At 44.7% G+C, this 233,967-nt stretch overlaps 9 protein-coding genes and 5 non-coding genes across 14 annotated transcripts in view; 3 read left to right on the top strand and 11 right to left on the bottom strand.

Annotated features, from left to right (window-relative positions):
- Positions 1-21,743: 21,743 nt before the first annotated feature.
- Positions 21,744-23,036, bottom strand: LOC134858031 (musculin). Its single transcript, XM_063873878.1, has 2 exons — positions 22,621-23,036; positions 21,744-22,273 (listed from the first exon to the last, which is right to left on the bottom strand). Exons 1-2 carry the CDS (start codon positions 22,987-22,989, stop codon positions 22,190-22,192), a joined length of 453 nt encoding a protein of 150 aa, XP_063729948.1. The 5' UTR covers positions 22,990-23,036; the 3' UTR covers positions 21,744-22,189.
- Positions 23,037-25,207: 2,171 nt separating this feature from the next.
- trpa1b (transient receptor potential cation channel, subfamily A, member 1b) lies at positions 25,208-41,592 on the bottom strand. The gene is made up of 28 exons (XM_063912862.1): positions 41,444-41,592; positions 39,373-39,504; positions 38,393-38,555; positions 38,083-38,258; positions 36,957-37,064; positions 36,764-36,872; positions 36,134-36,279; positions 35,496-35,632; positions 34,569-34,617; positions 33,042-33,141; positions 32,359-32,459; positions 31,728-31,903; positions 30,689-30,853; positions 30,422-30,536; positions 30,174-30,340; positions 30,011-30,101; positions 29,870-29,929; positions 29,695-29,790; positions 29,176-29,246; positions 28,948-29,104; positions 28,783-28,872; positions 27,503-27,672; positions 27,300-27,429; positions 26,901-27,083; positions 26,754-26,822; positions 26,464-26,565; positions 26,272-26,390; positions 25,208-25,955 (listed from the first exon to the last, which is right to left on the bottom strand). Exons 2-28 carry the CDS (start codon positions 39,466-39,468, stop codon positions 25,742-25,744), a joined length of 3,360 nt encoding a protein of 1,119 aa, XP_063768932.1. The 5' UTR covers positions 39,469-39,504; positions 41,444-41,592; the 3' UTR covers positions 25,208-25,741.
- Positions 41,593-61,533: 19,941 nt separating this feature from the next.
- Positions 61,534-134,641, top strand: LOC134858123 (potassium voltage-gated channel subfamily B member 2-like). The gene is made up of 2 exons (XM_063874027.1): positions 61,534-62,115; positions 128,757-134,641. The coding sequence occupies exons 1-2, from the start codon at positions 61,534-61,536 to the stop codon at positions 130,671-130,673; spliced, it is 2,499 nt and encodes an 832-aa protein (XP_063730097.1). The 3' UTR covers positions 130,674-134,641.
- A 1,022-nt stretch (positions 134,642-135,663) lies between these two features.
- Positions 135,664-139,759, top strand: terf1 (telomeric repeat binding factor (NIMA-interacting) 1). The gene is made up of 9 exons (XM_063873940.1): positions 135,664-135,853; positions 136,446-136,535; positions 136,674-136,801; positions 136,953-137,039; positions 137,130-137,273; positions 138,128-138,492; positions 138,639-138,736; positions 138,842-138,912; positions 139,005-139,759. Exons 1-9 carry the CDS (start codon positions 135,697-135,699, stop codon positions 139,164-139,166), a joined length of 1,302 nt encoding a protein of 433 aa, XP_063730010.1. The 5' UTR covers positions 135,664-135,696; the 3' UTR covers positions 139,167-139,759.
- Positions 139,663-143,568, bottom strand: LOC134858072 (somatomedin-B and thrombospondin type-1 domain-containing protein). The gene is made up of 5 exons (XM_063873941.1): positions 143,190-143,568; positions 142,295-142,489; positions 141,757-141,835; positions 140,630-140,806; positions 139,663-140,529 (listed from the first exon to the last, which is right to left on the bottom strand). The coding sequence occupies exons 1-5, from the start codon at positions 143,410-143,412 to the stop codon at positions 140,412-140,414; spliced, it is 792 nt and encodes a 263-aa protein (XP_063730011.1). The 5' UTR covers positions 143,413-143,568; the 3' UTR covers positions 139,663-140,411.
- An 8,018-nt stretch (positions 143,569-151,586) lies between these two features.
- si:ch211-171b20.3 (uncharacterized) lies at positions 151,587-156,232 on the bottom strand. The gene is made up of 7 exons (XM_063873869.1): positions 155,923-156,232; positions 155,431-155,476; positions 154,864-154,946; positions 154,358-154,478; positions 153,507-153,614; positions 153,354-153,409; positions 151,587-152,578 (listed from the first exon to the last, which is right to left on the bottom strand). Exons 1-7 carry the CDS (start codon positions 156,110-156,112, stop codon positions 152,439-152,441), a joined length of 744 nt encoding a protein of 247 aa, XP_063729939.1. The 5' UTR covers positions 156,113-156,232; the 3' UTR covers positions 151,587-152,438.
- A 714-nt stretch (positions 156,233-156,946) lies between these two features.
- On the bottom strand, positions 156,947-161,046 carry rpl7 (ribosomal protein L7). Its single transcript, XM_063912757.1, has 7 exons — positions 160,982-161,046; positions 160,403-160,502; positions 159,374-159,540; positions 158,861-158,998; positions 158,190-158,299; positions 157,411-157,626; positions 156,947-156,993 (listed from the first exon to the last, which is right to left on the bottom strand). The coding sequence occupies exons 1-6, from the start codon at positions 160,993-160,995 to the stop codon at positions 157,418-157,420; spliced, it is 738 nt and encodes a 245-aa protein (XP_063768827.1). The 5' UTR covers positions 160,996-161,046; the 3' UTR covers positions 156,947-156,993; positions 157,411-157,417.
- Positions 157,274-157,365, bottom strand: LOC134858197 (small nucleolar SNORD12/SNORD106). The gene has a single exon (XR_010164938.1). It is a non-coding gene; the product is annotated as a small nucleolar SNORD12/SNORD106 (small nucleolar RNA).
- LOC134858198 (small nucleolar SNORD12/SNORD106) lies at positions 157,912-158,001 on the bottom strand. Its single transcript, XR_010164939.1, has one exon. It is a non-coding gene; the product is annotated as a small nucleolar SNORD12/SNORD106 (small nucleolar RNA).
- LOC134858196 (small nucleolar SNORD12/SNORD106) lies at positions 158,709-158,800 on the bottom strand. The gene has a single exon (XR_010164937.1). It is a non-coding gene; the product is annotated as a small nucleolar SNORD12/SNORD106 (small nucleolar RNA).
- Positions 159,070-159,159, bottom strand: LOC134858199 (small nucleolar SNORD12/SNORD106). Its single transcript, XR_010164940.1, has one exon. It is a non-coding gene; the product is annotated as a small nucleolar SNORD12/SNORD106 (small nucleolar RNA).
- On the bottom strand, positions 159,619-159,708 carry LOC134858191 (small nucleolar SNORD12/SNORD106). The gene has a single exon (XR_010164932.1). It is a non-coding gene; the product is annotated as a small nucleolar SNORD12/SNORD106 (small nucleolar RNA).
- A 2,254-nt stretch (positions 161,047-163,300) lies between the features above and the next one.
- On the top strand, positions 163,301-173,787 carry rdh10a (retinol dehydrogenase 10a). Its single transcript, XM_063874079.1, has 6 exons — positions 163,301-163,804; positions 164,446-164,681; positions 170,466-170,564; positions 171,594-171,739; positions 172,327-172,458; positions 172,541-173,787. The coding sequence occupies exons 1-6, from the start codon at positions 163,504-163,506 to the stop codon at positions 172,662-172,664; spliced, it is 1,038 nt and encodes a 345-aa protein (XP_063730149.1). The 5' UTR covers positions 163,301-163,503; the 3' UTR covers positions 172,665-173,787.
- Positions 173,788-178,844: 5,057 nt separating this feature from the next.
- The window catches only part of stau2 (staufen double-stranded RNA binding protein 2), a 73,055-nt gene continuing 17,932 nt past the window's right edge, over positions 178,845-233,967 (bottom strand). The window contains exons 7-15 of the mRNA XM_063912124.1: positions 230,446-230,553; positions 224,619-224,831; positions 223,888-224,025; positions 220,342-220,470; positions 218,198-218,255; positions 212,404-212,726; positions 201,862-201,975; positions 181,839-181,904; positions 178,845-180,390 (exon numbers count right to left, since the gene is read on the bottom strand). Of these exons, the coding sequence (XP_063768194.1) occupies positions 180,355-180,390; positions 181,839-181,904; positions 201,862-201,975; positions 212,404-212,726; positions 218,198-218,255; positions 220,342-220,470; positions 223,888-224,025; positions 224,619-224,831; positions 230,446-230,553 (1,185 nt within the window). The 3' untranslated portion in view covers positions 178,845-180,354. The remainder of the gene's footprint in view (positions 180,391-181,838; positions 181,905-201,861; positions 201,976-212,403; positions 212,727-218,197; positions 218,256-220,341; positions 220,471-223,887; positions 224,026-224,618; positions 224,832-230,445; positions 230,554-233,967) is intronic.

Raw genomic sequence — 233,967 nt, 5'->3', positions numbered from 1 at the left:
TGCAATTTTCTCTGTCAGGCCCATTATTGTGGGATCTGCTTAGTGGCTTGATGCAATTAAAATGGACTTAATGTAAATTTAACAATACAAATAACACTTCTGTCTGTGTATGTTTGAGAGGGGCGCGGCTGCAGGGTCCTGAAGTGCAACGGTAAACACCCACTGTAACCGTTTTTAACTTCAAACAAACCAGGGGGCTATTTGATTAGCGCCGGCTGCGTGATCAATAACTGTGTTTTCATGTTCTCCGTGATGTCAAAGGATCCGGTTGCACAGACCACCCTTGTCTGGACATGGGCAGTCAGGAACACAACACCTTCCTCCAGCGGATCATGGATCATGTGAACCTGCAGAGGGGGGAGTTTAATGGAGTAGCTCTGATGAAGGCAGCTAAAGTGCACGCCCTCACTCCTGTGCACGAACCCCACGCTTCAGTACAGTAGGGGAGGCCGACTTGAGAGAATTTTATTAATTTTCCCCGGAGCTGATCTAATAGGGCCCTGATTGGCTGCTTCCTCCTGCAGGATGGGGTCACTGCCAGGGGACGGAGCCCTGCAGGATGTGAGCTTAACGGGAGGAGGTCTCGGCCTCGCGCCACAAAGCTCCCACCGACACTTAAACACGGGAACGGCGGAACTGTCACGCCAAAAATGTCACATGCTTTTTATTCTCAGCACCTCTATAATGTTTGATTTATGCCGTACAGTAAAAGTATAACAATGCACCGATGCATTCCCTATGCATGGAGACACTCCTACACAGTTTTCTGGTGGAGCCACATCTGGTTTAAGGGATTCCTCTGGATTTGGGGGCAGCTGAGCTTTAGGTTATTGTGGCTAAATGAAGAATTACCATAACCAATCAGACAATGCAGCTTATTACATTATGTGGTGCATTTCGTCTTGGGGTCAGGCTGTATTCGTCTCTGATCGCGTTACAAGTGAGACACACCCTCACCTGCAGGAAAGCACATTTCTTTAATACAAAAAAGGCAGATATGCATTTTCTTTTTCCCCCTACAGTGAGACGTGTAGTGCTTTGTGTGCAGGTAACCTGAGGAGGTATGCACCAGTGTGTTTGTTGCAGACTCCTTTTCACACGCGGTGCATTCCAGCGGTCATGGCAGGCCAACAACAAGCCAATCAATCACCCTCTGTACAGCAGTGATGCAGAATAGGTGTCACGTTATCTCTTCTGTTCGCCACAGGACAGCGATGGGAGTCAGAGAGCGAGACAACAACATGCTTCAAACAGCTGAGGAATCATAAAGAAAGTAACACGTAATTCCGCCCAATATCATGTTATGTGGTTAATATGAGTCACTGAACGACGAGCACGCACAATTTAAGAAGCGTTTTCACTCGCTGCTTGTTATACGCAGTAGAACAGGAATCTGATACGGCTTTTATATGATTACAGTATACTTTATTGACCATACAAAGCACATTCTAGCTAGCCCAAACTTTAAAAGTGAAGCCAATCCAAAAGTGCTTTTACCTGCATTTTCTCAAATGTCCAGCAGGGGGCTCCTCTGATTGTATGGAGGTCTATGAAAAAATGATCGTACTTCTTAATTGATTTTTTACTTCGTTAAACATTTCCCTGATGAGTTTATGGTCTCAATCTCTAGATTTAAGTCGTGTTCAATAAATAAACCATGTTATTTTGTAAATAATGGTCCCATTCGGAGTGAAATAGGGTAAAATTGTATGGTTTGGGTGTGTGTGTTGTCGTTTTACACCTTTAACCCTTTTACATTTACAATCACTTCATGATTGTAAATGTAAAAGCTACCGTGTGAAACTTCCCCAACCCTAATATCATGGAAACAAATGATATGCTTCATAAATACACATGTGGTGTGTATAAAAGTGCTTATTATATTGCACTATTGATTAATACCCAACAATGCTACACGCTGCGTCCCTTGGTAATTAATTAGCATCCGTGGGCATTCAGCCCGCTTCACATCTGCTCAGATATACAAATAGAATAACAACCGAAAGGCTTTGATTCATTGCTCTGGTGGAAAAGCGACCTTGAGGTGATGGCTGTCCGGGTGCCAAATCAAATACCCCTGCAGGTATGTGAAACCCTGAAGAATGTGGCTCAATCTGTCCTCTATCAGCGGTTTTATTGGAGAGGAAGTATGGTCAGTGTTTTTGAGAGTGGAGCGTAAAATAATGAGCCGCCCATTCCAAAAAATGCTTAATACAAACACACAACCACCGGCATCGGAGGCCAGAAATCTCTCACAAAATAAGAGCCTCGGTCCTGCGGGATGGCGTAAAGCATGGGAAGTTTGTGGACCTCCAAACCTACTCGCTATGTGTGTATTCTTTTTAAAATGATATGAGGAAAACTGGAACTCAACGTCAGACCTCTTCCTCGCCCTTTCGCAGTCATTGGGGCACTTTTTGGCATCTACTAAACTTTGCAATGCACTTTTCTTTACCATTGCACTATTAAATTATCACCACACCAGAATGCTTTTGCCTGGTAATAGAAAATCCCTTTTAGAGGAAATGGTGTGTGAAGGTTAAAGATGTCATTACTGGAGAGGGGTTTCCTTACTGGCTCTTCTTCTTGGATATAATGTGATTTCACTGAAGTGCCAGCCACAACCATCGTCTTTAATCCTACTCTCTGACACCATTTTCTGCCAGGTTTGCCTCACATATCTGTGGTATTATACCATAATATAATAACTGGTAGAGTACTTGCTTATAAAAACATTATACATATGAAAAAGAGTGCTAGTAGACCTGCTTTAAAAGCCTTTATGTGTCACTTACAGGTACTTTCTTACCATAAGGTTGTGTTTCATGATGTAATAGTTCTTGAAAAAGACTTATTGGATTTGTAGAGCATCCACCCTGCTGTTTTTAAATAATAAACCTGCCATAAGTAAAGCCCAGAACACGTATACCTTCAGCAATGTATTGAAAACATCTATACACTGCAGTGGGAAACACTTTGACTGTAAATGTGTTTGCCTCAGAGCAGTAGGTCAGCTATAGGTGTGGTTGAGTCTGCAGAGGGATAGTGATCATGTGGATTAAACTGCATTTAGCCACACTTGTCTCTTGGGATTTTCCTCGGCTACATGCAGGCAGACCCCGAGCCAAAGCCCGGCTCAGTATTTTGACAGCGGAGCCAGAAAAAACAAAAGTGTTTTTGCTTTTCCGTCTGAAAGAAAAAAGGAAAGAAAATGAAGATGTATTGGAGAGAAACGGTAGTCCCTGCGCCACTGCCTTACTCAATCCATATGCGAGGCTTAGAGGCAGGAAATACCCACAATTCAGTGTAATCAGGGCAGAGGCCGCCTACACCATTTGGAGCGGACCTGGTGGAACTGATTGGGCACCATTAGGGCACCGTGAATACGCAGAAACATTTTCATACAATCAGAGTAATGGAAGGGAACAAGGTCTATCTCCCATGAACATGTAAGTAGAAATGGATTAGTGAAGGTCTCTCTTTATGACTCGTTCAGGTCAGATATGTTAGCACTTGCTCCTCAGTTTAGGTACCAATGTTTGATCAGTGCGAGGAAAGGTTGTGTGAAATCTCCCAGACGTGCTCTGAATCACAAAGGGAACATTTGTATTTTATCCTACAACTCACAAACTGACTGCCTCCCTACCAACGTTCAACCACAAGTGAAACCTCAACACGGCAAATGACAACGCGCTTCCATACGAAGGCAGCTTGTGTTTGACAAAGCGGTGGGTTTGTTGCACGATGAGGGAGAGCTGCTGGCACGGTAAACCATAATACCACCGGCTGTATCCGTGTCAGGAGCAGAGAGGGGCTTCCCCCGGCTTATTGTCCGCGTAGCTTGACGTTGGTGGAATTCGAGGAGTCGGCATGTTTACTGATACTCGGTTTTTGGTTTGTCCCTTTTTTGAGAAATAATTGCGGAGGCCGAAGGAAACAAGGGGAGCGACAGCTGATGTGGTTTTGTCAGAAAGGAATGAACATCTGCATCAGATTTAACATGCGGCCCAATAAAGACCGAAGGCTCTGGTGACTTTCTCTCTGTCTCTTTCTATTGTTAGGTCTGTCTCTCACTCACAACCTCAAGTACAGCAAACATGCATTATCTGAGACCTCCAGCAGGGGGCGACTCCACTGGTCTCAATAATAGAAGTCTATGAAAAAATGTCCCTACTTGTCCCTTGATTGTTTCTTCTGTAAACACTTTCCTGATGAGGTCATGGTCTCAATCTTTAGTCTTCAATGCAAATAATGATCAGATTTAGAGTTAAATACACAAAAAAAGCATATTAGGGCGGGACTATCTTTTGATTGGCAGGTCGATACCATGGTGTTTTCTTTTTACAACTTTAACGTTTTTATTTTTGGTTTATGCTTCTTAAAAGTGAAGTGTAATATTTCTGTAGTGCTTAAATGTCCTGTCTAGTGATCGATTTTACATAACCCCACTTCTGGTTGCAAAAAACCAACATGGCGACAGCTGAACGGCCAAATTGAGGCGTCAAAAAACCAATGGTTGACACAATGGTGACTACACCCCCTATTTTTAACAGTCTTCCTCCCTGTTCTCCCTCACATGATTCAAGAAGCATCATCCTCGCACAGTCTGAACGCTGAGTGATTCTTCTCTGCCGCCACACAATAACAGACACACAGGCCTGTAGATCTGGAGCAGGAGAGAGGGCTGCAGTAGTTAAATCCTTGATTTGTACCTCTCAAAACTCTCACAAGTCCCCCGGTGCCCCTCCACCCCCGCTCTCCACCTCCCACACAATTCCCAGGTCAACAGAGCTCTCAATATGAGGCGCGTCTGGTCTACTGTGACAGCATATGGTTATCCACTCAAGGTGTCCGGAGACGCCGGGTTTTAATGCACTTCCAGTAAACAATAGAGTCAGGGGCTTATTCAATCAGAAGTGGGTACAGCGACGCCTCTTACTTTGCTCATAATCTTTAAAATGGTTTATTTCCTCAATACTTTTAAAGTTACTCATCTAACGTCTGCAGCAAAATATCTGGCAGAATAGGAGCTGTACGTCCTGCGAGCGAAGAGTAAACACTCCAAATTAGACACTGATTACATCATGTTTGGAGTCGGGGGGCTCCGATGGCATCACGTGCAGTTTGGTGGGCGCTGTCAGTTACCTTTAAGAGCACGGAGACGATGTTTACTCTGGGAAAACAAGTGTACGTTCCGCCTGTTAAAGGCGGGACTCCTAAAGTGCTCGGCAGCTCGGTGCAGATGTTGGCCGTGTAAACATATGATATTAGCATGATGTAAACCCCGGGACCCTAACCCCTTTATTCATAATGTTCAAGATGACCAATGAGACGGATTTTATGCCATCATACTCTGTGTCGGATTGGATGATAGACAGCCTGTCCTGCTGTGTGTGTGTGTGTGTGTGTGTGTGTGTGTGTGTGTGTGTGTGTGTGTGTGTGTGTGTGTGTGTGTGTGTGTGTGTGTGTGTGTGTGTGTGTGTGTGTGTGTGTGTGTGGAGACTGATAGCATCTCTGAGAGGCAGCTCCCCTGGGCTAATGGGGGAGTTATCCTATTAGAGACCCTCCTCCCCGCTCATCAGGGCTGCAGAGAGAGGAGACTAATGGCCACACAGCCCTCTGTCCGTCGGGAACACCGGGAGAATTCCCCGCCAACGGATTATCCCGAGAAAAGAGGAAGACATTATATCCGTATTGAAGTGAGGGAATGTTATTAATAACACACTTCTGTACATTATTCTACGTGCAGAGTTTATGGTGACTTTATGAAATGATGCATTTTTATAGATTGAGATATGCATACTGAAGTCTGTCCTGCTCCTTTGTACTTCAATGTATTTCAGGGACAAATGCACTTTTTGCTGCAGTACTTTTATAAAAAATGCAAATTATTTAGCATATTTATGCTATTAAGTTCTGGTTTACCTGTAAAATGAACAGTAAAATGCTTCTTACAGATAAATAAATTAACCAATATTATAACACACAGTATTATAGTTGAATATTACAGTTGAGCAATCACACAGGGGTCATTTTTCTGTACTGTTATTCAGAATTAGACTCTTATTTACTGCAGATAAAGTGAGGAGAATGGACTTAGATATAAAAAAAATACTAAGTATGCACAAGTTATTAATTAAAAGAGAACTCAGTTAGAACAAAAAACTTTGACTTTTTATACATTTAGCTGGTTTTACTTGAATACTTTTTACCCTTAAAGGAGTATCTGTGAGAAACAGGAGATGCATGAAAACACTGGCAGTATAAAGACCAGTGTACCGTTTTCCCATCAGGTAGGAGCACTGGGAACACTCCTCTTCTCCCTCTTTGCACCAGCCTCCTCCTCCCTCCCAGCTGACTCCAGGATCGATTGCCCTCTCAACGTGTCGGCCCGTTAACCTCGCTCAGCAGGAAGGACGCCTCAGATAGAAAGCATCTCGAGCAGGTCGGGGAGAAAGGTGAGGACAGCTTAACGGACTGTCCCCAATAACATGCCCTCTTCTGTTGCTGCTAAAAGACATGTCTCCTTCCTTATGGCCCTGAGTCAAAGGATGAGGGGGGGGGGGGATAAATTACAAAGCCACATTAAGCTGTGACCCGGGGCTTTGAAAAACACAGAGCAGCTTTTCCTCATGTGAGCCAGAGACTCAGAGACTCAGAGACTGAGCAACGGGTCGGCCGTACTCGTAAATTAAAGACCGAAAAATAAACCGTTTCAGGGTAAATTACACCAACAGCTTTGGAAAGTATTTAATTGGATGTGATTGTTAACATATAACTATCCCAGTGTGATGCACATTCAATATCCTGCTGTTTAAAACGCCCCTTTTAGACTGGCAGTGCAACTCCGAAATCTTCGAGACATTACATTACCTGGACAAGCTGCAAGTGGGAATGTCTGAATCATTTGCACGTAAATAGAACAGACTTTTTCCTGCCAATACTCCGGAAAATTCACTGCGGACAAGAGGGACTTTCCTACCGTGGCTAGCAAACATCCAAAGGGTGAAGAAGGCGACTTAAAGGTCTAGGTGAAGAAGGGTTAGAGCAACTTCTGACAGCAGAATCAGACTAATTCAAGAACATCGAGAGACTTGGCTGTTAATGAAACGAGAAGCTCTACAAATATCTGAATCTTTCAACGATAAAGAAAGTCCAAGTGACGTCCGACTTAGCCTGTGAGCAAACAGGAGGCACTTTGCTAACCCAGCTCGCTAGCATTCAAAGTCAAAGACAAAGACGTCAGAAGGAACAGCATGGACTCGGTTGTTAAATCTGCGTCCTGTTGGGCCTCCAAGCACCACCCCTAGCATAAAATAAAAGGGCTATTTCCAGGAAGTAAGAGCGCTTCTCACACGGACAATCTCCTGCTGTGCTACATGTGTAGAAGGGTATCGTTGGGAAATGTGTTGACCTGATTCCCCCGGCTTTATCCAGAGTTCATGATATAAAACTCCTTCATGAAGTCATCCTTGTTTCACATATGTTTGACAGTAAAAACTCAAAGTAGAGGAAACTGTGAAGACGTGTTCCCTCCCTGCTCCAGAGCTGCTAGTTGTCTCTCTCAGACATTGACCCAGGCCTCCGTGAGGGCCCCTCAGGTCTCATGATGCCCGTCCTCAGCATCGCTCAGCTCTCGGGCTCTTGACGTTTTTATGCCGTGACCAGATCAGCAAGGGTGCACTTTAGAGGACGCTACAATAACGGGAGGGGAGGACCATAAAAAGCTCAGAGGATTAAAACAATCCCACCGATCACTGGGGGCTCGGGCAGACTGTGATCACAAATTGTGCTTTTGGGTTTTTTAGGACATCAAAGGTGGTGTGAGGGACCCTCAGCGGGGGGGGGGGGCTGATATATGGTGTGAGGCTCATACAGACAAATTCTCTCTGCAGCACGATTGCCCTTGTGACCCATTTCTCTAAGAGAATTTGGTTAAGAGGAAGTGTTATTGCTTTTTTAAGAGCAGTTGACGCTGAATTTGGTTTATATTGAAAGCATTAAGGGTGAACAAGAGTCATCTGCCACTGTTTTAACCACGTATTTAAAAAGTGATCACGCTCAATGGGGCATGAGCTCCTGCCTGGGTCTCAAATCAACCTCTCTGCTCTCTTGTTTCCTGCAGAGAGGAAGAGCGGAGGCCCGAGAACACACACATATTTCAGAGGTAGTTTGATGCATCAGTAATTTACGATTTGTAGTCGGAGGTATTTCCAAGGGGACGCCAGGGCTTCTCCTTCCAGACCATGATAGTGCTGATTTACACCAAACATTTCATTTCTCCTCCTTCTTCCGGCGGTAAACTTTGTCCTTTGCTGCAGCACAGGCGGGCCATTGTGTCTCTGCAGTGCGATAAAGAACACACAGATAAGTGCAGACTGGTTGCAGACAATGGCTTTTCTATTGCAAGTGTGGGTAATCGTCTTGGGGAGGGAGGCACTGTGTTTTGGCAAATTGCACCAGATTCATCAGGCTCCCGGCGTCCCCTTTCCTGCTCTCTGATCAGGTTTCCTGCGGGCCATCACAGCGCCGGGTCTCACAGTGCGGCCTGCTCTCAATAGGCATGGCCGCCGCTAAGATTTCAGATGCTGGCCGGCCCCTCGGAGGGAACAGGTGTCCCCTCTGTCTGCCTGTGGTCGGGGTCTCGCGGTGGAAGCATGGGAAAGGGCAGCCACCGCAGAGGTTCTACCCCAGCGGACAGGTAACAGAGCGCCTTTCAACTCGGTCTGAATTCAGCTAAATTGCTATCCTTTTAGGAGCCTCGGGAAGCAGTCGGAGCGGGAAAATAAAGAGCGGAAACTCTCCCGGTGATTCCCAGTTGGCGGTGCGCTCACAATGGGAAAGGAGAGAAACCATTTTGATGTGTAAATGAGATAAGGAAAAAAAATCTGGGCTTTGGCCAGGACTGCTTTACTCTGTTGCATGCTATACAAAAAACCTGACCATATATATTTAGTGGCACTTGATGAGCTGCAGTAAAGACATTATATCCACATTTTCATCAAATGCATCGCATGTTTTACCAGATTTTAGAGAAAATTGACAAAATGAAGTGCAGATGAAAGCTTTAGTATAGTAATGCAATATTTAGGAGTTCACTCATTGAGGTAAACTGTAGCTGGTGACATTATTCAGGTTGGGAAACCTTGCTGAAGAAGAGGCAAACAAAATACCATGATCTGGCGTCAGTGCAAGTAGAACCGTAGAAAACTGGATGTTAATATGAGATTTGTGTTGTGTTTATGGACTAATTTGATCAAAGTTACATCAAATCTGTGATCGAGAGAATATGTTTCATTCCTTTAGAGGAGCAGATCCCTCATCTTCATCATCATTTAATCTGTTTCCATCACACTTTGTTTCACCTCGGCAGAAACCCAAGGTTTTCTGATGTTGTTTTGTGCAAAAGTTAAATATGTGCAGAGAAGCAGGTGGATGGAAACACACCCAGTTTGAGTAAACACAGACACACTCATCTCAAAGTCTCACCCTGAGGACAAACCTTTTTCTTTTGGTCTGACATGAGACAAGAGGGGCTTGGGGGTCTGCTGGTGATCAGGTCATTGTGCACAGAGATCAAAAGAGCAGTAGTAGTCACTGTGTGTGTGTGTGTGTGTGTGTGTGTGTGTGTGTGTGTGTGTGTGTGTGTGTGTGTGTGTGTGTGTGTGTGTGTGTGTGTGTGTGTGTGTGTGTGTGTGTGTGTGTGTGTGTGTGTGTGTGTGTGTGTGTGTGTGTGTGTGTGTGTGTGTGTGCGCCCTGCAGCTCATCACTGACCTATGATTGATGGAGCAGGTGTGCAGGAGGGCAGGTAAGTATCTCAGAGGCTAACACCTTCATCAGGAGCTCCTCAGAGGGGTGGGATTATCATGGATGAGTCCTGAAAGCCAGTAATAGTGATCAGGTGATTAGTGTCCTCCGAGCTGCAGCCGTTATTAATGATCACTCTCACTGACAACACGTAGAGGAAGCCCAACACACACACACAGCTACATCACGCGTGTCCGCCCGGCTGCAGGGGGCTCGGGGTGACAGAACAAAGACGTGTGCAGATGACCTGCGCGCTCACGTGGTGCTCTGGTAGTTCATCTATGGGAGCAGCTCCTCTTGGATTCATTTGCACTGACCCAGAATGCAGTATTTTCTTAACACAAGCAGCAGGCAGCTTTGATGCTGTCTCCCTATCCAAACAGTGGAGGGCCGCGCCCCCACCCCCCCACCCCCCCCCCTGCCTGTGGCCACGGAGGCCGGCGTCGATTAATCACAGCGAGGCCTGCGAGGGTGCTCATAAATCGCCCGGCCGCTCCTTAAACAGGGGAGTCCCAGGGCGTCTCGTCGCCATTTATCAACACCCCCCCCCCCCCCGGGTGAGGGGTAAATAAAATTGTGAATATGGAGCGCTGTCCGGGGGTGTTTAGCATACCCACTGGTGTAATGATAAATAAAGAAGTGCCTAAACCCTGACCCCCCAGCACTCCAGGCTGTTTATTTAGCCAACATTTTCTCCTTCCTTCAAAGATCTGTCGCTCTGGTTCTTTGGGATCTGTAGACTTTAAGGTACATTTCAATATTCCATAAATACAAATATAAACATGAATCATGAATGATCATTTCGGGCTACACTACACATTTACATCCAATCCCTTACCGTATATACTGTAGACCTGCGTCATATTTTGACCAATTTCAACAAACACTTTATCAGAAAATTTATCAGCAACTATTTGGACAAATGAATTGAACGAAAAGGCTTCTAAATGTAATATTTCCCCTTAGGATTAAGGCTAAATGTTGATGTTTTCTCAATTTTTCAACATTTTATATGCAAAATAATTTATAAATTAACCAATAAAACAACCAGATTCGTTGATAACACCTTAAATATATGTAATGCATCTTTTAAACTATGCGTCTCAGTGACAATAGATAACATAAAGTCAGGTGATGCCTGAAGCTGTCACAGTCTGACAGGTGAAGGTATGACTGATGCTGCACGTTCATGAAACTCTCCATCAAGTCTCAGGACAGACGTGTGGACGGGTTTCTCCACAGAGAGCCATTTTCCCAGGAGGTCTCCCCCTCCTTGTGTCTGCAGCAGGGAGTCCTGTCCGGTAGAGAGCTCTATCTCCATCACCAGCACTCACCCGGCCTCAACTCCACAAAGCCTGCCGGGAGACAGATGACAGTGCCACAAAGACAACACAGGTGGCTGCTGTAGACCACGTGGAGCAGGATGCTGCAGCACTGAGATCTCTGGGAGACACCGGGGAGGAAACTGTGAAGGGGTAAGGAGAAGAAAGAAAGCACTGAGTGTGGGAGACCTGATACAAAAACCATGACACTAAGGGGAGTCGGTGAGGTGAAACACGAGAGAACAGCAAAGGAACAACCTGAAGACTTGGGAACACAGGTAGCAGAACCAGGAGGACATAGACGGAAAATCAGGGATCAAACGGAGACAGGAAACCAGGAAGACAAGCATAGACTCAGGACTAATCACTAAGACAAGACACAGCTGGGGAGGGCATGCAAAACACAAGGAGTAGCAGGTGAGAAGAATCAAACAAACAGAAACACAAACAAACTGCTTTGCAAAATAAAACAGGAAACAAAATAATGACTTTCTTAGCCGATGTCTCCAAAGATCTGAAACCACAGCCTGCAGCCAGTTAGCTTAGCATAAACACTCCAAACTATTGAACAGCAAGCCTGGTTTCTTTCCCGAGTTTGCAAAATCTAACACGTGTTGTTTAATTTGTACAAAACATGAATTATAAGAACTAAAATGTGTGGTTTTGTGCAGAACTCAGAAGCAGTGACTTTTTGGAATGGCTATTGTTGTTTTGACACTTTTTGCATTGAATAATTCCACAAAACGTGTTTAATTTACTAACCTTTATCCAGCTGAGCTAGTCTTTAACTCCAACTAAATCTGGTAAGAAACCAAATGTGCACGTCCAGAAACAACACTTAAGGAAACCTCTGGTACCTTTTCATGCATTTTGCTAATATGTTGTACGCAACTCCATATTTTGGACAGAAAAGTCACACAATATTAGATAAAAACTGATGCAAAACATGTGGAATTGCATTGGTGGAAGATGTTATTAAGATATATATCAGAGCTTTAACATTGAAATGTCCTCATGAATGAATCACTCTCTCAGAATGACATCCTGTTATTTATGGGGGCTAAGCTCATCAAAGCTGAGCCAGTATCTATCACCAGCCTCAGTGACAGCTCGTCTTAAATGTCACAATAAGGCGGCTTAAACCACATCTGACCTCTCTCCTGTTTCCTTTAACGATACCATTTAATAACGATATGCTCCGTCACGCCCCGCACCGCGATTACATGCCCTCCTTTCAATGGTTTCTCCTGACCAAGACGGATCTGTCTGTTCGTGCCCACCTTTGAACCTAGGGCGATGCTTTAGTGCCGTGACCTCCATCCGTTCCCCGTACGGAGCTCCAGGAACCTTTATCCAGGCGGCTCAATCGCCTGGATCAGATTCTCCTGGAGAGTATCCGGAGCTGGGGAGTTTCTGCAGGAAAGATGGACCTCCAGTGGGAAGGAAGGGAAGGTTTTTGACCTCTGTGCTTTGCAGTAACACTAGGTATGACCCTACCTGCAGCTGTAGGAGACCACCCTTTATCCTGTCCTTGGAGGTTATATGCTCAAAGTCAAGGGTCTCTTTCTCTGCTATGATCTGTGCTGGGTTTGGAAAATATTGAGAGGTTTTTCATGCATGCATGGCTCAATAAAGTTGACCCATGAAGTTTACAAAGGGATTCAAATAAGGAGGCTTTTGGAGCTGGTAGGAGCCAAATTTGCCCGAAACTTGCCTTTAGAGATAACTGTTTTCAAGCCTTCAAGGGGCATCCTTAAGGTGAGACTCTACACACTAAAATATATGTTTTCACACGCTCCACTTGCAATATGTTGTGCTATTTTTCTTCCAAACCATGTCTTCTTTCAGACTAGTGGAAGGGAAACCTCCAAAATGCACATCCAGAGTTTTTTTAGGTACTTTGTCTCTTCCTTTCTCCTAAATTCTCCAAAAGTTAGCACTACATTAGTCCTCATTTCCATATTTAAACTTACACTATCAGAAACCCTGTTATATAAATTGTCGTATGTAGGCAATCAAAAGGGGACGTTTCATGTTGATACTTAATAATTAAACGTGTTTTTGACCTCTTTCTGCCTCCCTTTACCTCCACATCTTCCCCTCTCTCTGTCCCTGTTATCACCTGTATGTGTGTCACTATCAGCCTCACCTCTCTTTATTTTTTAGCTTCTTTATCCTCCTCTTTTTGCCCTCTCATGTCTCTCCTCCTCCGTAGTGTTTGTTCATCTTGTGCTACATCTGATTTTCTGAAGGCTTCCTCAGCAGCTGTCTTGAAACCCAAACAGACTCTTAATTGGTGCTCCAGACTCGAGGAAACTGCCCTGAGAAATTAGCATAATTTCACAGAGGAGAAGGAGGGGGGAGGAAATTGTTAAAACATGTGAGCTGCTGAAACTCTACCCGCCGGGCCGAGTGGCTCTTGGGTGCCACCCAGCGCCAATGGTGCCAGGAGGGGGAGGGTGGGGGGGTGAGGAGTGAAGAGGTCATCCTGGCCGTTTAGAGCTTCTCAGAGGCCTGCGGGATCAGCTGAACACAGGGTGCTTCTGTGGGGGACATAGTGATGTTTTACTCCTGATATTACCTGCTTTTCATTTACTGTAGTCATGGGGGGTTTAGTGTGCACGCAGAACTCCTTAAAGCTGGATAAAAACATCCTGGAAAACCTTTGTTATCTTCCCATAAAGCGGGTTTTCTTGTATGATACTTTAAAAGTTATTTAAATTCAACTTAAGTGCATATGTGTTGTGCAAACAGCTCTTAGAAAAAGAGTATTGACTTAAATTAGCAGAAATTAAATGTATAAGACCGAGTTGTGCTTCAAAATCCCTGGATGTCCTCACACCTGGAGAGCAGGAGTGTATTAATGTATGGAGTTGTGAATGCATGCAAGCAGATGTCTTTATATTCCTTGATACATATTTTTAATGTCCCAGAGCTTCATGGCAAAGCTCTGAACGTGACAGATTAAATCGAGTTGTCTCCAGTCTCTGTAATTCTCTCAACACCTTGTGTTACGGTGCATTGGTTCCTCTCGGTGTTCCTGCATGTCCTCCTCCTCTCTGGTTCCCACACAGCTGAGGCGGGGTCATTAAAGCGGTCAGGGACATGTGGAAAACACATAGAGCTTTAAATGCCCTCGCTGGAGATAACGTGAGCGCCATGCAGACCGAGCACATGGGAGCGCCCGCCTCACTGATGCCAGCTGCAGCAAGGCGAGCTTCGTCACCTTGTAAAGGAAGGGGGACAGACAGCAGAGTGTGTGCAAGTCAATGGATACACTGCAGTGTGTGCGAGGGGGGCTCTGCTGAAGAGGCTCCATAAAAACGAGGCGAGCAGGAGACGCGTGAAGGGGTTCCAACGAGCATCAGGTGTCTCTGGGATTTCAAAGGACATCCCATGCTGTGAAAGAGCAGTTTACGGGCCTCAGCTCAGAGACGTGGGGGAACACGAGCCAGGGATTGTTGATATTATGTGCAATAAAGATGCAAATGAACCGTCATGGCGCACTTAGAAGAGAACGAAATTACAAATGCATGATTATCATTATTACAAAAACACTCTGTAGCACCGAGTAGGGATTAGATCTGATCAGCTGCAGAGTAAACACATCATAAGGCACCCGCTGCTTATGAATACAACATAATTATTAAGTGATTATGGTGATTACACGCCCACCAGGGTCTGTCTTCATCCTCACGCAGATTAATCAACGCCGCGGGCTAACAGCTGACGAGCTTTCAGAGGGAGAGCGAGGCTTAGAGAGGTCAGGAACAAGAAGATACAGCACTGAGAAGCTGTGTGTGTGTGTGTGTGTGTGTGTGTGTGTGTGTGTGTGTGTGTGTGTGTGTGTGTGTGTGTGTGTGTGTGTGTGTGTGTGTGTGTGTGTGTGTGTGTGTCTATGATGACAGATCGAACGGCCTCCTCTGTCATGCATGGCCTTCACAAACCTCCATGGATTTAGGACTCCATCACCCCGAGGTGTGTATGTGTGTGTGTGTGTGTGTGTGCGCGCGTGCGCACGTGTGTGTTCTCGGAGCTGCCTGTTTGCCTCTTTCCACACTGCCGTGCAGCCAACCAGCAGGGTCCTCCTCCGCCTCTCCCATGGGGGTCAGACCCTCTCAACCTCCAAGCTTTGATCTGACGGACAGCAGGGGGGAGTCTGTATGTGTGTGTGTGTGTGTGTCAGGCACAGGGGAATGGTCAGGGTCAGGTGGGGTCAAAGGTCGCTGTCCGTCTCCACTGTCCTTTTACACAAGGGCAGCTACCATTCACTCCAACAGGTATATAATCACAAACACACACACACACACACACACACACACACACACACACACACACACACACACAATCTGTATTTAAAAACACCTTCAGTGTCATAGTGTGTCTTTAACACACTTCTCTCAGAATGAATCTCAAAGTATTTTTAGAAAAGATCAGACAGAAACAGCGAGGCATGATGCTGATCTGATTGCACACCTGTATGAGTGTGTGTGTGTGTGTAGGTGTGTGTGCATGTGCCACTCTCCACCTTCTCCCCGCGGGTAGCCTCTCTGACCAGCCTCCTCTCCATGCAGCGGGACAGCCCCCTTTCTGCAGGCTGAGTAATTAACGTGCCACCTGATACACAATCTGGCCACAGAGCCTCTCCAGGGGAACACACACACACACAGACACACACACACACACACACACACACAGACCTGCACGCACACACGCACAGGTGATCCGTCACGCAGCGTTAACTGGCTGAGTGTCGCTGTCAGCTGCGTCTCGTTGTGTGATGCTGACCCGGAGGTGAGCCCACAGAGACCATCATGGCCGTAATGACAATCCCCTCTCCAGCAATTTGGAACAAGATGCACCATAAAACTAATCCTGGAGATGTGGAGTCTGACTGAGGCGCTCCGACTGCTGCAGGGAAACACTCATACAGGCACGCACACACACACACACACACACACACAGTGGTGGGGGGATGCTCAGGGTTTCATGTCTCTATGTGTACATTAAGGTGCTCTGACTGACTGTGCTGCGTGGAGAAGAGATCAGGGAGCGACTGGACTTAAAGAAGAGGACACCAGTCAGATAGAAAGGCCTATAGACACTGCATTTACTGAACTGTACTTTAATGTAAAAGTGACAATGTGTTGTGATAATAATAAACTCAGTTCATTGTGTGGATTTCATTGAATTGTTTTCTACTCAAATGAACATAAAAGCATTTCCTGTGCATGGAAAATCCATTCAATGAATTAAAAAAAGGATTTAAATTAGAAGAAGAAAACCTTCAAAAATGTTAAATATAACAAAATGATTTATGATGAGTCCAGATATACAATGGGTATAAGGTATTTCTGTATAAAAGTCTCTATTAGCAAATTAAAAAGCAACTACTTTAATAAAAACCCAAGATAATCAAAAATATCTAAAAAAAATCTATTAAAATTTGAGTTTAGGAAGAAAAAAATATGTGTGTGTGTGTGTGTGTGTGTGTGTGTGTGTGTGTGTGTGTGTGTGTGTGTGTGTGTGTGTGGGGTCAACCCTGTTACAGAAGTTCAACAACGTTAATGGGATGTTGTAATGACGAGGAAGTCTTTGAAACACAGTTTCCTCCCCGAGATGACGTCATGTCTCTGACCCCCACAGTGTGTGTGATGCACCTGTGCAGCCTGGGCGTTCTGCTGGGGCCGTAAACAACAAAAACAGAACTCAATGAGTGTCTCTGATTTTTCAGGACATCACGTTCCGCACCGTGTCCGTGAAATCGCTCTGATTTCCGATGTGGTCACGGAGAGTTCAAGCCTCTCAGGGAAAAAAGGTCGGGTTTGGGGTTTAGTTGCTCGGGACGTGGGGAGGACATGTTCTCCCAGAGGTCAAAGGTGACATCAAAATAAGAGTGATGCCTGCAGAGATATCCCTCCTGACATTTATTCAGACTTGTAACAACATTGCACGGGTTGATCGAGATGATTAAACACTCACAAGCATCATCATGGTTTAAAGGAGGAGAAATGATGTCCTGCATCTTTCCTGCGAGGTGAAGTCTAAACAGGACTGTGCATGGATTGATTGAGGTGATCAAACATGCAACACAATGGTTAAAAGAATCTCCTACTCGGGCTTTGTGTCTGAAGATCACATTTGATGTGGCCCTCTGAGCCCCAGGCCGGAGAGAAGGAGGGAGAAGAAGACGAAGAAGAAGAGGTTTCTAATCCAGGTGTGTCACTTCTTGTTGCCCCAGCACAGGTTCAGCACCCGGTTGATGACAAAGGGCCGGGCCCCTCGCAGCCCATTGTGTCCCTTTGAATGGCTAATCCCTCTGCGCCGCTGACAGCTCGGGCCCCGGGACTCACGTCTCCCTCGCGGGGCCCTATGTGACAGCGATGGGAAAACCCTGCCTAGCCCTCGCCCTGAGCACAGACTGGGAGCCATTGTAAGGAGAAAAAAATATCATCTCTATTGTCAGGGCGTCTTTGTAATGTCAGAAGATGAACTGGGGGAAATATGCCACCGCAGGGGAGGGGGGCCGGGATCAGACTGTGTGAACGTGGGTCAGGTTAAGAGGGTTTCAGAGTTTAAGCTTGTACCAAAACAGCTTCTTTGACCTCATTAAAGCTGCAGGAACACACCCAGAGGACTCTGCAGTGTTTGTGTCAATGCACCACACGACGCACACAACCTAACACGGTATGGTACGGTACGGTACGATAGGATACGATACGGTACGGTATGGTACGGTAGGGCACGGTACGGTACGGTACAGTAGGGTAGGGCACGGCACGGTACGGTACAGTACAGGTAGGGTACGGTACGGTACAGTAGGGTACGGAATGTAAAAAATTGATGTTCAAATAGAACCAATTATTCTGGGATTTTACGTTGCACTTTCAGACAGAAACCATTCAAAAAATCGGTCTTTTCATTTCTTTAAAGGCTTGATATTGCAGGATATTTGGATACCAATACAGGCTTTACTCTTAGATGTCAATTAATGCTTTTCAAAGATCTGTAAGAGTCCAGTTTATTGGACTTCATAATTTACGTTTACAGAAAAAAAAGCAACAACGAAAAGTGCAGGACTTTAATTTCCTCTCTGTGAAATCAACAGTGTGTGCACCATTGTCTACAAAAAATATCCGTGCATGACATGGTGTTTGTAAGGCATATCAGTGTTTGCACATCTGCAGGTGAGTATCTTAACACGCCTTACACATGCAGACACAAAGGGAGTAATGTGCGGTGTGAGAGTAAAACAAGACGAGAGGGAGTGAGGGAGGGAGACAGAGAGGCGAGGAGGGATGATAATCTGTAAACAGCACCACGACGTCTCCAAACACAAATATCAGGACCCATGTATCGAGGCCAGAGAGGGCCGCAGGGGTGCTGTGGGGGGGTGTTGTGTTGTCTCCCCTCTGCTCACCCTCCTCACCTGTCCATGCCTCCCCTCTCTCAGTACGGCTCATCCTGCCACAAAGAGCCTCGTTCTCTCACTGTAACCCAATCACCGTCTGACAGAGAGTGTGTCATCTGCACACAGGAACAGGAAGTCACACACACACACACATACACACACACACAAACACACACACACACACACACACACACACACACACACACACACACACACACGCGCACACACATTTTGAGGGCATCAAATCAATCCTTTGATATGTTATTTATTCGTACACACACTTTCTATCATCATGACCTTCATGAAAGGGTTGCGGTCTTATAGAAAACCAGGTCCTTTGTCTTTTCCTCACCTGCAACAACAACAACAACAACAATATGGATGGTTTCATGATACATTTCTCTCAAGACAAATACAAGACCCCTGCTCTCATTGAATGATGTGGTTTCAGTTATAGCATCGACCAGGCTCTGATAATCCCTGTGATCCAAACTGTAGTAAAAATAATTCCAATTTGGTGCCTTTTGTTGACTAAGAAATTGGGTTTAATTTCGTGTAAATGAAAAAAGCAGTGGAGTAAAACTTCAACCAGGACAAGAGGCACAGTCGAGGGGAAGATAACCCAAAGGAGGGTCCACTGCAACCTTAAGGAGAGAGTGAAAGGACGCATTGAAGCTCCTTTCCTTTACACAATTCAAACAGCTCTCATCATGGCTGCAGCTCAGAAACCTCCAGGTCATTTCACTCTGTTAGGAACCTTCCTGACAGAAAAACCACAATTGTGACTTCACATTTATCATCCAGGACGGCAGCTCAGGGTGAGGGGTCAACTTCTTCACACCTGGAAAGAATGTATTTCCTGAACAGAGGTTTGTACATTAAAGACGTGATTGAAATAGCTCAGGATCTACATATCCCTTTCTTCGTTAGTGGGGAGACTGATCCTGAATAACAAACTGTGGGCTAAAGTTAGAGCTGCTCTCTCTGAACCCCCCGATGTTGGCTTTGGACCGAGAGCTCCTTCCTGTTCATGGAAATTCTCCTACAAAGTTGGACTGTGCTGACGCTGCAGTGTTATATCAAAGCAGTGTGTTCTGCCTGAATCAAACACTTCTGGGGAAAGGTTGAAACAGAAATAAATAAAGGTGATTTAACGTGACAATATTCCTGTGAGGGAAGCACACAAAGGAGCAGGAGGTACACTTTGTTCTTCTCTAATTTACATGTTTGTTTAAAAGCTAATTAGACATTTGATGTTTGGTGATTATGCGAGGAGGGAAAAATAAGAAATGCATGCCAAGAAGTTTTCCAATCTGCATCTGTGCAAAGAGAGCAGTGTTTAGTGAGGGAATGCTGCCTTCTGCTGGATACAATGATGCACTGCACGTCAAATCCTACAGATTGACGGTACATCTGCAAAGGTAGCAGACAGAGGAACTGAATTGCATCAATTAAGCATTTCAGTATCATCTTTTAATGCTCTTCCTTAATCTCAGCTCTAGGTTTTTATATGATCTCTTTATTGTCCTGTTGTAAACCTCCAAAGTGTTTTTCTGTTTCGTTAATCTGCAGAGATCTCTGGGTCTTCCCCCTGCAGCTGCAAAGGTGTCAGTGATCAGGTTAACGAGGGCTCTGTTAGGTTCAGGTGTGTGAGTCTGCATGTGAATCAGTCCTCGTTAACGGCATCACTGACACCTGTGTGGTTTCTACTGAGGCCTCTTAAAGTGTCTCCACCTTCCTACTCTTCTCACAGAGGGTCTTGGAATATAATATACACAAGGACTGCTCCAGATGTATAATTACATGTCTGGGAATACACTACAGGGATGGGGTGACTTTAGGAAATACACACATGGAGATAGTCACTGAAATAAGACTTGTAATGGAAGCAAAATAAACCCAATATCTTAACCAGTGCAAAAATAAATGAATGGCTGTGTCTTTCCTTAAAACTATTGAAAAACATGCTAATAATGCATTACTTTTGGGATCGTAACGTCGTGTTTTGAAGGGTTAACACTGTGCAACCTCAGAGAGTGATGCACATTTTAAGATGCACAATAGTTAGAGTACAGGAAGGATGTTAAAATAAATATTAGCAATAAAGGAAACGACTTTAAACCTGAGATTATAATTGTCAGACTCTATATGCACTCTGCAAACTACTTGGGAGAAGTTAGGGCATGCTGTCTTGACTTGGAGTTGCATGGTCTCCCTCTTCACCTCCTCTCCACTAGATGACACTCATGTAACATGACAGAGAGCTTCACTGAAACATCTGAATCTTAATCCCAGCAGCAGCAGTGACCTCCTGCACGTTTCCATACATTGGCATAGAAAGGTTTCCCTCGTACAGATTAGCCCCAAACATCATCAGTGTGTTGACGTGCCGTGATGTGATTAATGGCACCTCGTCTCCAGTGCAGTCAGGATGCAGGTCGGACATTTACAAGTTCCTGTGTGATGCAGCGGAGAGGAGGTGCAGAGAGGAGGAGCAGCTGAGTGTGAGAAGGCGGCTCATTAGCCCGGTTCCTCCCCAGAGAGCTGCTCAGACTTCTGGGAAACTCGGACAGCTGCGACTGCACACAGAGCTGATGAAAACCCCTCCTCCTCCTCCTCCTCCTCCTCCTCCTCCTCCTCCTCCTCCTCCTCACATCTCCATCCGTCTGTACTCACATCGTTTTGGGGTTTAACAGAATAAAAGGACTCCAGATCAAGAGATCACTGTCATCCATTATTCTCTGCTAAGTGTGTGTGTGTGTGTGTGTGTGTGTGTGTGTGTGTGTGTGTGTGTGTGTGTGTGTGTGTGTGTGTGTGTGTGTGTGTGTGTGTGTGTGTGTGTGTGTGTGTGTGAACTTCTCCCTGACTTCTTGACAAATGCTGTGTGAAGTTTTTTTGTTTTGACTGAGACAACTGCATGCCGTCTGATGACACGGCGGCCCGTCTCCAGATTGAGCTGCAGACTGGAATACATGAATCTGCTCTGAATACTTCCAAACATTTACAGACTTTACAAACGTTTGTTGGTGCCACTCAGACAGGAGTCTTTAAGGGAGTGGCACATCATGATGGTGTGAATTAACAGTTAAAAGGTGAATAAAAAAGTCCAAGAGTCATGGACATGCAGGACAACCATTAGTTAAAACTTTATCTGAAAGAAGACAAATGCACATCACAAACACAATAAATACTGTCAGGTATAAAAGAGTCCAGCTGCAGAGTCAGCTCAGTGATGGCAACACATGGTGGCAAACTAGACATGCAAAAACATCAGAAAGATGTGGATATCTTTGGGTTTCAGACAGACAAATCAAGGCATCTCTTTAGAGATCATTCTGGTTGCAGAACTTCTCACCATCAGTCAATAAAACCACAAACAAGAAGTGGATCTGATGTCCAGAAGATCCAGAGCTTACACACGGTGTAAACATACAACACCTTTGCATGCACACAAGAAACTATATCTGGAAACACTTTGTTGTCCTTACTGGCATGCTGTAAATACACACTCATCCTCAGCCTGTTCAGGGATGTTTTGAAGTCTTTTCTCGGGGCATTTGCAGACAGTTTCAGACCCACACTGTCATGCTGTCTGCAGGGCGATGATGGACAGAGGACAGATGTTTCCATGTGGTTTGCACAGCTGGATCTATGCTGTCGTTCCACAGAGTCTGACCGAGGGCGGGACGTCCGGACCGTCCTCTGATCGCCCGCTCATCAGGAAGGGCCAGGTCTGTCAGAGAGGAGACGACAGGATTAACACCTCACATCTCTCACTTCAGCAGGAAAACTACAGCTGAGGAATACTCTGTTACAGGTCATGCATTAAAAGTACAAAACCATAAGCATCAATGTAAAAGTACTCATTCTGCACAACGGCCTGTAGTTGAATATAATCATTGATGCATTATGATGTGTTTTAATCACATGTATGTCAAAGAAGTGGGTGTTTTTTTACCATGCATCTAGTAAAGATTGTACAGTTCTTGAGTAAATGCACTTAGTTACAGCACTGTTTAAGAAACAACACACTAAAGGTCATAATAAAATATGTTCAGTATGCGATCTTTGAAACAGTACCAGGTTGACCGGATGCCCGAAGCTGCTCTGGAGACGGTCCTCCTGCAGCAGCTGCCTCAGGTGGGAGATGTAACTGGAGGCGAGGCGCAGCGTGTCCAGTTTGGAGAGCTTGGTGTCGGCCGGGACCCAGGGCAGGCTGGTCTTCAGCCTGGAGAAGGCTTTGCTCAGCACTCTCATCCGGGACCGCTCCCTGGCGTTGGCTGCGTTCCTCTGAGTCTGCCTCGGCTCCTTCTGCTGCCCCTTGGACCCTTTGTGCTTCATCCTCCTTTCGTCCTCCAGCTCCTCGTCTGAAAACCTGCAGGAGACCTTCCTCCTCCTGTGGCATGTCCCATAGTCCTCAGCATCACTGGCAGCAGAGCCGGTGGACATGGCTGCTCCACCTGTGGCTCTGCAGAGACGCTCAGCTTTATGAGAGTAGGGTCAGGAGGTTGGAAGTATAAAAAAACCCTGCAGTCTGATCACCACTGGACAAAGCGACAGCACCAACAGCCTGAGGTCTTGCAGAAATTGCAGCTCTCTCTAAAACTGAAACATGCCTCATGCTGAACTTCCCTCTAATTTAAGTGTCCTGCACTTGGCATCTGTGCAGAGCATTTCTCCTCCCCCTTTTTCTGCAAGCCACCATGACCTCAGTGAAACCACAGATCTCCTCGTGCTTATTTCTTAAACACAAATTGCTCTTCAGCAGCATGATGACATAATACAGATGTAAATGTGTGAGTTATTGTTTGCAAAGTGAGAAGTGAATTAAACTGCAGGATTTCTGAGGATTGATGGCACCAGATCCAGATAATCCATTTGATATGTTGCATTAAAGCAGGGCATAACTTCCCTGATAATAAAACACACATTCCTGCATCTTTTACAAATGCACATAACATATAGTAAACAGTTCCTGCAGTCGCCGGCTCCACAGATGTGTTTTGGTGATAGAAATGTCTTGAGGACCTTATCAAAAGTCCCTAATCCTCGGCTGGGTTCACAGAGGGATTGTGTTTCTGCAGATGGAGCAGCTTTCACACGCAGCACCGGCCCAGCTGTTCCCGGTTCCCATGACATCTGGAGCGCTGGCATGACGAGGGTGTGGCACCATCTTCATTCCCATAGAATCACACGTTGGTTCTGCCGTGCATCTCGACTATTTTTTGCATTTGTTTTGTGTCCAGGAAACAGTTTTCTAAAGGGTGGCAGAGGATGAGAGCAAGAGAGGGAAGATGTGCAGAGATGCTGCTTGAAAGGAAGATTTTTTAGCAAACTCTTCAGATATCTGTTGCATGGGAGATATGCAAACATCAAAGTCTAAAACACACTGTGCACTACATTCAGAAATGCAAGCCTTTGCAGGAGCTTTTTCTCCAAGTAAAAAAGTGTCCATGCAGCACTTATTTTCTCCAGATATTCCCAGCTCCCTGCAAGCTATTATTCCACATAATGTGTGTGAATTTATTTTATGACAATAGCACGACTCTGCCAAGAGTTACCTAACTGCAGCTGAGAGGCATGCTGGATTTTGGACAGAATCACTGGAGAGAGGAACTGAAAATCCTCTGAACGCTACACCGAGCTGAGAGCTGCAGTCCAACTCTCTCCCCCCCCCCCCCCCCCCAACACCCAGCCTTAGTGCTAATACCTTCAGCCTATCCAAAGTTGTCTTAATTATGGTCTTCCTAATTGTATTATTTGTCTATTTAACATGCACATGACTGCATCTAATCCAGATAATGGCCAACAAAAGGAACAACAATTCATTGAGGAGTCCAATGAAAACAAAGAAATACAAGACAAAGTGAACAAAAAGTCATACACTAATTAGCGATCATGAGAAAGAAATAATGACATTTTTATTTAAAATGTTTACTTTTGCAGTCCTCATTTTCTAAAGGAGGACTGGACACATGTTTGCTGTTTAAACCCGGTGATTTTAAAGTGTTCCTCTGCTCAAATTCCCCTTTTTCACACATCAAGATCGTCCTTAATCCAAGGGCACATTCCCAGGCTTCCCATAATCCCGCTCTTCAATGCATTTTCCTGTAAAGACCTGACATCAGCTGGACTTTAGAGGGAAACTCAGGTTATCCTCATGTGTCATAATGTCAGATATGAAGGTCAAACCTGCCTGGATTTCCTCCTTACTGTTCCTCCTTCCTCCTTTTCTTAAACACAACATATCTCCACCTGCTGCTTCCTTCACTCTCAGCGAGATAAAACAAGCACGCTCATTAGTCACTCTGTGGGTAAAATACTGTAAATGTGTCCCAAACATCCCCGTGTGATGGATGGCTATAGTTCCGACCCTGGGAATAATTAAACCCAGCGCCGGCAACAGTGACAAATATCACTTAAAGCAGCTTAAAGGGGCCGCAAACATTCGTCCGTCAGCGGAGACTCTCAGGGGTCACAACCTCTGCAGCAGAGCGACAGGTGGCGAGCTCATGATGTCTGACGCATTGCTCTGTTTTCCCACAATGCCCCTGTGATCCATGCATCAAACCTGAAGGAACAGTGACGATTAGGAAGTATTTCTGGTATCGTGTCATGCATTAAACCATCTTGAGATTTGCCAAAAAATATACGAAGAGTCCTGAAATCAGTTCATATATTTTATATAATCCTCACAGGTTACACATGATGCACAATACATATTGTTTATTAGAGAACTCAATGTAAAAGCTCATTAAAAAGTGTAATGTTACTTAATTTTGGTACATTTTAACTCATTTCAATGCTTTAAATGGGTCCAGTTATTATCTGTCAGTATATCTCTCTGGCAAAAATTGGTACATTTTTCATGTAATTTAGTACAAAAAAACACACATTTTTCACACCATTTACACTCATTGTATGTATTTGTTTATCAGTATTTATAATGCATGAATACATGTAGAAAGGAATGACACCCATCCTGTCTTTAGCTCACTTTTGAAGTCTAATTAAAACACATACAGTTATTAAACATCATGCTACAGTCTGCAGCCACACATTTAAGACACTTAAAAGCTTACTATTGAGCAACATTATTTATCTACAACTATCTTTTGATATGATGAATAACATAGCCACATAATAAGGCCCTTTATACTTCTGCAGAGTGATGATTCACGTTGTAAACTCGTTTTATGTCTCAGGTCTTTTTGCACTCGAGGGCCTTCATCAGCGGGACCCAGCGGGACATGCCTCGTGCGTGGGGTCTGGCCTGTGTCACTCTCGGCCACATGTTTCCCCGCACAGTGGCCGGCCCGTCTTCCTCGCTCTCCTCTGTGGTAATCTCCATCTTCTGGATGATGAGCTTCAGCAGGGTGTGCTGCTTCTCCATCAGGCTGGACACCTCCTTCATCCTGGGGAGGAGAACAGTGACATCTCCTTTATTTTTAGCCAATAATATCAGGTTTAACTGCACGTTTTGTAAGTTGAGCCCCAAGTAAACTTAAGAATACAGACAATCAGAACCATAAAGACAATAATGTCCTCATTGAAAGCATCTTAATCTTCTTTCTGCCACCCTTCTTTCTTCAGTGTGACCACTAGGGGGTGCTCATGCGTCAAACACACCCCACAGATGATGCAGTCCTCATGTAGCTCATAGTAGGAAACAATTCCTCTCAGTATTCAGCATGAAGACAGACCCTCCTGCTGTCTAACTGAACACTCTACCTGAGCTTCTGCTTCTTGATCTCGTTCTCCAGCATGGAGCAGGTCTTAGACTTCATCTGCATGCGACTCCACACATCATGTGACTCCTCATCTCCTGAGAAAAAATTCCAGAGGAGGTTCTGTAGATAAGAAGAGGAAGTCAGGGAGCTGGACACAAAACACTCAGCAGCAATATCTGTGTCTCTGTGTTACCTTGGAGCAGTAGCGGTTTGGGTAGACGGTGATCGAGGGTTTGTCGACCCGCTTCATGAACCAGTACGGTAGCTTGTCCTCCAGAGAGGTGTGCAGCTCAATCTGGGGTCAGAAATACAGAGCGTCAGACAGAAGATGATTATGATCTCTGTTTGCATGCCTCCTCTCTCTGGAATAACTTCCCTGAGGAGATGGAGAGTTGCCCCTTAAACATCTTTCATGGGTGTTTTTTCAGGAGGTTTTGGCCCTAAATTTCACCATTAAACAGAGAAGCTCTTTCCCATACATACCTGCATGCCTATTCTTTTTAGAGCAGCATTTCGTTGCACTTCTGCAATGTCTCCAACGGCCAAACCGATCTACAAACAACAATAGCAAGTCTTTAGTTTAAAACATCCCAACATGAGCTTTGAGTCTGTGAGGATCCAGAGACTCACCATCAGGTTGACCAGCAGGATGGGCATGAGCAGAACAAAGATCACGAAGATGACGTAGGTGAGGACGCCGAAGGGAAGCTCGTTCTTCAGGTACGTGTCCAGGAAGTTGTTCTGGTAGTTCAGCTCCCCAACCATCATCACGAAGGTCTGGATCACCGACAGAGGCACACTCTCGAACTCTCTCTGAGGGCGGGACGAAGGAAACACATATATAAGACTAAGGATAATTTCTATTTAACTTCATGCTCCCTGGAGGTTAAATCCTGTGCTTTTTATTGCAAAATGGCCTTCTTTCTAGTTGTAGGATCGTTTAATTGTAAACTAAACAACTGATAATGGCAAAACAGATTTCAAAGCTCTTGAACTTTTCCTGAATTGTATTTTTTCTTCCTTCTGTACCTGGTTGAGCATCAGAGCGTGGAAAGCCAATCCAAACGCAAACATCAGGTATATGAAAATCATCACGATGCGGATCAGCGTCCTCATGATCTCCCAGAACATCACCACGTAGATGCCCACGCCCTCAAACCTGCAGAGACAGCACCAGTGTTTTGCCTGTACACCATCAAATGTTCAAGTGAAGGGATCCAGGTGAGCCTCACCTCTGCAGGTAGAGCAGGAAGCCGATCCAGGAGCTCAACACGGCCAGAGCACCAGCCTGCCAGTGCAGAGAGCCCTCCACGTTCAGCATGGTGGGGACGATGAAGAGGAGCGAGAGCACGGCGGAGAACCAGTCGCTCTGGTTGGAGTAATCCTTGAAGTAATTCCAGCGCTTCCAGTGACACAGAAAGATGATTTAATGCCAAAGAATCTGCAGATATTTCACATTTCATTCATGCCTGGTGCGCTCTCACACAAATGTTCCTTTGACTTTAATAATCATGCAAACACAAACTGAAATGCACACTCAGACATAAAACTTAACTGTAGTTATTGGGATGTAAGGAACAGTTTTCCTTCTCAATTTCAAACTAAACGTCTCTTGTAACGAAGACCTTTCCTTCTTTCTTCATCATAATAAACATCATATTATATATTTTAATTAACGTTTAAGAAAGGTAACAACGATAAATCACTGCTGTGTTTCCTGAAGTTTGGAAACAGGATGAAAATGAGAAGACGCCCCACTGTCCCCCACAGAGGACACGGGTTAAAATGTGGATTTTATAAACACTTATAGTTACCTAAACACTCCTAAACTCTTCATATGATATCAGCTGTCTATTGAAGAACAGAAGGCCATATATCTGCATTCATTTGATCCCTTACTGCCATGAAGCTCTCATTATTTCTTATAAAATTCAACTTCCTGAGTGACACATTTTAAAGAAAAAGTGATCTGACTTTTGAGAGGGACTATATTTTATACATCTGAATATTCCTCTTACATTTAATTTCTACAATCTGGTTTCAATTGGGTAGTTGTGCACATCCAGAAATGCAATAAATAAGCTCCTTTTAATAATAATAATAATGATGACAACAACAACAACAACAACAACAACAACAACAACAACAACAACAATATATACTGTATTTGTAGAGCACACTTTAAAAACATCGTTATCTCAAAGTGCTCATGGGGGAGAAAAAGAAACACTCTAAAATGAAATAAAAGCTACCCAAGGATCATATTTAATAAAATACATATAAAGAAATCCACTAGTGAGCTAAGTTTAAGATTACTGCTTTACACTTTTGTTGCATACATTCAGAAATGTTTAAGACAGAAGACGTGTTCATGAGTTGCTGCATGACCAGAAAAGACCAGGATGTTTCTCAATCAAAGTGCATGCATGGAGTTTAAAATAAAGTCCTCAGTGTCACAGACCAGCAGATGTATGAGCATAGCTTCATGAGAGCTTACTTCCTGCAGCAGTACCTGTTGTGATATCTGCACCAGCTCCTTCCCTATGAAGTAGATGTTCATGACAAACACCATCATCATGCAAAAGGACAGGAACACGGTTTGCTGCGACAGGAAAGATGTAGAGTTTAAATCTGCAGGTTGCATCAATGCATATGGAAACACGTTCTCGGTCTTTACCTCGATGAAGGAGGTGGGCACCATGGTGACGTGGTGCTCCCCGGTCTCGCTGGTGTTCAGGGACGGTCTCTGCATCACGATGAGGCGAGTGAGGGGCAGCAGACCCATCAGGTACATCAACATGTTGAGGATGTGAGCCGTGCTGCCGTACGCAAACCTGCAGACTCAAACAGAGCAGGGTCAGAGTGAATGATGCATTTATATCCATGCTTCTTCTTTGATACGCACCACTTCATGGCGAGGTACTTCTTGCAGACGGGGTGGTTGAGGAGCTCGATGCGGTTGTACTTCACCATCACCTGCAGGGACAGTCACAGGAAATCAACCAATAGCACAAGAGGGAAAGCCTCAAATTCAAGTTTGTGGTTCCTTAATATTAATACCCCAAATAATTATTGCACATTTCAGAGAAAAAGTTGCATTTGAAGATTTATGGCAAGAAGGCTCAGGAAGAGGGAGAAGTCGAACTGATGGATTGAGAGTCCTCGAATGCAGAGTGAAAAGTCTAAAAGGTTGTGATTCTGTGGATGGGAGGAAAGCTCCAGTAAAAGAGAGAGGTTTGACAGAGTAAATGCAAAGAGTTTGTGAATAAATCCGTCATGCATGGCTTTGTTTTGAAGAGTTAGCTGTTTCCCAAATTGCTTGAGACTAATAGAAAGGACCAGAGTGTATTGACTTCAGAGGGAAGCATGCGTAGGAGGAGAAGAAAACGGAAGACGTAAGCATGAGGAAAGTCCGGGTCCTCACGTTGAGTGCAGCTAGCGGCTGGATCTTATGGTTCTTGTCTTTGTACAGCTTCAGCGCTTTGATGGGCGCCTGGAGCCACCGGAAACTGTATTTGATCTACAACACATGCACAGCTGTTAGGCCTGGGACATGTTTTATACTTTGTATGCTGTATGTTAAGATGTGGAAGGGTTACATGATAGTCAGGACTGTTGTGGTCGTGGTCAGAATCTATCACACAGCGGTCCATCAGGTGCTGGGGGAGAGAGACAGTGGCTTTAGAAACACGCTTAATAACAAGAGAGGTGATGGAGTTCTTTCTCTGCATGTCTCAAACCTTGTAGGTCTCAGGCAGGAACTCAATCATTTCCATTATGGGACACTGATGGTTGGAGCCAGGGGTGAACAGGGTCAGAGCCTCACTCAATCTGCAAGAATAAAAAGCATCTTAAAGTCCAGACTACGATCCCAACCCTGCAGCAGTTGCATTAGTAACACACCTGTCGCTGTCGATGACAGCGTTCACCACGTCCTTCCTCCCGTTCTGCAGGGCTTCGTGCATGAAGGATGTGTCGTTCTTGTTCAAGGTGATCTCTGCACCCCGAGCCAGCAGGAGGCGCACGGCAGCAACATGTCCCGCCCTCGCTGCCACGTGCAGGGCTGTGTTCTGAGCATGCAACCGGAAGAACAGGAGTGAGAAGGCTTTCCTACACATCTGGAGCAATGCTAAACCCTCTGTGATGCATACCCCGTCCTCATCCATCTTATCCAGTAGCTTGAGGTTGGCTGACAGCAGGATGTCCATAGTCTGCGTGTATCCTTCAGAAGCGGCGTGGTGCAGGCACGTCCAGTCCTTATAATCACTGCGAAGAAGAGTAGAGAGTTCTGGAACAACTTCTATAGTGCATGGAGACAGTTAAGTAAGGGTCTGCAGGGGCAAAAATAACTCATAACAGTGTTCGTACTAGCATTGTCTTTATGTGTGTGCATTATTTCCTCTGCATGCACACTTTACCTGTGAAAGAGGGCTCCTTTGCGCAGAAGCAGCTGCACCACCTTGGTGTGGCCTTCTCTGGAAGCCAGGTGCAGCGGAGTCAGGCCTCGCTCGTCTCCTTCGTTCAGCAGTCGCGAGTCCGTGATGGTCTCCAGTAGCCGCTGACACGTGTTGATGCGCCCGTACCTTAAAGGAGAGGAAGAGAGGGTTGTTGATCTGAGGCCAGCAGCAGAGCTAAACGACACTTCTTAAAATGCATGAACCTGTAGGTGAAACACGGTGTAGGTGTGACAGTTAGAGACTTGTGCTGCTGCAGAGGACACGGACAGCAGTGACTCTGTGATATCTCTTTGTCTCTGAACCTCTTAAGCAGGTCAGCAGCACTTTGTGTCGCTGCATTGGGAATAAATGGGATCTCTACATGATATCATAGCGCGGCCTTCATCTGCCCTCCAGCTCTAATGAAATAGACTTACACGATAGAAAAATCTATAGTAATAATGTTGAATGTCCCCTCGTTTCCTCACATGTGCTCGCTAATTGAATTCTATTCTTGTCGCTTCTCCTTCGGGTCGCTAAGCCTAATAGGTATGTCACAGCGATTCATCTGGGAAAGGGTTTTGTGAACTGGAATTGCTCGCTGGATTAAAACAACGGCAGTTTCGGATGTCAGTACATTGCTCATTTTTCATCTGACCACTATTGTTCAATAACAGAGATAAAAGTCTTGGCTTGAGAAGGATCGTAAGTCAAAGTCCTCTGAACTGTCGCTTATGATGAATGACTGTGGTATCATTGGTCAATACATAACACACAAGGAGGGCTACACTTTCTCCTTGATGATAAAGCTCTTCTCTTTTAAGAAGTTCTGTTTTTCTGCAACACTAAATAATGTAGCTTGCACTTTAAAAGGAGCAGAGTGCATGCTGGGACACTTCTCAAACTGCTCTGATCAAATCTCCAAACATGGAGCCAATTTGAGTGAGAGTCAGGTCAGATTAGCATAGTTTTAGCCGGAGGATATGTGGAGTCACGCCCTCAGGGACCAATCGAAACTCACTGAGCGGCGAAGTGCAGAGCGGACTTCTTGTCCTTGGACTTGCAGGCGAGGCCGACCTGCCCCGAGAGGCCGAGCATGTTCTTCACACAGTCGTGGATCCCCAGCCTGCAGGCGTAGTGCAGCGGGGTGCAGCCGTCGTTATCCTCGCAGCTCAGCAGCCCCTTCACACTGCTCAGCTGAGGTCACAAATGCAGAGTATTTCAAATGCACAACATGTCATTTTCTGACACTAGGGTCTGAAACAAAGAGTTTAGTGGTGTCCTTTTTGTCAGCCTCTCTTGTTAAGATAAAAAGTACCTTTTGATAATATAAGTGCACAGCTTAACTAAAGCAGAGTAGTCCTTTACACAATTAATGCAGAAGTATGCTGCAGCATGCATGAAGCAAAATGGGCACACGTTATACAACTTCTACCACACATGCAACCTGTAGTTTAAAAAATGAGCTCACAAATATCTGAAGGCGTACTGAAGTTCTTCAGGTAAAGTTTTTGGTGTTTTAAGGGTCCTCTGAGAGTGTAATGAAGTTCATCAGCCGGCCTTGAGTGCAGGCTCAGATTGATGAAGGGCGTTTCAGTAATTAAACCCCCTCCTAACGAGCTCTTTGTGTGAGCAGCGTTTGATGAGCGTACCTGCAGGATCGCTTCAGGGAGGTTCTTCAGGCCTTTGGGCTGGAGGATAGCCTGATGAAGGAAGTTGCAGCCGCATCGGTCCTTCACGTTCACATTCGCCCCTGAAGACATAAACACTGGGGGTTTACAGAGAGCATGAGCATTGCTGGGGGGTGAGGTACAGTACAGTTATTGATGATTATTGAACCAAGGTGTCAAGGGCCCCTTAAACAAGGAGACAACCATAGAAACAACAAAACGATTACAGAGACACAAAGCAGCTACAAGAGGAATTTAAGTGACTCAATAAAGACTTCAAATGACCTGAAAAAGATTGAGAGAGAGAGGCTGAACTACCATAAAGATTGTGTGTCTACCTCTGATTTACAAGAGGCCTTTGCATGTTCACTCAAAGAGAGACCCTTACCCTAACCCTGACGGCCAGAAAGACACTCAAAAGACTGCAAATGGATGCACAACAGATGCAAAGATGCAAAAAAACTCAAAGGGACCATGAAAAGGGGAGAAACATTTAAAAAAGACTCATAATTAACACAAAGAGACACAAAACAGGTCCTTTCCATTCGAGGAGGCGGGGCCTTCTTTATTTCTGTGCCTTGGGCCTTATTGTCTCAAAAGCTGTGTCTTAATTTGAACACTTAAGTGCAGAATTACAACACTGTGAGTCCTGCTGTGTGTCTGACCTCTGGACAGCAGCAGAACCACGGTCCTCCACGCTCCGCAGCTCGCGGCCAGCAGCAGAGGAGAGTTCCCTTTACAGTCGACGCTGTTCAGGTCTGCACCCTGCGGGGGGGTAAATACAGTGTTCATTCATCGGACAACAAAGAGAGCACGGGGGAATCAGGATGAGCATTTAACGTAGTTGTTGGTCTGGATCAGAGAGACTACTGTCCGTACAAAGAAGAGGAAGCAGATTACTGCTTGAATAAATAACGCTTCTGCAGGTGTAACGTGAGATGTGTGTATGAAGTGAAATACAAATACATATTGTTTCTGAAAACGTTTATGTTGGTAGAAATATTTAAGACCATTTAACAAGATTTTCATGACTTCTGTTAAGGTGGTGATCGTTGTCTAAAAGGCCTTTTTAAAAATCGTTTCCTACTTTTTTACAGCACAGGAAAGGACAGCAATGACAGAGACATTTATGTTACGTTAGGAACTGCTTTTATTCACACAAATAGGGATATTTTGTGGTGATTTTCGGGCTGAAAAAACAAACTTCTGATGAGATTACGTTTGTTTGACTGAAGTAAATGTGTTTAGCAGTATAATACAGTTTTAGTCAATAAGGTCTGGCCCCTTTTGAAAATGGATTGTATGTGCATACACTATATTACCTTGTTTTAAGATGAATTTAATGTCTTTATTTATTTTCACTCTGGTCTGAATCCACACAGATTATACGTGGTGTGTTTTCCCTCCTCTGCCGCTCACACACCTGCTCTGAATCAGCCTCGTTAGTCCTTCCTGCTGCAGACTGTTTCGGCCAATCAGCTGCATCACCTGCACCTCATCGCCTCTTCAAACTGGTTAGTATTTAAGTCTTGTGTGTTCAGTCAGTCTCTGTTTCACTGGGTTGCTTCTGTTAGGGTCAGGTTTGCCTTCCTAGCTAGAGCTGGTCAAAGCTTAGCAGCATTTAAAAGTAAAGCTTAATGTGGAGACACCATGGGTGCTACATAGATATATGTTACATCTGTCATGGCTTAATTTGTTTGTTTTTCAAAAACCAATTAAAATCTCATCTTTGTTGCCAAGTGATCAATCTCATGATCCCAAAGATAAGCTCTGTGTGCATTGCTTTTATTCCCTGCTGCAGTGTTTGCTCACTGAATGAGGAGATAAACAGGACCTGAGCAGCTTCTACCTAGCAACACAGATCTGTTCAAGTGCTCCGATGAAGAGCAGCAGAAGGTGGATGAGCACTGGGATAACCTTTACCAAGTCAAGAGGTATTTTTTAAAAAGTGCAAATGGCAGAATGACCAAATCTCTGTATGAGAAACAGATCGAGACGAGTCCTTTCATTTGCAGAATGGGAGCGTTTACTCTCTTGCCTTTAAAGCAATTACTCTCAATTAAAAGCCGGAAATTAAAAACCCGGTCCTTGGATTTGATGTTGGGAGTGTCCTGTGTGTGTGTGTGTGTGTGTGTGTGTGTGTGTGTGTGTGTGTGTGTGTGTGTGTGTGTGTGTGTGTGTGTTTTATTTACCAAAGAGATAAGGTACTCCGCCAGGTCTTTGTGGTCGAATATGGTGGCCCTGGAAAGGGAAACACAGCAGTTGTAAATGGATGATCTGAATCTGCCTCGCCACTGTGATACATCAATCCTCAGTCACATGCTCTGTCTCCTGGACTGCTTTGATTCACGTCAATGAACCTGTATTCTGCAGATGGTACAGTTTTTATGTAATCTGCATCAGGCCGTCTCAGTCAGGTTTAGTCCTGTACTCTCTGCTAAACAAATAGCTTTCAGATAAAATCAATGTGGGACGCATATCTTTATTAATTATTCATAACATTTGTATTGTCCCAGAGTCAGAGCTCATTTGTCTACCCACAGGGTTTAATATCTTGTTTGTCACAGTGTTATTGTGCAGATATTGATCTGCATGAGTGAGACAGACACAGTGATGTACATTTAAAGGCTCTTAGCTATCAAAAGTCTGACTGAATCATGTGCCCTTATTGTAGAAATGCAAAGTATATCTCAACCAGCGAGTGAGGTAACTAAAGAGGATATTTTGAAGCATCTTTTACTCTTTTTTTCTGACTGGCTGTTAAACTTGGAGCATCCTTTTGTGAGTTACAACTATTAGGAAAACTTTCCCCTTCTTTTGGACTCCCTTAAAATCCCTTAAAGGTCAACTCTGTCAAGATAGTCATTTTTCAGCAGTAAAGAGCAAAAATGACTCTTGCTTTATTTGGATGGAGAGCATGGGTTTCCAGGAGTCAAAATAAGAATCTGAGGCACCCTGAGAAAGTTCTTCTGGAGGGATCACAGGGATTTTAGCCTCTGCAGACCATTGACATGCACTACAGGAGAGTGAAAACCTGCCAAAAAGCAGAATAGGGCCTCTTTAAATCCTGCTAACAGTTCCATTGAAGAGATGAAGGCGGAGGAGGAGGGGGGGCCCACCTGTGCAGGGGAGTCTGATGCGCCCCGTCTGTCAGGTTGATGGTGTCTTCCACTCGTGCTACAGAGGACAGCATCAGCTTCACGACCTCAGTGGCTCCCTGCGTGCACGCCAGATGAAGCGGCGTGGACCTGTCATGCTGCACAACACGGACGCATTACATAAAGCAGTAAAGATACAACTGAGCCACACAGGAATTAGTATGCATGCACTACACACACACCTTGAACACTTCCCCTGTGTGATATTAGTCTCTCCCAGGCTGTAACACAAGCCTTTAATGGGACAGAGCAGTGATCGCTCAACTCAGCAATTCAGATCAATTTAACCAACCAAAGCTATTACTGTCCTCCAGCTGCTGCCACTAACCCACAGTGAGACATAACCATCGCAGCGAGAAGGGCGTGATGAGAGGGACATGCTCCGACAGGGCTGACAGAGCTTTCCAGGTGTGGACTAATGAGAGCTTTAGTGAAAACACAATGCAAATCTGACGCAGCATGCAAACTGACGGGTGTGTTTGTTAGCGCTCTGCAGCTTCCAGCTGTGGATTTGTTTGGACTGCAGATGACCACATGTGTCTGCCCTTCATGCATGACATGATGCATGCAGCAGAGGGATTCACATGTGTGATCACTACCTGTTGCTGGTCCACTTTGGCCCCCTTAGCGATGCAGAACGTGATGGCCTCGATGTTTCCCCCCCGTACGGCCAGGTGCAGCGGGCTGCTGTTGGACTTGTCCAGGTAGTTGATGTGAGCCGTGATGTCGTGGCCGGTCTTCGAGCCTGACGGCAGAAATTAAAACTGTTTCAATAGCGAACCACGCACTCAATACTTATGAGGCTCATGATGAAGGTTCCGTTGTTAGAGCTAGGGTAGGCGGGTGTTTGTAATTTAAGTGGTACCCCAGGAAAGACTGAGAATTAGAAATACAGGCCTCATTCATTTAGAATTTCATTGAATTAAAACATTCCTTCAACCCCTGACTTTCTGAGGCAACTCTGTGTCTCAAAGCCTCCTCCTCCGGCTTCATTACTGAGCTTTTCTTGTGAGGGACTGTCCATGTGAACACCAGTGCTGAGCAGTCTCCTCAATATCCTAAATATTTTGTGCTCTGACTAAACCTTTCCCCCAACAACGGAAAACATCCCAAGCAGACCCCCCACTGTGCATAAACAGGGTGTCAGGGTCTGTGTGCAGAGGGGAACTCTGTCCTGTATTACAGCCTTTTGGCCTTGACAACTTCCTCTGGGTGATGTGGTATCGTACCGGCATTCAGGATCACCTCCATGGCTTTCTTTGCTCCGGAGAAGGCGGCTGCGTGCACGGGGAAGTGGCCGAGCTTGTTCTGTTTGCAGAGCATCGCTCCATGCTTAATCTGAGAGGGACACACAAGAGACAGATCAGAGAAAGAGACAGAGCAATGTGTCCTGAGCAGACGGACGGCTCCTCTCTGACATACCAATGTGTTGAGGGCCTCGTAGTTATTGAGGGAGCAGGCCAGGATCAGCGGGGTGTTCCCCAGATCTCCCTGCAGATTGCAGTCCGTAGCGCTGTGGGACAGCAGCAGCTGCAAGAGGACACACAGATACACAATTTAACGTCCTTTATGTGTTGGGGTGTGGACGGCAGCCAGACGCTGAAGGATGACGGGACAAGGTCTTTCTGAGAATATGACACTTTGTCAGAAAAAGTTGTCAGAGGACGGCTGCAGGAGGGACAGGAGGGACAGGAGCGACAGGAGGGACAGGAGGGACAGGAGGGAGAGGAGCGACAGGAGGGAGAGGAGGGAGAGGAGGGACAGGAGGGACAGGAGGGAGAGGAGGGACAGGAGGGACAGGAGGGCGAGGAGCGACAGGAGGGAGAGGAGGGACAGGAGGGACAGGAGGGACAGGTTCTTGTGTTGTGATAACATGACTGTCTGCTCTCAAGGATCAGTTATTTATTGTCAGTTGTGATGCAATGATTCAGTGTTTGTACTTACAGTGATGCACCGTCCCTCACATACAAGCCAGGCAATCATGAACCAGGATGTGCAGGACAGTCAGGTGACACAGTGTGCATGGGGAGGATGTTGACAAACAGGACAGCTGTGCGTGTCCGGAGGGAAACGTTACGTATCTTGTGTATCTCAAGTAAAAACAATCTTTTTTCAACCCTAACCACAACCTTTACCTAAACAGAGCAATGCCTACACATGTTCTGCAGCTGCACTGATTGTTTGCGTTGCTTAAGAGACAAAATCTATTTAAAAGGTGGAGAATGGGAGGAAAGAAGCTCCTCAGTAGTCTGACTTTATGGCAGCAGATACTGAGCAGGCGGTGCCTTTTATTCATTTGAGATGAAGCAACATATGTAGTGATACGTTCGGCTTCCTGTTACAACACTGGGTCTGTTAGTGCATCTAAAGCTTGGCTTGTAAAGTCATTCAGTAGCACCATTTGGAGACTGTGTGTCAATAAATAGAATATAGAAGATACATTATGATGATTAGCTGTAAGAAGCAGTAGCACACTCAACCTAAAATACCCAAAGTGTCCGAACCAAACCCAGTGGATACAGAGGTTATTTTGTCCGTTGTCCCTCACCTCCACCAGGTCGTTGTGTCCCAGGCTGACGGCCAGGTGCAGCGGGGACAGCAGGGCCATGTTGAGGATGTTGGGGTCGGCCCCCAGGTCCATAAGTGCCCTGCAGCTGTCCGTCCGGTTCCTCTCCACGGCCCAGTGCAGCGGCACGTTCCCATGCTCATCACAGCTGTTCAGACCTGGCAAAAACAACACAGTCTCTGTTGTTCAATGTGGGAAATTAAGAGAGACACCACAGTGTTATGGTGATTCACACACACACACACACACATATTTCCACCTGAGTGTGTGATGGATGGTGCGGCGAGCTCACCCTGCGCCTCGATGACAGTGGTGATGAAGTGGATGAGGGGGATGTGGTCCCCCGCGGCGGCGTGATGAAGAGGACTTGCTCCACATTCATCTGTCTCACTCAGGACCTCAGGGCTCTTCCTCACCAGGTTCTCCAGCAGGGCCAGGTCACCCTTCTCAGCCAACTGCACCGCAACCAAAGACGTAATGCAATCAACGGAGAGGGATCTCCATTAGCCCGGCTCTGATTTCCTCAAAGTGAGAATTAATCCAACAGGAAACGACAGATGTAAGTCTCTGTTGCAGTAATTTAATTATGATGTTTTTTAATTAGATTTTTGGTGGCGTTTCTCAACCCTGGTTATTATTCACCATGACAGGTGATAAAGGATTCTGTTTAGTCAAATGTTCGTATTTCCTTTTGGATAACAAATGGCCGCTATAGACCCGGGCGCCATGGAAAGGGTAACCCATGTTCCAGCCCAGTTCAAATGAACTTACACAACAGAAGAGACGTCAGGAGGTTTGTCTTCATGAGGGCTTCTGTTAAGGTTACACAGGGTCGGGATTACTGAGGGGGGGGTTACATAAACACTACTTATGCTGTGTAATACTTAGAGAGAGAATCTGGGTCCTCTTTAGTTTGCTGTTCAGAATGTTGTTTGTGGCACTGAAGAGTTAGCATGCACAATAACCATTAGCACGTGTCTTGCTGAGTGAATCAGTGAAATTGTCTTCTAGTCATGCATCCTTTGAGCCATCAGTCTGTATGCACATTGATGCATTTAGTGGTCAAATTGTGTCAGACATACGTGCATATTCCATAAACATGTTTACCAGTACAGCTCCTGCAATGACAACGTTTAATGTGGCGGCATTAGTCCTTTATACCTGCTTTTGAAGCATGAGTGTGACCGTTTTTGATCAGTTTTTACGATGATTGCGCGAACATATTTGTTGAATATTAAGAAATGAATACACTTTGTTGGCCGTCATCCTCACCTCGAATACATCGAGAGGGGCCATGGCTTGATCTTCGTCCTCAATCACATACGTGTAACAACTGGTCTGTCGAGTCAGGTCTCTGCCGAAGTTCATCGCTCAGCGGAGACTCAGCGGAGGCATGAAGGGAGTCTAGACAAAACCACACACACACATGGATGCACAACAGCTTTAATATCAGGGAGTATGAAGCATGCTGGGGGAGTGTGACGCCACTGAGTGGGCTTCTCTCTCCATGAGGGGATACGAGCACGGTGACTTTGTCTTTACCCGGAAGGGCATTCAGATCCAGAAAGCAATTATGTTGTTCTCAGCTTGGGGGCGGCCGGGTAGATTTTGGTCCCAGGTGTCCTTGAGTGATCCTGGGCGAGGGAGATTGAGCGGGAGCGTTGTAATTGTATCGTCACTTCAAAAGGCCAAACAACAAATGGCATTTTGGGTGGGCAAATTACTCCGGAGAATTCTCATTGAATTCCAACCTTACGCAGCGGTGTGCAGGGTCACAGAGGTTTCAGCCTTTGTTGGTGGAAGTCATTTTGTGGGAAATTATGTTTGGTTGCCTTTGATTTACAGTGAAGACTGACACCTGCGTTCAGATATTAAAGCACTCCTGCACGGGTCAGTTCACCTGGATGGATGGGCTAATGCTCCTTTCCTTCACCCTCAAAAGGACCATTTGTTACCTCATGTTACCTTTAATTCTTAGGGATAGGGTTGTCATTGAAGTCTTGGTTTAAGCTGGACAAAGTTTAACAACAAAATCTATATAAAAACATCTGTTAACAAACTCCCAAACACAGTCTCACTTTTGTGCAGGTGTGCTTCTCGTTTGTGCAAATCTAAAGTCTTCTACTCTATATGTTGTAGTGGAAATGCATGTGTTGGAAAGTAGTTAGCATGTGACTGGATAGATGGGTTAGGGTTAAATAAAGGTGGAGGCTTCCATGCATGAATTGTGTGAAGGTTTGGCGTCTCTCGGCTGCTAAACTCAAGATTTCAAGAGACTCCAGAAATGATTTTGTCTTTGACATTTAACAAGTCTTGCTGTTAACGGCATCAGTTCATCCAGAGCTTTTCTGTTCTTTGTTCACCGTGCAACGTTTCTAAGAGAATATCAGAATCTCTTTCCGATGGAAAATCAATATTGAATTCTGACCTCCTCGGGCTGCGCTGCAGATTAGTAACTGAACAGTAACTGAAGTCTTTCTCTAACATCCACTCGTGGCTTCAGGGGACAATTATGAGATTCCACCTGCCTCTGTAATAAGACACCTCATGTTTTCTATTATGATCCATCAATATTTCAGCACTTCTTTCCCACCGTCCTCACCAAACATCACGGCTCCAGTCGTCTCCTCGGAGGACTTCCTGTTACAGTAAAACCCACACCATGCAGCCTTGTTCTCCTCCCATCACTTCCCATCAGCGCTGGTAAATACGTGTCATTGTGTGTCTGTAACCGAGCCTCTCATCAGCGAGCAGGAAAGGCTGCTAATGGCCACTGGTAAACACATTTACCAGAGCTGGAAAACTAATATAATCACATTTAATGGAGACGTATGTGCGAGGCATTTGTCTTACTGTGATTATATCTAACCCTACAGGAGTATGAGTCACACTTACACTATGGAATAAACTGCCATGCTCATAAAAAAAGACTTTGCATTTAAAGAGTTGAATAATTTATGGATTTTAATTAAAAAAAGATTTTTGCTGCAAAATAATTACAATCACATGTCAAATTTCACATTAGATAGTGACTACGGAGCATAGAAGTGATTATACAACTTGGAAAATGATCAATGATTTCAAAGTAAAAGAACATATTTAATAGGTTGACTAAATGTGGACACCTGTTGGGTCTCTCTGCTCCATACCTGACTCAAACTACAACATATTTATCAAGTTTCATTTGCATTTTAAATAAAAAAGTCTTAACTTTAATGCATTTTCTACATTTAAAACACTTCACAGCATCCTAAAACACCCCTAAAATGACCATTCAGTGATTGAAGCTGTTTGAGAATGCGCAGTAAAGTTCCCTGTGTGAGAGGGAAGTTGGAGTACTCACTGTGTGTGATGCTGGAGAGGAGCAGCAGTCAGATGTTCTCCTCCTGCTGACGTCGGGCTTTAAATAGTGTAGTGAGGAAGCTCCTGATGAAGGCAGGACGCTGCCCCCTGTGACCACACGACTCTCTGATGTCTCCACAGAGAGTGAGGAGAGCCGAGCTGCAGCTCTCTGCTCTCACTCAGTTTACTTAATGTGTCTGGAAACCTGACACTGTAGTTAGGAGGGGGAAATGTGAAAAAACATCCCATTTAGTCTCAGAGTTCAGTGTCTTTTAATCGCTTTATTTTTCTTCAATCCTTTTTCTTCCCACATTTTTTTTAATGGCATTTGGGCTTTTTCACCCTACTCCTAAAGCTGCTGCTCTGTGTATTCCTGGTGCAAAGCGAAGTCACAGAACCCAGAGAGCGGACACTGGCTGTCGACCAGCCGGTGGGTCGGTGGTTCGATTCCCAGCCCCTGCAGTCAACATGGGGTGTGTGATTTTCCTGAGCATGTGTCACTTTGTATGGCAGCCTCTGTCTCTGTGTGAATGTGTAAATGTTGACTGGAATGTGTAAAAGCACTTTGAAGGGTCGCAATTTAGCTTTCCAGCGATTGGGTGGTCTGTGTGTGTGAAATAGTTGATTGTAACGGACACTTGTTTACATGCAAAAGTCCTGCACTCCAGCTTTTGCAAATGTTGTAATAAGGCATTTGGTGCTGCTTTTAAATATGTATTATTATTATCTGTAACCTCTGCTGAGCCAACACACAAGTAGACACCATTCAATCCACTAACATTTATATAGCGATGGCTTTCCAATGCATGTGAGTAGATTTCAGTGGCACAAAACATCTGCAAATTGGACCAAATTACCCCCCAAAAAAATTCATAAATACAGGAGCGGTATGCAAGTGCAAATATGGAGTCTGCAACAGAATGTCTGGCGATGTTGTGAGGGCGAGCTGTCCTGCTTGTGCACTATTCTCTGAGTATTTTGATGTGCATCCCACACTTTAAGCGGTGTGCACTGCAGGCACCTGAGCGTTCATGTCCAGAGCAGCCTCTGCCATCAATTCCAATTCTCAGCGCTGACCTTATTGTTAAAGGCCTGCTGACATTTTCCAACATGAACCGGGCCACCCAGCTTCACACAGTGTATATCATCCGTCAAAGCTTCACTCTGCAGAGGCCTGTTCTGCTGCTAGTGACCAGAGAGGAACACGACGACCTCTAAGACTTCCTTGTTGATGGAAGAGATTAAGGAATACTCCTCAGGGAATCTCCATCAGGCGGGATTATCAGATAAGGTATATCATCAACTGAGGATTAAACGTGTATTCCTACCAGCATCGCCCGGGGAGTAAGTCTCCTGTGAGATTGAGGACTGATGAGTTACATGATGTGTGTGAGGCTGCATGCGAGAGCAGCGCCTTATACATGTTGTTATTGAAGTGAGTGGGTGTTTGAAATGTGTTTAATGCATGTGTTAAAGGTCTCAAACTCATTAAAAGTTAGATATTTCCTGTCTGACATCACCCCTGACCTCTCTGCTTTATACCAGCTGTTTAATAATTAATTACCTTAACAATTTTCCCAATTTTCCTTTACATCTTTGTGTTTTATTTAGCTGCCGGACAAAGGACAAAGGCATCCATCACAATAACTGTCAGCAGGTATAGCATAAACTTAGATCCGGAGTTCAAACCTGGCTCAGAGCTAATATTTGCCCGGTTATTGTTCTGCCAGCTTATCTTTAAGGTGTGTTATTGTCCCGGGAGTATTTGCGGATGCATGCATTAGAAAGCCAGCATTACCTCTGGGCTCGATGAATTGCCCGGATCAGGTTGTATTGGATAAATAAACATTGGGAGAACATGGACAATGTGCCGCTGTTGGTTTAGGAAATGTGCGGTGGGCAACAGGTGACCCAGAGATGTGTGCGTGCTCTGACTACAGTTGAATCAGGGATTGTTCCTGTGTGTGTAATGGCTCTATAGTGACGGTGCATTTTGAATATTCCGGCGCTCTGTGTGTTCAGCAGTGAAGAGGGAGCTCTGCTGCTCCTGCCCAACTGCTGACAGAGACTGAATTCATAATGCACACCGCATAAAATATGTCATTTCATGCTCCCACACATGCTAACCCATGCACTTGATACCACTATTGCTAATACACATCACAACTTTATTTCCAATTTTACACTTTTGCACTGATTTGCATATTGAGTGCTGCAGAACATCTTGAGGCTAGAAGGGGGAACCTTTGTGATGCATGAGAGTAAGAGCTCAGTGTGCAGTATTTAAGGGGTGTATTGGCAGAAATACACTCATAAATATTAGTCTATCACATCATCTTGCACCGGCACGTTCCTGCAGCAGCCGTGCAGCATGTAGAAGCTTTTATGACATGTTTTCTGATATATTTACCATTGCTTTAGTTATATAACATGCATTTACTTTGCATAAGTCATATTAGTTCCTGCACTGTATACAAATCTTGTTTTCTTAAAGAAATTATGGATTTTTTACTTTATTTTTGAGGAGTATCAGTGAGATTTCTGCCCCTTTTCTGCATCATGTTGTATGTCATGTGTTATATGTTACATTGGAACATATAGTCAGCCCAGAATAGACAAACCAAACTCTGGCTCTTAAAAGGACTGTATGTTGAAATATCACAGCTAATAAATCTGGACACAAACGCACTGATTGGCAGCTTTTTTTGGACATTTGGAGTTCATTCAGGTGTTCAATTTGTCCCAATCTGCAGACTTCCCTCTCGATGCCACTAGACTCTCAACCTCTGGTCCTTTAACTTTTTTTTCTGCATCATTATTGGTGTGTGAAAAGGGCAGGTGGACGTGTTGCTCTGTACACAAAAGCAGCTGACAGGAGCAGTATGCAGAGTGCTTTACCTGCACAGCTGTCAGTCACGAGTTCACAGCAGCCTAAGTGGTGTGTGTGTGTGTGTGTGTGTGTGTGTGTGTGTGTGTGGTAACATGTGGCATCACTTATAGATGAGGGTACCTCTTAGTGGCGGCGTCCTCGGGGACCACGCTGCTTTCTGACACTTTATTTGTCCCCTTCTGAAAAGGTAGTCAGCATTTTGACTTTTTCACATGAACATCAGTGGATTTTATTCAAAGGAAACATCACGTCCGATTCCATTTAACCCCCATGAGCTGATAACAGTATACTTTCAAAGCTTATCGTGCTCGTTTCCGTGGCTCTCCTGCCTGTAAATCAGTGTGAAGCCATGATGCAAATGACAGTATGTTTGCACAGTGGATCTCAGCTGTCATTCTGGGGATGCCATCCATTCTGAGTGTATAATTAGGGATGCGTTTCAGGCTTTACTAATGTGAAACAGTGCCTGTCCATTTAACAGAGTCTCCAGTGTGAGTAAACACCATAATAACCATGGTCTCTGGCTGCTCTATAACACATTTCAGTGCAGATTCTGCAGACCGTGTCAGGATTGGACGTCCCACCGTGCAGAGCGTTATTTATATATTTATGTATTCAGTGTGAAGCAGCACTTTTTTAAGGGCCCTGTTATTATTTTTTGCTTGCTGCAAAGTTATGAAAAGTTTATATAAGACCCTTTAACACACGCACTCACACGTGTAAGGTGGCCGAGAGGTGATGAGGTAACAGAAATATTCCACCTTACATAAAAACAGATTGGAAACCCTGCACATTAAATGTCAAGCAACTCAACATATATTGTTTTTGGGGGGGAATTGACAGGACAATATGCTTTCTTGCAGCTATTCCCAACCCCAGATTCCCGAACAACAATTCTTGAATATATACACATATTTTCCTATGTTTTTGAACTTCTGTCTTCAGTCATGTTTTCCTGAATTAATTCATTTTATTTAAATTGTTTGTATTTATTCCTATATTTTTGTCATATTTCTTTAAAGAATATATGTTCTTCCCTCCATTTAAGCCTCCACCGACAGGGCAAGTATGAGGGGCAGTAAGGGGGTGAGTCATAAAATAAAACAAGCATTCAATACATATTCATGGTCAGTAGGTTTAAAAACATCAAGGACTTTTTTTAAGCTGTAAAAACTTTTATCCCACTGTGTAAAAATAGTGTCTCAAAAGTGGGATTTGTGCTCTCTGAGGATGCTCTGGATTATATTTAGAGGGTATTTCTGAACTCTGTGAAATGCTCCCCTTGAGGGCTAACCATATTAGCATCCTAACTGGATAATGTTTTAACTCTAAGTGACTGAGGGTCAGAGCAGTCCCTTCCTCTGCAGAAGAAGTGTCTCTTCCTGTCTGTTCTCCATCCCCACAAAGCCCCAGCTGCTGCTAAGCTGAGGTGAGCAGCACGCCGCTGTCTTGAGAACGCTGGGCGCATTACGCCGGGCTGCAGCCCCCCCGAGGTCTAAATCCTTGATCCCGGTGACGGTGATTATCTGCGTGGATTCGCACAGGTCAAATTGGAAAAACAATCATGAACTTCACAGGCTGCTGCTGCTCGTCGAGTCGGAGCAGAATCCCTCATCTCCCTGCTACACCATCTGCTCCAACATGCCCTCACACACTGTGTGCAGTGAAGCAGTTGCTGGTGTTGTAGTTTACTCCAAAACCTATGATCTGTTTGCATCGTGCACATCTTTTGCACGGTTACTTTGCAGCTTCTTTACTCCTTTCATGCACAAAAATTATGCATATAGATAAACTTGCAGAAAGTTAATGCAACATGTGTTTAAACTACAAGGTTAATTAACTGTAGTTTCTCTGCTCCATCTGATACCTGGAGGACCATTTCCCCTGAGCCCACCTTTAATCCTCTCTCAGTGTATTAATCCATCTGTCATCAACACTGAAATAACACTTGGGTGTTATATTTCTTATCTGAAATAAGTAAAAACCGTCATTAAACAGGACTTAAATCAAAATGCATGGTAGGAAATGGTGACTACATTTCTCTTGCATTGCATATCTAAAAGTGAACTAAATAATCTGAATCTGAACCAATCTCTAAGAAGAACTGGTTTGTGTGGTGCAACATGTTTTCATTTAATGAGGTGTAAGTCTCTTTTCTACTTAAATCACAACCAAAACACCCTAAATTGAACCATGTGTTTGTAGAGGATCCCTAAATTGAGACTTTTTAGAATCTAAAGTATATATTTTTCGACTCGATCTTGGATATATTGATGTCTGAAGATCATTGAATTGAGTGTCTCTCTTCTCAGGATCCGCTTACTCATCCTCCACCAGTGTTTATGTGAGTGCTGAGTCATGGTGAGTTACCCTCCCTCGTTAACCCTGTCGGCATCAGAGAGCTGACGACCAGTTCAATGATCACCCTGCAGAGGAGAGCGGTGTACTAATGCATAATCACTCGTTATCTGGGAGTCAGAGCAGGAAGATAAGTGGTTAATTGATTCTTTAAAAAGGGATCCTGAGTGAGGAGGAAATGCAGCGGGTATAAAAAGGTCGGATAGGGGTCAGAGATGAGGGAATCTCTACTCCACCATGCCCTGTTTTCTCGCCCTCATTCAGAGATGGAGTTGTTTGAGAGGCATTGTGGGTAATGAACTGCTCTGCTCTTATTTTGAGGTTATCGACCGGGTCACACCGGTTCCCAAACTGTGGTAATGAGCGGTTGTCTTCCCCGCCTCATTCCACTGCAGCGCTCTCTGCAGAGTCACACTTCGCTCTCCATACAGCGGGATAACAAGCGCCCTCTGACAGCCAGTTGAGCGAGAGAAACAACAACAACAACAACAACAACACTACACATCTTTCTGTTGGTTAAAGCATGAAGGGGCTAAAGTGTCTGGGCCCCGCTGTCCTTCATGTTGAAAATGTCACTCAGAGAGACAGACTACCACCGAGGAGAAGACTTCAAATGACCAACAAAACACATACAAATAGACCAAAAAGTGCAAAAGGAGATGCAAAGAGACTCACAAGAGTGAGAAAAAGTGTCAAAACATCAAACAACAGTTACTAAATGACCACATAGAGACATAAAACAACTTGAATAAGACCAACAACCAGTTAAGAGACGCCAAATTGTCTCAAAATGACCAGAAAGAGCAACAAAAGAGCTATAAAGTGAGACAATATAGGAAAAGTTGGTCGAATGAGGACTCTAAAAACTACCAGAAATAAGCAAAACAAACACAGAAGCTGGAAATGATCACAAATAGACCCAAAAGGACCGAAAAGAAACATACAAAGAATTCATCCATCAATCACAGGACTAACCCCCCCCCCCCCCCCCCCCCCCCCCCAGCAGCTGTGGATAGAGGGAGAAGAATCACCAGCCCAACAAGGTGTGCATCAGTGAGAATGAGCTGCAGCGTTTAGCTAATGAGCATGACCCCCCCTTGTGGAGACTGCACACACATGCTCAGAGACACACTTCTTCAGAATTTACACTCAGCAAGTTGCCGGGTAAACTATAGAGGGGGGAGGGGGGGAGTGCTCACCTGACAGATATGGTGCAGTTTCATCAGGGTTGCAACACAAAGCCCCCACCTCCTCAAAAATGTACAATCAGGAGTGATGAATTTCAAATTGATGGCAAATCTTTATCAGTGCAGCCACTGACTCAAGGATGCTAAAGATGAGAGGACGAAGAGGAGGGGGGGAGATAGTGAGGGAGGGGGGAGATTCGTGGCCCCTTGTTCGGAGCATGCTGCTGAAACAGACTCATAAATGTTTTTGATGGTCGGAGGATAAATAACTCCCAGCGTGTGTCGGCTCAGCACTCCATAAATAATCCTAAAAAGTTTAATCATTGTCTCTCCTTTCCAATTTATTTGGAGGGGTGGGGGGGGGGGGGGGGAGTTATTTATGTCCAAGCATAAGTACTGTATACAGGACGAGCAGACTCTCCATCTCACTGTACGTGTCACCTTCAAACCTGGGGAGTGAAGACGTAGGGATGTGTCGAGTCAGCGAGATGGGGAAGATTTAAAACTGTAGTCAGAGGGGGTGGGGGGGGAGGGACAAAGACCTCAACTTCATATTGGATGTAAAAAAACATGAAGTTAAATGTAGGCCTCGGCCGTGGTGTGGCGTCTTCCCCTCTGTCTCCCGTTTCTGAACTGCACTATATTAAAGGCACTGGTTGCCCAAAAATTCTTTAAAAACATAAATGTTGGCCTCGACATCATTATACCAAATTAATCAAACAGTGACATCATTACGGGACACTCACTCCTATTGGCTAGCACTCCAACACATTGTATGTCATAGGCTAAGGGGCGGGGCATCTGTAAGCGGTTGACCAATCACAACAGCCCGCCAAAATGTTATAAGTATGTAAGAGATATATATATGATCAATATGAAGTGTGTATTTGTGCAAGTCCAGGGAAGATAGTTATGTGTTTATAATGTGCATGTGTTCATCTACTTTCGGAATAAACAATAGAAGTTACTGAAACACACAAGTTGTTTTCTAAAAGATGTGCGGTCCGGCTTTAGGGTGCAATCTTCAGAGGAGGAAGATCGGAGGAACTGGTCCTGTTTCATTTTCATTTTGAATTGAATCCCCTGCACAGAGACAACAGAGTGTGTGTCTCCTCTGTGTTTCCAGAGTGTTTGCTGAGAGCTGTTCTCACCTCTGAACCTCCTCCTCTCACACAGCAAACAGCTTCCCACATGCAGGGGTCACCAGAGCCCGCTGTGAAGCTGCCCTGTGTGTAGCTCATTACAACACACCGGGTTTATCTGCTGTGTGCACCTCTTCTCCGTGCATGTGCAGGATGTGCTGCAGGCGCACGCTCTCACAAACATGCATTTACGGGGGGGTGCTTGACCTGTGTGTGTGTGTGTGTGTGTGTGTGTGTGTGTGTGTGAGCTCATATGTGTTGGCGGAGGTTTCCCCTGAGAAGCAGAGCTGACCTTGCAGTAAAAAAAAGACTAATTTATTCATTGGCATTGCACAGACTCCTCTCCTATTAGGTGTTATCTCTTCTGAAGCATCTCTCTCCCCCCTGATTGCTCAAACACTGTCAGGACAATAATCTTTTATAATCTAATCAGCGTGCATTCAGCAGCATCTCCTCCACAGCTGCAGTTGCATGCTTCCTCCGATACTGAAGGTGCACACTCGATTGTGTATTCTTGAACCCGGAAGCTTAACTGTGCTGTAAAAATGTCTCTTATCGGACAGGGTCCAGCTGGCAATGTCGAACAGACGGCTTTATACCCTCCAGGGTTTCCATTCAGAATACATTTGTTCAATAAAATACCGAGAGGGCACTTAGGGAGCAGACAATTAAACACCTTGCATAGAGCGTGCACTGCAGGCGAGCTGTATTTCAAGTGACTGAAGGCTTATTCTGATGAATGCAGCCATTAAAAAAGACAGCGCGCAATACGGCTGCAACAATGGACCGCAAATACACGACCAACCAGAACGAGATGGGCTCAGAAAAGCCCAGTTTCAACGTGAAGCTGTGAAATAAGAGAAGTGTTGATTTGAATAAATCCAACTGTGATGTGTTGAAAGGTCCCAATTTGGGAGTAATGCACGACTGAAAAACTGCGTTCCTGACAGTCGAGTCGCTGTGCTGTATAAACACACTCCCTCGGTAATGGGACCCATCTATCGGCACAGCGTGAGGGATGGTGGCGCCTAAATTGCTTTGTGAAATTAGCTTTTCCTAGCTCGATTCAGAATACAGTAAAGCCTGCTTCAGATCACACAGATGCTACTTTAATGACTTTTACAATCAGGGAAGAAACACAGTGCATTATCCGGATGAATTATCGGACAGATCGCTCTCCGATGCGCGACCGTTGGCTGAGTTGTTTAATTTCCGCGGCCATCCGGCATCACTTGTTGGTGGCACGGCTCCCTCCCGCTGCTGCCAGCCACCAGGGCTAACAATGAAACATTAATTGAATCGTACTCAGCATAATTAAGCCGTATTAGGTTAATTACCTCTGCCTCTGTCAGAGTAATCAAAGGCAGTGAGTTCAGCAGCCGGTGACCTTCCCCTCAGGTGTGAGTTACGCAGGACCCGCGGGATAACATCGCTGCCAAAGGCCTGTCCGCTGTCTCTAGTAAGGTCTTCATCTGTTTTTCTGTCTTCCTGCCAGGTGCGGAAAGCCCTTTTCTGCCTCTGATAGAGAACACAGGGCCCTATCTGCTTAAAAACCAGAGTAGGTATTCTTAGAACAACGACCCCCGTCTCCCGGGTGAGAGTGAGCCTGATCCCTTCAGAGGAAGGTTAATGTGGGAGCAACCATCCATGGACTGCAATCTGTCCTCAGGGGTTCTCCTTTATGGCGACAGCAATAACTCATTCTGATACTTGTCATCACGACCCTCCGGACGAGGGCCTGGACCCGTGTGCCGGTTAGAGGGCGGGTTGCACGGAGATGCATGATGGATGAGGAAGGGGAGGAGGACTTTGTTTCTGACTCTGGGCTGTCTGACCGGAGGGGGTTTGAAGGAGTTAGTTTTTATACCTTGTGTTCAACTTTATAAATGTTGCTCTGAAGTATTTGAAGAACACAGACTGCAGTAAAAGCTGAGACTGAAGGATTCATTTTGCAAGGATTCTCTTGAATTTGATATCAGGGAAACACATTTCTTTATATCTGTCTCAAACATCCACACATAGATAGGATTTGGAGGCACAGAGGTCATTGCCAATGTCAGAAAACAAAGAATGAAAATGCTAAATATGACAATCTGACAGAAAACTGTGATGAAACTCTGCACAAACATGAGTGTAAAAGTGCAAAATCTAATTATTTTCAGTTTTCTAAATGCTAGAAGGAATGTTTACCAGTGTGGGTTGTGTCAGTGATCAGCATCACATGTGTTGATGCGTTTTATTGTTTGTGCAGGAACATTGCATGCACTTGCTCAATCAGACACTCAGGAAACAATCTTAATTTTGCAGCCAGGGCTCGAGATGTAAAGCTGGTATAATAGAAAGCGTGATGTAATGGTAACCTGGGGGATCAAAAAGTGTGGTTTAATGGGACTCAATGGGGTCCTTTTTGTCCGTTGGGACCCTCACTTTATTACACACATTTATAGGAGCTGAGTTTAAGTTAAGAAAAACGTTCACCCTGTGAAACAAAGATAAAGATGTGGCTAATGAAGCTCAAGGGTTAGGCAAACAGTGCCATGAGGGATTGTCCTGCCATTAATCATCTTAAAGCTAAGCTAAATGGTGGTGGTACTTAGAGAGGCCTGGCATGTGAACAATGTGTGTGTTACCCTAATTGTATTGAAGTTTTACGGTTTATAAAAAGGAAGGATCCGGGCCTTTCTGCCCGAATAAGCCTCGGTATTGAAAGAGAATAAAAGAAAGACAGACAACCCTTAAGAGGCCTGCCTCAGATTTACACCGGCAGGAGAAGCCTTATTGACTTCCACTGATGGTAAGTGTATTGAAGTAAGGAGCCATAAAGAATGCTGTGTAAAAGTCTCGGCCACACGAGCAGAGGGAAAGCTAACTGAGCCAGCACGGTGCACCTGCAGAGAGAAGCCTTCAGGGTTATTTTTAAATGAGTATTTAAAGTCCACAGCATGAAAGACAGCTTCATGCAATCAGTGTGTTGACCTGTAGTGAAGCCCTTAGTGTTGGGAAGGTAGAAACCATTTGGAGAAGACACTTCAAAGACCAGTTAGCCCGCAGGCTTCTTGTGATTAAATTAACTTTTAGTGGTGACAAAGTGTAGAAGTCCCTGCTCCTCATCCTGTTTGAGTTTCTGGAATACAAACTTAAAGAAAAGCTAGGCTAGGAGACTGACTGACATAATGGGGGAATAATAAAAATCCTCTAGAGTTAGAAAATGAAGCACAAGAAGGCAAGCACAATTTGCAATAGCATCCTCCGGCTATTTGGAGTTTGGGTCGAATAAGAACCTGTTAATAAACAGATAAAGAAAATGCTCTCAAACATCCATCTGGGACTTCTGCCTGAAGTGATGCTCTTCTTTTAAAGGTAAAACTTTACTTTATATTAACCTGCTAAATGTGTTAAGCTGTAATATAGATATCTCTCATGGCGCTCATTCCCAAACACGGTTAAATAGACTCTTACATCAACCAGTCTAAATCAAGCCGAAAGCTTTGGGGGTTTCTCGGACCTGCGTGATCTCGAATGTCCAGCAGGGGGCGACGTCTCTGGTTCACAGAAGTGTATAGACGTCTATGAGAAATTCCCCTACTTATATCATGATTTATTACCTTAGTGAACATGTCCCTGATGAGTTCATGGTCTCGATCTGTAGCTTCAAGTCTGATTCAAAACAGCACGATTTTCTCTTAGTAAATTATGGTCCCATTTGGGTTCATTTTGACCTTTTGATTGCCTGAAAATGTACATTTCAGTGTCATGATCTTGATTTTTGTGTTTTATCTTCTCTCTTTATGACTTCTTTTACTTCCTGTCTTTTTGTCTTGATTCTTCCCACCTGTGTCTTATCTCTGTGATTAGTCGTGTGATACTCAAGGCTTCAGTGCCGCAGACCCTAAACCAATGGATGGTGTAACAATGACCACGTCCCCTTCCTATATATTGGTTGACATGCAGGAGATCGGGCACTTAGTCCTCGGTCCTAAATCACCCATTATGCCAGGCCCGGGTCAATCACTGAGGGACTCTTCCAGGGGTTCACCCACCGTCAAGGACAGTATTAAAGATCAGCACCGGTGACCTCTTTAAATTAGAATGAGCTTCCAGGAAGCGTCATCAGAAACCTTGACATGTGGCGCTGTTAGCATTATCTTTAAAGTCCAATATGTGCAACCTTGAAGGACACAAGCGAGAGGGAATGATGTCGTATCACCACCGGACGCTGATCGTGATTGAACACGTCAATTGTTGGAGGATTTGACAAATTGGTTGATGCAAATAACCAAGGTTATCTCACACACACACACACACACGGACACACAGACACATACACAGACACACACACACTCACACTCAGAGTCCAGTGAGCGGAGGGGATTGGATGTCAGTGCTTGCAGATCAGAAGCTGCTGGTGTGACACGTCAGCGAGTAAACAACGAGCCTGAACGAGGAAACCAGAGATGGCGACATCACCTGCTGCACGCTGACCTCGACACAGACTGCGTACGTCCACACACACTCATAGTTCACCCCATTTGTCAGCAGCACGACACATAATGCAGAGACATAAATCAACTAAATTAAGCACGGCTGAAGCGTGAGCAAATAGGATGAAAAATGAACGCAGGTGGGGGAAAACACATTTGGAAAAAGACCTCGGAGTGTTTTGCTTTGTCATTTAACTTAAACCCCTGTAAGTCCTTAAACAGCCCCCTGAAGGCTGTGTAATTGAGGCTCATCAGTGTTTTGCACATTTCTTCACTTAGTTCCTGCAGTTCAAGGATGAGCTGCAAAGACATGAACACACATTTAAATACACCTCGTCTTTTTCCATTTTCATCAGCCAGAGGAGGAAAGAATTTCCCATCACGAGCCCCCTCCCAGCAGCGGCTAAGTTTGGGTTTCCTGTCTGAATGATTAATCTTTTACATTATTTTACAGAGGGGCTCATAACACCGCAACACTACCTGTGGACCCAATTACACAACTGACAACAGTATCAATGCACCTCTCTGACTTATGGCAACATAAACGAGGTAACCTTTGTGCTACATCAGCACCACTGATGTGGATCTGCATTAATTAGCAGGCCGGAGAGGACGCATGCAGACTCACACTTGTTCTGTTAAGGATGCAAAAGTGTGGAGAAGCCCATGCAATCATACAGGCGTGTAAGGATGTTGTTTTTAATGGGAAATCTGCATTAATTTCCAGGAGAAATTACTCTGCAGAAGTCTTTATGGTTTCGTAGACACGCTCACTTTCAACCCTTGTTCAGCTCCATGCTGCATGACGTGCATTGAAGGGAATGTATCCCAAATTAATCAATTGAATACATTTCATACACTCTTCTCAAAGCCAACAGACTCCATTGACAAAAACAGTCATTTTACTTTGAATTTACATTCATAAACAAGAACAAAAACTCCTTTCTGGCTATTTTAAGCTTGTTTCCCTCTGCATGTACGTGCTATTTTGGAGAAAAAGTGTATTAATGTGTTGTTTTCATTCTCAGATAAGTGCTGCAGTGAAGCTCAAAGTAAAAGCCTGTCTCCTGTGTTGTCTGAGAGATTTTTGATACCTCAGGTAGGATGTGTTATTTTGGAAAAACAGGAGATAAAAATGGCACTCGGTCACATTCATCCTGCACTGAATGGAGCAGGTAATATTGCAGCTGCACCGTGACTTCATTGCTATTCACACAGCGCTCTCCCTGCTCCCTGTCTCTCATTTCAGCGAACAACACTCGGTGATCACTGCAACACGCTCACAGTGCCACACCTGCCCTGATTACATAAACGTCTCCTCTCAGAGGACGCCTCCTGACAGTAGTAGCGGGTCACATTGCCAACCTGGATGTTTTCACAGCAATTAGAGCGAGTGCATTACATTCACATTATCAGGCTGCCACGTGCACTTCTGGGTCAAAGTGCAGCACTGAGCATATTGTCTGCCCTGCGAGCATCATTCCCACTGATGAATGCTGATGAGTTTGCTGCAAACGTCTTAAATTTGGAGGTGAAACTGAGGCTGTGCTGCAAGGGGAGTAACCGTCTGTGTTTGCTAAACATTAGAGAAGTCATCTCCAGATGCACCACATGTTCTTAAAGATCCAAATGTGCTTTGTGTCCTGCTGGTGTGCAAGACATAAAGCCACTTCCAAGGATCAGGAATGGTTTATTGCATCGGTAACACTGCTGTTTATAAGGGCAGCTGTTGTGTGCAAATACTCTGGCACGTGCTCAAGATTGGAAAAATACACACCAATAAAAGCATGCAAGAAGAAGTGCATCAGCAGTATAGTAATTGAGAGATGTCCCACCCTTCAGCCTATCACATACAATGAGTTCCATAGTGATGTCACCATGTTCCAGAAGTACAAAAGCATGTAAGAGAAACATGTGAGACATTCAGAAATGGCATTAACTGCGATCCTGGGCATTTCTTAAACATCTTCATTTCTTTATATGATGGTCGTGTTTTTTCGTTTCTTTGTCAATGTGCTCTTGACCTCTTGTCTGAAAAGTAAAGCCAACCTAAGAAAAGATTGGGTTGTGTCCGACATCAATGTGGACTAACAAAAAAAGCAGGAAAAAGTCCTGATGCTGAGACGGAAGCAGAGCAACATAGTCTGTCTGCCTGTAGTCATTTGCCAGGCGGATCTATATGACTGACAATTGACCAGCAGAGATCCCCCCCCCCCCCCCCCCCCGGGTGGGTTCTGCAAACACGGCCAGCAGGTAATCAATCATGTGTGTTTGTCTCTTCAGCAGCAGAGACGTGGACTACATTAAAAACACTTTATGTATATTTAGAGATTGTTTTGAGCCATTGTTTCCTCGCTGTGATTGATGGCAGTGAGGACAGTAAACGGGGGGGGGGGGGTGACATATTGAGAAGGTCTGGTTGGGGTTGAATAGGGATTAAGATGCATGGTGGTGTCGGACACTGAGAGCGATAAGCCCCTCGGACATCCGGAGCACTAAGGACAGATTCTGCACAAACACCCAGTGTGTGTGTCTGTGTGTGTGTGTGTGTGTGTGTGTTTCTGAGGGTGGTTGCCGGCTGCAGGGGTGAACAGGTGTGTGTGGTGGGATGAATGAAGACATGACACAGATTAATGACCCGGCTCTGCAGCAGACCATTACAGTGAAGGCCACTGCTGCCCACTGTGGGTGGGTGGGTGGGGGGGGGACCTTGACATGTCCAGCAGCTAAAAATAGACAAAGAGAATAAACAGGATGCTGCTGAGGTGTGTTTCCTGTCTCTTATTGACAAAACACACCAGCACGTACAGACGTAGACACACACACACACACACACACACACACACACACACACACACACACACACACACACACACACACACACACACACACACACACACACACACACACACACACGTGGAACATCCTTTATTTGATGGAAATTGCAAGTAAAGGAACTGTATACTTAAATAAAAAGTATGTTACATGCACTGATGGCTGTTCTCTGTCCGTCTCTTACTTAATAAATGATGTTTCTGGGTAATATTACTTGTGCATTTAACTATTTTTAACTCCTTTAATTACTGTTTACGCATTTATTCTGCAGAAATGCATCATATTTTATAAGATAATCATATGTTTTGCTGTTGTGTATCTAAAAAAAATCCACTTCCAGCCCTGTTTTCAGCTCTTTGACGATGCATTTTCTAGATGATCCAAGAGGCTCCTGAAGGCTCTATTCAGATAAAGGAGGAGCATTTTTGTCAATGCCTAAAGGAAGACTCCATCCTTCACTTTATCATAAGAATAAAATTAAAATAAAAAACACTGATTTCACTCGACAGGAAGGGGAGGAGAAACTGCTTTAACTTAAGTGTAATTGAGTATAAGGTACAATATGTGCCTCTGAAGTGCAGGGCAGGAGTTTAAACTAGCAGAACATGGAAATACTGAAGTATGAGCGCCTTCAATGTGTGCTGAAGTACTTAGTTACATCCTCCAGTGCACATCAGTACAAGCTGTATCCATTCACTGCAGCTCACAGCCGGTGGCCTCACACCCAGTCACAGGCCTTCCCCAACTCTGGATTTCATAGATTAATAAATTACACTTTTAAAAAACCACCGTCAGAGAGGACACACACACACACACACACACACACACACACACACACACACACACACACAATTTAACCTTGCCCACCCATGTCTGTCCTTCCCTATTCAGAAGTATTCAAATCCATTGCAGCGTGCTATTAATAGCGAGGAGTCCCACAGTGATTGAATGCTTATTATTGTAATTTAAATCAATTTGACTTTTGCCCCCCACCCCCCCCCCCCCCCCCCCTCCTGCTGAAGCTCTCAGGAATCACACACAGTTCAGTCTTCGCCTCACATAGTTTCACACGGAGGGAACCAGGATTGCTAGGTCAAATCCCATCAGACCTTTTTTAAACAAGACATATTTTAAACCCTGTTTTATGCAACCCCCCCCCCCCCCCCCCAGATGCATGCTCTCCATGTCTGCAGGAGCCCAGTGTTGGTTCCTGTGTGTGATGTAGGCGTCAGGAACAGATTAAGGTGTCTCTCCTATCTGCTGACGAGTGTGGTGTGAGCGCGTCTCTGTGTTGCTGGGATGATGGAGTGGACACGTCATGTGACAAATTGGAAAGGGAAGCGACGGCTCAGGGGTGAGGCAGCCGGTGCATCAGGAGACCCTTCCTGGAGCCAGAATGGATGGGAAGCATGCTCACAGAAGAAGAAGCTGGAGGTTTGAGCTCCTTCTCCTGACTGTTCTGCATCTCCACTCGCAGGATGTTCTGTTTAAAACTCCTGCAGAGTCTCAGCGTGTGGGAAACCCTCTGATAAACACAGACAGCGGAAGTTAATTGAGCAAACAGCTGATTCAATCACTGTCAGCCACAGGAGCGCGCGGCCTCTCCACGCTGTTCCTGCAGCACCATGCTACAATTTGGGTCGCTATGGCAACAACCCACACAAGCACACATTGTACACAGGAATTTAAAAAAGAACAAAACATCTCATCTCTACGCACACCTGAGGAACAAAAAGACATGTCACCTGCAGTGCAACACATTCAAGAGCTGCAGGAAAATAAACTCTTTTGAGTCATTTTTCAGAAATGCAAAAGGCAGTTTTCAGAGAAGATCTCAGATGAGAAGATCTCAGATGAGAAGATCTCAGATGAGAAGATTTCAGATGAGAAGATCTCAGATGAGAAGATCTCAGATGAGAAGATCTCAGATGAGAAGATCTCAGATGAGAAGATGTGCTGCTTTTCTCTGTTTATATCATGGTATAGTGAATATATTTCAATCCTGCGCAGACAGAAGACACGTCTACACATTGTTTTCTGAGTTTTTATAAGCCCAATAATGTATGGATTCGTGCAGAAATGATTACTTGCAGGCCTACACATTTCTTTATGTAAAGTTAGTAATTACAGATATGAAGCTGCTGGCTGGAGTTATTCCGCCCACGTGGGGGCTTCAGCTCCCCGTGCATGCAGGTGGTGTTAGCTGAAAGCATGTCCTGCACAAAGCATGAAATAACTCCACACACATAGATTATTTAGTACCAGCATACCTCACAGGGGGGCTGATTGGCTGCCAGTTTGATCATAATCGATGGCAGGGGACACAGTCATCATTTCTCTGTAGCACCACTAATTAACGGCTGTGTCATTTCTGTCCCATCGTTAATTTAATCTGTCAATTAACAGTCAGGGGGACGCTTTACCAACCCTCGGTGCTGTCAGAAAATGTCATTGATGTGGAAAAATCCAACTTTAATAAGTAGATGTATGGTTTAAACTTCCAGACTGATGTTCATACTATCACCCTAAAGGGTGACACTTTAGTAGAATATTAAAAGAATACAAGAAGGAATTAACCAATAAAATCAATATCAAACTATTTAAGAAAGTCCGTTTATGTAATAAAAAGTACCCAGATGAGTGAGAGCCCGAAGAAAACTGAAAATCAACCTGTGATGTTGGAAGAAATCTCAGTTTTTGCTTCCTAGATGCATTTAACCCTCTTGCTAAATCACATGTGCATGACAGAGAGGTGGAGGCAGAGAGGTGGAGGCAGAGAGGTGGAGGCAGAACTGCAGTCACTTTCAAATAATTCATCAAGTCCATATGTCGCAGCCATAAATATAACATGGAGTTATCTGCATATCTGCAGATCCACATGTGACATCTGGACAGAGCCAAAGCCTTTGACCTTCAAACACACACACCCACCCACCCACACACACACACACACACACACACACACACACACACACTGTCAGGACCTCCGTGCACACACAGGCTCCGGTGAGTCGATGCTGCATTATTGATCCCTCGTCACTGGAAGGAAGGAACATGGCAAGAAAATCAATTACACATATGCAGTGTATAATCACATTTCTGGCAAAGAAATGCTTTGCTAAGGGAAACACACACTCTGAGAGGAAATATCATTCCTGTATTGAACACATGAGCTGAGGGTGGAGGAGAGGCAGTGCAGGTGACCATGCGAGGCAGCATGAGGAATACATCATTTAATATCTATATGTATTGATTTGAAAGCAGGGAGTGGGAGATCATTATGTATTTATAGCTAACAGATATGACTACTGTAAAGTTGATTATTATTGCTCTGTCAAAGTGGTCAGGAGAAAGGGTCAGGCTCTCCTGGATCCGGTTACCTGATGTGGGTCAGATGGAGCCTCTCACGTGCTGCTTAGCTCAATTGTAATTAGAGGCAACACTGAGTGTGAAAGGAGGAGGAGGTGGAGGCAATCTGTACATACAAATCATTTAAATATATCTGTATTTAGATGAGTCCGTAAAACGCTGCAGGCTTTTTAGTGCATTTACACTCGTAACATTTGATGGCCATTTCACTAAAAGTCGCCTCTGGCAAAGTGTGCACCTCATTTTGCTGCCAACACCTCAAACCCAGCCTTTACGAGGCTTTCTACGATATGAGATAAAGGTAATGGCACGTGCTGTGTGAGTGTTCAAACCCTTAATGTGACCAACTCTCTACACTATCCTCCTATTCCTTCCAAGGAAATCGAAATGTGACGAGCTGCGTTCACTCGGTTGTGATACGGAATATAATGTGCTGCCCAGTTGCATTACTGTTTTATTGGGAGGATGTGGCGCAGCCCGCGTGCTCCTCCTCGTGTAGTGTGCAGCGGGACACTCTGCAGCTTATCCCGTTCCTTCCAGTCGCCTTTTACGCGCACCACGTCTGCAGCACAGTGAATCAGAGCCTCCGGATATAGGAACGGGCAGGACTGCTCCCACAGTGCTCAGATGGAGAAACCACGCCGGTTCTGCTCCTGTGGACATCAGTAGAGGAAGATATTCACGTATTTTTCTTTCTCTTCTCGACTCGTTTTCAACAAAATGTGGGACGCGCGTTCTCTGCGCGGAGTCCGCGGACTGCTCTCCTCCTCAGTGGCCGCTTGACCAGAGGGGGATCCCGGCTCCCTTTCCATCCTCTGCTCCCTCAGGAACAAGAGGAGTTTGCATGCAAAAGGTGGTTTATCTCGGCAAGGTGAGGGAAACTGTTTTTCCGGACACTTTGAACTCAGTGGGAGCAGATTGCTGCTGCAGTTTGTTAAGATTAGCATACGGGGGGGTTGGATTCTAAAAAGCTACAACAGAAATCGCGTAACAGGTCTGCAAGGCTTTCAGATTTATAGGACTGCAGAACAAGTTAGGAGGAATGGATTACTAATGCGATGCAGCTTTAAATCCAACACACTCCTACTCACTGTGTCCCATTTGCATAGTGAAATGGTCTCTTCAGTGGCCAGTGTTTGCTACAGAGAACCAGGCAAGTAAAAACTGTTGCATCCAAGAAAAGCCTCTTATCTTCAGTCTGAACAATGATCTTAAGCCTGGCTTCTAATTAAAATGGTGACCTGCCACAATACACGATTAAAGGCTCCAATATGGTCAACTTTTTATATCATTTTGAGGACTTATCCAAGAGCAAGGGGCATATCAATCATTCAGTTCAAATTAAAAATCCTTCACAGTGGCTTTTTTTTATGTGTGAGGTTGAATTTGTCAGAAAATGTGATTAAAATGACCTAAAATACATTAATTTAATCGAATAATGAGAACACTTGGATGAATTTTGAGGTTTCTTTAGGTTCCTTTGCTTCCTGAGTCCCTCTCCTGAGCGATGGGGCTGCATAGAGTGCTGGTTTCCATCGCCTCACTACACAGCAGTGCAGAGCAAAGCAGCCATATTGACTGTTAAATCCAAACCATTGATTGAGCCTAACACCTCCTCAGAAATCTGTGAAAGGGATCAATAGCGGCTGTAACTGTTTATGACGGACATGTTAACAGGTGACTGTGTGAAGTGATGGTATTCAGTACTCTCTAAACTGTCTCTTTGTCTCCCCAGCCATGGAGGGACTTCCCTAAAGAGGATCCAACTTAAATCAACACTTTGGGACTTTTTTTTGTGTAACATCTTCCCCCGATAAGCCTCCATCACCATGGCTGAGAAGATAGGACCCGGGTTGAAGTCCTCCAGTATCAGGACCAACCCCTCCCTTCCCCCCGAGCCCATCGACATCGTCCGCACCAAAGCCCGGTCCCGCAGAGTCCGCCTCAACGTTGGGGGTCTGAACCATGAGGTGCTGTGGCGGACCCTGGACCGATTACCCAGGACCCGCCTTGGGAAACTCCGAGACTGCAACACCCACGACTCCCTGATGGAGGTGTGCGACGACTACAGCCTCAATGAGAACGAGTACTTCTTCGACCGCCACCCAGGGGCCTTCACCTCCATCCTGAACTTCTACCGCACGGGCAAGCTGCACATGATGGAGGAGATGTGCGCTCTTTCCTTCGGCCAGGAGTTGGACTACTGGGGGATTGACGAGATCTACCTGGAGTCCTGCTGCCAGGCACGCTACCACCAGAAGAAGGAGCAGATGAACGAGGAACTGCGCAGGGAAGCGGAGACGATGAGGGACCGGGAGGGCGAGATAGAGTTTGATAACACCTGCTGCCCGGACAAGAGGAAGAAGCTATGGGATCTCCTGGAGAAGCCCAGCTCCTCGGTGGCTGCCAAGGTAAGGAACCGAGACAGGAAGTGTGATCGCGCGCCGCCCCCATCTCACATTCCCTGAGCCCGGATCATAACACATCACAAGCACACTTATTAAAGGCCGACTCCCACCTGTAAGATATATCCATGGGTTCTGTATGCTCAGCGGGGGCCATCGGCCTGCTTCTGTCTCCTTAAGCAACAGCTGTGGTGGATTAATAGAGACCACTGCAGTCTTTGTATTTGGTGTAATGGAGAGGATGTGGAATCCTGCAGAAATAAAAAGAGAATGAAGCCGTGGAATAACTGCTACAGTAGATTGAGACTCCATTTGTTTGGATGTAAAGTTATTGGCTGTGTCAGCTTTCACTGCCGGGGTGAAATATGTTGCTGTCGACCAGCTAAGCCTCTTCTCTTGTGCGTTGGAATTACATGTCAGTGTTGAGCTGTTTCCTCGTGAAGCGCGACAATAAACGGGGGTTTCTCTCTCTCACACACTACAGCAGATAGTCAGAAGACTTACTGATAAGAGGATTGGTTCAGACGAGGTGTGGTGCTTGGGTAGAGCGTGCAGAAACCATGACATGACACGGATTTCTGGTTGTTAATTTGGTCATAAAGTCTCTTTCTGTGTCTTGATTTTCTGCAAGGATTCGGACAGAAGTGTTGAATCTCTCCAAGTGTTTTTGTGTGAATGGCCCTTCTTCTTCACCCCATGTTTGTTTTCCTTTTGGTTTTACTCTAGCTGAGTTAGAAACCTTATCAAAGACTCGCTTGCAGTGAATTCTCTGTCCTCTTTCCCCACACATCAGACCTTACACAGACCTTGTACTCAGGAGCTTTCCTAGTCTGTCTGTTGTCCAATCTGAATGATCCTGACGTGTGGATTACTGTGCATGTGTAGAAGCGCTTCATGGATGATGAAGTGTGTTGCAGTTGCATCAATGCATACTGCTGATTCTGGAGTCACAAACTGGATTAACTTATAGAAAATGAGTGTGATTTGTTGAGGTGATCATGAAATGTTCTTGTGTATCCCACGTGATTGAAGACATCAGTCACAGGCAGTTTCCATTGGTGCATGATTAAGCATTGTCCAGTATGTCCTGGTCACCATGATGACATCCATCCTCCTCCTCCTCCTCCTCCTCCTCCTCCTCCTCCTCCTCCTCATCCCGACCCCCCACTCTGACTCCTCAATTAGTACGTCAGCCTTTATGAAATCCAATCACTGGTAATTTACCTTTGCTCTCCAGTGTCCTGATCCCATCATCGATGCACGGCCAGGCAGGATTATATTCCCAGTCACAGGGTCATCAACACAGGGTCCTGTGTGTGTGTGTGTGTGTGTGTGTGTGTGTGTGTGTGTGTGTGTGTGTGTGTATGTGTGTATGTGTGTGTATGTGTGTGTGTGTGTGTGTGTGTGTGTGTGTGTGTGTGTGTGTGTGTGTGTGTGTGTGTGTGTGTGTGTGTGTGTGTGTGTGCGTGCTGTGTGTGTGCGTGTGTGTGTGTGTGACGTCCTCCTGTATGGGAGAAATGCAGCTCCTGTTGTTGCTGCTGTACATGTGTAGCATTGTTTTGGCTGCTTGGAAGTCCTTCGAGATTTAATTTCAGACCTCTGGTGCCTTGTGCTAAATTTACAGCGCGGTACTCGGCTTACGCAATGGCAAAAATATTTTTAATGACCCTGACGACACAGGGATCAGATGGAAAAACGTGGTAATTGAAGAGTTGTTTAAGTCATTTTTCATGTATAAAAGCCTCTCTAAAATGGAGATTTCACACTTTGCTTTATATGATATAAAAGTAAATATTTGGTTTTCATTGACAGAAAGACATCCCCTTGCACTTTAGGAAACCAGGATGGATATTTCTGACTATCATCTAACTTTTTTCATAAGAAAACGCTTAAATGATTAATCAATTACAGCAGTCAGCTGCAGTTCTGATGATATACAAGTCCTGTCCTTCCCCCTGAGTTATTCCTGCTTGGCTTGTTAACCCTAAATCAACGAGTGACTTGTGATTGACAGGAACCCCGCCTCAGCGTAATAATTGTATCCTGCCTCCAGCTCGGTGAGGATCAATTTTTAAGAGGCCGATATCTGGATTAAGTCACAGCAGCGGGGTAATTTGACACGTGATATCTGAGGTGATTTAGCTCCGCGCCTCGTCCCGCTCACACATCCCCGTACTAACTTGCCCCTTTGGTGTCGGGGAAGCCTGTGAAACTTTAAAGGGGAAATCCCACCCTAACTCACATCGACGTTCTGCTGAGTGCTCCACGAGGACAACTCGGAACAACTTAACGGCCGAGCCCTGCCTTCGCACCGAGGTTATCCACAGCTGAGAGGACATTTGGAAATAGACTGCCGGGGCCGATCCGCTGTCAGATGGCAGCTCCCCGAGGTCAGGGAAGCCTAAACTGTGCACTGAGGACCCCTTGAAAGCCCTTGACCCCCCCAAAAAAATGCCATTACTAGTCTGGAACACAGCAGTGCTCTTTTATTCAAAGCAACCTGAGCCCTTTGTCCAATGCAATCACTGCCTCTCAATCAGATATTACGACCATTATGCAGCTCTGGAGCGCTCTCTGCCCTCAAAGAAATGTGAAGCACAAGAGGACTGACCTTTTCTGGAGGGTCAATCAAGCTGCCATTACAATCATCTGTAATAATGGGAGTGCACGCGTTGGGAGTGCTGGCCAGGCCTCACGCAACACAGGGAAACCAGGGCAGAAACTCGCCTCATTATTCCTGATTAACGGTTTATAAAACGGTGAAATATGTCCGTCCCAGTTTTTCAAAGTCCAAGGTGATGTCTTTAAATATCCTTATATGTCCGATAAGATCATTTTGAGACAAATTTGCATAAAACATAACGAAATTGAGGTAAGTGAGGGAGGGGGGGAGAGAGGGAGGGAGAGGATGATGTAAGAGGTGCAGTCATGTAAGTCGCGCCTCAGGATGCTGAGCTGGATCTTTGCAAACCTTTCCCGATGAATAATGAGTGAAATGGTCATAACAAAAAGGACATGGCTAATGCAAGCTCCTCTGTGGTAGTGTGGACTCCTGGTTGAGTGCCCCTGAAGATGGGGGGAGGGAGGGGGGGAGTCAGTGTGAACTAGAGTCGGACTCAAGTCATAGGTTTGTTGACTTCACACAAGTGTGTAAAGATTTCACTAATTTCCCTTTCATCGCTCCATCAGCTAACAATCTTCATTCCCAGCGTGAAGTTGACACTGTTCTATGCTCTGTTGTGATTGGTCAAAAGCTAAGAGAGGTCCCGCCCATTAGTGTTGGAGCTGCTAGCCAGTAGGAGTGTGAGTGTTTCAAAGTGATGTCACCATGATCCAGAAGTAAACAAAGGAGTCCAACGGAGGCGTTTCAGTGGGGAGAAATGGTCCCAAAGATCATTTCTTTCTTTATGCAAAAGCTTGGGTTGAAATTGGTGACTGAAAGACCCAAAACAAAAATGTGTAGGGCTTAGGACTCGAGTGCAAAGACTTGCTTGTGACTCGCAGAACAAAGACCCTTTCATCCGGATCTGATGCCTCCTCTGGTCTCTCGTGCCTCATGTGTGAACCTGCATGCGCTCAAAGCTGAAAACACTTAGCTGGATTTCCATCACTTTGAAAATACAACTACAAAAACAATTTTTCTTAAGTGCTACATCTCCGCCCGGCCGTGTATCTGCTCAGCTTACAGCCGGCGGGGGAAGGCCGTCATGTGCTTGAACGTTACGTAAGATTAGAGTGGCACTCCTGTTTGTAGAACACAGGAGATGGATGCATTGTTTTGTAACTGTGGGCTATAATTTCTATTAATCCAGCAGAACGTGTCATCCTTGATATTGAGCCAGGAGGATTTGTGCCGGCCTGACCCTCTTGTGTTTACAATGAGTCACGGCTGTAGTCGTACAGCAAATACACTTAGCACAAGCTCATAAAAGGAAGCCATGTCCAAATCGCTGTCGTGCTGTAAGGAGCTGGAAGAACAGAGGCTTTTGTGTTTCCAGAGGTAAATGTGTGAATACCTCCCCTGAATGCTCGGCTCTTTGTGCGCACAGTGTGGAGATGTGTTCAGCTTCTTTCCTGTGTTCGGATCGGATCGATATGCACAGCGAGTGTAATAAATATCCGGACTTCCCCGACGCAATTAGTGATTTAGTGAGCGTTTCAGCACCACCACTTGAATCAGGCCATGCTCCTGGTGGATAAATATTATATTTTTGCAAGAGCAGCATCTTTTTGTTTTGATTTGTGTCCATGCAAAGCCTCTAGATCAGAAACAACCCCCCCCCCCTCCCTTTCTATTCACTTTAGAGCCTGCTCACTCTGGGAAAATAATGGCTGAGGATTCAGAGCATCTTAGAGAGATCAATGTTTCTCCTCGCCAGACATTTCAAGTTGTGTTTTCTATCGGTCCTCCCCCCCCTCCCTGCATGTCCAGCCTGCTCCTAATGTGGATGAGCTCCATTACTCTCCCCTTTATCTAATAATCCAGTCTAGCTGGTGGGAATGCGGAGCGCTGGGCCTGCAGACTCGTGCTGTTTGGTCCTCCTACGCTCCGGAGTAGCCGTCCACTGCAGACTCTGAGGATGAGGACTCTGTATCAGACACTAAACATCGGCCAGGATGATGTGTTGTTAGTACGATCTTGTGTTGTATTCTGCAAGGTTATGGGGGACCTACTGGCACGATGTTCATGAAACTTATAGGGAGGGTGTAACATGTGCCAAGGCAGAAATCATTACATTTTGGAGCGGATCCGAATCACTGAGTTGATACAGGCATTATTTTCCACTTATGGAAACGCCTTGGCCGTGGTCTCTGATCTCTCTATGCTCCTCCAGTTAATTTTCAAGAAGGGACATTAATGCAGAGCTTTGAATCTGACAGGATGTGACAAAGCTTCCTGTTGTTTCAGATCTAACCGTCCGTCCGTGTGTTTCCTTCCAGGCGTTTCTGACCTTGTGTGTGTGTGTGTTGATGCAGAGTCAAAACAAAGTGAGGGAGAGGCCTTTAGTCAGCGTTAAGTCCAGACTTCTGCACGCTGTTCCCCCTTGGGTCGACTGTTTCATTATCATCCTCTCATCTGTGCATGGATTGCGGTCCGTCTTCAGGAGGGTAAATCGATGGTCATTGGTATTTTATGGAAGAGACATTCCCAGCCTGTGCTTATTTCGTGAAAGTTGCAAGCTGATGTTGACGGATGAAATCAGATTCTGGTGTTTGTGGGTCGTGAGCCTCAGTGTCTTTAAGTCCCGCTGACAACAACCTGTAGCAGATATTATTATTCAACTCTTATCTGGCCCGTCATCAGCATGCATTACAGCAGAGGAGTTTAGGTAGGCTTGTCCCTCCTGCAAACACACGGTTACATAAGCTTCCAGCGGGCCTCTAATCACTGCAGCCTCGCGTTTAGGCAGCAGCACCTAAATCCTCTTTACCCTGCCATCCTAATCAGATAAGAGACAACCTCCTAGATTATAGGTGGCATGAGTTCTTATAGCCCGCATTGGCCGAGGCAGCTGCTTCATCATCTGGATGTCGAGCACTTTAACCCTTTCCACCTCCAGAGAGCACCTGCAACCTGAGGATTATCTGAAAGTCAGATCAATGGTTGAAATAAGGAGTGCTTATCATGCATTGAGAGGGTGGTGAAGGCCTGCAGAGTCACACATATCTTTTCTGCTCCAGCTGTTTGATTTGTAAGAGTTCCTTCTTTTAGTGGCTGATTTTTTAGCTATTGCTGGTAGCTATAGCTAAAATAAGCAATGCACTGTGACGTTTTATACCAACCAAAATCTATTTGTGGCTCCAAAAATACTGGACTTTGGCAGAGGAGACAGTTTGGTTTTCTTAAAAACTGGTTGATTTCTGTGAGAAATAAGTGGAAAGGATGCAAAACATTGTGAGAGGAAAGGCTGTTTGGGTGCATTTGATTTCTGAGAGTGTTAATGGAATATTGTATGTACGAAAATACGATATATGGCACAAAAAGTGCACAAGGGGATCATTCAATCAGCAGGTAATATCATAAAAGCTATTTTTGATATAAAAAAGCTTCTTAGATTACCTCTGTGTTTGGAGGCTGACACCACACACCCCTCGGGTATCTCCAGGTCATGTTTGAAATGATTCTCTGAACAGCTGGGGGGTCGGACGGGAACACATGAAGTCATTGAAGATGAACCAATCCTTTAATTGAAACCATTTTTTTTGATAATCCCAACAAACGCTCATTGATTAATGTGTGCAGCCAGCGGGAAACAAACATCCATCCTCTTCTCTCCTTTTGCTTTGCTCTGCACAAATCTCCCTCTGCTGCTTTCTTTCTTCCACTCTCATGATTAGGGAAGTCGCACGCAGAGGAATTACAGTCTGGACGTAGCTTAGCAGTAAAGGGGGGGGGGGGTCTCCCATCAGAGGCTTAGTGCACTCACCATGCATGAAGTAAATCATGAATGAAGACATCATTAAGTGGAACTCACGGAGCAGGACCTCAGGATTGGAGGACAACAGGCTGCAGGACTTCAGAGAAATTCATTTTAACACGAGCATCAACAACATGGCCGATACAAGCCGAGGCTAACGAGAGGCCAGATGGTGCGAGAGGCCGGAAACCTCGTTAGCATTTCTACTGTCGTCCCCGGAAAACACCCCCACATCTCCGCAGTGGACTCATCTATTATGAGCTATGGATTATGTCCTTAATCAGCTAATCCGTCAATTATTAATCAAGTCATTATTCAGTGTTCAACTTGTTGATTTCCCAGAGGTGGGATCTTCAAATTGTTGGTTTTTTCCGACCAACAATCCAAACAAGGCTTTAGTAAAAATGATAAATAAGCAAATATTTCGTACCATTTAGATGCACGAACTAGACCATGATGGGCTTTATGTCCTGAATAATGACTTGAATGATTAATACATTATGATAGCTGTCACTTAAAGGTTAAATATGTCACGTTGCCACTTTAAAAAGTCCTAAAATGACTAGAGAAGTGTTATATATTCAGTTAAGTGGACGTGCATTATCCCAGATGATTCGGAGAAATGTGTAATGCATGCTTCAGCGTCTTGTTTACTGCAAGCTGCTTGTTGATATATCATTAGCCCATATTGAACCTAAATGAATAAGGTACAGTACAGCAAATGTTGCATGGCAAAGAGCATGCAATTCACCTTTTTCTTATTCAAAACAATGCTATAAGAGAAAAACGAACGTTGCAAGCTATAAAACACAAAATCACGAGTAGATATACTCTAAAATCTCCACAGAGCTAATGAGAGATGCAGCCGTCTGTGGGTTCGTGATTACATTACACGATAAATTGAGGATAATTGAGAACAGCCTTTGCAGGTGCATGATTAAAACTCCTTAGCCTTACATTTCTTGTGAGATGTAAGGCTGAAGTACCTTAGGTTTCTCCCGTCTGTCTATAAGTGTCTCACCTGGTCCCAAAAAGCATCAGAAACCGACTCAGAGGAAAAGAGACGTCTTCCTAAACTCTCCGAACACCACGGTCTCTATTTCCTGCTCCACTGAACCCACTTTGCACAAAAAACCCATAGTCTTCCACACCTCTGCACACACACATTATGCCCTCGTAAGCACACACACAAACTCACACACACACACACACACACACACGTTTTTATCTGAAAGCCTTAAAATTGTGCTGAGCCAGCGTTCTGTGGGAGCCGCGATACAGCGAGTGTCTCTCTCTCTCCATATCCCCCTCCTCTCTTTATTTACCACCCTCCCTGCGTCCCTTTACATTTATACAGTATTTGTTTTTCATATCAGCTCCACCATGCACTCGTCATTCTCCCCGACCTCCCGCGCCCTTTCTTCCTCTCTCCTCGCTCCGTCTCCCCCCGTCCCCCCCTCTGTCTTTATACTCTCTCAGAGTGAGTGGTGATCCGGCCCGGCGCTCCATCATGTAGGCACTGATCAGAGCCTGCATTGGTATTCATCTTCTCCACTTCCTGCACTTGCAATAAAAACACAAACAGGTGGGGGGGGGGAACCACTAACAGAAGGGATATCCTCTGGCTCCCCTCTTGACCAGGAGAAAAGGAGAGTGTAATCAACTTCATTTCATTTTTGTTGCCTCGGAAATGCTGTGTTTGTGTAGTTTCTATGGTGACCGCGGTGTGCCATGGTGACTTATCGACACCCGGGGAGCAATTCATCGTTATCCAGGCTGTGTGCGAGGCAGAGCAGCTGGTGCCTCAGCCCCCACAAACAACCCCTGATGCAAATGTAAGGGGAACACTGACGTAGACCTGCTCACAATGTGTGTTTTTCTGCTTCAAATCTTCAGTTTTTATATCAATACCTCAAAGGCGGAAGAATCTGTACTCAGAGGTGAGTTCAAGCTGGGTTTGTAGGACAGTGAGTGAAGGTTACAAACTAGGAAGAGTTACTGAGCTTAGGAAGGGAGAGGATTTACAAGAAAAAGACTATTCTCTGAGATAAAAGTGGTAGAAAAAACTCACAAATGTGCACTTTGCAAGGGAGGATACACCTCAGATCCTCCTCATCAAGCTGAAAGAATGTATTCTGTAAGACGAGTTCAAATTGAGTTTGTAAGACAGCATCTGAGGGCCATTGTATGCAAATAATAGTAATACTTACAGAACTGAGAGACGGGTAACAGTCAGAGAAAACACTCAGGATTTCAGTTGCATTCACAGGAAAAAGTTGGACATTTATGAGCAAAAAAAGCACAAATCTGCAAGAAAACCTTTGTTTTTCCTACACCGTGTCCTCACGTAAACTCTGCAGCAGAAAACAAAATCAAATCACTCTTTGAAATTTGAATCTGATGTGATTTAGGCCCAGAATCACCGTATGTTTACCATCAGCATCGGGACTTTGAAGACACATTTTGAAGAAGAAAGCGACATATGGATGAGGTGATACTGCATAGATGACTGAGGCATGCATCGTGTCCCTGTTTCCATATGTGGTGTGAGGAGGTTCATCCAAGCGTGCAAACTGAAGCCATGTTCCTCCGTCACAGAGAAACAAACACTACTACAAGGGTTGTGTTTATTCAGAGGAAGAAGGACTACGGAGCTGCAGAAACAGGGACTCTCTTTTGTGGAGCTATTAATTAAAACCCTCTCATCTCTGAAGGAGACGCTTAAGAGAAAAGAGACAGATAGCGTAGATTAGTGTGAGGTGGAGATGGCTGAAGACACTTGTTAGGATACATGATGGCGGAGCAGAAGTTAATTGTGATTGGGAGCGCACGTTTTCCCCTCACCACCTCCTGAAGCTTCCCGTCTTTAGTGCCTTTTCTGACATCTCCTCGTCTTCCTCGCCTTACTTTCCTCCCTGTCGTTGTGTGGCGGCGCTGCCAGCTGTTTGCTGTCTCCTGCACCCCGGGACAGAAGCAATGATTATATCTCCTGCTCTTTGTTCAGCGTGTGTGTGAGAGTGTGTGTGTTCTGCAGAGCCACAGGAGATCCTCAGTGCTGACCACAGTAACTTTGATCCCTGAACGTGGTGCACACTCCTCCTCCTCCTCCTCCTGCCGCCGTACTGTAACCCAAAAGTCACAGCTTTAACCCCTAGTGTGTGTAATATCAGACCAAAAATAATAACTTTATGATGTTCTCTTCACAACGGGTCGTTCAGTTTTTAATCCAACCCATTCATAAAATGGGTAAAGTGTTCCCGAGCCGCCGCCGTCCATCTGTGTGCGGTGAGGCGAGGTGATCCTAATCAGCTTACCGGTGCAGGAGGGGAAGATCCGGCTGGCCGGGGGCATGCCGGGACGAAGACGCTCTCGGAGCAAGTGACCGGTGTCAAAGGAGTGTCCAAAAGATCGGCTCCGACACACAGCTGAAGCCTCACTCTGGTGTGTGTCTCACTCTGTTTGCTTTTGTCTTGTGAGTGTGTGCAGGAAACACACTCTCATACGGACACTTGAGGTGCCCTGCACGTCAATCTATATTACAATGGTCCACTTCAGACTCAAAACAACTTAGCAAACTTTAGAAAATATAGTTTTTATGGTTATAAAATAACTGAAATTTACATCTCGTCTCCTGGGAAAAGCCTCTGTGTCTTTGACCCCTCCATCCTCCTCTTTGTCCTGCACTAAAACAGACTTTTGAGATGATCTTTCAGGCATTTTTAAATGTAATAAACAGTGTAAAGACATAGAAACAGAGAGGAGTTTGAGGCAAGAAATGTCCCAATGCTGGAACTGAATCCTCTCTGCAACCACTCGCTCGCTAAGCTTACTATCATTACCTTATCCATCTTTAAACCACATCACTGCTGCAGATGAGTTTGTGTTGCATTATAAAGCCTTGGTGTGTCTCATTCAGATGCTATCAGGAGCTCAAATAGGGTATTTGAAGAAGAAGAAGACCCAGCCAGGTACAGATGAGGCTCTGGTTTGGAAAATAAAGTAATGTAACTCAACTTAAAGTGACCTCAAGTTGGATTTTGAGTCAGTATTCTGTGTTTGTTTGACGCTTATATCCTCCACTCACCGCCCCGCCGAGAGACGACTTTCAGGATGATCTTTATGGCATGTGTTGTTCTGTACTTAAAGGATGGATATCTCTGGTCCTTTTTGTCAGACAAATCTCAGCTCACATCTCCGTGTGTTTGTACTGTCAGCTGCAGAGCGATGTGTCCTCCATTATTCCAGGATCAGGGAGATTCGGGTCTGTCGGGTGGTGACATTTGGCTGAAGCCTCGCCGATCGATAGGATGACTCTCAGGTATTGACCACTGCGTTCAGGGCCTGTCTGTATTTCACAGGTATGTGTACAGTCGCTCTGTGTCTCTGTTACTGCAGCTCTTTATGTGATTCACCTTCAGTGAATTGTCTTTATGTCTTCTTTGACGACCCACATCTGTGCCGGGAAATGTGTTTAGCTCATTTCCTCTGCCCTTAATCCTCCCTCAGTGTCTCCTATCACTCACCCCTCGCTCCCCGCCACTTGTTCCTGTAATAATCAACTTTTATGGGGTTTCATTTACAACGTGTGCTGGAATATGAATCCCCATCGTCTGCTGGCCGCTGCTTCTGGCTCCAACCCAACTACAGACTTTTTAAAGTATCCTTGTTTTGCAATAAATCCCACTTAAGTACGGTGACAGTATCTAAAGGCCGCCGAGCGCTCCTTAGCGAGCCTCCTGCCGTTCTTCCGTAAAAAATAAGGTGCCTGAGAGTGAATAACAATACTAATGTTGATGGATGAGTGTTGATACAAGGAGAAGTAGTCACGTTTACAGTGCTGCTTTCTCGCCTTTTTGAGTGGTACAGTAGAGTAGTCCGCTGTGTTTGGATCACACTAATGCCGCCTTAAAACTGCATTAAACTGCAGACATCATAAAGATTAACACTTAGAGGCAGATGTAAACGAGAGCTAAAAATACCAGCAACACACAGAAGTGTCCAAACATGCGGAGTGAAGGATCTGATCTCCGCTGGTGAGGAGATTACTTCTCATTTAGACGTATAGCCTCATTGTGAACGGGCACCGGCTAATGCGGATTAAAATGTGAAGCATTAAATCGGGTGAAGGCGGTGAATCATCTGACCGTGAAGTCATGATTCATCTCCTCTGTTATTACTTCAATATGCATGTATTCCCTTTCTCCGCACACAGCTGACGACACCATTTAGCTCAAATGTGTTTTATTTTGTAACGTGACGCACTTCCACGGTGACCCTCTGCCTCAGACGGGGGATTAATTGAATTTTAAAGAAGTCTCGAGCACACACAAGTACACACACAGACACCAGAAGCTTCAAAAGATATGAAAAGGGATCAAAATGAATCAGTTCCTTATCATTTCCCTGTAAAGGACCACTCTCTCTTCTTGGCAGCTGCATCCATCACGAGATTAATATCTGATATTTCGTGGATTTATTTAACGGTAACTCTTTTATTTGTTTTCCTCTCGCTGACTCTTTGCTGTGAGTCCCCCCCCCCCGGTTTATACGGCGCTGCAGGAATGTTTCTGCAGAAGCAGCGCTCACTTTGGCTGCAGGAAGGAATGCTGTTTACGTTAAACAGTTTAAAACTTTGATAAATATTCATTTGAAAGTGTTTACCATTTCGAGGGGCGTCGATTTTAATCAAGGCGCCGTGATTCGTCTCGCTGGACACCAGAAATGTCCACAAATTACTCTCTTCCTAATTGAAAGTGTGTCGTCTTGTGAGAGGATTGGTGAGGAGCTATAAATCCAGCCTCCTGTCCGAGTGACTGGCGGCCAACACCCCCCCCCCACCTGATGTGCTCCTAATCCCCGTTGACGACATCGAGTCCATCAGGCATTGAGCTCGTGGTGATGCTGAATCAATTAGCATAGCTATCAGATTAAAGCTAAACAGGGCCAGAGGCGAGCTCATTAAGACGGTCGTGTGTTTAGCTCGCCTAACCAAGGCCAAAGCTGCGGCTCAGGGTTGTTGAGGGACACACCAAGGCCCCCGAGTTCACGGATTAATCTGCAGTGATTAGCTTCAGACGAGGTGGATGTTTACATAAGAAAAGTGTGATCAAAATCTCTGCATCAACAGGGGGTCAGATTACTGATACTGGTGAAGAATTGAGTCTAAAACTCTGCAGTTCTTCTCAAATCCATGGCAAGTTTTAGCCGCTTTTAGCTCATTGTTTTGATTTAAGCCCTTTTGTTGTAGCCAATTCTATCCATTTTGATTATTATCTGCATGCTAAATATGCATGAAATGGGCCAAACTAACCCTACTAAGCTGTTAAAGTGGGAGTAAAACAACATATTTATACAATTATTGTCAGTTCCTACATTATTGAAACACAACAGATCATGTGGATCAACACAAGCAACTCAAACACTGAAATCAACCCCTTTACGCTTTCATTATTAAGGAAACATACCCGTGATCCAGGTGCACATGGTATCTCCCAGCAGCAGCACACCTGCAGCCTCTATATAAGGAAGTGCTGCTGATTGGCTCTGATTCACAAACAGGGGGGGGAAATGTTTGTCTGTTAGTATTTTAGTGTCCTCTTCACCATGTGCTGTCTACAATCAGGTACACTGCTCTGTCACACTTATCAACTCACACTGTGTTACATCTTTCTCTTACCTTAAGCAAGGGTTTGAGTTGCCTGATCTGAGCCCTGAAGCTGGTTTCTTTATTGTGCAGAAATGTCCAAAATCCTCTGTGTGGATGTGCTTGTTTGACGCCAATCATACAGATATAGCACGATTTATATGTGATATAATGTGTGTTTACATGAGGCTACGTGTGAGGCGTGCAGAAACACACAGTGTGACGGTCTTCCTCCCCACAGCCTGCAGATTGCATTAGTGCACGCTGCATGCATGTGTGTGTGTGTGTGCGTGTGTGGTATGTATGTAGGACTGCACATGCAGCACACTGTATCCAGCCATGTGGAACATTGCATGGGTTTGAAGCATGCCGAGCACGATGCAACTCAAGTGCTCTGCAGCGCGCTCCATTTACAAGAATACATTAAGTACCGTCTCAATAGCAAATGTCAAACACATTTCCCTTTCTGTCCTTTCGATTAAGCATGAGGGTTTCGGTTGAGCTAACGTTTTGCTGAGGCTGTTTTTTTTTCTCCATGAATTTCAATAGTATGATAATGAAATCTCCAATCTCATCAGTCGTGGATATCTCCTCCTCGCCGCCTCGACAAAGGGCCCCTTCGTATCTGGTGGCCCAGTGAAGCGCTGCTATTAAGGAGTCAGTAAGGGAGATGCACTTTGATATGAAATATTGATAACCAGGATATACTCTTGAATTGGAACAAAGTCCCTGAGACACAGGGAGCTCCGGGTGAACACTGGGAAAGAAAGGGGGTGTCTGCCTGCAGTCGTTTAGATAAAAGCTCATTATTACAGAGAAAGCAGCCGTGGATCAAAACTTCGGTTCACTCCCCACCATATTTCACATAGAGCTTCAGGCCTCGCTTACAGGGCCACACAGAATAACACCGAGGTACGAATCAATAGTCCCTAAATAATTTCCTAACTCTATTTATTTGATGTGTGCTTCGATCCGGAGTCCCATCAATACGGCTGTCAAATCAAATGATGGTGTATTTGGCAGTGTTACCCCCCCCCCCTCCTCCTGCAGGTTGAGCTAAATGTTTAATGAGTCCTCTCTGCAGAGCACATGTTCCTCCGGTACAGGTGCACAATACGGATTGATACGGATTCTTTATTCATTTCTTGGACATTTTTAGGTGTTAAAGGCGTTGTATCTGCTCTCTGTCATAAAATAGAAGATTTAGGAGAATATTCGTCAAGTTCGTCAAGCAAAAGGACTTTGCACGTTGCTAGTATCTCCCTGGAGATTTTGCAATCTGTAAACCAGCTCTGTTGTTGTTTACTCGTGTGATTGAAGGCCGTGCTTTAAGATGTTTTTTCAGTCTGTCCCCGGTGTTTGGGTACACACGGATTACATTACCTTTCCCACACCGTGGCATCCCTTCATTACGTCGGCTGAACTGTCGGAAAGCATCCCGATGCGCTGTGAGTACGTATTTGCATTTAGCTGACTTGGCTTAAAGTGATACGGGACAAACGCAGCGAGGTGTCGGGTTCAGTTTGTGACCAGGACACTGAGCAGTCAGGGGATATACACACACACACACACACACACACACACACACACACACACACACACACACACACACACACACACACACACACACACACACACACACACACACACACACACACACACTTCCTACGACTTAAATCTCTGCATTTCTTTAAATAATTCCTCTCATTACTTCCTTCATCCCTTTCCATCCTGCTGCCTCTCTTCTTCTTCTCCCTTGATGCCAATCCCTTTTTCCTGGCCTCTGTTTGCTTCCTCCCACTCGCCCACCCACTCTGCTCTCCTCCATCCAGCAGAGGAGAGTGCCCTGCTTCTTCTCCCTGTGGACCGCGCTGTATGCAACCTCCATCATCCCAAACCCTGCTTTACATTCACAGCTAGTTAATATAAGACCTCCACCTCTGAGTGAACTCTGCGTGACAAACACACCACCACCTAATCTGAAATCACAATTTAGGGAAATTAGCAAGTGAGCCCTGCGTACCGAGGGACTGATGCGGCACAAACATGGAGAGAGAGAGGCTATTTAAAGTTCTGTGTCCACTGCTAAGTCAAATTTAGCTACAGGAGAGTATGGACATCACTGTATCATGCTGATAACTTAATCCCTGCTTTGTGCAGAGATGGAGCTGTGGTAGCAAAAGGGAGAACACTGCGTACTCCTGGAGATACGAGGAGTCTGGTGGGAAACACTGGGCTCTGATAGGGATGGACTTCTTGTTTTTGAGAAAGTAGTCCGGGGTTAAAGCGGCAGCAGCTTCAAAGCGGGCAGAGGGTGTTCTCGCCTCAGAGAGCGGGGCGTTAAAACACACTCCCACACTGCTGCTTCCAAGAAACTCAGGGAAAGTGATGTTTACTTTATTCCAAAATACACTCTCACGCTGCTGGTGTGTGTGTGTGTGTGTGTGTGTGTGTGTGTGTGTGTGTGTGTGTGTGTGTGTGTGTGTGTGTGTGTGTGTGTGTGTGTGTGTGTGTGTGTGTGTGTGTGTGTGTGTGTGTGTGTGTGTGTGTGTGTGTGTGGCTCTGCACACACTGTCTCTGATTAGTTTTTAATCTCTCTTTGCTGCAGCTATGATATCACAACTGCAGGTTGCAGCATGGTTACTGGAGCAGATGTGCACACAGCAACATGTAAATGTGTGGATATGAAGTGAAGGAGAGAGATGAGATGATGGGATGGATGGCGACGAGGGATGGGGGGTGGCTAATGTGTCCTTCATGGGGCGAGGCTGCACAGAAATGGCTCAGCGTGAAGCTAAATTGACTCCATTACGGGACCAGTGCACCGGAAAGCATCCTGACATCAGAGACCCATCCCAGACGGGCGGTAACCCTCAGAAGAGGTGTGTGTGTGTGTGTGTGTGTGTGTGTGTGATGCTGCAACACACTGTGGTCACTGCTGCTTTACCTGTGTTACACGTGACATAGAGCGGGGGGAGGGGGACATTTTCATTGCTGTGGTTTCACCTGCAGTGTGGACATGCATTTGTATTTCTTTTTCACAGAAATGAGGTTAAAGGTCATTTTTTATTAGCATTTATTATCAGTATTATTATCTAGAGTAATGCTTTGGTCTATAAAATGTCAGAAAATAGCAAAATATGATGTAAAAAGATCATATTTCCATATAAGAGTGTCTCATTCCTGCAACTCTGATGAATTAAAATGAATATCACCTCCTTGTTCATGCAGGTGAGTTTAAATAGGTATAGGACACATCTGCTGTTAAAGAAGAGGATATTTCAGATAGAATTGCAACCTGTAGCTGTTGTTGTTCTTCATGTCACCTGAGCATCCAGCTGTTGAATCCTTCCTCAGAAAACAGGTGCAGTTTCTCCACAGCTCTCACGTCCCCTGAAAGCAGAGCGACTGCATTCAAAGCGCAGTTAAAGTGCTGTCCTGATCCAACCTGCAGCCGGGTCAGATGACACAGCTCAAGAGAAGGTCACGCTAGTACATGCCGACGTGTCATGTTACCGTGTGTGTGTTCTCTGGTGTGTTTGTGTTCATTAATTAAGCCTCATTACTGATACAGTGACAGATTAGCGGTTTAAATATATCTCCTGTGTGCTGATCTGGATCAATACGGGATCATTTACCTGGTTTCAAATGACAGTTCCTCCATTGTTCACACTGAGATCCAACTGTTGACTCATACCAACGGGGACTTCCTCTGAGTTCAGGCCCCGCTCGGTTATTTATAGAGGCAGGAAAGACAAGAGGGAAGATGTAACCAAGACAACAGTGGATACTTTCACACTTCACACTGGTTTGTGCTGAATGGGAAACAGAAAGCGTACAATTATATGTCCTCCTTTTGTGTCGTACAGCTGCCTGATTATAGAGAGGAGAAGATGGAGACAGAGCAGAGTGCAGCATGCTCTGACAATAACACCTCGTAAAGATTGTGTATGAAGTTAGTGCCAGAGATATACAAAGCGGCACTGCTACTGCGGCTTCAGGAAAACAGACGACCTGAGGCCCAGTGTTTGGAGGTGAGTGGTGAGGAGAAGCATCAAAATATGGAGTGTCCGATTAGGGAAGGTTAGAGGAGTAATTACGCCGCTGTACGGAGTAGTTAATTAAAAGCAGCTCTTGGCAGATCAAGCATGGTGGACACACAGGATGGCAGGATGGTGGGGGGGTTGTGCAGCTGTGTGTTCCTGCTGGCCCCCGGCCCAGGACTCGCCTCCTCTTCCTCCCCTAAAACAATCCTTCTGCGAAACCAAAGCACCTGCTCTCTGTTCCGACCCGGACACATTCCCTCTTTAAGCTGGGAAGTTGCTCACTCTCAGGAGCCAGTACACTCTGAGTTGTTGTTTTGTTGGTTCTCTGCTTGTTGATTTAAGTATAGAAGAGGCTAAATAAAGTCCTCGAAATTGGTGAAATTATGAAGTTGTATGTGCAAAAGTGTTGTTCTGGATTTTAATGCAAACCTTAGGTGAAGATGTTTAAGTTGCACCACATGAATGTAGACCTTTAAAAGTGGTATTCCTGCATCTAAAAGAACACTCGCTGTAGTAAAATCCCCTCCAGAACCGACAACATGCTCTCTTATTTTGGTTGGAAAAATGTCATAATTTGGTAAATATGACATATATTTTTGCAAAAATCCATTAAAGTGTATACCTAATTGGTGCTTATCTGAACCTCAAACAGAACTTTGAGGTTAATTAAGTTATCAGAGAGAAACTCATACATGGTATATGTGGATATTCTTCAGCCCGAAATTCCCACAACCATAGGACAATTGTTGTCGCAGCGTTTGGGTTATTTATCTTTCTGTAACACACGTGTCTGATGAGGTAGATGTAAAGTAGTGTGTACATTTTGAAAAGACTACACTAGTCATGCATCTCCCTGTAGGCCATCACAAAAAAAGCAACCTAATATTAATCCATTACAGAAGAGACCAAAATGAAATGGGAAACATGAAAGCGTCTATCAGTAGAAATTCGCTATCTGGACCAATTTCAGTTATTTTAATATCCTGCCGTTAGAGAAGTTATCCAGGGGAGACAAAGGGAGACCCTCTCATGGTCAATGCATCAGCAGCAGGTTGTCTCATCTCTCCGGCCCTCTCCATTATTGATGCCTGTTTCCACAGACACGGTACGGCGACTGGTTTCAGTCCTGATCCCTGAGTGACAGCCGTGGACCAGACGTCTCTTTTTAAAGGAGAAGCACAAAATGTCCCGCTATCCTTCATGGCGAGAGGCAGTGGACGTCTTCCTGCCTTGAAATACTCTCCTACCCCTCCATAAACCCTGGTGTTGGGATGATGGTACGGCTTTGTGTTTGCAGTGGTGGAATAATGAGCGCTTCAGAAGACTACAGAAGGACATTCTGTTCTTTTAAATTCACTTAACCCTTATTATGTGCACTGATGTGATCTGGCCTGCCCCCCTCTTTACTCTCATTAGCGGGGTAATTATCAAACAGAGCCCGGAGACACAGAGCCGGAGCACAGCAGCGTAGAGAGGTATGATAGCTCCGTTATCATCGTCACATTGTCACACCCTGACTCAGCTCCTGGTCGTCTGAGGAAACTTCTCACACCTGCATCTCCTCATCTGCTAACGACTTGGTGACCCTGCTGCAGGAGGGTTTCCTGGCACTCCATCAGCACACTTACAGCTTCATGTCCGGGTCGCAGGTCTCCCGCTGCAGAGGAGGTGAAATGAAAGGCACTGCATGTTAGAGCAGGCTCCCAGGAGAGCTGTGCATTGAGGGATAAGTGGAGGGAGCGGTGTGTGTGTGTGTGTGCATTAAAGGAGCAGGGGGGGGGGGGGAATTATCTGTCCTTGCGTTTATGCTAATAAAGACGTCTCCCACTTTACAGTGTTTGAGACGGGAGGGGGTTATATTTCGTCTGTGGGAAAATAAATGAAGTGGAAGTTGAAAGGAAAGGAAAGGAGAGAGAGGAGAAGGACTTTTGAAGTTGGTCCCCTCCCCCCCTCCCCCCACCCTTCATTGTTCAGGTGCACTTTGCCCAGATCTGAAACGGGCTGACTCTTTGGAGTCCGCTGAGGCTTATTTCCTTAGCAAAGAGCGCTTTACCTCTGAGGCAGCGTGACTGAGGCTGCAGCACTCTCTGCCCTGTCAGGGGATACAAATGGATCCTGCTTTCATGCAGAGGGAGCAGGATCCCCCCCCCCCCCCCCCACCCCTTTTGCCTGGCTGTGGGTCTTGCTTTTGTTTGCATTCAAAATATCACCATGCCTGAGTAAACACACTTTCTCATTCTTAAGATTTGCATGATTTTTTTTGCAGTATTTATGATCAGAATGTCCACTTTATGTATTAATGCTCAAGGGATTCACAGGAAAGTATGCACTTTTCAAATCTACTGTGTCTTTAGATCCCATTTATACCACCATGAACTTTGTTTTGCACTACTGCACACTCCCGGACATTTCCAGCTTTAAAGACAATTGTGTTTTCTCTCTGACGCTGAAAAACTGAATTCAAGATATGGACTTCTTCCCTGTAATCAGCGGCTGTAATAACATGATTATAAGCTTGCATTGTTTCCTCTCTTGTGTTTGTCAGCCATTCATGGTTTAATGTATAAGGAGAAACATGAAGCAGCTAAATATACGTTATAGGTGGAGACAGACATCCCTGCGGGCGGTTTGTCTCGGGACGTTGCTCTACCTGTCCTGAATGTGGCCGACTCCCCCTCATCCTCTGTGATCCCGCCCACACAGCTGAGAGCCGACACGGCCGCCGGCAATGTTTGTGCATCCATAAGAGGACAGAACACACACACACACACACACACACACACACACACACACACACACACACACACACACACACACACACACACACACACACACACACACACACACACACACACACACAGAAACCAGGAAGTAGGGAAATGAAGCATCACCTGCCAGATGCATAAAGGATAAAGACAACGAAAACAAAGAGAGAGGAGAGAGAGCTAAGTGGTGGAGCGGATGTTCAGGAGAAAGGAAGGTCGAAAGGGATGATGGGATACAGTAGAGACAGCTGAGTCACTCGGCTTCTGTCTGAATAATCAGATATTGTTATTCATGTGCGGCAAGCTGCTCCACACCGCCACGGGCCATGTGCAAAAGCTGAATGACTGCACAGAAATGACAGGCTAATGGACTTCTGTGGGAAGCTCTGCGAGGGAAGCTGTGTGTTTACTCTGACATTCTGCAGCCTCATCACGGCTCATTATTGGCTTGTTTTGGTTTTTCTGCGTGAGGATCGGCGAGGCCGCCCAGATAACAAAAGGGCAACGAGTCGGAGAGCGCGGGAGCTGAGTGTGTTTTCTCTCTTTATCTGAGCCGAGTTAACCTGCTCTCTCAGAGGTGGTGGTGGCGCTTTGAAAAGCAATCTCTCTTAAATTATTCCCATCGCCTGCGCTTACTTCAGAGGACAATAACTCTATATTACACGACCTGACCAAAGCTCACACACACACACACACACACACACACACACACACACACACACACACACACACACACACACACACACACACACACACACACACACACACACACACACACACACACACACCCCCAACAGCAGTACTGTAGACAGAACAGAGTTGTGAATTTACTCCAGGTTTAACTAAAGTCTGATTGAAGAGTTGATTGTGTTTTATTGCATTAATCCAAAAAGCAAACAATTCACCTCTGAATTGTTGTGGGGTGGAAGTACAAAGCAGCAGAACATGGAGACAGTAAAGTACCTCAAACTGAATTATGTACAGTACTTGATGTACCTCTGCATCTCCCTCAGTGCTGCAGGGATTCGTGGTGATATCATGTAACTGTTCTTTCTGCATAAATGCACATGCATCTATCACCCTCCCCTTTCATGTTCACACACCAGCGTGCACACAGACTCGTAATGTCCCCTCACCTCATCACACCTCCTGATATGCTGACATTTCATCTAGAAAACCCTCCGAACCAGGAGCTGTGAACTGTGCCTGGAGCCGCTGTAATGGCTCACTCTCTCCTCCAATACAGAGTCTAATTTACTCTGCCCCCCCCCCCTCCGTGGTGTTAGCCTGTAATGTACCACTTGAAACGCATTAAGAGCAGCATCCCTGTGTTTTCATCAAACAATGAGAGGGGATCGTATCCTCCCCTTTGAGTCCTGGAGCTGCAGAGCATCAATTATGAGCCAAAGTCTTGATGTGTGGAGAGGAGGAGTTTATTTCTTATTCTTTGTGTAGTGAGAATGAAAGCTCTGAGTCTCTAGCCTCGCCTCGTGCAGGTGGAGGACAAATATTATACTTTCTCTTCAAGAATTCATCTCTAAGGGTCCAATGTTCTTGATGTTAACTCACATTGATAGAGAATGGGTTAGAGGACTTTGCAATTCAAATAGCAAATGAAATCACAGCCTGAATCCTACATGCACTGCTCAATAAGCCCAGACAACTGATTCTTTATGAGTGTATCTCCTCAGTAGCTGGACACATTTTAACCATTCAAAGTGCATGTGAAAAGCCCATCTCTCTTCTGTTTTATGCAATTCAATCCACAAAGATAGCACTCACCTTTCTCTTACAATGTACGTTATAAGACACAACATTAATAGTGTGGCCAGATATAACTGATTAAAGGAGATAATTATGCAAAATTACACAAACATCCCCATTTACATTTAATGAAAGGCTTCCAATTTCCATTTTCCCTTGCTAGTAAAGTGAAAATTAGTGGTTTCAGTCAAAAAACAAGACAAAAAAGGTGAAAATAATGAAGATATAGCCTTTCTTTGAGGTGTCTAAACAACACATACAGTAGGTAAAACACTGACGATGGATGAGTGCCTTACACAACCCCACTTTAAACTCTCCTTTAAAGAAAGGCCTTTAGCGCAGCAGCTCCTATAGCTCGTGCTAATGTGATATCCGACGATGGAGGAAGGTGGGGGAGCGAGCTATTTTCCTCCTCACAGAAACCATTGTTCTGTTTCATTTGTCACATGAGGCGTGCAGGACAGCCCTGTGATTAATGGGGGCTTTATATGGCTGTGCACATCTCCTTCATTATCCCCTTAGACTCCTGTCTTTATTTCATCCCTCTCTCCTGCTCCCATATCTCCTCACTCCATTTGTCTCCGCTTGTTCTGTGTGACAGAAACAGCTGAGTGATGCCTCGGACGCTCCTAACAGGAACACTCACTTTTAAAGTGTGTGAATAATGGTCACCTGAAGAGCGTACAGTAGATGGATGGATGGATGGATGGATGGATAGGATGGATGGATGGATAGATAGATAGATAGATAGATAGATGTAAAGATGGGCTGGTACGTGCTTTTTCCTCTTTTGGACTTCTTAATGTAATCCATCAGTGTAATTTGGACATTACGTTCCCAGAAATGGAGCCTAAGTTTGGCAAAAATGTACCTTCAATCCATTATATTCATCGGACAGATCCATAGCTGGCAATCCAATCTCAATTTTTAGATAATGAAATGAGTTTTTCGTCGTCTAAACTGTGAGTTTTGTAGAGAAAGCTCCTCCTGAGACTCCCCATGTCTGACGAGAGGACGGGGGACGGTGATTAGCGACCCCGTTGATCTGGAGGTGACATTATCCTCGGTGTGATTTAACAGCAGCTGATTATACGACGCGCTGACACACCTGACAGGTTTCATGGTCTGGCCGGACGTGAGAGGAATCTGTGAACCCTTGTAAATAGAAAGCCATAAAAGATCTTGTGTTTGAGTTTAGGCGTTAGGTTCAATATGGAGTCGAATATAATCAACTCATTATATAATCTTCCAGGTCTTTGAGGGGTTTATATTTTCTCCAGGGTTTTGAACAGGGAGTGTGATTTATTTAAAAAGAATCTGTTATATTTATGGAAATTTGTTCTGAAATCTGCAAATTAAATGCTTTGACAGGAAAAAAATTGGGTAATTTATTAAAATCTTGGTTATTCTTGCTGGTTTATCCACCCACTATTAAATTATGCAGCAAAGCAACTTTATAGGTTCAGTTAAATGGCATGTTTTGGCATAATTTCATTTATATTAGCAAGGTGAATGTTTATTTTTGGCTTCATAATGGACCAAAAGTCCTTCCAAACGCACCCTAACTTACCCCCTGCTGATGAAAGACGGGCTTTGTGTGTGACTTATGACCGTGCTGCTTCATTGTATGTAAATGTGATCAGTAGTCCCTCCCATCCCGTCAGAGAGGTCCTGAATATCTCACTGATGGGAGTCAAATGTGTGTGTGATGTGTGTTTGGCAGGCGCTCTAATGATCACGAGACGCCCCGCTGCGATCCCTGTTTCTGTTGAACGTTGTAATTTGCTGCTCTCTACATGAAAGCCGTCATTAGCCCGAGCAGCTGAGTGCAGACGCGTTGCTGATTGCAGGAAGCGGCAAGAAAAGCTTTTTATAGATTCACGTGCAAACACACACATCAGGCCGCTGTCATGCAGGGTGATCACAGGTAGATGGGGGGATAACCAAGTACGTGTACTCAGTGTTTGGAAGAGAAACGCAGGGATTTTAGCTTCTGCAGACCATTTACATGCACAGAAGGCCCCTTTAAAATCAAGTGTGTGTGTGTGTGTGTGTGTGTGTGTGTGTGTGTGTGTGTGTGTGTGTGTGTGTGTGTGTGTGTGTGTGTGTGTGTGTGTGTGTGTGTGTGTGTCAGGAAATATTGACTTTATTACTGCACCAGTGACGGCCCCACCCCCGATAACCATCAGCTGCATCAGCCGCGGGTCCCAAGCACGTCTCACTTCATTAACGAGGACATTATCACTGACGATGATTATCAGAGAGGGACGGACACTCTGTGTGTGTGTGTGTGTGTGTGTGTGTGTGTGTGTGTGTGTGTGTGTGTGTGTGTGTGTGTGTGTGTGTGTGTGTGTGTGTGTGTGTGTGTGTGTGTGTGTGTGTGTGTGTGTGTGTGTGTGTGTGTGTGTGTGTGTGTGTGTGTGTGTGTGTGTGTGTGTGTGTGTGTGAGAAGGACTTGATGACTCTCCTGCACATCCGAGGTGTGTGCAGCGGCCCGTCCAACACACACGCAGCAGGTGTGAAGGGATCTGTTAACGGAGATGGAGGGTTGGTCTGAGATCCGTTTCAGGACATCAGAGGAGCCGGCCATTTTCCCCGGGCCATCTCCGTTGGTAATGTGCAGGTCCGGCGCGTGACTCGGGGCGAGCCAATTATGATTCATCCGTGGCTTTTGCCGTGTGTCAAATGATTCATGGCTTTACTTTATCCAGAGCCGTGCAGCGTGCACGGAGTCTGGCACACTTCCTGTAACTCCCTGCGTTCATAAATCATCTCCTTACTGTGTTTCCATTCAGAGGACTTCCCATTGTTGATGCACAACCCAGTTCAGAGTCCTCCCACTGGTGTGCCACATCTTGTACTGGCAGGATATCTTCTGATGGACTTTAGATTATTGGTTATCCTGCATAAACTGGCCAAATTTTTTATAAGGCTTGTTAGAAGGTTGTAACGCGGGCCAAAGAATAAGCCATTAAATGTTGGGGCGGATCCAAATCACAGGGCAGATACACAAGCTGTATTTCTCAAAAATGAACAGATATTAGGGCGTTGTTTAAATACTCTAAGCAACAAAAGCATCACACCTGCTTCCATATTTCCACACTACTCCTTAAAACTCTCCCACACTTCCTACTCTCCTAATGGGACCATTAGAAGAGCACCTGAATGCACCATTAGCCCAGTGCCATTCTACTTCATCATGTCCTTAGAGCAGCTGTACAATAACTGGTAATGTAAAGGCAGTCGTTGCACATCCAGCACATGCATTAGCTAATCCCCAGAAATGTTTTTGTGGATATTAATGATTCACTCTGGTGAGGAAGCTGTTAATTGTCAGATATCGGAGCCTCCCTGAAGTCGGTTCTGGGAAACAGAGATGGTAAAAGCTCTTAGAGATCCCGGGGAAAGCTTTTCTCGCCACACGTGGCCGGTACCACTGAGTTCTTCAGTCAGGAGATGAATGCAGATGGGAAGAGCATTATGGGTTATAGAGTCTCCATATGACTGGAGGAACAATAATATTGTATTTCATCTAGGGTTGCAACTTTTATGAGCTGTATGAATACTTCTGTGTATTAAATAAGGGATAATAGTCACAAAATGTCCAAAATAAAGTCTTTAGTTGTTAGTATTATCAATTTGAAACCCTCACATATTCCCTTTATGATATTAAAAGAGGAAAAGTTCATATTTTAAAGGCAGGAAACACACAGACATTATTAAAACAGTTAATCATTGCAGCTTTAATAAATGGAGCAACAAGTGGTTAAATTCTGCATATTTGAGACTGAAAAGTGGGAATTTCCTGCTATTATTGCATGAAAATGACCCAGTAATTAACACAAATCACTGCAGCTCTAATTAAGTTCTCTTCCTGTGATGGAACGTGAAACTGAAGATAGACGAGGTATCGCTATAGTCAGCTGTCAGTGAAGCGTCTCCAAGCTATCATGTCTTTATGTGTTCTGCCCTCCTGGCACACACCACAGTTATTAATCAGAGGATGAGAGCTGGCATGCAGCCCACCTGTCACTCCACTGAGCCTCAGCGTCCGCACCTCAGAGTGTGGGTCTACCTGATCTTGTTCCTGCATACTGTAGATGTGGACGTGTGAGGAAGGTGAGGGGACGTGTGGGAGATACTGTAGATCCACCCTTCTTCTCGGAGATATGACACATCAGCGGGCACTGCGTCGCCTTTTGCACCTTCACTTCAGACAATGGTGCAGCACATCCATAATTCATGACGATATTATGTATGTGCAGAAGGATCCTCCCTTTGATTCCTGTGTGTGAGTGTGTGAGAGGTGGGTCATGTTTAACAAGCATCATGGTCAGAGTTTGTGCAGCCTGTCTGAGTCAGTGTTTACTAAGTGAGGTTAATCTAGTTAAGGTGTGTGTGTGTGTGTGTGTGTGTGTGTGTGTGTGTGTGTGTGTGTGTGTGTGTGTGTGTGTGTGTGTGTGTGTGTGTGTGTGTGTGTGTGTGTGTGTGTGTGTGTGTGTGGTGTGTGTGTGTGTGTGTGTGTGTGTGTGTGTGTGTGTGTGTGTGTGTGTGTGTGTGTGTGTGTAGGATCTGAAATTATCCTAAAGGAGGATTAGAGGCTTTTTCCTTTCCCAATGTTTCCTGTGTTTCTCTAAGAAGCCGTTTATAAAAGACAGTAATCTGTGGAGTGTGTAATGAGGTGCATTCAATAAAAGAGCCTCTTAGGGCTGCGCTGAATACTTCTTAACGTTGACGTGTGTATTGATCGTGTTTAAGGCCGGCTTTGTGCACGGTGTCGGATAAAGATGAGCCTACACTAATCATATAATTAGATTTAGTGAGCAACACTTCCAATAACAGCACAGCGTCAGAAAGTCAACATTTAGTGGAGAAAATCGATGCTGTAATTTAAAAAATGCATGTTTTTGTGTAACCAAATATTCTGCATCAATCCAAATGTTGTTGTTGTTGTTTAGGCTCCTTCACTTCAGATATCTGCACACAGAGGCACACCCCCCCATTAACTAAGAGCACTATAAAGGACTTTCACAGAGTCAGGATACCCAAAACTCTTCTCTGTCTGTTTCAGAGGAATGTTGTAATCAAATTAAGACAACAGACGTCCAAGTTTCACTCAGAGAAACCTCAATAAAAGCTCCAGTAACTCCATGTCCCTCCTTCAGTGCATGCCTATGAACCCGTCTCCTATTATAGAACAGAAAAGACCAGCGAGGGGTTCAGGTGTCCCCTGATCCGGACCCTGCTTTGTCGGTACGCGGCTGCGCGCTCCCTGGCACCGGCGCTGACATCCTGCCGTTGTTCTGGGTCTGCAGAAAGCTGCGGCTCAGTGAGCTGGAAGCGCCGACGCCGCTGTGACATTTCACCACCTAATAAACCTTCTCTGATGACAAGCACCTGGAGACGGTGAAATACACCGAGGCGGCAAGAGCGACCTCTGTCTCACTCCACACCTGACGCACGGTTCCCTACAAACAAGTGAAAGACAATCTCATGCATTATCATTTATGCATTAACAAGTTCATGGTAAGGTCAACCCTAGATTGCCATTTTTGTAGTTCTTTCTTAGAAACTAGCCTACAGTTTTTCACCTGCCGCTGTCTTTTCATCGAGCTCAACAGAGAGTGAAAACATTTTCATCCCTTTGGCTTTTTCTTTTTATCTGCAGGTGTTTTTCAGTACCGTGTCCGCCCTTTTTGTAGTTCCATCTTGGATGCTAGCTAACGATCTTGCACCTGTTGCTGTGTTTTTACAGAAGTTAATGCCAAGTAAAGTCCCACTGTGGTTTCACCCGGGGTTAGAGGTGATGAAGCATGTTATTGAGTGAGCTTTGAAGATGCAGGTAGGTTGATTTGAACCTTTTAGTCAGGCTGTTTCCTTGTTTGCAGTCTGTATGCTAAGATAAGCTACCAGGCTGCAGCCATAGCTTCTTATTTGTCTAGACCTGTGTGGTATGAAGTTATTCCTTCATGTTTTTGTTGAGTTGCACCAGTAGTATTCTAGGTACGCTCCCTGTCGTCTTGTATTCCTTGGAGAGTCGTGTTTTAAGACGGACGGGAACAATCCTCTCTCGCTCCAAAGGCAGAGGGGGATTTATGATATGTGATTTATGCAATAGTATAAAAGTAAGAGCGAGGGGATAATCTTTACGACCTTTCACAAAAAATGAAACGATGCATCTGTTTCCTTATTGTCTCGTTCCCTCTGTCTGTTCCCATGCCTTCTGCTCATCCTGCACAAACCTAATCACATGTTCTGGGGAGGGGAGGGGGGCGATTAGCCTTAAATTCAGACCGTTCTTCTTAAACCCTTTATCCCTGTCCTGCCTCAGCGGTTCCTCGCACATACCGTCTCCAGATTAAAAAACGTGGACTTTATTCTCACAGTTCTTCCCTCCAAATCCAATTCAATTAAATATCAATAGCTGGGCCTTCATTTTGTTCTAATTGCCATTGTGTCACCGGCTCGTTGGCAGCCGCTGAGATGTCTTGGTGTGTTTTTCCGGAAGGAGGCCCACCCGCATTACAAGATGGGATTGTACCGGAAGTTTTGAGTGGATGGAGAAAGACCCACTCTCGGATTGAGTTACTTTGCCATTACTGACCACTTAACGGAGGAGACTTTGCCCCCCCCCCCGTCACAAACAGCTGCACCTACGTTATGAACATCTCCATCATATGCACTCTGCTGCACTCTCCGGAGACAGAGGTTGGAGACAGAAATGCGCATCAGGCGGCCAAAGTGAAACGCCCTCATGAAGCATTAAAGTTGGAGCAGCAGGAAAGCTCTGTGGTTTGATTCACGACGACTTAATTGCTCTTAACGACGGTTATTAGGAAGCATCAGGTCTGTGGTTCACTGAGGGTTTAAGGAGGGTTTCATGTTGTGGCATCTGTCAGTCAATTTCAATTAGAGATCAATCTGGAGCAGGAGGAAGAGTCACCGTTGGCTTGAGACTCTTCATATTGTGATTTCGTGACCATCTCTACACACAAAACAACAGTTTATTGATTAAAAGAATATACAATTAACAGGAAATCTTGTGTTTTAATCCTATGATATTATAAAGTAGTATATTTGCCAGAAAATAAGGAAATAATCTGAGGTAAAGATCTAGAAAAATGTACAAAAGTGATCCCTGTTCACCAATAATGAGGTTGATCCAACTGCAAACCAGAGACTCTGCTCTCTGAGCATTTAGGAGCTTCTTTCCCCATGAATTTCTGAGTTCTTCTGGTAAAATTGACCCCCTTAAATCACATTTTCTACTTCTCTTGTAAAGTGCTCCCTAATACAGTGTCCTACTTTCGTGCAATTATCCAAAGTACAGAGCCATTTATTCACCTCCTATGAGCGAGTTTATGTCAGGTGGCTTTTTCCTCTTGTCTTGGGTCAGAGTCTTTCAGCTGAGATGACAGGTCACAAACCCTCGGGAAGACTTGAGGTCGATTGACGAACAACCAAGATGTTCAATAGTGAGTGCTGATAACGGTGCATGACAACGATGCATTGTTAAAGAGTCTGAGTGGAAGGGTGTCTTCATTTAATGGACGCAGACACTGCAGATATTTAGCTTCTATAACATGTCTTTTTTACAAATAGGATAAATTCCCCTAAGTTACTGGTATTTAATGCAACAGCGCTTTGTTTTCGAGTAAGATGTGGTTTGTAACGCCTCACTTAGCAGTAGGAAAACCTCCCCGTCTCCTCTAAATTTATCCAGAGCTGTTTTCCTCTCATTATCAAAGCTAATAAAAGCAGCCGGTGCATCACGGTTACTCCGAGCCTCCTACTTCTGAAGTGAGGTGTTCATTAATTAGCTGCAGCCGTGCTCTGCTACAGGAGGATGGTCTCCTGTGAGTGGGCCGACCCAGCGGACACATTGTTCTCCTGCTGGGGTCAGCGCGGAGAAAACACTGGGTGCACTGGTTATAGAAGTGCTGGTTTTGGAGAATGAATATTTGATTGGGGCCCTTAATGCAGAGTGAACGTTGGGATGAGGAGGCGGGCGGTGGGCGGGGAGCAGCGCCGTGGCAGCATGCCAACGCCGAGGAGAGCTCTTACTGTACCCACTCTCTTCCTCTTCTCTCCTCTTCTTCACTTCTTGGCCCATCATCTTTCTTTGCACTTACGCTGTCAGGTCTCACTCCTCTCCGCCGCTACATCTCCTCTTTATTGCTGATTTGCGTCTTTGTTATTTGCTCTCAAACGCCGGCGCAGTCAACACACAGTCGGAGGGCATCGAGTGTTTTTAAAAACAGAATCACACTTCCTCACCAGAAGGAGGTTTGAGACATGCATGGTGGGATCTGGGATGTGTTTATGCTTATTCAGTGAAGTCTGGCATAAATATGTTGAAGTATTGCATTAAACCACTTGTGTCCCTTTTTGTACTCAAGCATCACTTCTTCCTCTCCTTCTGCTCATGTTCATGCCTTCCTCACGTCTCTGCCGAAGCTCAGTCACATGCTCCACATGTCATGTTGTCTCCGTGAGTAAGCCTGTTTACAACAACATGTAAATGTGCAGAGTTATGTAAACGATGAGCCGTGCAATAATTATGAGAAACCGATCAATGCTGAGTTAGTAATAATAAAGGGATGTGATCCTCGTGGTGGAGGTCATCGCAGCGGAGGCGAGGGAGAGTTTCTCCTCTAATTATCATTTGATGCCGATCAAATCTGGACCAATTAATATTGAGGTGAGGCGGTGAGCCTCAGGATGCATCCACTTCAGGAATATTAACTCTAACCTGGTCCTGACTCTTCTCTTCTGTTAGAATATCCACAGCTTCCTCTTTATTCTTAAAAACATAGCTGACTTATTGACCAGATAAACACTTCCAGCTTCTCCTCTGTTCCTCTTTCTTCTTGTAGAGGTCACAGGGGTGCAGCTCTCTCTCCTCTCTCCCCCATGGGGGAGGTCATGGAAAGAGGAGCTGCGTCTAATGCCTCCCTAATTGTTGCTCCCATGTGGGTGAGTGTGGGTGGGATAGTGATAGGGGAAGGCGGGGGGGCGGGGATATGAGGGTTATTTCTCACAAAGGCTAATGATAGCCAGGTATTCACACTGTGAGTCCACGAAATACTTTTCAGGGAAATGAAGTAGAGTTTCCTTCGTGGTGAGAGCGGGCTGATGAGGCGGGGTCGAGGGGAAAAGTGACGGCTGTTTTTGAAAACTCCTGACCTTAAAACAGACCCTATTCTCAGACCTGTGATAGGCTTAGGGGGCGGGACATCTCAAAGCTGGTTGACTAATCACAGCAGAGACGGCAGCTCTGGTTTCAGACAGAGGGTGAAACATTAAAGCATGGAGACATGTCTCCTGTCGGTCGGGGACCATAAGTGTTCCCCGCCTTTATTCAGGATTTGGTGCAAAGTGTTTCTTCCACCACGTCCTCTGAACTTGCTGATGAGCCGCTCCCGCTCTGCTCCCCTCTCAGCACAGATAACGCCGTTTGTTTATTTCCCTGCAGTTTTGAAACACTTTGTATTCATTTTCTTTTGACATTTGCTTGGATTAGCGGTGTGAGTTTTCCAGTGGGTATAAAATGTGCTCTTGTTTGTGTTGTGGCATTTAACCGCTGCCACGGTCGTGCACCTTATTTACCACGGTGACTTCTTGACGTGTGTGTGCGCGTGTGCGTGTGTGTGTGTGTGTGTGTGTGTGTGTGTGTGTGCGTGGTGAAGTTTCAGGAGTGTTTTTCATTGCTTGTCTCCCTTCTTTTCCCCCAACGAGGCGACCTCACAAATATTTCCATAAAGTCAAACAACTTTCTGATAATTAATCTGAGTGACTGATTCTCTGCATCGCCGTTATTAATTGTGCCGTGAAGGGATCATTATGTAAATTGAAAGGCCTGCATGTCATTTAAACGCAGCGGCAGCATGAGACTCATTAACCGGAGCTGCACAGGTTTTTTGTTTTTTTTCTTGTGAATGATTTTTCTCTCGCTCCAAAAATCCAGTTATTCTTAGCTTTGGTAGCTCCAGGCAACTGTTGCCATGCATACATATCCATAGATACGCTCGGCCGCGCAAGGCTCTCCTTTTTTGTATTATTATTCTCTCAGCAGTGGGAAGGCGCTGTGGTGAGGAGGGCGAGGAGAGGAAAGGTGATGGAGAACGAACCCAGGGGGACATTGATTTCCAAAGAGTGGGAGCTGTTTCCAAACACCGTAAAAAACTAAAGTGCACTGACCTTCCTGAAGTACAGTGGTGGGAGACCAGCAGCTAGCAGCCACAAGAACCAGTGGAAGAAGTATCATACCACAGTGTAGAAGTACTCTGGTACAAGCAAAGGTCTGGCATAGTGAGTAGAAGTATTTGCATCAACCTACACTCCAAGAGCCAGAGTAAAAGCACCCATGCATGCATTTCATCACTGGATTATAATAAGTGATCCATTATTGGGAATATAATTTCAATATATAAGATATTCTGCCAGATGTTTGAGGGTTTTATCATCCAGATTAAAGTTTGGGAGGAAAAGATGTAAAGCAGGAGGAAGAACAGAAGGAAGGCATCAAATGTGTCTAAAAAAGGAGGTGATATTGACATTGTAAAGGCTGAGGAGTCGGGGATGTGTTTTCCACATTCATGCTCAAGTTATCACTTTTCAGTGGAGAGAAAGTAGTAATAAAGATACCTGTGTGTGTGTGTGTGTGTGTGTGTGTGTGTGTGTGTGTGTGTGTGTGTGTGTGTGTGTGTGTGTGTGTGTGTGTGTGTGTGTGTGTGTGTGTGTGTGTGTGTGTGTGTGTGTGTGTGTGTGTGTGTGTGTGTGTGTGTGTGTGTGTGTGTGTGTGTGCAGCTTAGCTGTTCCTCCGGCCTGCTGTGGGCAGATGTTAGCGGAAAGCTTCTGAGAAAAGAAAGCATGTAAACATCTCAACAGTACCTTAAGCTTCTTACAGACTTAGCTATATGTCGTAGCCGTGTTCGACCCGCTTTTAATTTGCTTTTATTCATCCGACATAACTCTCTTCACTCATCCGTACATGTCAGCGAGGGGAAGTGCAGCTTCAGGAGGAAACTGCAGCGTGAGTAACCTCGCTTCCTTTTCTGAAACGGAGCCCTGAAACTGAACCCCTGACACCACATGTGATACCTTTGTTATTGTGAGAGCGTAAGACATCCCTTCCTCATCAGATTTCAGGAAACAAGCTTAAATGATATATATTCTCTGGATTGTGAGCAGTTCAACATTAATATTCATAAGACTGGATGCTCGGACAAGCCCAACAACTTTAAAAACACTTCATCTTTAGCGGAGTGTAATTTAATATTATTTAGTATATATTTTATTTCGCTTGGCTCAAATTTGTCCTGTTTCAATGCAAAGTGATTATAAATAATCTCCTTTGTTGGTTTATTTGAAACAAGGCTTCAAAGCAGCTATAAATGCACCTAAACACATCTGTATTTAATTTTATTTTGAAGGTTTCTCAACCAAAATGTATACTTTTTAAAGTACGATAAAACTTAACTTAAACTTGCAAAAGGCTCCTGTTTGGATTAAATCTAATGATTATTACCAAAAGGTTTCATTCCTGCATGCTAAACTATTAAAAGTGTATGTATTCTGTATGTAAATGTGTTCTCTGGGTCGGATGTTACTCCATTTTTCATGGTTTGATTTATTGTTCAATAAGATTTCAACAGCAGCGAGGTATAAGTCACCTACAGACTACAATTTTTAAGAAACTAAATGCTGATGTGGGATAATGAATGCATAACAAGTTAGTCCTAAGGTAACAGGAGGAGATGCAGACCAAAGCGTCCAGATCTGACCCTGAGAATCAGACGGCGCACGCTCCCTTCTGTGAATCTTGGGAAAGAAGAAACGAGTTCTTGTATAACTCCTGCAAAGACCTCGTGTAACTGTGTGCCATCCTGAAAGTAAAATGCAGAATATTATCTCTTCCTCTTTCATCTTGCACACTTCCCTCCTGAATCACTGATGGTGGGGGGGTTCCAGAGTAAGCCTCAGTAAGCCACTTTAAAGACATGTGGATTATATATAAGGGTTTGTTTTTTTGGTCTGGTTCTCCCCCGGTATGAGGGAAGTGAACCTGATGGAGGGATGGTGTGTTTGCTAACCTCTCCATGTCCAGTGAGCACAAATTGAAAAGGAGAGGAGAGGGAAGCGGAGGTTAGCACAACAGATTGAATTTCCTCAGCTTTGCTTCATCCATACATGGATTTATCCCAAGCGAGCCTTAAGCTGCCATTCTTACCTCATTAATGCTGCACTGGGAGTGTGTGTGTGTGTGTGTGTGTGTGTGTGTGTGTGTGTGTGTGTGTGTGTGTGTGCGTGGCTGACAACATAACGCTCCCATTTCCTCCTCACTTCAAAGCGGCGGAGCGGCGTTTGAAGGGAGGTGGCGGTGTGGGAAGCAGAGGGGAACTTGTCTCTGCCAACTTGTGGAGTCATCGATCGGCTGCTTAATCAATTTGATTATTTATCTTTCAATTTCATGGAGGGTGAGCTAGAATAAAGCTGAATGCATCAGAAAAGGGAGGAAGAGGAGGCGGTATTTCACTCCCCGCGTGCTTCCTATGCACCACTGTAGGAAGGGAAACTTTAGAGCTTCAAAAAGTGAGCAAATGCTGCTCACAGTAATGCTTGTATTACTGACTCTCTGCATGCACTGAGAGAACCGCCCTACAAAGAGCAGCGTGCTCGGCTGATCAGAGTCTACCGGGAGGTCGTTTGTACTTCACAAAGTGGCGGAGTGACAGTAGCTGCCTCCACTCTTAATTGAATCACAGACATGAGAGGCCGTAATGTAATTGCGTAAAAGCCGTGTTGTGGCGGCGGGAATGTGCCGGGTGTCGCGGCAGATTATGCTCCGTTTGTGTCGGGTTGTGCATTTTATACATTATGGAGACGAGAGAGAGTGAGATGATCTGGAAACAAAGAGCTGTCGGGGGAGCGTCGGGATTTAAAATGGCCTAAAGTGGAGGTCTTTAGTGAGTGCAGTTCAACTCTGGAGGTCTTTTGCAGTTCATTTGGATAGTTCTAGCTTTAGCATATAGCTTTAAACCCTGCCAGACCATTAGGGCGACTTTAAATGATGTTTGATTCAGGGCGTTTCGTTGGTCTCCAGTGATAGGTCAGACAAAACCAAATCCCCCGTTAATTGACCTGAAATCCTTTGTGATTTTTGCACAAATCTTTCACGTTTTGCTCTGATTTGGTTTTGATTTTACAGATTTTTTTGGGAATACTTCCAGTTAATCCTCCTGCCACTTATATATGAAGTCCTCTTGTTGTGCACTCTTCTTCTGAAATGCTTTCTACACCCTACTGTTCACTGTTCACTCACATTTTCTTTTGCTGATTTTCTCCAAAAACTGGTTGAACTTTGCAATTAATTTGATGAAAACCTGGCATTAGATGGCATGCTACTCCTAAGTGAATGTCAAACCTGGTTGTTGAAATGAATATGCATCATTGTTGACTTATTTTGGGGCAGATTTGTTGATTCCCAGTGATTTTAATAGACAATCAGAACCCCCTTGCCCAAGGGAATCAGTCAGACGGAAGATTATGTGTCTCATTTTCGCTTTCAAACTTCCTTCCTCACCCTCATCCCTTCACTTCTGTCCTTATGGTCCCGCCGGGGGGCATTCAGCTGGCAGCAGACACATCACAGAACAACAATAAAAGCTATTAAAAGACGGAGATTAAACATGTGATCGTTATGAATAAGATGAAGTGCCATGTGTGCAGAAAGTGCAAACTAACATGACTTTCTTTTATGCAAATGACTGCTCTTTACACCTCTAGCCTAAAACAGAAGACCCTCCCATCCTTCTTTAAAGGATCCTAAAGTAAAAAGTGACTGAATTAAGGCTCTATAAAGAAGCACCATTAGCTTTAAGTCATCATCAGAGCCTCTGCAGGAAGTCTTCAGACTGCTGCTGCAGATCAGAGTTCATTTTCTTGTCAGTGGAAGTGGATCTTTACTTTATCCACTCGCAGTAACAGTGGTGCTGATCCTCTAGAGTCAATGGCCATGCCTTTAGTTCGACTGGTATGAAAATGATCATTCTCCAAACTGCTCTAGATGATGCATAATGTTGTCAAAGTAAGGGGTTATTATTTCTAGTCAATAAGACTTCACTTACTTTTGGCATGTCTTCAGAGGCATTGAAGTGGAGGTGTTGATGCATACAAAGTAATACATTAAATAAATATACGGTTAATATTTCAATCATATAAAAATGATTAAAATAACAATTAAAATATAAATAAATAATAAGGTTTTATGATAATTATTATTTCAGTTCAGATGTTTTGTTTTGTGTGTGCACTTAAATACACAATAAGCAACATCATTCTAATTCTTCACAATCTGCTCTATAAACTGTATTAAATATGCAATAATAAAGATCAGTTGTAATGATGGAACAAAGGCACTAAGAGCACCACATCTCAGAATCAGAAATATTTTACTTGTTGCAAAGTGCAAACAAAGACTTACAAAAGGAAGAAATAAGGATGTACGTGAACATAGCACCCAGTAATACATATGAACAAATCCTAGAGAAATCATGTGCTTATTGTACAGATCTGACCACCAAAGAGGAGCCAAAGCCCTGGTTTCCTGTTTAACTTCTGAAGTCTGTGCACATTGAGAGAAGTGTCCCTCATTGTGCTGACTCCTCTTGGTTCTCTCTGTCCGGAGGGTTCGTTTCTCCTTTCCCTCTGTCCTCTTGCAGCTTCCTTATCTCCCCGTCCCCGGCTGACCTTTCATGCGTCTGTGTGATTACTCCTCTGGACCACACACATAGCATAATATGCAGCGTTTTCCTAAGTGTTGAACCCCCTCCTCCTGCTGGAGAAATGCCTCCGCTGCGTTTACACCTCTCTTCAAAGTCCTGCATTGTGTCTCCTGCAGTAATCTCCTCTTCATGTGTCGCGCTGCTTATTTTTTTACAAGCTTATCGTCATAAAGCAAGACAGTTTTATGCAAATGAAGCTGGCACCGAGAGTCGTGGTGTGTCTACTCCTTCTATTTATACTGCGGGGTTGGGTGTGTAATATTTATAACCCACCACTTTTGATTTAAACTGAAACAACTCGCTGCCAAACGGAGAGACGCGCTGTTATGTAAAACATAAAGACCGCTCAGTATAAACAGTATAAGACCTCTTTGAGTGCTTCATTTGGCCTGGTGAGGTACGAGCTCCAAAAATATTTCCACGCAGGTGATTAAAGGACGAGTGAGGCTGTGTGTACGGCTGTTATCTCTGCAAATTGATGACGGGAGTTTAAGGGCGAGCTGTCCGTCTGTCCGTCCGCCTGGAAACACGGAGGGATGCTCCGGTGTTTAGAGCTGCATTAAGATATATTTCTGGATCAACACCCTCTATTAAACTCAACAAAGCAAGGCGACGCCAGGTCCTATAGAGATATGTAGCTGAGGGAAGCGGCTGAATTAGAGTTTGAGTTTTTTACTTTTTAGGAAGTGCAGATCTGTCTTTGGTGATGTTTGAAGATATTTGAGCCCTTCAAAACTAGATGCATCAGGGTCTACATTTAGAGTGTGTTTGGGGTTCTGGAAGAAACCAATGCATAGAAAAGCGTCTTAATGTCCATCTAAAACTCTAGAAAAAGCCAGATTTAGTTTAATTTTCCAACAATTATATCCAAGGAACAGCTTCAGAGTTCATACATATATCCCTTTGTTTATTTGTCCTATAATTATATTACGTAACATTGATTCAGCGGACGTTTACATTCAGAATCCCTTGAGTTCATTAGCTTTCAATTAGCCAAAATAATCAATTAAAAAATGCTGTGTCCTATTTAAAAAACACCATGTCGGTTCATTTCGATATCCAGCAGTGATTGGGCCGCCTCCATCAGAAGTGTTTCACATGTAGTTTATTTTCAGAATAATCTTTGTATCTGGAATAGAAACTGAAGCCAAGTGAAAAATCAGATCAAAAACAGCCTAAAAACCACCAGATTTGATGTCAGGGTTGTTGAAATCTTTCTGTCATAAGTTGTATGCAAGTAGTACCTCTACTTTTACCCATCAAAATGGAAAGCCCCCACCCTTAACGCCTAATATTTAACTTCATGTCTCACACCCTGCCAGCAGCATGATGTAGGGAATCTGAAGTTGATCACACGAAGAAATATGACTTCCAGAGGCTGCGTATATTCCAGCGTCTCATTAGCACGGTCGATTCAGCCACAGGTTCATGAGCTGTGATGGATTACACTTTATTACTGCATGGATGTTTTATCCATCCTGCTGCACAGAAATCTGTAACCATGGTCACCTCGTCGAAGGAGCAGAGAAACACACACACACACACACACACACACACACACACACACACACACACACAGAGTATTAAATGTGAGTTATAGTGAAGGCGTGAAGTCGGGGTTTTCTGCTGCTTTTTAACTCGCATTATATCTTCAAGACAGGTGCATTTTTCATTCTTCTTGGATGCTTCCAGGGAAACACTTTGGATATTTGTCCAGTGGTATCATGTCTCTTAGCCCAAAATGTGGAAAATTCAATACAGCCCACCGTCATTGTCCCTGGAATAGCTGTGGCGTATCGATCACTGCGTTGCTCCGTTTCTGGCACCGTGTCTCGCCCTGGAGGACAGAGCACTCCCCCCAAAATAAACTGGCTCAAAGACACCTGCAGTTTTTAGGGTTGCACTCCTAAATGCGCATGCCAATTTGGAGGATATTTTCATCATCTGAGAGCCGTGACGGTAATGTCTGTCAGGTCTGACGGCGCGGGGTCAGCGCTTCGTGTTAATGGGGAGCTGTAAAGCCTTTTAGGAACATTTTATGAGCCCGCTTCACAGCTGCTCTACAACGGATAAATAATTGATTCGGTTTGGAAAATCAAGACGGATGAAAGTCGAAGGAATGTCTATATTTCCCATCACTGTTAGATCAGATGAAAGTTTAATCAGCACCTCAAGGGGAATTAGGAAATGGGAAACTTTAAAGCAAAATGTGCAGAAAGAAACCCTAATGAGCAGAAACTCTGCAGATCTGGCTTTTTTTAATACGTAACTGTCCTTAGAAATAGTGAAAACGTCCATGCAACTTTCTCAAAGTCCAACAGGTTTCCTTAAATGTCTTAATTTGTTCGATAAAATACCTTACTATATTCACTTTAATATGATACATAGCCAGTGTTGGGAAGGATACTTTCACAACGTATTCCGTTACACAATACAGAATACATGCCCAAAAATGTAATCTGTAACGTGTTCCGTTACATTACCCAATCTGAGTAACGTGTTCTGAATACTTGGATTACTTCCACATTGAATTGCATTTTATAGGTGAAGGAATGCGGCCACCAAGTCCTGCTTAGCACATAGGATACAGATACTGAACTATAAAATAGCAAGGTGAGCAGTAAGACTCCAGCAGAGGACCCCCCCCTGGCTAATAAAAAAATGACTTACTTCTTCAGGTGGGAGGTGGAGTCTTTGGAGGTTGGTTGCTGGCAGGCGGAGGTTGCACTGCAGTTATTTTTGGTTCTCCCTTCTCTTTCTTTGATGCAGTCTGAATTTACGAGGTAGAAACGCATTCCTGACCTGGCTCTGTTGTGCTGGCTCCAGCTCTACCTCTAGCTGCTCCTCTTCAGACTCCATTGAAGGAAACTGATCACGTAATTCCGAAAGCTCATTTTCACTTGTTTTCATGTTGGGGCTTCTGGGAAATGCATCAAGTTGCCTCAATTTATTTAGAGAGTGAGTAAAGTCATGAAACAGAGAAGCACCGTCATGTCATCCATAGGTTTCAACAATGTGACTGTATTCTGAATACCATCTATATTGTGGCTATGATGGAGTATTCCGTTACCCCCCAACACTGTAAAGAAGGGAGGGAAATGTGTATATTTGAGAGAATGAAAACAGCATTTTAAGACATTTTGCATGAAAACCGCTACAGCTCTGATGCATGTTTTGCACGATAACGTTCTGCATTTTCTTTTACAACAAGCTCTTCAATGTGTGTAGTATATGTATACATACATATTTTTGGTCTATGTAGTGTCAGAAAACACTCAAAATGTCACGCAAGGTTCTTGAAGTCCAGCAGGTCAGTTAAATACTGAAAAATATTGACTTTAATATGATGTATAACAAATAAAAGGCAGGAAAGATCCATATGTAAGGGACTGAAACCGCATTGTGTCAGTATCAGTGGACCAGTTGTTACCACTGTCATTTGACTTTAACATCTTATCTTGCACTATATCCTAATAATGTCACAGAGGCATAGTAGCTGTAGCATTCCCATTCACACCAGCTCTTAAAATAACTACAGTCACAGGTCTCTGCACAGACAAAATGTGCAGCACATACCGTACGATCAATATGGTCCACAGCTGCCGTGCATCACAGGTGTTTCATCATCTCGCTCCCCCGTCACCTGATGATGCCTCAGATCTGTCGGGGGTATAAAGACTCACATCTAAACCCGTCAGAGCAAAGGCCAAGGGAAGCGATAAATCCATCCTCCTGTTTCCTTTGGAGACCGTACAGTAAGACCTTCACAGGAAGGATTCAAATCTGCCCGGCAACCCAATTGTGGTAACTTCACGCTAAGACTTTACTCATTTTTTTTAAGTGAGTTGAAATCAATGTGTGGTGGTCAATGATGATTCTGTATCTCGCCGCCACAAATAAATCAATGTTTGGGAAAGTTCTCTGGGGCCGGGCCTCGAGTGTATTTGCAGAGACACATCCTGTAGTTTTCAATGAGGAGCTGCTGATTGGATCTTGTTCCCACTGACTCTGAAGGAGAGGAACAAGCTTTCTCTGCAGGAGTCACACACTGATAAATGTATTCATGTTTATGCACAGGCCATATGGTAGTTTGAAGGTACAAGAGAGGAGGGCCCCGCCCCTCCCTGAGTAACGAGGCCACTTTATGCTGCTTGTTGTGCAAAGATGTTTCAGGACAAGCTGTTCCAGTCTGAGCTGAGCGCTGCTGTTCAGACTCCAGTATTCCTGGTGTTTTTCTGTGTGTTTTGTTACTGGTTTTAATATACAGGATGCTTTTGTAGACTCGTGCATTCAAAGGGGAAGTTTTAAAGCCTTTTCTTCAATGAATGACCAAAAATGTTTCCTTTGTTTTCCATGGATTTGCAGTTTGAGGGTTGCAAAGAGGGGTTTTTACGTGCATGCATTTATAAGCAACCCTCAAAGACTCTTTCACGGTATTATGATGTCTATCTAGCCTCTTATAGTTGTTGATTTTTACTTTTCCTATTAGAAATCAATTAATCTTGATCCCTGCTGTGGTATATAGATGTTTTGTTGTTTCTAGAAGCTGTAAATATCTTCTTAACATGTCTTATATCTTTCTAAACCATCTGTAGTCTACGTCGCATTTCTCCAAGTGGCATACAAACGGTATAATGTCTATCTTGTTAGAGGTGTTGGCTGCAAAAAAACAGTACTTCTTGCATAAATGAGTCAAAACTTGGTGCAAAAGTCCTCCCAATACACCGTTTCATAGCACCTTCAGTATATCCAGTATACCTGCTCAACCTCTCTGCCACCTGCTACTGGTAAAAGTGCTCCTGACATACGTGTGCATGCTCACGTACACTGCTCCCGCGGCACACCCCTTATCTCTGCGGCCATGTGACTAATTGCGCCGGACGGCTCCGGGAGGCCGTAAAGTGAAGGTCACCTTGTGTTCGGCCCCTGCTGCTGATAAGCTGTAGCGTTGTCTTTTATGGGATGCCACGCTCTCCAAGGACCCATCCGCTGATCAATACACTAAATCAGAGGCGCTCGTTATGGCACCTGTGTGTGTGTGTGTGTGTGTGTGTGTGTGTGTGTGTGTGTGTGTGTGTGTGTGTGTGTGCGCGCACAATGTGGTTTATGAGCATTTAGCAACATATGGAGCATCTTTGAGCACTCTTAAAAGCTATAAAAATTGCATTTATTCTTATTATTGATCATATAAGTGGAGGTTTGTGTGTGAGTGTGTGTGTGTACATGCATGCTGATATCTTCCTTTAGTAATGCAATTATTGTCTCAGACACTTAAAGGCTGCTGAGCTGGATTTTTCTCTTGACATTTATCCAAATTCCTGACTGTAACTGTGGTATAAAATCAGGATTTTCAGGCAGAATGTCATTTATATAAACCATAATCAGCACATTACTCAATCAATTATGACAATCAATTGACTGGGGAAGTGTAGCTTGACCTTTTCTCTGTTGTATAAAGGTGTGTGTGTGTGTGTGTGTGTGTGTGTGTGTGTGTGTGTGTGTGTGTGTGTGTGTGTGTGTGTGTGTGTGTGTGTGTGTGTGTGTGTGTGTGTGTGTGTGTGTGTGTGTGTGTGTGTGTGTGTCTACATGCAAGAATAGCCTGCAGCCTGCACCAGCAGAGTTCACCTTCAAAACTCCAGATTACAACTTGTACCTGCGTCCCCCTCCTCCTCCCCTTGCTCTCGTTACTCCCCTCTCCCCCAATGTTTTTTTCATCTCGCTGTAATGCATGCATGTCCTGGAAACCCATCACCTCGGCTGTCTGGGAATATCACAGCAATGCGAGCGGGAAATGCTCCTGAGGATTGCTGCCTTCACTGTAGGTGTGTGAGGAGCCTTATATAGATATGAATCCTGTCAGTGTTTCTCCGCCCCGTTAGAAGGAACAACCTCCAGCACATGTGGAGAAAAGGCAATTTATGGTACAGGAGTGACCATGAGTCTGTGTCCCTGATGGCTGATATTTTTTATTTAGCTCATTGTGTCCTCATCTCACTGCAGACACACTTTCTCCTGCTGCTTTTATCTCCTCTATAAATGATAAACATAATTCCCCTCTCCGAGCACAAAGGTATAGAGGAGAACTGAAGCGCTAAACAATCCTGTGACGGGGTTTCTGAATGACTTCAGAGAGGGCGGTGTGAGGAGAGGTCCAGGGAGGAGGGGGGAGGGAGGAAAGAAAATGAAAAGAAATCCAAATCTTACAATTAATCTGCTTAGCTCCCCTGTGGGCAGATGTTGCAGCAGGTCAGGGAAATAAGGGGAAGAAGAACGTCACCGCCGCCCCTCTAAAATGTTAACCAGCAGACCTCTGCATAATCACGTCTGCCCTTCCCGCCACCTTGTCTAAATCTTTGCTTCTGTTTCTTGTTTTTTTCTCCCATCCACACACCAACCATCTGGGATCGGGGGGGTCTGATCACTCACCGAGATGCCAGTAATGCTCCGAGTCTGTCTTTGTGCCCTAGAAAATTACTCATCCTTGACTACAGGCTGTTGACCACTGAGACAAACTGTGATAAGAGAAGGGATGCATCATGGTTGGGTCGGAAGAAACTGGATTCATGACGCAGAAACTGATATTTGGAAGCAGATTTAGCTTATATTTATTATCTGTATTGCAGTGAGAGTGATATCTCCCTTACTTTAACCTTGGTTCTGCAGGAAGAGTACATGTGCATGAACAGAGGACATCACAGTATGCAACTTTGAAGATTTATACAGTATATTGAGTGTTTGCTTATCTTGTAGAAAGGGCGTAATATGTCAGATCAGGCGAGAGTTCTTAGCAGACAGTGTCTAAGCTTCATAGCAAGGTGTATTTTTCTCAACACAGTGGAAGAGGAACTCTATTCATGTACCAGTGCATGTCACAAAAGTGACATTTATTAATAATATTATGTATTTATCATGCATAAAATATTTGAATCTCAAGTAGAGAAGAGCTGATTCATGCAAGATGTTGCTCTTTATTATTCTCATAGATAGATTCAAGTGCAGAGCCATAAAATATAAATGCTTTTATTATTATTATAAGTGTTATATTATAATTCATTTCAACAAAGAACTCAAATTAAGGACAAAACTGGTTGCTAAATGTTGCTAAATGTTCTTGCAGCTCCTCAAATATAACGATTCTACTTATTTACCCCCCATGCATGAAATGCTCTTTTGACTCCTTGTGTTGCTTTCACATCACGTTTCCTCTTCACGTGCATTGTGGGTATTTTCCTGATAAAAGACAAATGTGCACAATAAGGGTTCTTGCTAATGGGAGCCTGAGGGATAGGTTAAACTCACATTTAACTGAACCTGCAGCCAATAACAAGGTGAAGCACCTCTCCCCCTGCTGTGTATCTCACGCAGGCTTTAATGAACCGAGGAGCCCATTTCCTCACCTTCAGATCATCTCAGACTCTCATCAGTGACAGGAAACTGAAAACTGTGAGAGTAATGATGAATAGCAGGTCATTAGTGTGAGACCCTGCCCTCATTATTCTCTAATGCACAGTCCTTTAACACAGTCTCACTTTTAGGAACCTCCCTCTCAGGGGGGGTTTGGCTGTAATCTACGACTCAATTTGCTGTCCTTCCTGAGGAATAAGGATCGTTCTGCAGAGCTTTAATCAGCTCTCTCGGCACGACCTGATAAACAACATAACTTTATTTTAGGTGGACCTCGCTGACAGGGACATCCGATAGAGAGGGTGGCATAAAGAATACACAATCAGGTCTCTCCACTGATCCTATAGGCTTTAAGGCGTGCATATTTACCTTTCCGGGGCGTCTGAAATGCAGTAATTGAGTTATTTCAACCAATAAGCTCAGTTTTATCGCTCTAAAGTTGGTTTTCCTATTTTTAAATCAAGTTTTATCCCCTGAATTGAGCTGCACAAACACCGCTAGGTCCCTCAGTCTGCAGACTTCCTCTTATAGGCAATAAAATAATGATAGGTGTCTGAAATGGCTTTCTCCCATATCTGCAGAGAGCGTATGGATTATCTCCTTCTGAAATTGCTGAAGTTATACCTCCTTTGATAGCGGGCACAGGTGTGACATTGCTGGAAATATTCATGGATCTATTTTCTAGGCAGCAAACTATATACGGAGGGCGTGAACAGAGTGTCTGCAGCTCCTCAAGAGAGACGGATTAAGCGTGTGTTTTCCTCGTCTTTTGCAAATGGAAATAATTGATTTGGCTATTACATCTTTACAGGAAATAAAATTATGTTTTCCTTCCCCAGACTGGATGAATCTGCTTTTAGGGTTTCCATTATCGTCGTCTGGTTTCAGAGTGTGTTCCCACTGTGGATCATTATATGGATTAGAGGGAAATCTCAGTGTGCATAAATCTTTTCATCAAGGCTGTCCGGCCTGCGTCACGATGTAATCTTAAATTATGTAAGTGAGTCTTAAACTCCAGCCTTTGTGTTTTCATGTGAAATCTCTCTGAGAATCCCAATGTTTCTGTGTCATTTAAATGAAGGAGTCATCTTCTATCACTGATTTAATTCTCGCAGCAGCAACACTTGATATGATCGGACCTCTGTAAACCAGCGTGACTGCCCTGCTACAGATTCACTGTCCTGTGATGGGAAAATGCTGCTTTTCCTTTTACAAGACCCATGCTGTATGTGGCTAAACATTGCGCCAAATGCTAATGAAAGCATGCTAACGTGCTAATGTTAAGCAGGCATAATGTTTGACTATGTTCCCTATTCAAGTTGTGCTTGTTAGCGTGCTAAAATGTCCCATTATGCCATCATTGCGAGGTACATCAATAGCTTTTTGATGAATAGAATTCAGTCATTGCTTCAGTGCTTTAGTTTCAACAACTAGAACAAATAGGCTTCATGAGATCGGACCTTTGTGGACTGCACTGCTGCAGATTTACTGTCCTGTCTTCTTCATCTTGTGCTAGCTGGCATCAAGGTTTTGCAGTTAGATTAGCATTTTAGCATGCTAACATTTGCCATTAAGCAGTAATTGCAAGAAACTACCGAGATTTATTGCAATTTTCTTCGTAAAAAAGAGCCTTTTGATTAAAAACTGTAGACAATTCTTTAGTTCTAGGTACGTAAACTAGAAGAGCAGTTGGAGAGCGCTGACTTTTGCCAAGGCAGTTTCCATAAGTGGAGAATAATTTGTGCATCAGCCTCTTGAATTGGATCTGCTCCAAAAGCTTCATCCTTTCACCAAGTGTAATGAAAATTGGACGAGTAGTTTTACTTTAATTCTGCTGACAAACAAACCAAGCTTAAATTCATAAAGAGGAATCTTGGCAGCAGTTTCATAGTTCAAGTCCCAAGTTTGTTGTTGAAGTTTTTGTGTGTCTAATTATGAGTTTGTGTGAGAGGAGGAACAGCTGAAGGGGAAGAGAAGAGGGTAGTTTTGCAGGTGTTTTCTCATAAATCAGGTCAGATGAAGATGTTTGGAAACAAGTGAAGGTGTTGCGAACTGATTAGCATCCATCCCGAGGGGGACATGAACGTCTGTGCAGAATGTCAAAGCCATCCGTCAGAGAGTGGTCGAGGATGCTAACTCCTAGCCATGCATGCTGTCCGCTCCTCCTCAACATTAATTTAAATATAATTCATCAGCCAGCAGCAGCGGCGGCTACATCTGGTCCCTCCGCTCTGCGTGTGATCGTGTTTTCCGGCTGCAGCTACCACAGCTTGCAGCCTTATTAGCACCAACAAATTTGTTCTTGACACTAATTACAGCTTCACAGCAAGCACAGCAACGAAAGGCAGCAATCTCCCCATCAGCGAGGCCTCTGTGTGAGCAGGGTGACAGGTGTGTGTGTGGTGGGGGGAAACAATGGATCCTCTTCTTCAGGCTGCTGGGTTAAAGGTGGCTTCCTCAAAGGAAGGAGCTGGAGGAGTGAAGGATGGGAAGCTAACGGCAGCGAGGTCATTCGGTCTTTTTGTCAACGGGGTGAGGGAAGTCAAGCCCCGGGCCGTAGTGCTGCATGCATCAGTGGAGAGGGGATGTGTCTGAGTTAAGATTCACCTCCTCCTCCCCTGCTGCTACACATCCCCCCCTCTCATTTCATCTCTCTTTTATAAATAACAGTGCAGCTGTACACCGGGTCGTATTATCTCAGGGTAAGTTATATTCTCCTGCAAATGTCAAGCAACACATGCCAACTTCCTCTTGTTTAGATTTCCATATACTCTCCTTTAAAACTGTAACTCAAACGTCATAGTTTCCATAATAATCCACAGAAAAAGGGCCTTGACCCCGCCCACGCTTGTGTTGTTTGATTGACATCTGACACAGCCAATGGTGATAGCCCACTTTTGTTTCTACACTGCCATTGGATAAAAGGCAAGTTTTAGTACGTGGAGTGTCTATCAAATGCACAAATTAGGCTTGAAATGTGGCACAAGTTATGAAAAGGCTGAGCAGTCCTGCACAAAGCTGTCCCACTTGGTGGTCATAGGGTAGAAAAGACAACATTTAGTGTGATACTAGTGCAAAACTCAACGAAATATAAACTATAGGCTGTCGTTTTTGAGCAGGAATATTACATATAATACTTTTAAAAGGAAGAGGCAGAACTTGATAGTGTCTGATGGAGCAGGATTTGACCTCCTAAAGTCCTCTCTGCAGGGTTTGTGGCTCTTTATTCTTCCCGGTTCATTGTAAGGTGGATTACAGAGGAAAGGATCTTGTGTGATATATATATATGTGACTTACAGTGCATTGCTTTTCTCGGTACAGCTTCCAGCAGGTACAGGAGCTCTCCCTGTCAGGATGTTTTTCATTGCTGATGTGTGAGTCTGCCTTCAGCTGCAGGTGTATCCCCATGTGAAGGGAGAGGTTGGCCTGTGACTGTGCAAGTATCTAAATATGGATCCGCTTCCCTGATGTCAAGTTACTCTCAACCCTGCAAACATCCGCGGTGCCGGTTCACGGTGGCTAATGTGCTCGCTCACTGGACGCACTACTTTAGAGGATGCATCTGATGATGAGGAAGGTGTGGGCGGCCCACCAACGCTGCTGCAGATCAGTGGAGAGCGCACACACACTCCTGCTCCTACACTCTGAGAGAAACACTGTGTGTGTGTGTGTGTGTGTGTGTGTGTGTGTGTGTGTGTGTGTGTGTGTGTGTGTGTGTGTGTGTGTGTGTGTGTGTGTGTGTGTGTGTGTGTGTGTGTGTGTGTGCATTATAAATCATAAAGCAGTGATTGTGCTTGTTTCTGGTCAGGGATCATAAGCATCAGGATGCCTGGAGGACAGTCAGGCCTCTTATTTACTGCAGAGGAGGTTTTATTGTCACACAAGGCTTGTTGTGAGCGGACTTTATTGTGTGTTTTAGGAGCCAGAATGGATTAAATGTGCAGAAAGTTTAAAGAAGTATCTCTAATATACATTCCTGGGAGCATCTGGCTCATCTGAATAGTGCTGATGAAATGGTAAATGCCACCCATCGGGGTAAAACAAACTGGAGAAGTGATTTGGAAAGGGTTTTTATACGTACACACTGTGCTCGAAACTTGGCTCGCCGGCTTGACTGACAGCGAGAGTCTGAAGCACCAAATATGGCGAGGACTCTTGGGGAGATTCCTCCCACATGAACTCCCATCTGCGGGATTTTGTGGTAACGTCTGACTCCCCTCTCCATAAAACACACACACACACACACACACACACACACACACACACACACACACACACACACACACACACACACACACACACACACACAGGATCCAGTCCATCAGCAGATCTGAAGCAGGTATTTGATCATGTGTACTCCCTGGAAAGTGAAATGAATCTGAAATGAGGAAATATGTTGATAAAGTGGTGCTTATTTCTGTCAGAAGAGGGAGGGAGTCGCCGAGGATATTTATACTCGTTTCGTCAGACATTCATGCATGTAATCCTCCTCTGATTCACTCTCTTAACAATCTACTTTTGGGATTTATTCCCCACTCTATTTTACTTCACAGAGGCAGGATTTATGTGACAACCTGTTTTTTAGCCTCTCAAATACAGAGATTTCCCCCTGTTGTACATCATATTGTACTATGCATCTTTGGATTTTGAAGTGACGGAATAATACATTTAAAGACATCAAATTGGACTTATTTTCAGACATTTTAAAGAGAACTCTTATCAAGAAAATAAACATCTTCATTCCTCTGATAAAGCTCATCCATGCTGTAAACATTTTATGGTTGTTCCTTAGCTAAATCTACATAAATGTTCAACAAAAAGGTCTTTACTTTACAACTGTAAAACCAAGGGAAACTCAACAGGGCCTCTTTGAGGCATCAACAATGGTAGAAGAAATTGACATTTAAAGTGAATATCTTTAGGTTTTAGACTGACATTTAAAGACATCCTCCCATATACAGATGATTCTATTCTCTATAAGGACTTTCTTTATACTTGACTCACACATCTGTGCACTGTTGCACGTAAACAAACATCCAGAAAGTAGATTAATAAATGAAATGCATATGCAAATGCCTTTTTAAAGATGTCTCTATTGCATTTTGCAGTAAACAAACAGCAAATGGTCAGAGTGTGATACTCCCACTGATCCAGCCCTCCTCTGGGACCTTTAGGAAGTCTTTGAACTCCTGTAACCAGACCAAAGTGCTGACCCAGAACACAATGCTCAAAGTTAGTCCGTCCGGGGTATTCTTCACGTTTCCTCACAGGAGGGTCATCGAGCATATCCATTAAGGCCAAAGTAATTGCATACCTGGGAGATAAAGGTGCATCTCTTTCTGTTTTCAGATTAATAATGGAGACATATTGATTATTGAGAAAGTACAGCCTCACATATTCTCTCTTTTAATTGATCGTTTGTCTCTAATAATCAGTTTCTGACGCTCTGAGGGTCATGAGGTAACATCAGGTTCATTATGGAGAGGAAAATGAGCAGCCTACCAAATTACAAAAGTATAAATTAACATGTCAGCACATTGTGGGTTGCGTGTCTGCATGCGTATGTGCTTACATGCGGTATATAAGCATTCAAGTGACTAAAATGCTGCACCGCCCTCACCCTGCAGGCATTCTCATGTTCCCCGGCCCGCCTCACACATCATCCCTCAGACTCCAGAGAATATTTCTTGTTTCTCCGGCGCAGTGCAGCATACGAGCACTGCCACTTACCATCATCCCTGTCTGCTGTTAATAAACTTCAGCGCGGCTCACACTGATCCTCCGACAGGAAGACGTCTGCAGCGGCTCGTCTCTTTTTGTTGTACTGAGACATCAGAGCAAACAAAGACGTGTCACGCTCTGTTGATTCTTCATCCCGTCACTCAGTGGAGATGATGCAATAAATACAGCAAGATAAAAGTACATCAGATGACACCCAAAGCACAACTGTATTCAGCAGATTAATAATGGCCTTTATCAGTAACAGAAAGGCTTGCAATCCTGCTCTTCTTTGGAAACAAGAAGAACCAGGCAATATCTTATTATTTTGGATTTGCTTTTAGGTTAGCAGAGGAGATAGCACAGAGATTTTAGGGCTGACATCTTTGTGCAAAATCTTTGGTTATTGCATTTTCTTTAGTTCTAACTATTGTATTCTACATTCTTTCATCAGCAACGCTGTTGCTATTGTGCAACATGACAATAAAACCTACCATAGTTGCCAGATATTCAAAAATAATTAGCTTTGCATGTAAAGAAATAAGCTGGCCATGCAACCCAGGGTTTTGCATCCTACTTCTCCTGTGCAAACCCCTTGGTCATGCAGCTTTAACCTTTCATTACAAAGACAAACTGTAACAACTGGAGTCTTCTTTTGGTTTCAAAGTCATTCAGTTCATACAAATGTTTTTAGACGGGTAGTAAAATATGTGGTGCTTATCTTCTCTGTGCATTTTAATAGTTTCCACAGGGGAAAAGAGCTGTTGAATCAGGTAGAAGAGGAAGAGGAGGAAGAGGAGTGGGAGGTTGGTTTCTCTCAGAGGTTGCAGCAGGACAGATGGAGTGATGGGATAGTTTGAGGAAAATGCAGCGATGGTATGTGAAGTGATGTCGGAGCCAGGGTTAAAGCCCCTGTTGTTCATGTGGCAACTGTTCTGAGACCCTCGGTGGCATCAGTGTGGTCGGCAGATTTAGCCTCAAACCCTGGCAGCCTCGATATCCTCTGCTGCCGTTCGTCAAGCAGTGACATCACCGCAGCAAAGCTTTTAAACCAAAGACATGCACACACACAGACATCAGCACACAGGCATCCAGCGTCCCTACAGGAATATCATCTTTACTTGCATGTCGATGGTATCTGAGCTACGCTGGTGTCATATCACAGGGTGTGTTCTTCAACGGAGGAAAAAAAGAGGTGCTGACGCAAAACTGAGACAGAAAGGAATGATTTATTTGGAGGGATTTAGGTGGAATTAACCTTTGATCTTTCATGGAGCTGTAGCATTAGCAGCCTGGCTAACCGTTGCTATCCAAAGAACAACAACAATCATAAAGAGCCCAATTTAAAATACAAATCCTGACCTCAGTGCCTATTGTTCCGAAAACCATTCATCCAAAAACATTTTCCCATAGCCTGTTAGCCTAAAGAACATGCCTATTGGTCCAGGAAATACACACTTTCTGCAACAAACAGAAGAATATAAAGTGAGTTATTATACAGATTTGTATTCATAGGCATTCAAAATAAGAGCATGCATCTTCTTTGCCTGTTCCTTTAAAGTGTATCTTCAACCCTGGATAGTTTCCACAGATAATCTATTGTATTTCCAGTTGTTCTGCTAGTGTAGGATATTTAGTCGAGTTTCCTCTTGCTTCCTAGTAGGCTAGGCAACGATGCATCCCAGGGCTTTTATTTTGAAAGGTAATGTGCATTTGTGGACAATGTGGGAACGACAAAGAGATCAATCCGACTCCAGAGGCACAGTGTTAATATTTTATAACCTTCAGAAGCTATCCTCTTCCTTTCTGTGTCTCAAATCAAGCCTTTCTTTTGGACTGAATTGCACATCAAATGATCCACCATCAACTCTGATGAACATTTCAGACGGGCTTTTCAAAGTAAAAGCGGCACCCTGGGAGGCCTTTTCACTCGACTTCATGAAAAAGTATCGATATTCGACATTGATCGGGGGATTTTCTGAGCGTACGGTGTGCCTCGACAGGCCGTTCTTGGTGCATACATTTAGTATTTTCTAAGTTGAGCACGAGCTCTGAGCTGTGAGGGGGGATCAGCACGGGAAATAAGAGGCTGCTAATGGGCTGGCTGCTAAGAGCTGCTTTTACTTCAGCTCTCTCATTGTCATTCAGACACACACACACACACACACACACACACACACACACACACACACAACTCTGCTTGTACTGTATATTCACCTCTGCCTCACCTTTCTTTATCGTGCAATGAAGTCACATTTAAAGAGAAATACCCTGCAACAGTAATGTCAGCTTAAATGTTGCTTTGCTATTCCTCATAATAAAGTGTGATTATATTCAACCTTGTTAGCCGGGGGCAGAGGTTTACATATTCTACATTATTCACTGTGTGTGTGTGTGTGTGTGTGTGTGTGTGTGTGTGTGTGTGTGTGTGTGTGTGTGTGTGTGTGTGTGTGTGTGTGTGTGTGTGTGTGTGTGTGTGTGTGTGTGTGTGTGTGTGTGTGTGTGTGTGTGTGTGTGTGTGTGTGTGTGTGTGTGTGTGTGTGTGTGTGTGTGTTAAAGGCCTGCTGTAGCCCCAAGCGCATCAATCATGCAAAGTGAAGTGTGTTTTCAGAGAGCGGTAATGTTTGTTTGCTCTGGAAGAATCACTGTGTGAGGTGTTGGCTCGACGTGCTTCAGTGAGACAGAGGGGACTTATGTTCTTGTTTCCGTAAATTATGAATAAAAGGAGCTCCCCTGCTGTTCGGAGGATAGCTTTAATAAATTGTTGACCTGCTACTACACAGCCGAGGCAACGTAGCGTAGAAAACAGAACAGCACAAGTGACAGAGGGAGACACACGGCCAATTATTTTGACCTTGGGTTTCTCGAGTTAAAGATTCATCTCAGAGCCAAGTGTCCAAATGTTTTCTGCCTCAGATTCACAGCCCAAATAAAAGTTCAGAAAGCAGACCAATTACTGCAAGCCTGAAAGTTAGAAAAAACTCTTTCAGATAACTTTTTCACAGCTCATTAAGAACTAAAACCACACTCATAAATGATTTAGAGTGGGGTTCAATAGGCCTTTTATGAGAGCTTTGATATTGTTTGCCATGCACTGATAAAAGTGTTGTTCTATTTATCTTTTATAACATGTCTTGTTTCAGACTGGTGCAAAGAAAGCATCAGAAATCCACATTAAGGAGTTATTTACTTTGTCCTGTTAAAAGCTGCAGACTTATCCACAATAAACCCACAATGTGCCTTAAATCATGCCTCTTTTGCACACGTAAACATAACATTACTTACTGCTTAATGTCAGTAAATTAAAGTGGAAGCTTCCTGGTGATATCTACGGCACCTTTGTGTTTCTATATCTATTATCTTTATCTATTCTCTATTATTTCTGAATCTGCAGCTCCTATGGAAGTGTTCGGGGTACCCTTATTCACCTGAAGTGCCCTCCCTTAAAAGAATACCCTTCTTTCCTTCCTCGTAACATTTGTTAATGACGTGAATAAGAAACCACAGCTGCAGAAATGCACCTGCTCTGAGAATAACTTCTGTATGAGATGGATGGTTTTAGAGATGTTCACAGATAAAAAGAGAAGAAGAAGGTCTCCATTTTACGACCTTTAGCGATGAAATGCTCCGGGCTGCTTCTTAATCAAGATTTAATTTACCTCCGGTTCCACATTAGCCTGGTTTATGGTGTTTCCTCTCTCCATGTATCAGTGAGGAGTTATTGGCCTTTTAAAAAATGTGGTCATTCCCTACAAGGAGGCAGTGTTTGCTTTTTATTAGTGTGTGTAATAAGAATGATTTACAAACCCTGGCAGTTCATTGTTACAGCAACACAATATATCATCTAATATGAAATAGACATGTTAGCAGAGGTTATCAGGCTTAACAGACGTGAGGGTCAGCAGAATTTAGTGAAGATTTCAATAGTTTGCATGGCCAGAAAGAGGATGTCCTCCAGTGATGTGAAGCAGCAAACACTGATAATGTCAGAACTCCATCCTGCATTATGTTCGCAGCTGCTGCATTACAAGAGGCTTTAGAGCTCTTGTTCACCACCGCTAAGCTAAAGGCGGCTAATGTTGGGCTATAAAGGAACTACAGCACGGTCACATGACTCCACGTCACCACCGCTAAGCTAAAGGAGGCTAATGTTGGGCTATAAAGGAACTACAGCACGGTCACATGACTTCACGTCACCACCGCTAAGCTAAAGGAGGCTAATGTTGGGCTATAAAGGAACTACAGCACGGTCACATGACTCCACGTCACCACCGCTAAGCTAAAGGAGGCTAATGTTGGGCTATAAAGGAACTACAGCGCAGTCACATGACTCCACGTCACCACCGCTAAGCTATTTTACTATTACTGCTATTTTACAGGTATAGGACTCATTCCTGCACCACTTTATAGTGAAACATAAACTGCAACTGCAAGCTGAACCAGTGCTATTGTAGGAAATGTTCTTTAATTCGAAGTCCAGGAGTAGATTTCAAAGAAAACAAAGTTACACTATTGAAAGCAATAAAGGAGGTTAAGCTGGTTTGATTTCATGCAAAACGGCTAAACCTGCTGCTAGCATTACGAGACGTTCGTGCAAATTAGATAAGAAGCCAAATTCTGCAACTTGTGCTGACAGTGTCGCGGCGCTAAGTTGCATTAAATGAGTAATATGCACAGGAACTGGAAACTGACTCTATAAGCACCAACCCCCCACCCTCAGAGGTCGGGGGTCGTGGTCATTCTTTGGTTGGATTTCGTGTCGTGCACACTCAGCAGCGTGGATGCTTGGCAACTTATGGGCTTAAAATGGGTCTTCTGCATGAGGAGCGGCGCCTCTTCTAACCCCTTCTACATCTTTCATGCGTTCTGATTCGTGCAACTTCAAGCGTCTCCGCCCCGGGGGGGTGAAGACTTTATTATCATCAGTTCGTGTTAACTTTATTTATTCAAAGAGCCCAATATCACAAGTAAAGTATTTGCCTTTAGGGGATTCATAATCTGTACACTCTGTCCTTCTCCCCAAACAAACCCTTTTTAAAAGGGAGAGAAAAATGAAAGTGAAGGCTTTTTTATTATCTGCACAAAAATGGCTGTAATTTTGGTCTTTGTGTTTGGTCTCTTAAGAGGAGGCAGAAAATGCACTACGTTTGTTTGAAGCTTTCACCTAAATAATGCTGAAATTCAACAAAAAAGAATGTGTATGAATTATAAAGTGATGGAAATGTATTAAAACAACATATAATACAAATAACAAACGAAATGTGATTGTGGAATTATTATGTGTGTTTGTGAGGGCGGAATTGGTTTATACCAGCATTAAATCCAAAGAAATCGAGTTTAATGACTGAAACAAAACAATATAAATGAGTTAATGCCACATGGATGCATGGATATTAAATAAAGGTAAAAAACAGCAGATTTTTTTTGGTAATAGTTTGTAGAGAAACAAGCCTTTGCATAACGTGGTACTCCTAAATCTCCTGCTGTGTCTGCTCTCCCATAATAACTGTTGCACAAACAGTGGGTTTTGATCACTCCCAGTCCGCGTGTTGGTGCACATCCCATCAGCGTCAGGAGCATGGAGAGCAGGCTGCAGATGAAGCCAGATAATTGTAATAGGATTTGAAGAGTATCTTTAGTGAGGATGTACTCAGCGGTTGTGAGCAGTTACTCACTCACAGGAGGAGTCATAGATAGATAATCTGCCCCACCTCCACCTGCATGGAATCAGTCTGGGTGTTTGTGGAAATGCTGCGGGGGCTTATCGTCTAACACACACTGATTTGTTAATCCTGTACCTGCTCCGGTGCTGACTACCTGACGACGGGCCGCGCTGACTCACATCTCTCTGGCAAATTACAACCATTGGATATTCGCAGGCTGGACCCAGTGTGGTTTTCACATCGGTAAATCATCAGGACTTTCTTTAATGAAGTGGAAATGTTGTTTTTGAGGCCAAACACAAACAAATATGGATTAAAGCAGCATATTTATGTAGATAAAAGTCAATAAATGCGACGTTACAACGCTCTGGAGTTATTGGGAATCTTTATTGTGAAAAAATAAACAAAAGGGCTGCAGCAAATGTCCTTCTTCCTCAAACAACCCCGATTTGTGATTCTTTTTGAATTAAATGGACTTTATTTAATGAAATGGAAAGAGGAAATGTTGTTTCTGAGGCTAAATGCCAACAAAAATGGATTAAAGCAGAATATTTAAATCAGTAAAACCATGTTAGGGGTTTTCTTCTTCTAAATGTTGGCTTTTTGAATTTGCAACGCGGGTCATAACCAGCCGGCTCTAGATTATACACATTATCTGTGTGTGTGTGTGTGTGTGTGTAATGTGTGTGTGTGTGTGTGTAATGTGTGTGTGTATGTGTGTGTGTGTGTGTGTGTAATGTGTGTAATGTGTGTGTGCCTGCTGGAATTGCAAGTGTGTCCTCATTTGGATTAATTAAAGGAAATCTCCCGTGAAGAGAGGGGGCGCCCCAATCTGGCCTTCTCAAGGACAGACAACCTATCAGTAAAGCCCGAGCCTCCACCCCTACACACACACACACACACACACACACACACACACACAGCTAATTTTAATGCCATGGAAACAGTCGGCGGTGCCTGGTGATCATCTCTCTCATCTGTAGGGGAACAAAGGTAGTGAGTTCGGTGTTATTGCAGCTCCTTATCAGCGCTCCAACACCAAGGCTCTATTGCCCAGTCATTCATACCCCCCCCCCGTCTTTTCTCCCAAAGTCACATTTCTGTTGTGTTGGCTGTTCTTTTGCTGCCGATCCAGCGTGAGTCACCCCTGAAGTAAACACAGAGCGAGGGCTAGCCCCGGCTGGGATAATCACACTGCAACTTTGTCTGGAAAAATAAGACCCTCTAACGTCGGTTTATTTAACAGCCCTGAAAACCGGGGTTTCCATTCACAAGTTTCTATGGTTACGGAGACGAGCGTCAATATGTTGTTGACACCAGAAACGCTGAGCCTCTCGTGAGCAGACGGCCGTGGCAAGGTGTTGTTTGGTAATCGAGAGGAAGAGGAGGAAAATGAAATCTGTGTTACATTGGACAACCTGTTTGTCTTTAAAGAGTCCTCTCCTGCTGATGTTCAGGTGTATATCAGTATGTAGAGTCTCTACTTTAAAGAGTCCTCTCCTGCTGATGTTCAGGTGTATATCAGTATGTAGTGTCTCTACTTTAAAGAGTCCTCTCCTGCTGATGTTCAGGTGTATATCAGTATGTAGAGTCTCTACTTTAAAGAGTCCTCTCCTGCTGATGTTCAGGTGTATATCAGTATGTAGTGTCTCTACTTTAAAGAGTCCTCTCCTGCTGATGTTCAGGTGTATATCAGTATGTAGTGTCTCTACTTTAAAGAGTCCTCTCCTGCTGATGTTCAGGTGTATATCAGTATGTAGAGTCTCTACTTTAAAGAGTCCTCTCCTGCTGATGTTCAGGTGTATATCAGTATGTAGTGTCTCTACTTTAAAGAGTCCTCTCCTGCTGATGTTCAGGTGTATATCAGTATGTAGAGTCTCTACTTTAAAGAGTCCTCTCCTGCTGATGTTCAGGTGTATATCAGTATGTAGAGTCTCTACTTTAAAGAGTCCTCTCCTGCTGATGTTCAGCTGTATATCAGTATGTAGAGTCTCTACTTTAAAGAGTCCTCTCCTGCTGATGTTCAGGTGTATATCAGTATGTAGTGTCTCTACTTTAAAGAGTCCTCTCCTGCTGATGTTCAGGTGTATATCAGTATGTAGAGTCTCTACTTTAAAGAGTCCTCTCCTGCTGATGTTCAGGTGTATATCAGTATGTAGAGTCTCTACTTTGAAGCTTCATATCCACCCCAGATTCCCAGGGTAAAAAACACAAACACTGTGTGTGTGTGTGTGTGTGTGTGTGTGTGTGTGTGTGTGTGTGTGTGTGTGTGTGTGTGTGTGTGTGTGTGTGTGTGTGTGTGTGTGTGTGTGTGTGTGTGTGTGTGTGTGTGTGTTAAAGACAGCGATGAAGGAACACCTCCGTCCTTGGAAGTGAAGCTGAATAACAATAAATCTGAGTTTTGCACTGCAAGCACAAAACTGAGGAGACTTTGTGAGAGAAACAGATGAGTCTGACACGATGAGTACATCTGAAGCCAGCAGTCAAACAGTTCAGATGCTAAATGCTGACGTGGCGGGGAATAGAAACGAAGAGAAGTGCCATTCAGGGTTTATTCTTTATACTTGATTAGGATTAAGTGAGTCCTTGGTGACCACAGCGGTCCCAAATGAAACATTAGAAAGTGTGAAGGATAGAGAAGGGATTATCCCGACTCCTCCTTCAAAACTCAGGAGCTTCAAACTGGAGTTTACTCTCCACCTCTCACTGACCTCGCTGCAACTAAAGAAGGGGAGAGAGTTGAATTTGCAAAGACATTTCGAAGAGTTGAGTTTACAGGGAGGAGGAGGAGACACTCTTTCACTTTGATAATGGATCTGAGGTCATTTACAGCTCTTATTCCTGCATGAAGCACTGAGAACCAAATCCTCACAGAGCCAAATGTTACCTCAGGTTGTTGGGATTCATCGTAGCGCTCATCGAGTCACCTTTCTTTACCCCGAAATCTGTCATCCTGCCGCTCAAAGGCTGATTTTTAAAGCGACAAATGTGCTTTCTGCTGCGATAGGTTCTCCGAGACACCCTCCTGGTTACAGTTTTGATTCAGCTAGTCGTTGAGGGTAACAGATGTAAGAGAGCGAGCGCTGAGAGCTGTAGGAGCCTGCAGCTGAGTGTGACAGTGGGTTTTAGAACGAGAGGAAGGAGCGTCTTTATGAGCGTTTGAGTGGGAGGTGTGGAGAAGAGTTTTTCCTCTGAGGTTTTCCCAGAGTAGGAAAAGCGCCCCGGAGAGGTGACAGGAGAGTAATTCTTATTCTGAATGCTTTTCTGGAAAACACACACACACCGTCCTCCCATCCTCCCCCAGCCTGCAGGCTCAGATGGATGATGCTATCGGGAGACTCCGGGTTAAAGGAGCTTGTAAGAGATCCTTCCGGCGTTTCTTATCTGCAAACATGCAGGCAAAGCGGTCTGCAGAGCGTCATGAATATTAACTGATAGTGTTTGTTTCTCCTTTCCTGACTCCGGGCTGATCCTGCAGGAGGTGTTGATTATAAAGGCCTCGACCAGGCTAGCACAGTTAGCGGAGATTACACTTCGGCCTGGTTAGCGCTCTGTTGCTGTCACGCATGACGGAAGTTGCTTAAAACTTACTGAGGACCAAAATTCATGAAAGCAGTGGGATTCTGAATCGATTCTTAACCTTTAATAGCTGTTTCTCCCAAAAATGGTTTGCAACCTAAATGCTGCTAGTAATGGACAGAAGCCTACACACCATATATTTGTTGTTGGAAAGTCACACAAAATACCAGTTATTGGATAATAAAAAGGCAGCTACCCTAAGCCTATGTATTTATGCAATTGTGTGTATCCTTACGTTATTATTCATCTTTTGCACATGCAGATCTAGGATGATGAGATCGTGTATAATTGCAAATATACAGTAAATGGTTACCGGAAATCCATTTATGACTCACAGACTCACAACTTCCAATGATTGATTTTTAAAAATGGAGAAATAATTGAACACCCTAGATATTGCTGCTGCTGCACAGTGTGCTTTTACACCATATACATGATGTGTTAGAAATCCATTTTTGCAGCATTTTTATTCAACATGATCTATTTTAAATCAAATGCAGACATACGGAAAGATGCACACCCTTACTTAAACCGAAAGAAAGTTATCTGCATTACATTTCTGGCCTTTTTTATTCGTCTTCTGCAGATGCACATCTAGACTAATTAGCATGTGCTTAGCGTGTAATTACAGATATAAATGGTTTCTGGAAAAGCCATCGTGCCGCAGTGTGTGCTAGCTGTATGTCTGCCTGCTGTTCGCTGCTCTCAGGGGAGGTGGGGGGGCAGAGGCATGTAGGTTAATAATGCTGTCACGGCATGAGGGCCGAAGGCTTGTTCTACCCAGAGACACACATGAACACACACCATGCATTGCGCACACACACACACACACACACACACACACACACACACACACACACACACACACACACACACACACACACACACACACACACACACACACACACACACACACACACACACACCAAGCACAATCTCTCCTGGAAAGGACGCGGAGGAAGGACGTCTATGTAAATGCAGATTATCAGAAAGATGCATTGTAACGGTGAGACATAAGCAAAGCAAATTACGTGGTTATCAGAAGGTAGAAACGAGCAGACCTCTTGCATATTTCCGACCCACAGGACTTTCTTTAATTGGATTTCATCGAGTGCTACCTGCAGGTTTAAAACTCAGCTCCTCATTCTCCATATTTTGATGCTGAAACAGGAATTACAGCCTTGTGTCTACCTCACAGTTTCAGCCTTCCCTCCCCCCGTCTGTTCCCCGCTCTCTTTGACATTTGTGTTGTGAAAGTCGCGGGCCGTGATTGGCTGCAAGGTGGCGAAGAGGGCAACAGTGATGGACAGATTACAGAGGAAGGACGGGGCGAGCGGGAAACAGATTGACGCGATTAAAAAGTTTGCAGGAAGGGAAAAGTGAGTGACCTGACTCCCGGTTAATTCTTTGCATTAAATACTCTGTGACACATGACTTTCCCTCGCTGCCCTTCCTGGGGGGAGGCTCGATCTCAGCCACTTTAACATCAAGGGTTTAATTCACAAAACTGCAGAGTCATCCACGGAAATGGCATTAGCCCACTGTGGGAACTGTTTTTCTAATGCCCTGATGAAGTTTTGTTGAACTGCAATCATATCTGTGCAGGAGACAGGGGGTTTATGTTACAGGATCGGATGAGGAGCATTAGGTTTCTATTTCAGTCGGCAGGCTCAAGGATGCTATCGGAGCTTTAAATAAACTCATCGATGCACTCGATTGAGAGTTCCTCCCAAGGTAGAGTTCGGAGATGGCCTCGCTGTAGCTTCAGATTTAAAAAGCTATGTCGTGAATTCATCATGAGTCGGCTCTTAAATGTTTAAGTTTACCTGAGTGCTGTTGTGCTGCTTTGGGGGCTAAAAAGCCACGTTGCTCTGCATCTGGATGTCATGTAATTGGCCTAAAACGCTTCAAATTAAGCTCCAAATTTGAACAAAACTATTGAAAGATCATCACATAAAGCCGTTTTATATTTTGCATGAACTAGTTATAGAGTTAGAGTTGTTTGTCCTTAAAAAATCTAAACAAATGTGTGTTAATCTGCTTTGTCGTACGCTACAAATGTTAGCATGCCAAGCTAACAATCACCTAGAAATCTAGCAAGACTTCTGATTCCTTTTCTAGAAGCATATCATTCACTTCCTTTGCATCATCTCCTCCTGTGCAGGCGCTTTTACAGTGCTGTAGTCTCAAAGTGCAGCAGCTGCAGACATTAAAACGTCCGACAAACTTTTCCATGAACAGAACAGCGAGCCAAATAATCAGAGCTACTAAAATCTGTGATTTCAGCCAACAAATGAGACGGCCGTCGACTCGCAATGAGCTGTGTTTCTGTGTGAAATCAGAGAGCCATTGTTTTATAATCTGCTCCATCATCGCTGTGAGAGGAGAGAGGAGGGTTGCATCTGCTGGGCTGTTCAGCATTCAGTGTGTTTGGGTATAAGCAAACTGCAATGCATTGATTTGGCTCTCTTCAACTTCCCATTTGTATTTTGTGTAGTTTTATATGCCTATAGGGTTCGGCAAAGGTTTATAAAATGGATGTTTTGTCTCAAAGTTACTGAAGTCTGAACTTTTTCATCAATTTCCCAAATAAACGACATATTCTTCTCATTTTCAGTTTGATTTAAGTATTAAGTGTCTCTCCCGGGACATGTCTCCACGCTTTAATGTTCAGAAAGCTCTTTATTTTTCTCATACTGCCTGTGCTGCAGCACCTCTTTTCACCCTCTGTCTGAAACCAGAGCCCAGTCTGCTGTGATTGGTTAGTTGGCCGTCTCTGTTGTGATTGGTCAACCTGCTTAGAGATGTCCCGCCCCTTAGCCTATCACGTACAATGTGTTGGAGCGTTAGCCAATAGGACCCCCCCCCCTCCTGTGAGCTGTAATTCTAGCTTTCTGTTGTATCAGATGCGTGCGTTCAGCCGGCCTGACGGATGGACGCACTATAAATATGTCACACTAGCCCACTTTCCTCCCTGTGGCTACAAAAAACACACAAACAAATATCTGTATTAATAAATCCTGCAAAGGAGTGAAAGGGCTTAAGGGGGAGGGACAGGAAAGCACATTGTGTTTACAAGAATGGGAAGACACCACAGGGCCGTTTCAAAGTGTGTTTTTATTGCGCCTTCCTCCTCTGCTGTAATATAACGGATAAATGAAGCACTCTGGGAGGCTGGCCTGCAATGCTGCTGATGAGAACTGCTTATTTATCTAGTTTTCTCCCAAAACTGCTGTATATAACTCAGACCCCCCGCTGCTGCGTGCCTCCAGCGAGGACGATGTGAAAGTGAAAGAGAGTTGTGTCTGTTGTGCAAACTTTGTCTCTGCTGCTGAATGTGCGGCACCTCGCTGCGCTCGACCCTGAAACTTTAATCACACCGTGCCGACACTGCTGATTAAAGGTTGCAAAGCACAGAGGGATGCATGATATAGTTCCAGCTGATGACAACTTAAAGTGTAAGGGACACAGTATGAGGGACGGGTTATATCCTCTGCAATTATTGACTGCGCTGTCAGAGATACACGAGCGGCTCGATCGTTTTTCCTCCAAATAATAAGCCTTTATTATCATGCACTGAACTCCCACTGGAGCTGCCAGAAATAGTTTGCCAGATGGACTCTGGAGTCTTTCCCTTTTATCAGATTGAGTTGCATATTTTCCTTTGTACATATTGCACCAGTTTCAGTCCCAATCAGTTTTGCCATTTTTCTCCCCACTGCTTTATGAGCTCAATTATCTTGTCCAAAGAATAATGGTTTTAGAATTGAGGCCCAAATTGTGGGCATTCCTCCAAGCCTGAAGCAGTGGGAAATCACAGTGTACCCTCCTCCCAAATATCTCTGTGCTTTTCTGTGAAATCTTTGGACACACGCCACAGAAAAAAGGCACTGAAGCAGCCGAAACCCTGAAGCTGTCTCCCCTCGTTTGCTGATTAATTATAACGCTCTCTGAGGGTGCATGTATTCAAGTCATCCCTCACTATCCATGCTTTATAAATCTCTCTTAAAGTGTGCGTGCCAGGTTCCTTAAAAATGCCATATTCACTCAGTGCTCTCGTTAATGGCTCGCTAACACAATTTGAGCACATTTAGGAGTCAGACTTGGGTCCTTCTCTGGTTCATGTAGAGATAGGATTGTAATTAATTTAATTAACGTAAGTACTCTTTGTTTTAATGCATGCATAACACTTATCCCCCTGGAAGAGGTGGTCTCAGCAGAGGAAATAGCACCGAGGACCCCGGGATCAATCCGCATTACCAGACCCATAATCGCTCGGATTGATTCTGCAGCAAAAAATTATCATACCTGAGAAATAGCTCAATTTGTCCAGCACAAATTGATGACACAAAGAAGGAGGGAGCCAGTGGGGACCTACGAGGTGGATCATGGTCCATAAGAGCTCTGAGATCAATAGGGGCTTGCTGGGCTTGGCTCGGTGTCCATAATGTGATGTGTTCCCGATCAATAGCCTCCCCCGGGCTGGCAGGGGGGCCGCTGGTGTGTCGCGGCAGGTTATTTCTCCTCTGTCTTCTGTCAAACTGATGTATGATGCAGCTGCAGAGGTGTAACCACAGGCTGTCACTGATGACAGGACACTTAGAGAGGAGTTAGTGGGCCTTTTCATTCCTCCTGCAGGAATTTAAAGGAGGAGGGGAAAGGTGAGTCTCGCAATTTCAAGAGTAGTTGTTGAGATGTCGGGCGGCGGAGGATGGAAATGAACAGCGGCTCGGAGAAGAGGCTCCAGAGAGCTCTTAACTCACTGATTCCTCCTCTGGATCAACTTCACACTCTCCACCGGGTCTCGGGGGGTCTTATGGTACCTTTAAAGGAGCTCTGGGAATGAAATCGTGAGGGTGAAAGATAGTCTGATAAAGCGTTTTTTAAGCTGTCCCTGGAGGGATTGAGCCAGCTGGTTTTTGTTTTTCTGACAACACTCATCAAGTGATTTCTTTTTCTGTTTTAAGTGTGTTTCATAATGTGCTCAGCACCCAGGGAGCTCCTCAGGGTATTGTATAAAAATGAAAGTCATGTGACATCCCATAAATCTCCCTCTTTCTCCATCTGTCAAAGCAGTTTTCTGCACAGTCATGCTCTCTGCAGCAGGGAGAGCCTGAATCATGAGAAGACGTTATATCACACGTCTGAGCCAATCAGGTGTCACGACTGGCCTTGACATGACCTGTCTGAGGTCAGGGGTCTGATCCTGCACAGGAGGGAGAAAGAGAAGCCTTCAAACTAACTTTATTTGAGGACATACTAAATATAAACCATGTCTGACTCATAATCGCTTTAATTTAGCTTTTAATTCTGATGTTTATTCTCTAAAACAGTTCCAGTAAAATGTGTCTCTAGCTCATCGTCTGTATGCAGCTTGTTCAGCAGGTAGCATTGATTAGTTTGGTAACAGATCAGGGCACTAGTGACCTTTTCATCCCCGTTGTTTTACTCTTTGACCTCCTGCTCCGAGTCCTGCAAGTGTCCGATTCAGTTAAATATCTCGTTTCATTTCCTGTCTCTTCCCCCGGCTCGGGTTCCTTCCAGTGCAACCGACGCGACCGCGATCGCTTCCGCTTTTCTTTTAATCCCGCTGTCACAGCATGCGATACTACCGATAATGCCGCCACACATGCAGATCAGGGGCGGCGGACAGACCGAGTCCAAGTAATTGATCTTCTTAACTACTCCCACTCAATTACAGTAGGTTAATGCGAGCCACCTCAGCGTTGCTCATCCTCGCGCTCAAATGTCCGTGAGCACGGGGTGCACGGGCGCGTGGGAAGGTGAGATTGCATGGGTGTGGGTCAGTGAAAACATTAATCACTTTCTCCCTCCATCTGTGTGTGTGTGTGTGTGTGTGTGTGTGTGTGTGTGTGTGTGTGTGTGTGTGTGTGTGTGTGTGTGTGTGTGTGTGTGTGTGTGTGTGTGTGTGTGTGTGTGTGTGTGTGTCATAGCACCGCTTTAAAGGGCTCACCTGCTGCAGAGTGTTGAAGAGTCAAAGATTACCTGTGTCCTCTGGGCAGGAAGTGTGGGTCTAAATAAAGATGATTTAAGGTTTAAAGAATGACTGACCTTAAGAGAGGCGTTTTCATCATTAAGTGGGTTTTTTTAGGCTGTTTAATTTACTCACAGTAAACTCAGAGAAACCTCCATGGTCTGCTCACAGATTTGAAATCGAATCATCTTGGCAGCTTGTCTTTGAATTCCTCATAAAAAGGGCGACAAATAATCCATGCACGTCTTAATTTATGGTTATTTTTCTCTTGTGACACAATTGCAATGGTTTATGGGATGGGTACTTCCAGTTTTTAATGGTTTTCTTTGCTCAAAATCAACGGTTTTATGTCACAATGCATCACAAAGTTGCTCGGCTTGATTCCACGCTTAAAACTATTTTGAAAATGATTTCCTGAAGTTCAATTTCTGAACCAGAGCCATTTTTAAAAGTGTGCAGTCACGGTGTAGATTATACCTAATCTACTCCTCTACGTCCGGACGATGAGCCTCAAATGTTCCAGCCAAAAGTTCTGGATTGTGTGCATCCTCTGTGAGACTCCAGCTTCTCTCAGCTGCCAGGCCATGCACAGGTTGCCTCACTTAGCTGCTAATAGGTTTAACCTAATCAGCAGCAGCAGCATTCCTCAGTGATAACACGTCTCATTCCCCTTCTTCTCTTACCCTCATAGAGAGAATTTCTTAGCTTTATTTCAGGCACTGTTATAAGTATACAGCCAATTGTATCCCCGTGTGCCAGAGGCTAATGGACGGACTATAGGAATGTCTGACCCCTGAATCCTTGAGCTCCTTCCCTGCATTGCATCCCCTGTTAGTCTCACAGGATGCAGCGTGTGATCAGTATTCAGGGAGCCTTGTTTTCCCATCTTGTCTGAGACTCTTCAATCTTATTTCATTAGATTTTAATAGGCTTTATATAGCTCAGGTCATGGAGGACTTCACTCTGAAGAATGCAGATTGGTCCGTGCACTGGATCGGAGTTGATTGTTGAAGCAATGCTGCAGAACTACAGTGTGTAGGACAGATACTCTTCACCTGTGTGGGAGGAGACTCAAAGGGCATCAGCTCATCCCTGCAGCACTGTAAAGAGTTATATCTCTTTGCTTTTGCAAGGCACTGATAAAACATGTAGCACTACAGTACTAAAGAAGCTCCTTCTCACTCTGCAGCAACACACAACACGCTGTCGCAGTCAAACACTCACCTCACAAAAACCAAACCTCTGCCAGGACAATTAAGGGCACATTTAATCCATCTAGGTCAATAAATCCTGGTAAAGAGCTGACCTGGCAGGATTATGCAGGATGTTCTTACCCATTCATTTACTGAGCAGCGTGCACAGGGAGCGATTTAAAAGCATTGTGATTTCTGCAAGAACTATCAGAAGTTTTTAGTTTCTTTTATCACTGAAAGCAAACAATTACTGAGACAGAGGGAAGTATAGACTGATGCCAACAGGTGGAGCCAGAATCCCTTCATCCTCTCATCTGTCACACACACACACACACACACACACACACACACACACACACACACACACACACACACACACACACACACACACACACACACACACACACACAACCTCCCCAATTTCCAAAATAGATTTCTGCCCTAGTTTTTTCCCCTTTATTTAAATACCGCCCTCGCTTGATAATCCATCCTTCACTGTTGCATTCATTCAAGATTTAATGACTCATTTGTTTCCTTCTTTTGTCCTTTTTTCCATTACCGTGCCCTCGTCTTCTGTCCATGCAAACAAAACATTCACCATTACTATCCATTACATCCTTTCAGCATCACTTCCTGTTGTCGTGCTCACATTTTATTCCTCTCTTTTTCCAGGTCCTGGCCATCATCTCGATCCTGTTCATCGTCCTGTCCACCATCGCTCTGTCTCTCAACACCTTGCCGGAGCTGCAGGTGCTCGACGAGTTCGGCCAGGCCAACGATAACCCCCAGCTGGCCCACGTGGAGGCGGTGTGCATCGCCTGGTTCACCATGGAGTACCTCCTCCGCTTCCTCTCCTCTCCCAACAAGTGGAAGTTCTTCAAGGGCCCGCTGAACGTCATCGACCTGCTGGCCATCCTGCCCTACTACGTCACCATCTTCCTGACGGAGTCCAACAGGAGCGTGCTGCAGTTTCAGAATGTCCGCCGCGTGGTGCAGATATTCAGGATCATGAGAATATTGAGGATCCTGAAGCTTGCCCGGCACTCCACGGGTCTCCAGTCCCTCGGGTTCACCCTGAGGAGGAGCTACAACGAACTGGGGCTGCTCATTTTGTTCCTCGCCATGGGCATCATGATATTCTCCAGCTTGGTGTTCTTTGCCGAGAAGGACGAGGACGCCACTAAATTCACCAGTATCCCCGCCTCGTTCTGGTGGGCAACCATCACGATGACCACCGTGGGCTACGGGGACATTTACCCACAGACGTTACTGGGTAAGATTGTGGGGGGGCTCTGCTGCATTGCAGGGGTGCTGGTCATTGCTCTGCCCATCCCCATCATTGTGAACAACTTCTCTGAGTTCTACAAGGAGCAGAAGAGGCAGGAGAAGGCCATCAAGAGGAGGGAGGCTCTGGAGAGAGCCAAGAGGAACGGCAGCATTGTGTCGATGAACCTCAAAGATGCCTTCGCCCGCAGCATGGAGCTGATGGACGTGGTGGTGGAGAAAGGAGAGGACAAAATCTCCCTGGAGAATCACATGTCGCCCAGACACTGGGGCAGCACCACCAGGCACGCCTCCTCCGAGTCGGACCTGAAGTCTCCAGCGAACCAGAACCAGGAGTTGCAGAGTTCGCCTCAGCGCATCACTGTCAACACCACAGGGAGTCCGCAGCGGGTCAACCGGACCCCGCAGCACCTTAACGTGCAGAAGCTGGAGGAGATGTACAACCAGATGAGCAAGTCCCAGTCCCTGAGCAACCTCAACACGAACAGCTCCATGAGCACTCTGAGCACAACCGTGACCGGGCCCGTCTCCCCGAGGAAACCTCAGAGCCCCGAGGTGACACTGAAGGAGGAAGTAGAGCTGGAGATGACGGAGGTGCAACCCTCCTCACCAGCGGGCTGCTCGTCCAACAGAACAGACTCTAATTTTAAAAAGGAAGACACCGCGACATGTCGACTCAGGCACCCGAGGGCACCACCCTATCTGGATCTCAGCAGACTGAGGGCCATCGATGAGGACAGCTCTCCGGGCGTCACACTCAGAGATGGCCTCTACAAACCCACCAACCCAGGGGACGGATCAGAGCTCCAGGGGAACATCCAGAGCTCTGTGAGGGGCAGTAACCCTACTAAAATAAAAGGCTTGAACGTCAACAAGTCGCCCGCTGAAGGCCCGCTGACTCCGCCCAGCACTACCTCTCCTGGAGACATCAGCTCCAGCATCCTGGAAGACGAGACCCCGGACGGAGAGATGTCTCCACTCATCCCCAGCACCGATGAGCTGCTCCCCATCTCAGAGGAGGAGACCTGCCCGCTGCCGCCCAAGAGGCTGGTGGTGGACACGCCGCCAGGCGATGAAGATCAGTCCACGGAGAACCACGAAGAGAAGCATCTGATGGAGGTGGCAGGCGCTGCAGTCGGACCCTTGTCGCCCAACACATCCGCACAAAATTGCACCCAAGGAGAGGAAGTGAAGGCTGACAGCAACCAGAGCGGACACAAAGTAGAGAACCACATGTTTACATCTGACATCCACCTGATACCCGGGGACGGCAGCCTGTCTCCGAGCTGCGAAACCAGCATGTGACTGTAGAGAAGCTCCCGATTGGACAGAATGACCCTCTGCAACCTCAGCCCGGCGTGTGGAGAGCAGACAGGAAGAGGTTTCAGTTCTAGTGAAAGATATTTTTGCATGGCATGACAAGTCCCTTTTACTTGTGTCGTTGTGTGTTGCTGAAAAAGAAACTGCAGTGCCGCAGAGTGTGGAAGACTTTTGAAGAGGAGGCTCTCGAGGGACACTTCTATAGACACTTCTCTCCTCCAGATGTACATAATGACAGTCTCCTTTTTCAAGCAGAAGAAGGAAATGCACAGAGGGACTTATCTGTAAAAAGCATGCATTTAAAAAAAGACATATATTTTACGGTGCTTAGTTTGCTGAAAGCGCTCCACTGTAAATACCGGGACATCTAAGGCAATGCACAGGATGGAGGAAATGTCTCTGGAGGTACAAATGTGAAAAGGGAGTCGAGGAAAGGGTTGAAATTGAAAGCCCTCAGACCGGGTGTTGCATCGTAGCGACCTATAAAAATAAAAAAACATATCATTACCTTTTGTGGAAATGCAAAGTGTTCCCATGATGACCCTGTAATGTTTTCTCGTATGATTAATGGCGTGTGAAACTGTAACATTATTGCTTTTGGTTTTCATAACGACTGTTCAGTTGATAGTGGGCAAAAAAAATGGACAAAAACACCTCCCCAAAAAACACCTGTAGGCGCCAAATATCAGCAATCCTGCTCCTGACAATATCTACACCTGGTTTCAGAAGTTAGGACAAGGTTTAAGGATCCATGCAAAACCCCAGTAAATCTTATTATACTCTCAGATTATACATCTTAAAGTAGTCCTAAGGAATAAATGTAGGTCTAGGTTGGTTGTAGAGGTAAACCTGCAGTTAGGTAAGTGAGATTCAATAAAACAGATGTATTTATTCAGCACAGTAGATCTGGTCATTACTACACAGATATGCTTTACACTATAATTATACATTTTTGGCAAAAGGGATAGAGAAACACAAAAAAGACGATATTCCCTTTGATATTACGGACCAAATCAAGCACAGCTTCATCTATCTCAGCTGCATAGCAACATATACCGTGTATGATGACAGTAGTTATGTTTTGATTTATTTTCCTGCATTGTGTCCATCGTCCCTCATACTACTGCAAGTTTGATCCCATCCTGCTGATAATTTAAGGCATTTTTTTGTAAATCCGTCGTGTCTTGGACTGTATTTATTGTGTTTCATTGTGAAGAAAAGTATTTTCAGTCAAACTTAAACCCAAAGGAGTTTATTTTGTCTCTTTCTCTCGTCTTCTGTCTCGCTTTTGTTTTACACTGACTGAAAATATTCGTTGTATGTTTGCCTTTTTTTCTGGGTTTGTGTTTCAGCGTGAGTACTCGTGGTACCAGGACGGTACAGACAGGAAGTACGTGGGGGATTTTAATCGTTGTTTTCTTCTTATTGTTGTTGTTGTTGTTGTTGTTGTTATCATGTTTTCTGTTCTCACAGAGAGGTGTGGAATGTGCAATACCGCATACTGCAATCTATGCAGGCCAAGAATCGTGGCACTTTATTTTCTGTCTACGGGATTTGTAAGTGTACAGGCAGAAAATTACTTGTATTTTTCCAATGTTATATCTTTAATACGAGGCAACAAACAGTATTACAAGTTCCAGAATCTCACAATGCAATTTGACTTTTACTTTCTTTCGTATATTAAACGTCTGGCATTTGCTTTCTAGCACTTTAACGCCAGATATTAATGGACCTCAAATTTGATTTTCTGTGGGAGAAATCCAAATTGACCACTCTGGGCCTTTTATATTGCTGTTAGATTTACATTAAAGTCTGACTAACTGGGGGGGAAATTAAAGATAATCTTAGTTCAATGGCCACACAAAATGGGTTTTATGTTTTTTGTGAATTAACGTTGAGAATGATTCTATTTTTTCTAAACCAAAGTGGAGCACGACCACAATTTCCTGCCATATGGTGGTTGAAATGATGCGTGCCTTTTCATAACACCGCTGTTTATGAGAAGGTAGCAAGTCATTTTGCTTTGTTCATATAGCACTGTACAGAAAATTCTAATTTTATAGGAGAAATCAGGTCTTTATGTAATAGATACAAGCATTGAGTTCTCAGGTTTTCTATAACTCTCTGATGTTCCAATTGGATTCTCTGTTTTTTCTTTAACAGCTAATGTCAAATACTTCTGTACTTTCTTTGAAACGGTGATGTTGTCAAATCCACATTGATGTCTTGGCTCCCGGGGAAAAAGGAGCGGCAATTTTTTCTCCCTCCTCCTCGGTAATCTGTGCACCGCCATCCAGTGTCCACCCGTCAGTCTGCAGGAAGGAGAGGTTATACTGGTGCGCTTTAGAGAGAAACCTAACCACAGAGAGACAGGAAGAGATCACTGAGCTGATTCATCTGATTATGTCCCATGCTGACACCATAGAGCTTTGGGGGATTCAACCCCACGGCATGCCTCAGGCACGGTGATCAATGGGGGAAAGGAAGGTGAGGAAGAGGGAAAGCTAGCAGAGTTTTAGGGTAGCGTCAATATCTCTCAACCTGGAGTCTTTGGGCAATTCTGCAAATACCTTTAAGTTGATGCTGATGCTGCGTTTGTATCTTCAGTTGGGTATTTCTGCATTACTTTGCAATTGTCTTTCGTTTAGATGTGCAAACAGCAATGCATTATTCCTCTTTCAGTTTCATGAGCAGTGACTTTGAAGCTTTTACTTGCATTTCTTATACAGTGGTGGAAGAAGCAGCATTCTGCAGTATTCCCACTTCAGAAAAACGTTTTTGCCTCTGACTGAGACTCAGATTGTGTTTACTAATGTCGGACCCTGAAGGGGAATTAAATGTTGTTTTTACTAGGTGTCTGGTTGGGAGAAGTCTTTTTAAATCTCACTTTGCATCCACATATTGGCTACATATCCTGCAAATACCTTTTAGATATTACTCAACAACACAGGCACTCTTCTTTCTAACTGAAGTTAAACCATTGTCTTCCAGCACAAAGTCACAATAACAAACAGAACATATCAAGCAAAATGTGACGATACACTAGATTTCTCTGAGGGATCATTTCTATAATGTCCGATAACGATCTACAACGGTCAGCGGCATAAACAAGCATTATTAGTGTGGAATCGCCTCTTATATATTACATTAAAGCCCATTAACCGAGCCATTACACACCTAGGGCTAGGGTCACAAATGAGAGTCCAGGTTGAAAGATGAAGAAGTAACCCTTAAAGAGGAGAAGTGAAATCAGTTTAGGTCCATATTTCCTTTCTGTCTGTGTGCATGCTGTTCACCCAGACCATAATAACCCAGTAATCACACTCATCTATGGAAACAGGTTCTTTGTTTAGGATGCGGGTCAGCGTCATTGGTTTTTAATTTTCTTTACGAAGGAAGGTTTGTTGATAACCTTTTCATAATTTATTTTGAATTAGTTGTACGTGTCATCCCTCGTTTGTGGTACTCGTGTCTCCGTGTTAGCCTCGATCGATCCTTCATCTGGACAGGTTTAGGGTAGAGGGATGAGGGATTTGGATTGATCAGCCATATGTCCTTGGGATGGTGTGTGTGTGGACTGTCTCACAGCGGCATCACGTGTGTAAAGGTTGTGTCTTTATTTTTCTCTGAGAGAACGGGTATCGTCCGTGTCACTCATGCGTGCTTTCCAAAAACGTTGCTCCCTGATTCTCCATCGTTTATTCTTCTTACGTCTCTTCTGTGTATTCTGCCTCTTAGCACTTTTGGATTTCAGCTTTTGGAGAGTATTCTTATTCTGAGCTACAGACTGTTTCTTTATGAAGCAACATCTTTGTATGCATGTCGTAGTCCGAACAACTATGTGACCACAGAACACTTTGTCATGGTACATGTATGTCAACATTTCTGTAGAGCATTGTTCCCCATGACGTCTATTAGCATATGCAGAATAACAAATAAATGTGTATATAACTCATGCGTTGTGTGATTTCTGCTGCACAAATGAGCTGCTGTTTGTAGGTCACATCTGCATGTTCTGGAGGCATTATTATGCTCCATAAGGATCATCGGATGTATATTATTCTTTATTTATTGTAAAATAAATACACTACTAAACAGTGAACATGTAGCACAAACTCTAACAATACACGTTCTTATAAATACACATATTTTACATGAGCTAAAGTTACTTATGATCATTATATAACTTTAACTTTCTCTGTTTTATTTTATACATATTTTTGTTGTTTGTTTGTTTGTTTTTTTGCACATTCTGACCTGAATATATGCAAATTAGGAGTCATTGGTCCAAAACCAAAAAAGGAGTAATTGGTATTATTGTTGTTATTGTTTTAACTGCACCTTGACCATTAAACCTTACCAAAGAAATCAATAATGTGTAATAAACTTTCTGAGTTTATTACACATTATTGTGAAGGTTAAATAACACTGTCCATTCCAGTTTCTTCAAGTCCAAGGTGATGCCTTTAAATGTGCTGTTTTGTCAGTCCTAAACCCACAGATATATTCAATTTAATATGATATCAAAGTGAGGAATTCCTCATATTTTACATTCTGTTCTTGTCCATCTTATTCTATATAGACTCCTGCATTTACTTACAATACACTACTTACAATATTCTCTGCAACATTTAGCTTATTGTATTTATTAAGTTCTGATATGTATATAGTGTACTTCAGGTGCATCACTTGCACATTGGTCTGGAACCTATTTCTTCTTCCACTATTTACATTTTTAAATGAGTATTATTTGTTTTATTTCCTATATATATGATGTTGCATATGTTGACTTGTGTTTTCTATTGCCATATCTACACTGTAGCTGCTGCACATAGAACAATAAAGCCTTGAATGTATTTGAGAGGCTGGTGTAAAAAGCTGTAGTTTTTCCTCCCGGCCACAAGGGCGGCGCTGCATGCTGATACGCGCTTGTAAAACGCGGGAAACCGGAAACAGCGCGGGAATCATAGCGCCTCCAAAGAGGAAGGAGAAGCTAAACATAACAAACATGGAGTCTGATAACATCAACAGAATCATGTGGGAGTTTTCCCGAGTTAACGAGGTCACCACGGGCTGGATAGTGGACTTTCTGTTCGTCAGTCTGTGTCGGCGGTTCAAGGAGGGCAAGCTGGAGGAGTTCAACGCGATAGTTCAGATTCTGGAGGGTGAGTTTTCCACTGATAACACGACGGTTAGCTAACTGTTTACTTTCAGTCACATTGAAGCTTACAAACTGATTATCAGCTACTACAACATACTCATTATTATGATATTTAACCTACATGTTGTCAAATTAGCTCCACATTTGGTTGGTCTTTCGTCGAACTGTCAAAATACTTTGGTCCTAAAGTTCTCCACTACAAATAAAAGTCCTGATTTCTAAAAGTTAAACTGACAATAACACCAGTGTACCATGTTTAAATAAAACAAACGAAGATGAAGTTGGCTTTAGACTCGTAGTTAAGGGGAAAGTTGAGGGTTAAATACTAACATTTCTGCCCTGGGGGGGGGGGGGGGGGGTTGATGTTTGTTGAAAGGTACCAAACAGGCATCAAAATATGCTGAAAGTCCTTTCCAGAATTAATTTAATCATAATAGTGGGTTATAATCATAGATGAATGCATGTCATGGCACAGTTAGTCCATTTCAAATGATGGAGAAGAAGTTACAATATTTGGCATTCATTTAAAAAAATCAAACCCTGCACAGGTACCGGCTTTGTGGCTGACTTATTTTTGTTTATTTGTGCTTTTCCAGCCATTGCCGATAGTCCAGTGAAGGAGCCCCATGAGGACAAAACGATGGTCTGTGCCTTCCTATCGAGAGTCATGCACGGACAGCAGTTAGGTAAGTCATTCACCTACAAGCATATATGCAAATGAGTGCTTAAAAAGAAGCCACTATTGACAGTTCAAATTGAATCATCTGCATACACACATGAGCTAAACTCCTGTCTTCACCGTGTCATTCCCTGCTCGTCTCCAGATATCGTGTTTGACCTGGACGAAGACATGATGCCTCTGATGTGTGCCGCCAAAATCTGGCCAAAGTTGGAGTGCACGGTGGCAGACAAAAGTTTGTTCAAAGAAATCCTCAACCTCTTGTTTGTCCAGGTAATCGCACAAGGATTTAAAGGGGATGAAAGATCTCTAGATGTGTCTTTAAATGTTATTTTATAGTCATTCTGGAGATTTTAAGGATTAAGCCAGGTTCTGATGTCACACGGGGTTGCTTCGTTCTTATTCCTGATGCCTCTCTTCCCAGTCTGTGTGTGTGTGTTTGGAGAAAGGCAAGACATCTCCCGCCTCCTTCGCCCTCAAGTGGTTTAAGAAACAATTTGATTTTCCCCAGGTTTGTGTTTCCATTGCTCTTGTTTCTTTTCCAGAACACAGGTTCAATACTGGAATACTTTTGATCTTAATGCTTTACACCTTTTAACAGTACTTGAAGGCCAGGGTGTCATCCATGGTGCAACAGAAGGAAACTCAGAAGCTCCACTGCTGCAGCTTCAGTCGCCTGCGAGAGGCGGTCCAGACTTACCTAGACGCCTACCTGAAGAAAAATCCCTCCGACTACCTTCTCAAGGTGAGACTGATGCCCAGAAAAGCTTGACAAGGGTTAGAAATACTCCTTCCTGTAGCTTATTTGATTGACGTTGGTACAACAGGTAAATTTAAACACAAAAGCCATGATGTGATGTGGGAGAGGATTCATAACATGACCTTTTAAAGATGAGTTGTGCAGAAAGTCTTTCACTGTTAATTGGAAATAGTTTCCCCAGGGTGGGATCTATTCATGATGAGAGCAAACATTTATACACGGCGGAGTCTGCACGACTAATGCCAGGGTAAAATTAAGGATCAACTTTGTATGGCTGGCAAACACAGAATGAGAATAGCTCTGCAAGAGAGGATTTAGTCCTTTAATGACAAATATAGATCAAGAGATCCTGGATTTGATGCTTGAACATTTCACAGCAACTTTTAGATGTTTTTAAGCCCTGATTTTTACACATCATTTAATTGGCATATAAAAACTCTCAATTAGAGTATCCTGGAATAAGAAGTTGGAAAGGTCTTCTAAAAGGGAGGCAGTTCCCTGTTTTGCTAATACATCACTCCAGCTAGCGGTCAAGGTGTAGCAACCATAAATCTTTCTGACCCTGTGCAGAGTCATGAGCAGCTGAAGGTGCTGATGGGACATTATCAGTCACACTTAATTGATGATTTGTCATCAAAATGAGTTGTGAAGGGCAGAGTGCTCCACAGGCTCTGATAAACACTGATTTACACACCAAGGTTACACTAAGAAGGCTGTCTTAATGACAGGTCTCATTAGTCCTGCTTCATTAGAGCAACACTTGAACCTGAAAGTTAATTACTTTGTGAGAAAGGTAATATTTGTGTGTGTGTGTTAATGTCGGCCTCTTCGTCCATCAGGAAGCCACGAAGATGCTGCAGGCGTCGTCGAAAGGCGGGGAATCGCAGGATGTTGTGGCGCAGGATGTTGTGGCGCAGGATGTTGTGGCGGAGGACGTTGTGGCGAAGGACGTTGTGGCGAAGGACGTTGTGGCGCAGGACGTTGTGGCGCAGGACGTTGTGGCGCAGGAGGTTGTGGCGAAGGACGTTGTGACGCAGGATGTTGTGGCGAAGGACGTTGTGACGCAGGACGTTGTGGCGAAGGATGTTGTGACGCAGGACGTTGTGGCGCAGGGCAAAGAGACGCAGGGCAAAGAGATGCAGGGCAAAGAGACGCAGGGCAACGTGTCGAAGGAAAAACACAACCAAACAACAACGAACAAAAAGTAGGAAATAACTTTTAACGGCCCAAGTTTATTTCTTCCTTTCCCACATTATTCCCTCTCTTTCATATTTAAGAACATACGTTAGAAGAAGCTGCATGTTTTTGTAAAATATATCAAAGCTGTGGTGTTTTAAATCTTTTCCACAGACTAAAACGGAAACTCTTCTCCACTAACTTTATGGAGGACTGGAAAATCGATTCGGGCAAGAAGTGTTTTGTCTCCATGAAAAAAATCTCAGAGAACAGTGAGTTTTTATTCATCCGTTTTGCTTTTTTCTAATAATATTTTAATGCACATGTCTGAGAGTGAACTAAAAAGTGTTGACCACCCTCCCCCCCCCCTCGATCAGAGCTATCTCAGGTCACCCATGAGAAGTCGATGGAAACATCCCAGATCCTAAAGACAAGAAAAACCCCTCAGGTATATTTAATGAACCTAACTCAAATGCTACCTTCCCTTAGCGCAGGACTCCCTGAACTCTAACGTCCTTAATTGTGTTTCTATATGTTCAGAAATGGAACAGTAAACTGGACCACTACCTGAGGAAAGGAGTCCAGCGGCACGGCACGGGGAGGTGGGCTAAAATGCTGCTGGATTACGACTTTGAAGGACGCACCGGCACCATGCTCAAAGACCGCTGGAGGACTCTCATGAAGTCTCATAAAGTAGGCTAAAGAGAGGAAGCAGCTCGGGAGTTATTGTTAATTCAGAAGTTCCTGTTATTGCTGCTGTTCTGTTTGCACTCATACCACCAGGGGGCGCTGTACATGAGATAATATCCTTCCTAATGCCGTCTGTGATGGTGTACTTGTGATTTAGGCTGTTCTGTTATTATAACAGCTATCTTCATCATGGTTGAATCTACCGGTTATTTGGTTTGTAAAATGTATTTAGTGACAAATGTTCCTCAAAGTTCAAGATAATGTCTGAAAGTTAGTCTAAAAGAAAACATTTTGAGATGTTGCAAACAGAATTTTCTGCTGGACATTATATTTTTGAAATGATAAGCTAGACTTTGCTATTCTCTGTTGAGTGTTTTACTTTGCTGCTGTTTGTTTAAGACACGTCCCGGCCACCAGAGGACAGCACAGAGCCACCTTACGTGCCCTCTATGATTGGCATCAAGTTATTTTTTACTTTTCTAAAAAGACAAAGACGACTCTTGTAAAATATTGTTATCATTTTAAGTTAAACTTTTTTGTTAGAAATATTGTTCAAAACAAGGAATACAACAGTGGCTTGTTCCAATAAAAACAACTTTGATATATGAGGTGCTTTATGTGATTACAGGGGGGATACTGTACATGGAGTGCTGCAGGGTTAAATGGGAACATGCTTTTGTATCAACGCGAAGCACGATTAATGGATATTTTGGGATGTTTGGAGGTTATTTGCATGAGGTACTTCTCCACAGTAGATGCAGTTTGGAGAAACGGCACAAGAAAGCCAAGCAATGCACTCCTGAGGATGCATTTTATACACAAAATGATCCATATCAGCTCAGGTTTACACTATTTTGGGATATTTGAACACCTTTCCCTTGCTCTCGGACCACCTTGTCCCTCACCTTGAGCTGTTGTGGGACTTTAGTGTCTTACATGTGTAGTTTGGATTCAGCAAAGTCACTCAATGACACACAAAGCATTGGAGCAGCAACTGATTCTTTTTAATCAATGGAGTCTGGAGGCTTTGTGATTAAAAATGCTTACTTTTTCAGCTGTTTATATGCTTTCTGCTTCAGTGCATGTCTTAGCTTCAGCTCCTGCCTGCTTCTCCAAACTGCATCTACTGTAGGTATAAAGCTATGGAGAAGTCCTTCATGCACCCTCCTTTTAATGGCTGTTCTGAGAGCCTCTCTGATGAGGGTTTTCTTGGCCGCTGAGTGTGTTTTGTGGAGTTCTGTGGCGCTGTGTTTTGGATCAGATGAAGACGAAGCTGTGCTGGGGGGGGCAGTTGCACCGCTGGGTTTTCTGGATCCTCTTCCAGGTCCCGCTGCACTGATGGTTCCCCACCGCCTGCCAGTGGAGCAGAGCCTCTCTGAAACACACACACAGACGTCTTGTAAGCTTTGGATGCTTTCACAGTTTATGCATCCCCCCCCACACACACACACACACACACGTTCATATCTCCATACTTGTCTGCTTGCAGCCCGTCTCCCTGGCAGCGGCCCGTGTGGTTCCTCATGGCGGGAGGTTCACACGCCACACACACTTTGTATCCCTCTGTGATGTAGCGCATCCAGTGTGTGTGTGGCCGGTCCTGCACCGTGCAGTGGGGGGTCCGGGACTGTAGGGTGAACTCCACACAGAACCTGAGGGGTGGTGGGGGGCATTCATCATCGTAGAGCGCTGATTATTACTGGTATTTACTCGTCCATTTTCTGCACATTTGTACCTGTTCTCCACTTCATCTCAAATACTGACGTTTTTAACCTTTGTTTTTGTGCAAAAGCTGAAGGAGGAAGTGTTCCCCTACATGTTGACCTCCTGCTAATGAAGCTAATCGAACTCTTTACTTCTTACAAGCTTGATAAAGCCTCTTAGGGTTGAAAATGCATCGTCACAAAGCTGAAAACAGGGCTGCTTTTCTGAGAAACACTTGAAATCATATAGGTTAAACTGAATCACTAATAGATGCTGCAGCAATATTAATAAACACACTTTATATAGTGTTTATGGCTAAAACATTGACAGCACAACCTTTGAATTTGACTTTTTCATACTTTGAAGTACAAGCTGAAAAGAAAATACATCTTTGGACTTGCAGTGGAGTATTTGTACTTTTACTTAAGCTGATCATCCTATTACCTCTTATATCACTGAAGTAAATGTACACAATAAAAGGACATCATCACCCATGCTTTATGTGCGTCACAATGCATTATGGGATCAAATGTGAATAATTGAGCCCCTGGCGTCCCTGCGAGCGGCACATATTATCATCGGGGTCTTTTGTGCTTTTCATGTGACGCTCCTTATTAAAGTATTCAGTTTCAAAGGGTTGTGAGGGGGGGGGGCTCTCTCAGCTCTGCATCACTGTATTTATGCTTTGTGGACAGACATCCAGGTGAGCAAACAGCTACTGCCCACTCACACACACTCACACTCACACACACACACACACACACACACACACACACACACGGTTATCTTATGCAAAATGGTTGCACAGCACAATTAACTTTTAACCTCTTTGATTTTAAAGAAATACGACTTTGGTTGCAGGTTTCTCTCAGTCTGTTCAGGAGGATGTGAAACCTACCCGGGGTCGAGGGGGTTTCCATAGTTGTCGTGTTTGGGCCTCCCCTTGCCAAACTCCATGCTGGTGATGAATGCAGGACCTGATAGGAGACACCAGAGTTGTATAAGGACAGGTAAACCCCTAAGTTCAGTTATTCCCCTCTAACCTGTTATACTTCCTTTAGTTTTTGGTCAGTTTTTCACTTCTTATACATATATACGTATTTTTGAATGCTTTATTTTTATATATTTGCTTGTTTTAAAGACGTAACTCCTCTTACTGTGATTACATATGCACCATTATACACCAAAGCAATTTCCCTATATGTGTCTGAGTGTTGGAGGCATCAGCCGTAGCGATGTCTGCTTTTTCTACAATTTAATGCAACACAAAATATATTTTAAAAGCATTTCTCTTTGCAAATATCGTGACCCAGCTTACAGACTTCAGGTAAGACGAAAAACATTTAGATTCCCGGGTCTCTTAAGGTGCACGGCTATGGGAATATTGCGAAGTAATCCACAGGTGTGTGTGTGAGTGTGTGTGTGTGTGCGCATACCTGCGTTGCGTGCACAGTGTTTGCCCTGCAGGTCTCGGTACTCCCTGCAGCCGCTCTGTTGCTGCAGACTGGGACACGGCTCCCCGCTGTTACTGGGCTGCTGCTCGACCTGCCGGACACGGACCCTCACTGAGGGCTGGCAGGGCCGTGCACAGCCGCTCCAAAAGCTCCAGTCGCTTACTGCACAGTCCTGAGCTGGAGATACATTCATAGAGAGGGATTAATATATGACATCCTCTGCGTGCTTCCAAATGCTGAAGTTAGATTGCATACACTTTGCAGCTTCCTTGCAGACCCTGTGAAACTGTAATGGAGTTAAGCATCAAGGAATGATTTAGGACCAGTGAAGCATCGATTGTGACCTGCAGGATTACAGTTTCCTGCTCTACTCCAAGCTGTTTGAGAACATGCCACGGGCCGGCATAGTCCTGTGATTCCTCTGATCCACAAATGAAGCTTTGATGCATTAAGCATGCAGATTTAGTCTCTCTGCCGACCTATAACACACATTAGCCACGCTCGGCTGGTTTCACTGGAACTGTAATTGCTAGAAATGATTGACAGAATCACATTCTTCAAATAGTTCTGCTAATTCCATTATGTGAGCCAGTCCACTGAAATGAGGTTAGACACAGAGCTGCTGGGGATATTTAGTGAGCTGCTGATTGCCTTAATTGTTATGTAGCAGCAATTACACAAGAAGTGTTGACACCGTGCAGCAACTGGAGATAAATGTGCAGAATTTAAGGATGAGTCTGCGTCATAACAGTTAAGCTGCCAAGTTTCTGGAAATACCTCTATCTTCTGTCTGATAAGAGCCAGGGGTTATCTATGTGGTTAAAGTGTGTGCCAGGAAGCAAACACGTGTGAGTCATACACACTCCTGCCTTCTCACCTGGGCACTCTGTGAAGTAGTCGAAGCAGCAGTCCCGGTTCCGGTCGCAGCCCTTGTCGCAGTAACAGGTCCCGTACACCCGGTCCATCCTCCAGTCGGTGCTCACACAGCTCAAGTCTCGGCCCCGGCAGCACTTCCCCGAGCAGCCCCCAGACACCAGGAGGATATTCCCAAGAGAGGAGACCAGTAGAAGCACGCAGGCAAACTCCACAGAGGCCCCCATCCTGAGGGGGGCAACAGTAAACCTCGCACAGTGTCCTTTCCTCAGTGAGTGTTCCCTCTCATGACCGTGAGGCAGGAATACCAGCCCTTGTGACCTGGGAATTCCTGTCACAGGTCTGCAGCCGACAGCGGGGAGAGACCCGTTCCCACTCTGATCCCATGGCCCTCGGAGAGTCCCAGTGAGCACCTCCCTCCAGGAGGAGACACCCAGATTGAGGGAGGGGTGAGCTGCTTGCCTCCTCCCTTCTGCTCTCTCTCTCTTTACCTGTCTTATTGTTGTCTCCCTCCCTCCCTCCCTCCCTCCCTCCCTCCTCAGCAGACTTCTTGATGCCAGTCTGTGCCACACCAGACCTCTGTGTCCCAAATAAAGAGGCAGGAATGTGAGCATTTGGCAGGGCTCCAGATCATTGTGCCAGGGGCCCCGCGGAGCTTTGTAGAGCCACCCCTCTGGTTCTCACCTCTCCCTCTCCCTCTGCTTCTCTTTCAGGTTAATGTAATCCTGCAGCACCTCTTTGTTAGACTTTGATTAGATAAGTCAATTAATGCCATCTTAATAAGGAACTTCAAACACAATATCCCAGAGGTGAGCACCCTAAGAGCATTACCTACAAATGTTTCCGAAGTGGTGCTTGATGGTGAAACCAAACACAATGCATGCATAAAGAAATGATAACATACAGCTACAAATCCCCCTCTGCAACCCCACACTAATTCACCTCCTTCCCTTCAAAGTGAACCAGCAACACTGCCCGAAAAACTGCCACAAATAATGCATTAAATGTAGTGGTCCAGTATGAGTCCTAGGAGGAGCATTGAGCATGCATCTGATTACAAAACCTCTCATTTCTGCAAAGTACATATAAAGCTGAAGCGGGGTCCGGTTAGCTTAGCTTAGCATGGAGAGGTGCAAGAACCAGGCTGATATTTGTCTTCATTACAAGTATATTTTGAAACATGTCTGACTCTGTCTTCGAGGAGCCAGGAGAAAGCATGAAGAGGATGCTGTGTGTCAGAGAGCTGCAGCTTCAGGTTGTTGTTTGCAGAGCAGGGTGTCGACTTAATGAATAACTCCTGACAGATTGATTTCATATACTGTGAGTCTGCAGAGGGCACGTCTGTGACACTCATCAGGGTGGGGGGTTGTCACTGACTGATGATTGATTAAAATGCATATTAGATCTGCTTCCCTGAGGTAAATTAAGACACGCTTGCAGGAGGAAGTGTTTCTTTAACGGGAGGATTCCGGTTTATAAAAGCTGATCACGCCATGCTCTCAGATCTCTGCAAAAGGAAGCTTTCTTTCTAGCATTGTAATACTTTCAGGATGGATTTGAGGGATACTCGTGCAGCACTCTGGCATGTAGTGTTTGCAGAGGGAGCCTGAATGTCTGAGGATGTTGTGAAGTCCAGAAGGTCATCTTTTATTTGAGCAGTTCCTCCCCGATCTCTGGGAAACAAATGAGGCCTCTGCAGGGAGCTATAGAAGGAGCAGATCTCTGTAATAATCGTTCTTCTCTGCTCTCCAGAGAAACAGGAGGGGGGTCCGTTGGGGTCCTTTGATTCTTCTCCTCGCCATAAGCAGGTAGGTCAAGCGACAGTAATATCCTTCATCTTCACCATCATCAGCATCACTGAGCAGCATGTGTCTGAGGCGCTGTATATTAAAGATGAGGGGGCTGAACCCAGACTGACCTCAGGAGGGAGGGTCTCAAAGAACTCATGAAGGATCGAACTTGTTGTGAAGTCAAGTTTGTTGGTTTGTCAGCAGGATACCGGAAAAACTACTGGTTGTGAAACGTGGTGTTTCACATAAACTGTGTTGATGGTGTCTATATGTATATATTACTTACTTCTTTTGTATACCCCTTTTTACTCCCCCCCCCCTCTTTTTTTCTAGGCTCTTCTCTTTTTACGTTATATGTTCTTGTTTATATTCGCACTGTGGGACTGCCAGAAACCGTATTTCAATGTTCTGTATGTGTAACACGTGGAAACTGACAATAAAGTGGACTTTGACTTTGCAATGGTGTAGCACGTCCATGGAGGACACTTTAAATGCAGGGAAGGATCCGAATAACGCTGCAGATACACGGCATATTTCCCCTCAGTGAAACACCCTTTTAGTGACTGGGTAGTTTTTGGTGTGTTTTCTGCTGCACGGTGTTTCAGCTATTTCTCCATTTCCGTTGTTGTTTTCCTGTGAGTCTCAGACAGTGGAGTGACTCAGGCTATGTATTCCTAAGAGACGAAATTGGGTTTTGTGACAGTTGAATTAAATTAAATATACATTCAAAAAGGAGTACAAATATTTACATAAACATGAGTTATATTAATGAAATAAATATAATAAAAAGTATTAATATGTATTTATTTAAAGAATGCACAATGTCGATTATATATGTATTAAATGAAATAAGAAAAGGTGTATCAGGGATAATACAATGGTAATACTCTAAACATGTCTTAATGGTGAATTGATTGGATCTGTACTTTATTTATTTGAATGTGTGTATAATGTGTTTGTCTAGTTTTACAAAGCTCAGATTTCTCATTAGATTAGACAAGGTGTCTGAGACATGCTGCAGTGTGTGTGTTGATCTGAACGCTGCTCATGCAGACTCACAGCTGCATCACGTTACTGCACATCAAAGTGTGTGTGTGTGTGTGTGTGTGTGTGTGTGTGTGTGTGTGTGTGTGTGTGTGTGTGTGTGTGTGTGTGTGTGTGTGTGTGTGTGTGTGTGTGTGTGTGTGTGTGTGTGTGTGTGTGTGTGTGTGTGTGTGTGTGTGTGTGTGTGTGTGTGTGTGTGTGTGTGTGTGTGTGTGTGTGTGTGTGTGTGTGTGTGTGTGTGTGTGTGTGTGTGTGTGTGTGTGTGTGTGTGTGTGTGTGTGTGTGTGTGTGTGTGTGTGTGTGTGTGTGTGTGTGTGTGTGTGTGTGTGTGTGTGTTACATCTGACAGAGCCCAGCCGGCCCTCACTGTGCACCTGTCAGACACAATCAGCCTGCAGTTTCCATAGTGTGTGTGTGTGTGTGTGTATGAGGGGGGAGAAGGGATTAGACCCTTGTTAGTGTGTGTGTTAAGATGTGTGTGTTTACACTCTTCAGGACTCACGGCGATCACACGACTCACTCAGTTTGACAAGCAGACGGAGAGAGGCTGGGCGTCATGGAGACGGCGTGTGATCCGCCCCGCATCTCCTGTGGGGAATGCAAACCGTGGCCGTCTCCTGGCAACCACTGACCCATGTTGCCAGGGTTACAAAAAGCTTTGTTGACAAATACTAGAATCCGTCTCCTCACCTCGACACCTGTTGTAAAGGTTATCTGACCTCAGATCTGGAAAACACACACACACACACACACACACACACACACACACACACACACACACACACACACACACACACACACACACACACACACACACACACACACACACACACAGTATGCATTTTATTTTGATGGAATATTTCTGAATGAAAAACGATAACAAAACATCGTTTAAAAAATACATCCAATAAATCATCAAATTAAACTACATGTAAAGAAAATCATTTAAAACAGCATGGTGAATCCCCTTTAAGAATGTAGTAACAATAATAACTATATATTTGTAGTTAAATTGTAAAAATGATTACTCAGTATTTACAGAAATAACATGGCCCTTAAAAATATCTGACCCAAACTAAATATTTAATTAAGGAACAATAGGTTTGTTTCCTCCTGATGAGTCAGTTTCTGTCCATGAATGGAAGTCTTTGTCACTCCGTCCTCTGGATTCACTGTCAGCTGTCTCTACATCAGTGTGTGTGTACTCAGAGTAGTGTGTGACCGAGCCTCGGGACTGTGTTTGTGTACTGCATGTGTACAGGAGGAGGCAATTCAAAGCCTGTTATCTGTCTTAAGTATAGAGGAATGCGTAATTATTCAGAGAGTTGAAAGTTGGATGTTTGACTTGGCTTATGTCATGGGAAGAGGCAGAGGTCGATCTGCAGAGCAAGATAAGAGAGGCTGGAGGTCTGACCCGCAGGGTACAGTTGATTGTGTAAGGAAAGGTACATATGTGGCAGTCTCTGCACAACCCAGGACAAGACACTCAAACCGTTTTAATGCACTGGTCTGTTTTCATAGCTTTGTATTTGAATGTTCTGGCTTTGTGCTTCACATGACATTTCTTATGTTCACAGACCTTTGGGAAAAAAGTGATAATCTTGAAGAAATAGTCGGAAATTCAAAAAAGTCGAAATTTTGACAAAAAAATCTGGAGTTTGAAAAGAAAACCAAAAGGAAAAAAACTGGGAGACAAAAAGTGTGAATTTTTAAAGAAGATGATTAGGGCCAGATGTAAAACCAGTTAAGATCTAATAAAGCAGATTCAGGCAGCGGCGTACAGATTCACACTAGCAGCCTACAGAACAGAACAGCTTATTTGACGAGCCATCGAGTGCATCCCACTAACGACGCTCCATTCATTACAGGTCGTTACTGTTTAGCAGTTTATGATAATATCAGGAGAGGACTGATGGCTGCGCACCCGGGATCACCACTAATGTACCATGACCAATGACCATGATCTGCGGATCCATATATCACCCTGTGAAACGTCAGAGGTGGAAAGGTTAGGCTGTGTTCTTCAGTGTGTGTTAGAAAAGCTTCACATTAAGGACGGCCGCTGAAAATCCTTTGACAGAATTTAAAAGGCGCTGCATATCAATCAGAAACATGTCAATCCTCGATACTGTTCATGGTAAGGTGGGATACTATATGCATAGACATCCTTTTTCCTGCTGTGCACTGGTCAATTTTAAGATTTGAGGTTATTTAGCTTCCATAAAGTATCTTTTTTCAGACCGGTGAAAGGAAAATATTCAAAATCCACATTTAGGAGTTTAGTCTTCTATTTCTGTCTGCAGATTTCTCCTTAATTCCCCAAATTAAGAATTACACAACGCCTCATTTGCACATTTAACATGGCACTAGTGTCTCCCCTTTGAGTTCTCCTGGCAGAAAGTTACATGCAAACATTCTGAAATGATAAACAGCTTGTTGTTGTGTTTCACAATCTTGAGGTTCAGGACACTAGGGAATATCTGCAGAATGTGAAGCCCTGCTGCCAAATATCTCATAGTTTTTGTCTCTGTTGTGATGGCACAGATTTGACCTCTTCCTGAACACACACACACACACACACACACACACACACACACACACACGCACGCACACACACACACTCTCATGGTTACTTTGGGACGTGTTGACTCTTGTCGTCTGTTTGCTCTATCGTTTGTTTCTGATCACGGTGTAACTCTCCTGGTGGATCTTTGTAATACGCTTCTTTAGGAGGAGAGGTTTTGTGTTGGTTGGCTAGAGGCGCTTTGTGTTCATTTCTCCATAAAAGACTGATATGAGACTGTGGGACCATAAGAGATGTGTCAAATGAGGCATCTACAAAACAGCAGAAATATTGTCAAATCTATGTGGTTTTCTTTAAATAGAGGGGGGTCTGTTGTATCAGCCCATGGCTTCTTAAACTCTCCACTCAATCTGGATTTTATGTAGTCTTATGCAATAAAAACGTCCATTAAAATCCCTGAGCCCAAAGTGATGGTTTAAAAGTCTTGTTTTGTCCGAGTTATAGTTTAAAACCCCAAAAATATTACATTTAATTTAGCAGATTCTCACATTTAGAAGCTGGAGCTCACAAAACACAATACATTAGATCCATACAAATATTGATTATGTCTTCAGGTAGTGCACATTACACTTCATTTTATCCCAAACGCTTTCCATCCCAAACCCATTGAGGGCAGTTTTTATTTGAGACGTTGGCAGACAGCTTTTCTTACCGGGAGATACACGCTAAGGAATAATAAAACCCTACTTTAATAATACTGTATGACGGAGCAAATTCAAGAAGAAGCTATTCATTTATTCTGCCTTTATTGCCCAGCAGCCTGTACTCCTGGCTCGGAGCTGGATAAGAGTCCTCCAGTGAAAGGATAAACTGCTTGTGGGCAGGCCTCAGTACCACTCTTATTAAAGGCCTCATTGTTGACTGTTTGTTCCAGGTCATTTTGTTTCACTACACTTGAAAAGGATGGTAAAAACTCTGCAGAGGCAGCCTCGGCCTCCGTTTGAGCGTGAATACAAGCCCTTCACTTGAATAAGTGTGTGTCTGTGTTTCTAGGTCACTGTGTGTCCCTGAAATGCACACCCCACCGTGCACAGAGAGGCAGGGTGGACACAAACAAGCCCAACATTTGGAAGCTTTACTTCTGTTTTTAATGGGGAGTAAATGTAAGAAAGGCCCAATGCTATGGGACCTTGATTAGAAAGACTGTTGTGCTCTTTTTCAACGAGGAAAACTAGTTTAAAATATGTTAATCTACCATGACCAAACATTTGACAACTTTACTTTTGTATTAAGGATACACTCCCTGAAGTCCACAGGTGAGTTTCAGTGGAACAAACTCCTTGATGCTACGCACACCTGTTTTTACCCCCCTTTGGTTAATCAAATGGAAATAAAAAGATAATGAAACTAAACCTTTTGATCTTTCTCTTGAAAGTGGTTCAGATCCTCAGGAAGCCTTGATCTGTCCCCCCAGGCCCTACGTCCTCTTAATGATCTCAGCGTTGCACTGCAAGACCCCATCATCAGGTCAGTCAAGTCAAAGTCCACTTTATTGTCAAAATGTCCACGTGTGTTACACATACAGAACATTGAAATGGGGTTTCTGGCAGTCCCACAGTGCAAATATAAACAAGAACATTTAACATGAAAAGTGCTTTGCGGGTGAGTCAGGTGCTGTAGATGTCCTGTAGGGAGTGAGACCCCGATGATCCTCTGGGCAGAGTTCACGATGCGCTGCAGGCTCTTGCGGTTGGAGGCGGTGCAGCTTCCAAACCACAGCGTGATGCAGCTGCTGAGGATGCTCTCAGTGGCGCCTCAGTAGAAAGGGCTCCTGCTCGCTTGAGCTTCCTGTTGAAGTAGAGGCGTTGCTGGGCCTTCTTTGCCAGTGCAGTGGTGTTGATGTTCCAGGTGAGGTCGTCTGTGATGGTCACACCCAGGAATTTGGTGCTGCTCACCTGCTCCACAGCAGCACCATTGATGGTCAGAGGGAGGGGGGGTTGGGAGTGGGTTCTCCTGAAGTCAACAACAATCTCCTTTGTTTTCCCCACATTCAGGAAGAGGTTGTTATCTTGGCACCAACGGGCCAGCTGCTTCACTTCCTTCCTGTAGTTAGTCTCATCGTTGTGGCTGATGAGACCCACCACGGTGGTGTCGTCAGCGAACTTCACGATGTGGTTGGAGCTGGAGCTGGGTTTGCAGTCATGGGTCAGCAGGGTGAAGAGAAGGGGGCTGAGCAAACAGCCTTGGGGGGCCCCCGTGCTCAGTGTTAGTGTGTTGACCCGGACAGCTTGTAGTCTCTCTCTGAGGAAGTCGTTCTGACGTAGGGGTTCTTAGTGTCCAGGTGTGTGAGGGCTGGGTGTAGAGCGGAGGTGATTGCATCCTCGGTGGACCATTTAGCTCGGTAGGCAAACTGAAACGGGTCCAGGGAGGGAGGAAGAGTGGATTTGATCTGCTTCATGACCAGTCTTTCGAAGCACTTCATGATGGTCGAGGTCGGTGCGACGGGGCGGTAGTCGTTGAAGCAGGCTGGAGATGACTTCTTCGGCACAGGAATGATGGTGGTTTCCTTGAAGCACGTGGGAACAACAGCCTGGCTCCAGGAGGTGTTAAAGATGTCTGTGAGGACATCCGTGAGCTCCTCTGCGCAGTCCCTCAGCTCTCAACCAGGAATGTTGTCAGGTCCCGCAGCCTTGCGGGTATTAATCCTCAGCAGTGTGCTCCTCACACTGGCTGGGGACAGACACTGATTTTTTCGACATGCTGTATTATGCCATGTTTGGACAGAATACACCGTTCCCTACCCCTTCGCGGTAATCTCAGTCAATTTTGAGCATTCTCTGGACTTGATATGTTGTTCCGGAAAAATGGAGCAAAAAAACGAAATTACCATTTTTTGGTAAAAAGGGATAATATGTCATGTTTACTTTTTTACCAAAACATGAAAACAACGACATACTAACCATTTAGGTTTTTTAAACCATTTATTCAAAACAGCATATCACGGGCAAAATGCTGAAGAACCACTGAATACTGCGGAGGGGTAGGGAGCGGTCTCTTCTGTCCCAATAAGGCTTCATACAGCATGTCTATTTTTTTACTCGTTTTTTCGACATGCTGCATTATGCCTTATTTGGACAGAATAAGAAAAGGTTATGACTGTTGTCTTTGTGCAACACAATGAACAAGAGTAGTCAGACAGCCGGCCCTACATACGGCAAAAAGACAATGAATAATGTGGGAAAGCACCGCATTCTGGGATCTGGGGGCACAGCTTGGTATCTGTTTTGTAGATAAGGAATTCAGATTATGTTTCATTGCAATCTTCTAGGCATTTAAATGACTTCGCTGGTCATTAACTGAATCATAAAAGAGAAAAAGAAGTACCAATAACAAAATAAATGTATTTAATTGAAGGAAGACGTTTAACAAGGCACAGAAAGGGTTTTGCTAAACTATAAAATATGTACATAGATATTTCACTTACTAGAACGGGATGTTTGAAACACTGTTGTAACGAGATCCACTGACAGCATCTGTAACATATTGATGATACCGTGAGAAATGTGACATAACAGTCATTAATAAACACCTTTTCATGCAGATGTTGAGGGAAACTACTGCCAGAATATCAAATATCCATCCTCAGCACTGGTTGTTTTAGTGAATGCTGCAGTTACTACAGTACATGTCATTCAACTAAGCTGAGGTCAGGAACCCCAAAATGTGACAACCAGCCATGTGAGGCAGAACACTAAAACCAGCGAGGACACACAGGCAGTCACGAAGAGCCACTGGAAGGAACACGGCGCCTGTCGAGTTTTATTTAGTTCAGACGTCGTTGGCACAGACTCCAGGGTTTTGATCCTCGACCAGCGTGACTCGGGAGAAAGTGATTGTCAGGACGGAGGTTTCTTAGGTTTCCTCATCTTCTTGAGCTTCTCCTGCCTCACCGTCTCCCCCTCCAGGGAGGACAGCTCGGAGATCCTGTGGAGGAACGAGCGAGAGGCTCCGAGCACCGGCTCCTGGTAGGACGGACCTGCGTGGAGAAGAAGAAGTGTTAGGATCTATAATACAACAGATAAAGTGTTCATGCTTTGGAGGGGCAGGGTTTTATCTGCATCGGTTATTTAGGTACCTACAGATTGATTGAATTAGTAAATTGATTAGGAATAAGTAGAATTACTGCCTTGCCAACCATCATGTAGTAGTTTTACATCCATGTCTGTCCAAAATGTCAACATTCATTATGTTATCCTGTTAAACGTTGGTTTCCACCTGTCAATAAGTTATTGAGCTATGAATAAATAGGGTTTATGGTTTAATCCCCACTATTCAGTTTATCCTTGAGCCTAACTAGACATTCCTGAGATATACCAGGACATAATAAAGAACAAAATAGAAACATCAATACATGTCCAAAAGTCATCTTCATCACCAGCAATTGGCCTATGAATGTGAGAGCCATATCTCAAGTCGTTGTTATGAAGTAGCAGCGACCTTTGAATACCAAAATATAATGAATTAATCCTAATGGATGGTAATACCAAACCTAAAGACATTCCATGCAAGTGTTTGTGAGATATCATGTTCACAAGGAGGCTACAGATAACCCAACAACGTAAAGCCTCCTGCACCGGCATGGAAAATATTATGAACCACGAGAATAAGGGACCATGGAGGAGATAAGGAGCTGTGGGATCCATGATACTGCCAATTACTCAACACAATAAACACCTGAGCAGCTTGGATTCCCCTCGCTACACACACACACAGCTTCACAATAAAGGCATGAACATGATAAAGCAACTCACTCTTTTGATTGTCTTTACTGTGCAGGAGGCTGTAGGTCGGGTAGTTCACCTTGGGCCTGCAGAGGGAGGGCAGAGGAGGCTTTAGGTGTGAGAAACACGTGAGAGAAACCTGGATTAGTTTTGATCTGTTTGAGTTTATAAGGGCACAATTACCTGCTGAGTTTGCAGCTCTCCACTGAGAAGGAGTTTCTGCCGCTGAGGATCAGAGAGGAGGGGAAGACGATGGCAGGAGGAGAGTTCAGGTCGTACCTCGGGGCGTAGCTGCAGGACAGAGGAGAAGACGTTATTCAAAGTGGAAACAGATACATTCACTCATATATGAATGTTCAAATACTACGGATCTACTTTGATGTTTTGGAGAATGATGTAAACATAGTAGAGAAATTAAAGACGAAAATGCAGACGCATACATTTAGAATAGAGGGGAAAATAAAGAAAGAAATTAAGTAAATCATGTGCAAAATAAACAATAGTATAGAGTATATATAAACTATAAGAAAACACCTGAAAATATGCACAATATATCTGGTAAAGATGCAAATTTAAGTAAATGCAGAACCGGAATACACCACTGTTTTTGTTGTGCAGCATAAATGGACAGGACAGTATGAGGTATAAAGGATTACGTAACAAAGATTACCCCCAAAGACTAACTTCCCTTTAAAGGACACGGTGTTTGTTCTCTCTATGTGAACGTGAAGGGCTGGTGACATCACACTCAACTGTTCCCACAAACCGAGGATTAATAGTAATGATAATGATCTCCTCATTGTGCAAACTAATCATGATTTAGCTATAATCAAGCGTGCTGGTTAACAGCATATTAAACATTACAGCTGGAGATCCTCAGATTGTGACAGACAAATTATGCCTGTCAAAATATTAATGGGTCTGCTTTTTCCTCGGTACATATTCCTATCGTTCATGAGACTCGGTGTAATTACTGCGATGTGTGCAGCTGTCTGCAGAGATACTGTGTGAGGCTACAGTAATCCAGAGGTTACCCCAGGGTGAAGGGCCGCCCCCCCCGGCTCTGGGAAAGCTCATTGGAGAGGCTGAAGGGATGCAGGGATCCAGGTCTCTGCAGCGGGGGAATCACTGTCCTGGTCCTCTCCGGCCTCACACCTGAACACAACATCATTTAGACAGCCAGAACTCACATCTGGTTGACAGACAAAGGGATCATTTCAAACAAAAAGGGATTGTACTTTATGTAGACGACCAATACAGAGTGTGAAAGTGTGCAATAATATTACAGTATTAATGTGATAGTGCCGTCCCTTAGTACATGTCCCCGCTGTGGGACCAATTAAGGATTTCTAAATTGACAAATACCTTGCTTTCATAAATGCTGTTCAGTATGAATGCACCACAGGCCGGCACTGAAAACACATCATATGATAACACCTCCACCTAGTGGCTGACCAGGGAACCGCCTCAAACTCTTACTGTGTAATTAAAATCCATATACTCCCACTTGTAATAATGACTCTTATTCTGAAAATCCTACATTGTTTTTCGAACAGGAAGTGTCTCCCGGTGATGTCATTGTCCCCTGACTGCAGTCTGTCCTCTCTGGCTGAGTGAGGGGACCTGGAGGGGGACGAGGAATAAAATATCAGCACACATGGAGAAATACACGGTACAGTAGTTGTGTCTCTCTGTCAAGTTTAACACACATAAACACATGAATATAATAAAGGTTGCAGGGCCAAGTTTAAAATAGACATGTACCAAAGGGGGTTTGGGTACAGACTCCTTTTAATTTCTGAAAGGGATTTAAGTTATGTCACCTGACAGAGAAGCTATTGATAAACTACACTGAATTCTAAATAAATAGAGTCTTGAAATCCAATATTAGGAGGTGTGTCTGCTGGGCCTTTTCTACAACTGTATGTTGTCTGAGGACAAGTACATTTCAAACAGCAAGTGCATGTTAGAGCACTATGGGCAGGATGACACACTGTACTGCAGGAAATACAACCCTGTAAGTATAATTACTGTTATCAGTCAAATGATTTTCCCTCAGGAAACAAGGTGCTGTGGTAAATGATAGACTGTAAGGGTAGATGCTCACCCTCCCACCATGAAGCCCCCACTCCAGGTGTTCCAGTCCCGGGCCCCTGCAACCAGGTGTGCAGAGTAATGTCACACAGAGTGGAAGAAGTACTCAGGTATTAAGTAAAGTAGAAGTACTACAGGGTAGAAGTACTCAATGTTTAATAATGGGTGTGGATTTATTTTGTATTAATACGACAGTGAAAGTAGTCATTGTCTGATTGGTCCATTTCAGAATAATATCTCTGATATGTTTTATAATGATTGATCACTAAAGTGTTCTCAGAGCTGGTAAAGGTGCAGCTAGTTTGAATGTGTACTGCAGGGTAGCTGCTGGATTTAAAAGTACACCATTTACCTCTAACTGTAGTGGAGTATAAGTACACAGTACCACGCCACTGAAATACTATGGAGAGAATTGTACTTGAGTAAATGTACTTCGTTACTTTGCACCCCTGATGTCACATTAAGCAGCATGGACAGAACCAGCAGAACCAGCAGGGTTACTCACTGCTCAGCGGCTGGATGAGGGGCAGTTTCCGCCTGATGTTGTCTCCCCCCCTCCCGGAGCTCCTGTATGCCGGACTTGGAGCCTCAGGGCCGGGGTGGCTGCAACTCGACCCCCGGTCCGACGTCAGAGCCTTAGCGGTGGGCAGCGACGCGTTTACCTGGAAGGTCATCATGCTGCGGCGGCCGTGCATCACCTGGTATAACCCGGTTATGGATGAACACACCTGGGGGGCATTTTTAAAAGGAGCGTTTGCACGAGCTTAGCATCCCGAGCTGCGATGCTAGCTGTAACCGAGTCACTGCGTCACCATGGCAACAGGCTGCAGGAAAGCCCGTTACCGGCGCTGCTCCCTTAAATCAAAACACGGTTCGAACAGCTGACCCCAATGCATTAACACTCACTAAACAGGTCCTTATCTCATGTACACGTTTGTAATCCAGTGGTGGAACATTCAGATCATGTAATATACTGCATTATGCAGAGGTGTACTGTAAGTTTGTATGGGGAATATTTACTTACACCTTCTGTTCAGCCAAATGTGTATTGGAAAGGAGTTGTTTATGCAGTGTCTTTAATACATTTGAGTTTCTCTTCAAGTGCACTCTTACCGTGTTCATCCTTTATTTCATTATAGTTGAAAAATACAACTGAATTTCCCCAGGATCAAGTATTCTGAACCAAGTAAACACAGCAATAGAAATACAAGTACCAAAGTATTACTACTTTGTTACCGTTAACCACCTAGCATGCCTTTCCTGTGCTTTACCCTTTAGAATTTGTATCTAAAAGTCCACACTGGAGTCTTACACTTTTGTAATGGATAGACCTTTATGAACCATTCATCCAGACCGATGTGTTAACAGTGAAGTCATTTTAGGTCAACATTGGACCGAATCAAACATCACTTCTAAAATAACAATCTGATTAAAGCTCAGGGGGGGAAACACATCTGTGCTATTTCCCAGATCATAAGCATGAAAGGACACCGTTCTGAATCAAACTGCACATTAACGACAAACAACCATTTTCTCTCCAAGATTTTTTATTGTACATTTTGAGTCCTTTGAAAACCTGAAAGACAAAAAGAGACCATTAGGATCAAGAACCACTGGTTTGTGACAGGATGCAAGTTGACTTCAAAGGCATGTTCAAAATTGTATGCTATATCAAAACTACTCAGATGTTATGCAGACACTTCTCACACTGCTAGTTTAATCACGGACACCATAGAAAAAGTCACATTTGAACAAAACATGAATATTTAATGCCCAATTGGCTCTATTTCTGCACTCATCACTTCTTCCCTGCAGACTAAGGAATATGCAGCAGAGGATTTTAACACGGATAGTCGGATGTGGTTTCAGACATATTGGCTTAATTTCAGCTGGTTTTCACCACAGTCGATAAGATGGGGAAAAAAGATTGTGCATCATTAACCACCGCTACAGGCCGCTACCCTCTGCAGACCTTCAACTTCCTGCCACTCACCATGAGCTTAGTTCATCCTCCGGATCATTCTGTTGATCTGGTCCTCCCTGTTGCCAGCGTCTCCTCCCTCCACAAAGTGAGTGGTCTTCTTATTCATGCCGCCGCGGGGAGACGACAGTTTGAAGGGCCACAGGAAGTTGTTGGCGGGCTTGAAGTTCTTGCCAACTGTGTAAATCTCATGGATCAGATCCTCGACACAGATGATGCCATATTTGCCTGGAGATCAAAAAGCAACGTGATTTAGTTGAACAGTTGAGACCACTTCAAATGAGTCACATAAGGGATCACACAACACGAGAAATCCGTGGAGGAAATGGTTGATAAGTCCAGTGTTAATTGAGACAGGGGCGATATCCTGGACAATTTGGACTTCTCATCAAAATAGTTTCCTAACATTTCCAACTTCTACCAAGTACTTATCCAAGTTAATGACTCTCCAAACATTCTAAAAGTTATAAGTACTAGTTTCTTGAGTACGTTATAAAAATACTCTTAGACTGGCCTGTGGTTTCAGACAAACTGGCTTAGTTCTCAGTTTTTCTCACCATGGTCGATAAGACGGGGAAAAAATTGTGCATCATTAACCACATGTAGCATCAAACCTTCATTTCACAACCATTACATAAAGGACCCTGTTCCTGCAGAAGCAAAAAGGCGTAATACTCTGCTAATGAAATATAAAAGCTCAGAAAGCCTCAGGTTCCTAATTATTATTCCATCACAAAATATTGACCTCATAAAATGTGCCTTGTATTTTAAAGAGACACAGCTTTGCATACCGAGAGCCTTCTCCACCAGAGCGTTGTCTGTGAGGGCGATGCGCTGTTTCCTCATTCTGCCATGACCACGTTTGTAGATGAGCTCACGCACAGACTTCAGGTTGGGGTATCTGAGGGGAACAACGGTTGTTATGAGCTCAATCAAATCAGAGTAATGTTGACAGTGAGAGGATTTCCTACAATACAAATATATACTCCAAAAAGGAGTTGACCTTTAAAAATACATAGGATGTTTTCAACTTGGAAAAAGAATCTTCAGTATAAGAGCAGCTCTCTGAATCAACGACAGCTAAGGAGAAACTGCAGAGATAGTTTGGCTCATTTTCCTGGTACATGGTGTCTCTGACCAGCTATGACAATGCATTAGTTGCAACACAGGAATCTGAAGTAATAGTTTGGGTTCAAACTACAGAGAATACTTCAAACAGCAAGCCATCTTATTCCTTTAAACCAAATCAAGAACCTCAGGAACTTACTTCTTCCCAAAGAACAGATACTTAGTGCATATTACTATCTTGGAATGTGGTTTCAGACAAACTGGCTTAGTTTCAGTCGGTATTCACCATGGTCGATAAGATGGGGAAAAAAGATTGTGCATCACTAACCACATTCCATCGATACAGCATTTAAAGCCACTACAACAGAGCGAATATCGGGAGACGTTTCCTCACCCCCAGGCGATGTAGGGCTCAGCGATCCTCAGCATGTTGATGGAGGCTTTGTTCAGTCTGACGAAGACACCGTTGAAGATCTGGCGCAGACGCATCAGCTGCAGAACCTTGCGGACCTTGGGGCTGACCCCGTTGATACTGGAAAACAAACAGATCATGTTGATTAGCTTATAGCTTAGCATGAAGATGCATTCTGTACTATGGGATGGGTTGTGGTTTCAGACAAATTGGCTTAATATACAAAGCTGTATCAGCATAGTCGATAAGTCGGGGAAAGAGTGGTCATCACTAAACACAACGCAGACAGCACACTTACATGGATTACTACATTTAGAGAAGGCCTTCACGCTGTACCTTAGTGGTTTCAGTAGTTTTTTTTACCAAAATACATTTTCAAAGATGGGAATGGCAATTATAGCCAGTCAGTCGACAGCTTGAGCTTCATGTGTTGTAAGACATCTAGTAATCCATGTAATTGTAACTGACAAGATATTTTACAAGGACAGTACTCACCCTCTGATCCTCATGACAAAGGCGAGTTTAGGCTCAGCTGGCACGTAGAAGTTTCCCACTTTGCGAGCAGTGCGACCCAGACGGACTTCACGCCTGTACATGGTCCTGTACTCCTTGTGGTACTTCTCGGCCCTCTTGTAGATCAGTTTCCTGGTCACTTTGCGGGCCTGAGAACACAAAACATGCTCTGTCAGTGCACTGTTCAGCTACACATCATACATGATACATTTTTAGCAGCTCAAGTGTAAGTGGTTTCAGACAAACTGGCTTAGTTCTCAGTTTTTCTCACCATGGTCGATAAGACGGGGAAAAAATTGTGCATCATTAACCACATGTAGCACTAAACCTAATCTAACAATTTAAAAAGTAGTGATTCTGCTTTTGTAGATCATCATTTCATACTGCCAGTGGCTTAAATGAAACTAAGGAGCTCAGGGAAAGCATACCTTTTAACATATTAGAAGTGACTCAGAAATACTTCTCAGTTACAAAAGCAAATTCTGCTCTCGCCACAGCAGCTCAATGAATTCACGCTTTCAACATGAACACGAGATGTAAACGGCTTAGAAAGGTGTTTGAAGGAAGGCTGTGCCAACCGTTAAGCAGTACAGGTGGGAACTTCAAAACGACCAATTGAATCTGGGATAGGATTATTTGTTTTCATTAAGACATGTTAGTTAGACATTGTCCAACTCATCAGTGCATTAAAGAGGACATATGCAGATACACCTAGTCAATGAGCCTTAAGATTGTTATGCTAAGCCATGCTCATTCAAAGGTGTTGAACTACACCTCTGAGCAGACGTTCACCTGGTGGAGCTTTATAGATTTTAAAGTGGACAGACACGTGCACCATATTACAATAATGAACACATGAGAATAGGAGCTAAAACGTAAGGGTAATTAGTCTACTTGCCACTGAGGACTCCTATATACACACAAAACTCATAATAACTTCCTCAGAGAGACTCAATGCTCACATTAGCTCTTTTAGCAGGACAAACAGTAATAAACCAGCATGCATCTTACCTTCTTCTCAGCCAGCATCTTCTTGATGCGCATGGCCTTCATGGTAGCGAAGGCCTTTCGCCTTTTCAAAAGGCTCTCAGGGACCGCCTGAACTTTTTTGCTGTCAAAGGAGAGGTAACACTTCAGGACAGAGCTTGAAACATCTTCAAAAAAATCATGTAGCCTCAAACAAAGATAAACTGCTACGAAATAACAGCATGCATGTACCACCACTAGCTGCTAGCATGCTAACATGTCAGTATTTACCGGCTCCCTGAAGCTAGCCGATGTGATATGAAAACATAACAGCATTTAAGTCTACAACTTATTCCAGCAGTTAAGTCTTTACTTTGTTCTCCATTTTAGCACAAAAACGAGCTTCTTTCTGATTCTTCACACCCAGCCATGTTGGATTACTACCGCTGCACACAAGACTTAATGTAAGTCATATTAACACTAATAAAATCCCACGATCACAAACAATAATACACGGAATATGTTGTCCGCAAACTAAACAATCTATATAACGTGTAAAATGTCTAAGGATGGTCCATTTAAGAGAGGATTCGGGTAGATTGTAACACGGCGGAAGACACTCACTCTGCGTCCGCCATTGCGTCCACCGAGAAAGAGGAAAAATCTTCTGCGCATGTCCGCGTTAAAGGATTGAGGACCCCGGCGGGCTGTCCTTCCAGCTGCCTGACTCATATATTTATATCGCACAGTTCTTTATTTATGGATAATTTAAACTCATCTAATTCTTAAATAATTAATTTGACCATTCTTATGGGTTGAGGGGCATATACATTTGAACAGATAGAGAAACAGAAAGCTCTCCTTAGTTTAGCTTTTAAGTCATACATTAAAATGATTTTTGCACCATTAAAAACACATTTTAGGGAAATAACTTCTTTATTTAATAATAATTAATTAAACGACATTATTTTTATCACAGCAGCAATGTGTTCAGGTACTCAAATATTTTTGAAAAAGTATAAACATAATACAATTAAAATAGAATCAATAAACAGAAGGTATATTTCGTACAAAGGACATGAATCACAAAAGACCATTTTACTACTATTACTACTGGAAACAGAAATGATTAATCTGTACTTTAAAGGACGTTTCAACCTATGCTGCAGTTTATAAAAACAAGTTTATAAATTATACATTCCAATTATTTTCTCATCATTAAAGAAATATCCTATAGTAAAATAACAATTAAATGGGTTAAATGCAGAGGATAAATGTCACTGTGTGTGCTCTGCTGTGTGCATGTATGTGACTAATGAAGAGAGTTATCCTCCGATTCTTCTTCTTATCCTCCGATTCTTCTACCACTAAAGATTAGTCTAATTTTTGGGTTTCAAAACCAGAAGGATGTTACCGTTTTTATTTTGTCACATGATTAAAAATGTGGCACCAAGTTGACATAGTGTTCTGTTAACCGGTCCCGAAATGTACGGTCTCGTGTACATGTGTTTAATTTGCAAAGTACTTCAAAACTAACCTCTCCAGTGTGCATGCCACAGGTGACTGCTGAGCTACTCTGGCCGGCAGAGGGAGCCCTCGCTTCACTTTGCAGAGCCGAGGCTCACAGCGCGTCTCTGGGGAAGTTTCATTCACTGATCCTGGATCTCCTAAAACCTCCGATCGTCTGCTTCAGCTCGCAGTGTGATGCATAGAAAGCTTATGCAAAGAAATGCCATGTTGTACATTGAAGTTAAAGGATACATAAGACACGAAGAACAATGCATTAGTTAAAGATGCACACTTAATTTGATTACAAAGTACAGTTCTGCGACGAATACTTCTACAGTAGTCATAGATCTTTTATCTTCTGCACATATATAAATATATACGATCCAATATCTTGCAAGCACATTGTATAAGCTTTTAGACTACAGAGCTAGAGTATATTACAACACACAACTAACAATTAATTGCTCTTAACCATAAATATGCATCATTTGCTAAATTGTGTACTAGGCTACGTTTTTGCTGTAATGATTCACATTAGTGTAATAAATTGGGACCCCCTCCCCCTAAGACACTCCCACCAAACATCTCAAAGGCTGCCTGCTGCAAAACGTTACACAAAGAGGGACATAAAACACATTTTCACAATAAAGCACCTTATGTAATGTCCATATAGGGCACCGGCTGTTGTTTTAAATAATATTCATATTATCTTAGTTTGGGGAATAGAAACACATACATGCAGCAGGCTTCTCCACACAGGAACACATGGGTTATTGTCCAGCCTTTCTTTTACGTGTGTCTGGTTACGTAGCCTGTTACCGATCTACTTTCACCTTCCGCAGTGAGCAGATCGCAATGGATCAATGTCAGCAAATTGCTTTTATACGTGTTGGACTTCTCTAAGCGGAGTAATGCGTGGACAAAAGGGGCTAAAATGACCAAAAGTGGGGTTATTCTTTAAAAACAACCATGGTTTTGCTTGTTCTATTAAAGGACGGACATTGACCTGGACTGTGATGTGGCCTGCATTTCTGTCCCGCTGGAGAAACTCGGTATGAGAATAATAACATGTTCTTAAAATCCAAATTCGGGTCATAAAACTAATCCAAAAACAAGATTAAAAAAAGCTTTTGAAATGTTCGTTTAAAACCATATTTAAGACTTTATTATTATTATTACAGACTTAATAACTTCGTTTTATAATAAAAGTCAACAGATAATTATAAAAGCAGCAGTGGCTTACTCTCTAATCTTCCTCTGGGATGTATCATTGAGGGGGGGGGGGGGGGGGGGGGGGCACGCATTAGATTAGTGTTAGGTAAAATCTGCTGGGTTACATCACCTCTCAGTATAATGTATGGAGCTTCATTGTGACTGAGTCTCCCTCCCATTGGGTGCACGGTGATGGGAGGACTGAATAAATAGCAGGGGAGATGCGGGCGAGGATGAGATGAGGAGCAGCAGAGGAAGTGGGAGGATCGTGGTTCGTAACTCAATGCAACTGGACTGCATCTCAACTCTCTCTCACTCCATACTTTGTGCAGCCGTTTCCTACCTGCGCTGCAACTTCTGAAGCCCCCATCTGCTGCTGCACTCCGGTTTAGAGAAGGACCCTTCGTTTTCTGCTGCTTAATTGGATGCTTCCGACCAAGATGATCATTATCGCGTTCGAGTTCTTGGTGGTGATTCTCAAGGTGCTCTGGGCTTTTGTAACAGCCGGCTGTAAATGGGTGGTGCGACCCAAGGAGAAGAGTGTGGCCGGACAGGTGTGCGTAATCACCGGGGCTGGAAGTGGCCTCGGCCGGCTCTTCGCCAAAGAGTTTGCCCGGAGAAGAGCCATCCTGGTGCTATGGGACATTAACAGCCAGAGTAATGAGGAAACAGCCGAGATGGTGAGGCAGATTTACCACGAGCTGGACACTCCCATCACCAAAGACGGTAAGTGTGGACGCTTTTGCAGAAATTAGGATGTACGTTTTGAAAGTATGTTCAGAGAAACTGTAGGGCGACTTGTCTACGGCACATGCAGGGTGGAAAATCATATTTAAGGATAGTAGTTGTGTAAAAATCTGACAGTGTGAGCAACATTCCAGTGTGTTGAGGCTACAGAAATACTACAAGATGACCTTTTTATTCCCCCAAATTCCTGAAAAGTGACTAAAACTCAAATATGTTCAGAGAAACTAGGTCAATTTCTGCTTGGCTTGTGCAGTGTGGAAAGTCCTATTTCAAGGAGCGTAGTGGAAGTATTTATGTACACCACACACACACACACACACACACACACACACACACACACACACACACACACACACACACACACACACACACACACACACACACACACACACACACACACAGACTGTTAAGGCTAAAAAAAACCTGTTAAGATAACCTTTTTATTGCCCAAAATTCCTGTAAAGTGACTTCCTAATCCCTGTAAAATTCAATCATGTGCACACTAACAAATCCCCAACCCTTTTCAATGTTAAACCCATGTACTTTAAAAAAAAGTCAGTCACAAAAACAGTCTGTTGAATCACTTTCATCCACTTTCTTCACCTCTTTCCCCCCTGCAGGACCTGTTGGAGGGGTCGAGGAGGTCCCCCCTTTCCAGCCGCAGGTCTACACCTATGTGTGTGACGTGGGGAAGCGTGAGAATGTGTATGCCACAGCTGAGAAGGTGCGTCGCGAGGTGGGCAACGTGGACATACTGATCAACAACGCTGGCGTGGTCTCCGGACACCACCTCCTGGAGTGCCCCGACGAGCTGATTGAGCGCACCATGGTGGTCAACTGCCATGCACACTTCTGGGTGAGTGAGATCAAGCATGCACACTTATCTGAAAAGGGGGGGGGCTCACATCATGAGCAAATGTGATGCCACACATCTGTCTCCATTCATAAAACTCAAAGGGGTTTCAGTATTGAGACAGTGAAGCGTTCCTTTACATGCTTCAATCTCAGCCACAGGAAAGTCATGAGTCTGTCTTTTTATAAAGTCTGGCATCGTGCAGACACAGATCCCCGTGGTATGTCAGCCCTTCCTTCTCCTCTTTTTTCCCCACGGAGCTCTAACCTGTGTGATGGAGGCTGTGTGCGTGGGATGGATCTGTCAGCCACATTTTGTTGGCAGCAGGCAGGCAGTGATTTGTTGTGTATCAGGTTCGGCTCTCTGGCTCTTGTTCAGTGTGAATACTTATCTTGAGAGGCTATGTGGACCTGATGGAGTGAATGTGTTGCACTTTAGATAAGCATGTGCTGCGGTGTTAGAGCTATCGGTGCTTTCTTTAAGGGTGTGGGAAGACTGGCAATCAGAAATCCATTCAGAAGAGCTGTCTCTCTGATGGGAATTGATTGCTTAGCATTTAAGCTCCTCACTTGATTGGACACTCATTGGTTTCTTGGTGCTGTGGAGTAACTGTGCCTGTGTTGACCATCTTTGTTTTTGTTACACGTTACTGAGTCTCATGAAGCAGATGATGTTCGTCTAAGTCTGTGATTTGAAGCTCCCTAATTGAGTGTGAAATTCTCCTGTGTTGTCAGTCAGGCAGGTTGTTTATTTCCTCCTCTTTAATGGATGCTCCATTCAGCCATTCATGCGCCTCTCCGCTGGCTATCTGCGCGTTCTTTCACAGCCCCCACTGGGAGTCAGGATCCACCGGATGGGTTGCAGGTTTGGGATTTTTTTTTCTAATGGGATCTGTTTGTGTTCCCCCATATTCTGTGGAGAGCGTGGTTTCTTTAAGGGGTCGGGGGTGGGGGGGGGGGGGGTGGCAGATGAAAGGAGGACTTAATGAATGGCGACAGGCAGAATAGAGGATGTGGTTCATTAAAGACACAAGCTGGATGAATGGAGCTTAGACTAACAGGGACCTGTCCACTTTCCTCCCTTACACAAACACAGTGCTTTCAGGTGGCACGCTACACAAACCTTTGATTTAAATTCTCTTTTAAAGGGCTTAATTGTGGTTTATGACTCAACTAATACCCCCAGTTTAGAGCCAAGTCGTACAAAGTTTGAAGTGTTTATTTAGGTGCACGTTGACAATGAAGGATATCATAAAGAAGGCAAACGTTGGGATTCATTCAAAGAGTCCTTATGCTTCCTTTGTCTTTTTGTCAGTTACTTTTCATGCATCAGCGTCATTGAAGAGGTCTTTTCTTATTCAGCGCGGCGATGTCAACCCAAGATGGCGCCGAGGATGGCTGCCGTGTCTCGAGCTCCTCTTTTGCACTATTTTATTTATCTTATTTGCACCATGTATGTTGAGTTGTTGGGGGAGCATGGGATATAAAATGTTCATTGCCAACATATACATTGTATATGCTGTGCATATGACCAATAAAACCTTGAACCTTGAACCAGAACTTCTCCGCTTTCCTTACAGCCAATTCTATTACTTTCCCACCCAGTTTCTCAAGGGCTAAACGAGCAACATCAGAAGATGGAGTGTGTTGGACAGTGTAGAAGATAGAAGTGTGATTAGAGACCCCACACTTCTTCAGCCCCCTCTGACTCCTCCCAACATGATTTCTGGAGGCAGTGGGTGCAGCTGCATGGCAGTGACAGACAGACAGACAGACAGACACACCGACGATTCAGCCCCTCTCTTCTTTAAGGTTTTAATGAGACGGGGTCATAACATTTAATTAGTTTGATGATGTTTTGATTAGTCCAGCTGGTTTTGTTCCCCCTAGGGGTGTGTGTGTGTGTGTGTGTGTGTGTGTGTGTGTGTGTGTGTGTGTGTGTGTGTGTGTGTGTGTGTGTGTGTGTGTGTGTGTGTGTGTGTGTGTGTGTGTGTGTGTGTGTGTGTGTGTGTGTGTGTGTGTGTGTGTGTGTGTGTGTGTGTGTGTGTGTGTGTGTGTGTGTGTGTGTGTGTGTGTGTGTGTGTGTGTGTGTGTGTGTGTGTGTGTGTGTGTGTGTGTGTGTGTGTGTGTGTGTGTGTGTGTGTGTGTGTGTGTGTGTGTGTGTGTGTGTAGGGGAATGACATGAAAGGATAGCCTCCCGTGCATCTTGAGCTGGTTACCCAACAGGTGGTTTGTGCACAATGAGCGGCAGCGGTGTGGAAGTCCTCCCTCCCTCCCTCGCTCGGTTACATGAGAGCGGCGAGCGCTCGACAGTGACATGGCGGGAAAAGAGCAGAGGGAAAGAAAAGAGGAAGGAAGGCAGTGGCTTCCCATCCACAGTGAGGCGAGAGGGTAATGGTAAGCTGCTGCTGACCCACTTTATCTGACAATTGCTTTCTTGTCTGCGGATCAGCTTGACAAGATGCCAGACGACAGGAGCCAAGTTCTGCGGGCCGCATTCCTGCTGTAGCCGGAGAAAGGAGGCAGCCAGGCAGAAGGGTCCTACTTGACTGGTTTTATATGCCCCCCCCTCAGCTCGATGCACCTGTAGCCCTCGGTACAGCGGGGACATGTGGGGTTTCTCCTGTACCTGTTCACATCTCAGGGACGGGATAAAAGAGAAGACAATAATCCACTTAGACTTGGAAATCTTTTTAAAAGTTGGCATTTGAATCTCTACTACATTCACACGTCAGAGCTGTCATTTAAAGAACATATCTTAAAAAAATTACATTAAAATCTGAGAAAAACTATAAAAACACTTAGTTTATGTGAAGGTCTTAGCCTTCAAACGAAGAGATTTCCTTTGTTCTTAGTTTTCTATCATATTAAAGTGAAGACCAATAAGACTTTAAAGAGGTATCTTAGACTTTGAGCATCTGGGGTGAACGTTTGTCACTATTCTTTAGAAGTTTTATAGCCCAGGTGATTGATTTATGTTGGAAAACAATTGTTGGTTGAAGCCCTAAACGTACAGGAGCTCAGTGGGAACCAGTGGTTGCATTACTTCAGTTTTCGGGTGCATTGACACTTCCTCCTCTCTGGTCTGTTGCTGCGGTTGCTCTTCAGGTAAACAGTGGTCTGAGGTTTAGTCCACTGTAGGACCAGTCTGCATCCATCCTCCCTACTGACCTGTAAATGCAACCCACTCAAATTCCTGGATGTGTTGTCGGATCAGACGAGCTCAGGCGTTTTCTCCCTCTCGTCCGGGGAGAAGTCAGCCCAATTAAACGGCCATCTGGTGCAACGCAAAGGCCAATATTTTGTTCATATTCCTGTTGGTCAGGCGCTAGCACTAATGCAGCCTGACACCCCAGCTGCAAGAAGCTTTGTGTGGCTTAAATGCTCCTGGGGGCACGCACCAATTAGGGGGTGCAGCGGGCAAAAGCACCCCCACATAGGCCAAGGAGGCCCGGCTGTGTCAGCGGGTAATTTAGCGGAACAAGGGAGCGTTGAGACCCAATTACGGCCGCTCTGATGTAAGACACGAGCGCCTGGTTGCCTTCACACATTTTGTGTCTGAGAGGTCAGCGGGGGTCATACCCACATGCCAGAGCTGCCATGAGAAGCGGGACATCACAGGAGGGTGGGAGCGAGCGGTGCACCATCAGCCTTCCCTCCATCTCTCCCAGTTATTTTTAGCCCAATCAGCAGAATGGTCCGGTTTGTATTCTCGACTGCTGGCTCTGGCCGTGCAGCGCGGTGCCAGAGCGAGTCACTCCCCGCGCTGAGAGGTTCTGTGGGAGTGGGAAACTTTGGCTGCAGTCAGGTACGGGCATATCTGAACTTAATGCTTCATTTGCACGCATCATGCACTGCCATTCTGGCGTCTGCCCGGGCCTCGGGTTCTCCTCTCTCTGGGCCCCATAATTTCATGAGTTGAGTTTTACTAAATGTATGTCCTGAAAAAGTACAGATGTTTGGAGCCGAGTCAGATCAGTTATACTGTAGCTCGCAGTGAAGTCATCCTGCTCACTTTCCCTGCGTAGATCTGACGTACCCGGCGCTCTACAGATGCAGAGACGAGGAGTGAGTCGCTCCTATGCAGTTAATCTCTGGTTGCAGTTTTAATGAGGCTGTTCCTCCCCTGCCAGGGGTTTCATGGCTGTACTACCTGGTACCACGCTCCCCTCCAAATGTTTACTGAATCATTTCTCTGGCTGGGCCTGCACACCAATGAAACGGTTATATGACCACACAATTATTGGAAACGGGGAGTAAAACTGTCAGAGGTAATAACAAATGTTCACCACAATTCTCCAGAACCCAAAGTGAAGTGTAAAAAAAGCCCACATGCATATTGGTAGAATTTTAGAGCTTAAAGCCACATTTTCATGCAGACAAAGCAGTTTCCAGCTTCCTGCCTCTTCCCATGTTTCATATCTGCTGTGTGTGTGATCAGAGCCGTCCTCAGTGACATTTACAGAGGGTGTTGCAGGCTGCGGTCATTGTTCATCACTATGGCAGCGCACATCTGACCTGAATAGATGTGGCAGTGCAAGCAACAAAAGGCCTGCTGTTTGTTTGTGGACCTCCTGCGGGGAGAGTGATTGGTCAGTTCCTGTCGTTGCCATCACATGTCACACCTGCTGATTGGCTCATGCTGAGTCCAAAGTCAGCAGACGGGCAGAATGAGGAATGGATCTGTGAGTTAATCAAGCGATAAGTCTCTGGATCTGCTCGGCGGGGCGGCTCCTCTCACCTCTCACATGGCTGGAACTCTTTCATCTCTCATCTCTGAGGCTGTGCTGGGAGACCAGGGGCTGTGCTGGGAGACCAGGGGCTGTGCTGGGAGACCAGGGGCTGTGCTGGGAGACCAGGGGTTGTATTGTTGTTGAGTGAACGGAGGCCTGTGATCGGCGTTGTCACCAAGTCTTTAGAGCCGGGCTCTGCGGTGGGCACCAGATCTGTGTGGGAAAAGAACAGAGTGTACCGCAGCCAGCACACACACCACATGTTTGTTCAGTGGATACCTGCAGAGGGGAAAACCCTCCGACTGCCTTCAACATCCAACTCACACCTAGCACAAAGGAGCAAAGCTTTCAACCTTTACATCGGCCAGCAGGTTGTGTTTCGGTTTGTCTGCAGGATTACAGAAAAACAATTGCCCAATTATAATTACATTTGTAGAATAGTGCAGAATTAGCCAAGTGAGAACGTGGTTAATTTGGGAGAATCTGAATTACAGGGCCGATAAACACCTGAGTTTTAACCTCTAATAGAAAGGGCAATTGTGCTGCATTCATGTGGAGTTAAAACAATGGGAAAAAGAAGTGTCTAACTGGGAAAATGTACATGAAAACAAGGGCGCATTTATGAGGCTCTATCAATCAACACAAGGATCCAATGAACTGTAATTGTAATTTGTAATTCCCAGAGAAAGTGTGTTGCCTCCTGCATCTCCTTCCTACAGATTTGTTATTCCAGTTGTCAAATCAGATGGCAGTTGTGTTGATATAAACCTAACTGAGTTACGTTGATTGCCTTGAGTTGTGGCAGTATTGTACCAAAACACAAAAACCCAGAAAATAAAATCATATCGCGATGAAACTTTTCCAGCCCCGCTGCACCTCCAGGGCTCTGGATCATTTTTTGGTACATATTATGAATTCTCATTCAGACGCGTCTCTGTGCATCACCATGGAGAAGAGGGGGAATACGAGGGGGAATAAGAGAGGATCAAAGGGCTTTGGCACAGACAAACTGCACAAGCGAACTAACCTTCCTCTCCCTTCTGTCCGTCCCGCAGACCACCAAGGCGTTCCTCCCCAAGATGCTGGAGCTGAATCACGGCCACATTGTAACGGTTGCCAGCTCCCTGGGTTTATTCAGCACAGCTGGAGTGGAGGTTAGTATCACACACACACACACACACACACACACACACACACACACACACACACACACACACACACACACACACACACACACACACACACACACACACACACACACACACACACACACACACACACACACACACACACACACACACACACACACACACACACACACACACACACCAGCGTTCCCACCATCCAAAACCAGAGCTTTTCTGCAGAGCGAGGTCAGGCCCCCTTTCTCTAGTTGTCCCCCCACCCGTTAAATTAAGGGACACAGATGAGCATTGGGGAGCCTCTTATAGATTTCTATCTGCAGCAGTGGGGGGTGTGGGGCCCCTATTGGGCTCTGGCCCCGGGGCCAGAACGAGCTGACAGCTCCCCGAGGCAGCGAGACATCTTCATCACGGCTTTGTGAACAGCGCCGCTCACTCAGTATTCAGCTCACAGCAGCGCCGGGCGGATAGTGCTCCCCTTCCTACAGTGCCCCCCCAGCACAGATTCCTGCTTGTTATTGTAATGCATATTAAAATATTAAGTGGAGTCATTCATCTCCATAAGCGCAGTAAACTGTGGTTCTTATTTGGAGACTTCAGTGTGAGACTGGTGTCGTTTCCAGATGGCCTGCAGGGACTGTTTGTTTGTATAGCTGCACGTTCGTCCGGCCGTTCCTCTAGAACGATGAAGCCTTCAAAGGGATTGGACGTTTTTCTGCAGCCGTTACGCTTCCTGGAAATGACTCGGCAGACATTAATTTCAGGGAACTGAAGCCTCGCCTGTCATGTGGGCACGGTCAAATCTCTTTATCGACATGCATCTGTGTTTTCCTTAGAAAACAAATCATGTCCAGGGCGGACCACATCAAACCCTTCCCGCCAAGCCCAGCAGTCTGCTGATGCAGCGGGGAAGAATGCTAATGAAACTGTAGCTCGCTGTATCATTAACGGCACAGAGAGCCCGGGGGCACGTCTGATAGTGTTCTGCCTGGTCCCTGGGTGCCGTCCGACAGGCCTGACCTGTTCTCTTTCCTCCCTCAGGACTACTGCGCCAGTAAGTTTGGTGCCATCGGGTTCCACGAGTCGCTGAGCCACGAGATAAAGGCCTCGGAGAAGGAGGGCATCAACATGACGCTGGTGTGCCCTTACCTGGTGGACACGGGAATGTTCAAAGGCTGCCGGATAAGGTCAGCCTCCTCACACACGTCTCACTTTAACTGAAGCTCTCTGGGTCTGGGTCCAGCCATCTGTAATCGCCTTGCAAACACCTTGTTTAGAGTTCAAAGCAGCACAGATTTTATACAGTCCCTTAAAACATTCCCAGGAGATACTTTACCAACAGGTGCACCTAGCCCCCCCCCCCCCCCCGCTGTAATAGTCCCCACTTTGTTTAATGGTTACAGTCAGCAGGTGGCTTCACTGTGCCTCACAGCCTTTTTTAACAGGTTTACTACATTCAAGGATGAAAGCCTTTTCCACTCCAGTTTCTGAATCATTTTCAATTAAATCTTTGTCAGCTTTACAGTAATTAAGTGCACATAGAAGGTGCAGACATTCACCAAGGCAATATACATCCTCTCTCAAGTTCCAAGACAATCGTGCAGTTTTTCCACAATCCTGCTGACAAACTAACAGACTGAGCAGCAAACCTCCCTGTCCCAGTTATAAGGACTAAAAGGAAAAAGGGTCTGGGCATGCAGCACCAGAACAACAGACACATTACAGGTTGAGTTCCCTGACTTTTTGAGCCTGTAACATATTGTCCCCCCCACAGGAAGGAGATCGAGCCCTTCCTCCCCCCCCTGAAGCCTGAGTTCTGTGTGAAGCAGTCCATGAGGGCCATCCTCACCGACCAGCCCATGATCTGCACGCCTCGCATCGTCTATATGGTGAACTTCATGAAAAGGTGAGCCTCCTCTGACACTGTAACACCCCCCCGCTACCTGCTCCATACAGTCACTGACCTGACCTCTGACCTGTCTCTGCAGCATCCTCCCCTTCGAGGCCATCGTCTGCATGTACCGGTTCCTGGGCGCCGACAAGTGTATGTACCCGTTCCTGGCTCAGAGGAAGGAGGCCATGAACAACAACGAGGCGAAGAACGGGATCTAGGGAGGGGGGGGGGACGCTGTTTGTCACACGAACAGAGGCACATAAACCTGCAAGCATGAGGAAACAACCACTGAGGATGAAGATGGGGAAAGGAGGAGAGACTGATTAGACTGGTGCACTTGCATGGAGCAGATGCAAAGGTTTACCATATCGTTCCTCTGGAACAAAGAAAGCTGTGTACTACACAAAGGATCTATTTGACTTTGTTTTGTCTTTTTTGTAAGTTTAAAGAAACCAACATCTATATACTGTGTCACTAGTTTTTGAAATCATACAGAAAAGCTATCCTATAATTAACTATTTACGTAATGTAGTCACCAGCCTTATGTAGTGTCGTTGTGGAGGTATACAGTATGTTACTGTACAGACAGTAAAACGTGTTTTTCACTCTTATTTTATTTTTGTAGACATGCACTGTAATTCAGATTGTTCTCCACACTGCCGGCGCTCTGTGTGCAGGACGGTTCAGCATTTCAAAGCCCCCCCCCACACACACACACACACACACACAGACACACACACCGAGGCTCTTTCAGGACATTGGTTTGCAGCTGATTAAAGATAGAGACGTCCCGTGTAAAGGCCAGACCGTGGCTGAATTAAATCTCCTTTTTTATATTCTGGGCCTCTGAGAAACATGTTGAACCAGCATGCACTCACTGTACTGCTTTGGGGAGGAAATAAATGTGTCTTTTTATTTTCAATATCTGTGGTGTTTATATTGTAAATTTATCTGTTACCAATATTATTATTTGTTCAAAAAAAAAGCAACCCTTGGCTGTCCCAGTAACACTCTAACTCCACGTGTCCCGTTAAATGTCTAAATGTTGTGCGTGCCCCGAGGTGACTGTCTCCTCCATATTTGATGTATGAATATTTTATATACCTTTGGGACGACGAGAGTTCTCGAATTTCAACGACATTCCAGTAGGCCTCATCCCCCCACCCCGTCACAGCGATGAGCCTAAATTCTCTACCTCTTAATTTGTTTTTTTGACAGTATGACATAAGCCTTTTTTTTCTTTTGTAATTTTCTGAAGACCGCTCCAAATCCGAGCACATGTGGTTCCAATGTTTAGTGTCTCTACCTAACTTAAATTAATAAAAGTGATTTAGATTATTACATGGTGTGTCGTTCTTGACAGAAATGCCGTTCCTACGTCACTCTTTGGAGCTGGAAACAGAAAGAGGATCTGCTTCTGAACTCAAGTGAAACCTGTCCCGCTTGGTGACTGGTTTCGGGATCAGCGTCCTCCCTCTTTGTGGGTGACTCAGGCAGCCGTTAGATATGGGTGTTGGCTAAAGCATTGTAAGTAAATATACAGAGAAGCATGTGATCTCAAAATAAAAACTTACACAATAGAACAAGTGACGATCACTGTGGAGGAAAGAGGATACACAGGGAGGATGTGCACATATATTAAGGGGGGGTTACTCTAGAAAAGTACCTGAATATGGTGCATACTTCCCTCATTTTCATTTCCCTGACTTTATAGCAAATACTGTATATGAAACATTTTTATTGAATGGCTAATAAAGTCACTTATTGGAATATAATATGGGAAAAAACAATCAACTCTCAAAAGTTAAATTAACTGCATACTTCCGGTGTCAAAATGTTCCTTTTTATTACATTAAGCTCTTTGTTTCCTGACTGTCGTTCTAAATATAATAATATTGAGCTTGCCTTACTTTGCAGATAATGTAGGGCCAAACTGTTATTGTATTTGTTATTTTTGTAAGGCTGTAGTCTCAGGAGCATGCAAAACAAAAACAAAAAGGTCATATTGTGATTTGATTTGGTGTGATTGGTTTGAAGTACGGGCTTATGCAACCACAGAGGGCTGTTCACTTTAGCATGGCCTTGGCAAGAAAAGTGTCATTTTCTGTTTATACAGAATTAAGCAAAAATCCTCATTTGTACAATCTGGAGTTAAAGGGTTTTGTCCAAAATGCTCCTTCAATGCCCTCTATCCACATAAAGCTCCTCTGACAATTAGTTATTCAAATAAACCAAATCAAAATGTGTTTAAACTCAGTGTGGTTTTCTGTCTGAGAGCTGAGGGAGCAGCAACAACAATACAGCTCCTATCATTTCTGCAGCTGACCTGATTTGACTTCCCAAATACTTGGTGTCACATTAGGATGTCATGAGATGGGTTCGGGCTCACATGCTTCAAACTGATGTTTGTTCACATTGCCTGGGGTCAAAGCCTTGGGATTTTTGGGACTTTCACTGACCTGAGGTGGAGGCCGAGCCTGGAGAGAAACTAGACTCAATGCATTATTGACACTTTTCACAGGCTCCTTAAAAGAGCGAGCTATCAAAGGGGTTTTTAAAGTCATATACAGAGCTTTTTACACTTAGAATACTGGACATCTAAATAACATGATCAACACGTCTCTCTGTTGGGGTCCAGACGTCTCCAGGGGAAATCCACTGCCTCTAAATGAACAATAACCTCACAAGCTGGAGCCGGCAGACTGTGGATCTGGGTCAGACAAACAGTCTTCAAGCTTTATGCGTCAGCAGCTGATACCGTCTACATGAGTCATTGAGGTGGACTCCGACAAAGCACGAAACAGAAAGTAAAAGGGATGGTTTCACTCACAAATAGACCCATAATACATGTTTTTATACAAGTAGTTTGGAGGCTTTGAAGGCAGCATAACACCTTCATTTCAGTGAGGTAAAGATGTGACAATATTCTGAATACAACATATAATAAAACTGATCATTTCAGGAGTAAAACCCATCCACAGCCCTGCTTCTTGCCGGTACTCCTGTCTGTTTCTACAAACTACATCTACTGCAGGTAAAACACCGACTGTGAGCTTCCAACCCACAAACTATAAAGATTTGAAATGCTTATTAATGTCTAATGCCAATCAACAAGTGTGAGCTCAGCGCTCCTCCACAGGTGTGTGTGTGTGACCTCCACAGGTGTGTGAGAGTGACACACTCCTTAGATGGGTTTGTCTCTCAGTGACAGAAATTCTCGTGCTGCTGCCTCCTCACTGAGGAGACGTGGGGCTCCTGCAGCCTCCTCGCTGAGGAGACGTGGGGCTCCTGCAGCCTCCTCGCTGAGGAGACGTGGGGCTCCTGCAGCCTCCTCGCTGAGGAGACGTGGGGCTCCTGCAGCCCCCTCGCTGAGGGGACGTGGGGCTCTCGCAGAGGAGACGTGGGGCTCCTGCAGCCCCCTCGCTGAGTAGACGTGGGGCTCCTGCAGCCCCCTCGCTGAGTAGACGTGGGGCTCCTGCAGCCCCCTCGCTGAGGAGACGTGGGGCTCTCGCTGAGGAGACGTGGGGCTCCTGCAGCCTCCTCACTGAGGAGACGTGGGGCTCCTGCAGCCTCCTCGCTGAGGAGACGTGGGGCTCCTGCAGCCTCCTCGCTGAGGAGACGTCGGGGCTCCTGCAGCCTCCTCGCAGAGGAGACGTGGGGCTCTCGCTGAGGAGACGTGGGGCTCCTGCAGCCTCCTCACCGAGGAGACGTGGGGCTCCTGCAGCCTCCTCACTGAGGAGACGTGGGGCTCTCGCTGAGGAGACGTGGGGCTCCTGCAGCCTCCTCACTGAGGAGACGTGGGGCTCCTGCAGCCTCCTCACTGAGGAGACGTGGGGCTCCCGCAGCCCCCTCGCTGAGTAGACGTGGGGCTCCCGCAGCCCCCTCGCTGAGTAGACGTGGGGCTCCTGCAGCCCCCTCGCTGAGGAGACGTGGGGCTCTCGCTGAGGAGACGTGGGGCTCCTGCAGCCTCCTCACTGAGGAGACGTGGGGCTCCTGCAGCCTCCTCACTGAGGAGACGTGGGGCTCCCGCAGCCCCCTCGCTGAGTAGACGTGGGGCTCCCGCAGCCCCCTCGCTGAGTAGACGTGGGGCTCCTGCAGCCCCCTCGCTGAGGAGACGTGGGGCTCTCGCTGAGGAGACGTGGGGCTCCTGCAGCCTCCTCGCTGTGACTAATCGTCCGGGATGAAGTCGCTCAGCGGCAGATTAGTTTTAATACGAGGAGAGTCGTACTGACAGGTTCAATCCCTCTGTGTACGGGAGCAATCATCAGCCTCCACTGATCCTGCAGGAGGACTTTCTATAAGCACCAGAGACATTTACCTTCATTCAGCAGCCGCTGGCTGGCAGTACAACTACAGTCATATTTGCATAGTGACACAGGTACCGAAACGATGTCAAAGCAAATGTTTAAGCATTTTATTCAAACTGCAAACTACAATTCAGCACCGTAAAAGGACAATTGCTTCTCAGCTGTTATAAAACCTCTTTGATTCTGTTTTGATGGCTAAACAAAGGCAGATGTTCAGTACTCAAGGTGTAATAGTGTCTAAAAAATAGACTGTTTAAGTTAGCACCTAACCTGGATTTCTCTTTGCTGCAGGTGAACTTTTTCCTTGTTGAGTAAAAAGCATTCAGTGTCTGCTCTGCTGATCGGATAGAAACTCTTAGGTATTTTGGCTTAAATTGAGCAGATCCATCAGCATCTATCGGACCCCCCCTTCCTCTCTCTCTCCTGTTAATACAGCTGTACTTTAGAGGACTTTGGGGGGGGGGTCGATGGCACATCATTCAGAAGGAAAAATCAATGACGCGTTTGCATGGCGCGGAAAAGCTGCACAGCCCCATTGATTCTGTTCTATTTTGGGCGGCAAGGTTCACCTCCCACATCGTCCGGTCAGAGCCATCCATCTGGGGGGCCAACACGAGCCCCCGTACCTGCTCAGCTCCTGCAGGAGAGGGCTGCTAATGTGTGTGAACAGCCTTGGCGCTCCTCAATGGCTAGCAGATGTAGCTGCCAGCTGAGTCCATTAGTCAGCGAGGGGGAATTAGACCGCCGCTGTCCTGACGCTCATTCATCTCGCTAATGGGGGGGGCAGAGAGGCTGCCGAGAGGTGGTGCAGGTAAAGCAAGCAGAGGTGATGCAACACGAGTACGTGGCAGATAAAGGTGTACTCAATCAATCAGCTGAGTCATAAAGGTAGAGATTAAGAGGGAAACACTCAGCTGCTGCTCCTTTCCTGTGCAAATAACAGAATGCATCAGGAACTCAGAGATGTTGGGCTGCAAGAATGCATATTTAAGAGGTATTTCACCCCAAAATGACAATTTCTTTATCAATTACTCATGCCATGTCCACGTTTGAAGATTTGGGCTGCATGGAAACATATTTAAGGAATACTTCAACCCCACAAAAGAAGGACCATTTGCATATCAATTACTCACCCTGTCACCTTGAATTCCAGCAGAAAACTTCCACTTTCTTGCAAGCTTCCACAGGGGACGAAGAATCTAAAGCAGGAAAAAGATCCAGCCGTATGTTGGGAGTATTCTGCACGAGATGTGTTTTGCAGAGTAAAGAGTTCCTTTTAAGCCGTGGAACTGTTTGGTAGTGATTTACTAAACTCAAATAGTTGAATGCATTAATACACACTTTCAAATAGTTTCAAATAGTCTGCAGGAAGTGCTAAATCTACTCCGACCTGGATGACATTGGCTTAAAATCACTTTTACAAACAGTACCTTTTTAGGGTTTTCTGCAGGAATCAGATCCACAGAAGTATAGAGAGAGGGATTAATGCCATATTGTTTTTAAGTCTTTACAGGATTTGGAGGAGATACTTTGACATTTCTGAGAGGAGAGACTCTGCGGTGAGCTCCGGTTTAGATAAAGCACGGAATGATTCTGTGTTTTAAAGAGAGCTGGAATACCAACACAATATAAAAGTCTTTAGTGCATGCTTTCTTTTTGGAGCACACCTTCCCAATTTGTTTTAATGTGCTTATTAACTTTTATGACTTATTATGGCTAATGAATGCAGTAGCACAGATTTAACAGCCCCATAAATGTTAGTGAGGACAATTCACGTCTGAGTTCTCTCAGTTCTGCAGGGCTCTGTGTCAGGTGCAGAAACCTTTACTGCTTCTTATATTTGGGATGATTTACCGAAACGATCTGAACTCAAGCTTCCCTTTTTCCAAGAGCCTTTGAATGCATCACCTAATGAAATACCCACACTTTAGTCAAACTTAATTGACTGCTACAGGCCTTTAGATGTGGTTGAAAGAACCAGAAAACATTTTCAGGCTTTAAGTTAAAAGTTATTCACAGTTGAGTTGCTTTGTAGTAAAATGCTAAGTCAATTTAGATTGGGCTTTTATTGTGAAGGGCAGAGCAGAAGGACTGAAGGCATGAACAATATGGGAAAATAAAGAGGGTCATTTCAGTAACAGGAGGAGAAAATAAGACATACGTACAGATTTGTTTAAGAGCTGCTGCCTTATGATTTTAAATCGGGCTTTTATTTTGAAAAGGTGTGGAAATTAACTACCATTTTTTCCACGCTGATTTCCACTAAAGTGCATCTGTGTCTTTATTCCACTACCTTCATAACTAAAGGAGCAATTGACTTAATCACTTAAAGTAAATTGACCATATTTGGGCTCAGTGTCTGTATCTGGAGTGCAATGGATCATGGGACATGTAGTCCATCACGGCTTTATTACAGGTTTTCGACACATTTTCACTAACGGTGCTAATAGCGTGTTCCTGCAGGAGGAGACAATAAGAGACGCAGAAACAGGTTTTTTTTCCACATGAACTGAGGTGTTTTTACTGCATTTCAGTAACAGACAGCCTGATTACACGTTGTACTCACAGCCAGGAAGAAGACACGTCCTCAAAGTCAGTGAACAAAGTGACAGAGTGGCCTTCAGCGGAGAGGGGGGCAGGGTTTGTCCGCTCAGAAGACACACTCCAGACTAATGCAGGCATTAAAAGCACCCAGTTGATGCCTCGGCGGGTCAATACAGCACACACAATGGGTGTAGATGTGATCGACAAAACTGTGGGAGCGGGGGACACAAAATCACTGGGTGGAGGACACGCAGAAAGCTCTGTGTGTAGCCTCCGCTCCAGTGATGCTATGCCGGGGGGGGGGGGGGCATGTTAACGGGACCCTTCAGGAAGCAAAGGGTCTTCCAACACTTCTATGATTACTGCTAACACCAGTCCTGTTTGTCCACATGAAAACTTTTCTGTTATTTTTTTGGGGGGGGGATATGATACTCTTGCAGGTCATACACGTCCATATAGATAGATGAGCTCTTTTTTTTTCTTAATGTCAGCGTACAAAGGTAAGCTGGGTGACTATATATGAAGACAACAACTACAACTTTCACAGCACTGGCATTGGTTAATTTTAAATACAGTACTCAAGCATTGTTAGATTAATAAAAGGAATAAAAAAACTGAAACATAAAACCCCCGGAAACATAAGCTACTGTACGGTGGTGTTCCTCCTGTGTTTCAATGGCATGACGTACATATTTGTGTTTAACCATACCAACAGACATCAATCCAAAGGGTCTCTGCAGGGTCTCACTCAGGATTCCCCCCCTGGTTTCATACAGTACCATGCATTTCTCTTGTGGAATTTAGAAATCATCGATAAGCGTGTTACCATAGCGTTGTCTTCACATAGACTCAGTCAGGTGTTTTAGTCGGTCATTTCTCGGTGCACATCCACCCTATTGCATGTTGACAGGTTTTGCAGGATACAGTGGCGATCGTGGGGTGGGGGGGTGTAGGTTATGGGGCGTTGAGGGTGGGGTGGGGTGGGGGGGTTGTCAGCTCCTAGACGACAGCCTTTGAATCCGTGCAGACCTGAGTGGTGGTGCCTGAGTTAGTCTGTTTAATGTCCGTCCTCCCGCACACACGGCTCACTGCCCTGAAACACAAAGCAATAAATAACATTATATAGAATCCATGAACTGAAGAGGGGTGACTCACTTTCAGATGTATGTATGCAAGTGTGATTAAATGTGGACTAATATTAAACAGTGCTATTTAATCAATGTGCATGAAAACATGCAAACATGAGTTGATCTTCTGAATGCACAACATAATTATTGTCATTTAATTAGTATTTTATAAGCTGCAGGTTGAAACCCCCCTTAAAGTACTGATAAATACTACAAATATGAAGTCGAAAACAAAGACCTGCATGCACAGTTTGTCCACATGCTAAATTGATGCACATCATTTGTTTTTTATAGTAAAAAGTCGTATTCTTAGTGCACTTTTTGCACATTTGTATTTCTTGTAATAATCTTTCCTATTTTTTTATAATTTCTAAACAGTTTTTTAAAATAGTTTTTCTATATTTGCTCCTTTTTACAACCTAATCCCCTTTACTGTGTGTGTATGACCCAACGCTAATCCCCTGCATGTGGGAAATACTGGAGAAATGAAGGTTAAAGTGTAATTGCTGCCACATTAAAGAGACTTAAATGAAGTTATTGTAGCGTTTCTCTTCTCGCTCCTAAGAAGCCTGAAGGAAAAACTGCCTCCACTTTTTCCCAGGACACTCCTCCTATGAAAATACTCCAGAAAATGTTTGACAGTGATTTCCTCCTCAGTTTCCAAAAGAAACCACAGCCTTCCTCCTTCCCCCCCCCCCCACCCCCCGTGTGTGTGTGTGTGTGTGTGTGTGTGTGTGTCATGGAGAAAGCCCTCTCTGCTGCCATGACATCCTGATGATAGCCATCATGCAAAGTACTGGCGGGAGAGCGGAGCATGTAGATATGAACGCCTACTGCTGTTCTCCTGCGGGGGGGGTGGGGGGGGGAAATGCCGAGCGGAAATGTTGGACGTATGTGTGTGTGTGTGTGTGTAGGTGGGTGATGATGGGGCAGCCTGCAGCGCTGAGGATTTGCAAAATGCCAGATTGGCACACACACGCACATCTGGCTGCTCAGCAGACAAACATCTATCCTCAGTGATTGGCTGACGGGGGAAACATCTTGTTCCTCACTGAGGGAACGTTTTAGGTACCTAAAGGCTTAGGAAAGGAGCTTCAATGCCTCCTTTCCTAAGTCCTTCAGCACAGGGAACACTGGAGACATGATGTCCCATGATTCCTTGCAGCCCGATTGGAGTCTTTAAAGACATCCTTCCTGATTGGTGTGATTTTGGACAGGAATCCAAACTTTAACTGGACAGCTTTGAGTTTCTATCCGTCTCATCTTTGAGTTTTAGAGGCCTAAACGAAACATGCATGATGTAATTTCAGAGGGTGTTTCGGTGTCAGTGTGTGTGTGTGTGTGTGTGTGTGTGTGTGTGTGTGTCTGTGTGTGTGTCTGTGTGTGTGTGTGAGACACGGTGCTCCTACCGTACCTTGATGGGGCCATCCACCGGGTCCAGTCCCTGCTCCGACAGCTGTTTCAAGGCACTTAGAGCCGCCTGAGAAGAGAGGGAACAACAGATGGTGGAGGGAGGAGAGTGAGTGTCACCCTTCAGCTGCTTTTCAAATAACACTTACTCTGGGAAACCCGATGCCAGCAGGACACTTTCCCTCCGCCCCGTGTTGTCTTTGGCTCCTCGGCGCGGTTGTTTATCTTTCGTTATTGGGTTAACATTTCCACTTTATGTTTCTCTGCATTTTCCGGCCTCGGTCTGAGTGACATCTGTGAATATCTGCGAGGCCACAGCTAAACAAATAGCAGCAGGTCCATAAATCATAAAGGTAACACAGCACGGGGAATAATCTGCTGTGGGTAACCCGCGCTGAACGAGTGAAAACAAACAAGGGGAGTGTTAATCGTGCCATGAGTTATGCTCGGTCTCTTTAAGAACCATCGACCCCGACTTCATGCAGAGGCAGACTACTGAATAACTGACTGATAGACCATCATCTAAAAGGAAACGTAGAGTACATTTGCATCTATATTTACCAAAATAGCACATGAGATCATACAGTAAAAGCTGTTTGTATGTAAAATGTATGTGGGAACAGCCCGTCTTTGTTATCAGGGAGCTGCTCACGGTATAACCGTATCGTCTCTGCACAAAATGCATTTTAGAAAGTGTTAAAATGCCGTAAATATGTGCAAACACAGTAAAAGTGTGAATGCTTGTTAAAATATCATTTTGTCATGGTCGGCAATGATAGTGTTCTCAATTTGTGCATAAGTGAAACTGTTTGTGCACAAATGGCCCTTTTTAGCGTCAGAAATAAGGAGCCATGCATTTCCCTTTCTTTAACTACAATAGCACACGTTATCAGTGAGTAAAACCTGTTCTGCTTTTAAATTGATGTCAAAATATGTCTTAATTGTCAATATGTATCTGAGAAGAGTGAAAGAATTATCTTTTCTGCACAATAGTTCTTCGGCGATTGCTCAAAATGCCCTTAAAAGAGTTACGATTTCATGCATTTGCCAAAGAAGCAACAGCTTGTCATGGTCAGCAATGTTATTTGTTTACATAATGCACATTTAATGACAATTATACTCCATTTGTGCTTAAAATGTCACTTTTCAGCCTCATATTATCGAGAAACATCGCTTTAAATTCACCATTCAGTTATCTGTACTCCCAAGCATTCACAGAAGCTTTGTGCCCTCTCTCCACCATGATGTCATTTCCTTCCTGCTCATGGTGCTGCGGGTGTGAGGAGGGTCCGGCCCGCTATCATAATAACGCTGCATGAGTGTGTGTGAGCGGCGCAGATGGACACACACTCCATGTGAAGTGGGACTGGAAGATAAACTGAATAACAAATGAAACCCGAGAGGTGTTTCTCTGAGGTCTGTGATTGTAACGCTGTCACTGCCGAGTGCTGATCGAGTCCTGCGGTGAGGCGAACCGTCGCCACCAGAAACAATTCATGTCACGAGCAGAAACCCTCGAGGCTCCTTCAGGAGAAGAGGGGCAGCATGGAGCGGGATCTGATCCTAACCAGGCTGCACGCTGATCACCCTGCGGGCCTGGAGATTAGCTCCAGATGTTAACCCTCTCTACCTTCACCCTGTCAGTGTGAAACCATCATGAGAGAGCATTTTCATTAAGTATCTGTTCTATAACAACTACATCTGTTAGTGTGTGTCAATCAGGGCTGCAAACAACACTTCCCTCCATTTTCAATTTAAGTGTTGGCTGTAAAAATGTTATAAAATAGTGGTTTATTTTTCTTAATTTGGATGAAAATGCATGCTTTGTCTTACGTCTCACTCATGAATGATCACTATTGTAAAATACAAATAACTAAATAAGGTATCGTTTTAAAATCAGAGCTTCAATTAAAAGACAGTTCCATTTCCGATGGATTATTTGCCCATAAAAATGTAGTAAGAAAGTTCAAATCTATCCTTTTCCCTCATTCTTACCATTTAAACATCAGGGATATAGAAATCACAATATAAATAATTTACTCATAAAGAAAAGGGTTTGTCACTTTGTGTTTTCAATTGGTTTTCCTGTGAAAACAATTTGACTCATTTAATTATTACAATTATCTTTTGGTGTAAGAATGTGATCAAGAGATTTAAAAATAATGAATACAAAGTAAATATTGGGGGAAAAAATATAACTTAATCATACTAAATAAAATAAAAGGGACAATAATATTTGAATAATAATTAATAATGACATTTAAATAAACAAACACTTTGAAGCAGCTATTTTACACAAATCTTTATGTATGTTTAATCATGGCGAGATAAATACAGATCTGTATGGAGCCTCGCTCTGTACTTTATTCTCATTAGTTATATTAAAGCCTGCTCCTCAGAAAGAGACGTCTCCGTGTGAATAACGGAGTGTGTTCAGCTTAATGTGCAGGAGAAACATCCATCACGCTTTAATCCTGAGAAAATATGAATCCCCCTGCATGGCGTCTCGATGTGTCTCTGAGGAATGCAATATGTGGACGGGGACGGACCCTCACCTGCGTGCTCACGTCCAGAAATCATTTTCAAAGTGTTTAACTTCAGATTATGAGTAACATAAACCAGCAGTGGTAATTTACGAGCGACAGGTGCAAGGGTCAAAATCTGGTTTGTATCCATCAAAGGTAGAAAAACAGAGCGTACAGGTAGTGTGCAACAATACGGAGGTTTGAGAAATGAGGATACTGTAGGGTTAATACCGAAGGCCTTCCTCCAGAGACTCAGAAATCACCTGGAGCCCCTCTAAGCCCGGAGCAGACGATTTATGGTGCAATGAGGTCTTTTCTCCTGTGAAGATCCGACAGCCCGGGAGATTTAGAGCCGGGATATACGCGCAGAGATTTAAGGCGACATCCCTTTACAACAAGACATCTGAAGGAATGTTTTCACTGTTAATAACCATAAGTCATACCGGGGGACTCAGCCCTTTGTACGCTGGCTTCTTCTGACCACACACTGGAGCGGGGAAAGTAATTAGGATAAGACAGAAACCTCAGATCCATCTCCATTTGATCCCCAATAAATTGTAATCACAACGACCTCCCGCATGATTACCTTTTGTTTGTTGTATTCATTCGCTTTGGGATCGTTCTCTCCCTGAGTCAATAGCTCCAGCCCATCTGTTGGAGGGGTGCTGGGGGGGCATCGGCTGGAGATAAACAGCCATAAATCAGGGGCTCGACGGTGGCAGCGCTGCTGATATACGACAGGCAGCTCGGTGAGGAGCTCAGAGCCCGAGACAAATACTGAGGCTATCTGTGGGAATGGCAGCCAGTGGAATCATTATTTTTCTAATGAGATAAGTCGGCCGTCGTTAGAGGCCGCCGCTACGCCGCCCGCATCAACACCGGAGGAGTGTGTTTAGTCTGAGGGCCGAGACACGCAAGGTGGAGGTGTTCAATCTCTGTCAGGCACAAAGAGAGGAAGAGGAGGCTGAGGAGACAATGTGCAGAGCGGACGCTGAGTCACTAATGGGAGAGAAAGGGCGAGGCGGAGGATATGAAACCAGTGCTTAGACGACAAGCTGTATCTAATCTCAGGGTGGGGTTCTGAAGGGTTTCTGAACGGCTGCACTCAAGATCCAATCTGACATTGGGCTGTGAGCACCGTTTAAATACTGGTGAAAGTCTTTACTTGCATGGTAGTCATCGCAAAACAAGCACTTCAGATTTAAAGGGTAGAATTAGCACTGCGTCAAAGAGAGCCTCATTCACTTCAATGGGACAAATGCATTGGCACAGCAGGGGGGCTCCACAGGGGGGCTCCAGGAACAAAATACAGGCTTGGTTTTGAGAATCTAACACTTTCCTCATCAGGAAATGCAAAAACGTCTTTTCCAGCAATCAGCAGTCTCATCTTCTCGCCCCCATCACTCCCTCTCCACCTACATCCTTTCCTCGCCCCAACTTCAGATAACAACCCGGCGCTCTCCATCAATCCAGGAGCCAACCTGAAGCCCCCTCGGACTCTCGACACATCCATCTATCTATCTCGCTGTCCCGAGTTCAAAGGCCTGGACGCTCGGCGGTCCGATGGGACGGCGTGGCCGAGCTCCTGATGTGGAGTGACAGGGCCGGCTCATTTTTCTGGCCCTGCTGGGATCTTAATGGCTTCACCAACAGAGGGTTTGCTTCAGTCAGCGGCTTGGCCAAACAAAGAGTCCCCCAGGAGTCCTGATGGATGACTGGATCACACTGACCCGGACAAACCAGACCTCAGTTTTTAGGGAAGCAATGGAGACGTTTTGGGGAATGGGACAGGAGAGGAAAAATGAAATGCTTGGTGGGAAAGGAAGCAGGAGGAGAGGCTTCAATCCCCTTCGATCGCATCAAAGACACCAGGGAGGTCCTAATGAAGTCCAGCACATCATTCACTCTCACAGACTTCCTCCTACTCTGGGTCTTCTGAGCGGGAGAAGGAAGAGAACCTAGTTTGCATGTTCTCCTGGCTTTATCAGATCTGATCCTGCCTCTGCTCGGCTGGAGGCCACATGAAAGCACAGACCCCGGCTTAGGGTTTAACCCGACGACCTGGGAGTACAGTGTGGTGCGTGCAGAGCCAGACTTCCTCGAGCTTTATAGTCCTGAAGCACTCCTGTCTGATCTTATATCCAGACCAAGAGCATCAGCAGGAGATTCCCATCTTTGCTTTGATCCTGATAGTCGTCTATGCATGTGTTTGGATGTCCAGGTTATCTAAGAGAGGTGGATTCTTCTCCTTTTGACAACATTATCTGGTTGGCAGGAAACCATTTCTCAATAACTCTGCAGGTGCAGTTTAAAGCACATAGGATTAAAAAGTGCAGATAAAAGCAACCTGAAGGGGCAAAACTAACCCTGAACACTTCCCCACTTCTTCCAAGCAACACAATATAAACACAACCCTATCCTTCCTCATCAGACTCTTCTCAGCACTCGAGAGGACGCTGGTTTGGAAGGAGGTAACCCAAACTGCTTCCCTTTGTACGCTCGATTGTACAACTCCCATTCATCCTCTCCTCCCGCACCGGCACGCCGGCTGTCCGCTCTTAATCACGCTGGAAAGAGTCCGATTAACGTCGGGCGGCCGGTCGGGGAGGAGGAAGGCTGCTGGAGAGGATGATCTGAGGAACTTCCAGCAGACTAAACAATGAGCAGAGTGGATTTCAAACGGGGAGTTTTACAGTCCTGGGAAGGAAATGACTGCTGGGTGTATTGTTCTGTTCTGTTTTCAAAAGGCCAGAAACATGAGCTGGCAGGGAGGAGAACTCCAGCCATCTTTTTGTCCCGTGTTAACCCTCACGTCTATCTCTCATTGAATCCCTCTGAACGTTATCTATCGCAGGTCTTCTCTCCTCCTTTTATCCTTCTGTCATCTCCTCTCGACCTCCTTCTCATCCCCTTGGCTTTCATTTCCTCTAAATTCTTTTTATTTTCCTCCTGCACACATCAAACCTCTGGCCGGGATCACTGGAATAGTCCCGGGGAACACCTGTGTGTGCAGAGCGCTGGCACTGAGCGTCTGATTTGTGAATGCGGTGTGATATGTACATGGATTCTTGAGTAACTACAGAGAAAATGTATTCAGATCCTCTCACTAAATCTCTTCCTCACTCTCTCTCCAGATTTCACATCCTCTTCCACATCAGAGGCGTTGATAAAAGAGGCAGTGTGCGGCCGGCGTTGCTCGCGCTTTATCCTGACACGATGTTCATTCTTTTGAAGTCGCACTTCATACGTGCCACTCCGCTGCTCGTGAAACAGAGCAGCAACTGTGGATGTTGTACTGCTAAATAAATGTCTCTGTGAGCGCCCATCCAGCAGCTTACGGGAAGTTGGAGTCAAGACTTTTGAATCTCACTTGAGATGAAATGCAATGCTTCTTTTTACACACAGTTTATCCACACTTTGTAAAGTCCATCCATTCATCGTGCAGCCTTCACCGCATTAACTTTGAAAGAGATCCTCTATTTGATTCCACATTACTGTGATTCCTGCAGAGGATAGTGTGTGTGTGTGTGTGTGTGTGTGTGTGTGTGTCTGTGTGTGTGTGTGTGAGAGGAGCTGAGTTAGCGGGTAATGGCCGCGGGGCTCCCTGGGGGGGGCAGGCCTTCGCTGACATGGGAAGCCATAAATAAGAGCCCAGGGCGCAGCGCCATGTCATGCGTCATCTGGGCTGGAGAGGCCTGCTTTATCCCCCCCATCGCTGAGCATGGCACCTCCTAGGGCGTAATCCAAAACATCTGGGCAGAGGGCGAGGGCAGAAGCACCTCCACATACCAGACTGCTGCCCTGTCAGCACACACTCCGGAGGAAAAGCAGATACCGCCTGAAGGCCTCTAAGATAACACGGAGTAGCAATCACACTCAGACAGAAACACCGGGTTATTCTAGATACACATCGTCACCATCACGCGATAACAGCGAGCCAAAGAGAGCAGCTTTAGCACGTAACACCATGAGGAATCTATCTTCAGTGTGTAAGCAATGTATAAATGTAGATGTGAGCAGAAATAAGAACATTTTAAGTGTATTACTTCATATTTTGGTTGTATATATACAGGACATTTAGACTTTTATTGTCTATTTCTTCTATTTCACTTTTATTTACTTTGCAATTCCTGCAGGACAGATCTAGTGTCTGATAACACAATATAATAGTTGTTATCATGCATTGTGATTTATATTATTTAGAGAATAGTTTCTAATAAGTGTGAATGATTGTAAGATATTTAAACCAAGGATAAAGACATTATAAATAAGTAAAGAGTACTTCAAGAGTACTCGCTCCCCAGAGTAGGTCAACATTAAGTGCAATGACACATGCATTGAGTAAGAGGAGAAAGCATGACACTTTCCCTTTCTCACTTTCCATTAAGGGGAACCTAGCCCCCCCGACAGGAAGTTACGCTGATGTGCAGACTACGCTCGCTCCTCTTCAACATAACTAACTTTCTGATGAATCAGTGACTAAGAGCAGAGCGATGAGATGTAACGCACGGAGAATGCATTAGTGATATGGGCCGAGCGAGAGCAGAAACCCTGCCACACACCCACACACCCACACACCCACACACACACACACACACACACACACACACGAATGTGGGTGGACTTCTTCTCCACAACTCTTTCATAATCCATTCATACTTTCTGCGCCGGGATGACAAAATAATTTGCTTCCTCGTCGTCACGGTCTGTGATGCTGCATTTCCATTCACTGTCATCGACTCCACTCGCTGTTTTTAGAGCAAAGTTAGGAAATTGTACTTTTTTTTTAGATGCATTCAGGGTTTCTGCAAGTTTAAGAGTTTAGAAGATCAAATATTCTTGTTTCAAGATAAAAGAGGTCATGTTTCCCATCACATGTATTGCACATTCAAGCTTAAAATCTTCCCTTATCAGAGTAATACTTGTTTTCTGTCGGGTATAATGAGTCTACTAAACCTTAAACAATAGAGATGACTACACATATATGTAAAAGGTAATGTGGAGACTTTTTTGAACCACATGTAATACATTTTATTACTCATTTATACGAATAATTGAAATTATACGGCTCTGCTCAGCACGATTTGCTCCATCTTGGTTGATAGTAATGGTGCATTCAACAGAATTTCCACACGTTTTAGGACGTACAATTTAATACCCTTTTTTACTTTGTAGTCATACTGGGAGAAGTACGAAGGAAAATCAGTAGCCTACGAATACAAATAAGGCATTAAATTTAACAAGTTGATAAAACAACTCAACAATAAAAGAAGTCAATCAGTCACCAAGGAAACCTGGACCTCAGTCTCATTGTGGATCATCTGCAGCTTCGTCACTGCATGTCGTAAAAAGGATCCAATACCAAAAGTGAGAGGAGTTTATCTGAGCCATGCAGTGGAAATGATGCATATGTCAACCAAAATAAGGAGGATGTTTCACAAATATGGGGAAATCAATGAGCTCATCAAGTGTCGTGGTGCAGAATCACTTCCTGGGAGGATTAGGAATCACCTCCTCTCTGTTTCCATGAGGTCTCCCCCTCCCCCGGTGACTCAAATCAGCTCATCTCCACCTGCACACATCCACCTTTCCATGCCGCGGGGGAGACGCTTCTATAATCCCGAACAATTGGACTAGGGTTTGCTCTGGAGAGCTGTGGGAAGAGGAGCCGGCCCGCAGGCTTCTCTTATCAGCCGCAAGATACTCATCGGTCCCAGGAGGCGACTCTCTCCTCTGCCTCCTGATCCCACTCCTCTCTCGGTGTCATGGATCGACCACATGATCCTTTTAACCGCTCTCCTCCTGCCAACTCTCATTGTGCTGGATCCAAACTGTGCAGAAGTGTGGCTGCTTCCCAAACTAAAGGAAGCACCGTGTGGAAGGATCCAGGCTTAATCACTTCCCTTCTTTTGCATAGATAACACACTCCGTTAAGATGCCGTATCAATCCCTAACGAGGACATCAGCAGGATGTCAAAGAGCTTTTTTGGCTGTTATCAGCACTGCCTTTAAAATTGGAATCCAATTATTTCCGAGTAAGAGATGGGACGGAAATATCATCCGTTTTAAAAATGAAGTGATGAGTCATCAGAGGAGCCCAACTTTAGTTTTAGTCATATTAGCTTTTATATACAGTATGTGAAGTCATCTGCATTGTTTAGGGTTTAGCAGACTTTCTCTAGAATAGCCAAACTTTTCATAGGAAACATCTATTGTACTGTTATTTTGTGACGGTAGTTGGTTTTAAACTTGTAATATAGTACCGATTGGGAAAGGAAACACGACTTCTTGTATCCTGAAATGAAATGAATCAATATGGTGCACTTTGAGAGCAAAATTAGGATCTAAATCTATGAGGAAGTGGAGATCTATTACCTTTTTCAACTTATAATTATGGATCTGTTTAGCTGGAAGGACACATTTGTAAACACTTTGAATTCTGATTGATTCTCAGACATCTCCATCTTTATGTTCACTATCTTCCTGCCAATCCCACAAACCTAACCATGAGAAAAGTCCATCTAAAAGACACAATCTCCTCTCCCCAAAAAAAGGTACTGGGGTTCAGCCAGTTATCCGATGAGCACTTTGTTTGAAGCGCACCGACCCCTTCAGCAGATTTACAGAGGACACTTACAGGTGTGGAGACGCGGAGAGGAGGAACTCGGGGGCTGCGCTACATGAAAGGGTTAAGACACGGGGTTATGGGAGAGGGGCTAAGTGTCTGACTGTGACAGCCGCCAGCTGCATGCAATAATCCCCGTCCCACACACACAGTCAGCGGTGTGTGTGAGAGAGGACGTCTGGTGGACAGGACTTCCGGTAACAGGAGAAGACGCGCAGTCAGACGGCGTTTTACACCTCCTTCCTCCCCGAGCCCCTCTCGGTTTAACCGCCTCGTCCTGGACACGCCCGTAAAACCTGCAGCGCTGTTTTATAATCTGCTGTGAACCCCCACAAGGCCCCGTGACTGTTTCTCATTACCCAGCATGCTCGCCGGGCCTATAAGACGTGCATGGACATTTTGTCTTGTACCTTAAAGTGTGTGCGCGGCTCGCTGTGTGACGGGGGCTGGGGGGGGTCGATCCCCGGCCTCATGGAGCCCCTCACTCGCTGTTATGAAAACCCTCCTTTATTCCTATGGCAACTGAGAGTGTGTACCTCAGAGACAGATTAAGGGTAAGAAGTGTTTACTGAAAACAATAAATTCCAGCCTGCTTATATCAAGAGGGATGAGCGGGACCGGGGGCCACGCTGAGCAGAGATGGGACGTAATGCACATGGAAAACATGTGTCTTTTTAGAGAAACGCTCATAATATGGAGGGAGAGGAACAAAGCCGTGTTATGGATTCAGTCTGCAGACACAACATCCAGCTGACGTGAGGAGCAGGACATGATCTCTGAAGTAGAAAATGCAGGAAATCTCTACATCTGAGTCAAAAAGGGAAGAGAAGTCCTGGAGAAAATCACACTGCATTCAAATTAAACAATTGGATCACATTTTCTACATTATATTTAGGAGAAAATGTCCCTGAACTAGTCCTCAAAGTCCTTTCCAGAACAGAAATGTGAACACTGGATGAAGCCAAACTCTTGACACATGACTGAGGACATCTCTCTATAAATCACTGAAGAACAATCAGTAGCACAGCGGCTACAGCCCATAATTACTTCGTGATGCAGAGATTTTATCCACACGAGGCGAGAGAGCTCGTACTCGTCGGTAGGCGAGTGCTTACGAGCCGCCTCACACACTTTTACAGCACGGCGCACACACACAGTAAACACGTGATTAACACGCAGCTAACGAGAGAGTGGACAGTAAACGCTGATCGTAAAGACGGGGTCTGAGCAGCAGGCCGCTGACAAACGACCCAGCCGGGGGGGGGGAATGCAAATAGCAGACTTTGCATGGGAAAAGCCCCCCCATGTCCACCATCCATCCATTCTCCTCCAGTGGTTGCTCCCATGAAACAGGGGTCAGGGTACTAATGGAGGACCTCGTGGCCTCTGGAAACAACCCCCCCCTCTCCTTCCTTACCCTACTCTCGGCTCTCTTATAAATCAAGCGGGCTTCATTGAGAGTGGCTCTGATGTCCCGGCTCATGTCTCATTTCAAAGTCCTCCTGAAGGCTCACACGGTTCCTCACTGTGCACGGGGGAGATGTGCATGTGTGGGGGAGTCAAAGAGAGACAGAGAGAATGAGCACCGGAGGAAAGAGAGGCTGCTAAAACCAATGTTTGTTCAGTTACTATGCAGCATTGAAAGCATGAACCATAAAGTACTTCTACTTTTACTCAAGTACAACCTGATGCTTCTCCTGCAGACGGACGGCTGAGGCGGTGCCGCTTCCTTTACTCCGTGCATGCATAACAGCGGCAGATGAGTTTTATATGGATGTGTTCCTCTCTGCATCCAAGAGACGCTGAGAGGAGATAATCAGAACCAGCGACACGTGCAGACACTCTGGGAAAGATACCGGGAGACATTTCAGGAATCCTTTACAAAAATAGCTTTTTGTCGCCTTGAATTAATGAAGGAAACTTGGCTTTTCTTGCAGGATTTCTGAGAAGAACTGAGAGTAAAACCGTCTGGATTAATTGACGGAAAGAGAGACACACTTATCAATTATCTTTCCCTATTTTGCTTATTCTAACTGTCTATCTGTTCTGGAAACACTGTATGCATCTGGAGTAAAAACAGCTAACCTAGCAAGAGTCCCTTCCAGCACCTCCAAAGCGTATTACTAATATTTATCTTATTTAATTCATAAAAACAACAACACATTTTCTTGGCTTGGAGCAGTTTTAAGAGGCAGCACATAACTCCCTGTGAAACCACAACATTTACACGTTGGTAATTGCTCCAAAAAGGAGTCTATGAAGCGAGTGTGCAGTGTCGTGTAATTTGTCTTATCACTGGATCATATTGCAGATAAATGATTGCTGAGTCACTGCGGGCCTTTGAGCAGGAGGATATTTGCTAAGACGTGTTTAAGGAGCGTGTATTTCCTCTCCTGTTTCACTCTGTAATTTATTCCCCACAGATTCAGGTAGGGAGGTGTTATCCTGCTCCTCATCTCCTTTGTATGCAAAGTAATGGGGCTGGATCTGCATGAGAATCAGAACACACACACACACACACACACACACACACACACACACACACACACACACACACACACACACACACACACACACACACACACACACACACACACACACACACACACACACACACACACACACACACACACACACACACACACACACACACACACACACACACACACACACACACACACACACACACACACACACAGTTTACTTAAAAGGCAGGAGTGTGTGACACCTCTGTCGTAACTGGTGTTAACCCCCGACTAACTGTTGTTGTGAGTGTTTCAGAAAGTCTGAGGCCTGAGAAAGCGTTAACATCCAGCTGAGAGGAAGGTGTGTGTGTGTGTGTGTGTGTGTGGGGGGGGGGTGTAGACAGACAGGAAAACATTCTCCAGTCGCTACGCTCATCTCCATAACTCAGTACGCAGCCGGACAGAGGACAGAGGACGGATTCCAACACGGGACATTAACGGCCCGGCAGACCCTGAGGGTCATTTAGGCCCCGATTCATGACTGCAAGGCTCGTCTTTTAGCCTTATGGCGGCCGTATGGGTTAAATACATCACGTGTGGCAGCAAGGACCTGTCAATCAAATTTGAGTCACGTTAGAAGGTGGATAATCAAATTGTGTACGCAGGAAATTACAAACAACTACAAACAAATAGCATCTAAGCATCTGGGGGATCGGTTTCATCAAGTCGGGAACACAAGAGTGTAATAACCAGCTACAATACAGGTCATTGTTCAGTGTGTGTGTGTGTGTGTGTTTATACAAGTATACGTGTGGTTGTTTTTAAGCCCGGGAGGCATCCCTACAATTACTGTCAGAGTGTGATTTGCTTTTGGAGCACTCTACGATGATTAATGCCTCGGTGCTGTTAACCACAGGACGTGTGTCACATATCAAGTTAAAAGGCTTTTATAAAAATCCATAACGATACAGGTTGCACAATACCTGACGGACACATTGTGCAACTTCACAAGAGAACCGGATCTGTGCAACACCGTATCAAATGTGTGCAAAATGTTAACAAATTATGTCAGTTTTTTTAAGGAAATCCCTAAAAAATGCTAATTTAAAAGCGATATTTCCCACCATAAACACCAATTTATACATCATGCATTCATCCTGTGTTACCTAGACGTCAAACCTTTATTAAAATACACACAGACAAATACTGTGCTTTGCAATAGTGAGCCTGTCAATGCATTAGTGTTTTTAATGTTGAGATTACAGCAAAATGCATGTGTTTTGGAAGTAACTAGCACTTTTATTTGCATTATTTCTCCCTTTTTGTATTCTTTATTCACTATAAAAGGCAGAAAAACAAGTCCAAAAGTCCACCTGTAGAGTAACTGATCCACAACTAGTTATTTTGAGGGTTAATTCATCCTTTAAGCTTCCCTTTCTGCAGTATAGTTTGTATATTAGCAGCATTAAACAGATCAGCAGACAGTAAATCTGTTTGCATAATGCTGATTATAAAACAAAGGGGAAAGGTCAGCCTCTGTGGAGTGAGAGGCTAACTGCGTCGGTGTCAGAAAAGGTGTTTTCTCCCCAGGTGACACATCTCACACGTTGTCAGAGGCAAAATAAATTAAATAGCGGGGCCGTTATCTGCGGGACCTTTTCAGCGAGGCGGGCTATCACTCAGTATCAAATGACATTAAGATAATGAGCCGATGACGCTACAGAAGAGCGGGTTAGCACGACCTCCCGCGGGGGGGTGAATGAGGAGAGGTGTGACTGGTTTTGAGACCTTTATCTTCCGCAGATTTGTGTGTGTGGGAAATCACATTGGCTGCTAAAACATCTTAGCATGGGGGTGCTAATGAAGGTAGCACCTCAGCTGGCCTTAAAGCAATTACCCTGCTCTAACGGGGCAGAAAACAACACTTAATATGCGATTAAATATAATTTCCTGTCAGCTCTTCTGTAAAAATAGTCATTGCACAACACACAAACAATATCTGATTACAGGGATAAGAAAACAATCGTCACTTGTGGGTAATGAGGGGTATCACATGTCCTAATTTAATATACATTGTCAGGTAGAGTAAGCAATCTGTCATGCTGTCTATTTAAAAGTGGGACTATTTTACACGTGTCTGATAGTTAAAAGGTGCTTCACAACCCGCGGCCCGCAGCTTCAGGCGCTTCACTGTTTTCCTACAAAGTTATTAAGTGTGATCATCTGCTCAGCCAGGTAAACAGTGTTCATGTGGGAGAATCCTGCTGCTTACTCACCCTTTAACCATGGGGATGATAAGCAGTGGCTCAGTCAGTAGGGGCTTGGACTGGGATTCGTAGGGTCGCCGGAACAGACTTGAAAAAATATGGAAAGTGGACTGCTACTTGGAGAGGTCCCAGTTCACCTCCTAGGCCCTGCTGTGGTGCCCTTGAGCAAGACACCGGACACCTCCAATCCCCCCTACCCATTGCTCCCCGGGCGCTGCACAATACCTGCCCACTGCTCCCAGTACTAGGATGGGTTAAATGCAGAGGACCAATTTCACTGTGTGTGTGTATGTGACTAATAAAGAGGGTTTCATCCTCCGATTCTATCGTTGCAGGTAGGCTGTATAAAGGAGTGCAGGCCTTAAATGGAAACTATCCAGCTTTCTATACAAAGATAACACACATTTGGACAGTATTTAGAGAGGAAATGGCCAAAGGAAATGTGCTTTTATCCAATACTCTAACATAAGGAATGAGTGGTGCAGGTTTTCCAATCAGAAAGCCATTACATCCATGAAAGCACGACTAGGACTGGATCATTTTTGTTTAATTTCCTGCACAAATACAAAAGAGGTGGCTGGTAAAAGGGTTGCATTTCGCTGTTCATTCAACTTTGAGGATGCACACCGATAACCAACCCATTCAGAAAGCTGTATGTCATTCATACAGCTCATGCAACATGACACCGTCCCCGCTATCGCTGTCTTATTTGCACCTGTACTGCTGCTGATTACATTTAATCCCTTACACATTCCTTAAAGGGGTCCTGCTACTCTGAATAATGAGTCCCTCTCTTCCTGTGTCTCCTAAGAAGCTGAGCATGCATCTTAGTTTGGAAGAAACTGGCCCTTAAAGCAATCAAATGTCCTTCTGTCACAGAGTCCAGAAACAGCAGCACTATGGGAGACAAATGGCTCCTCATGCAGGATGACAGCGATCAATCTGTCCCTGTCCTTCTTCACTGGACGGCTCAATAAGTGGGGGGGTATCTACAGGCTTTCTATCGTTAACTTGTTTTGAGTTCATTTATACCGAATACTTGATTGCACTTCTTGTAAACACTATCTCCTGACCCTATTTCTATTCTTTGGGCACATTGTGCTACTCGAGATAAACAGCAGTCCCGTGGGCTAGTAGCGATTAGAGATCATAGAGGTCTTTAAAGTGACGCCCTGCAGGTTTTACCTTGTGCTGCTGCAGGTAATCTCACTGAATTTACTTCAACATCATTTAAATCATTATTTAATCAAAGTTACAAGACCCTTACCAAGTACAATGGGGTGCTTATTAAGGAAACTGCCATAGTTTAAGTCACTTATCTTCAGTAAAAGTAAATAAGGCTCCCAGTTTTTACAGAGGGTATGTGTGTGTGTGTGTGTGTGTGTGTGTGTGTGTGTGTGTGTGTGTGTGTGTGTGTGTGTGTTCAGTTCCACTCCATGTCAGCCCTTAATAGACATGCTAATGCTCCAGAGGGGCCACTTGGACCTATCAACAGGTCCCCTAATGGGCAAGTTCATGTTGATCCTCTCCCCACCGGAGCACACGGCCACTTTTATCTCCCAGTTTCTCCCTCCCTGTCCTCATCAATCTCCCGTTTACCCACTCAATCAGTTTCTCCGCAGATCCTCTCCTCTCTCCCTGGATCGTTTACCACCTCTCCGTGCTCCTCCGTCATTCTCTCACTGCCCCTCCCGTCACACTCTAATCTGGTGCTCTGAAAGGTGTTTCCTGAGGAGGCCGTGCAGGAGTGATGGATGGCCGCTCGTCCTCTCAGGGCAGGTTGGGTGAGGGGAGCAGCAGGGTGCAGGGGGAGGTGGTGTTGGGGAGGAGAGCGAGGTACAAGCACCTCTGATGGAGGTGTGAGGTGGGCAGGGGGTCTCTGTGTGATGGGAGGTTACTATAGGCTGCTATCGATCAGAACAGGCTGTCTGCAGGATTACAGAACATCTCCTGGTCAGCTCTTTATGAAACTTGGTGAAAAGGTTCCAGGGAATCGAAGGTAAACTAGAAGTGATCAGACTTCTGCATCATGCAAACTATTTCCCGCTTTGGGATCAATAAAATATACAGAATCTAATCTGATCGGTCGATGCAGACTGGATCCCACTGCCCTGTTTTCTCCCACATGGTTATTATCGACTTCCAGGAGCTTTGTTTAGTTAGACAACACTGTGACATGAAGAGGAGGAAGAAGAGGAGGAGGAGGAGGAGAAGTGGTCTGACAGCTGCCTGCCTAGGTAACACCCCTGCAGGACCCCCGAGAGGAAGCCCAGCCTGTGGTAACGTCTGCGGCCGGTCGGGAAGAAGCACTTCAAACACAGATCCTCCACCCCTCCTGCTGGGGAGACCATCCCAGCAGAGAGTCACTCAGACCAGTGCAGCCACCACACTATAGTCACAGTCTCCTTCATTTAAGCACTTTTTCTACAAATGTGTTTGAGTGTATTTGCTGTACTTGTGATCACAGTGCGATGCTATAAAGATTTATCCCACAGCCTCACTGTGCATCGTATAAATAAATGTACTCATTATCGCCCGCCTAAAGCTCTGCAGGGACAAGGTCAGAGGCCCAATTAATTTCAGTCTGATGTTTGCTGCTGTAGGGGAGGGCCTGATGACCTGATGAGTATTTGTGAAGTGTTATTAGATAACAGCGTGCATGTGACCAGATGCTCTTTAGGAAAGATAGCACCACGTGACTCAGAACCATGATGTTTCCTGAAAGGAAGGCCAGTGTTTTTCCCGTAATCCTGCTGAAAGTCTGACGCAACCGATCCGAGAACCTCCACTCCTTGGCAGAGGTAAAAAATAATTCCTCATTACCTGAAAGCACGTCTGAAACACGCTTTAATCCCGACACAGCATGTTCACCGTGTCACATCAGATCAGCCGAGACGTCCCGAGCAGCCACAGCTGACGACCCGGGAGCCGGGGGGCTCAGCTGAGGACAGAACTGCACGCAATGCAATGCCTCACACACACACCGACCGAAGCTGGTGGCAGACAACAGTCACCCTGTCATCTTCGATTGCGGGCGGCTCATGTTGGACCAGCGACACCTCACACACAGCTCAGTGGGCCCCGGCCCCCCTGGTGTCCCGCTGCCGCCACAGAGGGACTGCCAGAGTTACTTCAGCTCTGGAGAACAAACACAGGAATCGCTCTGTCCAAAAAACCAGCGCTGTGCGGAAAATGAAATACACAGACTTTAATTTCTCCTTGTGACCTGCAGATATGAACTGAGGGAGCAGAGCTAACTGAGCACTGATCTTGAGACAGTTTGTGGTGTTAGTTCAACGCCTCTTCAAATAAAAGCTCAAAATAAGCAAGCAGCTAAATATAGGCACAAGAGAACAGCTTCACGTGATGCGTTCAGGGTCAAACATCGCTTTGTAGTTGCTGTTATTTGGTCTAAAAGCGGTCAACACCGTCTTGAAATGTTATGTATCCCTCCGACGCAAACATGTTGACGAACACTTCTGCCCGCAGGTGAGGCTCAGCTAGCGTAGCATCCCGCGGGCTAACATGTGTGGGGCAGATGGCACCAAGGAGATGGCACCGGGGGTCAGAGAGATCTCAGCTGTATTCCTCTCACACTTACAGCCCCTCCAGGAATGTCTGCACAAGGCCAAGGATTATGGCATCTCAGCCAGTCTGAGTGTGTGTTTGCATGCTGATAACACCTCCACGTAAAGCATAAATGATCACTGATCAGGGCTCCGGATTGGGGCTGAAATGGTGTTTAAGTTAAAAACTGTACGATGACTATAACCATTATTTCTCACCGCTTCCAAGGTCTCAAAAGTCAGCTTTCATGTTGACTTGGGGAGAGGAAGGTTGAGTTTCTGCACACAGATCAGGAATTGTTTGTAAGAAAGGGAGCAACCAACTCATGTCCTTGTAGTGCAAACTCTGACACACACTTCTGCATGCATGCAATAAAAAAGGCTTGCTTGCACACAACTAATAATATGAATTTCAAATGCGAATGCAACTTGTCCCGGCAGAGACAGAAGAAAGTGCTCCCCTTGTCTCTGAGTTTACACCAAAACAACAACAGCGTTTTGCCCAAAGATTCCTCTGTTTATAGTAAACGTGCTCAGCATTGTTCCTGGTGCTTCTGCTCAACAGTCAGCTGATCAGATTACAGCGCTCCTGTCATCCGTTAGAGAAAGTAGCATCACGTAGCTCTTTGTTTTATCCTCGTTTAGCATAGCGGTGACACTCCACTTTGATTTACAGATCAACATGTTCTTATCAAACCCTTAAACCACAACACAGACTAAAGAGTAATGCTTGTGTTGCTAAATAAATACAACATCAGTTTCATTACCATAATCACAAACACAGAGGCCGTCAAAGAAAGCATGGATGACACAATCAGGGTCAGTAAGACCTTTAAACCAACGTCAGCACTATAAATTCATCTAGCTCTTCCCTGCTTTTCATAGAGTGCTGCTTTGCCATCTGTAATCATATTTTCCACAGTCATTGATCCGTCCTGCAGCTCTCATGGAAGCTTCCTGCGTCATGCATCGTGTGCAGAGAGGATTTTGAATCGACCTTTATCAATTGTGCTCCGGTCTCCCTGACAAAAACCTCCATGAGCGTGCAGCGAATCCTCAGCGAGGAAGACACTGTAGCATGTCAGACACAAGTGCAGAGTGTGTGTGTGTGTGTGTGTGTGTGTGTGTACGCTCCAGTGCACATTTAATTGGCAGCTGTGAGACAAACGGATCGATGTGCAGCCTGGGATCCTGCACACCCCCTCCCATCGACCGCAGGTACCTCAGCTCTGACTCCTCCTCCCCGGCATCCACGCATCAGTACGAGCGAAACGTGTGACGCCTTCGAGACTTTGTTCCACGAGTGTCGGGGCGTGGGGGCTGCAGAGGGCAACCCCTTATTGTTAGGTGCTCCCTTTGTGGTCGCACTGTACTGAGCGCGGGGAAAGAAAGGCGGCTCCAACAGTCGGTCATGCCCCACTGCTCCTGGCAACAACAGGGCCGAGGACGCAGACCTGCCTGCCCTATATCGGCTCTCCGTTAGCGGCACCAGCCCCCTGTCAGCTGGCCCATTCAGCGCCGGCCTCTATTAAAGCTTTGAAGAGAATAAAGAGGCGTCCTATGTTTAGATGATCGAATGTAAGCAACTGCTTTTCTGCTTGGGCAACACGAGACAAAGAGCCTCCTCCTGAATCCGAGAGAGAGTGAGTGACGGAGGGAGACGGAGAGAGGGGTACGCCAGGATTACTTTGATGGATTGAAACTCGTAGAGATGTGGCGGCTGTGTGTGGGTGGAGCGGAGGAGAAATGCAATCAGTGGTAATTATCACAGGTGGTTGTGATGCCCCGGTGATCAGCAATAAAGAGCCTAGGCTTCCCCGTTAATTAGAGGATGAGACCCCTCTGAAGAGCTCACAACATGCCCTATATACTGCGCTGTATACACGGCATGCTACACTGCCCCGGACCTAAAGGCTGAGAGCACCGTGTTGTCACAGCGGCTGTTTACTGTACGCTGACAAAGAGACCCGAGCTGTTGACGGCATTTTAATTAGGCCTGGACAAGAGAGATAACAATATGGACAAATCATAGGAGGGGCTGCAGGACATCTTCATCTGGATATGTCGTACAATGCTAGTTAATATGATGGGTTTATTTGAGAAAACAATCTTTACTCTTAGTATTATTAACGTACTGTTGCATGCACGGATGTTGTGTCTTTCTTTTGCAGCAAATCTGTCGTAATGCAACCCTGTTTTCCCCAAAAATGACCCTTGAACGTGTAAAACGTTTTCATGCAACAGGTTTGTTTTAACCCCCAAACAGCTTCAAGTCTTTGCAGATGATATCTAGATGAGCCCTGCTACAACCAGCTGATCACTACTGAGTGTACCAGCTTGAATTAGCTAACTAAAACCATGTCCACTTTGATATATAGCGGAAATATTTGTGCAAATTTCTGCTGAAAAGTGAGTTTTTTTTACACTTACACATGCATTTATACTTGGTCTATAATATGCATTCAGGATCCACTTTATATATCAGGCTGGTCAATGATTGGCCAATAAAACAAAGCCTAATTGTGTTGACGTAAAGGAATCCCATACCGTCCATCCCTCCTGCAATAACTCACACATACCTGGTCATGGCTGGCTTGGAGGGTGCTCCCGGTGCCGTGGAAAGTCATCTGCACAGGAGAGAGGGTCAGATAGGTCACGAAATCTTTGCCGCTTTGTGCGTCGCTGTACTGCACCTGGACACGGGGGGGAGGAGACTGAGTTACCCCGGGAAGTAAATACAGGAAAAAATCAATCAAAGCAGCGTCTGGATCTTTCAGCGGGACCCAGCGCTGTGTTTCTGGAAGTGGTCGGCTTCAGAGTAAATCTTGCATGTCTAATTGCAACCACAGAGCATTTGTGGACAATTACTCCACACCATACAGAGATGTAACGGAGGGGAATGAATGTAAGGGTGTGTGTGTGTGTGTGTGTGTGTGTGTGTGTGTGTGTGAGGGGGGCATCAGAGGGATGACATCAGTGGCGACCCCTCATCATTGAGAGGTTAACGCCACGGGCATTCCTAAATGCTGTGCAATCAGGACTGTTATGACATGATGCTCCACCGGGACGGTCTGCTCCGTAGATCTGCTGCCCTACTTTCCCTGACTTTACTCGGTGCAAGGAGTGTGTGTACGAGTGTGTGTGGGTGCACGTGTTGCCTTGGCCTACTTATGCCCAGGACAGCTGCAGGCATCTTAATAAATGGCATAACAAACTATGAGAACTCAGGGAGCAGTGCATGACCCTTGCTGAGATACAAAGGACATAATATGGACATAACTGCACTTAAAGCTCTTAAAATAAGTCTGTAATGGTTTCTGAGACATGGTGAGGGGATAACGGGCATCAACATTTAAAAAAAGGATACTTTATCATGATGCATAAACCCATTTCACACAGATATATGAAATCATTTCCTGAAAAAGGAAAATGTCTCATTAAAAGTTATTACCTGTTGAATGCAATTATTGAAACAGACACAACGAGAGCTAAACCTCAGCTCAAGTCTTCCCAACACTACTCAACAAAGCACCATATGCAACACCCTGCACACAAGGTAAGTCGATTTAAAAAACACTGCCATCAAAAAGCCACTCCCTCGTAACAACACACAGATAAATGCTTGATTGCCAAATCATCAATCCCACCATTAGCGCTTTAAAAAGACCTCAGGTGAGTTCCTTTTGACAACAATAAAGGAAGCAAACATCCTCCTTATAGCTGTCTATACTTTTCTGTATTCAATCCATTGACAGCATACTTTTTAGTCCATAAAACTGCACAATAAATGTGTGTGTGCATCTGTTGCCCTGATTTGTTGTGGAGGAAAAAGGGTTTTGGGTCAGATATGTATTTGTGTTTCTGCAGACTTTCTCTCCAAATACAAACGTTGTCACCTCAGAGGAGATGCCTTTGATAGAGCACAACAGTATGTAGTTGCTGTAAAAGAAAGGAGGTGATAGGAATAAAGTGTCTGTCTTTTGGTGCAAAAGTGAAGTGAAGTGAATCCTTAAGCAAAGCGGCATGATATTTTAATAAACTGTAATCCATAGAAGATGATCTTTCCCTCTTTTCCATTAACTTTCACGACTGGATTTGAGTTTACCTTAAAAGTCTGTTGGCTGTAAATGCTCCGTGTGTGTGTGTGTGTATGCATGCACACACACACATCCAAGCTGCTGTATATGGTCTGTGACTGAAAGCTTCCAGAGCAACTTGTGTGTGTGTCGTTCTGAATGAGTTATGAACATATGTGGAAAAGTGTGTGTGTGTGTGTGTGTGTGTGTGTGTTGCTTCAGCCAGACACATGGATCTCTGCCCAATAAGACACAGACCATCATAACATACACAGGCTCTCAGAGATATGAACATGTGCATGCAGAAATATGCACTGACACATGATGTAACGTACAGCGTGACACACACACACACACACACACACACACACACACACACACACACACACACACACACACACACACACACACACACACACACACACACACACACACACACACACACACACACACACACACACACACACACACACACACACACACACACACACACACACACACACACACCTGCTGACGAGGAGATGGGCGCTCAGTGATAAATGGAGGAATGCTATCTGTTATGTGTATGAATGATGAATGCAGTAAAGTGAGCCGTGGAAAAAGCCTTCTCTGACAAGTTAATCTCTAATAAATTCTCCAGACTTGGACGTTATGGAGCGAGAGAAGTAAAAAAAACCGAGGAGGGAGACTTTGAGGGGTAAAACTACTACAGTTTGGACTCCAGAATCTTATTTCAGACGTATTAGAGATCCAGCTTCTTCCAAAACCTCTGTGTGAGGAAGACTGTGCTCGAGCCAAATAATGAAACACTGCTTCACGTTTAATAGAAAGAGGTAACATATGCAACAAATCTGCAATGTGTAAGAATGAATACACCTGCCTGAGAGCTGTATTATCCATTAATGGTCTTCTTCTGCCGCAGTGTGGGTTTAAATGGCCTTTTTATCCAGTTTTATTCCACCTTACTAACAATTCCTGTGTTTATAATGTAGATCTTTTTGGATTTTGAGTCAAGTGTGAAAACAAAGAGGACTTTAATCTAGAGTAAACAAACGGTCTCAGGAATCTGCTTCTGGTTCCGTCTCTTAAATATCTACCTCCTCCTGCTGCACATTGGCACGGCCATCTACCCTTGAAACTATTTGGGGAGAAATGATCCCTGGTGAACTTCCTCCTGATGTCCCTGAACTCTTTAGGCTTGACAATGACTCTCTGTGCAGCGCTTCGGTTCAGACTGAAGGAGCTCGACAGGACGGAGCGCCACGAAATCTGGTGCAGACGTTCATGGTTCCCAGACGAAGAATTTGTATGACTTGTGGCCTCATTAGCTATGTGGATTGTGACAAAATATGGCACAGACATTTGTTTTCCCACTGGATGATTTGTAATCACTCTGGTAATCCGTTCACTTCCACTCTAGTGCAAACATTGGTTTCACTTTTGACCAAACAGCTGCAAAAAGTCACCTCTAAACAGCCTCAGATTTACTGTGTAGCTGCTATTAAGCAAATGCTAGGATGCTAAATCAAAATGAACATGGTAAACATTCTAAGCTCTGTCGTTATTCCTTAACTTTCTCCTCCTTTTAACAAAAGAGTCCTGGGCCTTGACTACACGCTGCTGTGAACCTCTCTCTGACATATTGTATGTGATGTCGGATGGAATAAATAAACATGATTTGCTCTCTGGCAGATCCCCAAATGCCACCTGGAGGTCTGACTCTCTTGGTGGCCCGCTGATGAAACAGTCCTGGTTATTTTGGGGGTTTTCCAGCACCTCGGACCTGCAGGCATGGGAAAGGAGCCGCCTGACGTGCCAGCATCAAAGATCATCATCTGATTTGGCAGAAACTGAGAATAATGAGCATCCTAAAAACAAACCCGTCTGGTTTGAGTGTGTGTGTGTGTGTGTGTGTGTGTGTGTGTGTGTGTGTGTGTGTGTGTGTGTGTGTGTGTGTGTGTGTGTGTGTGTGTGTGTGTGTGTGTGTGTGTGTGTGTGTGAGTGCACGCATGCTAAACAGGCCTAACTAATCATCCCAGGTCCCAACTCAGCCTCTAATCCACTTCCTGTAGAGACAAAGGAGCGGGAGAGTTACGCAAGGCCTGCGATTGATCGGCGGCACTAAAGTGGAACGACCTCTGACATCTGGCTTCTAAAGCTGGATGGCTCCTCTTCAAATGCTCCTCTTCATCGGAACAAACAGGAACATGCACAAACTAAAAAGTGCTCATGCAGCCGAGGCTCAATTTATGTTAAGAGCACAAATATGCAACCATGAAGGGGGGACACAAATAGCCCCAGATCATTAGGACGCTGTTACACAATACTGTCAAGGTAACTGCACACACAAACACTCGGTGGGTATGTTTTCATGCTACACAAGCACTTCAGGACTGAAGCCGGGTCCAGACTCAGAGCAGGCTGCGGAGAACCACGGAAATAACTGGACTTCAGGAAAATAAACAAGAGCCGAGGAACGCCGTCATTGTTGGTGAGAAGCAATTAGGGGTCCAACTTTAGCCGGGACATCAGGGGTCAAGAGTGTTTAAAGAGCTCTGTTAATATAACTTTCAGCACTCCTAAAGGCAGGAGGCCGGGGGCAAACAAAGCTGCCACTCCAGAGACTCCGAGGGCCCTCAACCCGGGAGAAACGGGACAAAGTAAGTTCTGAGGAAGACGGGTCAAAGTGGGGCACTTGGTTTCATAAAATAGACTTTCTAGAGAAACACATGAGGAAAAGAAACGTGACCAGGAAACACAGACACCTCCGGAGCATGATGGGAATATGTATTATAGAAAAGGAAAGGGTCTCTTAATTCCCCCCGCATTTCATCCTTAATAGTACCCCAAAAGGAGGACATGTTTCTGGTTCGGTTTGTCTGTTTGTCCGGAAGACTACACAAAAACTACTTGGAGGATTTTCATGAAATTTGGTGGAAGTGTGCAGCATCAGGCAAGAATGAATACGTAGCATTTTGGAGTGGACCAGAATCACCAAGAGGGAAAACATGCATCATTTCTACTCCAAACACCGTTTTAGTTCTTAATAGGAAGTTGTCCTGCAGGAAAGAGACTTATTAACTCCTTAAATGTCACTTTTTTTCGGTCTTACATTAAGGAATTAGTTAATCAAATAAGGAAACAGAAGATTAATACCACAATACAGACTTGAGATTAATCTACAGCCATCAGCCAGACACCTTAGCTAAGTAAACAGACTGGAAGCACTGGGTAAACAGCTCAGCTTAGTGTTAAGAAGACAAACATATCCTCCTCCCAGTACCGTTAAATCACACTAATTATCATTGTCTATGTTGTTTGTTTAATCTGTGCAAAACCCACGAGTAAACATAATCATTTGTGGTTTATTTGGGGGATTTTCTGGGCTTTTCTGTGAGCCTCTCCACACTGAATCTGGCTGAGATTATTGTGCATTTAATAAAGGTCATCAAAAAGCCAGGTTAACACACCTTCCACCTCCCCAGGACTGAGCTGGCACACAGCTGCCAACCCTGCTCGTGGGAATCACGTGAAACCTGATCTGTACGATCAAAATACCAAAAACAAGAGCAAGCCCAACAAAGATTATTCTGCTTATTCAAATGTGCAGTATGCTGTGCCGGCACTTGAGGGTATTTGATTTAGAGGTTTGCAAATGGGCTTGATTGTGGTGTAAAAACATCATCACTCTTTTGCCACGCACGCACGCGCGTCACGCGCGTCTCACACACACACACACACACACACACACACACACACACACACACACACACACACACACACACACACACACACACACACACACACACACACACACACACACACACACACACACACACACACACACACACACACACACACACACACACACACACACACACACACACACACACACACACACACACACACACACACACACACACACACACACACACACACACAGGGCCACCATGCAAGCCGGGAGACGGCCAGCCAGCACAGCATTAACGCTCTGATTTATACCACAGACAAAACTTGTTTTCGAAGATTGCTCTTCACACAAATATGCCGCAGAGCGCAGCTGGAAGACATCAGCCGGCCGCAGAAATCAAACGTGGCGGGATTAGCCATCTCAAAATGTATTTTCTAACGCAAATCCCAGAGTAAACAGAGAGCGGAGGAATGAGACGATGACAAGGAGGTTGGAAACAAACTGTTAGGAGTCTTTGAACGCTCGTAGCAGTTCAGGCGTTTGATGTTGATACAGCGAGAGGAGGGGGAGGACCGGGAGGGGATAAGGTGTAGTCGGCTCCGTTTGAAGTGTGTTTAATACACAGCCAAAGAAGGAAGCGCGGCGAGGGAAGAGCACACAACGTGAAAGTGTGAGGAACCCTGGGAACGGGATATCAACACCAGCCACCCGCCAGGGAGAGTGTTTTCATTAACGCGGGATTTCCAACATGGAAGTCCTGCGACGACTCTCTAAATCCATCCCAGATAAAGCTCGTCCCGTTGGATAACATGACTCAGCTGATTGCTATCTGTGCAGAGTTATTGCTTTTGGATTCAGCAGGTGGAGCGGACTGTAGATACCGTCTTCCTGACACGACACGTTATGGTACAGTATGTTGATGTTCCCTCACCACGTGCGAGAGGATATTAACAATTTATAGAAGCGGTGCGATGATCCTGCGTCACTAAGACTGAACATCTGATCCATATGGACGTGAGAAAGTACTCTGCAACAATACACAAAGTGCTTCTGTCATATTTTCCATTTGCACACGCACAAACACAGGAGGGGTGTTCCTGTAATTCTGCTGAATAGGTGCTGCTCTCACTGTACGAGCCAGTTCATTAAAGGAATATGGCTTTTTATGCCCGGCTAAAATATCGTTTATGCTGCTTCCCATTGTGCGTGTGCACCTCTGAAACACACACAGTGTAACCAAGAGGGATCGTAATGCATTTTAAATCCATATTTTCCCATGTCTAAGTGTCTAATGCTGACAACTATTTGTTAAACTGGTCCAATATTGAGTTGCCAAATGGGCTGCGATGTAATCCTTTGGGCAGGTTTTGTACAGACAGTGTACCAAAGGTTTGTTTTTGCCACTGGATCAGATTGTAATTATAGTGGGATGACACACTGAAGTGGGAAAAAGAGGTCAAAGTCAAAGCAATTAGTCCTTTTTCTGGAAATGATTTAATGCAGGACTTTGGAGCGTGGAAACAACCGTCTTAGGTAAATACAACGTTGAATTAAGTAGCATTAAATGCACGTTGAGTCAGGTCTGTAAGAGGTATTTTATGAGCTAGCACAAACTGCTTCTTAATTCAATGCCATCCAAAGTTTGCAGCAACAGTCCTACTTCGTTTATAGGACTTATTAACTCTTCTCCACTTGTGCTTCTCTCTCCCCCCCTTCAATCCCCTCTTCATCATTAACTTGCCCGACCACTGAATAACTTGACCGCCGGTCCGCATCAAGACAAACGGAGGGATCCGCTCCGACGAACACTCTAGTTTTCTAGGAAATAAAGCTCTACAGGTCTGTTCTACGTCGGGCCTGCAGAGCGGTCTGAGTCCAGGTGTGCATCCCCCGCTCCATTAGATTTCCATCAATCATTGATCTTTGAAATCAGAATGTCCGGCTCACTTTAAAGGGAAGTAGCAGGTATTAATCTGAGCATCTGCAGTGTGTGATGACAACAGCAAGTCATGTGATGGCAGGAGAAATGGGCAGCTGGTGACTGCAATGTCGGGGTCAAACCCTTCAAACTGAACAAACACAGGGATATCATGCCGCTTTGCTTAACTGGTACAGCACAGCTCTACTGTACTTTTTTGGGCTTAAAACATTACAGACAACTCATGAATCATCGTATCATCCTGCAAAAACCAACATTTTTTGTTGAAGTGCCTTAAACCTGCATTCTCTCTATTATCCAGCAGGGGGCGAGTCCTCTTGACTGCATAGAAGTCTATGAGAGAAATACACTTCTTCTCACTTGATTTATTACCTCGGTTAACATTTTCCTGATGAGTTTATGGTCTCAATCTGTATCTTCAAATCTGATTCAACACAGCAAGATGTTTATTTAGTGAATTATGGTCCCATTGAGTGTCAAATAGACGATAAAGCAGCGTGTGAATCAGGGAGGGCGGGGCTACCATATGATTGACAGGTCGATTATATGGCGTTTTCATCTTCAACTTCTAGAAAATTACCTGTGCACTTTTGCCATCTTCAACCTTTCTTCTTTTATGTTTGCTCCATCTTCTCGTGTCACGTTTTGTGCAATTAAACCTAAAAGATAATTTGATTTTGGATACAGAGGAGTCGATTATGAAGGATGCAAAATCACAAGCCAATCAAAAAGCAAAGAGATAAACCCAGAGACGAAGGAGAATCTATTACGTGGCTCTTACTCAGAACCCCATCCTGGTCCATGTGTTGTCTATTACCTCCTGCTTCTTTGTTTCTGCCCTACTTCCAGCGCGCATACCCGCCGTGCCAACAACACAGCAGCCAAATTAATAGGAAATACACTCACACACAAAAACACACCGCGCACTGAGTGCCAGCATCCTCGCTCCAAGCTGGCGTGAGTACAACACACTGTTGCTCATCCAGCAGAGCTTCCACCAGAGGCTATTTTCCAATCAAATCAAAAGGAGGGCTTAGCAGGTAGGCTGGGCCTTTGTCTGCAGAGCTGCGGGATGAAACGGACACTATGAGAACGTCCTCGGTGCTTTCTGAGACGCTTTAATCCAGCGCTGGGCGGGCATTGTAATCCGCTCACTTGGAGAACATAATTACATCAGGATAACAAAAGTTGCTAATCAGACAAGGAGATTAATATCAAATTACAAGAAAACAATGAAAGCTGCAGATCTGAGCGCTCGATCGTCGACGGGGACCGGGAGGAGAAGCAGACAAGTGCATTTCTTGGTAAAAACATGAAGAAGATCTGGTCCTTTATCCCACAGAAAAGCATAAGAGCACATAAGCCTTAAAAAGCCTGACTAACATTAGGCTCTTTAGGCAGAGAAAGTTTCTCATTACACATGATACGAAACATCCCCTCCGTACAACACATATTGTCCGTATGTCTCAATTACAGCCTGAATTCCTCCACACACACACACCAATAACAAAGGCCTCTCACAGAAACCCTCAGCAGGTTAAGATAAAATGTTTTCGCTCTGACTGATAAAAAGCATCTGCAGCCGAGTGGCCGCTGGTGGCTCGGTATGCAGCGCAGATCGTCCGGCACTGATTAACACACACACACACACACACACACACACACACACACACACACACACACACACACACACACACACACACACACACACACACACACACACACACACACACACACACACACACACACACACACACACACACACACACACACACACACACACACACACACACACACACACACACACACACACACACACACACACACACACACACACACTGCTCAGTGTGTGTGTGTGCGGTAATGACAGAAGCACCTGTGAGGTTTCGTTCCAGCTCTAAATCTACGATCTGCCAATACTGTCCGCCGTGAGGAGCAGGAAGCGGAGTGTTCTACTTCAGTCCAGCATTGCTTTCATTACGCTCTACTACAGTCTCCGCCTGAGGCAGCATCTTACCGTTATTTACAGGAATTTACATCTGAGGATTATTATCTAGAACATTTGTTTAGTTGGTAGTGAGAAACGTCAAGAAAAGCCACATTTTTTGCCTTAAAATATCTTGCTTTGTGAGTCTAAAACCCAAATATGTCCACTTTATTGTGATTTCAAACAGAAAAAGCAGCTAATCTCCATATTTAGAAGCTGAAGTATAATGGAAATAATAGAAATTGAGTAAATGTTGCAGCCCTGATTGTTTGACTGCCTGAAAATAGTACAAATGTCCATCCAAGTTTCTCAAATTACAAGTAAATGTTTTATCAGTCCAAAACCCAAATATATCATTAAACAGAGAAAAGCAGCACATCTTCATATTTAAAGGGCTAGAAACGGCATTTCTGGACATTTTCTGCATGAAAAATGACTAAAACGATGAACCGGTAAAAGGTGTGAGATTAGTTTTACTAATTGATTAATTGACTAATTGCTGCAGCTGCATTCAATCAGCTGTACGTCTGCTGTGTGCTTGGGTTTGATAAGTAAACCCTGCATCAACTATGACGTATTTAGGGTGTGTGTGTGTGTTTCATTTTCAAAACCAATTTATGCACGGCCATGCTAACATCTGTGCCGCCGATTCAGCGACTTCTGTTGCTTCAAATGATGACTTTTTATGAGCTAATTTACGGCGTTTGGAAAATGAAACGCGCCTGCATTCCACAAGTGATGATGATAAATATGAATATGGAAATGATTGCAGGCGTCAGCAGGAGGAAGAAGAAGGCCTCCCTGAAGAACGTGCAAAAAGAAAATCCAGCTTTTAATCAACGAACGTCTCACTTCCATAATTACAGTAATCATAATGTTATGCAAATTATAATCTGCGGTTACATTGCTTCATCCTTTCCGACGGCTCCTGCTTCATGTTTTTGGATAATCAAGTAAACTTCTACTTGCAATTTCTTCCAGATAACTGTATCCTAATAAACAGTGGTTCTTCTACATGAAGAATACTCTTACTGTTGGTATTTTAAGGACATTTTTATGCTTATACTTCCGTTAAAACGTCGGTAAGATTTTGTATTTACTTCTAAAAAATGTGTCCATTTTCCACCAGAAAGCCAGTTTGTAAGAAGTAGAATCAGTGCTTTATAACACTCTACAAATATATATTTTATTGCACTTGTACACAAGCCATTGAGACATGGTTTGCATCAAAGGATTTGGGGATTTCATAGTTTCATGTAGTCTCATGTGACATCAGGACGACCCCTGTAGCTGAAGAAATGAGTTCGCTACAGCATTTTGAAAACAGTAAAGTCACTTGTGGCTGTGCGTGTCTCACAGAAACTGAACTTTGGACCGTCTTTCAAACACTTCTATGGAGACAGCTGTGTATCGTGTGAAGCGGCTCACCTGGAAGCCCTGGATGCGGGCTAGGTAGTCGAGCTGCTGAGCCGGCTGCACGGCAACGCCGCAGTTCTTCCCCTTCAGGTGCAGTGCGGCGTCGGCGTTGGCAGGCGTCTGTCCGTTCAGCAGCAGCTCCCGGGCCATGGTGGCCGTGGGGCTGGGCGAGGAGCCGCTGTAGTACGGGGGGTGTCCCGGGGGCAGCGGGCCCATGTCTTTGGAGGTCATGTAGTTACCGCCGCTGTTGGAGCCCGGAGCGCCGCCGCCCTGCTTCCTGCTGGCCTCCATCTCCTGGTAGACGTCGGGGCTGAGGTGGAGCAGACCCTTCTGGGCTGGAGAGAGAGACGATGGGGAGACAAGAGGAACCATGTAAGTGTTGGGAGGATAAACGGACAGAAGAGCACACAGAGATGAGGTCATATGGTTTAAAAGAGGAGCAGAGAAGGACACATTGTGGGACAGATTTAAGAGAAATGCTGCTGTCTTTATTAACCCTTGAACCAGATTACTCGGTCACTCAAAACTACGTCACGAATCAAGCTTTCAATTGTGGTTATTGGATCAATTCCTGCAGGACGTTTCTGGCCCCTTCCTGCTTGCATACGTCCCAAGTAAAGTACAAGCTTCAGAGAGCACACAGCATTGCTTAATGGCACTTTTTTGTCCCCATTTCACCATAATGTTGTACGTTCCCCAAACATGTGGCATTTATGGCTAATTTATTTTACCATCTAGCCCTTCTTCCTCACCTCCCATGACCCGGGCGTTTGGGAAAGCTAGTGCTGTCACCCTGAGAGGACGCAGAGAGAAATCACTCTGTTGATCGTAAATAATACTGTAGGAGAGGCAGTGACATCTTTTTTGAATCAAAAGCAAAATTCAATAGTGGATTTCAAGAATCGAGTCACCACCAGACAATGTTAGAGTGTGTGTGTGTGTGTGGGGGGGGGTTGTGTGTGTGTGTGTGTGTGCTGGCTCCTAAACTGGCATTCCAGTGCCGAGCGTAGATGACAGTTTCATGAGGTTTGGCAGTTCTAAACACTATCAAAGTGTCTGCTGGGAAACACACACACACACACACACACACACACACACACACACACACACACACACACACACACACACACACACACACACACACACACACACACACACACACACACACAGACACACACACACACACACACACACACACACACACACACACACACACACACACACACACACACACACACACACACACAGGATCCACCAGTATCAACAGAGTGCCGTGACTTCATCGCTGATGGGAAACAGCACCGGCAGCTACCTGGCATCCTGCTCTGTGACGCCGACCCAGCAGAACCCAGGAGCAGGTTCCGAGTCAGATCAAAGGGAAGGGATATTTTGGTAGCTGGAGGAAGTGTCCCGAGGGATTTGGACCTTCGACTCAATCCAAATAAGCACGGAGACGAGAGATGCACGATACAACTGAGAAATCATTCATGATTTTGGAATATTTAAATATAGTGGTCTGAACACAGGGATTCAAGCCTTTGCAGACCATTTACATGCACTGAAACCTATATAACACACTACAGGTGATTCTCATGGGACTTGAATATTACTACTACCCCATATTTGGATTAATTGCACAGCCCTAAACCGTTTGGAGGCATATCATTTGTTTGTGTTGGCGTTCACTTCCCTGACAGGTGGAAGGAGGAGGAAACACCGACGGAGTGTCAATATTTTCCTGGCTATTGTGAACGTAAAAAGGAAGAATGTGGAAGAAGGAGGATGAGCTGGAGGAGGAGGAGGAAGAGGTGGGGATGGGTGGATGTGAAGCCCAGCCAAGGTCACCAGAGACAGGAAGACCAGCTGTGTGTGTGTTTGTGTGTGTGTGAGCCAACAGCTGGGAGAAAGCACTTGACTGACAGGCCACTTCCTGTTTGAGTTACCATCACCATCACACACACAGCGACACACACAGCGACACACACTCGTATCTCTCCTGTCTTAAATGGCGTTAAGAACGCTGCACTTTGCATTCCTGTCCGGAGAAAAGCAGGACCTATTACTCACACTACAACACACTGCCCCAGGCCAGCAATGACACAACCATAAGGTCTTACTCCCCTCCTCCCCTCCTCCTTCTTCCCAATCATGATGACAACTTTAATTAGAATTTACGCAACTGGAACTCGCAGGCCTGCAATGCAGAACAAAAAAAAAGGGAGGTGTCAGCCAACATGACATCAGAGTATCGTGTTGTAATCCCTGCGAGTGTGTGTGTGTGTGTGATTGCCGGCCCTAAGTGTGTGTGGGCGTGCCGGCGAGGATGCTTGCATGTTTGCAGAGTCAGATGGCAACAAGAGCGTGAGACAAAAGGAGGAAAATAAGCAACAGTGTGTTTGGTAGGGATTGTGAAACTGTGTACATGCAGAGTGGAAAGAGAGAGAGAGTGTATGTGTGTGTGTGTGTGTGTGTGTGTGTGTGCGTGTATGGTGTGTGTGTGTGTGTGTGTGTGTGTGTGTGTGTGTGCGTGTATGTGTGTGTGTGTGTGTGTGTGTGTGTGTGTGTGTGTGTGTGTGTGTGTGTGTGTGTGTGTGGTGCTGGGTTTCGGAGGGTCCCACCCACATTCGGCGTCCGGTGGGCCAGGGGAGCACTGGAGGGAAGCCAGAGCCAAGCATGAGACTGATCGAAAACAGATAGGGCCAGAGCCCGCCGCTATAAATCACCACGGTGGAGCAAGACCTTCACATAGCTCTAACACACACACACACACACACACACACACACACACACACACACACACACACACACACACACACACACACACACACACACACACACACACACACACACACACACACAGACAAACACACACACACACACACACACACACACACACACACACACACACACACACACACACACTGTGGCAACACGAGTGAAAAGCACTGCTGCAATCCCCCTGGGAATAGAGGGGAGAAAAATCACTGTCTTCTTACTCTCTTTCTGTTCTTACACTCCCTTACTGTCTCTAAGACACCCTGTTTGTTCACAAATCTAACACACACACACACACACACACACACACACACACACACACACACACACACGTGTGTGTGTTGTGTAGAAGAGGAAGATCAGAAGGACTGAGCGACACATTTACCTGTCCTCTTCACTGTTACTAGTCACATTCCCTCTCCTGCAGCGTGAAGGTTTTAGTGCATGTAAATGGTCTCCAGAGGCTCAAATCCGTACAGGAGGAGTTTCTCCCCCACCCACCCTGCCTGAAACGCCTCCAATGGACTCCTTTGTTTACCTCTGTAACAAAGTGACATCACTACCCAACAGTCTTGGCTAGCACTGCAACACATTGTACGTGACAGCCTAAGGGGGCGGGACATCTCTAAGCGGTTGGCCAATCACAACAAGTTAACCAATCAGAGCAGACTGGGCACTGGTTTCGCACATTTTACATTTAACAGACGTGAAGCAAAGATGCTCAAAGCTTCTTCTCTTTGGCTCGATCAGACGGATGCATTAAAGGCTTTTAATGTACAAGTATTACTTTATAGTGTAGGCTATGTGACGATAAACAAGAGCTTTAAAACCCTGTAAAAGTCACTTTAATATACCTATCTGTGATCTCAAGAACTGAAACAACAAATCTCCAAATGCTATTCTCCAAAACACACGTAACTGTTTATCACATAAAACATGCTACAGCCGCTCTGATGCCAGAGTTCCCTGCGATGCTGCAAACCGGTTCAGTCATTCCCACTTCTCTTCTGCAAACTGGAAACATTTTCAGAAAACTGAGAGCAGCTGTGAATGACTTGTGATGGTGTTTATGCAACAAACATTATTCAGACATCAGCGTGTGTGTGTGTGTGTGTGTGTGTGTGTGTGTGTGTGTGTGTATGGTTTGGGCTTTAGCTTTAAAGAGGTAATTAGCAGATAGTTACGCGCCTCGTGCTGCGTGTGAGATAAACTGCGAGCGGCAGTGGCACGGCAACAATGGGAACGATCTCCAAGTAAGGAAAACTGTGTTTCCCACGGGGCTCGGCTGTTGGGCAATGCCTGCAGTTTGTGCTACCATAGAAACCACAACCACCAACATAGCTTTATCCCGGAGCACAATCACGCATGCATAAACATCATTTAGATGATATATCTTTCAGGGAATTGGACTACATCGAACATGTGAGTGCTATAAAAGTCGTGGCACAACTTAGCGCTCCTCTGGATCCTGTATACGGAGTCTGACCAGCACACTTTCAGCAGAAACATCCCCCTCTCTGGATGACCGCGTGGCGACAGCAGATCTAATAAGTTATTTGTCCACATTTGTCCCCCAAACGGCTCCTCTACTCGAGCTGCTGACATTTTGCTCCGCTGGCATCCTCTTATCAAGCCGGGACATCACAACAAATCACGCTCAAGATAATACGATGTTCTGCGTAGGCAACGGCGCGGCTACAAATTCCTCGCATAACTCACTAAACCTGTAATAAATATTAACTTAATTCATGCCGCACCATGTGGAATAAATGGAAAAACCGCCACGCTGCCAGACATCTGAAAATAGAAGCCTTGCAGAACGAGGCTCTTTCAATATTTTCTTTTTAAACAGAAACAGCTGATAGAGCCCAGCTGCTTCCTCCTCTATAAATGACACGTCCCTGAAGGCCATCACATTCCCATGTTAATTCATACATAAATCCAGCCGTGCATCTCCTTTCTGTTTGTCTTAAACATGTCTACGAGGGGCGGCTTTCGGAGGAGGAGGCCTGCATTAGATTCATCTCTGGTTTCATCTCTGACGGAGACAGATGAACAGGGGCTGAGCTGCGTGTTTACATTTAGTAAGAAACAACAGATTATTGTCAGCCCGCTGCAGAGAGAGGGATCTCATATGTCGCTGCATCTGTGATAGAAGGGGTCTGGGGAGCTCTCTGAGGCTGTACACATGCACAGAGCTAGTGTATGCTAGCATGATAAGATGCAGATGTTCAGCAGGTATAATGCATATAATGCCGCGTTAGCATACGAACAATTGCTAATTAGCGCTATGCATTTACATTTCCTTTTATTGAAAGCAAACAGTAACTATGTTCCATCTCTCTAAAGATTACTACTATATTGTGTATTTAATTATATTCCTCCCCCTTTCCCATTATAAAAGCTGCTAACTCGGACAAAAAAAATCGCCAAGAACGCAAAACTGTGTGTGTGTGTTTGTGTGTGTGTGTGTGTGTGTGTGTGTGTGTGTGTGTGTGTGAGGCCGTGACAATAACTGTATGTGATGTAGACTATCCTGCAGCACATTTGAAAGTTTGAGACGAATAGACGGATACATCTCTATTAAAGAACATCAGCATTGTGTATTTTCACGAGTCTTAATCCTATTTTGTCTGCAGCTGCAACGAGGAGGAGACACCCGGCTAAGTGAGACATATCTCCCTTCTTATCACATCATCGTATAGCCTTTCTGTGTGTACGATTATGTGTGTGTGTGTGTGTGTGTGTGTGTGCTGCAGCTAGCTTGTGTGTTAATCCTGAGTGAAAGGCTAGTTTTTCTCCTTGCGCAGGAAGGCAGTGGGGGGACTCCCCGGAGGGCCTCAGTGTGAATGGGGCTGAATTCACAGGCTCCCCACGAGGACGCACGGCCGATTAAGCTGACAGTCAGAAGCCCATTGACCAGTCACAGAGATTAAACGCCGGGCCGTCTCGCGGCTAAAACCACCTGCGAGACGGAGGAGCGCCGGAGCAGGAAGTGGACGGAGACACTGGGAGACGTGCGGATACTCACTGTTACTCGTCACCTCGGTAAATGACGCCTTTTGTCCGTTCCAGCCTTTGTTGTCCATCTGCAGGGAGAGAAAGGGGGGAGGTAAGAGAGATGTAGGTTTCTTGAACAGACAGCTTCTTCACGCATGTCAGACGAGTTCCTTCCTACTGTTCGGGCCACAAAGAGACGAGCGCTCACAGGAGGGGACGCTTAAGGAGCCTAGTGTCTGTCTAGCGGGCCAGCTACTTAATTAGGGGGGTTGTCAGTGTTCAGCGAGTAGAAAGGGCTCCCATTCAGCGCCTTACTTCTGCTGTGCTGTGCACGTCTGCCTGCAGAAACAGTAGCACACGTGAGGGGAACAGAAAAACAAATCCTGACGAGCCGAGGAGATGACATGACAACAAATGCACCCCCACGTTTCTGCAGCCACAATCCCACGGTGGGAGAGGGAGAGAGAGAGGGAGAGAGAGAGACGACCTATCCTGCTGAACAGGAGCCGGGCAAACACTGGCGGGGTTGTCTGAGGATCTAATGAGAAGTAGGCCGTCTGATTCTCATCGAGGTGTTTCCACAGTTTTCTAACTCAAACCAGGAAGCTCTAGCCAGGAATTATCTTAGACTGCAGCAGCCTCTCATTTATCTGAAACCCAAGACATCAAAACAAAGGATAAAACAAGCGGTGATGCAAGCAGAAACTCAATAACGTACGTGCATGGATCGGATATTTCCACACAGAGAGTAATGTGCTGAAGCTTTAGAAGTGTTGTTGCAGAGATTTCAACATACAAGGATGCAAAAAAAGCTCAAATATCACCTAGTTTGGACGTACTTTCTTACCTAGGTTGGAGTTTTGCATTATTAGCATTATAAGAATTATCCTAGGCTATAGTTAACAGATTGATCATTTGATGTATTTTTTGTTAATCTGTAGAATCTGTAGAGGAGGGCTGTATAATTATCACCTAAATCACAATATTTAGGTTGTTGATAAATGTCATTTACGTTAGCTTTCTTAGCTGTTAGCCTCTCCGCTAATGTTTTGCAATGTGTTCAAAGACAATTGGGCATGGGAGAATTGTTTTTGCACACTACTTGTGAGCAAAAACATCCTTTTCTGCAACAGTTTGGACACGAGAGTGGCTAAGATGAACTTTACATCTACATTTTAGTATAAAACTAACTTTAAGTGATAACTTTGCACTCTAACTTTATGAATAATTACGTGGAGCTGCTGCAGAGGATGAGGATGAAGGGCAGTATGGACTGCACACTTACTCTGTAGTCCACTTCAGAGAGATAAGAGCTCTCCTACATGGCAAGGCTGTCTGAATAAGATATATGCAGCAGCACATATCTAACTAATGAGCTGTCGGGGGAGCGCTGCATATTTACACAGCGGCCATTATGTAACAGCATCTCCATTTTAATCTGCTCCCCGGAGCGGAGGATGCAGCGAGGTGAATAAAGATGATGCCGATCAATGGCTGCTCGGTTCAGGGAGCAGGGCGCCTTACGTAAGAGGTGTTAGTGTCAGCTGCATGGGGGAACTCGTGGGGGTGCAAGGCTGAGATATCGACTGGACCGGGTGTCTTGAAGTCAGAGTGTGGACGTCTTTATGTAATCCTTCAGCGTGCAGAAGCACAGACTCATGATCCCTGCAGCACGGCGTGGCTGGAATACCAAGAGCAACACGTTCTGTTTACATCTCAGAGTGTGTGTGGAGAAGGCTCTTTCTTAGGAAACCTGGAGCTATCTGAGACCAGCTCTAGCTCGATAAGGATTCAGCCTCAGAGGACGACTTCGGATTATTTCAGAGCTTCAGCTCCTTGTTTACAGTCTGGTTAGCAAGATTGGAGGCTAACGTAATAGTTTATTGCTCAAATTACGAATATAACCCGATCAATTGCAGATATTTGGACTGGATATGGAAAGATCTGTAGTAGACGGGTCATAATAACACATTTTCAAACAGACATTGCACGATGAAAAGAGTTTATGCAACCATGGTCTTGTCTTGTTTTAATCAGCATGGCAGAGCATGTGAGAGGAGGGGAATTATGAACGCCGTGCTCGTGCATTCAAGTGATAGTTTTACTCACATCTGACTGACTCTGTTATCCGAAGCGACTGAGGAGATGTGAGATATAAAGTGGTAAAAGCTGTACCTCGGTGGGGCTCTGGGGGCCGGTGGACGCCTTGTATCCGAGCTGCAGGAGCATCGCCTCCGCCGCGTTCCTCTTGGCCACCTTCTTGTTGGGTCCTGTTCCCGTGGCGACCTCGCTGTTCACCTTCACCTGCAGACAGGTGAGCAGACAGATAGGTGAGAAAAAGACATCCAGAATGGCGACACTTTCTGATTAATAGTTGATTGTTATGTCTGCTCAGATACATCCTGTGAGAATTAATGACTGGATATTCAGTGTGGGTCATTATACAGGCGGCTCTGACGTCAAACAGCCAAATATTAATATTATTTTCCACTTTCACCAAGTGAAATCTTCTTTCTAACAGGAGTCCTCATCAAAACTACCAAATATACATTTTTTTCCTTTTAACCCTTTAAATGTCACTTAATGCCAAGTATTCTTGAAGAAAACAAACACAAATATTAACTATCGACGTAATACTGAATGCTAGGGTTTGTTTACTCAGTATGTGATATGTATCAAGGATTATCCAAATAAAAATGTTATATATTCATATTATTTTCTACTTTAGAGCAATATCAGTCCAAAAGTATTCATTCATTTGAAGATTTTAACTTCATAATGCCACTGCTATTAGAACTAAAACACAAACATTAAATGATCTCCTGAATACTGACTCAACTAAATGTGGATGCATGTCTACTTTTTGTGCAGGAAACCAGTAAGAGAACATGTGTCCCATAGGGAAAACATGGCTCAATCTGGTGCAGATCACACTTGGAGTGCAGGGCTCTGGATGCTGTGGGATCAGAATGTGTTTCAGCTGGTATGTCTTGTGGCTGGTCACTTTATTTATGACTGAGGATGACGTTTAAAAATGTAAGTAAAAACTCCCACCGTTGCCAAAATGTTTAGAAATTCTAAAATCCCAAATTGTAAACCCTGATTTCCCATCCCTCTCATTCACTCTGAGCCGCTCACGCTCCTCCGAGGCGGCCGCATAAACGCTCTGTTTGTTTTGCATCGATCCCAAAACATTAAATCTGTCGGCGCAGAATGTAAGCAGAGGAATTTCCAAGAGAATATCAGCCGTCGTTGTGTTATGCAAACAGACAATTACACTGTACAAATAACACGGTGGGAGCCAGAGCCTGTGAACAGCCTGCACACGCTGCTGCAGCATCGAGGAGGAGAGCCTCGTAAATTACCAGCATGCATAAATAAACACAGTTGCTTTTCATCAAATTCATAGAGATGATCACACAGCAACACATCCATCGCAGGCGGAACGTGACGAAATGAAAGAGACCCTGCTGCAAACCTGGAGGACACACACACACACACACACACACACACACACACACACACACACACACACACACACACACACACACACACACACACACACACACACACACACACACACACACACACACACACACACACACACACACACACACACACACACACACACACACACACACACACACACACACACACACACACACACACACACACACACACACAGGCTGAGTTACTGCAAAGAGAAGCTATGTTCTTCTTCTGAGAGAAGAGGGGGGGTTACGGAGAAGAGAGACAAAGAGCGAGAGTTTGACTGGGAGAGACGGGGGGGGGGGGCGCAGAGAGACGAACAGGAAGCGAGAGACAAAGGCAAGTGCAGTGTAAACGTAGCACATAAATTAAAATCGGACTCCAAACACACTGCAGACAGCGGCTGGAGATGCTCTCAGACCAGAAGCCAACTTTCAAAGAGTCAAGTGAGCTTTTTGTGCCATCTCTGCAGACTTTCAAGTCAAAGAAATACCCCGATCAATGTAGGAGCGAACAACTAGAAAAGCCAGGGGACAGATCATTAAAGCATGCATGCACTCAGGATAAAAGAGTCGGCTTTTTAATATTGTTCATGCAAAACAGTCTGTAAGGTAGCTTCTCCAAAATCTGTCAAAAGCCAAGGAGGTAAAACAGAACGAGGAAAAGCCAGTTTGTTTTATTAAAAACTAAGGGAATGCTGTGCTGTTGGCCAAATCTCTCAGGGAATACTCCCAGAGAGTACACTCTGCTGCTGCGCTCTGGTTTTTATATGCACACAGGTGAATTGATCCACTTATTTTGGTCGTGTGATTGCATCTAGAAGGGGAAAGAAGTGCTTTCTGTGAGAGGGAAACTACCTGTAACTTCTTCATTTGATTTGTTATACCACACTTTTATACAAACACTAAATCTGTCAATATTTCTTTTATTTCTGGCATCTTTTATCCACTCCTGTCCCACCACAGATATCAGCTCTCCTCCCTCAGGAGGAACTGACGTATGATCTCCATCTTAACTCGGACACCTGCAGTGAGAGCGTTGCTTGTTGTCCTTCAGAGACTCGTTGTCTGTTGAGTGATATTTTATGTTCTGGAAAAATCAATCGTCTCTACCTCCTCTTGTTTCACTCTCTTACTCTCTATTCATTTCCTGCAGTGTCTGGTGGTTTGAGGAGCCTTTTGAGGTCTTTTAATTTCTGATGTTCTTGCAGGGAATGAACCCTATGGGTTAAAAGTAGAGATGAGTGTGCATGTATGTAAGAGGGTTTCATCCTCAGACTCTAATCTAATTCTAATGAAACAAACTCAAATATATAAGGCATGATCATCCTCAAAGTGACAGTGTTTATATCTTGCAGAACCTCGTGCTGTTGTCCCGTTTTCCTGCAGGAATGATGTGATTTTATTACAGGAATGTCCTTCCAGCAGCTCTGAATAAGATAACTGTGGTACCTGATGAGGTTCCACCTCCTCTCTGCTCACTGGATTAATGATAAACAGCAAATCATCCATAACTTAGTTAAAGGTTAAAGGTTGTTGCTGCAGCAGGACCTGGGAACATATTCTGTTAATGAATACAGACTCCAAACCAAACAGAATATCTCATTTATCTATCTGCAGCACAGAGGAGAGCCTGTGTACGGCCTTTATTAGCAACGAGAAGGCTGGAATTGAAATGTAATGGCATAAAACATTTGGCTGCTCCTTCGAGGAAAACAGAGCTGAGATTTTGTATGCATGCTGTAAAGATAATGAATATAAAATGGAGGTTTTCAACAGGGAGGGTGATGGACTATGAGGGGGAGATAAGTGCAATAAAAGGTGGAAGTAAAGGGAGGTCTGATAGTGCAAAGGAGAGAGTTTCCAATTATTATTTTTTAAATATAAAACATGCAGAAGAGTTTGCATAAAAGGCTTACATACTGCCAACAATTCCCTCAAATCTGTGTTGCTCAAACACTAAAAGATCCCATTGTTGGGACTTAAAGGACCAGAAGCACATGACAGTGTATTTCTCAGATGTTAGCGGGGTGAAGGGTCGGTGCATAAGTTTGCTTTAAAGCCTAGACCGCCTGGAGCCTCGTCCTACGTCCAAACGATGGACCAGATGCAATTACACGGTGTTACTGCAGGTGTATGCAGTCATCCGTGTCAGGCACATGTGACAGAACAGCATGCTATGTGTAATGTGTTGATAGCACAACAGTAAAGGGTATTTTTGGGCCTCGTTCACCTGCATGATGAACTCCCGGCGGCGGGGCATCCCCCTCTCGGACAGCAGCAGGTACTCTGGCTCCTTCTCCTTCTTGGCCTGCTGGATCTGAGCCAGGCGGCTGATGGGGTTCATGCCCTGCCCGTAGTCTGGACCCGTCTGCAGGGAAGAGGAAACAACAGGGACGATCAATTCCCCTCCGTCACACACACTTCACTTGTGTTATCACCGTGCTGTGATCTACAGTATGTGTATTCTGCATGTGAGGGAACAGAAGTGAGGTCATACTCATCTGCAACGGATAGATGCAGAGATACAGAGACATGTAGAATAACACAGGAAATTAGTGGGGGGAAAGAACTCTATATCACAATATCATATTTTATACATTATTGAGGCGCAGTGCTAAAGCTAGCTCTGTCTAAGAGGCAGAAATAAGACAGGAAAGTGAAGCGTTTGTGATGTGTGTGTTGAAGCTTTGACCTATTTTGTATTTCAATTATAGCCCATACTTTGCACATCTTTCTGTATATTTTGTCTGTATACTTCTACCTCTCTTTAAAGCTCTGGACTGATATACCGCACATATTGCATTTATAAAAACCTGTTTCTGCTTCAGATTTTGCAGTGTTTCAAATGTTCACAATTCATTTTGAAAGGCCAATAGCAACCTTTCCAAGTGACTCTACCGTGCAAAATACACATGCATTACATAAGGTGAAATCTGAGGTGTCCCGGGCCCGCAGCAGTACCTTGAGGATGGTCTTGGTGCGTTTTTTGTAGTGCGTCTTGGGTTTCTCCACCACGGGCATGAAGGGCAGCTTCTTCAGGTCCTGCAGGATGGACAGAGCGGCGCGTTTCTTGGAGAGCTTCTTGCTGTTGCCCTCGCCCTCTGCGGAAAACTCGCCAACGCTGACGCGGGTCAGGAAGCTCTTCATGTGCGGGGGGCCACTCTCCTTCAACACCTGGGGACGGAAGAATCAGTTTGTTAAAGAAAGGTTGTCTTACTCTATGATTTGTGAAGCAAAAATACGAATGTTGGGCTATAAAGGAACTACAACACGGTCACATGACTTCACGTCTCCACCGCTAAGCTAAAGGCGGCTAATGTTGGGTGTGATGACGTTAAGTTGGTATTTACTGACGTATTTTATGTCGTAGTATAATAATCTCTTCCGCTTGTGTTAATCTCAGACCTTATTTCAAGCCAACATCAAAAAACACACACCATTGACCTCTGTACCAGGGAACAGGAAGTGCTCAAAAGCTGACTCGGATTCGGATTCAGGGTGAAGAACAAAAGACAGAAACAACTGGATGTTTTAGTCATGATGTGTGTGAGGGAGTGTGTGCAGCGCACCCTGCAAGCAGCTACACCAGGTGGTCCAAAACATCTGTTCTCGACGGTCACAGTGCTACCCACCCATATGCACACACACGCACGCGCACGCGCACGCGCACACACACACACACACGAAGAGGAACACGCTCCTAGATGACAGTCTCTAGTGATGAGGGCTCAGTTTCCTTCCTCCAGCCTCCGGTCACCTGGGAGACCTAAAACAAACACCGGCTGGCGTTAGGTCATGCTTCTGCAATCACATCTACTTCCTGTGAAGTCCGAGAGGGTGTGTGTGTGTGTGTGTGTGTGTGTGTGTGTGTGTATGTAGCAGGTGGGGTTCTCCCCAGCCTTGTTTAGAAAAACACAGTGCAGGAAGAATTAGATTTCACACACTTCAAACTGAACATGCTCTGCTAATGTTTGCACGCTTTCTCCCACTCACAGCTCGCAGACTTTCTCTCTCTAGCTGCTAAGTGTGTCTTCAGACTTTCTCCCCACTCTAACTCCCCCCCTCTCTCTCCTGCTCTCCTTTATTTGAGCTCAATTTGTGGTGCAGACAGCACAAATCGAAGCAATCAGGAGCAATCTAGCAACAGTTCAATTGAACCCACCGACCGATAAAAACAGATTACACTGATAAGCAGAATCTGGAGCATTCCTCAAGACACTCCACACATCAACACACACTAATACCAGAGCTCCAGGAGGACAAAGGAGTGTGTGTGCACTCTACTACACAAATACAACCACACAAATCTCCATTTTTTTGAATGAACAATGAGCATGAACACCAAACTACAGCAGCAGGGATGAGTCCACCAATCGATCAAGAGAGACTAGTCCAAAAATAGATTCATTTTTACAGAAATTCTTCCACAGAACTGTCAGAAAAAGCTGTTTTCAGCCTCAGATTTGCTGCTTTTCTCTGTTTTATTTCATATTAAAGTGAATATCTTTGAATGTTGGACGAAATAAGACTTTTTAAAACCTCCCCTTTGACTTTGAAAGACTGGGATGGTTTTCCTTTTGTTATTTCCTATGTTCAGAAATACATGAAATAGGCTTAAAAAAAACAGAAACACCCAGAAAGGAGAGGTACTTTACTGGCTATGAAATAGACTTTAACTTTAATAACACTACACTAACAACCAAAGTGTGTGAGAGCAGGATTAGCTGAAGCCAGTAGAGAAGAGAATCAGATGTAAATGTGCACATCCAACACAAACACAGAGACAGAGTGTGTATCTGCACACACATGTCACACACACTCTTGGCTCGGGACGGCGGCAGACGAGCGGCAGTCAGTCTCCTGGCAGACAACATGGGATCTGCGCCACACTGATGGGATTACACACACACACACACACACACACACACACACACACACACACACACACACACACACACACACACACACACACACACACACACACACACACACACACACACACACACACACACACACACACACACACACACACACACACACACACACACACACACACACACACACACACACACACACACACACACACACACACACACACACACACACACACAGCCTCGTCACCGCGATCAGGTTGAGCACAGGAAACACTTTTTCTTCTTGTAGCTTCATCTCCTCTGTTCTGTGACATGGGAGGCCTTCTCATGCAGACATTAATACCCCGCGCCGTCTGAGCAGACCTCAGGTACACGGGGAGGCATGGGAGCAGTGGAGGACAATGGCAGGGATCGGTATGGGGAAGAAAGGCTTTTTGTGGACGGACAAGCCCTGAGGGAAGCTGCTCCTTGTAAGACGGGAGGTTCTTGGCCCGGACGCTCTTCTCTCGTATCCCGGCTGGAAGGCGAGCCTCCGATCCAACACACAGGCTGTGATTTATAGATTGGTTCCTCTTTGATGCTGACATCTGTTTGATATTGCCTGACGGGGGGATTAAATGAGCCAACTGCCTCTCAGGGTGGCGGCGACCCTCATCGCTGCGGAGGGATGGGAAAACAGACACTCGCAGCGGTGACTCATGTGTAATTTCATGCCCCGATGAGGCCTGGGAGGAGGCGATGTGAAAACATGGCTGCTGAGAAAGGCGCTCACATGAGAGACGGTGTGCGGGATGCATGAGTGTGTTATTTGTTCTCGGTGCATCAACAGGAAGTGACACGGCAGCGAGGGAGACGAGGCCAAACTAATGACTCCTAATGTAATGGACCCTCAGAGGCGGGGGTAATTCACACTTGGGCTCCGGCCACAATGTGTGCATGCAACAGGCTGATTGAGGATGAAAGTGAATGCGGTGCAGAGGGTGCGAGTGAGAGGCATGGGATGCCAGCAGAGGGGGGGTAATTGCAGCCTGGCCTTCGGACAGTTTGGTTTGACATGCCACAGGAAAACTAACGTGCCGTGACTAATGTGTGGAAAAGGAGAATGAAAACAATCAACAGTTTTTAAGTGGAAGAACACAAGGTAAAAACGGAGGTAAAGTGGTACAGGAATGAGTCCTAAAGCCCCGGGAATGAGTTGGCATGTGAAAGTGTGTTTGGTCTGTGGTTAACACGAGATGAAGAGATTTTCACTTTTGATTTACCACACAAAATAAGTCCATAAATACTTCACTGGTGGATTTAAAAACAGAGGTTTCTAACAAGTCCTCACGCCCAACGTTAGCCGCCTTTAGCTTAGCGGTGGTGACCTGAAGTCATGTGACCATGCTGTAGTTCCTTTATAGCCCAACATTAGCCTCCTTTAGCTTAGCGGTGGTGACCTGAAGTCATGTGACCATGCTGTAGTTCCTCTATAGCCCAACATTAGCCTCCTTTAGCTTAGCGGTGGTGACCTGAGGTCATGTGACCGTGCTGTAGTTCCTTTATAGCCCAACATTAGCCTCCTTTAGCTTAGCGGTGGTGACCTGAAGTCATGTGACCATGCTGTAGTTCCTCTATAGCCCAACATTAGCCTCCTTTAGCTTAGCGGTGTTGACGTGAAGTCATGTGACCGTGCTGTAGTTCCTTTATAGCCCAACATTAGCTGTCTTTAGCTTAGCGGTGTTGACGTGAAGTCATGTGACCGTGCTGTAGTTCCTTTATAGCCCAACATTAGCCTCCTTTAGCTTAGCGGTGGTGACCTGAAGTCATGTGACCGTGCTGTAGTTCCTTTATAGCCTAGCATTAGCTTTTTAGTTCAGAAATCCCATTGTCTTTTTGTGGTTCGTTTAGAAAAAGTCTGACATGTTTCTACTTCAAATAATTTATTTACTACACAGAAAAGGCCGAACAAAACAGCTTGAAACTGTCACACAAATCACTTCTTAATAGGCAAAGAATAGCAGCTGTCAGGGAGGCGGATAGACGGTTAGATTAAGACAGAGTCCCTGATTTACAGCTCATCAGACAGCAGTAATGAACAGAGGGTTAGAGGAACGTGACTGTGGTCTGCTTTTTTTTAAAACGCCGCTGTCAGCTTCCTATACGACGGGACAAAAAATGAAAGCGGCCTTAATTTCCGACAGCGACGTGTCAGATAATGGATCACATCAATCCAGATTTAGCCGGATTTAAATTATTAATAGCAGTTCCAGGAAGGACAGTCATGCCACGCTCTGATGAGCAGAGGAGGACAATGAAGGGGAGGATTGGGAAGCTTTCCAGACCACTTTTTCAAGGTTGTGTAAACTCTTATTAGCAAACAAAGTCAACACAGAGAAGAGCCTCCCTCCCTTCCTTCCATCCTCTGTGTGATTGTTTGGAGTGATGGTAGGTGGATTCTGCGGAGGAAGGGAGGGGGAACGCAGAGTAAACTGAGCCTCCCTTGTTTTTTGGCACCTTGCAGAGAGCAGCAGAAGAAGAAGAAGATGAGGAGGAGTGAGTGTCGGAGATACGGTGAACGCCAGAGAGAACAGACGCTGCGGGTCATGCGAAAACACACCGTGGAGTTGGAAGAGTTAGGGAGTGAGGCTCTGAAGCAGTGGTGGTGTTACTGTAATGTGGAAGAAGTATTAAGAGCCTTTACTTATATAATACTATGAAAATGCTCCTCTAGTAACAAATAATCGACATTAATCAGCTCTTTATCAGCTGAGTCAATGTAAGAGACATCCATCAGTCCAGAAAAGTCACCCAAAAAATGTTCTTCAACCATCTATAATGTGCAGTATTTTAACTCTCTTTAAGATAGGTGACCTCAAACTGGGTAAAGATGCATGACCACTGATGGAAAAGTTGTGGAAAAAGGCTCTTGAAGATAAAAGCAGTCGTGTTATTCTCTGTAAAATCCAGAGGAAAGTTGTTGAGCAACACTCAGAGCTCGTTCCTCGTGTTTAGGTTAACAGCGTTGTGAAATTCTATTATTATCCACGTCATTTCTGCAAAAGGCCTTCCAGGCACGCAGCTGTGAATGGATATTTTCATAGCTGACGAATGCAAGGGTGGCTAAAGATCAGTAGAAGTAGAATAAAGACTTCAAGATAAGTAAGTAATCATAACAAGTGAAAACCACTGTGAAAGTACTGAAGGATGGAGATGGATCCGCTACTTAATGAGTCAACCCCCAGATATAAAACACTTCCAGTTTTTAGTCACCTCACTGACGGGAAAATTAAGCAAAACTGTGTAAACACTCAAGAAGTCGTTATGCATATCAACGGGGGTTATTTTCAGAAGTGTCCATCGTTAAATCCCAGAGGAAACACTGAGGATATAAATGTGTCTGAACCAAACGACCGGCATTAATTGTTGCTTCAAATCCGATGACACAGGTCCAGAAACCTCACAGTATGAACATTCAGAAGCCTTAAAACGGAGAGGAGACGTCCAAAACCTCCAGTGTTTATAAGATAAAGTTTCCTTTCGGGGAAGGCTAGGAATATGTTTTGGCTAAAGAAGTAGTCATAAGAGCCTTTACTTCAGGAGAAATACTCTGAAATGACTCCCAAATGATAAGCCCCTTATCAGCTGAGTCACCTGCAGAAATAGGACAGTGACTGACGTCAATCAGGGAAGAAAAACCTTGAATTTCCACTAGAGAAACTTCCACAAGTCTGAGAAGTTAAAGAGCTTCCAGTCTCTTTAAGATAAGAGACCTCACTGCCGGGAACATGAAGCAAATCTGTGCAAACACAACTTCATATTGCCTTATCATACAGTATTATCAGAGTGACTCCTGCAGCTTCTCATGTAGCCTTTGTCCACTCACTCATCCCTCGGAGCCTCAGGAAATGATTCCTCATGATGTTTTTTCTCACCTCGAAGTTGACAGACAGGTTCCTCTTCAGGGCGATTTCGTACACCAGGCTGATCTCTGATTTGCTGGCGTCCGTGCCTTCCTCAGACTCCTCCTTCTCCTCCGGGCTCTGCAGGATACAGGGAAATATCAGGAGGTCAAAACAGGCTCAAAGTTTTGGGTTAGAGGTGTCCGAATTGTTCTGCAGTGCTGGTTTAAACGTGTTTTTTTTAATGGAAAAAGTAAGGAAAGATTTTGGTGTCGTGGTGAAGCGGTGGGAGTTGGAGTTCCTTATGGTTAGTGTTCTGTTTCAGGAGGTTTTTTGCACTAAATACAGCAGTCTATAGGTTAAAATCAGAGCTTGTTTCTCTAAATAACTTTGGATCATGTCGTCCCATCACTAAGATCCTTTATCGGAGTTAAAAAGCACCCATTTCTACAAAGTATAGGGTAAAAATGTGGATTAAAAGTCAATTTTCAACAGCTTCTAACGCTGATGCATGCACAAAAGGGATATGGTGCTATTGCATGAGACAAGAGGAAGTTAAGGTCTTTAAGTTACAAATATTTTACTGCAATTCAGTGCTAAAAAACTGTAGCACACAGAGGATTAGTCTGCACAAACTCAGGGTGGATGTTCGCCAAGCTGCTGCGATCTTTATCTGATATTGGATATGAAATATTCAGTATTTCAGGATGTGACTGGTGGTCCTGTGTCTGTACAGGAAGGACTCCACAGAGGGGTGGTCCAGCAAACATGAGAGGGACCCTGTGTTCTAGATAATAACATTATTATTATTTGGGGCTCAAATTTGTGTTTCAATCAGGCATGAGAAATCGATCCGATGCGTTGAAAATGAAAAAGGAACGGACAGTTCAGGTTAAAAAAACAGATGCAAACAAATCCAGCTTCTGCTTCCCTTATGTCTTTATTGGTTCTCCACAAAGACCCATTTAAAGGTCTTTCTTTTCTAAGAGAGTCTGGAAGAAAGGGGCATTAAAAACATCAACCAGTGCATCAACTACTGTTGTGCAATCGCCTTTTTAACGTCATCTTTTATTGTTTTTACGCTGGCATGTTCGTTAAGGTGCTTTAGATCAATCAGACGGACTTAATCTACAAGAACGATGGGTTTGATTACTCTCCCATCTACTTATCTATATGGTATCACCCTGCGTAGAACAAGGGGCTTAGGTGTGTTGTCTCTGGGAGTGCCGTGTCTCGATCTTTATCACGTCCAGCTCTTTGTCAGAATACGTCTGAATGGCTGCAGTTTTTCCCTTTGGGCTCCTTCCCCTCCTCCTTGTATCTCATTGTGAAAATGATCCGATGATTCATGCTCCTGATCTCTTAGATTTCACAGGAAACACTCACGATGAGACCTCACAGTGGGGAGAGAGAAGTGTGTGTGTATATTTATGTATCTATGTATTTATGTGAAAGTCTGAAGGCCTCATCCGTTCTTCCTGCAGGACCTGTTTTCATTCAAAGCCTCATCACTTATTCATTGTTGTCCTGCATGCATATCCCTCCGCTGCTAATGTAACGCACTCGTAATACAGTGTGTGATGAATGGTGTGTGTCCCTCTCGAGGCTGAATGAACAAGTGTGTGTGTGTGTGTGTGTGTGCGTGTGCATGCGTGTGTGTGTGTGTGTGTGTGTGTGTGTGTGTGTGTGTGTGCGTGCGTGTGTGTGCATGCGTGTGTGTGTGTGTGAGTGTGTGTGTGTGTGTGTGTTCTGCTGCCTTTACATAACATCTAGTGACTGAGTCCTGGGAAAAGTACAGACACTTAAACTCTGAGGCCCGAGGAGATGTTTGATACTGTGAATGAACAGAGAGCTTCACACACACATTAACGCCAACAGGCAGAACATTGGTAGATCAAACGACGGGACAGAGAGGCTCCGATGGACAGGGTGACTCTCACAGTGCACAGTCACAGATCTCATTATCAATAAGCTGCCTTTTTGAATGAAAAATGACTTTAAGAATGGATCCGATTGACAGAGATTCATCAATTTAGCTTTACAATGAAGCTAATCTGTTAGCATTATTTATGAATGTGGGAACTTGAATGGTTATATCTGATCAATTGTGTGTTTTATGGATCAACCTGCAGATTATTTACTGAATTTGTTAGTTTTGAGGCTATAAAATGTCATCAAAACTGAAAAAAAGGCTTAAAAAGGTGTTTATCTTTGCTGTTGTTTGGTTTTCTGCACCAGACTTGCGTTGTCATTATAGTTTGTTTATCCAAACACAACAAGAGTGAGTGTGAGTGTAGTTGTGTAGTAAAGCAGTACACACATGACCTCTTTGTTCTCCTTGAGTGGCTATTTCTGAATCATTGTTGTTGTCAGATCTAAATAAATATGTGATAAATGTTCCTAGAAACTAAAGACATGGGTTTCCCCCTCATAAATACCCTGGAAACCGGTGCGGTGATGGTGAGTTAAACAACTCAAGACCGGAAGCACACATCATTATCTTATTGTAGCATCCCCAGATTTAGGCCCGCAGCTTCATTATTATTTCTTATTTGAAATAATTCGTTGCTCTACCTGCGGGGTTCCTCAAAATAAAGCTTTGACAGATCCTACAGAACACTTGGAGCCTGAGGGCGTCCACACTTCCAGGCGTGTAAGATCACACTCACACACACACACACACACACACACACACAGTGACGGTCATGTTCTGCAGATACAATGCACCTCAATTTGTAAAGCAAGACTCCAGAGCAGCGGTGAACAAAGAGCACATTTATGGAGGCCGACGCCACGAGACAGCGAGTCAAGAGAGAGGAGCCGGAGCCGCGGTTTGAATAACCGACAGCCATGCCAGCAGAGAGGATACTGGGTAATTTGATTTCCGGTGGGAGATGATAACAACAGTTAACGGCTAAGCCTGAGGGGAAACCCTGGAGAGGTAGAGTAACACTAGGAAGATGTTCACTCCTGTCAGGGTTTAATAAAACACGATACAGGGCCTTCACCTTCATGTGGTTAGAGCCAGAGGAGGAAAAGTGCCTTTACTTGAGTTACAGTAGTAATACCACAGTTAAAAAATACTTTAAAAAATCATTAAATACTACTGTAAATTACTACATTTCAAACTCCACTTTGCATTAACCTGTCTTCATTGAAATGAAAAGGAAACTTCACATTTTCATTGATAAAGCGATGCCCTAGCTATTGATTGTATGACAATAAAGCCTGCAGAGTAATTACAGCTGATTCAATCTGATGAAAGCTGGCTATGCGTTCGTTTTGATCCGCAGAAACCCTGTGTCGCGGCTGCAGAAGCTCATCACGGCGGCACAAATCCTCCCACTCCATTAAGAGAGGGTTTTAAAGTGGGATCAGAGAGAGACAGTCATCCGAGGTGAGAGGAGAGTGCGCTGACCTCTGATGCACCCAGAGGGCTGGGTAACATCAGCTCTGTGTTTAATACGACCCAAATAAACAAAAAGGTATAAATATTTCACGTTTAGAAATAGTGTTAGCAAATGAGCTATACTGACGCGCAAAATCAGTCATTTG

This window comes from Eleginops maclovinus, chromosome 21 (assembly GCF_036324505.1).
Source record: "Eleginops maclovinus isolate JMC-PN-2008 ecotype Puerto Natales chromosome 21, JC_Emac_rtc_rv5, whole genome shotgun sequence".
NCBI lineage: Eukaryota > Metazoa > Chordata > Actinopteri > Perciformes > Eleginopidae > Eleginops > Eleginops maclovinus.
The sequence above is the reverse complement of the archived record's forward strand: the minus strand, read 5'-3'. Positions and strand labels throughout refer to the sequence as shown.

What these genes read in the sequence shown, in the direction of transcription:
- LOC134858031 (XM_063873878.1), bottom strand. Translation starts at nt 22,989, where the DNA reads ATGTCCACCGGCTCTGCTGCCAGTGATGCTGAGGACTATGGGACATGC. An exon ending in TCGGGCATCCGGTCAACCTG is followed by an intron (nt 22,274 to 22,620) that starts GTACTGTTTCAA and finishes CCTCTCTGACAG; the next exon opens with ACCTGGCCCTTCCTGATGAG.
- trpa1b (XM_063912862.1), bottom strand. Translation starts at nt 39,468, where the DNA reads ATGAACTTCGGCAGAGACCTGACTCGACAGACCAGTTGTTACACGTAT. An exon ending in ACGAGGCCCTCAACACATTG is followed by an intron (nt 36,873 to 36,956) that starts GTATGTCAGAGA and finishes TGTCCCTCTCAG; the next exon opens with ATTAAGCATGGAGCGATGCT. An exon ending in TGGTGCAGATATCACAACAG is followed by an intron (nt 27,673 to 28,782) that starts GTACTGCTGCAG and finishes TGTCACTGGAAG; the next exon opens with CGCTGGAATTACTTCAAGGA.
- LOC134858123 (XM_063874027.1), top strand. Translation starts at nt 61,534, where the DNA reads ATGGCTGAGAAGATAGGACCCGGGTTGAAGTCCTCCAGTATCAGGACC. An exon ending in GCTCCTCGGTGGCTGCCAAG is followed by an intron (nt 62,116 to 128,756) that starts GTAAGGAACCGA and finishes CTCTTTTTCCAG; the next exon opens with GTCCTGGCCATCATCTCGAT.
- terf1 (XM_063873940.1), top strand. Translation starts at nt 135,697, where the DNA reads ATGGAGTCTGATAACATCAACAGAATCATGTGGGAGTTTTCCCGAGTT. An exon ending in GATAGTTCAGATTCTGGAGG is followed by an intron (nt 135,854 to 136,445) that starts GTGAGTTTTCCA and finishes GTGCTTTTCCAG; the next exon opens with CCATTGCCGATAGTCCAGTG. An exon ending in AACAATTTGATTTTCCCCAG is followed by an intron (nt 137,040 to 137,129) that starts GTTTGTGTTTCC and finishes ACCTTTTAACAG; the next exon opens with TACTTGAAGGCCAGGGTGTC.
- LOC134858072 (XM_063873941.1), bottom strand. Translation starts at nt 143,412, where the DNA reads ATGGGGGCCTCTGTGGAGTTTGCCTGCGTGCTTCTACTGGTCTCCTCT. An exon ending in CTACTTCACAGAGTGCCCAG is followed by an intron (nt 142,490 to 143,189) that starts GTGAGAAGGCAG and finishes ATGTATCTCCAG; the next exon opens with CTCAGGACTGTGCAGTAAGC. An exon ending in GACGGGCTGCAAGCAGACAA is followed by an intron (nt 140,530 to 140,629) that starts GTATGGAGATAT and finishes TGTGTGTTTCAG; the next exon opens with AGAGGCTCTGCTCCACTGGC.
- si:ch211-171b20.3 (XM_063873869.1), bottom strand. Translation starts at nt 156,112, where the DNA reads ATGCACGGCCGCCGCAGCATGATGACCTTCCAGGTAAACGCGTCGCTG. An exon ending in CCTCATCCAGCCGCTGAGCA is followed by an intron (nt 155,477 to 155,922) that starts GTGAGTAACCCT and finishes ACCTGGTTGCAG; the next exon opens with GGGCCCGGGACTGGAACACC. An exon ending in CAGTAAAGACAATCAAAAGA is followed by an intron (nt 152,579 to 153,353) that starts GTGAGTTGCTTT and finishes TTCTCCACGCAG; the next exon opens with GTCCGTCCTACCAGGAGCCG.
- rpl7 (XM_063912757.1), bottom strand. An exon ending in AGATGCTGGCTGAGAAGAAG is followed by an intron (nt 159,541 to 160,402) that starts GTAAGATGCATG and finishes TTGTGTTCTCAG; the next exon opens with GCCCGCAAAGTGACCAGGAA. An exon ending in TCTGGTGGAGAAGGCTCTCG is followed by an intron (nt 157,627 to 158,189) that starts GTATGCAAAGCT and finishes TTTGATCTCCAG; the next exon opens with GCAAATATGGCATCATCTGT.
- rdh10a (XM_063874079.1), top strand. Translation starts at nt 163,504, where the DNA reads ATGCTTCCGACCAAGATGATCATTATCGCGTTCGAGTTCTTGGTGGTG. An exon ending in CACTCCCATCACCAAAGACG is followed by an intron (nt 163,805 to 164,445) that starts GTAAGTGTGGAC and finishes TCCCCCCTGCAG; the next exon opens with GACCTGTTGGAGGGGTCGAG. An exon ending in TTCAAAGGCTGCCGGATAAG is followed by an intron (nt 171,740 to 172,326) that starts GTCAGCCTCCTC and finishes TCCCCCCCACAG; the next exon opens with GAAGGAGATCGAGCCCTTCC.